Genomic DNA, 212,500 nt, shown 5'->3' with positions numbered 1-212,500 from the left:
GGTAGTTGAGCGGCCAGGTAATAGAGATTAACCACTTAAGCCCCGGAAGATTTTACCCCCATTCCGACCAGGGGGTATTTTGCGATTCGGCACTGCGTGACTTTAACGGACAATTGCGCGGTCGTGCGACGCTGTACCTAAACGAATTTGGCGTTCTTTTTTTCCCACAAACAGAGCTTTCTTTTGGTGGTATTTGATCACCTGTGCGATTTTTTGATCACGCGCTATAAACAAAAAAAGAGCGTCAATTTTGCAAAAATAGCAATATTTTTCACATTTTTTTATATGAAATTCCCCCAAAAAAAATTTAAAAATCAAAATTTTTTAACATTTTCGGCCAATTTGTTTTATGCTACCTATGTTTGGTAAAAAAAAAAAATCGCAAAAAGCGTATTTTGATTGGTTTGCGCAAAAGTTATCGCGTTTACTAACAAAGGGAAAGATTTTTGTCATTTTTGTTGTTTTTTTTTTTTAACGCGTAATGGCGGCGATCTGCGATTTTTTTGCGGTACTGCGACATTGCGGCGGACAGATCGGACCCTTGGCTGACATTTTTGACACTTTTGGGGTTACCAGTGACATTTCTACAGTAATCAGTGCTATATATATATGCACTGTTACTGTAAAAATACACTGGTAGTGAAGAGGTTAACTTTATTTGGGAGGGAGGGGCTGTGTGTGTCCCTAGGGGCGTGCTTTCTACTGTGATTGGCTGTGGCTTGAGCTGCAAGGACACTGATCAACGGATCTACATAGTAGATCCATGTGATCAGTGTCTTTACAGCGAGGAGAATGACAGGTGGCTTGTTTACACAAGCTGCCTGACATTCTCCCTCTCCCCCGCCGATCGCCGAGTGGCCGGCGGACATCGGGTCTGCTGGTCACACGTGCGGGGGGTCCGTGACCACGCGGGAGCGGGAGCGCGCCTCCGCCGGCGCGCGCTCGCTCCCTAGACCCTCACAAGCAAGCAACGTAGCCCTACGTTAGTTTGCCTGTGAGGGGCTGACCGCCGACGTAGATAGTCGTGCGGCGGTCGGCAAGTGGTTAAAGTCAGGTAAAGCCACACCGCCCAGGTTAGAGGGGTTTTTAAGTTTGCGCCAAGAAAGCTTGTGCCTATTCTGACCCCACACAAAGGCTTTAAGGAGGGATTCCATTTGTTTGAAAAACTTTAAGGGCAGGTAGATCGGGGAGTGCCACAAAACATAGAGTATCTTTGGGAGCAGAACCATTTTTATGAGATTCACTCTACCCATGACGCCCAAGGGCAGCTTTGCCAAATCTGGGTTTTGGCCTTAATTAGGTCGTACAGAGGTTGGATATTGTCCTGGATATAATCCCAGGGATTAGGCGTGACTAAGACCCCCAGATATTTAATCCTCGACACCCGCTGGAGGGGTAAGGGCGAGGGCCGCCGAGGCGGGGGGGGCGTGATTCAGAGGTAGTATTTGTGATTTGTCCCAGTTCATTTGAAAATCGGAATACTTGCCAAAACGTTCTATCAGGGACAGGGCCGCAGTGAGGGACGCGTCCGAGTCCGCCAGGTACAGTAACGTGTCGTCCGCATACATGCTAAGTTTCTCGGTCAGGGGTCCCACCCGCAGCCCATCTATACCAGGGTGGTTCCGAATGGCGATGGCCAGTGGTTCGGCCGCCAAGGCGTACAATAAAGGAGAGAGCGGACAGCCCTGCCTCGTCCCCCTGGATAGCGGGAACGGTTCAGAGGTCCTGCCATTCGCCAGAATTTTGGCAACCGGGGCACTGTACATCAAGCGAACCCACTTAATAAACCGCGGGCCAAACCCAAACCTCTACAGGCATGCCCAGAGAAAGCTCCACTCCACAGAGTCAAAAGCTTTGGCCGTGTCCAGTGTCACCACCACCCTATGTCCCGAGTTCTCATGCCGTGCTTGTACATTCATGAATAGTCTACGAAGGTTGAAAGACGTGTTCTTACCGGGCATAAAACCAGTCTGGTCTTCGTGAATCAGGGACAAAATGACCCGGTTCAGGCGGATAGACAGAATTTTTGCGAGTATTTTGATGTCTACTTGTAGGAGCGAGATCGGGCGGTACGACTCCGGGAACCGGGGGTCCTTGCCCGGCTTAGGGATCAGCACAATAAACGCCTCTTTCATGGACGTGGGCAATCTATCTTCCTCAAATATGGCATTGAACAACGTCAGTAGCTGCGGCAAGAGAAGCTCGGAAAAATGGGCGTAGAACTCGATGGGCAGGCCATCCGTGCCCGGGGACTTGGACCTGGACCTGGGGAACCCGGACACGGCCTCCGCAATCTCATCCCCCGTTATCGGAGCCTCCAGCCCAGTCACATGTTCCTCCGTTAGTCTAGGGAACTTCACACCGTCAAGTAGCAGCTGCATGTCGGTAAGGTCACTGGAGGCCCTAGTCGTGTAGAGGTCAGCAAAGAAAGAGCGGAATCTGTCCGCCACTACCATAGGGTCAGTGACAAGGTCTCCTGCGTCAGTCTGCAGTGAAATAACCACTGGGGGTCTGTCCTCACAATGTACTAGGTATGCCAGCAGTCTCCCAGCTCTCTCCCCATGCTCAAAAATCCTCTGACGCTGGAAGAATAATTTATTGTTGGCCTGCTCGAGCTCTATTTGGGCAACCACCCCTGTCAACAACCGCAGGTGGGAGGCCCTAGTTGCGGAAGGATCTGTTAGAAAGGCAGCCTCCGCCTCCTGAAGGTCGGTCACCGCACGGTCGTATGCCACCGCGGAGCTCGCCTTGCAGGATTTTATCTGGGAAATCAGGGTAGCGCGTGCGTGGAGCTTGAAAGCCTCCCACACTGCAAGGGGAGAGGCAGTGCCCACATTCTCGCTGAAATACCGTTCCCACTGGGTGTCGAGCGAGGCCTCCTCTGGCAGCAGTGACAGCCAAAGCGGTTGTAGACGCCAGGTCGGGGGCGACCTGGTGTGTGGCAGCCCGCTCGAGACCCAGTAGGGACTGTGGTCTGACAAGGATCTGGGGAGGAATCCCACGGATACCAGTCTGGGAAGCAGGGTTTTAGAGATCAGAATTAGGTCGATACGAGACATTGTGTGATGGGTAGCAGAGAAACAAGAGAACTCTTGTCGTAGGGGAAACCTGGCTCTCCACGTATCCACCAGACCCACACTCTCAATCAGACAAGCGAATCTAGTGGAGGCAGGGGACCCACCCGCGTGGGGACTTGACTGCAGCCTGTCCAGGGTCGGGTTCATCACGTTATTGAAGTCCCCGAGCCAGACCGCAGGGGTACCTGGGCATTGAGCCATGTAGGACAATGCCTCCGTGATCACAGACATTGCAAACGGTGGGGGTACGTAAAAAGCCAAAATCAACCAGGGTTCGCCAAATATTAGCACAGATAGGAAAACAAACCGCCCCTGTGAGTCAACCCGAGATCCCTGAAGCTGGAAATGGACATGTTTAGAGACTAGCACCGCCACCCCCCGCGAGTGGGAGGTGTGGGCAGAGTGATAAACCCAGCCTATCCAGGGGCGTTTGAGCGATAGGTGTAGACGGCCCTCCAGATGAGTTTCCACCAAAATCAGAATATCTGGTCTATGCTTTTTTAGGGTAGTGAAGGCCGCCGAGCATTTAACCTTATCTCTTAGGCCCCTGACGTTCCAGGTCAGCAATTTGATGGCAGCCATAAGGTGATATTCTGTAAATTTATCTGAGCGTGTACAGGGATCTCGGGGATAACCCCGTCACGTGGTGACCCGGAGCGCGAGCACGGTAGCAAGAGTGACCACAAGGGGGAGTCGCTCCATGTAGCACCCAGGTCTCCACTGAGGGAACAGGTAAAGAAAGACATATTAAATGGATAACAAGCATGCACAGTCCAACAAACAGCAGCAATAAAAAACAAAGCAAAAAGGTACCCCACCCCCCCACCCCGCCCTGCACCCACCCCAACTTGTGCGGGCATAGAGTCCCAAACAACTCAAAAACAAGGCCCCCGTTATAGCCAGCCAAAATGTAGGGGGAAGGGAGTCCACATGTACAGTATCCAAGCGTACCCCCCGTGTTAGCACATTGTGTAGGTCAGCGCTTGCATTCAAATGCAGAATGAGGGGAAGGAGAAGGGGGGCCAGCAAAAACACATAGGAAATAAAGGGGGGGACTGGCAAAACAGGGGCCGCGCACCTGGCCCCAGCAGGTGCCGGGGGCGAAACAATGCTGGTCAGCTTGCCGCAGACCGCTCTCGGGGCTCGAGGCATGGTATTACGAGTTAAGTCACTGTGTGAACGGAAAGACTTAATTATCCGCCCTGCTGACAAAGGAGGCGGAGTTGTACTGCTTAAGAAAGAGGATTATATAGAGGAAATGGATCGCTTGCTGTCTGACAGCGACACATATCGGATCCTTCCCAATGATCCAACCTATTCATACAAGAGACAACTAGAGCGGTTGATATTGAGGGGTCACCAAGAGGGCATTCTCAATGACAAAGAGAAAGAACATCTTGTTCCTTTAGCCCCGAGAATCCCACTTATTTATTATTTACCTAAGGTCCACAAAAGTTTAATTAAACCTCCGGGCCGTCCAATAATAAGTGGCATAGATTCGGTGACCTCCCGAATAGGAAAATACGTGGATCATTTCCTCCAACCTCTGGTACAACAAACCCCTGCGTACCTGAAAGATACGTCCCAATGCATCCAGGAACTTACAAACCTGGACGTAGAAGGTGAGGTATTGATGGTTACAGCAGATGTTTCATCCCTGTATACCATCATACCTCACCAGATGGGATATGAGGCAGTCAGCACTTTTTTGGAAAGCAATTACGACCTCCCACTCAAACAAAAAATATTCATTCTTGAGTTATTACAATTCGGAATGGAGCATAATTATTTTTTCTACGGTGGGAATTTTTATTTACAACAGACTGGCGTGGCAATGGGAGCTAAATTTGCTCCCAGCCTTGCCAATCTGTTTATGGCACTCTGGGAGGACCGCAACATTTATGCCGCGAGAGAACCCAACATCTTTCTATGGAGAAGATACATAGATGATGTTTTATTGCTGTGGAAAGGTGACATCTCTTCTCTTCAATTATTTATGGATAGACTGAACTGCAATGATTGGGGCATTCGCCTCACTTATCAGTTCAGTGAAACATCCATAAATTTCCTAGATCTGATTATATACAGGATGGGAAGTAAATTTGGTACGAGAACCTTCTTTAAACCCACGGACAAGAATGGGTTCATCTCCCTAGATAGCTGCCATCACCCTAACTGGCTAACCTCGGTCCCCATTAGCCAATTTAGGAGGATACGTCGTAACTGCACTGACTCCCAAGATTTTGAGGTGCAAAGTAAAATATTGAAGGATAGATTTGTGGAAAAGGGGTTTAAAGAGGAAATTTTGGAACAAAACATCCTTCAAGTTAAAAATGTACCTCAAAAAGAGTTAGTGGTGCCCAAACCCAAACCAGAAAGTGCCTTTTCTAAGTTTGAATATGCCTTTATTACTTCATTTTCAACTGGCTATAGGTGGGTCAATCACACCTTCAGGAAGTATTGGCATATATTAAAAGGAGACAAAACACTAGGACCAACACTTCCTGAGAGACCCCCTATTATTTTTAGGAGGACTAAGAATTTGAAGGACATTATTGCCCCTACTCCAGTAGAGAAACCCACCATCCCGAAAATGTTTTCTAATATGAAAGGTTTTTTTCCCTGTAAGAAATGTCGGGTTTGCAAAGAGTTGAATACACAGAGAACTCAGTCCTTCAACTCTACTGTTACCAAGAAAAAATATGACATCCAAAACTTTACCACTTGCCATCACAAAGGGGCGGTGTATCTCCTAACGTGCGGATGTGGATTACAATATGTTGGGAGAACGATCAGGACCCCCAGTATCAGAATAGGTGAACATCTCACCAATATACAAATAGGTTTCCCTGGTCATAGTCTCTCTTCCCATCATGATAAGTGTCACAATAGAAGCTACTCAAATTTGAAAGCTGTTGTGATTGAGTGCTATTCCCCACATTGGAGGGGGAGTGACATGAAGAGATCTATTTCCAGGAGAGAGACGTTTTGGATTCATGAACTAAAATGCTATCAGCCATGGGGTATGAATGTGGAATGGGACATTAATGCCCACATCAATAATGAATAACCACACACCCACATAGGATAATAACATTCCAAGTTTCTTCTGGTCTACCCTTCCCTTCCCGCCCTGCTTTATTACCTTCCTTTTTTTCTCTTTTTTCTCTTTTATGTTTGAAACAAGAGTCTACATTAAGTTTTTATAATGTCATTATATGTTTTTATTAGCATTTAGGCCATATACGTTTATATAAATGTGAAATTGGCGGATGGAGACTTTTGGTGCCATACACCCCAAAAACTACACAACGTTTGATGACCCTAGATGTTTTTAAAAATAAAAAAAAATTTTTTTTATATATTTTTTATATATTTTTTATACATTTTTTACATATTTTTATATAGTAAATGCTTTAGCCATAATTATTAAAGCCACTTCCGGGTCCTTAGACCAAATCTGTGGTATTTTTAGGGAATTTACGTGTTAATTTTAAACCCTTTTTAATAAAACTGAATAGACTTCACATCTGTCATATATTTCTAATAAGAGAATTCTGTCTGCCTTTTATTTATAATGGATTCCTTTTTGATAATTATATAGACAGATGGAATCGCTTGCCTTTATATATAATTCCAATATTTTTGGCACCGATAAGAACAGTTATGTTTTTTATACTCCGGTGTTATGGATGACTAGTTTTGTTGACATCCGATGTGATTGGCCACAGAAGCCTCCGGAAGCGCTATTTAGAACTTCCGGGTCTTCATCTCAACATACCGTGATTGGTTAACATTTGAACCGGAAGTGCGTCACAACACTTCCGGGTCCTCGCCACGGCCGCACCGGAAGTGTCCATCAGCCACACTATTTACATGAGAGATGCGAGCAGCACGGCTACAGCTCCAGTCCCAGAAGCCGACTTGTTAGTGGAAACGCGTCGGGGGGAGCTAGCCGTGTTGCCTATGATCCCGGACTACTGCAGAGGTCCTCGATCCAAAATTTACATATGCTGTTTTTTCTCCTGAAAATGTAAGTGTTACTCTTTCTTATTGGTTCAATAAAGTGAGGTAATGCACTATAGTCCCCTTCTCTTCCTTGGGTATGTTCTTGGTGGCGATATCCCCTTGAGTGGAAGCCTCTAGATCCCCACACTTTGGAAGCAGATGGTCGCTTTATTCCTATTGTGAATTCTCTCCTACAAGCTGACCTAACGGACTCCAGGGTTATACACTATATGTTTGCATCTCTCCATCATCTGGTAAGAGTCCCTTCTTAACACTGGGTGCATCACGTGTACATTTGAGCACTGTCTGGATCACCGTTTGGGAAGAGGTTACCCTTATCCTTCATCACTCCCCAACTTCACCATATTCTTTGGATTTTCAAGACTTTTGCACAGTCTCATCATTTAGAATATAGACTTTGTGTTTAGCTGGACATCAGCAATCACCATTTTTGTGAATATTTGTGTTCCATAATCTTTTAGCGCACTCTGTAATTGATGTTTTTCATTTGTTACAACCCCTCACATATTTATATTTTTTCAGTGCTGCTTTTTTCCACTTTTTTTTCTCATTAAAGGTTCGCGCACCTATTTCTCTTTTCACCATGGTATTACGTAGCCGGGCTCCCATGCCCCGCCAACAACTTCTGGAAAAGGGCCCTCACAGCCAGGTGAGGCGAAATTCCGCAGTTCAGCAGCAGGTGGCCAGTGCAGACAAACAAGGCTGTCCCATCACAGTTAGGGCAGAGAAACCGGCCTCAGGAAAAATAAAGGGGGAAGCAGCCGCGGTCCGGGCCGTAATCATAGTTATGATGAAAGGGTGACAGGTAGAAGGTTCAGGAAGAGGCAACGATCTCTGAAGAATGAGTAGTCTCCGGGTCAGGTGCGGGTCTCGAGGTGTTCCAACCACGCTATAGCCGCTTCCAGATCTTCGAAAAAGTGTACCCGATCTTCGCCCTCAACTCGGAGCCAGGCTGGGTACAGCATTGCATACTTGTAGTTCTTAATCCGAAGTCCGCGTTTAGCCTCCATGAAGTTCTTCCTCTTTCTTTGTACTTCAGCTTAGTAGTCCGGGAATATTGCCACCCTGCCGTTGCCAATAGGGATATTCCCCTTCTCTCTTGCCAGGCGGAGTATTATATCCCGGTCTCTATAGTTTAGAAACTTGGCGATAAATGTGCGGGGGGGTGCTCCCTGAGGTGGCGGACGGCCCCACAAGCGGTGGGCCCTCTCCACCACGAACGTGGGGGAGAACGATTCCCGGCCATACGTCTGTATCAGGAGATTTTCCAAGTAGGTAGAGGGGTCTCTGCCCTCCGAGCCCTCAGGGAGACCTATGAATCTCAGGTTGCAGCGTCCCAGACGGTTCTCCATATCGTCTTGTTTAGATAGGATTTGAGAGACCTGGTCTTGAAGGCGGGCAGTGGTGTGCTGTAGCGGGGCAGGGAATCCTCCAGCCCCCCGATCCGATGCTCAGTCTCTGCAACCCTCTCCCGCAGCTGCTTCATGTCCTGGCGGATGAGAGAGCATCAATTTTGGAGGTCAGGGTGGCCTGGCATGCTGAGATCGCTTCAAGAACAGTCGCCGTGTCCGCTCCTCCCGCTGATCCCGCGGTCGCGTCCGGCCCGGTCCAATTTGGCCGCTGTTTCGGTGGGTTTCTTCGGCGGCGACATAACCTGCAGGGAGCCGGGCGTATACCGGAGGGAGCGGCAACTCGTGGCGGGCTGTAAGGGTACAGGATCAGTGAGAAAGGATGTTCGGTTGACGGAGCTCCAGCTACTCACGTGTTACCGCATGCTGCGCCAGGCCACGCCCCCTATAATTACCTATTTACATAAATAATCAGGTTAAACAAAAAGAAACACCTTGAATATTTCTAATCCTAGTCTACAGTTCATCCAAACGAAAGGTAAAAAAAACCCTCACAGAGTATGGTTCAATGTTCTCCCAGAGGAGAAAAATTCTTTCCTGTCCCCAAAGGGGATCAACATTCCACAATGTTACTATTTATAAAATATTAGAAGCTTTTTATGTTTAATGCTTTTAAGTAAACATTCTGGCAATTTTTGGAAGAAATGTACTGGGTTGGCTAGTCAGCTCCGGAGGAGACTAGTCCATTTCTTTATAGAGCTTATCTTGAAGTCCAAATGTAGAGGTTAAACCTTTTTGCCACTAGAGATGTCCCGAACTATTCACCGGTGAACAGTTCCCGGCGATCATCGCTTGTTCGCCACGGCGGACGAACATATGCAATGTTCGGTCCGCCCCCTATACGTCATCATTGAGCAAACTTTGACCCTGTACCTCAGTCAGCAGACACATTCCAGCCAATCAGCATACCCTCCCTCCCAGACCCTCCCACCTCCTATAAAAAAGCAAGGACAGCATCCATCTTAGATTCATTCTGAAGCTGCAGGGTTAGAGCAGGGAGAGTGCTGCTGCTGCTGAATTAATAGCTAGGCCAGGGTTCTGTGTCCACTCCAGTCCTCAAAGACTCATCTGCTGTAAGGACAGCGTCCTGACAGCACCCCAAAAAGCCCTTTTTAGGGCTGGTACATCAGTCTGCTTTTTTATATATATATATATATATATATATATATATATATATATATATATATATATTGCAGTTGCCTGCCCATGTGTGAGAGGCCACAGGCCCACAGACTGTACTGTGTGCACACCACTCATATAGGGTGGCACAGTACATTGCATGGCGCATGCGCAGTGCCCCATATTGGAAGTAAGAGGACCGACCAACCATCTTTTTCCATCTACCGGTTCCTTTCGGGGATCCTTGGTGTTGTACGTGGCTGGGTGGAGGAAGAGACCTTCAATGACGTCAGTGAGGACAAGGAACGGGACATGGCTAGCTTGGTATCCAACCTTGTGCAAATGGGGAGTTTGCGGTTGTGCAAATGGACTGTTTGCGGTTGTTTCCGGTGCATTAAACGGGGAGTTTGGTCTGTCAGAGTTTGGTCTGTCACTGTGAAGCGGGCGTAGCCCTTACACTACCTGATCGATACAACATCATACCTGATCGTATACACACACTGGATGTTTTAAAGCACGTTATTCCAAACAATTTAGGAATGTTAGGTGATTTATGCCCTTTATGGATTAAAACCCGACTCTGCATCGACTACGTAACTTTCCATGGGAGTTTTGCCATGGATCCCCCTCCAGCATGCCACAGTCCAGCTGTTAGTCCCCTTGAAACAACTTTTCCATCACTATTGTGGCCAGAAAGAGTCCCTGTGGGTTTTAAAATTCGCCTGCCTATTGAAGTTTATGGCGGTTCGCCCGTTCGCGAACATTTGCGGAAATTTGCGTTCGCCGTTCGCGAACTGAAAATTTTATGTTCGCAAAATCTCTACTTGCCACGTGTTGCAAACAGTGCCCGTGAGTCTTTTGTGGTGACCTTTCCACTGAGTTTAATGCATGCAACATTTATGTAATTAAACATAGTGTGATTATATCTACCTTAATCATTGGGAATTCATCTGCATAGGCATGACTAAATTCAGTTTCTTTTTTTCCACAATTCCATTTCCACAATTTTTGACCAAAATAGAATGGTTTGTTTCAGTTAATGATTGGTATAGGGCCAAGATTACATTTTACTCTCTTTAGTCTATGACTCTTTTGATACAAGAAAGTATCTTGCTTGGTGCAGAGCTGCAGATTAGTATTGTCCAGAATGCCCAGTCCCTTCTCCAATTTTATTGCCCCCCTAGATTGTATACTGCAAGCATGTTTTAGCTCTATACATGTTTAACATTACAATTAATAATATTAATTCTCATTGTAGTTGCCCAATCAAGTAGTGCATCCAGTTCAGCTTGTAAGTATGACTGTGTTCCCCTAAATAGCTTTATGTCAAAAGCATTTACAGACATTTTACTTTTATCCCCTTTACTGTTAAATTCAATTCTCTGGTCCCAAAAATGAACCTTGAGGCTTACCACTAGTCTAACCCTAGACCATTCACAGTAAAAAGCAACTTTCTAAATGTGATCTTACATAATAACTGTCTGTAAATAACCACTTAAAAGGCTTCAGCAAAGTACAAATATAACAAATCCACAGTCATTTCTTTGTTACTGCTTGCTTGATCATAAAAAGTCATGTAAAAGCAGTTGGTAAATGTGGAATCACAATGTTTTACAATGTCAAAATGCCCGGGGGGGGGGGGGGGGGCATTATATTTACTGACTATTTATAAAAAAAAAAAGGAAAGTGACCAGCCTGTAATAAACTAATTGTCTCTTTCTCCCAGCGTTTATGATAATACAGTGCAAAAACAAATGTGTGTGTATATATACTGTATATATATATATATATATATATATATATATATATATATATATAAATTGTTGTAGGTAGTAATAGCTGCTGCTATATTAGATCTAAATGTATACACTCATGCTTCCATCGTCCATATTAACCACTTCCATACAGAGCAGTTACACCCCCTTCCTGCCCAGACCAATTTTCAGCTTTCAGCGTTCTCACACTTCGAATGATAATTACTCAGTCATGCAACGCTGTACCCAATCAAATTTTTTATCATTTTTTTCACACAAATAGAGCTTTCTTTGGTAGTATTTAATCACCACTGGGTTTTTTATTTTTTGCGATATAAGTGAAAAAAGAGCAAAACTTTGAGAAAAAAACATTTTGTTTTAGTTTCTATTATAAAATTTTGCAAATAAGTAATTTCTTTTCACAAATTTGGGCCAAAATTTATACTACTACATAGCTTTGGTAAAAATAACCCAAATTAGTGGTTATTATTTAGTTTGTGTGAAAGTTATAGAATCTACAAGCTATGGTGCCAATCACTGAAAATTGATCACACCTAATCACACCTGATGTACCAATCTCATTTCTTGAGGCCCTATAATGTCAGGACAGTACAAATACCCCCCCCCCCCCCAAATGACTCCCTCTTGGAAAGTAGACATTCCAGGGTATTTAGTAAGAGGATTGGTGAGTTTTTTGAAGTTGTAATTTTTTCCCACAATTCTTGGGAAAATTAAGAAATATTTTTTTTTTTTTTTACACAAAATTATCATAATAAGTTATTTCTCACACACAGTATATGCATACTTGCAATTACACCCCAAAATACATTCTGCTACTCCTCTTGAGTATGGCAATACCACATGTGTGAGACTTTTACACAGCCTGGCCACATACAGAGGCCCAACATTCAAGGAGCACCGTCAGGTGTTCTAGGAGCATAAATTACACATATAATTTCCTAACGACCTATCACAATTTTGAAGGCCCTGGAGCACCAGGACAATGGAATTACCCACAAAATGACCCCATTTTGTTAAGCAAATACCACAACGTATATTATATGAGGCATGATGAGTCTTTTGATCGTGTCATTTTTTTTCCACAAGTTTTTGGAAAATGTGAAAAGAAAAAGAAAAACGCATTTTTTTTTTTTTTTTACACAAAGTTGTCAATTTTTAAGATATTTCTAACACATAGCATGTACATAGCAAAAATGACACCCCAAAATACATTCTACTACTCCTCCTGAGTATGGCGATACCACATATGTGAGACTTTGTCACAGCATAGCCACATACAGAGACCCAACATCCAAGTAGCACCTTCAGGCGTTCTAGGAGCATAAATTACACATAATTTCATTACAACCTATCACACTTTTGAAGGCCCTGGAGAACCAGGACAATGGAAACCACCACAAAATGACCCCATTTTGGAAAGCAAACACCCCAACACATAATCTAGGAGGTATGGGCTGCAGATAGGTAACAGGTACTCTGATGGGCTGCAGACAGGTACTCAGGTACACTGATCAGCTTCAGAAAGGTACTCGGGTATTCTGATGGGCTAGAGACAGGTACTCAGGTAAAGTGCAGTGCAAATACAGCGCAAAGATAAGTGAAATAACTAATAACAATATTTTAAATTATCTAGAATGCAGCTGTTCATAAATAGTGGTATCCAAAATTCATAAATATGAGAAAAATATATATCACAGCGCAAACAATAATAAAGTGGTTACGTTCTACTTAAAAAACTCATAAAGTGCACCGTGCAATTGTGTGCAAAAATTGGGGTGTAGAAACCATATAGACATATACTATATAAATATAATTAAAATGTATAAATATAAAGTGCCAGTCCAGATGTAATAGTTGTTTAAGATCTCAGTAGATGATAAGATGTACACAGTCCCAAAAGATGTCTCACAAAGGTGCTGGAGTGCCAGGAAGAAAGTGCACAAAACATGCAATCTTTTGTGGTGCAGTGAGCCAGTGCCGGACCTCCCCCTTTGGGTGTTCACTTACCGGACAATGGTGACCCCTATGCTGTATAGCAATAGAGATCGACAAGGCTTATGTCCTAGTAAGGAACCGGCTATTAACTCCTCCAAGGCGAAAGTATCTCCACAGATGTAAATACCCCGATACATGTATTGGAGAAAAGGATGCTCATATAGTGTAAATCTGATAAAAGGTTGTTTATTGTGCAAAATAATGAAAATACACTCACATTTCGTTGCTTAGAAAAAGGCATATAGGTTAAAAATCTCGTCCTTCCTGGTAGCAGGTGCCGCTAGAACGCCCCGTGGTTTCGGCGTGCGTTCCACCGCACCGGAAGTGACGTATCGCTAGGACGTAGACCGGAAGTGCGTCGACGCGTTTCGCCCTCCTCTTCCGGGCGTTTTCACAGACGTATTTCCGGTCTGCGGCGATGGGCAGTGTTTAAGTATTGCTCCATCTAATTAGCAAGTGACGAACTTCCTGTTCCCGATGGGTGTATGTGGCTTCATCTCCACCCAACAGGAAGTACTGGAGCCGCCATATTTCTATTTTCTCGTCACAATACGGGCCAAAGCTTTACAAATATGCAGCTTAAATGTACAACAGGATACTTAACAAAAGATATAGTAATGGTTTTTTTGTTTTTTGGGCAACAATCGACCATACATTATCGATATCCAAAAGACACCACGTGTGTTGATTTTTAATCCTCGTAACACACATTTCCATTTTTTTAATACAAATATGTGACAATTGAAGAGGAATGGAATATTAAATGAAAATTGATATTACACTAATTAAATATTCCATTGTGAATCCCTATTAAAACACCTAAAAATTTATAAAAAATATGTATACGAATAAAATGGTAATTCCAAAATTAATTAAAAATCATTTTAAAATATTTAAAAATATTCTAAAATGTAAAGGAGCATAGGGGACTAATTTGGAAATTTGTGTTACCAGTTTGACAGAAAGCAGTTTAGGTCAAATTCCACATTCAATCCTTCAGGCTGCATAGTTTTTAGTACTCAGGTAATCTGATAGGCTGCAGATAGGTACTCGGGCACTCTGGGCTGGAGACCGGTACTCGGGTACTCTGGGCTGGAGACAGGTACTTGGGTACTCTGATGGGCTACAGAGAGGTACTCGGGTACTATGATGGGCTGCAGAGAGGTATTCGGGTACTCTGATGGGCTGGAGACAGGTATTCGGATACTTTGATGGGCAGAAGACAAGTACTCAGGTACCCTGATGGGCTGGAGACAGGTATTCTGATGGGCTGCAGATAGGTACTCAGATACCCTAATGGGCTGGAGACAGGTACTCAGGTATTCTGATGGGCTGCAGATAGGTACTCTGAAGGGCTGGAGACAGGTACTCGGGTACTCTGATGACAGGTACTTGGGTACTCTGATGGGCTGGTGACAGGTACTTGGGTACGCTGATGACATGTTCTTGGGTACTCTGATGGGCTGCAGAGAGGTACTTGGGTACTCTGATGGGCTGCAGAGAGGTACTCGGGTACTCTGGGCTGGAGACAGGTACTCGGGTATTCTAATGGGATACAGAGAGGTACTCGGGTACTCTGATGGGCTGGTGACAGGTACTCCGGTACTCTGGTGACAGGTACTTGGGTACTCTGATGACAGGTACTCGGATACTCCGATGACCGGTACTCGGATACTCCGATGACAGGTACTCGGATACTCTAATGACAGGTACTCAAAGTACCCAAGTACCTGTCATCAGAGTACCCGAGTACCTGTCACCAGCCCATCAGAGTACCTGTCATCAGAGTACCCAAGTACCTGTCATCAGAATACCCGAATACCTGTCACCAGCCCATCAGAGTACCCAAGTACCTGTCACCAGCCCATCAGAATACCCGAGTACCTGATGGGCTGGTTGACAGGTACTCGGGTACTCTGATGGGCTGGTGATAGGTACTTTGATGGGCTAGTGACAGGTACTTTGATGGGTTAGTGACAGGTCCTCTTTATTGGGGGGCAATCAGTGTGTTTTAGGGTGCACTGTGATCGGTAATTAGCTGTTACAGCAATCTCCTCCTCACACAGGATCAGTGTGTGAGGAGGAGAACACGGTAACAGCTAGTTACCGTTATCTCTGTTGACATTCTGTGACCGGCTGTGATTGGACACAGCCGGCCGGTCACGTGGTAAAGAGCCAATTTTTATTGGCTCTTTACCCTGATCAGGGATGGACTGTGTCAGAGTGACACTCTCCATCCCCGATCGCCCCCTGGGGGCACGTGCGAGCGGCGTGCATGAGGGAAGTGCATGTGGCCGGCTGTGATTGGACACAGCCGGTCACATGGTAAAGAATATTGAATATTAAACAATGTCCACATTAGCAGCGCTGCTAATGTGGACATTATTTAATATTCAATATTCAATATGGACGATGAAAGCATGAGTGTATATATTTACTGACTGTAAATATAAGGAACTTTGAATATGCAAGAAATTTATAGACAGAAAATGCATCCATTAAACGTAATAACGGAAAATTTCCTATCAAATACTTACCGTAATTTACCTTTCCTGGTGGATTCCATGGCAATCATACATATGGATTAACCTCGCCTCCACTCCTCACCTATAGGAACCCACTCCCATAAATCTTTGCTCTGAGCCAGAGGCCGCTTTCCGTAACTAGCCTACTCATTACTCTGGGAGGGAACTCCTGCTGCCATTTCAGTTTTTTTGACAGACTACATGGCAGAATACGTATGGGAAATAACTAGCAATACACAACCGGGTGGGCAATTGCAGAACAAAAGAAAAGGGTTTACTTGACACTGTCAACCGACAGGATATGTAAACCAAAAATTAACAGAAGATAGAGGCCGGCTCTACACAATAATGAGCCAAAAATGTAGTGATGGGGGACCACAAGGCCTCCCTACCGATTACATTGGGAACCACATGCTGCAAAGCCGCCCAGGATGTAGACACACTCCTGGTCGAATGAGCAGTTACCATTCCCAAAGAGCCAAGCCCTAAGCTCTGTGAGCTTGTCGAATGGCCCAGACAATCCATGCCACAATCGTCCTAGATGAGACTTTTTCCCCTTTGTCTTTACCGGCAAAAAGAATGAACAGGCATTCAGAAGCTTAACCACTTTACCACTGGAGGATTTTGCTGTCTTACGTCTGGGCCACTTTTTGCGATTCGGCACTGTGCGAATTAAACTGACAATTGCACGGCCGTGCGACGCTGTTCCCAAACAAAATTTACGTCCTTTTTTTCCCCACAAACAGAGCTTTCTTTTGGTGGTATTTGATCACCTGTGCGATTTTTACTTTTTGCACTATAAACAAAAAAAAGCGTAAATTTTGAAAAAATAACAATATTTTTCACATTTTTTTTATATGAAATTCCCCCCAAAAAAATGTAAAAATCAAATTTTTTTAAATTTTTGGCCAAATGGTTTTCTGCTACCTATGTTTGGTAAAAAAAAAATCACAATAAGCGTATTTTGATTGGTTTGCGCAAAAGGTATTGCGTTTACTAACTAAGGGAAAGATTTCTGTCATTTTTGGTGTTTTTTTTATTAACGAGTAATGGCGGCGACCTGCGATTTTTTTTTGCGGGACTGCGACATTGCGGCGGACAGATCGGACCCTTGACTGACATTTTTGACACTTTTGGGGGTACCAGTGACATTACTGCAGTAATCAGTGCTATATATATGCACTGTTACTGTAAAAATGACACTGGCAGGGAAGGGGTTAATGTATGCCTGGTGCTTACTAACGTGTGTGGGGGGAGGTGACTGAGTGACACAGGGACAGATCGCATGTTCAGCTATGCTGAACCCTGCAATCTGACCCTGCCTGTCACTTAGGAGATCCGCCCGCTTGTGTTTACACAAGCAGGCAGATCTCCACACTCGATTCCCCGACGATCGGGGAAGAGCAGCGGCGATCGCCGCTGCTCCTCCCCTGGCCCGACTCCCGCTGTGACTGAATACAGCGGGAGCGAGCCTCCGGCGGCACGTGCACCCCGCCGAGAAAGGGGAGTGTCTGGCGACGTAGGTCTACGTCGCCAGACGATAACGAACCACTTTGCCGCAGTAGAGCTCAAGTGAGCAGACGGCAAGTGGTTAAAGGAAGCAGAAGCTTGTAGATATAACTTCAAAATATCTAAGAGATTCCCAGAACACAAGGAAGGTACTGCTGAGAGTCAAACTCAGGATACCCTGTTTACTAACCATGCGCTTTAATCAAAAAGCCACAGTGCGACCTCTCCCATGTATAAAGGACGCAAGTTGGTACGCCAAAGGTTGGCAGCACAATTTCTTGGTTCCCATGAAAAACAAATGTACCCTTGGGACTTGAGTCAAGCATAGGCAAAAGTACCCCTCGAACTGGAAAAACATTAAGAAAAGTTCTCCATGACCAGAGAATTAATCTCCTGAGGCTTTTAATGCCAACGTAATAGCCAAGAGAAAAGCGAACATGACAGAGAGGCATTTAACGAAGACAGCCCTAGAACACTCCGCTCCAATTCCCGAAAGGGAGTTGAGAACAAGGGAGACTCCATTTGGAAAAACCTCTGCTTGCTCAGAGGTCTGAGCCTAGTTGCTCCCTTGAAGAATTGCTGGACAGGAAAGATGCCCAGACCTGCAAACACCTGTGAAGGCCGATAAAGCTGACACTTGAATTCTGAGGGAGCTGATCAATAGAGCCAGATCTAAATCTGACTGGAGGAAGCCCAGAATATTTAGAACTTCTAGATCGGTACATGCTCTGTCAGCAGCAGACATGTATTGCACAGACTTCGACCAGATTCTCCCATAAACTTTGTTTCATGTTCACTCTCCTAGCATTCCTAGCATTCAAAAGAGAGGGGAGACGACTCTGGAGGAGCAGTCGAGGACCTCCAATCTCAAGAACCAGATGGAAGATCTGGCTTGATGAGAAGGGTCACTGGGATTCCGATAGCTGAACAGTGCCACCAAGGGGAACCATGACCTAACTAATTGGCATCACTATCACTACCTCCACAACTTCTGTACAGGGTTTTTGTAGAAACCCGAGGATGACCAGGACTTGAAGAAGGGCACAGGACCCGATGTTAGCACTTTATTCTTTATTAATTAGGGCACATATGTATTCATTACCACGTTTAGATTTTTATATATCTGGTTTGCATTATTAATATTTTATGTCACTTGGATTCTTTGCCTATATATGTGGTTATTTTTAACTGTATTCATTGTTACTTGCCCATTTCAAATTATATTAGCCATTTTTGTAGCACTTAGTAGGTATTGGTTGGAGTGCACTTTTTTTTTTTTTTTTTTTTTTTTTATTGGTGAATAGTGCATTACCATTGTCTCCTATCCTGCACAGGACCCGCTGCATTTCCAATAATCTGTCTGGACTCTGGAAAGAAAGTCTGTTAGAATATTCTGGACTCCAGGGACATAGGCCTCTAAGATGTAGGCTCGATTTTTCTGAGCCCAAGACATAATTGGCTTTGCTTCCTGTAATAGAGAACAGGCTGTGAGTCCCCCTTTGTCCTTTAACATAGGAGAACACAGTAGTGTTGACTAGCCTAAGAGCCTTGAGGCTCCCTTGGTTATGTGGAGAAAGGCCTGTAGATGGAACATGCGTGTCCTGAAAAGACCGCTTTGACGTTCCAATAGTCTGAGGCTCAAACATACATAGTTACATAGTAGGTGAGGTTGAATAAAGACAATAGTCCATCCAGTTCAACCTGTGTAGGTGTGTGTGGCTGTACTCATCTCACATACCCCTGAATGTTCTGATCCTTGAGATGTAAGTCTAAGAGTCTTTTGAAAGCCACCATACTACCCGCAGAAACCACCTCTTGTGGTAGAGAATTCCACAATCTTGTAGCCCTAACAGTAAAGAACCCCCCACGTTGCCTGTGGTTAAAACGCTTCTCTAATCGCATTGTATGCCCTCGAGTCCTCATGCAATCCCTTCGAATGAACAGCTTTTTTTCTAAGCTGGGATCCCCATTAAGATATTTATAAATTGCTATCATGTCCCCCCTCAGACGTCTCTTCTCCAGGGAGAATAAATCGAGCGATTGTAGACGCTCTTCATAGTCAAGGTCCTCCAATCCCCTAATTAGTTTAGTTGCCCTTCTCTGGACTCTCTCCAGCTCCAACACATCCCTCCTGAGGACTGGCGACCAGAACTGGACAGAATACTCCAGATGCGGTCGGACCAGAGTTTTACAAAGTGGAAGGATTATAGTCTTATCTCTGGAATACATCCCTTTCTTTATGCATGCTAATATTCTGCTGGCTTTGGCAGCTGCCGCTTGACATTGCATGCTGTTGCCTAATCTATCATCAACCAAGACTCCCAGATCCTTCTCCATTTTTGATACCCCCAAGGGTTCCCCTCCTAACGTGTATTGTGTTTTTATGTTTTTAGTCCCCAAGTGGAAAACCTTACACTTCTCCACGTTAAACCTCATTTGCCATGTCGTTGCCCACTCTGTAATTTTGTCCAGGTCATTCTGTAGGATATCTGCTTCATGCTGTGCAGTTATTGCCCTGGCCAATTTTGTGTCATCTGCAAAAACTGATAACGCACTACTGATCCCGTCCTCAATGCTGTTTATGAATAAATTGAACAAGGTTGGTCCCAGGAATGAGCCCTGGGGCACCCCGCTTACAACCTCAGACCAGTCTGAGTATGCGCTGTTTATTACCACCCTTTGGACACGCCCTTTAAGCCAATTCCGTATCCAAGAGCAAACTCTGCTGTCGATACCTGCAGACCTTATTTTATAAATTAAGCGCTTGTGGGGAACTGTATCAAACGCCTTAGCGAAATCCAAGTACACCACATCCACTGGTCTCCCCCTATCTAGCTCACAGCTTACCTCCTCGTAGAATGCTAAGAGATTGGTTTGACAAGAACGCCCATTTGTAAACCCGTGCTGATTACTGCTGATGATGTTGTTGTCTTTAGCAAATTCTACGATATAGTCCCTTATCATCCCCTCCAGAAGTTTACATACTATTGATGTCAAACTGACAGGCCTATAATTTCCCGGGATATGCCTCTGGCCCTTTTTGAATATCGGAATCACGTTAGCTTTCTTCCAATCCCCTGGTACATCTCCTGTCCTAATACTGTCAGCAAAGATCAGGAACAGTGGTCTGGATATAACCTTACCGAGTTCCTTGAGTACTCTCGGATGTACGCCATCCGGGCCTGGTGATTTGTTTGTGTTAAGTTTATCCAGCCTTTCCCTGATTTCACCCTCTGTTAGCCATAGTGGCAAATCCTGTGTATTACTACTAACCATACAGTCATGGTCAGTGTACCCCTCCGTTTCCTGTGTAAAGACTGACGAGAAAAAAGCATTCAGCACGGTTGCTTTTTCAGTGTCCTCTGTAACCATCCCCCCATCATCGCTAATTATGTGTGCAATATGCTCTGCCCTAGTTTTTTTGCTTTTGATATATTTAAAGAATTTCTTTGGGTTTTTTTTACTATCCTCCGCTATTTGTCTCTCAAAGTTGATTTTAGCCATTTTGATTTCGTGTTTACTTTTCTTATTTGCCTCCTTGTATTGCTCGAAAGCCAATACAGTGCCCTCTGATTTATATTTCTTGAAGGCCAATTTTTTTCCCCTAATAAGTTTTTTAACGCTACGGTTTAGCCAGCCAGGTTTGGCTTTGTCTCTTCTAAATTTATTTCCCATAGGAATGCACTGCAAGATGCCTTTGCCTAATATGTTCCTAAAGCATTCCCATTTTTCCTCTGTGGATATGGGATCCCAGGGTTTGGTCCCAGTTTACCCTTTCCATCAAACTGTGTAGCTTCTTGAATACCCTGAGGTTATGCTTTTAGCATACTTCTGAGGAGATATCTGGCCTCTTCTCCAGCACTTCCTAAAATCCAGACCTGGTCTGTAAACACGTGCGACCCTCGCACGCTCTGAACTTTGTGCTCTAGACCGCGTCGTCTTCCGGCCTAGCAGGCGCCGGTCCTGAGGCAAGACCCAACCTGGCAAATGTGGCCCGGGTTACGGTGCAATCCAGCTTGCCACAGCTCCCTCAAAGGGATCTTACACTAGGTGTGCTAGAGGCGGGATTTGCAAGCCCAGGACCCAGTCAGAGAACTCTATTTCCCGTAACTGAGGGAAGCATAACCCATGCCACTATACGGATGATGTCAATTGGCGCCTCACCATGGAAACTGACACCAGCTCTTGAACTACCGAGTTTCATAAATTGCTCTTGAATACTGCGCCCACATTCACCTTTCACGTTTCCATCCATTTAAACATGGCCACAAGAGCCCAGGTTGACTTTCAGGCCATTCACTGCATCTTCCAAGGAAGAGCCATATGCTTGCTTGCCTCATTAAGGCCTCCACAACTAGAGAGGCAGGCTTTGGATGCGTCACATCCTTATTTCCAAATGGATAGAGCTTGGCCATCTGGCTCAGAAGGGAGGTATATCTAGCGACCTTGCTTCATTCATCCAAAATTATGTCCTCTATTTCCATTATGAATTGGAAAATTAGAACACTCTCTCTAGAGTCTCTTGCTTTGCAGGAGACTCTACAGGTTCCACTCATGCAAAAGCCCCCTTCATTGCCTTGACCAAAGGTGTCACAAGGGTAAAGGGACTCATCTCACTCTGCCCCACTGTCTTCATAGATGGATGGCTTGGTTAGGACGATTCCAGTTCTTCCTGGCCGTCCCTAGTGGGAGAACACGACGTAATGGCTGTTGGACTTTGCGTGTGGCTTGTACCCCACTCTTTAAGGGATTCTTGCACTACGCACCTCACCAGAGATTCCATTTGTTAGAAATATCCATCGTTTATCCCAGCCGCCTGCACTTAGAAAGGCTCACATGAAGTCTTGCCCTCTGGAACCTAAGGCTGGCCATACACTATACAATTTTCTTATTCAATTTCCTTTAGATTTACCTTAACCACTTACCGCCCGCCCGCCGTCATATGACGGCGGGATGGTGCGGCTATTATCCTGGGCAGACGTCATATGACGTGACCCAGTAAATGCAGGGCAGGCGCGCGATCGCAGGCACGCCACCGTGCACTGCCGGTGTCGGCGTGTCCCCGGGACACAGCCGGTCACCGGCAGGGGGGAAACAGCCAATAGGCATGGCTGTTTCCCACGTGATCGGCTATGTTGCAATGACATAGCCGATCACAACAGTAGATGCCGGCAGAAGACCGCGCATGCGCGATCGGGAGCGCGGTCATGTCGGTGGCTATGTGTTCCCTAGGAACACAGCTAGTCACCGACAGTGTAAAACAGCCAATGACAGTGGCTGATTACCATGTGATGGGCTGTGAAGCCATTCACAGCCCATCACAAATGTAAACACAGAGCAGTAACTGACTGTTACTAGCTCATCTTCCCTCACACACCGTTTCCAGTGTGAGGAGAGCTGAACCAGAAACAGTGAGTTACTGATCTGTGTCTTTCAGTGTAAAAAAAAGTGTCACCAGCCCCCCCCAATTTCACCTGTCACCCAACAGTCACCTGTCACCATCAGTGCCCAAAATCGCTACCTATAAAGTGCACCTGTCAGAGACTGCCATCAGTATCGCCAGCGGTGCACCTGTCACCCATCGGTGACCAGCGCCCATCACCTGTCACCCCCATCAATCACCGTCACCTGTCACCCCATCAGTCATCGTCACTTGTCACCCCATCAGTCATCGTCATCTATCACCCCATCAATCAGCGTCACCTGTCACCCCATCAGTGATCGTCATCTGTCACCCCATCAGTGACCGTCACCTGCCACCCCATCAGTGACCGTCACCTGCCACCTATCCGTCACCTGCCACCTATCCGTCACCTGCCTGCCACCTATTCGTCACCTGCCACTCATCAGTGATCATCCGCAGTCACCCGTCGCACAGCCAGAATGTCAAAAAGGTTGTACAGCAGCGAGGAGGCGTTTGAGGTCATCTCTATGGATAATGAGGGCACCGGGGAGCTCTCATCAGTATCTGAATCCAATTCCGAATCCGATTCGGAATTTGAAGTTGCTAACAGTAGCGGATCGGAGATGGACTCGGAGGAAGAATGGGTCCCTCCCAAAAGGGAACGGCGCTCTGGAAACCGGGCAGCCACAAGGGATACACCCCAGGATCCTATGCCCAGCACCAGCACTGCCACCACCAGTACACCCCAGGATCCTATGCCTAGGCCCAGTACCCGCTCTGCCCCCAGCGAAACACAGGAGCGAATGCCCAGGCCCAGCACCAGCACTGCGGCATCACTCCCAATTTCGAATCCCCCTTCTACCAGCACTGGAGTGTCACATCCCCCAAGAGCCAGGGCCACTATCCACCTCCCAGATGCTCTTGCCAACCCAAGATGGCTGCCCTCCAACTCGGGATCAGCAAATATTCCCCCTTTTACCGCACAGCCAGGTGTGCAGGCCAATATAGAAAATTTTTCTTTTATTGATTTTCTCCATTTATTTTTGCCCAACGATTTTCTGCAATACATCGTGGACCAAACTAATCTATATGCCCAGCAGTTTATTGCTAACAACCCCCAATCTTCCTATTCCCGTCCGTTTGAGTGGAGAGATTTAACTTTGGAGGAATTTAAAATGTTTTTGGGCCTCACCATAAACATGGGGGTTACAAAAAAAAAATGAAGGACATGCCTATTGGTCCACCCACCCCATACACATTATGCCCATATATTCTGCCCTGATGTCCAGGTCCAGGTATGAAATCATCATGCGCTTCCTTCATTTTAGTGACAACAGCCAGTGCCCCCCCCAAAATCATCCAAATTTTGACAAGCTGTATAAAATTCGCCCCCTCATAAATTTTCTTTCCCAAAGTTTTGCAGAACTTTACGTCCCAGATCAAAACATTTGTGTAGATGAGTCCCTGCTACACTTCACAGGCCGGCTTGGAATAAAGCAATACATTCCAAGCAAAAGATCCAAATATGGGGTCAAACTATACAAATTGTGCGACAGAGCTACGGGATATCTGTATGCGTTCCGCATATACGAAGGAAGAGATTCCCAGCTCAATCCCCCTGACTGCCCGGCCTACATGGGCACAAATGGAAAAGTTGTATGGGACCTGGCATACCCACTGCTGAGGAAAGGCTACCACCTTTACCTAGATAATTTTTATACCAGCCTGCCCCTCTTCAGACATCTCTACCTTGAAGGAACCCTGGCCTGCGGAACCACCAGGAAGAACAGGAAGGGCTTCCCACAGTCCTTAGTAAATAAAAGACTGAGGAAGGGGGAAATAGCAGCCCTGAGAAACAACGAGGTGCTGGCCTTGAGATGGAAGGATAGCCGAAATGTTTACATGATGTCCACCATTCATGACGACACCACAGTGGAGGTTCGGAGAAGAAGAGGTCCCATCCAAAAACTATCATGTGTGCAGGATTACAATCTTTACATGGGGGGGGGGGGGGGGGGGGTGGATTTTAACGACCAGATGATTCAGCCCTACTTGGCCACAAGGAAGTCCTGATTCTGGTATAAGAAGGTTGCAATTTATTTATTTCAATTGGCCTTTTATAACTCTTAGGTTATCTACTCCAAATCCACTGAAAGCCCCATCCCCTTCCTAAAATACATTGAAGAAATTATCACGACCCTCATCTACCCACAAGGACTCCCCCAAGAAAACCTTCGCTCTGAGGCTGTTAGCCGACTTTGTGTGCGCCACTTCCCAGACTACCTTCCACCATCTGAAGGAGGCCGAAGACGCCAAAAAAGATGCCGTGTGTGCAGCAGAAGGGGGTTTCGTAAAGACACCAGCTTCTATTGTCGGTACTGTCCCTCCCAACCTGGCCTGTGCATTGGAGAATGCTTCACACGGTACCATACATTCATAAATTACTAGCCCATTTCCCCGTTTTCATCTGTGCTGACCAATTTTTCTCATGCCACTGCCTTCCACATAAACTGACCCTGGCCTGTTTTTCCACTATGCCTCTGCCTACTGTTTGGACTGCTTTCACGTGAACTGACCCTGGCTTGTTTTACCGATTACGCTTCTTCTTACTGTTTGGATTGCTTCCCTGTGAACTGACCCTGGCCTGTTTTTTCAACAACGCTTCTGCCTGCCGCTTGGATTGCTTGCACGTGAACTGACCCTGGCTTGTTTTACCGACTATTCTTCTGCCTACCGCTTGAACTGATCTGTCGCCCCCTGCTACTGTAGTACACAGGGGTCTCACATATGTGAGGGGCTCCAGAGTTGTTTTTCCGGATAGAGAAAACCAATTTTTTTGGTTCTCTCTGGGTTCCGTAAATTCCGGATTAGGGTCTGGAGTCCGGAGGCTTCAAAGAGATTTGGGTGGGAGAAGCCTCTACCCCTGTCCCCAGGTCTCACCTGACCAAGGCCCTCAGCTTACTACCATCATGCCTCTGCCTGCTGCATGATATTAGCTGGAGAGTGGTACAATCATTGTCTGCAGTGTACCGGGACCAATATTATGGCTGTGCTGACCATGTCTCTGCCTGGAAAATTAATTTGGACAAATGCTGCGGCTGTGCTGACAATATCCCAGTATTGACTATAGACTATATTCCTGCCTGCTGCCTGGAAAATTGCTATTGTCGTCGCTAAGCATGTCCCTGCCTGCTGCCTGGACTAATGCTCTCCTCTGTGGACAACTGCACTACTACAACCACAGGTAATAATTTTTTTTTACACTTTCCTTTATAGAATGTATTTTGTAATGTATTTATTGCTATGTACATGCTATGTGTTAAAAATGTGAGGGGCCTTCAAAAATGATAGGTTGTCAGGAAATTAGATGTGCATTTTATGTAAAAGTCTCACACGTGTGGTATTGCCATAATTAGGAGGAGTAGCAGAATGTATTTTGGGGTACAATTTTTGCTATATACATGCAACCACTTACCGACCGCCTAACGACTATATACATCTGCCATTTAAAGCTAAATACTGGGGTTATGGCAGCAGATAGCTGCCATAACCCTGGTATTTTTTTAAACGGCGGGCGGTCGGCTTTCAGATAAGGGTGGTCCCAGTGGCAGATTCGCCGCCGAATCCGCCGCAACGGTGCATGGGAAGAGGTGCCCCCCCCTCCCGCCGCGTCCTAGACGTTTTCTCAGCTTACCGGACCCGCCGGCAGCGGGGAAAACTATCCGGTCCCGAATCCTCAGAGACAGGAAGCTGAGTGAGGGCAAGATGGCCCTCACTCGACTCTATGGTCTTGGAGGACCGGAGCTACGTCAAAAGTCGTTGCCTAGCAACCGGTTTAAAGGGACGTTTTTTTTTTTTTTTTTTTTAGTGTAGTTGTGAGGTGTGAGGTCTTTTTGACCCCAGATCTCACAATAAAGAGGACCTGTCATGCCTATTTCTATTACAAGGGATGTTTACATTCCTTGTAATTGGAATAAAAATCATCAAAACATTTTTTTAAAAAAAAACTTTTTAAAAATAAAAAATTATTAAATAAAATAAATAGGAAAAAAAAAATTAAAGCGCCCTGTCCCCGTTAGCTCGCGTGCAGAAGCGAACGCATACGCAAGTCCCGCCCACATATGTAAACGGTGTTCAAACCACACATGTGAGGTATCGCCGCGATCGTTAGAGCGAGAGCAATAATTTGAGCCCTAGACCTACTCTGTAACTCTAAGCTGGTAACCTGTAGAATTTTTTAAAATGTTGCCTATGGGGATTTTTAAGTACCAATGTTTGGCGCCATTCCACGAGCATGTGCAATTTTGAAGCATGACATGTTGGTTATCTAATTACCCAGCGTAACATTATCTTTCATATTATGGAAAAAAATTGGGCTAAATTTACTGGTTTCTTATTTTTTTATTCAAAAAAGTGAATTTTTTTCACAAAAATTGCATTTGGAAGACTGCTGCGCAAATATGGTGTGATAAAAAAATTGATCTCCATTTTATTCTCTAGGGTCTCTGCTAAAAAAAAATATATAATGTTTGGGGGTTCTAAGTAGTTTTCTAGCAAAAAAATGATTTCAGCTTATAAACACCAAGTGTCAAAAATAGGCCCAGTCTTAAAGTGGATAAATGGACAACTTTGTGTAAAGAGCTACTTGGATGTTAGGCCTCTGTATGTGGCTAGGCTGTGTAAAAGTATTACACACGTGGTATCGCCATACTCAGGAGGAATAGCAGAATGTATTTTGGGGTAAAATTTTTGCTATGTACATGCTCTGTGTTAGAAATATTGCATAAATGGACAGCTTTGTGTAAAAAAAATGCGTTTTCATTTTCTTTCCACATTTTCCAAAAACTTGTGGGAAAAAAAATGACATGTTCAAAAGACTCATTATGCCTCAAAAATTATACGTTGAGGTGTTTGCTTTCCAAAATGGGGTCATTTTATGGGCGTTTCCATTGTCCTGGTGCTCCAGGGCCTTCAAAAGTGCGATAGGTTGTCAGGAAATTATATGTGTAATTTATGCTTCTAGAATGCCGGACGGGGCTACTTGAATGTTGGGCCTCTGTATGTGGCCAGGCTATGAAAAAGTCTCACACATGTGGTATCAGCATACTCAGGAGGAGTAGCAGAATGTATTTTGGGGTGCAATTTTTGCTATGTACATGCTATGTGTTAGAAATATTGCATAAATTGACAACTTTGTGTAAAAAAAAAGCATTTTCATTTTCTTTCCACATTTTCCAAAAACTTGTGGAAAAAAATGACATGTTCAAAAGACTCATTATGCCTCAAAGATTATATGTTGGGCTGTTTGCTTTCCATAATGGGGTCATTTTATGGGGGTTTCCATTGTCCTGGTGCTCCAGGGCCTTCAAAAGTGCAATAGGTTGTCAGGAAATTATATGTGTAATTTATGCTCCTAGAATGCCGGACGCTGCTACTTGGATGTTAGGCCTCTGTATGTGGCAAGGCTGTGAAAAAGTCTCACACATGTGGTATCGCCATACTCAGGAGGAGTAGTAGAATGTGTTTTGGGGTGTAGTTGCAAGTATACATGTGCTGTGTGAGAGAAATAACCTGTTAATACGGCAATTTGTAAAAAAAAAAAAAAAAAATCTTCATTTTGCAAAGCATTGTGGGAAAAAATTACAACTTCAAAAAACTCACCAAGCCCCTTATTAAATACCTTGGAATGTCTACTTTCCAAAAAGGGGTCATTTGGGGGGTATTTGTACTTTCCTGACTTTTTAGTGTCTCAAGAAATGATATAGGCCTTCAGTACATCAGGTGTGATCAATTTTCAATGATTCGCACCATAGCTTGTGGACTCTATAACTTTCACAAAGACCAAATAATATACACTTATTTGGGTTATTTTTACCAAAGATAAGTAGAAGTATAAATTTTGGCCAAAATTTGTGAAGAAAAATAACTAATTTGCAAAATTTTATGACAGAAACAAAGAAAAATGCGTTTTTTCACGATATTTTCAGTCTTTTTTTATTTATAACACAAAAAATAAAAAACCCAGTATTGATCAAATACCATCAAAAGAAAGCTCTATTTGTGTGAAAAAAAAGGACACAATTTTTGTATGGGTACAGTGTTGCATGACTGAGTAATTCTCAGTCAAAATGTGAGAGCGCTGAAAGCTGAAAATCAGTCTGGGCAGGAAAGGGGTGAAAGTGCACTGTAGGCAAGTGGTTAAACTATGTAGTACAAGGGCCTGCCTGATTGCATGCAAATTGAAAGTGTTTAGGTTTGACCCTATATTACATGGTTTTGGTAAATCTAAAGGAAAGTTGAACAAGAAAATTGTATAGTGTATGGCCAGCCTTAGTCCTGCATCCCCAGCAGCTCCTTCCTTGGAGTGGCTGACATGGCGGTGGACATGGTGCCTAAAGGATTCAGAGCTTCTGCTTTGAAGGCTGGACCTTAACGGTGATCAATGATGACTAAATCTGGAAGAAGAATGTTAATGTAGTGACCTAATGAGGTATGTATCCTCTCATGCTATGTATTGTCAATCTGATCTAGAATGACTAAAAAAACCTAACAAGAAAACAAAATACCAAAAGGCGTGCACAGGCAAGTGAGGAAAGGAAAGGGTTAAAACAAACCCACTCATCCCTGCTATACAAGGGTTGGCCAGTGATACATCCAAAGTGTGAAATTGCACAAGCAGCCAACCTGCACCAGGTAAAAGGACCATTAGGATCACACACACACACAGGCAGCACACAAGGGTGTTAATGCAGAGCATATACCTGTGATGATTGCACACAGACTTTAGGGAAACTGCTGTAAGCTGCCCACAGAAAAATCTGAATATCAACAGTACTGACCGCTGATTGAATTTCATCACTGTAATGATGCCACCGCCGCCCGCAGCACGCATGCGCTGCCTCCCTGGGCAGGATTAACCAGGGACGCCAGGCCGGAAAAGAGAGCTGCTGCTTGGAACGCAAATGCGTTCCAGCCGCCATAGACTGGGAGATACTAGAGCCAGGGAAGAAAACAGACAAACACACAAAAACTACTGCCATGGAATATGCAATATAAAAGTATACATCACCACACACCGCATCCCCCATGACCATGCCTGGATCCAGAAGACGCTGCAGCATGGGCCCAGGGCGTTTATGGCCACCTGCTAATAGCCAGGCTCTTAGGCCGTACTGCCGCTTTGCCTACCAATGGCCAGGCTTTAAGCTCTTCATGGCACTACATCCATCGCCCTTCTCCACCCCGCTAATAGCTGGGGACTATTGTAGACCCCCATGGCACCACATCCATCGCCCCTCTCCATCCAGAAGACACTGCTGCACAAGCCCAGGGCGTTTATGACCACCTGCTCATAGCTAGGCTTTTAGGCCATACTGCTGTTTTGCCTGCCACAGGCTAGGCTTAAGCTCTTCATGGCACCGCATCCATCGCCCTTCTCTACCCCACTAATAGCTGGGGACTGCTGGAGACTTCACACGTCTTCCGGAGCACAGCTTGCCGAACAACCAGGCCTTGATCGTGGACACTTTATCCAAGATAAGATTTCAACCATTTTGGTCCTTAGGAGGAGGGAAAAAAAGGAACGCGGCCTCTGGCTCAGAGCAAAGATTTATGGGAGTGGGGTCCTATAGGTGAGGAGTAGAGGCGGGGTTAACCCATACGTATGCTGCCATAGAGTCTGTCAGGAAAGTTTATTATTGTAAAATAACATACAAAGTAATAACTGGATCTATCCAGCTACTAAAACATGATTAAAATCAAATACTCGTTTAGAGCAAAGGTGAAAGTCAGCGTATCATAATTGTATTCTATAAAAATGAGTAAATGAAGTGAGGATATCATTTTATACAAAACAGATTATATGCAGTATGTACAAATACATTCAAAAGTGTACCATTCACTATATATCAAAAAGAAAATATTTTAAATAAATAAAGAAAAAATGTAATATGTCCTGGCTCAAACTCTGGAAAAAAAATAATTAAGTCCATCAGTCTGCTATGCCAACCTTCAAACATAAAATACTTGCCTATATATAAGACGCACTACACCAGGGGTATTGAATTACAATTCACAGAGGTCCAGTCAGTGCAATTTTCTTCCAGAGGTCGAAATCTGATATTTCTGCTATGAGTAAGATCCTTCACAACACAGCACTCTTCTCTTCTTAGGCTAGGTTCACATCCTGTAGCTGGTGAGTAAAATCACATGCACATTAAAATGAATGGGCTGCCCTACCAGCGACATGCACTCTGAATCGAATCTCATATCACAATCCTAGTCTGACATCAGCATCCTCAGTCTCCCCTTCACATCACAGTTACTCCCCTTCACATAAAAATCCCCCCTTCACATTACTGACCTTCCCCCCATTACTGTCCTCAGCCCCCCCCCCCCCCAAATTACTTACGGATGGCCTGTGAACGGACTGCCTGCGTCTGCTACGTCTATTCCCGGATGGATCGGACAGACGGTGGTGCAGGTTTATTCAATTAGGGGTTTTGGCGCGTTCTCACTCGGGCGCCTAGTGCTTCCTGGGCTTTTTGCCTTGTGGGCATCTGTGCTCCAGGCTGCAAGTCGGCTACCTGGTAGTCTGTTCACACCTTTACCACATTTTATAAGGTGGATGTGCTGGCATCTGCAGATGCCTCTTTTTGGCCGCAAGGTTTTTTGCTGGCTGCTGTCTGGAGGGCTTTTGGCCTTCCTTGAGGGTGTTTACTGTTGTTTTCAGGTGGGCCTCATCTTTTGTGCTGATGAGTCCTATGTTGCCTGGTCGACTATGTTTGGCCTTGGGGACTTGTTCTTTTCTGCTGTTCCCACCCCTCATTTTATGGCACTGCTTTGGGACGTCCCTACTGATATGAATCAGAGAGAACTGCGTCAATGAACGATAGAGAACTTTTTGACTTACCGTAAAATCCTTTTCTCTTAAGTTCATTGATGGACGCAGTATCCGGCCCTATATTTCGAGTTGGGTTGGTGTTACTTTTCTGACACTGCTTTGATACATAACTGGCATCCTATGCAGGAAGAGCGAGGGTGTACCCTCCGGGACTGCCCATAGGCATAGCCAGAACTTTTTTCTGCCTAGTGTCCTACTCCTGTAGGGGGCAGTCTCCCCATTGATTTTCTCAGCCCCTCATTACTGTCCTGGGGCCCCAATTATTGCCCTTAGCCCTCCCCCCATGCTGTCCTGACCCCATCCATTAATGTCCTCAGCCAAAAAATACCCCCCCCCCCCCATTATTGTCCTGAGCTGCCCCCTTAATTGTCCCGAGCCCTCCCATTACTGTCCTCTGTCCCCCCCTATTACTGTCCTCAACAACCCCATTATTGTCCTCAGCTCCCAATTACTGTCCACTAGAAATCGCTGATCACCGCCATTACTAGTATAAATAAAGAAATAAAAATTCCAGTACATATTCCATAGTTTATAGACGCTCTAACTTTCATGCAAACCAAATAATATACACTTATTAGGATTTTTTTTTCAAAGACATTCCAAAGACATGTAGCAGAATACATTTTTTTATTTTTTTTTTATTGGATATGTTTTATGCACTTTACCCAGCACCATAGCACTTTTCTATATATATTCACTTTGTTTATTCGTAATTCTATGTGTCTTGATTGACACGGATTATTCACTCCTGTTGAATTTAATTTATCTATGTTGTACCACTGCATTTTATATCATTCTAATTAGGATTATTGCTGCACACTTTAAGAGTTTTTTTTTTTTTTTTTTTTATCGCTTGTCACCTTTATATTATTTTGTGATACATCACGTTTTGATTTACGCCACTATTTACTACACAAAGAACAATATTGGGATCAGCTCCTTTATCATCGCTTTTATAGTTTTCCTGTGCTTTTAGACACTCTCGAAGATTCTAAATATTGTTCTTTTGAAGATTTTAGAATTATACTATCTCTGATTGTTTTTTACACCAACACATAGAATATTTTTCTATCTTGGATTCTCCTACTTTTATGCATCTTTAATATTTTAGAAATATCGAATTTTGTTCTACGTTTTTATGTAGTTAGAGTGGTTCATCCCATCAAGGAGTTGAGCGCTGATTTCTTGCTTTTAAAAATCATTGGGATATGTGGTGACACTATTAAATCGGCTGTTCTTTCCGTGGTGTTCCACGATTGCTTTGACCTATCCATCTTTTATATCGTCGTATACCTTATTTTAGCGCATAAGTTTATTTTTTTAAAAAATATTGTTTGTTTTCATTCTTTTTTCATTTATATAAGAAAAAAAAAGTGGTGATCAAATACCACCAAAAGAAAGCTATATTTGTGTGGAAAAAAATGATCTAAATTTCATTTGCGAACAGTGTTGCATTTTGCTAGTTAACCACTTCCGCACCGCCTGTCGCAGTTTTACGTTAAATACCAGTGTTAAGGCAGCAGATAGCTGCCATAACCCCGGAAGCTTCTTACAGGGCCAGCAGTCCTCTTTCACACAAAAGTTGTCCCAGGGATTCTTTTTATGGGCGGCGGGAGAGGTGCCCCTCCCAGTCGTTTTCCCTGCTTACCGGAGCAGTCGGTAGCGGGGAAAACGATCCAGTCCTTCTGTGTCCCAGGCAGGAATTCAAGTAAGGGCAAGTTGGCCCCCACTCAACTCTTTGGCCTTGGAAGACCAGAGCAACGTCATACATCATCGATTCCGCCCAGCGGCCTTAACCGCTTCTGGACCGGAAGGATTTGCCCCCTTAATGACCAGGCCATATTTTGCGATTCAGCACTGCGTTATTTTAACCACTTTAGCCCCGAAAGATTTTACCCCCCTTCCTGACCAGGCCCTATTTTGCGATTCGGCACTGCGTTACTTTAACCACTTTAGCCCCGAAAGATTTTACCCCCTTCCTGACCAGGCCCTATTTCTGCATTACTTTAACGGACAATTGCGCGGTCATGCGACGCTGTACCCAAACAAAATTTACGTTCTTTTTTCCCCACAAATAGAGCTTTCGTTTGGTGGTATTTGATCACCTGTGCGATTTTTAATTTTTGCGCTATAAACAAAAAAATAGTGACAATTTTGAAAAAAAAAAAAAAAAAAAACAATATTTTTCACATTCTGCTATATAACACCCCCCCCCCCCCCCCAAAAAAAAAAAGTAAAAATCAAAGTTTAACATTTTAGGCCAATTTGTTTTCTGCTACATATTTTTGGAAAAAAAAAAAAAAAAAAAAAAAAAATCGCAATAAGCTTATTTTGTTTGGTTTGCGCAAAAGTCTACTAACTACGGGAAAGATTTATGTCATTTTTATTGTTTTTTTTTTTTTTTTTACTAGTAATGGCAATCTGTGATTTTTTGCGGGACTGCGACATTGCCGTGGACAGATCGGACCCCTGACTGACATTTTTGACACTTTTGGGGGGACCAGTGACATTACTACAGTAATCAGTGCTAAAAATATGCAGTTACTGTAATAATGACACTGGCAAGGAAGGGGTTAACACTGTGGGTGATCAAGGGGTTAAATGTGTACTGTGACAGGAAGTCAGGTAAATCTGTGAGTGTTGTCACAGATCGGAGATACAATTCACCCATTACTATAGGGTGTCGGCTGTAGAAGCCAGAAGAAATGTCTAAAGACGTTGAACAGACTTCAGCTGTTCAGAATGAGGGAGTTAAGGCTTCTATAATTTGTCCAAAGGAAGTCTATGGAGGGCTGCCTCCGGAAGCTGTCTCCTGAAGCCGTGTGGGCTGGGAGAAGGAGGACAGTCAGATGTGTGCCTCCCGACAAGCTGTGTGAGCATGGGAGAAGACCCCCTGAAGTGATGTGCGCTAAGGAGGGTAACCAGTTGTGAAGACTTCTCAAAGGTGAGAAAACAAACTATTTCTATGTGGAAGAAATAAAGGAATGTTTGCCATGTGAAGAGACAAGCAGAGAGACATTCTCATTGTGAAGAGTAAAGGGACCTGTTAAATGAACATGTGCTGTGTGAAGAGATAAAACATGGACTGTTGAGTATCCGCTGTAGGATAAGAAAGTCTGCCCAACAGTAGGTTGGGGACAGACTCTTAGGTAGGTTCCAGTGTGGGAAGGTAGCCGCCCACAGAGGCAAGGATTTATTTTGGTGTTTTATTTTATTTTGCTGTTTTTGACGCTTGCAGTCTGGTGAAGAAAATTGCATTAATAAACCAAACTGTTGTTTGCAAGCACTTATCGGCTATCTCTCTGTGAAAACGCACCCCCCAAGGGGTCATCCACACCCGCCACCGAGCTAATCCCTCACAGTACCTAGGGGCGTGTTTCAAAGTGTGGGGGGCATGGCTTGTGAAATTATCACAGAGACCTGTGTTCTTATATAGAAGGATCACATGGGCTCTATGATCATTCCAGGGAGAAGAACGGTCAGCTGTGTTTACAACAGCTGACTCTTCTTCTCTGTCAGTGAGGAACGATCGTGGGTGTCAGGCAGAAATCGGAGCTGCCTGCCCCATGCATTGGTCTCCCTGCTGACGGCGCGCGCTTGCCCCTAGCTGCCTGCATACGACTGACGTATACCTACGGTGGTTCGCGCAGGAGCGGCTGCCTGCCGCAGTAGAACGCGGTCGTAAAATGGTTAAAGTGGTTAAAGGCCCCGTTTTTTATTTTATTGCTGAAAAAAAATTAAATTTTTCTTTTTTTTTTTTTTTTTTTTTTGCTTTTAGGTTTAAATGTGAGATCTGAGGTCTTTTTGACCCCAGATCTCACAATGAAGGGGACCTGTCCTGATTATTGCTAGGAAGAAAAGTTATCAAAAAAAATTTTTTTTTTTTTTTTAAAGGGACAGTGTAAAAATAAAAGGTAAAATAAATCAGAAAAGAAAAAAAAAATGTAAAGCGCCCCAGACCCTCCGAGCTTGCATGCAGAAGCAAACGCATAAGTAATTCATGGCCACTTATGTAAACGGTGTTCAAACCACACATGTGAGGTATTGCTGCGATCGTTAGAGCGAAAGCTATAATTTTCGCTCTAGACCTCCTCTGTAACTCCAAGCTGGTAACCTGTAGAAATCAGTGGCGTAGCGTGGCTTGTCAGCGCCCGAGGCAAGGTAAGTAATTTGCGCCCCCTACACAAACCTACTAGACAATTACACAGACCACTACACTGACACCAACACTGACCTAGCTGACAACTACAGAGACCTACCTTATTCCTACACTGACCTACCTGATTACTATACTGACACCTATACAGACCTACCTGACCACCACACAGACCTACCTGATTACTATACTGACACCTACACTGACCTACCTGACCAGTACAGAGACCTAGCTTATTCTTACACTGACCTACCTGAGCACTACAGAGACCTACCTTATTCTTACACTGACCTACCTGATTACTATACTGACATCTGCACTGACCTACCTGACCACTACACTGACCTACCTAATTTCTATACTGACATCTACACTGACCTACCTTATTCCTACACTGACCTACCTGACCACTACACTGACCTACCTAATTTCTATACTGACACCTACACTGACCTACCTGACCAATACACTGCCCACTACACTGACCTACCTGATCACTATACTGACACCTACAGAGTCCTATCTGACCACTACACAGACCTACCTGATTCCTGCACTAACAGACCTAATCACTACACTGACCTACCTAATTACTATACTGACCCCTACCCTGAACCCTACACTGACATTCCTAAATCCTACACTGACCTACCTGACACCTACACTGACACCTTCACTGACCCCCCTACACTGACACCTTCACTGACCCCCCTACACTGACACCTTCACTGACCCCCCCTACACTGACACCTTCACTGACCCCCCCTACACTGACACCTTCACTTACCCCTCTACACTGACACCTTCACTGACCCCCCTACACTGACCCCACTACACTGACACCTTCGCTGACCCCTACAATAAACCCTGTACACTGACCCCCCCCTACACTGACCCCCCCCATACACTGACACCTACACTGATCCCTCCATACACTGACCCCCCCCCTTACACTGACATCTACACTGATCCCCCTACAGTGACACTTTCACTGACAACTACACTGACCCCCCCCCCCCCCCCTACACTGATACCCCCTATACTGACACCTACATTGACCCCCCCATACACTGACACCTACACTGACACCTACACTGACCCCCCTATACTGACACCTCCTACACTGACACCCCCCTACGCTGACCCCCCCTCTACATTCCCACATACACTTACCCCACTATACTGACCCCCCTACACTGACACCGACACTGACCCCCCATACACCGACACCTATACTGACCCCCCTACACTGACCCCCCCCTATACTGACACTGACTCCCTCATACACTGACACCTATACTGACCCCCCCTACACTGACACCTACACTGACCCCCCTACACTGACAATTACACTGACCCTTAAACTGACCTCCCCATACACTGACACCTATACTGACCCCCCCCCTACACTGACCCCTACACTGACCCCCCCCCCCCACATTTCCACATATACTGACCCCCCTAAACTGACACCTATACTGACCTCCCCATACACTGACACCTATACTGACCTCCCCCTCACTGACCCCCTTACATTCCCACATACACTGACCCCCCCTTAAATTTCCACATACACTGGCCCCCCTACAATGACACCCCCCTACAATGACACCTATACTGACTCCCCCATACATTGGCCCCTACACTGACCCCCCCTACATTTCCACATACACTGACCCCCCCCTACCCTGACACCTATACTGACCCCCCTGCACTGACACCTATACTGAAACCCCCTACACTGACCCCCAGGGCCGCTGATAGAAATCATGGGGCCCCGTACAGCCTGGCTGACGGGGCCCCCTTAAGCCCCACCCATGGCCCCACCCCAACCCTGACCCTGGTCACATCCCAGCCCCACCCCCTCCCTAGGCCCCGCCTCTAAACAAAGTGCAGTTTTGTCTTCAAGTGATATTTACTTTCCTCCAGACTGTTTTAAGTTTAATTATCCAAAAGGAATACTGATTTCAGGATGATCCCATACCATCAGAGTGTCGGTCGGCTCACAGCGGTGACGTCATCATCCGGCTGCAGTGTTCGGCTCCATCACCGTCGGTCTCTCCTTCGGCAGACATCCTAAGTCTCCTGCGGCAGCCGGGAGATCGCACGGCAGTTGCGGGTGTCCGTGAGCCGCCAGCCAAAGGCGGGAGACTCCCGCAAGTGGCGGGAGACTTGGGATGTTTGTGATCGGCTCCAATACCCGGAAATGTAGAATCTCATATATATATATATATATATATATATATATATATATATATATATATATATATATATGATCCTGTGCAGCGCAAAGGCCCTGTAGCAGTAAATCTGCTACGGAGCAGTCAGCAACTGGTTAAGATCATCAGCATTATGATAACTCTGTCGTGTGTATGGTACCATCCATGCCATATTGTGCTTCAGAGACAGTGCCATCCATGCCATTGATGCAATGCCATAATGCATGTGCTGCAGAGATGGTGCCATCCATGCCGATGCAATGTATGTGCTGCAGAGACAGCGACATCCATGCCAATCCAATGTATGTGCTGCAGAGACAGTGCCATCCATGCCGATGCCATGTAGGTGCGCTGTAGAGCATTGCATCGGCATGAATGACACTGTCTCTGCAGCACATACATGGCATCGGCATGAATGCCACTGTCTCTGCAGAGACCGTGCCCTTCCAATGCCGAGTATATGCTGCAGAGACAGTCCCCCCATGCTAATGCCATGTATGCGCCGCAGAAACAGTGCCCCCCCTTCCAATGCCATGTATCATACATGGCATTGGCATGGGGGGGCACTGTCTCTGCGGCACATACATGATGTATGTGCTGCAGAGACAGTGCCCTCCCATGCAAATGCCATGTATGTGCATCAGAGACAGTGCCCCCCCCCCCCCATGCCATGTATGAGCTGCAGTCAGAGACAGTGCCCCCCCCCCCCCGATGCCATGTATGTGCTGCAGTCAGAGACAGTGCCCCCCATGCCATGCATCATACATGGCATGGGGGGGCACTGTCTCTGACTGCAGTGCAGAACATACATGGCATGGGGAGAGGGCAGTGGGCACTGTCTCTGACTGCAGTGCAGAACATACATGGCATGGGGAGAGGGCAGTGGGCACTGTCTCTGACTGCAGTGCAGAACATACATGGCATGGGGGGAGGGCACTGTCTCTGACTGCAGCACATACATGGCATGGGGGGGGGGGGCACTGTCTGTCAGACAGTGCCCCCCCCCCCCTGCCATGTATGTGCTGGCTCTGCAGCCAGAGACAGTGCCCTCCCGCTCCCCCTCCCCCCTCATGCCAAAGCCATCCCCCAAGCACACACCTGTTGTAAAACACTTGCACGTCCTCCTCCTGTCTGGGCTGCTGAACTTACACAGCCTACTACACCGCTGCGCTGTAGCTGCTAAGCTGAGCTTGGCTGTCACTCACTCACTCACACTCTGTCAGGGCTTACCTTTGTTGGGAGTCATTCAGGCAGAGATTTATGCTCACCCTTGCAAACAAACACAGACCAGGGTGACCAGGTAAGAAGCCACCTGGCCTGTGAGTTTGTGCACGGGGGCTGTGCAGGATAACCAGGTCCAAATACAGGCAAGGACTAGAGCAGGAGAACCGTCAGGTGAAGCCAGGGGTCAGATGCCGGAAACAAACAGGAACGCAGGAACTCAAACAACAGGAACCAAACCAGGAAACCAGAATCAATGAACTGACACTGCCCTTAGGGAGGGGCAGTGTCTTATACCTTGTTAATTAGGTATCAAATACAGCTGGAGAGTTACTGACAGGTCTGAGCCTCTGGTGAAGTCCAGCCCCCTAGTGCTGCAGGCAATACAGGAATAAACAGGAGTTATCCAAAGTCCTGAAGTGGCTCAGAGGCTAGTTTGCAGACTGGGAAGCCAGAAGGACACAGGTTCAATACCTCTGAAAGGCACCAGTGGGGTGGCCACGCCTAGCCGTCTGGCGGGTACGACTAGAATCATGACAATACCCCCCCTTTAGGGACGCCCGCCGGGCGTGAACATTTTCCTCAGCAGGAGTGGAGCGTCTGGCACGCAATGCCTCCTCAAAAAAACGCAAGTCTTTTTTGCAGACTACAGTACCATCAGAAGCATAGGTACAGTCTGGTGGTATATCTTCTTCGAGCAGGCTTGAAGTAGTGTTGGTACTAATAAGAACTGCATCTTCAGGAGACAGCGTTACCTCTTCTGGGGCTTTAGACAGAAGTGTCACAGAGGTCACGTTATCAGGTACCTGAAGGACATTGGTGGTTTCAATCCCAGTGGTCTGAGTACCTTTGGCCATAGACGAACATGAACTTGTGTGACAACAATGTTGGCAATTCACAGACAGAGGTGTATTGCTGACTGGGTATAACTGAACAGCACCCAAATGGAGAGCCCGAGGTTTAGGAGGGCGCGTAGGGCACAGAGAGATAAAGTGCCCTCTTTCTCCACAGTAAAAGCAGAGACCACGGCCTCTCCTCCGGTCTCTTTCATCAGGTGTCAATTTGGTCTTTATCTTTATGAGACCTATCTCCATGGGTTCTTCAGAGTCGGCAGGAACATGGGAAACCTCTGGAGTTTCTCTATGAACAGGTTCACAAGATGGCAACATTGACGTGTGGTGTTGGTATTCCCTGTCTCTGGGTATCTTGGATTCTCTGAAACCTGACCTTGGAGTAGACGGTTTTCTAGAGGTCTTACACTGCGAGTCCAATGCAGTCAAGAAGGACACCCAGCTGTCAAGGACAGGATTCTGAGCAAGCAACATCTGGTGTGCCCATGTCTTGATCCATCCAGACAGCAGATTGATAGCCGCACGGACCTTGATAAAGTCACTGGCATATGTCCGAGGCTTTAAGGCAAATAAAATTTCGCAGTCCACCTTAAAGCACTGGAAAGAAGCACGACTACCATTGAATCTCTCAGGCATGACAACAAACGGCTCTGAATATGCAGGTTCCGAGACTGGGCGTACTGTGCCTTTAAGTAACAGAATTTCACGCTGCAGCTCTGAAACAGTCTGGGCCAGGCTGGACACTTGCAGGGTTAGCATCTTGCACATCTCTGCTGACTCCATGTTTGGTCAGTTCATTCTGTCCGGGCTTACCTTTGTTGGGAGTCATTCAGGCAGAGATTTATGCTCACCCTTGCAAACAAACACAGACCAGGGTGACCAGGTAAGAAGCCACCTGGCCTGTGAGTTTGTGCACGGGGGCTGTGCAGGATAACCAGGTCCAAATACAGGCAAGGACTAGAGCAGGAGAACCGTCAGGTGAAGCCAGGGGTCAGATGCCGGAAACAAACAGGAACGCAGGAACTCAAACAACAGGAACCAAACCAGGAAACCAGAATCAATGAACTGACACTGCCCTTAGGGAGGGGCAGTGTCTTATACCTTGTTAATTAGGTATCAAATACAGCTGGAGAGTTACTGACAGGTCTGAGCCTCTGGTGAAGTCCAGCCCCCTAGTGCTGCAGGCAATACAGGAATAAACAGGAGTTATCCAAAGTCCTGAAGTGGCTCAGAGGCTAGTTTGCAGACTGGGAAGCCAGAAGGACACAGGTTCAATACCTCTGAAAGGCACCAGTGGGGTGGCCACGCCTAGCCGTCTGGCGGGTACGACTAGAATCATGACACACTCACAGGTCACAGCACAGGCAGCTTCACTGTAGGCTCTGTCTCTCGTCGCAGGATGAGTGGAGAGCAGAGCAGAGCTGAGTGCCGGCCGTGTGCGGAGCCGCGGAGGATAATAGATCCCTCCGCCAGAGAAGGCATTCAAGGCAAAGTGCAGACAGGCGGCCGGGACTTGAGCCGCACGGCGCCCTCAGTCAGCGTAGAAGAACGCGGCGCGGGGCTGATGACATGCGCCCGAAATATAAAAAATAGTCCCAGACTCCCCCACCAGCACAACATTGCAGAGGGGCCATAAAAAGAAAAAAAAAAAAACACGCAGCCTAAGATGCATGCAGTAAGGCTTTTTTTTTTTTTTGCGCTGTTTAGAGATTTCGCCGGGCCCCCCTACTGAGCTGAGGACTCCGGGCCCGGTACAACAGGGCCAGTTGTACTGGCCTATCAGCGGTCCTGCTGACCCCCCTCCCATGTCTACTTCCCTGGGCCCCCGGGGGCAGGCAGCACATCACTTACCTTGTTCTTTGTCTAAACACTGGCGGGGAGAGACAGCGTGTCGGCGGCCAGCCCGGACAGCAGGGGGAGACTCCGGAAGCGGTGCTGCACATGCACCGAGCCACATAGCATCATCGCCCACGACCATCCCCGCCCCCTGGCCGCACGTGACCCCTTCAGCAGTCTGCCGCTCGTCCTGCACAGTCAGTCCCGGAGCCAAGTGTAGGAGTGCGGGCGGGCCACTGGACGCTATGATCCCCCGGATGGTGGGTGTCGGATGCGCCCCCCTAAATGTTGCGCCCGGTGCCAGTGGCCCCCCCAGCACCCCCCACGCTACGTCACTGGTAGAAATACTTAAAGCGTCGCATATGGATATTTTTAAGTACCAATGTTTGTCACCATTCCACGAGCATGCGCAATTTTGAAACATGACATGTTGGGTATCTATTTACTCGGCATAACATTATCTTTCACATTGTAGAAAAAATTGGGCTAACTTTACTGTTTTCTTATTTTTTAATTAAAAAAGCATATTGTGTTTGAAGGCTGCTGCGCAAATACAGTGTGACATATTGTATTGCAACAATCTCCATTTTATTTTCTAGGGTCTCTGCTAAAAAAAAAAAAATATATATATATATATATATATATATATATATATATATATATATTATTAGTTATTATTACATATTAATATATGTTACATATTATTATATATATATTAGTGTTTGGGGGTTCTAAGTTTTTTTTTTTTTTTCTAGCAAAAAATTCTGATTCCAGTGTCAGAAATAGGCCTGGTCCTTAAGTGGTCAAAGGAGTTGTAAAGTCAGAAGGTTTTTTTTTTTTTATCTTAATGCATTCTATGCATTAAGATAAAACCCCTTCTGTGTGCAGCAGTCTCCCCAGCACCCCCTAATACTTACCTGAGTCCCATCTCTATCCACGAGTCCCTTAGCCGTCCAGGACTCCCCCCTCCGGATTGTCTGAGACACATCTGCGGCACCATTGGCTCCTGTGGCTGTCAATTAAAGTCAGTTAGCCAATCAAGAGAGAGAGGGGGGGGTGGCCGAATGACAGCTCCGTGTCTGAATAGCTGCAGCTCGGCTGGGGTGCCCCCATAGCAAGCTGCTTGATGTGGGGGAACTCGTCAGGAGGAAGGGGCTAGGAGCAGCAAAGAGGGACCTGAGAAGAAGAGGATCTGGGCTGCTCTGTGCAAAACTAACTGCACAGAGAAGATAATTAAATCATGTTTGGTTTTTGTTTTTTTTTTTTTAAACAAGACTTTACAATCACTTTAAAGTAGTAAGCTTTAAAGTAAAGTCGCGGTGCCGAAGAGCAAAAAATGGCCTGTCCAAGAAGAGGGTAAAACCTCCTGAAGGGTGCGAGGTTAACCACTTGCCGACTGCGCACAGTATATTTAATGCGGCAGTCAGCCCCGGCCAGGCAGAGTGACGTAGATCTGCGTCGCTAGCCTGTGACCGGCTTTTGAGCCAATAGCGGGCGAGCGAGCGCGCGCCCGCCCCGTTCACAGAGGAGTCCGCGCGTGTGACCGGCGGACCCAATGTCCGCCGGTCACACTACGATCGCCGGTAGAGCAGGAGAAAGGCGGGCGGCTTATGTAAACAAGCCGCCTGTCTTTCTCCCCTGTGTAAAAATGGAGATCAGACGGTTCTACTATGTAGAACCGTTGATCTCTGTTTTTACAATAGGAGACATGTCCCATCACAGGTAGAAACACGCCCCTAGGACACACTTAACCCCTCCCTCTCCAATACAGTTAGCCCCTTCCCTGCCAGTGTCATTTTTACAGTAACAGTGCATATGTATAGCACTAATATGTATAGCACTGACAGTAATGTCACTGGTACCCCCAAAAGTGTCAAAAATGTCAGTCAAGGGTCCGATCTGTCTGCCGCAATGTCGCAGTCCCGCAAAAAAATCGCACATCGCCGCCATTACTCGTTAAAAAAAAAAACACCAAAAATGACAAAAATCTTTCCCTTTGTTAGTAAACGCGAAAACTTTTGCGCAAACCAATCAAAATACTCTTTTTGCTTTTTTTTTTTTTTTTTTTTTTTTTTTTTTTAAACAAACATATGTAGCATAAAACAAATTCGCCGAAAATGTTAAAAATTTTGATTTTTACATTTTTTTTGGGGGGAATTTCATATAAAAAAAAAATGTGAAAAATATTGTTATTTTTGCAAAATTTCCGCTCTTTTTTTTGTTTATAGCGCATGATCAAAAAATCGCACAGGTGATCATATACCACCAAAAGAAAGCTCTGTTTGTGGGAAAAAAAGGACGTGAAATTCGTTTAGGTACAGTGTCGCACGACCGCGCAATTGTCCGTTAAAGTCACGCAGTAAAAAATCGCAAAAAACCCTCTGGTCAGGAAGGGGGTAAAATCTTCCGGGGCTTAAGTGGTTAAACTATACTTATAAATATGTTGCAAAATTGACTTTGTTACTGAAAGAAGTGCAAAAACCATGCTACTTTTCTACATGCCTTCCAATCTGGCCTGCTGTCCTTGATGCAAGTGTTTCTGGTGAATAAAGTTTTGTCTTTCAATATTCACAGGGGGTGTGTCTTGTGTCTGCAGCCACAGGGGTTTAGGAAGAAGCAACAAGAGCAGCTCTGATCTCTGAATGTGTTCAGGTTTAGTATTTCCTGTTTCTCTCAGTCTATAATGGTGCAGATGTTGTGATTTTTATTTACAGCTAATAGAAATAGGACTTTAAACGCTATTTTCCCAGGAATTGGTACAAAGGTTTCATTATGCAATCTTCAGCAGAATGAATAGCCTGTTTGTGTAGTTCCTTTGCATGACATTCAGTTCCTGGATCACTTTCATATGTTATTCAGACACAGCTGAATATTGCTAAACTGTAATATTCTTCAATAAAAATGTATCGATATTATTTTGCTGAATGAATGTGCTCAGTAGTTACATAAACACCTTCTACCTACTGATTAGTTCTTTATATAGAATACCATATCTTGAAAAAGAAAAGCTGCCATTAACAAGCAGCTGCATTCAGAAGAGTGACAATCTCTCATTTTCAGGTTTGATTTCCAGGCAAGTTATGCAGAGGGGGTGTATAGACCAGCTGAAGAGTGAGTTTTTGCTGGAAAACATTTCCTTGTACCCAAATACACTCAGCACTACCCATTATGTACCCCAAAAACATACAGCTCCCCACAAAATTTATCATTAGCAGTATCTTCATCGTCATAATGTACCCCACAGGGGTTGCAATTGCAGTGTAACAAGGTGTCCATGCTCCAGGGGGGCCCCAGTACACCTAAAAAGGAGGGGCGGTGGGGTCAGCATGTAGAGAAATCACTGTCCTCCTTTTTCCTCCTGTACCTGCAGGAGGAAAATGGAGGAGATTGATTCTTCTGCATGCTGCCCCCGCCACTCCTCCTATCCAGTTTACTTGTGTTCTGCTGTCTCTGGGCCCCTGTGTGCTCCCCCGATTTCCCCCCCCCCCCCACTGTGCTCCCCTCTCCTGCTGGCTGCTGCAGGGGATGTGTCACAATAGAGAACCAGGAAGGGGTCGGTAAATATGTAATTTACCAGCTCCTTCCTTTTCTGAATGGACAGAGTCCTAGTCAGTGACATTGTAAAAAAATAAAAAATACTGACACCAGTGGGTGAACTTCCTGGATCGCAAAGGTCACACTTGCGACCAGACCCTGGCATTCAACCAACATGGGGAGGCCCCAAGATAGCAGGAAGGGGGCCCACTGTAGAACTTGTGAAAGGGTCCCGCTGCAGGACCGTAATAAAGGACCCCAGGATCGGTTCGAAGAGCCCCAGGCTTGAAGGGAAGGGGCCCGGCCAGGGGCCTGGGAGGCCCTTCATGGTTTCTTGCACTGGGGCCCTGAAGGTTCTAGTTACGCTTCTGCCACTACTCCTAGACCACTGTAGCATATATATATATAAAATTCACCGAACAGTGCACTGCCGCATTCACCCTATTACACTCCATGCACTACAGTAAACTTCCCAATTACATTGAGCATTCCACATCATGCACCCTGTTGTCTAGTGCAATGAACCCCATCAGCATATACCATATTGCATTTAGCACTCTGCAGCATGCACCATTACATTTAACACACAGCATAATGCACTTACAGTATATTCTAAGCACACAATAGTATGAACACTCAGTTCACAGCATGCACCGCGTTCCACTCCGCACTTTGTAGTTTGTGCCCCTTTATGCTCATCGCTTTGCAGCATACACCTTGTTACACTCAGCATCTTGTAGCATGCGCTCCATTACACTTAGCACTTTGCAGCATACATCCTGTTACACTCTGCAGCTTGCAGCCCATTACACTAAGCAGCATACATACTGTACCCCTATTACATTAAGCACCATACATCCTGTTAAACTCTGCACTTAGCGGCATGCATCCCATTGCACTTAGCGGCATGCACCCCATTACACTTTGCAGAATGCACCCCATTACACTTTGCGGCATGCACCCCATAACACTTTACACTTTGCGGCATGCACCCCATTACACTTTGCGGCATGCACCCCATTACACTTTGCACTTTGCAGAATGCACCCCATTACACTTTGCAGAATGCACCCCATAACACTTTACACTTTGCGGCATGCACCCCATTACACTTTGCGGCATGCACCCCATTACACTTTGCACTTTGCAGAATGCACCCCATTACACTTTGCAGAATGCACCCCATTACACTTTGCGGCATGCACCCCATAACACTTTACACTTTGCGGCATGCACCCCATTACACTTTGCACTTAGCGGCATGCACCCTATTGCACTAAGCACTTCAGAGCATGCACGTGATTACATTAAGCACTTTGCAGCATGCCCCTCATTACACTAAGCACTTTCCACCACGAACCCCATTACACTAAGCACTTCAGAGCATGCACTCCAATACACCCTGCACTTTGCAGCATGCACATCTTTACATTAGGCACTTTGCAGCATGCTCCTCATTACACTTAGCACTTTCCACCATGCACCCCATTATACTAAGTACTTTACAGCAAGCACCCCACTACAATTTGCACCCTGAAGCACACACCCTGTTAAACTCAGCACTTTGTAGAAGGCACCCTTTACCATAAGGACTTGGCATAAAGCACCCTGTTACAATTAGCACACTGTTAGCATACTGCAATTGTCACAGCGTTACTTAGCATTTTGCAGCAAGCACCCTGTTACTTTTAGCGTATTGACAATCTCTGTCCATCACAGCGGGCAGTCTAATACATATAGCATACCCTATCAGGCACTCTCTTAAGCTGGCCATACACTATACAATCTGATTGCACAATCTTTTAGATCTGCTAAAAACGATTTAATATATAGGCCTGTGCGATTGAATAGAACTTTGTAAGAATATTTAATAATAAATATCTCGCGCTCGTACTTATGTCAGAATATTTATACTGCTCTGAATATAGCAGTGTATTTATTTATGGTTAATAAGCAAAGATCTGTGAAAAAGGAGAGTCTTCACCTATTACCATAAATCAATGTCGTGAATTCTTTTTAATTGATTAATTTCTTTTTAAAAGCATATACCAATCTTAGTGAGTACAGTCTACAGCGTGGAATATATATAAAAATATTTATTCTCAAGACATGCAAACACAATATAAAGTGACACAAAAATAACTCTACATAAAAATGCTAACTTCAAATAATCAATGCAATGTGATGTTTAGCTCAATAATGAAAGTGAAACTGAAACAAAATTAAAGTGAAAGTAAAACTAAAGCAAGATTACCATTTCTTCCCAGGTATAGTATAAGCCATAAATTAATGTTCTATATAAACAGACTACAATGGTCTGCGAATCACCGGGCCCAAAGTCATTCCACTGCAGAAGGAATGAGAATAAGCCATGCAAAACGGAAGACTTAAAATTGCAAATAATGCAATGAATCTGATATTAATAAAAATGTATAAAAACAAAAATCAGCTTTTTAGAAAAAAATCTACCATGGCTTATACGGCTGGGATTGTAATCTCATTACCCTTAAATATGCAATATAAAACATATAAGGAAAGAATAAACAATTGTTGAATAAAATCAAATAACATAGCAAGGCATATTTACCACACTTAAGATGGTGTTACCAGAGTCCTAAGATGGATGCCAGTGAGGGAGGAGTTTCCTCCAAGTTTCAGATGAATGATGTGGATCAGGGAGTATGTCTGCATGAGTCTATTGAAAAATGTAATAGCGTGTGTGGTGTAAGTGTGAGGTGTGTTGTCAGTAGTGTAAAGTGATCATGTGTCCTCTCTCATATCTGGGTTGGTCTTTTATATGGTAAGAACAAAGAGCTATAAAAATTACCATAAGTAAAACCCAGAGGGATGAAACATTATCCCAATTGGTTGGGATATTCTATACCTAAACTGATGAGGTCAGAGACACACCTCTTTTGATAATTAACCCCATACTGGATAATAAAGTTAAATGATTTCTCTATATGTGAGATTAATCATATAACACAACATAAAACTTTCTCCAGACTCCCAGTACATACATAAATGTCCACCTGTATTTCCATTATTCATCTTGGCAAGTAATGCCATTTCAATAATTATATTATTTAACACAATATAATATTTTTATATTGGAATATCTCAAATTATCTCAAGACTGCACCTGGTATTTCGTCTCCAGAGGGCAGTATTGTACCGTTCATTAGATTTTGTATTTAACATAATTAAAACAATTTGTTATCTGATGACCTATTGACCTGTCGGCTAGTGAAAAGCAATTACTTATTTGACCATGCCAAAGGGCTGTCAGATATAGTCTAGGTTTGGGAATATTTACGACACCTTGAGCATTAAACTAGCCAAAAGCAATTCTTATATAAACACTCCTACCACATGCATTAACATGAAGTAATTCATTTCACTTTAGTTTTAAGTCTAAGCAAGATACTACTATGAGAATATAAACCTAAAACGTGATACAATATTCCTAAATATATATGTATATGCCTTACATAATATAATAACATAATTATGGCTAATATCGTCTCACATATAATGATGTACCTTTAAAAAAACTTATATGGTTCATCTTTAAATGTATGCTGAAAAACACTGAGCCATTGTCTATTGTTAAATACTTATAGACAGACTGACACTACCATCCCCTTAACTTCTGTTATCTGATAGAGGTGTCAATGTATAAGCTTATTTATGACAAAAGAAAATAGAAATGTCTGCTGAAAGTATAGGACCCTATTGTTGAAATTCTATGCTCTCTTGTAAGCTTGTACAAGACATTTTGTTTAACAAGTATATATATGAACTTTGTTTCACCTTAAAAACAAGATGGACGCCATCCTGTTCAGAATCTCTTATATGCATAATATGAAATATACATGGCTTTTAAATCATTTTTCTTTTTACCTATTATGATTTTAATCAACCCCCAATAACCCCGACATATCCCCCCCCTTTCTTCCCAGTAGACAAGTGAGCAACTTAGGCCTATCTGGAAAGAAAGCTTTTTAAGGAGTAGTAAAAGAAAAAAAAATGTCTTGTTCTCTTTTTTTTTTTTTAAGAGAATAGTTCATATTGGGAATTGTTCATAACTCTTAAGTAAAGCGGTAAAAAATAAATGAGAAAAAAAATCAGTTCAAAATGTCAGTTCGTAGCGACTTTGCTGGTGTTAGCTATGTCACAAACTGTTCCTATTTAGTCTCTTTGAATTCTGATCTCCTGGTAAAGAAACACAAATGTTCCTTGAAATCTGCATCTCCAGCTTGCAAAGTCTTGATGGAGACAGAAATTAACTGCTGCAATGGCATTGGCAACTACCATTCAAAGCGCAGTAAAACAATGTTGGCAATCAGGAATCAGAGAAATCGGTTTGGACATTCAACCTAGGATGTTGGTTGGATAATGAATGGTTTCAGCATGGTCTAGAGTGTCATACACCTCGACTGAGGTTTTCTCACATGTGCAATGCACCATTCTCACATCTCCTTCAACTGAAAACAGGAGGTAGTGCGATTCCTCTCAATGGATTTCCTCGGATCAAATGCACAAAGATCTGTTGAAACAAATCTTCCTCTCCGTCAACAAGAATCTGGAGCGTCTCGCAGCTTGATTCCTGAAGAGGGATCCAATTCAATGAGGTGTTCCATCCAGAGCTGGGCTTTAAGGAGAGATGACCCATCCGATTGTTGTGTCTTTGGCAAACATCATCGTCTGTACCAATCAACGACCTGCCATGGAAGGTTAATCTCTTCCTATTGGATGAAACATACAGTATGAATATACATTCTTATCAATTGACATTTCAATGCGATGTTGGTACCCTAAGCTTTCTCAGAGTTCTCCTTTAATCCACCGTGTGATCAGTCCTTTTATGACACCAGGGAAGGTGAGACTATATATGCGACCTTTCCTAGGGCGACTGACTTCTGGGGCTTATTAACATGGGACTGTATTTATCGCCATGGATACTACACATTGTACAATGATACAATAATACAATAATACAATATCTTTGTTTAAAGTTTACCTACTACTTAGGGAAAAAATATAATATCTCCCCCTTTGGGGCATCAATGCAATTTATTGTAGGCAACAAACTACCTGGCATTGAGGATTCCTTCTTGGTTACCGTATACAACCTTTAACCTCTTGACTGCATTACGTCATTAGGGTTTGATCCTCCTTGGTATCACCGTCATTGGCGATTTTTCAAAATGTGCCCGCTTTAAGCGACCTGTTTGAGTCAGAGGGATGAAGTGACCACTGAAAAATAGGAGGGTAGTTAGTATCTCACAACCAAGATCCCCCCTGACAGGGATTTCAGGATCCTCAATGCTGTGACCTGGGATAAAAAGGTGTTAGAACCTCTGTATCCTATGCCTCTATTCAGTGTATCCCTTCTGATTCCTTACCACTTGGGCATTTAAGGATTTTGTGGCCCTTGGCTGGCCATAGGATTTGTTCCTGAAAAGGAATTTATTTTAATTCTGGGCTGCAGTGCCCAAAGTGAACCAAGTGATCAGCCGATCCAACTTGGCTTCTACTCTGCTGAAAACTTTACAGAGTTGAATTATTGGCTCCGCCTCCTGCGGTGCCTATATCTCTCGGGTTCAGACATATGGGACAGATCCCCATCAGAACCAGTTACGCGGTTCTGGCGTGAGGTCTGGGCCTTAATGTCACTTGATTTTCCCAAGGATTTTGGGGAACCCTAGGATGGGGCAAATCCCTATTTATTTGTGGGTGTCCCCCCCCCCCTTGTTAATGGCATGTCCGGTGTCCTCCTTAAGGTATCCGGTGTCCCCTTGGGGCCTAGGTGGCATATCTTGCTCCTTTGCCAAACATATTATTATTATGTACATGGGCAATGCATCAAAGCACAGGGATTTAAATTTCAGATGGTTGTACTCAGACCTTCATTGAAGGGTGTTAGGCACTTTTGAGTACAGTAATAAAAAAAAAAATTCAATGGGGCTTTGGTGCTGTGTACATTTTAAATTGTAGATAACAGCTCTAGCAGCATTGAGGTTTTATATGGGCTGCATTTTAAATGACATCCTGCAGGCACAACACAGAAAGTTGTTTTCATAGGCCTCAGGGTAATCAATAATGTTTAAGGACCTTTTCATGACAAAATCAGGACAGTACTCTTTTTAAAACTTATTTCAATTCTGGAGGTGCATGGTATCTTTTTAGGGGTGCTAGTCTTTTTGCAGTGACCTGATATGACTCATACCTATTTATGCATGGCTGCCCAATTTCTGCCCTCCTATTTTTAGAAGATGGCTGGGGTAGGAAGTGGACTCTTTGCCTGACTCCCCCCCCCCCTTGTCTGGGTCATAACCAACAGACTGGGAGTCATATCTGGGTCTGTGAATAATTACATCATATTTAAAGCAGGACTAATAAAGCATTACCCTTTTGCATGGACACCATGACCTTTTGGAACTCTCCTATGTATTTACTTATGAGTTCCGTTTCTTGACTTGACTGTTACATTTTTATTTATTTATTTATTTATTTATTTTCCACTGCTGGTTACTCGGCAACTTTTTGCTAGAAACATTTTTCCTTGCTCAAAACTTCCTAATTATTGCATTAATCATTTACATTTCACTTTCACATGATTGCTTTCATTACAGCTTTCTTGATAAGACTTCTGCCACAGTTCTACTTTATTTTGCAGTTTCACGCTACATTCTCTAACTGATGTGTCCCAATAGAGGTTACTTTCACCTGCTCAAGGAGGTTCCTAATCTCATACTCTCAGTTATTTGGAGTGGAGATTGAAACTTTACTAAACTCCTTTTTGCTGAGCCTTGTGGTGCAGTTCCTCACACAGACATAGTAAGATTGGCCATGACTCTAAAAGTATGTGATCACACTTCCTGACGTCTTTTGGTGTTAGATAAGCTTATTGGTGAGTTCATACATACAGGTTGTCCTCTACCCATGTCAGATGCCCTTTATTGGCCCGACTTTTGAGGATTTTGATATATGACTCTAACCAGCATTTACATATTCCACCATTTCAGACTCCGAGAGGTGTTTCCACACATTTATGATCTGTGCCAAATCTACTGGGGTTGTGGCATTACCACTAGGGACTCACACCTTGCCAGAGTTGGCAGCGTGAACATTACCTGCTGTGGACATTTTTAATGCATTTCTATCACATTCACAATTTAAAAAAAAAATTCCAAAAAAAAAAAAAAAAAAAATTTTTTTTTTTTTTTTTTTTTAAGTTATTGATTATGTCACCTGATCAATATTATGATTGGCATATGTAAGAAATCAATAATTATCTCGCTGGGGCCTCCATTATATGTAAGAATATTTAATAATAAATATCTTGCGCTCGTACTTATGTCAGAATATTTATACTGCTCTGAATATAGCAGTGTATTTATTTATGGTTAATAAGCAAAGATCTGTGAAAAAGGAGAGTCTTCACCTATTACCATAAATCAATGTCGTGAATTCTTTTTAATTGATTAATTTCTTTTTAAAAGCATATACCAATCTTAGTGAGTACAGTCTACAGCGTGGAATATATATAAAAATATTTATTCTCAAGACATGCAAACACAATATATGATCAAACAAGAAGTGACACAAAAATAACTCTACATAAAAATGCTAACTTCAAATAATCAATGCAATGTGATGTTTAGCTCAATAATGAAAGTGAAACTGAAACAAAATTAAAGTGAAAGTAAAACTAAAGCAAGATTACCATTTCTTCCCAGGTATAGTATAAGCCATAAATTAATGTTCTATATAAACAGACTACAATGGTCTGCGAATCACCGGGCCCAAAGTCATTCCACTGCAGAAGGAATGAGAATAAGCCATGCAAAACGGAAGACTTAAAATTGCAAATAATGCAATGAATCTGATATTAATAAAAATGTATAAAAACAAAAATCAGCTTTTTAGAAAAAAATCTACCATGGCTTATACGGCTGGGATTGTAATCTCATTACCCTTAAATATGCAATATAAAACATATAAGGAAAGAATAAACAATTGTTGAATAAAATCAAATAACATAGCAAGGCATATTTACCACACTTAAGATGGTGTTACCAGAGTCCTAAGATGGATGCCAGTGAGGGAGGAGTTTCCTCCAAGTTTCAGATGAATGATGTGGATCAGGGAGTATGTCTGCATGAGTCTATTGAAAAATGTAATAGCGTGTGTGGTGTAAGTGTGAGGTGTGTTGTCAGTAGTGTAAAGTGATCATGTGTCCTCTCTCATATCTGGGTTGGTCTTTTATATGGTAAGAACAAAGAGCTATAAAAATTACCATAAGTAAAACCCAGAGGGATGAAACATTATCCCAATTGGTTGGGATATTCTATACCTAAACTGATGAGGTCAGAGACACACCTCTTTTGATAATTAACCCCATACTGGATAATAAAGATAAATGATTTCTCTATATGTGAGATTAATCATATAACACAACATAAAACTTTCTCCAGACTCCCAGTACATACATAAATGTCCACCTGTATTTCCATTATTCATCTTGGCAAGTAATGCCATTTCAATAATTATATTATTTAACACAATATAATATTTTTATATTGGAATATCTCAAATTATCTCAAGACTGCACCTGGTATTTCGTCTCCAGAGGGCAGTATTGTACCGTTCATTAGATTTTGTATTTAACATAATTAAAACAATTTGTTATCTGATGACCTATTGACCTGTCGGCTAGTGAAAAGCAATTACTTATTTGACCATGCCAAAGGGCTGTCAGATATAGTCTAGGTTTGGGAATATTTACGACACCTTGAGCATTAAACTAGCCAAAAGCAATTCTTATATAAACACTCCTACCACATGCATTAACATGAAGTAATTCATTTCACTTTAGTTTTAAGTCTAAGCAAGATACTACTATGAGAATATAAACCTAAAACGTGATACAATATTCCTAAATATATATGTATATGCCTTACATAATATAATAACATAATTATGGCTAATATCGTCTCACATATAATGATGTACCTTTAAAAAAACTTATATGGTTCATCTTTAAATGTATGCTGAAAAACACTGAGCCATTGTCTATTGTTAAATACTTATAGACAGACTGACACTACCATCCCCTTAACTTCTGTTATCTGATAGAGGTGTCAATGTATAAGCTTATTTATGACAAAAGAAAATAGAAATGTCTGCTGAAAGTATAGGACCCTATTGTTGAAATTCTATGCTCTCTTGTAAGCTTGTACGAGACATTTTGTTTAACAAGTATATATATGAACTTTGTTTCACCTTAAAAACAAGATGGACGCCATCCTGTTCAGAATCTCTTATATGCATAATATGAAATATACATGGCTTTTAAATCATTTTTCTTTTTACCTATTATGATTTTAATCAACCCCCAATAACCCCGACAACTTGATTGTATAGATTTGCCCTTATATTACAATGTTTTGGTAAATGAGATTAAACAGGGACTGTACAGTCATATTGTTTTGCAACTTTTACAAATCGCGCAATACATGTCACAATATTAAGCATAATAGACGGTGTATAAAATGTAACTTTCTAAATACACTGGTTTTCTTTCTTTCATGCTAGATTCACATCTATGCAGTTTGTGATTGGTGCATTTTGCGGTTTTGCACACGCCATTTTGCTGGGATTTTTGTTTATTTATTCTTTTATGCTTTTTTTTTTTTGCCCAATTTGGGCAGATTAAAAAAAACGCAAATTGCCACAAAATCGTGACAAAACTGCACTGCATGCTTTTCTGAAAAGCAAAGAAAAGCACTGTTTTGCCTTTAAAAAAAAAGTCTCTGACCCTTTCCAAAAACGCAGCGGCTGAAAAAAGCATAGATGTGAACGTGTATTGTAGGAGATTATGTTAAATTGACTGATGTGTGTTTTTGCAAAAAGCACCAAAAAACGCATAGGTGTGGACCGAGCCTAATGCCTCGTACACACGCAACGATTATCGGCCGACCGAACGGCCGTCTTTTGTCCAGAGTTGTGTTTTGTTGGTTGGAATGTGCCTAGACTGCACACAAATTTTTTCGGCCAACAAAAATCAACTTCAGAAGTGATGTCATGTGCTGGTTTACTTTCCGTGTGTTTTTTCTTCTCTGAGCATGCCCAGTCTTGCTCATCAGATCTTTGTCTGACGAAATCTGTACTGACTGACGGAAAATCGGCCGTTGTGTTAGAGCTGCACGATTCTGGCCAAAATGAGAATCATGATTTTTTAGCTTGGAATAAAGATCACGATTCTCTCACGATTCTCTGTGTAACAAAAAAAAAATTGGGATAACTTTACTGTTACGTTTTTTTTTTTTTTTTTTTTATTCATTAAAGTCTATTAATTGCGTTTGAAAGACTGCTGCGCAAATACAGTGTGACATAAAATATTACAACAATCGCCATTTTATTCTGTAGGGTCTCTGCTAAAAAATATATAAAATGTTTGGGGGTTCTAAGTACTTTTCTAGCAAAAAAAAATGATTTTAACTTGCAAGCAACAAGTGTCAGAAAAAGGTCCAGTCTTTAAGAGGTTAAACTTCCTTTCTCCCTGGCAGAGGGAAGGAAAAGATACAATGTAATCATTTTGTTTATAGTTACTGGGAGACTGATGCTGATAGGCGTTTGCCGGGAGGCTTTCTTTTTTTTCCCACAGCTGTTCTCTCTGCTATGCAAAGAATCGAGCATATGTCAGGTTCAGATCGTCAGGGGGGGGTGAATCGAGATCGCGATTTTCATACGATTAATCGTGCAGCTCTACGTTGTGTTGACGGCCAACAAAAATTTTATAGCCTGCACACCAGATTTTTTTCGGCTGATAAGTCGGAGTCGGTTGTCGAAAGCATCATACTAACAAGCCGAAAATCGGCCGATCGGACGTTGGCCGAAAATTCACGGCCAACTATCGGCGCGTGTGTACGGGGCATTAGGCCCTATTCACATCGGATAGCTTGAAGCTTCAAAACACTCAACATCCAAAATCCCATGGTTTTCAATTATGCCTGTTCACAGCTGAGCTTAACTCCTTAACGCCAGTGCCTCCTGGCCCTTTAATTGGTTTCTAATGTAGGGAGGCAGGGGGGGGGGGTTCGATCATGTGACTGTCGTGATTGGCTGTCACATCGCTTACATAAGCAGAGATCTATTTGCGATCGGGAGCTTTCCGTTAGCCACTGGTAACTGTGCTGGGAGTGTGCAAGGTGCGCGCTCTCGGCACAGCTCTGTTTACATTCTAGTACACATACATGCAGCCTCTCAGGCGTTAAGGCTAACCCGCCGAGAGGCCGCATATATGCGTACTGCTGGTCCAAAGAGGCTAAAGCTTGTAGCTTGAAAAAACAACAGATCATCTCTATTGCGAGTATCTGCCTGTATGAGGGCCCTCTCTAGCTCCTCATCTTTGTACCCCTTTTCCAAAAACTTGGATTTCAGGGAAGCAGCCTCCCGCAAAAAGTCTGATCTGTTAGTACAATTCCTTTTTAATCTAAGGAATTGACTGACAGGAACGGACTTAAGCCACGCCACGTGGTGGCAGCTAGATGTATCTATAAATTCGTTCCTGTCAGTCTCCTTAAAAAACGTAGAGGTCTCTAGGGTACGACCCACCACTTTGATCTTAAGATCCAAAAAGTGGATCTCAGACTTGCTACTCTCATGTGCAAGTCTGATACCTCCTATCATTACTGTTCAACGTTAATATAAATGCCTCCAAGGGATCAGAGTCACCATCCCAAAGGAGGAGGATGTCATCGATGCACCTCCGCCAGAGAACAATCTCTGGTTTAATAACGTCACCGATGACGTGAATGTGTGGGTCGTACGATATGCATGCTACATGTGTGTTTAAAAGAACATGTGGCAAATATAATAAAGGGCTTCCCCAAACATAGTGTCTCGCGGCACTATGACCTTTGCCACGGGAGAGATCCCAGTGGTACGGTTTTCTTGGGAATAGACAAGTTTCCGGGGAATTGGAGGGGCAGTAATCTTACAAGAGGAGTCTCACAGTTGGAGACGAGTTGGATTTATCGTCTCAAGACGTATGCCCCCCATGGGTTAAATATTGATTGGGACATCAATTCCTTCATTAATAACGCGTGATTGATGTGGATATTTGATGTCATACTACCCAGATGTGTTGCCACATAGGTTACCAATATGAGAACTTCTATTGAACTAAAGCAATTAAGATAAGGGGAAATTGCACCGAATTGTAATATTATTTTTTGATATAAAATATTAATGTTTTAACATTTTTGGTGTTTTACGTATGAACTATGTATCTTTGTATATTGCTTATGTTTAATTTCTGGTTTTATGTAATTTTATATAATGATGGTTTGTGTGATCGGAGTTCCTTTGGGATTTGGTTTCCTGCCGGGAGGTGGCGCTGTGCCCCGAGATGGTCACTTGTGATAGTGCCAACTAGTGTGGAAACACATTGTAAGGTCAATCCTCAAGAGAGACCTTATTATTATGTATATTTTTAATAATCAATGTTGCCTTATAGTTAATGAACCATCTGAATTTTATTCTATATGGTCATCACGGTATCGTTACGAGTTTGATTGTTTGGGCTCGATTGACCCGCAATCGGAACTAAGATGACATCCGGGTTCTGGGTGCTGACACGCAAGTGGTGGGCATCCTGTTCTGGAATGTTACGATCGTGACCCGGTTGTTCTGGTGGTTGACACGCATGTGTCTTACTTCCTGGTTCCGGGCTATTAGTATTGTGCCCGCCTGTTCGCTCGCCCAGTGTATATATTGAGAAGGATTGCCGCAGGCCACACCCCCTGACGACGGCACTCTCTGACGAAACACGTAGGAGAAGCCTGCGGCACGTCATGCTTTGGCCAACGAGGGGACGCGGCGGCCATTTTCTCGGAAGGATACCGAGTCTCAGGAACACTCCGAGATGCACGCTGTTTAACTTCCATTTACATGTGAGTTGCCACTCTTTGCTTTACTCTATTAAAGTCTTTTTGACAATACTTCACTATGGGAGTTGTTACCCTTCTTTTACATACCCATTTGTCTCGAGTGGAGCGGGTTTGAGTGGTACGGAAGCCGGTGCAGGACCTGGTTGTGGTTTTGGATCTGACACTAAAAGCTGGATACGATCCTTGTAATGGGGATCAATGCATTGTGGTAAGAGGCCAATCTCATTCCTTGGTGGTGGATTCTCTGCACTGGGCTATCGGAGCTTGGAGTGTTTTTACCTTCTTTTGGGATCACACATTTCTGAAGGACTTTTAATATTTTAATATCCTAAGTTTTTGATATGTGTGAACATCATTAGTTTTTATGGACTGTGCGGTTCATCCTACTATCACTGTTTTAAGCGCTACACCATCTATATACTATGAAAAAAAAACTTGCAGAAGATACTGTGTGTTTTTTTACGTATCTAGTCTCGGCTAAAAAAATTTAAAATAATTAATTCCAAAACGGGACATAATGGTTTTGTTCTGTCCTTTCTTGTACAGCTGCAAGAAAAAGTATGTGAACCCTATGGAATGATATGTATTTCTGCACAAATTGGTCATAAAATGTGATCTGATCATCATCTAAGTCACAACAATAGACAATCACAGTCTGCTTAAACTAATAAAACACAAAGAATGAAATGTTGCCATGTTTTTATTGAGAACACCATGTAAACATTTATAGTGCAGGTGGAAAAAGTATGTGAACCCTTGGATTTAATAACTGGTTGAACCTCCTTTGGCAGCAATAACTTCAACCAAACGTTTCCTGTAGTTGCAGATCAGACATGCATAACGGTCAGGAGTAATTCTTGACCATTCCTCTTTACAGAACTGTTTCAGTTCAGCAATATTCTTGGGATGTCTGGTGTGAATCGCTTTCTTGAGGTCATGCCACAGCATCTCAATCGGGTTGAGGTCAGGACTCTGACTGGGCCACTTCAGAAGGCGTATTTTCTTCTGTTTAAGCCATTCTGTTGTTGATTTACTTCTATTCTTTGGGTCATTGTCCTGTTGCTACACCCATCTTCTGTTGAGCTTCAGCTGGTAGACAGATTGCCTTAAGTTCTCCTGCAAAATGTCTTGATAAACTTGGGAATTAATTTTTCCTTCGATGATAGCAATCCGTCCAGGCCCTGCCGCAGCAAAGCAGCCCCAAACCATGATGCCCCCACCACCATACTTCACAGTTGGGATGAGGTTTTGATGTTGGTGTGCTTTGCCTCTTTTTCGCCACACATAGTGTTGTGTGTTTCTTCCAAACAACTCAACTTTGGTCTCATCTGTCCACAGAATATTTTGCCAGTACTGCTGTGGAACATCCAGGAGCTCTTGGGCAAACTGTAGCAGCTCCTCGCAGGCTTTGATGAGGCAGCAGGAGCCATTGGCTCCCTCTGCTGTCGGTCAAATCCAGTGTCTATGGACACAGGCAGCGTGGCTCAGGATCAAGCCTGCAGTTGTGCCATCATAGGAAGTGGCTTTCTATGGTGGCAGACTGAGAAGAGGAGAGAAGGGGACCCCAGAAGAGGAGGATCAGGGACGCTCTGCCCAATTCCGTTGCACAGAACAGGTAAGTATAACATGTTTGTTATTCAAAAAATATATATACTTTAAAGTGTTTGTGAAGCTTTAAGAATCACAATCGCCCCGTGCTTTTTCTAATAACTTCCATGTTAACCAAACCTTAAATACATGTCTGCAGATATCCTTTTTTTTTATCTCTTTAAAGTGATCACAGAACCATTATTTTTACAGTATCCATGGATAGTGAGGATGAGAGATCAGGGAAGGGTGGTGGTGCAGCATCGGTCCCCCGACACCTCCAACACTGAGAACAAAGTGATTGAACTCCACCCAGCTCAGTTCTCACAGCTCCATGACTGTCAGTCAGCAGATCTCTGCTCTGCCCCTCCCCCCCCCCCTTGCTCATAAGAGTGCTGGGCTGTGGAGAGGGTGGGAGCTACTGGCTCAGGCTCTTAGCGGCTCGCTGAGAGGCTGATCTAGATACGGATTCCGACTCCATTGTCGTGTTGACACCTGAGCCTGGACCGGCTCTGTGAGGTCAGCAGAGAGCGAACTTCAGCCCGCTCTCTGCTGAAAACGGGTCACAGGAATGCAAAACGAACTGCACTCCTGTGATCCACAGGAGAAGTACAGCCAACGAACTTTGGCTGTACCTCTCCTTTAAGTAGCATATTAGGGATACACACATTGCTACATAGCTTTTCAGTGAATAGAGTAATTCGTTTTTTTTTGCTTTTAAATACATTTTAACTTAAAAAGTACTAAACTTTCCTACAAAATGCTTTAAATCTGTTGAGGGATCATCAGTCTTCAAATTCTTATTGTTGGATTTGCTTGTAATATAGCTATCAGCAGGAAATGTTAGCTTTGCTGATTGCAAAACTATAGGACTGAATCAACTGGAGGATATGTTGAATCACTGCTCTCACGCTGCGAGCAGCCATTTTTATCTGCAAGCCTGTGATGGAGTACAGACAACAAATGCAATGCCAAGGCCTCATTCACACAGACACTGTCAAATATGCATGTAGAAAAAAATGCATGCATTAAATGATTTTTTAATGATGCCATTCACTGCGGGGGGATCTCTCCACTAATCCATGCTGAGCAGGCAGGTGACAGGTCTGCGTCCACTTCGATATGCAGGGCGGACACAGCCCTGCTCTCCTTTATGCAGCAATCAGATAGAAACAAACTGCCTGTCTGTTTTCATCCGAAGCCATCCGATCCGCCAGATGGATGGGGAATAGGACCACCATCCGTCTGTTTTTGGCAGGCAGGATAGGATCGAATTGGGGTGGGTATCAGCGGACATGTGTGTGCTGACATCCGACGCTCCATAGAAGAGACTGGAGGGTCTGATCAGGTCCACCTGAAAAACTGACAGGTGGACCTGATCGGACTGTCTGTGTTAAAGGGGCCAAAGCGATTTACTTGGGTTTTAGGTGTGGTCAGTTTAGCTGCTTTTAGGCTCCGTTCACATACTGGTGTATCGAATCACGGGCAGAAACGCCATGATCCCAAATCATTGCAAATCGTGGGATACCTGTGCGATTCCTGTGACTTGCAATGGCACCCCAAATGCGGCACGATTTTGCTGCGATTGTCGCCCGACTAATCGCGGTAAAATAGCGCAAACAGAATCACGGGGCAACTTTCACCCCAAAAACGTCTTTATGGCAACAGGTGTCCCGCCATTCTGTTTGCAAGATTTTACCTCACATTTGGGGTGCCATTGCAAGTCACGAGAATCGCACGACCGTACCGCGATTTGCAATGATTCGGGATCGCGGGCAGAATTGCGTTGATTCTGGCCGCGTTTCGATACGCCAGTATGTGAACGGAGCCTTTAGAGAAAGGAGAATTCTGTTTGGATCTCAAGAACGGGCACACTGATTTTTTCTATGTTCATTAAATAAATGTACAACAGTTAATAGGATCAGTCAAACAGGTTTTAACCTTGACTGGCAGGAATGACCTTGTAAGGCCTTATTCACATTTTGTGTCTGTCTGTACGCCTAGGATTTGATTAGACACTCGAAACATGGTTAAACACATGTAAACGTAGTACGCAGTAGCCAGCCCTGGACACGCAGTGGCTATATCCAGGGTCATCAGTGGTGCTGGCCATTGATTCATATAGAGTACAAATCTGGCAGCTGCTGCTGGTCGCTCACAGAGTGTACAAGCAGCATTTAGCACCGCCTTCAGTAATCTAGTGATTCTTGTTGGTGGCCGTCCCTATGCCCCTTTGCCGTTTTATCACCAGCAGGGCATGGTATTTTATCTGTTATGGTGCTTTTTTCTTTTATTGCTAATATGGTTAGTATGTTGGTCTGTATATGCTGTATTTGCATGATCTAGGCCACATGTGTCAAACACAAGGCCCCAGGGCTGAATCCAGCTTTCCTGGCCATTTCATATGGCCCTCGCACCTCTCCTGCAGCTGTGGCAACCCCTTCATTGTTGCTCCTTCCTTGTCTCAGCATCAGAGAGGAGGACAGAACTCCTCCACCAGATCCTGCACTTCTCCACACAGCCACAGGCTTGTATCTAGCTCCCCCCTACCCCCCATCTCAGGAGTCCACAACAGAGAGGAAGACAGAACTCCTCCTACATATCCTGCGCTTCTCTGTGCAGCCGTAGCACCCCCACCTCTCCACTTCCCCTGGTCTTAACATTCAGTAGACACCAGCCCTCCTCTGGTCCTCCTCCAGACTGCACTTTCAACCATAATGCTGTTTCGGCCCGCGATAAAATGTAGTTTGACACCCCTGATCTAGGCAATCATACATGGGTTGTGTTTGAAGAGGATACAGAAGGTGCAGCTGTTCTATGTCGCTAACTCTTTTATTTACCTACCACAGGCTCATCCAAATTTATACAGAATAAAGAACCATTTTTTTTTCTTAACTTTTTGCGGTGGCTGGTAGTGTTACTGAAATCTCCTTGGACTTTTTTGAATGAACACGAGGAGACCCTGGATCACAGTTTGCTGCAGGATCCAGTAGCAGTTGTAGAAAAGTTACAGGGCAGACAGGATAATCTCTACTGTCACAAATATGTTGCACTTTAATAGAATTAAACACTTAGGCCATAGTTGATCAATGCTGAGCTGCTGCTTTAAAAGCCAGAACAGAAACTTGACTATAGCATCAACAGTCTATATTATAGAAACAGAGCAAATTGTAAATGCTAGACTCTTTATTTTTATATTTTTTTCAAATTGCAGTGTGATTTTGCCAGAGCAAAAATGACATCTGTAACAAGTGATGTGTTTGGGTCTCTGCCTGGAGGACATACGGTGAAAAGGTTTCGTCTTCAGTCAGAGTGCATCAAAGTGGAAATCATATCCTTTGGCTGTATAATAACTTGCTTGGAAACCAAAGACAGACATGGAAATTTCTCAGATGTTGTACTTGGCTTTGATGTTTTAGAAGGTGAGTTTCAGATAATATGATCTTTATATTTTTTTAGTTGTAGAGTTTTAGAAACCTTAGACTATCAAGATATTAAAAACATGCAAATGAAAGTAATGGAAGAGTCTTGTATTTTAAGCTAGTGATCGACCGATATCGGTTTTTCGCTCGCGATACCGATATTTTGGGCAATGCATATCGGTATCGGCTGATATTTTCGTACAAAAAATATTTTTTTATTTGTACTCTTGTGGAGGGATAGGGAGGTCTGAAAGACCCCAAACCCCTCCTCTGCACTTAAAAGCATTCAAAACGCCTAGTTTGGCTGTTTTGAATGCTGTCATTTTTTTTAATCTGGTGCCAGACAGTACCTGGAAGTGATGTCACTCATGACATCACTTCCTGATTTTTACATGGAGACCCAATCAGAACCGAATGTGGCTTTAACGAGTCTTCGGCGGCCATGCAGGCTGGTTGCCCGGGTCTCCCGGTGGGACGGGAGACCTGGGCTAGTGGCGGGGAGGGGAGACGTCTCTCCCGCTCCTTGTAATGACAGCCAAGCGGCTTCTCAGCCACATCGGTTGTCATTACAAGACAGCTGACCATCGGCTCTGGACGCCAGTACTGGGGTGATTCCTCTAGCTGCAGGCATCACTCCGGTACAGCACTTTCCCGAAATATCAGCAATATCGGTCACCTTTGTGGCCGATTCTGATATATCGGGGAAAGTGCAGATCGGCCCTCGCTATATCGGCTTTGCCGATAATCGGTCGATCTCTAATCTAAACACATAAATCATACAAAATGTTTTATGTTTATATTTAAGAAATTGTGTGTAATAGGTTAGAACAGACTCTCTTCCTAGTGTAGCACATTGACTTTTAAAGCTGATCTTTAGGTTTCATGTAACATTAAGGGCGGTTTTATTTACCAATAAAGGCTAAGTTCACCTTTGAAACATGTTACATGCTCCACCCATATTTAGGGTGGAACATGTAGAAGAATGTAGCCCTTGCCCCCTCTAAGACAGTGGGTGGGGGTCCTTCTCCCAGCACCCGCTGTCACTTTTTGAAAACCACGTAGCCTTGTGGGACTCCATCCTTACCATCGCATCATTTATTAACAGATTACTGTGAATGAATAAACTACATGTACCATGTGCCACTGTGGGTTTTCAATGGGCTACAGGAGTGCTTATGATTGCTCTTATAGTTAACTGACATGTCCTTCGGCTTTCAAACAGAAAGCCCGTACAGACGTATGGGCTTAAAACCAGTGGACATGTCTGTAGAAGCCCACATTACACTCGTAATCTAATCGTGGGTGCAATGATTTCCAGGCTGCTGCAGGAAAAAATAATAAAATGCACATTTTATTTTTGCAAAAATATTTGCAATAATTATTTTTTTCTGTAAGGGTGAACTTAACTTTACATTGTTCATCTTGACCAAGCTTATCCAGTTAAACTATTTACTTCTGAAACAGTTGCCGTTGCTGGAAGCACTGTATATGTGTATGTATATGTGTCCTCACCCCCACTGTCAGCTGATGTAACTCAGCCAGTCCAAACCCTGGAAGGATTCACCCAGATACCTGGACTGACAACTTACTCGGCCTCTCAGCGAGCTACTAAGAGCCTGAGCCAGCCACTTCCGTCTCCTGCACAGCCTAGTGCTCTAGTGAGCGCTGGAGGGGCAGAGCACAGAACTGGTGACTGACTGTTACCGTCTTTCTGCTCACTAAGAATGAAGTGGTCAATCGGTCTTTGAATTGATGCTACATCCATCTAGATGAGTATAAATATTAATTTACTAAAATTCTCACACTAGTCTCTTAACTAGAATGCACACATAAAAAAAATTTGTTCCATCTTTGTACAGCGGCTTTCTGTGTGCTATTCAAATAAAATTTGATAAAAAAGGGAAAAATGGCGCTGCTTACCTGTTGCCTTCCATGCTGATTTATTATTGCGTACATTCATTACCTATTATAGTACCTTTTTCCATAACCTTTTTCACGTAGTGCAGAATGCCCACTAAAATCACTAATTAGATTTGTAAACAACAAAACATATTTGTTTTGAGTAATTACTACGGGTTACTGCATTTTCAACAATATGTAATTGTAAAAGATTTGGTCTGGGATAGCAACACCCATGCCCCTAGTGTCCACCAAACTGGATGGTTATGAGATTTACAGTGGGTGAAGATGGTAAATAGGGACATTTGGTAAGTCCTTTGTAATTTCTAAAAGTTCTTTGTGATTTCTCAATGGCCAGCTCCTGGGCACAGTAATATCTTTTTTACAACATTGACACCCATGATGTCTTTTTAAATCTGATGATTAATTTTAGGCATTATACAAAAATTCAACTAATTATGACTTTTGTAGGTTGTTTACCTGAAGTGATCTATTGCTTATCTGTGAAGAGTTTCACCTGAAGTGATCTATTGCTTATCTGTGAAGAGTTTCAGTCGAGTAAAATGATCAAACAAGGGAGATCCGTCTCTGCAAAATTCAATTAATTCTGTATAGCGTTTCACCCTCTGCAGTAGCTGATTCATACACTTTAACTGGTTACAGCACAATCATCTCTCTTCACTTTGTACACAGTTGGAAATATTAGATAGAGAAACATGGACTTTAGTGGCACAGGTATATAAAATATATAACATTTATTATGGATAATTAAAATGTAAAACATATGAATGGCAACATTTGCCAGCACATACACAAAAAAAGAAGATAGGTGATTTCCAAACTACCACATAGTATAGTGCAAGCATAAACACGTATAGACTCTGTGACAATAACCATACTGTATATTCCCCAAGGAAAGAGGAGAAGAAGAGATACCACTTCCCCTCCTGGGGAACTGTAGATAAAGTGGTCACAGATGTCCCAAGTAAACAGAGTGTGAATTAGGCTGACGTGTTTTGCAGGTATGCTTCATCTGGAGCTCTGGTTCATCACTCTGCAAGGGTGCTTGTGTTGATATTTTGTTTATGTGTTGGCAAGTGTTGCCATTCATATGTTTTACATTTTAATTATCCATAATAAATTTTATATTTTATATACCTGTGCCAGTAAAGTCCATGTTTCTCTATCTTTTATTTCCAGTTTAGTTGTTAGGATGTGGCACATCTACATGTTATAGATGCGCCAAGGTGGCCGCCACCTGGTGGCACATTTTTGCACTTTTCATCATTATTCACTTTGTACAGTGCAGAGGTTTTACTCTTCTGGTCAAATGTTTTAGCCTATAGTGTTAGGCTATTTTCAGTCACAGCGGGAGTCGGGCCAGGGGAGGAGCGGCGGCGATCGCCGTTGCTCTTCCCCGATCGTCGGGGGGAATCTAAGTGACGGGGAGTGACAGATTGCAGTGTTCAGCATAGCTGAACATCCGATCTGTCTCTGACTTACTCAGTCACCTCCCCCCACACACGTCAGTAAGCACCAGGCATACATTAACCCCTCCCTTTCCAATAAAATTAACCCCTCCCCTGCCAGTGTCATTTTTACAGTAACAGTGCATATATATAGCACTGATTACTGCAGTAATGTCACTCGTACCCCCAAAAGTGTAAAAAATGTCAGTCAAGGGTCCGATCTGTCCGCCGCAATGTCGCAGTCCCGCAAAAAAAATCGCAGATCGCCGCCATTACTTGTTAAAAAAAAAAACACCAAAAATCTTTCCCTTAGTTAGTAAACGCAATAACTTTTGCGCAAACCAATCAAAATACACTTATTGTGATTTTTTTTTTTACCAAACATAGGTAGCAGAAAACAAATTGGCCAAAAATTTTAAAAAAATTTAGATTTTTACATTTTTTTTGGGGGAATTTCATATAAAAAAATGTTAAAAATATTGTTATTTTTTCAAAATTAACGCTCTTTTTTTGTTTATAGCACAAAAATTAAAAATCGTACAGGTGATCAAATACCACCAAAAGAAAGCTCTGTTTGTGGGGAAAAAAAGAACATAAATTTTGTTTGGGTATGGCGTCGCACGACCGCGCAATTGTCCAAGTCGCACAGCGCCGAATCGCAAAAAGTGGCCCAGACGTAAGACAGCAAAATCCTCTAGTGGTAAAGTGGTTAACATTTGCAGCTATAGACATTGTGAAAAAATTCACAACAGAGACATTAAAATCTTAGCTTTTTCCTATTTGAGCTGATCTTGATAGCCTACAAGCCCTATAAACATGCAACAGGTGCTGTTAGAAACTATCTGAACTCAACATTAGAGTGTTTGCTGTTATCTTTGAGAATTAATTCTGTCACAGCATATTCAGCTAGAGAGTGCTTGTTTCAAAACTTATACACTTGTTTCCCCGACAGTTGTCTTGGAGGGGATTACCCCTTTACATTGGAAATACAGTATATCCTCTCACTTTTATTTAAGTCTGTTTCACTTTATATATACTATAATAGTTAAATAGTTTAATGTCCATAGTCTTGGCACAGGTGCACTTTGACATTACATTATGTGTAGTGTAAGGCTGGGTACATACTAACAGTTGTTTAAAAGCTAAGGATTTTCACCAAGAAATAGGAACTCTCTTTAAACTAGCGGTCATGCACTGTGGTGCCATCACTCTTAAGACACTTGACCTTCTAATGATGAAAGGAAACTTGGTTTGAGAGATTTTCAGGCTCACATATTGGCTACTCCTTCTTTGCTCTAGCTTATATTTAAATTGTTTAAATGAAAAATACATTCAATACTCACTGTCCAGGAATAAGTAAGCATGCAGGTAGGTAGGAGTACTGATTTCACATGCTGCATGATTGTTCTGGGAGAGATATTCAGAATGTACTTTCAGGAGGCTAGTAATGGCATTGCATTTAATGTCTCTATCAGACGCTGTTTACCTCTCACAGTAGGGATGTAACGATATCAAAATCTCACGGTACGATACAATTTCGATATTGACCTCACGGTACGATATTTATTGCGATATTGTGGAAAATCTCATGGTATTGTTAAATAGCTCATGATAGTGTTTGTGATGATAATAGCGTAAAAATTCCGACATTTATTCTGCTTTTGCCAGACAACAGGCAATTTATTGTTGCATTTATGGATCCATGACAACATAAAACACTGATCACATAGTGCTTTTAAAGTGCAAGTTGTAGTCAGGAACATCAATATTCTGTATAGTAATATTTGGTTGCATAACTGATTCTTCTGTGCAATGTTCAAGTTAAGAAGCAGCTTGCTTTTTGACGGACACCTGTCCTTTTAATATTGTAACCCAACCACGACGATATCGAGACACGACCACGACGATATCGAGACGACCACGACGATACGATATCGCGATATCTTCGATATCGTTACATCCCTATCTCACAGTCTGTAGACCATTTTCCCTCTCACCATCTTCCTCTTGTCCTTTTTCTGGTTAGGGGAGCTTGATTAGATTAAGTGTATGCTGGCAAATATTTACTACTACAGCTGCAGTACACAGTTGACATCAGTCAGTGCTAGGCTTAAAGTATAACTAAAGGCAATATTTTTTGCTAGTTTTGGATTCATTAGTTCTGGTGACAACCAGGTGCTCCCTCATTTTAGTGTTTTGGCTATGGGACAGTAAGTGATGGGTAAGCTCCCCAATGGGACACAGATACACTGCTCAAAAAATTAAAGGAACGCACTTTTTAATCAGAGTATAGCATCAAGTCATTTAAACTCCTGGGATATTGATCTGGTCAGTTAAGTAGCAGAGGGAGTTTTTAATCAGTTTCAGATACTTTGGTGTTAATGAAAATAACAACAGGTGCGCTAGATGGGCAACAATGAGATGCCCTTCAAAACAGGAATGGTTTTACAGGTGGATGCCACTGACAGTTTTTTCCCCTACTAGTCTTTTCTGACTATTTTTCACTAGTTTTGCATTTGGCTGGGGTCAGTGTCATTACTGGTAGCATGAGGCAATATCTGGACCCTATAGAGGTTGCACGGAAAGTCTAAATTCTTCAGGATGGCATATCAATACGTGCCATTTCCAGAAGATTTGCTGTGTCTCCCAGCACAGTCTCAAGAGCATGGAGAAGATTCCAGGAGACAGGCAGTTACTCTAAGAGAGCTGGACAGGGCCAAAGAAGGTCCTTAATCCATCAGCAGGACTGGTATCTGCACCTTTGTGCAAAGAGGAACAGGGTGAGCACTGCCAGAGCCCTACGACATGACCTCCACCAGGCCACTGGTGTGAATGTCTCTGACCAAACAATCAGAAACCGACTTCATGAGGTTGGCCTGAGGGCCCGACACCCTCTAGCAGACTCTGTGCTCACTGTCCGACACCATGGAGCTTCATTGGCATTTGCCATTGAACACCAGAATTGGCAGGTCCGCCACTTGCACCCTGTGCTTTTCTCAGATGAGGGCAGATTCATCCTAATCACACGTGACGGATGTGAAAGGGTCTGGAGAATCTGTGGAGAACATTATGCTGCCTGTAACATCATTTAGCATGACCAATTTGGTGGTGGGTCAGTGATTGTCTGGAGAGGCATAACAATGAAGAGGCATACAGACCTCTACAGGCTAGACAATGGCACCCTGACTGCCATTAGGTATCTAGATGAAATCCTTGGACACCTTGTCGGACCTTAGGTGGGTGCAGTGGGTCCTGGGTTTCTCCTGGTGCATGACCTGGGCTTCATGTGGCAAGAGTATTCAGCCAATTCCTGGAGGATGAAAGAATTGATATTATTGAAATGTCTTCCACGCTTGCCTGATCCAATAGAACACCTCTGGGACATTATGTTTCGGTCCATCCGACGCCATCAGGTTGCATCTCAGTCTGTTCAGGAGCTCAGTGATGCTCTGGTCCAGATCTGGGAGGAAATACAACAGGAAACCATCTGTCATCTCATTTGGAGCATGCCCTGACGTCAGGAATGCATACTAGCAAAGGAGATATTGTTTACTCATTTTGTGAACTTCAACACAGTGATTTATTTGCTGCTATGAAAATGCAGTAGCTTGTACAGTCAGGTCCATAAATATTGGGACATAGACACAATTCTAATCTTTTTTTTTTGGCTCTATACACCACCACAATGGATTTGAAATGAAACAAACAAGATGTGCTTGCTTTAATTTGAGGGTATTTCCATCCAAATCAGGTGAAAGGTGTAGGAATTGCAACAGTTTGTATATGTGCCTCCCACTTTTTAAGGGACCAAAAGTAATGGGACAATTGGCTGCTCAGGTGTGTTTTATTCCCTTATTATCCCATTTACAAGGGGCAGATAAAAGGTCCAGAGTTAATTTCAAGTGTGCTATTTGCATTTGGAATCTGTTGCTGTCAACCCTCAATATGAGATCCAAAGAGCTGTCACTATCAGTGAAGCAAGCCATCATTAGGCTGAAAAAACAAAAACCCATCAGAGAGATATCAAAAACATTAGGTGTGGCCAAATCAACTGCTTGGAACTTCCTTAAAAAAGAACGCATCGGTGAGTTCAGCAACACCAAAAGACCCGGAAGACCACGGAAAACAACTGTGGTGGATGAAGAAGAATTATTTCCCTGGTGTAGAAAACACCCTTCACAACAGTTGGCCAGATCAAGAACACTCTCCAGGAGGTAGGTGTATGTGTGTCAAAGTCAACAATCAAGAGAAGACTTCACCAGAGTGAATACAGAGGGTTCACCTCAAGATGTAAACCATTGGTGAGCCTCAAAAACAGGAAGGCCAGATTAGAGTTTGCCAAACATCTAAAAAAGCCTTCACAGTTCTGGAACAACATCCTATGGACAGATGAGACCAAGATCAACTTGTACCAGAGTGATGGGAAGAGAAGAGTATGGCGAAGGAAAGGAACTGCTCATGATCCAAAGCATACCACCTCATCAGTGAAGCATGGTGGTGTTAGTGTCATTGCGTGGGCATGTATGGCTGCCAATGGAACTGGTTCTCTTTTATTTATTGATGATGTGACTGCTGACAAAAGCAGCAGGATAAATTCTAAAGTGTTTCGGGCAATATTATCTGCTCATATTTAGCCAAATGCTTCAGAACTCATTGGACGGCGCTTCACAGTGCAGATGGACAATGACCCGAAGCATACTGTGAAAGCAACCAAAACATTTTTTAAGGGAAAGAAGTGGAATGTTATGCAATGGCCAAGTCAATCACCTGACCTGAATCCGATTGAGCATGCATTTCACTTACTGAAGACAAAACTGAAGGGAAAATGCCTCAAGAACAAGCAGGAACTGAAGACAGTTGCAGTAGGGGCCTGGCAGAGCATCACCAGGGATGAAACCCAGCGTCTGGTGATGTCTATGCGTTCCAGACTTCAGGCTGTAATTGACTGCAAAGGATTTGCAACCAAGTATTAAAAAGTGAAAGTTTGATTTATGATTGTTAATTTGTCCCATTACTTTTGGTCCCTTAAAAAGTGGGAGGCACATATACAAACTGTTGTAATTCCTACACCGTTCACCTGATTTGGATGTAAATACCCTCAAATTAAATCTGAAAGTCTGCAGTTAAAGCACATCTTGTTTGTTTCATTTCAAATACATTGTGGTGGTGTATAGAGCCAAAAAGATTAGAATTGTGTCAATGTCCTGATTTTTTTGGACCTGACTGTATGTGGGAAACATTATGCACTTTCAAAACCTAGATCTCTCAATTTGCCTCAGACATAGTTTCTTGTTCAATCCTTTTATTGAAAATCAGTCAGAATACAGACATGGGTGAGCTTGCTACAATAACCGTATAAAGTGGGATTCACGCCCACGTCGAACTATACAAATCGCAGCAAAACAGTTCAACTGTGTCTAACCGTAACACATTGATCGAAATTGACTAATGGGAGTGAAAATAAGGGTGCCAAGCCCTATATAACATGGGCAGTGCAATTTGCTTGGCACAAGGAGTTCCTTAGGGTAGTCAATCCAGAGAAACAGGTGCAAAAAAGGCACAAAAAAAACATGTAGCATAGAGAGGATAAAGCAGGGAAAAGAGGAGTTAAGAAGGGTCAGGATTGGAGGAAGGAGGTCCACTTCACTCATCCGGGTGGGGGTGCCATCCAGTAACCCTGTGGAAGACTGGAAAATTTGGGTTCAAGGAGATAGTCAAAACCTGGAAGCAAAAAATTGTCTACCCATGGCTGCCAAACCTTAGCGTTTTTAGGAAATGCGTCCAGCAAAATTTCCTCAATCTTACTTTCGAATCATGGCCTGTGTAATCCTATTTTTCATATTTCTCCAAAGTGCATAGTATCAGGGTTTTCCAGGCTTTTTTAATAGTTTATTTGGATGCCGCCATGACATGCAGGGAGAGTTTCAACTGAGCTCTCATGATGTCAAGGGAATAAAGATTTAGTAGCGCAAATATCGGGTCTGGCGCTGTGGGAATAGATGACGTGGAAGATTTCAACCCAGAAACACTGTACTATTTGGCAGAACCACCAGGAATGGGTATGTGTTCCCTGTTCACCGCAATGCTGAAAGCACACAGGAGGATAATTGGGTACACAGGTTGCAGGAAAGAAAATCATTTGATTCCCCCATCAACACAGCCATTGTGTTCTCCCGGGGGGGTCCCTCACAATCCAGGACTGTTGAGAGATACACACACACACACACACACCAGCCAGTGCATACTTACCCGCTCTCAGCATTACACTCCATCTGTTCCAACTCGGCAACAACACTTTCTGCACAGCTGCTGTTTGGCTACCATTGACTGGCTTGGATTGCAGCTGTGCTATAACTCAGCGATGCTCAGGCATAGGGTGGGTCTACCAAGTACCAGCGTGTTTCGGCAGGTGAAAGCCCTAGATGTTATATTATATCTGATATGCTGTGCTTTTAAATTGTGACTGTTGTATTGGTACTTTTGGCAGAGGCTGTTGACCTTGTAGTTATGTTTTGATACATAATATTTTTTGATTTATATCAAAACTGATTTTTTTCCTTGGAATACTTGATAATTATAAGGACTATAGATGCATCATGAAATATTTTGGCTTGTATAGAGGACCCTGCAATTATATGTGTTTTCTCTACATGCACAAAAGACCCGCCAGCTAAGATGGAAACTTGGGATCACTGGAGAGGTGAGTATTTGTAGGTTGAAGGGGAGAAAGTTTTCACAGACACATTTTACTCTGAATGGGCAAGGTGGCAGTGTCTCTTTAAATAGCCTTTCCATGCAATATGGCAATCTTGAAAGACCACCCCCAGAAATTGAATTTGTAATCTGTTCCCCCGCTTACTCTTCTCTGATACTTCAATTTTAGTTCTTACACTCACTAGTTTCTACATCTGTCCTCCCTCTGTGTGAAACTCTGCTTGTCTTCTGATTTTAGTCAGGTTTCTATTTTTTGTCACTTGCCCTGACCTACTCTTTATGCGGACTGCCCTTACTGTGAATATGACTAAGACTATAGATCTGCCTTCCTTCCGAAAGGTTCTTATTATTCAGTATCCTATGATTAATACTCATCCATCAATGGATGAGTGAATGTGCTTATGTCGTCGCAGTTTGCAGACTGCTAAAATTTGTTGAAAACTGACTGCTGTCATTCTCATTTATAAATTAATTTATGTACATTTTCCTTCAGGGTAGTGGCAGAAGAACTTTCTTCTGCTTCTCATATTTTATCCTATTCTTGTTTGTGCTCATACAATGTTTTTGAATAAATAACTGCATTAGTGTGTGTGTGTGTGTGTGTGTATATATATATATATATATATATATATATATATAGTTACATAGTTAGTCAGGTTGAAAAAAGACAAAAGTCCATCCGGTTCAACCATAAAAAAAAAAAACAGTATTGAAAACCCAACCATACAATCCCATATACACAATCCTATACCCGCTGTTGATCCAGAGGAAGGCGAGAATAAACCCCAGCAAAGCATTATCCAATTTGCTACAGCAGGGGAAAAAAATTCCTTCCTGATCCCCCAAGAGGCAATCTGATATTCCCTGTATCAACTTTACCCTAAAAAAAAATTTTAGCACCCATTTATATTATATAATATAATGTGAGGGATTAGCTCGGTGGCTGGTGTGGATGACCCCTTCGGGGGGTGCGTTTACACAGGGAGATAGCCGAGAAGTGGTTGCAAACAACAGTTTGGTTTATTCTTGCAATTTACTTCACACAAGTACAAGCGTCAAAAACCTCCAAAATAAAATAAAACGCAAAATAAATCCTTGCCACTGTGGCCGGGCGGCTACCTTCTCACATACAGGAACCTACCTACGGAGTCTGTCTCCAACCTACTGTTGGGCAAACTTTGCTGATCCTACAGCAGACACTCAATAGTCCATGTTTTTTCTTCACCCAACAAATATCCATTGATCATGTCCCTTTTCCTATTCACATTGAACATGTCCCTTTGCTTGTCTCTTCACATAGCAAACAGTTCATTTATTTCTTCCACATAGAAATAGTTCATTTTTTCACCTTGAGAAGTCTTCACACTTTTTACCCTCCTCAGCGCACATCGCTCCAGGAGGTCTTCTCCCATGCTCACACAGCGTCGGGAGGCACACATCTGACTGTCCTCCTCTACCCACACGGCGTCAGGAGGCAGCAGTCCTTTTCCCAGGCTTCACACAGCGTCGGGAGGCACACATCTGACTGTCCTCCTCTCCCCAGCTCAATCAGCGTCAGGAGGCAGCAATCAATAGACTTCCTTTGGACAAATTATAGAGGCCTTAACTTCCTCATTCCGAACAGCTGAAGGCCTTTCAACTTCCTTAGACAGATCTGGCTACCTCTGCAGCCGACACCCTATAGTAATTGGTGAATTTTCTAAACCAGTTGGAAATGTATCTCCTGTCTGTGACTACATCCACAGATTTACCTGACTTCCTGTCACATATATATGAGTGTGTGTGTGTATATATATATATATATATATATATATATATATATATATATATAACGCACACAGTACTGTGCAAACATTTTTAGACAGGTGTGAAGACCTGCTGTAAAGTAAGAAGGCAGTTGAAAATATATATCTTATTTAATTGTTTTTTATTATCAATTTACAAACCCTTGCTTGTACCAATTGACTACCCTTTGTCTTCAAACCAGCATTAATTCTTACACTTGCACACTTTGAACACTTGCATAAAGCCAGGATATGAGACAGGTGTATGATTAACCAATTGTACCAAGCAGGTGCCAACGATCATCAATTTCATATGTAGATTAAAACAAGTCAATAACTAAAACAGAAACAGCTGTATAAGAGGCTTAAGATTTGGTGAGGAACAGCCAAACTCTGCTACTAAGGTAAGGTTGTGGAGAACAGGTTCATGTCAAATGTCATACACCATGGTAAGACCAGGGCCGGACTGGGAATAAAATTCAGCCCTGGAAAAAATGTCATACCAGCCCCATAGCATTATTATACCGGCCCAACAGCATAGCGCCATTATTTCCTTGTTCATAAAAGGGAAAACCATGCATTTTAAAGCAAATTTGAAGAGTGTATTATACATAGATAAGATAGATATTAAAGCATATAGGGCTTTATATATAAAAGAGCAAATTCTAGTTAAAAGTGGTAAAAGTGCGGACATGGTAAAGGAGATGTCATAGGCTGTGCGGACATGGTACAGGTCATGTAAGGGGCTGTGTGGACATGGTACAGGACATGTCAGGTGCTGTGTGGACATGGTACAGGACATGTCAGGGGCTGTGCGGACATGGTACAGGAGATGTCAGGGGCTGTGTGGACATGGTACAGGAGATGTCAGAGGCTGTGGAGACATGGTACAGGAGATGTCAGGGGCTGTGGAGACATGGTACAGGAGATGTCAGGGGCTGTGCGGACATGGTACAGGAGATGTCAGGGGCTGTGTGGACATGGTACAGGAGATGTCAGGGGCTGTGTGGACATGGTACAGGACATGTCAGGTGCTGTGTGGACATGGTACAGGACATGTCAGGGGCTGTGTGGACATGGTACAGGAGATGTCAGGGGCTGTGTGGACATGGTACAGGAGATGTCAGAGGCTGTGGAGACATGGTACAGGAGATGTCAGGGGCTGTGGAGACATGGTACAGGAGATGTCAGGGGCTGTGCGGACATGGTACAGGAGATGTCAGGGGCTGTGGAGACATGGTACAGGACATGTAGGGGCTGTGGAGACATGGTACAGGAGATGTCAGGGGCTGTGCGGACATGGTACAGGAGATGTCAGGGGCTGTGTGGACATGGTACAGGAGATGTCAGGGGCTGTGCAGACATGATACAGGAGATGTCAGAGGCTGTGCGGACATGGTACAGGAGATGTCAGGGGCTGTGGAGACATGGTACAGGACATGTCAGGGGCTGTGTGGACATGGTACAGGACATCTCAGGGGCTGTGGAGACATGGTATAGGACATGTCAGGGGCTGTGAAGACATGGTATAGGAGATGTCAGGGGCTGTGGAGACATGGTGCAGGATATGTCAGGGGCTGTGGAGACATGGTGCAGGAGATGTCAGGGGCTGTGGAGACATGGTGCAGGAGATGTCATAGGCTGTGCGGACATGGTACAGGAGATGTCACAGGCTGTGCAGACATGGTACAGGAGATGTCACAGGCTGTGCGGACATGGTACAGGAGATGTCAGAGGCTGTGCGGACATGGTACAGGAGATGTCAGAGGCTGTGTGGACATGGTACAGGAGATGTCAGAGGCTGTGTGGACATGGTACAGGAGATGTCAGAGGCTGTGCGGACATGGTACAGGAGGTGTCAGAGGCTGTGCGGACATGGTACAGGACATGTCAGGGGCTGTGCGGACATGGTACAGGACATGTCAGGGGCTGTGCGGACATGGTACAGGAGATGTCAGGGGCTGTGCGGACATGGTACAGGAGATGTCAGGGGCTGTGCGGACATGGTACAGGAGATGTCAGGGGCTGTGCGGACATGGTACAGGAGATGTCAGAGGTTGCAGACATGATGAGGGGGGTGGGATGAGTGGCAGCAGGGGTGGTGGTGAGGGGGGTGGAATCAGTGGAAGCGGTGGTGATGGTGAGGGGGGTGGGATAAGTGGCAGCAGGGGTGGTGGGATCGGTGGGAGCGGTGGTGGTGAGGGGGTGGGATCAGTGGCATCAGGGGTGGTGGTGAGGGGGTTGGGATCGGTGGCAGCAGGGGTAGTGATGAGGGGGGTGGGATCAGTGGCAGCGGTGGTGGTGATGAGGGGGTGGTGATGAGGGGGGTGGGATCGGTGGCAGTGGTGGTGAGGGGGGTGGGAATCGGTGGCAGTGGTGAGGGGGGTGGGAATCGGCAGTGGTGGTGGTGGTGAGGGGGGTGGGAATCGGTGGCAGTGGTGGTGGTGGTGAGGGGGGTGGGAATCGGTGGCAGTGGTGGTGAGGGGGGTGGGAATTGGTGGCAGTGGTGGTGAGGGGGGTGGGAATTGGTGGCAGTGGTGGTGAGGGGGGTGGGAATAGGTGGCAGTGGTGGTGAGGGGGGTGGGAATAGGTGGCAGTGGTGGTGAGGGGGGTGGGAATCGTTGGCAGTGGTGGTGAGGGGGGTGGGAATAGGTGGCAGTGTTGGTGAGGGGGGTGGGAATAGGTGGCAGTGGTGGTGAGGGGGGTGGGAATCGGTGGCAGTGGTGGTGGTGGTGAGGGGGGTGGGAATAGGTGGCAGTGGTGGTGAGGGGGTGGGAATAGGTGGTGAGGGGGGTGGGAATCGGTGGCGGTGGTGGTGAGGGGGGTGGGAATAGGTGGCAGTGGTGGTGAGGGGGTGGGAATAGGTGGCAGTGGTGGTGAGGGGGGTGGGAATCGGTGGCAGTGGTGGTGGTGGTGAGGGGGGTGGGAATAGGTGGCAGTGGTGGTGAGGGGGTGGGAATAGGTGGCAGTGGTGGTGAGGGGGGTGGGAATCGGTGGCAGTGGTGGTGAGGGGGGTGGGAATCGTTGGCAGTGGTGGTGGTGAGGGGAGATTGGTGGCAGTGGTGATGGGGGGTGCCATCCTCCCCACCGCCACTGCTTCCCCCCCATCCTATTAGGGCGAAGATCTGTGGTGGTCTGGTGGAGGTCGGAGGATGGGATCAATAATTGCACTGCAGTCTGCTGATTTTTTAGTACTAACTTGGTCAGACAGTCGGACTCGATTCCCCGGGTGCTGGGCTGGCGTCCGTGTAGTGGGTCCCTTGGCGCCGTCACCGTGACCGTCCGTCTTGCTGACAGACTCAGTCACATGATCCACCGCCGGCCGGCGCCGCGCAGCCGCTCTGACGTCATGCCGCTCATAGCGGCTGACATAGTACGGACTTCACCAGGGATGCAGCAGCCATCACAGCGCGGCCGCGGGGCGGTCCCAATAGCGGCCGCGTCTTAAAGCGGCCACAATAGCGGCCGCGTCTTAAAGCGGCCACAATAGCGGCCGCGTCTTAAAGCGGCCACAATAGCGGCCGCGTCTTAAAGCGGCCACAATAGCGGCCGCGTCTTAAAGCGGCCACAATTTTAAAGCGGCCCCAGGGCCGGCGGCCCACCGGGAAATTTCCCGGTATCTCGGTAGGCCAGTCCGGCCCTGGGTAAGACAGCATCAAGGCACAAGGTAGAAATACTGCACATACATCACCAAAGTCTCTCCCAGGCAAAAATTTCAAAGCAGACTGGGGTTTCAAGATGTGGTGTTGAAGCTCTTTTGAAAAAACACAAAGAAACTGGCAACATTGAGAACTGTAGATGCATTAAGGGAACTTAATGCAGCAGATAAAAGAAACATTATGCTTACTTCCTTTCAACATCAGAAAATATCCATCAGCGCCATCAGGTACACCCATATACTGTCTGGAGAAACCTGGCCAGAAGTGGTCTTCCTGGAAGAATTGCAGCCAAAAAACATACCTCCAATAAGGAAACAAGGCTAAGCGACTCAACTATGCTTGAAAACATAGGAACTGGGATCCAAAAAAATGGCAGTAGATGCTCTAAACTGTTGAGTGAAAGTTTGAAATTTTTGTCTGTAGCAGAAGCCAGTTTTTTCGCTAAAGGGCTGAAGAGCGGTGCAATAATGAATGTCTGCAGGCAACAGTAAAGCATGGTGGAGGTTCTTTGCAAATATAGGACTGCATTTCTGCAAATGGTGTGGGAGATTTGGTCAGAATCAACGGTGTCCTGAGTGCCATACCATCAGGGTGGCATGTGATTGGACCCAAATTTATTTTGCAGCAGGACAATGACCCCAAACATACAGCCAATGTCCTTAACCACTTCTGGCTTGGAAGGATTTGCCCCCTTAATGACCAGGCCATTTTTTTTTCTCACAAATATAGCTTTCTTTTGGTGGTATTTGATCACCTCTGCCATTTTTTTTATTTTTTGCGCTATAAACAAAAATAGAGCGACAATTCTGAAAAAAAAAAAAAAACAATATTTTCCCCTTCTGCTATATAACATTCCCAAAAAAACATTTTTTTTAACATTTTAGGCCAATTTGTTGTCTGCTACATATTTTTGGTAAAAAAAAACAAATCGCAATAAGCGTATTTTGATTGATTTGCGCAAAAGTTATTGCGTCTACTAACTACAGGAAAGCTTTGTCATTTTTATTGTTTTTTTTTTTTTTACTGGTATTTTTTTTTTTTTACTGGTAATGGCAATCTGCAAATTTTAGCAGGACCACGAAATTGTGGCGGACAGATCGGACCCCTAACTGACATTTTTTACGCTTTTGGGGGGACCAGTGACACTTCCGGTCACCCCGACATCACTTCCTGTGAGGCGGAGGGAAAGATGGGCGTTGCTAGCTTTCGCCTAATGAAGGAGCACGGATGCTCCGAAAGCAAGGAACGCCCATCTTTCCCTCCGCCTCACAGGAAGTGATGTCGGGCTGACCGTAAGTAGAGCCCCACTGAGAGTCCTCCACCACCACAGCACCATCAGACGGGCTGCCAGACAACAGCCTCCACGCACCACCGGCACCCCGCACCCTCCTTTCTGCAACGGTATCCAGGACAAGAAGATCGATGATCCCATTTACCTACTGTGCCGGCCTTTACTTACCTAAGAGTAAGTTACTACATGTTTTTTGTATTAATAAACCTTATACTTCACTAAGCTGGCGCTGCTTTCTTTCTGTTTAACATCAAGTATGTCTGGGATTAAATGAAGAAAGGGAAGGATTTGATGCAGCCTACATTCACAGAAGATCTGTGGTTAGTTCTCCAAGATGTTTGGAACAACCTACCTGCCGAGTTCCTTCAAAAACTGTGTACAAGTGTACCTAGTAGGATTGATGTTCTTTAAAAGGCAAAGAGTGGTCACTACAAATATTAATTTGGTTTGGATTTCTCCTCTGTTCATTTACTTTCCATTTTGTTAATTGAAAAAATAAACTATTAATACTTCTATTTCTGAAAGCATTCTTAATTTACAAATTTTTTCACACCTGCTTGAAAAATGTTTGCACAGTATTTTATCTGATTGAAATTTGGCTCTAAAAAGTCATCCTGAACTAAAACAGAGATATCATTTGCCAGGATTTACAAATGTCAAGACCTGAATTTGCACAGTGTGCTGGCACCTCACAGGAAGCTGCTTGCATGCTGTGATGAAATCTGTCAGAGAAAATATGTTGGCGCAACAGATTTGCTGACACAGAGGAAAATGAAAAGATACTAGTTAGATAAATAACTTGCAAAGGTTATGAAGTCTTCTAGTTCTCTGCTGGTAAAGAACATCAAAGACAATGACAAATGAATTGCAAATGTGTTCAGCAAGGGCTGACTATAGATTTAATGTCTTCTCTCTCTTAGCCATAAATTAGCAAAGTGAATAATGAACCCTAAATATTTCCTGAACCCTAAACCTCTGTGATGTGTTTTTCTAAAACAAACCAACATCAGCTTTAAAAGACAGGGCAATTGTTGCTCTGAGTTAATTTTATATAACTCAATAATGCTTTGCTGTCCATGGGCAGCCTATCACTAATTAGAAAATAATTATCTTTTCACCTGACATAACTGCATGCTTTGGCTTCTCCAATGTCGATTTCTTTTAAATGTGTCATGGACTGTGGTGGAAATAGCAAAAAGGTAGCTAGCCTTTACTGAGGGGGTCAGATCTCCCCCCCCCCCCCCCAAGCCATTCAGGGTATAGCTAAAAAATCATGATATTTGGGTTTACCTGAAAAGTGGTACCTAAACATCAAGGCAGAACCAAACACTGTACTGAATCGTTAAGCAGGAACCAAATCGGACAGTCTGGTGGTCAGAGCAGCAGTGTTAATTTTTCGACCAAAATATTTTTGTCGACTAAATGAATACTATTTTAATCTACTAAAACTATTCAGATGACTAAAATATGACTAAACCTAAAATGGCATTTTAGTCATAAGACTAAAATACAACTAAAACTAAAATGACATTTTAGTCAAAAGACTATGACTAAAACTAAATCAAAATTGACATCAAATTTAACACTACTCTGCTTGCCATTTCTAAATCAGCAACACAATTCCATCCAGAGCCTGTAATAATAGCACATTAAAGTTTAAACCTGTATTGCACCACCACATAAGCATAAGTAAGGGGCATCTACTAAGCTGCTGAAGGAGAAAAATGAAGAAAAAGGCTTTTTTTAAAATATTTTTTCTTAATATTTAATGTTGGGAATATATTCAGGAAAATGCAGCCAATAGAGTTTACAGTTGTTTTTTTTTTTTTTTATTTTAAAGTTGCACTTCTGTTTGTCAAAAAGCAATATTTTTGTTTGTTTATGAAACTGTTTGTTTATTTTTTTATAAAAACGTTCTATGGCCTCATGCACACTGGACGTTTTTACAGCTGCTGTTAGCAGCGTCAGACGTTTTTTTTTGCAGCTGCAGAACGCCCATCCATGTTATTCTATGGTCTCATGCACACATAGAGCTTTTAGGAGCTCCAAGTGGCATAGGCGTTTTACAGCTCCAAAAAAAACCCAGGAGCTGTGGGTTCAGGAGCTCCAGCGTCAAGCTGCAAAAAACGTCTGACGCTGCTAAAGGCTCCATAAGGCTCCATAACGTTGCTTAACGTGCGTTAAGCCACGTTATACGTTTTTTTTCTTCCATTCAAAATCAATGGTTCCCTATGGGAGCCTATTGATTTGAATGGAAGTCACACCGCAGGTCGGATCAGGGTGATCCGACTTGCGGTGCGACCTGCACTGTGAGAATCTTGAGGGGGAACTCCACGCCAAAATGGGGAAAAAAACGGCGTGGGGTTCCCCCCCCAGGTTCCAAACCAGGCCCTTCGGATCTGGTATGGAATTTGAGGGTAGCCCCGCGCCGAAAAAACGGCGTGGGGTCCCCCCCAAAATCCATACCAGACCCTTATCCGAGCATGCAGTCCGGCATGCCAGGAAAGGGGAGGGGACGAGCGAGCGGCCCCACCCCCCCTGGATCATACCAGGCCACACGCCCTCAACATGGGGGGGTGTGGGTGCTTTGGGGCAAGGGGGGCTCTGCACCCCGCACCTCAAAGCACCTTGCCCCCATATTGATGAGGACAAGGGCCTCATCCCCACAACCCTGGCCGGTGGTTGTGGGGGTCTGCGGGCAGGGGGCTCATCGGAATCTGGAAGCCCCCTTTAACAAGGGGGCCCCCGATCCCGGACCCCCTCCCTATGTGAATGGGTATGGGGTACACTGTACCCCTACTCATTCACCCCATAAAAGGCAGTGTATGGAAATAACGACAGGAGACGTTTTGGAAAATTTATTAAAAATCATCTTCCGGCTCTTGTCCTCTCCGGGGGTCTTCTCCTCTCCGAGGGTCTTCTGCTCTTTTGCTGTCCGCCCTTCTTGTCTTCTCCTCTCCGGGGTTCTTCTGCTGTCTTCTCTCCGAGGGTCTTCTGCTCTTTTGCTGTCCGCCCTTCTTGTCTTCTCCTCTCCGGGGGTCTTCTGCTGTCTTCTCCTCTCCGGGGGTCTTCTGCTGTCTTCTCCTCTCCGAGGGTCTTCTGCTGTCCGCCCTTCTGCTGTCCAATCTTCTTGTCTTCTCCTCTCCGGTCTTCTGCTCTTTTGCTGTCGGCTGTCGGCTGTCCTTCTTCCTCCGGTCCTCCTCCGACGACGTCTTCAGCGATTATGCCGGCCTCTGGTCTCTGCAGCTTATTATATAGCCATTAGGGGCGTGGCTGCCAGATGACGTCATCGGGAGACCACGCCCCCTTGTGTCACAGGTGACGTCACCTGTGACACAAGGGGGCGTGGTCTCCCGATGACGTCATCTGGCGGCCACGCCCCTAATGGCTATATAATATACCCAATAATATAATACCGGCCAGGGTTGTGGGGATGAGGCCCTTGTCCTCATCAACATGGGGGCAAGGTGCTTTGAGGTGCTGCTGTTGCTGCTGTTTCCCGGCGTTATGTAAACAGCTTTGGAGCACGTTTTTATGACGCCCTGTGTGCATGGAGCCTAAATCACAATGGCTAAACCTGTGTCTATAGTGCATGTTCAAACCTTAATACCATAAATAACATATTATTCGATTTTTTACTCCAGGAGTATATAATTTGTTTGGAAATTCTAGAGAAATGTTTAAATAATGCATTATAGTTAACCTAAATCTATTCGATTTGTAGTTGACTAAAATGTATGAGATTTTAGTCGACTAAAATGTATGAGATTTTAGTCGACTAAAATGTACTGGAGAATATGACTAAAACAAAAAAATTCAGATGACTAAAATACAACTAAAACTAAAATTACATTTTAGTCAAAAGACTATAATGAAATCGAAATTTGCTGACAAAATAAGCACTGCAGAGCAGGTTCTAGACAAGCACAATCTTGAAACAGGCTGAAGATATGAGAAGGAAGCAGGCAAAAGCAGAATCCAAAGGAGGTATACAATGTACGGTTAGCAAACACACACACACATCATAGGTTGAACTGGATGGACTTGTGTCTTTTTTCAGCCTCACTAACTATGTAACTATGTAACTATGTAAGGTTTGAGTTCATACCAAAGACCAATTTGAAAGCATTCGCAATAAAGATAGCACATTTCATCAAGGATTGATGGAATACTCTGGCCTCAATGTAAGAACTGCTAATTGAAGCCAGGTGTTTTCATCATTTTTTAGATGGACCTGATCAGACCAGCCATTGTTCTCTATGGAGCGACAGGTAGGGGATCCATTCCCTATCTGTCCAGCGGATCAGATGACAGTCAGATGGAAACAGACAGGCGGTCCATTTCCATCTGACCGTCCCATAGAGAACAGCGGGGCTGTGTCTGCTCTGCATAGCGGAGCAGACACGGACCTGTCATCTGCCTGCTCAGCAGGGATCGGTGGAGAGATCCCCTGTGGATGTGCATTATGCTCTGTGCGAAAGGGGCCTAAGATTGGAAAACAATATGCTGTTGTGGTCTGGTTGTTACAAAGTGAGGCTACTGCTTCTATTGTGGATTTTTTTTTTTTGGTATAGTTTCCCCATAAGGAGATTTATATAGGTAGTAGCAATTCTGATATGCACAGTGACATTTTGTTAGTGTCCAGATGTCTAATGTGTGTGTGAGAATATTTCCCCATGCTATTATAGACAAACCATTGTCACAAACATAGTGGATACTTTTGTACCATGCAATCCAGTTGGCAGCACGTCTTAAAAGTAGTGCATGCACTACATTTGGTGTGATTTTAGCCCACTCAAAATGGATTGGCTGAAATCGCACAGCATGTGAATCGCACAGGAATGCATAGTGTTCCTGTGTGATTTATGTGCAGGCATGCTGTGAACTGGCCCCTAAAGCCTAGCACACACGGGCCGAATGTCGGGTGGCATCGTCTACTTCAATAGAAACCGGCCAACATTCGGTCGTGTGTACGGCAGCTGATCGGACAGAAGCCGGCCAAATGACGAATGGTCATGACCAAAAAAGGAGTGTTCTGGTGGGGGGGGGGGGGGGTTATCCATCTGTCAGAACACAGTGGCACATCAGGAGAGATTGCTGTACTAACATTGGATTTTTAGTACAGGGGCTCTAACCTGAGCTGTCCATTTTTTTTTACACTAGTAGTGTGTACAAGGCTTAAGGATCCCCTTCTGCCCCCTGTTGCAAAGTTATAGAAGTTACTTACAATGTTAACTGCATGTTTGTGAGATGTAGCGCTCTAAAAAAAAAAATGTTTGAAGTTGTATAAACTCTCAGCTACTATCCCTTCCAGGGGGGAGGGAGTTCAACATTTTTACTACTCCGTAAACTGTAGAGAGCCCTTTCCACAATCTAAGGTTAAACCGCTTTTCTTCTAACCTCAAATCGTGGCTGCGTGTTCTCTTCAGGGATCTTCGAGTAAATTACAGTTACTGAAGTCACTTTTTATATATTTGTACATTGTAATCATATGGACCTTTAGGCATCTTTTCTGCAGACTGAATAATTGTAATCTATGTAATCAATCCTCATAGCTGAGGTCCTCCATCTTCTTAATAATTTTGTTGCCAGTTGCTAAGCTCTTTCTAATTCAACCACATATCTTTTGAGAATTGGTGACAAAAACTGAACTGCATATTGAGGATGAGATTGAGCCAGTGTTTTGTAAAGGGGTAGAATTATTGATTTATCTCTTGAATGTACAGTTTTCCCTTTTTAATGCATAAGAATATTTTGCTGGTTTTGTTAGCAGTGACTTGACATCACTTGCTATTGCTAAGTCTGTGATTTAAAGGCACCCCCCAGATCCCTTTTTTATTTTTTCACTGATTCTCCCAGAGGAGCCTTTCCTCGTGTGTAATTTGCATTTGTATTTTTGGCTTCAAAGTGCATAACTTTACATTCCTCATTATTAAACCTTATAGGGCTCACTCAGAACTAATCCATGGAAGAGACACAGAATTCGTAGGGGGAGACAGTTGGGAATTGGCAGCCCCAGTCCACAGGTTAAACCTGTATTAGAGCCTATGCTCATCTGTAAATGATCGTGTGTATACTTCAAATCACAGCACATTTATTGAAAATTATTTTATTTTTCCAGGTTACATAGACAAACATCCCTATTTTGGAGCAGTGATTGGTCGCGTTGCAAACAGAATTGCCAAAGGTAGCTTTACTCTGGATGGTAAGGATTACCGTCTTCCGATCAACAATGGGCCTAATAGCATCCATGGAGGGCTTAAGGGCTTTGATAAGGTAAATAAGGGGTTTCTTTAGAAGATACAATTACACTGTAATCATCATGTATTCAGTACACTGTACTGTTGATTTGACTTATTTTCATGTATATTCACTCAAGTTTTTTTTTTTTACATGATTGTTTTGAAATAAATTGCTACTCTACTAATAAGTTGCTACTTTTTTCCTGCATATAATACTATCCAGGTATATCATATACTCATGCTTCCACTGTCCGCATAAAATATAAATATATTGAATATTAAACAATATTCACACTGGCAGCGCTTATCAGTTCAGCAACATGCTTTAATAATTTAAAATCTTCCCAGGGAGTATGGATGGGGGAACAAAATAATCCAGATGTATACGATGAAACGATTCAAAACACCTTCCTGTCACCCCACCATGTGCGACATCTCCCCTAGGGATTAAACACTCACCAGAAACCAAAGCAGGCTTTGATATTGGAAAGGTCGGGCCGTTCCGTCAGGATCAGTCTGCCTTTCCTCCTCTGATACCAACAGGACATGGACTTCACAACTGTGCTGAGTCCTCCCCTCACTCACACGAGTTTTTTCATCAAACACTCCTCTCCCAATGGGTATCATATGAAGGATGTATATAAAGGATAGAGGACTCCATAGCGTAACCCAGTTTATTGAATAATTCAAAACACACATTCCAAAACCCCGAGTCAATCTGCTTACATTAAATCAAACCTGACAAGCACAAACACAATGCCACAGATAGTGACTGCTGATCTCACTGCTGAAGCTCACAGCCCTTGCTCAAGCCGAATGATCGGGAGGCACATCACGATCTGTCGTCTAGGCAGCCTCGTGGTCATGCCCTGGCGAGTTTCGTTATTCGTCTTAGTCTGGGGCCGTGGTCACACGGCACAGCTACTGCTATTTATTATGCTGCCTATCAAGGTTATTGACACCCTCAGCAACATATGACTGTGCCAGGCTCCAACCTCCTCAGCATCAGTTAACTATATAGGGCTCTAAACCCATAACTACCAGCATACCACCACAATGGTACACTTTATAGGATGCAAAGTTAATATAAAGTGAGCAAGCCACATGATAAATAATATATAATGTATTAATATGCACAACCCATCCCCACTGCGTGACAGCAAAAAATCTGGATCAGGTGCAATTAACCACCCTAATATATCCTTCAATCCAGGATTCCAGTACCATACTCAAATTAAAGATAACATTGAGCATAAACTTCAAATGTACACATACTATATTGTACATTTATCTACTTCCAGATGCTTGTCACACTGCAGACATGAGAAACAAGGGGTATCTGTTACTCACTGACATTACCAATATCATTAGAATCGAATAAAAAACCTCCCCTAAAAAACTTCCCCTAAACATTAATCATATCTGGACTATATTAAAATGGGTTAATAAATAACATGTCATAATCGTATAACAATTCATAATATACATCCCCTTAAATATTGATAAGCAATTATATAAGTTTAAAACAAATAAAAAAAAAAACATAAAAAATACATAAAGTATATAAAAATAAATTAAATGTAATTAAAATACTGTCCTATTGGAAGCGCTGCTAGTGTGAACATTGTTTATTATTCAATATATTTATATTTTATGTGGCCAATGGAAGCATGAGTATATGATTTTATTTTGAAATAGCAGCAGCTATTATTTACAATATATCAGTGTTGTACTGTATCATCATCAATCGCTGGGTGAAAGAGATTTGTTTTGTATCCAGGTATATAGTTTGCTGATGGTTCTGTAGTATGACAGGCAGTATAATTTTTCTTAAAAGTTAAAAGATTAAAAGCGATTTAGTCACAGCATAAACTTTTACCTTCTGACATTAGCATTCTAATAGCAGTACAAATGATTGTTATTTTTGACAATCCATTATCTGCTTAATTAAAAAAATCTTCTTTACTGTTGCGATTTCTGCCTGTCTGCTGGCCATCTCTTTCCACAGCTTCATGGATTTTCTACATGCATTGCAACTTCTTCTCCATGCAATCTTTTAGTTTATTTTTCAATTTCTATGGACCACATATCTCATGGTACCTTGCTACTTGCAGGCAATGATTCCTGTACTCCAAATAGGTAGGAAAGGGGGGGTTCACCCCTAGTTGGGGGAGCCTGTGTGCGATCAAAAATGCATGCATCAATTTCTCCTCAATGTGAAGGAGGTCTAAATACCAGTTACGTCAAAGTACAAAAAATATAAAAAGATAGGAGAGACCCCCAAAAGACAGGTATAGAGTGACCCCAGGCGATTTGCAGTAAAAATTTAACAAATTTACATTGCAAATTTTAACCCTGCACATAACACCACATAACGTTGTTTTTGAAAATAACAATAAAAACGCACACTGGGTCCAGGAGCAAGTTGTGAAATATGAGAGACATTTAGCTACTAAGTAGTGGGGGTTGCAGTTTATGAGATTAGCTATAAACAGCAATATCCACGTAACAACCTATACCAATGAAAGGATATTCATCCCCTTAAAGTAACAACCGTCTCAAGAATAGCATAACCCCATGAGGAAGGGGAGTGCAGTACCACTGCATCAATCTAGGGTGCAGAAATATTGTAAGTAAATGTCAAGGGGGATGGATTTGTGACAAAGTTATGAGGAGAGCAGTGAGCAAAAGATTAAACAGGCAGTGTAATCAGGATGGACGCTGCAATAGCAGGGAGACGTGCTTCTTATTGAGCCTGGAGAGTGTGTTAGTGTTCGGCAGGCAAGGGTCAGATAAACAAATGATAGTCATTCATAGAGGCGGTGTGGTGGCTGACAGCCGACTCACTGTAAGTTGAAAGTTTGCGTCCCATCTAGGGGTTGCCGCCGCTCTCCTGGATTCCTCCCGGCCTGGAGTGTAGATCATCTCCGCCTGTCATTTTTACATCCCAGAGTCACTGTACGCTCAAGCTTCACTGGGCTACTCCACTGTATGTGCTTCAAAAGTTCCTCTTTATTGACGTTTCCTCTTAGTTCCTGGGCTGTCAGTTCCATCCAACATTCCTCTCGGGGAAAGATGCTCCCAGGGCCATGGTGTAGCATCCCTCGGTTTACATGTTTCGCCTGCCCAAATTCAAAGCAAGCTTCTTCAGAACCTCAGGAAGGCGCCCAAGGGGAATCTATTTAAGGAGATCTGATGATTACAGGTTTTTAATCAGATGAAAATGATCTTCCAAATTAACCCCTAAGGTGCTCCATATTGGGGATTCTCAAGCATAAAAAATAGTAACTTGAATTTTAATTAAGTTTAATTAAGATAGTTCATTGGTGGCTATGCAGTTACACTGGCTATACAAAATAATGAGTAGGAGGATAGAGATTTCCCTTTTAAAAGTATTGGATTCCTATAGACCCTTGGGTAAAGAATGTGGTAGGGACGGGGGTATATATATATATATATATATATACTTTAACTTAATTATAGTTATTTATTATATTATAATTGTAAATAGTGGGTTTGGGCTGCTCGTTCTTAAGAATTACATGCAAAATAATGGTACCGCTTTCAGCACCTAAAATCGGAAAGAATCATACGGCCAGGGAGGTTAAGGGACAAATTTATGCATTTATGCTGGTGGTAAGCCCAAATTTTGCTTTCTTTGGAAGATTGGTGGACTGTTTTGTTTTTCCATGCTAACAAATAAGAAGCTGTTTTGTTTGTCTTTTCGAAAAATTAGGACTGCTTTTACAAGTGTAGTGGACTAGTGAACATCAAATATCACAATATATACACTTTTTTCTGTCCTTAGGCAAATAAGGTTGCAATATATATAAATAAGTTGTGTTTGTTATGATTTGTTTATATAAGTGTATGTGTTTGTATGCAGATTTAAATTTTTGTTGTTGACTGACTATGCAAGTAAGGCCCCTTTCACACTGATGGATGGATCAGGTCCACCTGTCAGTTTTTTAGGCGGACCCAATCTGACTATCCATAGCTCTCTGTGGAGCGGCAGATGTTCGTCATTGGCTCCCACTGCTGTCAATCAAAAACTGTGACACGGGACCAGGGGTCTATGGATGCAGCAGCGGAACTCGGGAGCGTGCCTGCACTGGTGCCCCCATGGAAAGCGACTTTCCATAGGGGCACCCCAGAAGAAGAGGATTAGGGCTGTTCTGTGCAAAACCATTGCACAGAGCAGGTAAGTATAGGCATGTTTTTTTTTTTATTAAAAAAAAAAAAAAAAAAGTGAGGGTTTACAAAACGTTTTAAAGTGAATAACTCAAGACCAAGTTCACTATATGGACCCGTTATGTATTTATACATGTTGATCATATCCCCCTTAATCTCCTCTTTTCAAGAGAGAATCAATTAAGTTCCTCTAATCTTTCCTCATAGCGCCTCAATTGGGGATAGACTGATATGTTTTTTTCAGGGCCGATACCGATATTTTGGTCACAACGTATCGGTATCGGCCAATTTGGGCCGATATTTTGTACATTTAAAGTTTTGAAAAATAAAGACAATTTTTGACACAAATCTGGTTCTGAAAATGTTAATTTTTGTTTAATGCTTAATGGCTGGCACCCTGTAGTGGGTGACTGGCTGGCTGGCACCCTGTGGTGGGTGACTGGCTGGCACCCTGTGGTGGGTGACTGGCTGGCACCCTGTGGTGGGTGGATGGCTGGCTGGCATCCTGTGGTGGAAGGCTGGCTGGCACCCTGTGGTGGACAGCTGGCTGGCACCCTGTGGTGGACTGCTGGCTGGCACCCTGTGGTGGATGGACGGCTGGCTGGCACCCTGTGGTGGATAGCTGGCTGGCTGGCACCCTGTGATGGACGGCTGGCTGGCTGGCACCCTGTGATGGACGGCTGGCTGTCTGGCACCCTGTGGTGGGTGACTGACTGTCTAGCACCCTGTGGTGGGTGGCTGGCATCCTGTGGTAGGTGGCTGGCTGGCACAGGGGATTTGGGTGGCTGGCTGGTACAGTTTCTGTGGCTGGCTGGTACAGGGCCTGTGGGTGGCTGTCTGTCTGGCACCCTTTTCTGTGGGTGGGTGGCTGGCTGTCTGGCACCCTTTCTGTGGGTGGCTGGCTGTCTGGCACCTTGTCTGTGGGTGGCTGGCTGTCTGGCACCCTGTGGTGGGTAGCTGGCTAGCTGGTACCCTGTGGTGGGTGGGTGGCTGGCTGGCACAGGGGCTGTGGGTGGCTGGCTGGCTGGTACAGTGCCTGTGGGGGGCTGGTACAGGGCCTGTGGGGGGCTGGCTGGCTGGTACAGGGCCTGGGGGTGGCTGGCTCGCTGGTACAGTGCCTGTGGCTGGCTGGCTGGTACAGGGCCTGTGGATGTGGGTGGCTGGCCCTGGGCTGCTGTGGTTGGGTGTATGGCTGTGATGCATTCCCGCGAGACTAGTCCCGACTCCAGATAAGGCTGTCCAAGGTGAGGCAGGCGGCCTAAGAAGGCAGAATGGCTACACAAAAATATCGGCAATATCACCCAGTTCCGGGGCCGATACTGATATATCGGGGAAAGTGCATATCTGCCCTCAATATATCGACCTTGCCGATGATCGGTCTATCCCTAGCCTCCATGCCTCCTATCAGTTTGGTTGCCCCTCTCTGCACTTTCTCCAGTTCCCCGATATCCTTTTTTGAGAACTGGGGCCCAAAACTGAACTGCATATTCCAGATGAGGTATTACTACTAATTTGTACAGGGGCAAAATTATCTCTCTCTGTCTCTCTTTGCTTGCTTCTTGGCATTGGTGAACAAACACTTTAATTCATTGTCAATTTTTTATTTTAGTACAAAAAGTACTATAGGGATGGATCCCTGTCTGACCTGATTGTAATCGAATTCTCCCTCCCCCTCCATTCTAATTGAAATACTCCTCCAGCCTTCCCATAAACTTCTCCCCCAGCACAGCAGACCCCCTTCCATTTAGGTGCAAACCATGTTTAGCATATAGGTTGTACCCCAATGAAAAGTTAGCTCAGTGCTCAAGAAACCCAAATCCTTCCTTCTTACACCAGGTCTTTAGCCATGCATTTAGCTCTCTAATCTCACCTGTTTACCTGTATTGCGGATGGCACGGGCGATATTTCAGAGAATATCACCTTGCCTTCAACTTGCAGCCGGGTTCTTTAAATTGATTCTTAAAGCGGTGTTCCAGCTGGGGAAAAAAAATTAAAAAGACAGCAGCTACAAATACTGTAGCTGCTGACTTTTAATATATAGACACTTACCTGTCCAGGGAGCCTGCGATGTCAGCGTCCAAGCATATTTTCGGATCAGCTGCCGGGTGCTGCCACCACCATTTATTCTAAGAGAAACTGGCAATGAAGCCTTTCCCACTAGGCATGCGCGAAGTGCGCTGCGCATTCTAATTGGCTCAGGGGTGGGGGGAGGAGAAGGGGGACAGAACTTCCAAGGGACGGCGCAGCGGCGCGGACTCCCGGCAGTGGGGAAGGGTACCTGTAAAAAGACATATCTGTTCCCCCTCCCCCCCTGAAAGGTGCCAAATGTGGCACCGGGGAGGGGGGAGCAGATGAGTGGAAGTTCCACTTTTGGGTGGAACTTCGCTTTAAGGAGCCTTCACCGTCAATATATTCTGTCATTGGTTCCAACGTGGACTAAGACAGCTGGGTCATGCTCAGCCCCTCCCAGTGATTTATCAACCCAGTCCACCATATGCCGAACTCTGGCACCAGGGAGACCGCAATCCATTTGGTTTAGGTGATCCTGAAGACAAATTATTCTATCAGTCCTTCTGATTATAGATTCCCCTATTATTACCAACTTTCTAGGCCTTCCTGCACTACTCTCACCACCCCTACTAGATGGGCTGCTCTCCCGGCATTTAAGGCTGCCATCTCTGAGCTTGGCCTTGATTCCATGTTCTATGCAATGCCAAGCTGTAGCAAGCAAAGCTAGCAGACTATTAGCATGAATTAACAAAGTACCTGCGCTGCTTATAAACGGAACTGTATAACTTATGATCAAATAAATAATTGTGCTAAAATTATGCTCATCAGTGATGTACTAAAAGTGCTCGTGCATAGACTGTGTCTAATATAACCATTATGCAATCATTATAAATCAATATGATTATACAAAATATAAATATAAAACATAAATTGGTGAATAAATATATTCCAAAATTAATTCTTGTGTAAAAAGAATAGTTCATATAGTCTTCATTCAGTATTATTAAAGTGAAAGTCTCTGTGGTCATAAAAGTGCTACGTGCTCATACAAAGTGCCGGTGCTCAGTCCTAGTGAGTAGGTGCTCCCCTCTGTTCCCCACTCACCAGAAGCTGAGTAATAAATCGCCTTATAAGTAATCCTAGGTGATGACCACCTCTATAGGCCACCAGCCAGAAAGTTGTAGCAGTCCTCTGCCGCTCACAGCATCCAGATATTGCTCATAGGTTTCATGAAAAGAAAAGTGCTATCATCGTGCAGTATTTCCAAAAACGTTATTCTTCACGCAAATAAAAAGATACACTAACAATATTGTAGAAATATGTCCGCCTTATACAATCCCACGGGCTGCCAAACGAATGGCCGTGCGCTTCACCCGTGTGTCCGGAACCCGGAAGTCAACTTATATTTATATAATCATATTGATTTATAATGATTGCATAATGGTTATATTAGACACAGTCTATGCACGAGCACTTTTAGTACATCACTGATGAGCATAATTTTAGCACAATTATTTATTTATTTGATTATAAGTTATACAGTTCCATTTATAAGCAGCGCAGGTACTTTGTTAATTTATTGATTGAAAGGTACCCCCCTTTTTTACCAGCAGCAGCTTATTTATATTATTTATTGATTTTTATACACGTATTTACCGTAATAGGTGATCCTAAGCGCTAGCCCTCTGTACTTTACTAGACTATTAGCATGAACACATAGGTGTTTAGAGGCATTTACAAGAGGCAGAAAAAAATAACTCACAGCCAGTGCGTCCAGGAGCAGCAGAGTTTTGGCCGAAAAAATGCTTTATGCGCCTAGACGCGTTTAGTGCTGGAGCATTTGTTTATTTCAGTGGACAGAATAAATGATTATTCTGGCCAATAAAATAATGTAACACCCAAGCCCTTGATGTGCCTATACGATTATGAGGAGATATGAATGCAATTTACAAATATTTAACCACCTCCCGCCCGTGCTATAGCCGAAAGACGGCTACAGCGCGGGCTCTAATTTACGGGAGGCTGTCTTTAAACGGGCTCCCAGTAACAGGCTCCCCGTGCGCTCCCGCGAGCGTGCATCGGGCAAAATCTGTGTCGGCTGTGTCCCTTGGACACAGCCAATCACAGATCGTGGTGAATGGCCAATCACAGCGGCCATTTACCACGTGATCGGAACGTCCAATGAGAGATGATCTCAAATGTAAACATATGAGATCATCTCTCATTGCCAGCTTCTCCCAGAGACCGTGTGAGGAAGAGGAGAGCCGATCGGCGGCTGCTCCTCATAGGGGACACAGAGAAATGTAATCAGGGCACTGATCACCAGTGCACTGATTACACAAGAGGGAAATACATCGCGGATCGGGTGGACAGATTACTGGGTGGGGCTGGGGAAGACCCAGCTGTCATGGTACACGTGGGTACCAATGACATAGGCAGAGGAAGACGGAGAGTCCTAAACGATTTCAGGGACTTAGGCGCTAAGTTGAGGACTAGGACCTCCAAGGTAGTATTTTCCGAAATACTACCTGTACCTCGAGCCACACCAGAGAGGCAGCGGGAGATTAGGGAAGTTAACGAGTGGCTGAGGAGCTGGTGTAGTAAGGAGGGTTTCGGGTTCCTGGAGAACTGGGCCGACTTCTCAGTCGGTCACCGGCTCTTTGGTAGGGACGGATTGCACCTAAATGGGGTGGGTGCAGCCGTACTGGGTGCGAGGATGGCCGAAAAGTTAGAGGGGCTTTTAAACTAGGGAATGGGGGGGAGGGTACAGATGTAGAATTAGCCAGTGGAAAGCAAGATTCAGAGGGCAGAAATGGGGGCATTAGCGGTAGGGTGTTCGGAGCTCCTAAACCCAGGGTGGGTACGGGGAAAAATCAAGAGAGCAGCCTAAAAACATCAAATGAGGATAAATGTAACCAATCTAAATTACGAGGCTTGTATACCAATGCCAGAAGCCTGGCCAACAAGATGGGAGAGCTGGAGCTGCTGATGTTTGAGGAGGACTTAGATTTTGTGGGGATAACTGAGACTTGGTTCGACAGCTCTCATGATTGGATGGCGACCATTCAGGGGTATTCCCTTTATCGCAGGGATAGAGAGGGTAAAAAAGGGGGAGGGGTATGTCTGTATATTAAGAACAGTATACAGGTAAATATGAGGGATGATATTAATGGAGCTATGGACGAGGCAGAATCCCTATGGGTAGAGCTTCAAAGGGAAGTCACGGTGGGGAAGGTAATATTGGGCGTATGCTATAGGCCCCCCAACCAGAGTGAGGAGGGGGAGGCGGACCTCATGTTACAGATAGGATTGGCAGCAAGGATGGGAAATGTCATTATAATGGGGGACTTTAATTATCCAGATATAGACTGGGCAGAAGGAACCGCGCACTCAGCCAAGGCTAGGCAGTTCCTAAATATTTTGCAGGACAATTTCATGGGTCAGATGGTGAATGCACCGACAAGAAACAATGCGGTACTTGACCTACTGATTACCAACAATGCAGACCTGCTCACGGATATAGAAATACGGGAAAACTTAGGGAGCAGTGACCATAGGTCAATTGGTTTCAGTATTAATCACAGTAATAGGAAACACAAGGGTAATATTAAGACGCTGAATTTCAAAAGAGCCAATTTCCCTAAACTGCGCTCACTGCTAGAAAATATAAAATGGGATAGAACCCTGGGAACAAAGAACACGGAGGAAAAATGGGAGTGCTTCAAGAGCATACTTAACAAGGGGGTGGGCCAGTGCATTCCACTGGGAAATAAATTTAAAAGAACAAAACTAAACCCTGGGTGGCTAAACTCCAACATAAAAATGTATATTAGAGCTAAAGAAAAGGCCTTCAAAAAATACAAGACTGAGGGGTCAGTGGCAGCATTTAAGCATTATAAAGAGTGTAATAAGAAATGTAAAGATGAAATCAGTGCGGCTAAAATAGAACACGAGAGACATATAGCGGAGGAGAGTAAAAAGAACCCCAAGAAGTTCTTTAAGTATATAAACAGTAAGAAAGCGAGGCCAGAACACATTGGCCCCATAAAAGATGATAAAGGAAAAATGGCCACTGAGGACAGAGAAAAGGCGGAAGTGTTAAATAATTTCTTTTCTTCAGTCTTCACAAAGGAATCGGGGGTCTACACGAACCCAGCTTGTAAGGCCGAACTAAATAATACACCTCAGGAAGTGCCGCCATGGCTAACAGAAGATAGACTTAGAGCTAAACTAGAGAAGCTTAACATAAATAAATCCCCGGGACCGAATGACTTGCACCCGAGGGTTCTTAAAGAGCTCAGCCAGGTGATTGCCAGACCATTATTCTTGATCTTTATGGATAGTTTACAGACGGGTATGGTGCCAGCTGATTGGAAAAAAGCCAACGTGGTACCAATATTTAAAAAGGGGCCGAGATATATCCCGGGTAACTATAGGCCGATGAGCCTAACATCTGTAGTCTGCAAAATATTGGAGGGGATGTTAAGGGACCACATACAAGACTTTAGTAATGAAAACGGTATTATAAGTATTAATCAGCACGGATTCATGAAAAATCGTTCGTGCCAAACCAATCTATTAACCTTCTATGATGAAGTGAGCTGCCACCTAGATAAAGGTAAGCCTGTGGATGTGGTGTATCTGGACTTTGCAAAGGCCTTCGACACCGTTCCCCACAAACGCTTACTGTACAAACTAAGGAAGATAGGTATGGACCATAAGGTGAGTACCTGGATAGAGAACTGGCTCCAGGGGAGAGTACAGAGGGTGGTGATTAATGGGGAGTACTCGGATTGGGCGGGTGTGGAAAGTGGGGTCCCCCAGGGTTCTGTCCTGGGACCAATCCTGTTTAATTTATTCATAAATGATCTAGAGGAGGGGATATCTAGTACAATCTCAGTATTTGCGGATGATACTAAATTAGGCATGCCAATATCTTCTATGCAGGATGTGGAAACCTTGCAAGCGGACCTGAACAAAATAACGGAGTGGGCAACTACATGGCAGATGAGATTTAATGTTGAAAAATGTAAAGTAATGCACTTGGGGGCCAGAAACCAGAAAGCAAGCTACTCGCTAGGGGGGGAACCTCTGGGTGAGTCTAGGATGGAAAAGGACTTAGGGGTACTGGTAGACAACAGGCTTGGCAGTGGCATGCAATGCCAGGCCGCAGCAAGCAAAGCCAACAGAATACTGGGATGTATAAAAAAGGGGATTCACTCCAGAAATAAAGAGATTATTCTCCCGCTCTACAAGACTCTGGTCCAGCCACATCTGGAGTATGCTGTCCAGTTCTGGGCACCGGTCCTCAGGAAGGATGTGCTGGAACTGGAGAAAGTCCAGAGAAGGGCAACAAAAATAATTAGGGGGATGGAGGACATCAGCTATGAAGAAAGACTACAAGCCCTGAACTTATTCTCTCTGGAGAAGAGACGATTGAGGGGGGATATGATATCAATGTACAAATACTGTACTGGCGACCCGAGCATAAGGAACAAACTATTCAGAGAAAGGAGATACAATAAGACTCGTGGCCACTCACTAAAACTAGAGGAAAGGCGGTTTAACCTTAAAGTGCGTAAGGGGTTCTTCACTGTAAGAGCGGTAAGGATGTGGAATTCTCTTCCACAAGCAGTCGTATCAGCAGGGAGCATTGATAGTTTCAAAAAACTGTTAGATGGACACCTTAAAGACCACAACATACAGGGGTATACAATGTACGGCTAAAAGCAAACACACACACACATCATAGGTTGAACTGGATGGACTGATGTCTTTTTTCAACCTCACTAACTATGTAACTATGTAACTATGAAATAAAATGCTATCAGTGCCCACAGTGCCCACCATCAGTGCACCCATCAGTGCCCATAGTGCTGCCAGTCAGTGCCCATCAGTGCCTGCTCATCTAGGCACTGATGGGCACTGACTAGCAGCACTATGGGTACTAAGTGTGGGCACTGGTGGTGCTGCCCATCACTGCTCATAGGTGCTGCCCATCAGTGTCCATCAGTGCCACCCGTCAGTTTCCATCAGTGCCACCCATCAGTGTCCATCAGTGCTGCCCAGCAGTGCCACCTCTCAGTGCCCAGCAGTGCCACCTCTCAGTGCTCATCAGTGCCGCCTATCAGTGCCACCTATCAGTGCTCATCAGTGCGGCATATTAGTACTTCCTCATCAGTGCCACCTCATCAGTGCCCATAAGTGCCACCTCATCAGTGCCCATAAGTGCCACCTCATCAGTGCCCATAAGTGCAGCCTATCAGTGTCCATCAGTGCCGCCTCATCAGCGCACATCAGTGAAGGAGAAAAATGTATTTATTTTCAAAATTTACTCACAGAAAATAAGAAACTTTTTTTTTTTTCAAAATTTTCCGCCTTTTTTTCTTTTTTTTTTGTAAGAAATAAAAAACCCAGCAGTGATTAAATACCACCAAAAGAAAGCTCTATATGTGTGAAAAAAATGATAAAAATGTCATATGGGTGCAGTGTAGCATGACCGCGCAATTGTCATTCAAAGCGTGAGAGCGCTGAAAGCTGAAAATTGGCCTGGGCAGGAAGGGGGTGAAAGTGCCCTATAGGCAAGTGGTTGAATAGTGATTCTATCATTGGCACAAAACTGTTCAGTCTCAGGTTGCTTAAGAAGACATGCGAGCACTCAATGAAGTTGAAAGTTGAAAAGCAGTGCAATGTTAAACTGTGTAAGGGGTTCTACTGTTAGAACAGTAAAAACCCCTTTTAACTAATGAAACCACCAAGCTACTGACTTACTCTCTTGTTATATCTTGCCTTCACTATTGCAACTCTTTTGTCATAGGTCTACCTCTACACAGACTATCCCCCATTAAATCTATCATGAATGCTGCTACCGGACTCCTCTACCTTACCAACTGCTCACTGTCTGCAACCCCTATCTGCCAGTCCGTCCACTGGCTTCCCTTTGCCCAGCAATTACATTCAATATACTAACACAAAAAAAACATTCACAACTCTGCTCCAATCTACATCACAAATCATGTCTCAAAATTGCACCCAAGCTGTCCTCTTTGCTCCTCATAACTCCTGCTCTCTAGTTCATTTGTCTCCTCCTCGCCACCAGAACCACCCCCATCCTCTGGAACTTTTTACCCTTAATCTGTCTGGCTATCTCTACTCTTTATTGATTAAAAGAGTTATGGTGAATTGTTAATTATTTATTTTCGTGAAAACCAATAGACAAGGCCGAGACCATTATTAATCCAGTTTGGTGTGTCTAGTGTATGTTTGGAGTTTATGCCGCCTATGGTCCTATGTTACATCACTTCCACTTTCAATGCAAAACATGACGTCACTTTCACACCTGCAAATCATGTAGTGTTTCCATCTTTTTGTTCAATCCCTGTATGTAGCCAGTTTGAATTAGGATCTTGTGAGACCTGGGGGCTTCAGATGTGATAGCATCTACCAAAGATCCCTAGGAAAGGGGCAGGTTAAGAACCTTCCTCCAAAATCTGGAACGCATGGAGCACAACCCCCACACATGGAGTACATCCTCTGGGAGGGAGCAGCCCCGAAAACAGGTGCCAGAGGAATTTGTGCAAAGGTGTGCCAAATGAGTTGGAATCATATACCACCTGGAGACCAATTTAAAGGGCTGATTCGAGTGTGAGCATGTTGATTGAGCAAGAGGCAATTGTGATCCTTTCTTTGTATATTTCATGAACAAAAAATAAAGTGACCTAAATGTGCAATGGTCCAGAGCATTATCCAGAACGATGCAACAATTAAACTTGTCATTACATCCCAACTCTCAAGGGGAAATGAGCAGACATGGCAATTATATGGTAGATCAGAGAACTGCTTTCCATGTTGCAGCTGCACTACATCCATGATAAAAACATCTAAAGGAACGTAATCATACATTACCAAAAATTTAAAACTTTCACAGTGCTAAAATAACGCCTATGTCAAACACTGAAATTGCTCCCCTGTACAAACCATCTGACACCCATATTTGAGATTACTTTTCTGTAATCTCATCTTAAAATTGCAAGTCAGACTTATTCTTTAAATTAAAAATATATCCATAATTATTACCTGCATTTCTCCGGGTATTAATCAGCAGAGGGTGTATACACAATAAAGAAATTTCAGGAACCATAGGAAAAATGAAAAGGTAGTGGATGGGGTAAAGGAGCTTTATAGTAAAATCAGATATTTTATAGCAATGAGAAGCAAATTAGCCATGCAGAAAATACAAAAACGGAGAGCGAGCAGACAAATGAAGGACAGCGGGGAGACAAGGCAAGCATGGTCTGGAGTGACTGTGAAATGGAGAGTTACAAAGGCAAAAGTATTACAAAAAAGCATGATAGTAATGAGGATGAATGAGAGGAGAGCAAGTTCCATTGTGGTGGGAGAAATTAGAGATTGGAGTGTGAAAATGTCCATCAAATGAGGTCAGGACAATCTGGCTGGAGGAGTGTGCACATTATTTCTAGAGTAAATATCAGTCAGAAAGCTGATCAAAAGCCTAATTGTATTAACTATAGAATCATAACAGCCATTTTTGAAAAGACACATGGGGGTTTATTTACTAAAGGCAAATCCACTGTGCACTTGGAAGTACAGTCGCTGTAGATCTGAGGGGGACATGCAAGGAAAATAAAAAAATAGCATTTTTGCTTGCACATGATCGGATGATAGATTTGAGCAGAGCTTCTCCTCAGATCTACAGCAGTGCAATTGCAGTGCACGGTGGATTTGCCTTTAGTAAATAAACTCCATAGTTCAGTCATAATTCTCTATATATGTTTTCTTCTTTTTTGTTTTTTGTCTTTTCATGTTCCTTGCAACTGGGGATATTGTTTGTGTAATAAATCCTTTATTGCAGGTGTTCTGGACTCCAGAGGTGGTTGAAAATGGTGTCCAATTCTCTTACACAAGTGGCGATGGAGAGGAAGGATACCCTGGGGAGTTAAAAATCTGGGTGACTTATACACTTGTTGGCAATGAACTGGCTGTAACTTATAAGGCCAAGACCAGTAAGACCACACCTGTAAACCTAACAAATCATTCCTATTTCAATCTGGCTGGACAGGTAAGAAATCTTCAATATCCAGTTACGTGTCAACTTGCACGTAAAAAGGGTTAGACAAATTATTAAAAAAAACAATAAAGTTTCTTAGTTTATAAATATGTGCAGCAAAATTATATATTACAAACCACAATATAATTTTGCGATGTTCAGTAAAGAGTTTACTGTATTTTTACGCTTTGTGTGCAATTGTTTGTTGAGTCAAACTTTTTTAATATTGGATAAAGTAAAGACAGGTTAAAGCCCCTATCAGGTTATTTTTTTTCTGCTCATGTCACACTAGGGAATCTCTTTTCACTTCATGTCCATGAGAAACAACAGGAAATGAGACGTTATCGCACCAAAGTGAAACAAAATCCCATCTCTGAGAGTTGTCATAATAACAGGTGTCCCCATTGGAGGATTTTCCATCACTTTTGCTGATTCCAAAGTTTGCATACTTAACGTTTTAGCTCTGTAACAATGGTCACCAATAAAAGTAGGGTAGTGAATCTACCGGAACAGAACAGTAATATAAACCTAAAGAAGGAATATGGCCAAAGCTTTTTTGGCCATACTTCTATGAATCACAGGAGGGTGAATCATTCTGCACTCTGTGAACTGTTTTCACCGATAGTCACTCAGCTGGTCCAGGCTGTAGAAAGATCCCAACTTCAGTCAGGATTTACCCACATGCCTGGATCGGCAGCTGACTCAGCCTCTGAGCTGGCCAGCTGGTAGACTAAGCCAGTCTCTCAGCTGGACAGCTACTAGACTGAGCCAGCCAGCTGCTCCCTCCCCTCCCTAGACCAGCACTCCAATGAGTGCTGGAGGGGCAGAGCAGATGGCTGTTGACTGACAGTCATGGCTCTCTGCTCAGAGCGGAGGGGAGAACTGAGTAGTGGGTGGTGTTTGATCGCTCAGTTCTCACTGCAGAGACGGCGGGAGACAGATGCATCATTGGATAAATGCTGCATCCACCTACAGTAGGTGAGTATAAGGCTTTTTTTTTTTTTTTTATAACCCATACTTCTCTTAACTAAAGGTCTAACCCTTCCCTACTTTATGCAAAGACTTTAAAGATTTATTCCAATGATATGCAGTGTAGCAAACTATTTGAGCAATTTTGCTATAAAAAAGGTGGTTTAAAGTGCCATTTGGGGCAAAAACTGTCATGTTTATTATACAATACAGAACACAAGAATGGATTCTTAGACCATGGGTTATATGCTGCTACACTCAGATGATTGCACACATGCAAAAAGCTTTGTTGGGTTCACCCCCTAGTGTCCCTATATAACCCCATCCACTCTGTCAGGCTTCAGTTTTTTGCTAGTGTTCTTGGGCGATGGACACCTTCACCTTTTTGGAGAAGATTTTACTACTAAAATTTCACTAGATTTAGTTACCTCTTTCAACTCACACTTCTATCAAGATCTGACTGCTTACTGCCCATATGACTCATTAGCAGTTTTCGGATCGGTGTCCTTTGAGCACACCATAAAAACTGTACCAGGAACCCACAGCCATGGGGCTGGGCTGTAATATTTGCTCTGAGCACTGGATCCTATATTTGGTGCTCATCTTGGCATGTGGTACAACTAGTGTAGTTAGCCACAGTTTGCTATAAAGGCCCAGGGCCATGGTCTTTTCATATTGCACCCTGACGGTTAAAACCCTTTTGAATCCCCACCATAACCAGTTTCCCTGTACTCTTTTTCATACTGGTTTCTGACTTGCCTGTCTTGAAGGCTCTGTAGTATACAATACATCCTTACCTTACAAGACATACCATAGTGCTATGCATACAAGCAGCTCCTAAAGCACAGTTGTATAGATACTCACACTCTTAATTTTTTTCCAGACTTTATTATCTCACGTTTCGGCTTTTAAAGGGTTATGTTCTTATAATGTGAAGATAGGTTTTTGGATCTTACATTGGAAAGTTAGTAGTCGTTTCTGCCACCATCCCGAAAAAATTGTTTGTGGTTTGTGGTGCCTCAGGTCAGGTATGGGATTTTAAGGGCAGGAGTAACAGAGGTAGGCAGTAGTGATGCAGTAGGTAAAATTTATTTCTCTGTCGCTCATTGACAGACGCAGTCCTCTTGATTAATATCAAATCGGGTTATACTGCCCTCTACAGGAGTAGGACACTAGGCAGAAGGAAAACGTTCTGGCCACACCTTAGGGGCAGTCCCAGAGGGTATATACTCTCTCTCCCTGCTACAGGATGTCAGTTTTTTTCTGTCTAGTCAGGAGTAAGGACCTAAGTTCCTTGCTGGGATCTTTGGTCCTGGCAAGATTTTTTTAGAAAAATTTTTTTAGGCAGCTTTTTTTCTCCAGTTGTTCCTGTGAGATCTTCAAGCAAGTATGCTGAAACTGGGCGACGGGCTGGATGTTGAGATCCAGTGGTCACCCCAGTCAGCCTACGAGCGCGTGCAAGCCCTAGCTCCGCGCTGGGTCGGCCGCGACATAGTCCCACTGGACAGGGACTGACCCTGCGAGTTAAACGTCTCGCCGGGACGCCGACGACCAGTTGGAAACTGAGTCACGGCGTCCGTATTGGTCGACAGCCCCCCCACCTCGGTGGAGAGGGGTTCTGTCAGGAGTTGGCGCCCGCCTGTTCCGGTATGGTGAGTAAAATGTTCCCCCTCTCCCCCTGACAGGTTTGTGGGTGGACGTGGGCCCCTCCCTGGGATGATCGGACCCTCATGATCCTGGATCCCCCCTCTATCCTATAACAGGTGTCACAGATCCCCCTCTTGAGGGTGATTTAGTGAATAAGAACCAGAAGGCTTGGTTTGGGAGCTGACTATCGGAAGTCACTGTATGAGGGGCACTGTAAAGGGACCATGACTGAAGTCAGTGGCTGGCATTACTGTTAGGATGGCCATGTAAGAAGGTGATAGCATCCTACCTTATACATAACAAATACAAAAATATGTGCAGCGCTAAAGAAAGAAAAAAATGTATTATCCAACAAAATAAATTGTCCAATCACAGGAAGCATTCCTCAACGACGGAATAAACAATGGTGATGTAGAAAGTCCAATATGTATAAATTGGTGCAAATCAAATAAGTGCAGCAAATCCCGTCACCAGTGAAGGTAAAAATATGTTGCGCTCACCAGATAGATGGGACCCCAAACACCTTATGGTGTAGGAGTCAAACAGGCTTAAAATGATGGAGTGTCCCCACAGATTTTCACCGATTCCAATGGAAACCATGCAAATCTCCAGCAGATGGAATTTGTTCAGAGATTCCCCTTCAACATGGTGGATGGTGAATCCGAAAAGAAATGGAGGGACATATAGCGTAATATTGCTAATATCAATTTATTATCAATAAAGCTGATACACTTACAGACATCCGTGAAAGACAGGCATATAAAATGTAAAACAGCTGGGCTGACCAAGTCCTCTTTACATGTTTCGGCATAAATGCCTTTTTCAAAAGATAAAGTCAGCAAGTAGCTAGTACTCATATATATAGAAAAGTAAATCATTGGGTACACCTGTATGGAATGGGCGATGGACCGCAATAAAACCGGAAATAACACCGGCGTGCGTTCCAAACCTCACTTTGATATGGCGCCCAAACAGCAGGTTTATTGTGTTACAAGGGGAGTAACAACAGGAAGTGATGTAATTAAAAGTTTGACAGGAAATGACGTCTATGGGGGACGGCAATAGCCATCATCAACACCAAGCCTCGTTCTGAAATACAAAACCGGATATGTCGACATCACTTCCGGGATTGGGCGGAAGTGACGTCAACGGAATACGGCGGACCACTAAACCGGAAGATCGGGCGCATAAATCGCCATATCAACATCCGGAAAAGGGGACAGCTCGAATTAACCAATAGAACTAAGCTATATGACGCCAATAAAAGAACAAAAAGAAGACATAAAAAACAACATAATTATCGCACCAAGCTATAATATGTCCTCATATAGAAATGATTCAAAAATATGTCAAAAATGTGGGATATCTGTTTTGCAAAAAACAGATCATGGGATATCCTTAATGAAAAAAAGGAGAAACATATAATATACGGTCCATAGTCCATCTCCATATTTGGTGTCCCATAATACAGGATGTCTATATTAAAAAACATCATACGTTAAAACAATAACTAAATAATGTATACAGCCAATAAATGAATAAGGATGTAATAAAATATAAAAAAAAATTTAAAATTACATTAAGAATATTAAAACCATTAATGAAATTGATAGAGGGAAAAAGGGAACAACAATAATTAAAAATAACAAAAAAGCAGATAAAAATGATATAATGAATGGGATACACTAAGAAGTGTTTATAAAGGCGTTTATATCCCATTCTATATTTAACCCAAAGGGATAAGATTTCAGGGTATAGATCCAGTACGTCTCTCTCCTGGAGACACCACGAATTTTGGAGCCACCCCTCCAGGGAGGTACATACTGGTCTATAACCTGAAATAAAGTACCAGTGGGATCTTTATGGTGGTATGAAAGATAATGTTTGCCTACATTGTGCTTATCTTTACCTGTGATAATGCTAGTGATATGTTCATTAACACGCACATTAAATGCTCTAATAGTGCGTCCAACGTATTGCTTTTTACAAGGACACGTTATCAAATACACTATATGAGTGGTTATACAGGTGGCGAAAAACTTAATCTGATAAAGACTACCTGTGACAGAAGATTGAAAAGATGTAAATTTTCTTCTTCTATCACAGTTAAATTCGCACACTCTGCACCTCCGACAAGGATAGAAACCAATTAAGTCAGCAAAAAAATTTTTTGGCTTAATTGGTTCATCCGGTATATTAGGGGCCAATTGTCCCCTTAATGCAGGGGCACCCCTAAAAGTGACCGAAGGCCGCACAGGTAAGACAGTACCCAGAATGGAGTCATTTCTGAGCACATCCCAATGTTTAGAGATAATTCTCTTGATGGAATTATGCTGAATGGAAAAATTGGTGAAAAAGGACCATTTGGCAAAATCAGACTGGTTGCGGTTTTTATTCTTAGACCCAGAAAGTAATTGTGCTCTATCAATCTGTGCCACTTCCATTATAGTAGACTCAAGAACATCAGAATTATAACCCTTAACTGAAAACCTATCCTTCAACAGTTGTGCTTGCTGGAGGAATTCGTGCTCATGAGTACAATTCCTCCTGAGTCGGATAAATTGACTCTTGGGTATTCCACCCAACCAAGCCTTATGATGGCAACTGTCAACAGGCAGGTAAGAGTTACGGTCTGTGTCCTTGAAAAAAGTGCTAGTAACAAACTGGTTGTCTACTATGGAGATGTTCAGGTCCAAAAAATGGATGTTGGTGGGACTATGTTCAAAGGATAGGTGGATACCTCTCGTATTGTCATTCAGGAATGTCATGAATGTCTCGAGAGACAACACATCCCCCTTCCAAAGGAGGAGGATGTCGTCTATATAACGCACCCAAAGAACCAACTCGGGTGCGTCATAGGGATAGACGACATCCTCCTCCCATTTGGCCATAAAGAGGTTGGCCAAGCTGGGGGCAAACTTCGCCCCCATGGCCACACCCCTTTGCTGCAAATAGAATTGGTGGTTAAACCAAAAATAATTCCTCCCGGTAGCAAATATTAACAGATCTAGGATGAAATCTCGATGTAAAGGAGAGATGGAATTATCTGTCTTTAGAAAATGGTCAACAGCGTTTAATCCCAAATCATGAGGGATACAAGTGTAAAGAGAGGTGACGTCTGCTGTCACCATCAGATGCTCACCTTCCAACTTGATACTTTTCAGCTTGTTGATAACGTCACATGTATCCTTGACAAAAGAAGGAGTGTCAGTGACTAGCGGTTGTAAATAGAAATCAATATATTTTCCAATCCGCGATGTAATGGAATTAATGCCACTAACAATAGGGCGACCGGGGGGATTAGTTGGATTTTTATGTACTTTCGGTAGATAGTACATAACTGGAATACGGGGGGCTGTAGGAATCAGAAAAGCCTTTTCTTTCTTATTTAACAAGTTCTTTTCATAACCTTTATCCACCAACCTCACCAGTTCATTCTTAAAGGAGGTTGTAGGGTTGCTTTGTATTTTTATATAGGTGTCCTGATCACCTAAAATTCTACCCATTTCATCATAGTAGTCCTGCTTATCAAGGACAACGATACCGCCGCCCTTGTCTGCAGGACGTATTATGAGATCTTTTTGTTCACACAAAGATTTCAAACCCTTTCTCAGTTGGGGCTGTATATAGGGTTTCTTAGCAGGTAACTCAGCCAGATCTTTAAACACCAAATCTCTAAACACCGCCACTGATGGAGCAACCGGACCAGGGGGGTTGAATAAAGATGGATTAGATAATCCAGAATGTCTAATAGAAGAGGTATACTCTCGTGGTACCTCAGTTCTAGGATTAGACAGAATATACCTTTGTACATTTATCTTGCGCACATATTTGTGGACATCAATAAATGTACTAAATTTATTAATAGGTTTAGGTGGAGCGAACTTCAATCCCCTATCCAAGGTGTATAACTCGTCAGGACTGAGTTCCACCTTACTCAGGTTGAAGATACCGGATCCAATCAAGTTTTTATTCTTTTTTCTTTGGATCCGCCACCCCCCTCTGGTACCTCGCTTGGATCCGCGCCCCTTTTTCCCTTGTTGTGTTGCCGGGGAAAATCCCATTCATGACTAGGTCCTGGGCGTGGCTGATTGTAATCATAGGGTGAACTATTTTGATGATCATACTCATCATCATACGGACGAGATTGGTCATCTTTTCGAGGTTGTTGTCTCAAAGGAGAAAATCTATTATGTGTGTTCACATTATATTGTTTAGCATGTTGGGTAGAATTATATCGTTGTTGGGGGTAGGGTCTGAATGGAAGAGGAGAAAAATTTCTCTGATAATTCTCATTATGAACCCAATGTCCCCTAAGTGAATCAACAGGGTGAGGAGGATACCAGTTATTCCTACCGGAACTTCTTCCCTGTGGTGTTTGTGATGGATTATTACCCTTCCAATTTTGATTTTGGTTTTTCCCTTTCTTATTAGGGGGACCCTTATTCTTATGCTTCTTTTGTGTTTTGGGTGGAAGAGAAGCTTGAACAGAAGTGACCCCAGGGGCATTACCTCCATCTGAAGTTACATGGTCCATATGGTTAACATTATTTGAATCACTATTCAATAGATTCCTTTGCCATTGAAAGACAGTGCGATTATCATAATCGGACATGTCTCTCATATATTTTTTCTGTTTCTTAATTTTTTGTTCCCTTTCCTCTTTCTCTAAATACTTTTGAAGGTTTTCAGAGAGAGTTTTGTACTCAGCTGTGGTGTTAAAAGGGGTAACTTTTTCTTTTAACTCCTTGATCTCTTTATCTAAAGAGGTCAATTTAACACGTTTAATGTCAACAAGGTGCTGTAATAGCTTTAAGCCAGCATTATTAAAATAATCAGACCAAGCGTCTAAAGCTGTATCGCCTGATTGGGGAGACACCTCCCATCTGAGGCTTCTCGGGACCATTGATTTAGAAATATAGTATTCTAATTTATATTATAATTTATATTTTATATTTTATTACATCCTTATTCATTTATTGGCTGTATACATTATTTAGTTATTGTTTTAACGTATGATGTTTTTTAATATAGACATCCTGTATTATGGGACACCAAATATGGAGATGGACTATGGACCGTATATTATATGTTTCTCCTTTTTTTCATTAAGGATATCCCATGATCTGTTTTTTGCAAAACAGATATCCCACATTTTTGACATATTTTTGAATCATTTCTATATGAGGACAAATTATAGCTTGGTGCGATAATTATGTTGTTTTTTATGTCTTCTTTTTGTTCTTTTATTGGCGTCATATAGCTTAGTTCTATTGGTTAATTCGAGCTGTCCCCTTTTCCGGATGTTGATATGGCGATTTATGCGCCCGATCTTCCGGTTTAGTGGTCCGCCGTATTCCGTTGACGTCACTTCCGCCCAATCCCGGAAGTGATGTCGACATATCCGGTTTTGTATTTCAGAACGAGGCTTGGTGTTGATGATGGCTATTGCCGTCCCCCATAGACGTCATTTCCTGTCAAACTTTTAATTACATCACTTCCTGTTGTTACTCCCCTTGTAACACAATAAACCTGCTGTTTGGGCGCCATATCAAAGTGAGGTTTGGAACGCACGCCGGTGTTATTTCCGGTTTTATTGCGGTCCATCGCCCATTCCATACAGGTGTACCCAATGATTTACTTTTCTATATATATGAGTACTAGCTACTTGCTGACTTTATCTTTTGAAAAAGGCATTTATGCCGAAACATGTAAAGAGGACTTGGTCAGCCCAGCTGTTTTACATTTTATATGCCTGTCTTTCACGGATGTCTGTAAGTGTATCAGCTTTATTAATAATAAATTGATCTTAGCAATATTACGCTATATGTCCCTCCATTTCTTTTCGGATTCACCATCCACCATGTTGAAGGGGAATCTCTGAACAAATTCCATCTGCTGGAGATTTGCATGGTTTCCATTGGAATCGGTGAAAATCTGTGGGGACACTCCATCATTTTAAGCCTGTTTGACTCCTACACCATAAGGTGTTTGGGGTCCCATCTATCTGGTGAGCGCAACATATTTTTACCTTCACTGGTGACGGGATTTGCTGCACTTATTTGATTTGCACCAATTTATACATATTGGACTTTCTACATCACCATTGTTTATTCCGTCGTTGAGGAATGCTTCCTGTGATTGGACAATTTATTTTGTTGGATAATACATTTTTTTCTTTCTTTAGCGCTGCACATATTTTTGTATTTGTATTGTTGTATCACTTTCTTTAGTTCAGTGATTGGTGTCAGCTGCTTACACTATTCTTTTAAGTTAGCGCAATAATTTTTTCTCTATTTTGTTAGTTTACCTTATACATAAAGTTGCAATACAGGCCGATGCCTGTGCCTGGACTACCGCCATCCACAGGCCGCCATCCTCCCGCAGGCCGCACACCTCCTGCAGGCCGCACAGGCCGATAAACTACCTTCCGCAGGCCGCAGCAGGCCGCTGCCATCTTTCCACAGGGGCCGCCATCTTGGCGTAGCCTCGTGTCTCCAGCATGGGGGCGGCCATTTTGGAAGTGACCAGCTACCTCGAGGAGTAGCATGGGAGGCATGGCATGTAAAGGGGCGGAGCCGCCTCCTTTACTCGGGAAAAGGATCCAAAAGACTTCCTGTCTGTAAGAGACAGCGTTGAGAGTAGGTTGATAGAAACTTCTGTGCATCAGGTGGTGAGCCTTGGGGTCTCTCTCTCTCTCTGCGGGGTCCAAAGCAGGTAACACTGAGGGGCGCTGTTGCGCTGGGGGATTAAAAAAAAAAAAAAAAAAGTTTTTTTCTTTGCAAATATTTTTTGTTTGTTTGGTTGCTGGCAAGTGTCTTGGATTAATCATGGACCCTGCCACACATGTATCCCCACCTGATCCCCTCGAGGTGGCCGCAGGACCCTCCAGTGCCCCACTTATGATTGATGCATTATCAGCAGTTTTGGAGTCTTTGGTATCCCGGGTGGAGGTGGCCTGTCAGGGACGGGGGGCAAGAAAGCGACCCCTGCCTACCCCTATTTCATCTGACACTTCAGATACGGATTCTGAGCTTGTCACTGCAGCTGCAGGTCCCTCTTCTGGGGCTGCTGTCTTGGGTACGGTCTCCTCAGACAGTGAGGAGGATGTTTCTGCCTCCGCCATAGCGCAAGAGGAAGGGTTGGTGGACGCACTAGTCATGTCTGTCCGGGAAACCTTAAGTCTTGAGGTTACATCGGCAGAGGTAGCTGACACTGAAATTCCCTTTGGTACCAGCAAGCCTACCAAAATGGCGAAGGTTTTTCCCTTGCCCAAATGTTTTGGTAATCTAAAGAAGAATGGGATCGTCCGAAACGAACCCCTGCTATTTCCAAACGCATTGCTAGGCGCTATCCGTTTGAGGAATCCCTCCTTAAAAAATGGACGGTACCACCAGTGGTGGACTCACCGATTTCCAGACTAAATAAAGCCACTGTTATCCCGTTAGAGGATGCTCCGTCCTTTAGGGATCCGGTGGATCGAAAAGTGGAAGCGGAATCCCACTCCATTTTTTCCCTGATAGGGTCAACAGTTAGGCCAGTGGTTGCCATTGGTTTAGTTTCACAAACATTGACAGAATGGACCAAATTGTTACGCCCTGACATAAAGTGGAGAAGTATCCCCCCGGCAGTATCAGATTTGCTAGAGCAGATTATACAAGGGCTACAGTTCATCTGTGACGCCGCCCTGGACGCCACTCCCTTGCTAGGGCGTGCATCTGTTTCAGCAGTGGTCCTCAGACGTGTGTTGTGGTTAAAGGACTGGTCGGCGGATCAGGGTTCCAAAAAAGCTTTGGCTAATCTTCCTTTTCAGGGGGATCGCCTGTTTGGGGCCACCTTGGATGAGATTATAAAGGATCTCACTGGGGGCAAGAGCACTTTTTTTCCACAGACTGCTAAGGGTAAAGGACCTCGTAACAGACGAGGACCTTCCTTTTCCGCTCATAAAAAGTTTGTTCGTTCTGCTGGGGCGGGCGATAAGGCAAAGCCCTCCAAAGCCCCTTCAGGGGGTTTCAAAGGGCGCTGGTCGGGTAAACAAAAGTCCGGCTCAGCCAAACCTGAAGATAAGACCAATACAGCCTGAAGGTGCGCCCCCACCCATCTCTGGGGTGGGGGGACGTCTTCACCGGTTTCCCGGATCCATGACTTTCCAGATTCCCGGACAAAGGGGTTCGCGAGGTCATACGGTCGGGATACAAGATCGAGTTTCGATCACTTCTACCGGTGCGATTCTTCCCTTCCAACATTCGACTATCCCCAGATCGTTTAAAAGCTTTGCGGGGGGCAGTAATGAACTTGATGCAACAGGGAGCGGTAGTTCCCGTTCCCTGAGCAGAACGTTTTCAGGGGTTCTATTTGAACCTATTCACAATACCCAGAGAGGAGGGCAAGGTGCGTCCAATTCTGGACTTAAGAGCACTCAATCATTTTGTCCGGGTACAAGAATTCAAGATGGAGTCCATCTGAACAGATCTGGGCCTAACTTTGGAGACATCCTTGGCAAGGGTGTGTCTCCTTACAGAGAAGCTCCGGAAGATTCAGTGAATGATTCAGATGTTACTGTCCGTCAACTGGTCTTCCCTTCGGATAGGGATCCTGGGACTGATGGTGGCCTTCTTAGAGGCAGTACCGTATGCCCAGTCTCATACCCGAATTCTCCAAAAGGAGATTTTTTTCAAATGGAATCGGAATCCCGATTCTCTGGACAATCGGATTCGGTTGAGCGAGCGGACCAGGGAGTCTCTGGTCCGGTGGCTTCGGTCTCCGATGCTCAGCCAGGGGAAGTCATTTCTTCCGATAGAATCCAGGTTACCGATAAATGTATTGGAACTGAGAGCGATCAGACTTTGTCTGATTTACTGGATCGAGCAGCTTCAGGGCAGCCCGGTTGGGATCCAGTCGGACAAGGCCACTGCCGTGGCTTATGTCAATCACCAAGGGGACACCAAGAGTGCCCTGGCGGCCATAGAAGTGGCCAGCATTCTTCATTGGGCGGAACGGGTTGTTCCGGCTCTCTCCGCGATATTCACTCAGGGGGTGGAAAATCGGCAGGCAGATTATCTCAGCCGTCAGATTCTGGATCAAGGGGTATAGCCTCTTCATCCAGAGGTATTTCACCAGCTGTGCCTTCATTGGGGCACCCCGGGGGTGGATCTGTTGGCAGTTCGGCTCAACAGGAAGGTGCGGAGATTTGTAGCCCGCTCCCGAGATCCTCGAGCGGACGCAGCAGACACGCTGGTCGCCCCGTGGGTACAGTATCAGCTACTGTATGTCTTTTCTCCTCAAGTTGCTGCTGAAACTTCTTCGCAGGATAGAGGTGGAGGGAATTCCAGTTATCCTGGTAGCTCCGGACTGGCCTCGTCGACCCGGGTACGCCAACTTGGGCAGGCTGGTCGCGGACGCTCCTTGGAGACTTCCTCTCAGGGAGGATCTGCGGTCTCAGGGACCGATCTTCCATCCTGCTTTACAATCGCTGGCTTTAACGGCCTGGCTATTGAGACTCAGGTGCTGAAGGACAAAGGATTGTCAACTTCAGTTATTCCTACTTTAATTAAAGCAAGGAAAGCGACTTCCAGAAAGGTCTATCATCGCACATGGAGGCAGACTTGTATAAAGTACTCGAAATTTCTACTTGAGTAAAAGTACAAGTGCTCGATCAAAAAATTACTTGAGTAGAAGTGGAAGTGCTCGCAGAAAAAGTTACTTAAGTAGAAGTACTAAAGTATTCAACATTTTTTTTACTTAAGTATTGCAAGTAGTTTTTCCAAAAAAATCGCTACTTAAGTACTAAAAGTAAAAAGTACCAGTAGTTTTGAAAAAAAATTTCTACTCAAGTACTGAAAGTAGAAGTAGAAGTACTGTGTTATGTAGTTATTAAAGAAAGAAGTCAAAAGTATGAACATCATATTGTTTTTATTATTTCAAATGATTTATTCAAATGATTAACCTGTGTTTGTTAGTAGTTTCTTGATGCACTTTAAGCGCTGTAGCACCATTTATTTGTTTGTTTCATATTTTCTTTTTATTGGAAAGATTTGGTATAGCAGCTTTTATTATACACAGCCTTTATTTTCGTATGCTCTGATTTACAAATGACATTATACACATTTTTTTGAGCTTTATGCAACCTGCCATCTACTGTTCTAGCAGTGGTAGTTTTTTTAAAAGTAACGAGTAACTATGCAGCACAAAAAAAAAATACTTGAGTAGAAGTATCGAAATCATCGAAAAAATGTAGTGAAGTAAAAGTAGAAGTAGGAGAAAAAAATTCTACTCTAGGAAAGTACAGATACCGCATTTCAGTACTTAAGTACAGTACTTAAGTAGTTCTACTTCGTTACTATACATCTCTGCATGGAGGTCTTATATTGCGTGGTGTGAATCCCTTGGATTTCCTCCACGTGCCTATTCGGTGACCCGAATCTTGGCTTTTCTGCAACAGGGGGTTGAATCGAAGCTGGCCTTGAGTACTGCCAAGGGTCAGGTTTCAGCGTTAGCAATTTTCTTTCAGAAACCTTTGGCTACCCATTCCTTGGTGCGGAATTTCATCCAGGGGGTGCGGCACTTGGCTCCGCCAGTGCGCGCGCCCTTACCACCCTGGGATCTTAATTTGGTGTTGTCGGGTTCTTCAGAAACCTCCCTTTGAAAATATCAGGGAGATTCCCTTGCTTACGTTATCCCAGAAGGTGGCCTTCTTGGTGGCCATTACTTCTGTACGCAGGGTGTCAGAACTGGCCTCATTATCTTGTCGTTCCCCATATCTGGTGGTTCATAGGGATAAGGTGGTTCTTCGTCCGAATCCATCCTTCCTTCCTAAAGTGGTTTCAGAGTTTCATCTGAATGAGGACATTGTATTGCCTTCCCTGTGTCCTAAGCCCAGTAATCCTCGGGAGTGTGCGTTACATTCCTTGGATGTGGTTCGGGCAATCAGGGTATACCTGAAAACTACGGACTCGTTTCGTGAAACGGATTAACTTTTTGTGATCACGGATGGCCCCAAAAAGGGGTTGCCTGCATCTGCCGCGACTATCTCCAAATGGATCAGACAGACGGTGGTACAGGCTTATTCTATTAAGGGTCGGAATCCTCCGTTCCCTGTTAAGGCGCACTCCACTCGGGCGCTCAGTGCTTCCTGGGCCTTCCGCCATCAGGCGTCAGTGGTCCAGGTTTGCAAGGCGGCTACCTGGTCGTCGGTTCATACCTTTACAAAATTTTATAAAGTTGATGTGATGGCATCGTCGGATGCCTCTTTTGGCCGCAAGGTTTTGCAGGCCGCAATTTGAGGAGACCGTTGGTCTACCTCGAGGGTTTTTTTCTGTTGGATTTTCAGTTGAGTCTCATCCTTTTGTCTGATGAGCCTTTAAAACTTCTAGTTGGCACCGGTTGGGCCTTCTAGATTGGATTTTGATTTCTGTTATCCCACCCCTCATTTGTGGCACTGCTTTGGGACGTCCTAATTTGATATTAATCAAGAGGACTGCGTCTGTCAATGAGCGACAGAGAAAAATGGATTTTTGTAAAATCTTACCATAAAATCCTTTTCTCTTAAGCTCATTGACAGACGCAGTACCCGCCCCTCTACTTTTGAGTTGGGTTGGGTTAAATTCTCTGACACTGTTTTGTGACATAACTGACATCCTGTAGCAGGGAGAGAGAGGATATACCCTCTGGGACTGCCCCTAAGGTGTGGCCAGAACGTTTTCCTTCTGCCTAGTGTCCTACTCCTGTAGAGGGCAGTATAACCCAATTTGATATTATTCAAGAGGACTGTGTCTGTCAATGAGCTTAAGAGAAAAGGATTTTACGGTAAGATTTTACAAAAATCCATTTTTCACAATATATAAATTATATACAAAATTTAAAGGTGAAATAATCGGTAAAGGCCCATTATGTGCCAGTGAAGAGGAAAATTAAAGTGTGTTACACGTGAAAAGTAAGTAACTTGAAATTGATTGTAGATGGTCCTGCTCTGCTGCTTCTCGTGTCAAAAGACCGGGATAGATGCAGAGGAGGTGTCTGATCGGTAATCCGACATGTTTCGGCCAATTGCGGCCTTTATCAAGGATATGTCACCGAATCTAAGAGTAATCAAAGTATAGTGTCTATCAATGGCAATTATGTGCTGAAACATTCATAATACAATTAACACACGATGTGCTGGTTTACATACATGTTGTATATGTCCACTTCCTATGATTGTGCCTCCCCAGAGTTTCTCCAGGTGCTGCGGGAACAGTATGCTGTATTGGGTGAAAAGAAGATGGATTGCTGAGTATTGGGAAAGGGGGGATACCGAATAAAAGTTGATATGGTATTGATATTTACTTTCTGGGCAGGGTGTTCTGATCCAGGAATCCAGTGTGATTAGAAGTTGAAATTAAAAACTTCCACATTGGTTGAGATCGTCTAAAATAGTGGGGTACATAGTGTACTGTTATAAAAAGGCGGCATATAGAAGTAAGATACATGGTATATTGTTGTAAGGCAAATGATTCTTTCTTGAATAAGGTTTGAAAATAACTTGGATAATATGAGCAAGGGTTTAACCTTGATGACTTGGTGGGAGAGATACATAGAAATCTCCTCCAAATCCAACTTACATTTAGTGAAGAAAGGATCGATGTGGTACCGCAGCATAACAGCTCCTAGTCTGCCTTCTCCCTCGATAGGGGAGAGACTGACAGACTCGGAGTGTTCCCCGGCCTATAAAGGGCTGTCGCACATGCGCAATGGTGCGCTGCGTGACGCCAACAGGCATAGTCCGTGACACGGTGCGAGATGCGCCTGCGTGCAGCAGATGGCGCATCCCTTGGAACCGTGCGGACGTGCCTGCGAGGCCGCCGACACAGAATAGAAGCCGAAGAAATCCCCGTGGGGATGGAGGAAGGTGCAGCACCAACCCTTCGGTTTCAAATGCCCCAATCAGAAGAGATTCGGGGCTTTCTGTGCCGGGAGCTCCTGGGGTCTTGGGATTGAGGCAAAAAAGAAGTGGATGAACAATTTCAATGGCAATTAATCGAAGACATTAATTCTAAGGTGGTACACTGATCAGCAGTGTAATCCCCTAGTAAAAGAATGAACAATGCGCATGATATATACAAAATAATTTAGCAGCAATATAATGTCCAGAAGAATTCCTGTGAGAGAGTTTGGATTGGGTCAATGGGAGGATAAGGTCGGGTGTCAGTAGTCCGTTAAGTGACAGTGACAGTAATGGGAGATTGGATAGTGAGATAATATCGGTTGAGGAATCTATACAATCTGGTTGGATCAAAAATTCAAAGATTGTATGAATATGAAGTAAACAATCAGGTTGAAAGGTTCTCCATGCCTCCAGCTTTCACCCACAACCCTTAATTAACTCAATACCCTACAGTCAATATCTAAGGTTGAAGAGGAATTGCACAGATCCCGCCAACTTCCAACTGGAAGCCAATGCATTAACTACCCGATTATTACAGAGAGGCTACACAAAAACATCACTACGTAAGGCCTTCAATCGTGCTAACCAGAAAGATAGAGAAACACTACTTTTTAAGAACAAAGAACCAACCAAAACAGAACCCGACACCCGAATAATTATCAGATTTACCAACGAACATCAGCAAATCAGAAATATTCTCACAAAAAATTGGTCGATCCTCATGGAGGAACCCAGCACATCAAAGCTTTTACCACAATATCCACCCATTACTTTTAGAAAGGCAGGTTCCTTACAACAAAAATTAGTACACAGCGAATACAAAGAAGGATCCAGCAAAGATCCCTGCAAAACTAAGGGCACCTTCCCTTGCGGGAGTTGTGCCCAATGCTATGTTATTCGTCAAACTACCAATACTATTTTACCAAATGGAGACCCCTTTCGACCAAAACATTTTTGCAATTGTAAAACCAGAGGAGTGGTTTACATGATGACGTGTGAATGCGGGTCCTTCTATATAGGGAAGACCGACAAGAGTTCGGGAAACGGGTGAATCAACACCTACAAACTATGCATGTCGGCAACTACTACGTCCCTTTGGGTAGACACAGAGCCTACCACCATAACTACAAAATGCAGAAAATTAACTTTATGGCCCTGGACAGGATCCATGTCCCGTTACGAGGCGGTGACTGGAATAAGACTCTTTTACAATTGGAAATGCGCTGGATCACACAACTTAAAGCCACTAATCCACCTGGATTGAATGAAGCACAAAGCTTCCGTCCATTCCTCCAGGGCTTTTCTTCGGGAAAAACCGATTAATTCCTTCACCTCAAGACCCCCTCTACAATTTTTTGGATCTCCGATCCAATCTGATTGTACGAACCTTTCAACCTGATTGTTTACTTCATATTCATACAATCTTTGAATTTTTGATCCAACCAGATTGTATAGATTCCTCAACCGATATTATCTCACTATCCAATCTCCCATTCCTGTCACTGTCACTTAACGGACTACTGACACCCGACCTTATCCTCCCCTTGACCCAATCCAAACTCTCTCACAGGAATTCTTCTGGACATTATATTGCTGCTAAATTATTTTGTATACAGGCATACCCCACTTTTAAATACACAATGGGACCAGAGCATGTATGTAAAACGAAAATGTACTTAAAGTGAAGCAATACCTTTTTCATTTCTCAATGCATGTAAATACACTAGCTCCATAGGAAATCTTGGTCAGCTTGACATGGCACTGCTCCCAAACCATGTGACAAGGACACCAGGCTTGGGGAGCATGTTAAGGTGATCCAGGACTATGACATAGTAGATTACCTAGGCAAGCTGGCCGGCCACAAACAGGATATGTTGTAGTCCTGGGTCCCCTCTCGGTGCTCCCTAAGTTTGGTATCCCTGTCACATATGGTTTGGGAGCAGTGCCATGTCAAGCTGACCAAGATTTCCTATAGATGCCAATGTTAAAAACCGGGAGTAGTGTCATGCCAAGCTGAACAAGCTGTGTCCTTACTCGCGAGTGTACTTAAAGTGAGTGTACTTAAAGCGGGGTATGCCTGTATATCATGCGCATTGTTCATTCTTTTACTAGGGGATTACACTGCTGATCAGTGTACCACCTTAGAATTAATGTCTTTGATTAATTGCCATTGAAATTGTTCATCCACTTCTTTTTTGCCTCAATCCCAAGACCCCACGAGCTCCCGACACAGAAAGCCCCGAATCTCTTCTGATCGGGGCATTTGAAACCGAAGGGTTGGTGCTGCACCTTCCTCCATCCCCACGGGGATTTCTTCGGCTTCTATTCTGTGTCGGCGGCCTCGCAGGCACGTCCGCACGGTTCCAAGGGATGCGCCGTCTGCTGCACGCAGGCGCATCTCGCACCGTGTCACGGGCTATGCCTGTTGGCGTCACGCAGCGCACCATTGCGCATGCGCGACAGCCCTTTATAGGCCGGGGAACACTCAGAGTCTGTCAGTCTCTCCCCTATCGAGGGAGAAGGCAGACTAGGAGCTGTTATGCTGCGGTACCACATCAATCCTTTCTTCACTAAATGTAAGTTGGACTTGGAGGAGATTTCTATGTATCTCTCCCACCAAGTCATCAAGGCTAAACCCTTGCTCATATTATCCAAGTTATTTTCAAACCTTATTCAAGAAAGAATCATTTGCCTTACAACAATATACCATGTATCTTACTTCTATATGCCGCCTTTTTATAACAGTACACTATGTACCCCACTATTTTAGACGATCTCAACCAATGTGGAAGTTTTTAATTTCAACTTCTAATCACACTGGATTCCTGGATCAGAACACCCTGCCCAGAAAGTAAATATCAATACCATATCAACTTTTATTCGGTATCCCCCCTTTCCCAATACTCAGCAATCCATCTTCTTTTCACCCAATACAGCATACTGTTCCCGCAGCACCTGGAGAAACTCTGGGGAGGCACAATCATAGGAAGTGGACATATACAACATGTATGTAAACCAGCACATCGTGTGTTTATTGTATTATGAATGTTTCAGCACATAATTGCCATTGATTGACACTATACTTTGATTACTCTTAGAATCGGTGACATATCCTTGATAAAGGCCGCAATTGGCCGAAACATGTCGGATTACCGATCAGACACCTCCTCTGCATCTATTCCGGTCTTTTGACACAAGAAGCAGCAGAGCAGGACCATCCACAATCAATTTCAAGTCACTTACTTTTCACGTGTAACACACTTTATTTTCCTCTTCACTGGCACATAATGGGCCTTTACCCATTATTTCACCTTTAAATTTTGTATATAATTTATATATTGTGAAATACATTTTACCTACTGCATCACTACTGCCTACCTCTGTTACTCCTGCCCTTAAAATCCCATACCTGACCTGAGGCACCACAAACCACAAACAAATGTTCTTATAATGTTTACCTACTTGGATCTGGTGATTCTTTTTCCACCTCCCAACTGGAAGTTCCTCTCCAGCTAATGCTGTAGTGCTTATTGGACTCATAGCTGTGCATTTCCAGCTGCCATTTTCTGTCAGCAACACAAACTGATCATTTGCCACACTATCCAAAAACAAACAGCCATTGGAATTGGGTTAGCACCTGGGTTGCCATGACTCCCTCATACTTGACATGCTAAGCCCCCAAAATCCCCTTCCATTCTGTGAGTACCCCGGAGGGGAAGACCCTCACTTTGCAATGGAGGATTATGCACTTGGGAGTGGAAAAACATGGTAGGACAGACAGTGATTTATCTGCTGCAGGCCCCGAGGCTGAGGAAACACTAAATTCTTCTCAAGTTGATAGTTTTTGCCTGGATCCAGAGCAAGGTCTAACCCTGACACTTCTCCAGTGCCGAGACTTAATCTCCCTTACATTGGTGCTACATATGATCTGACTAAACTCACACCCACTATGTCTGACCTATTCTAGAGGCTATCTCCACTTCTGGAATCAGAGGGGGCTATCAACTGCAAGCGCTCTTCTGCCTGACCTTCCCCTGATTATAATTCTTCTAAATCAGAATTGCCTGATACACTTTCTGTGACACAAACTAAGAGGAATGCTGCCTTTCTGGCAGAGGCGCCTCTAGATTTTTTTCCACCACTATTTAAGTTTCTGGATCTAAATGCCTAGTGCTAAATGCCTAGTGCTAAAATGTCCTCCTAAGAAGAGGGCCTTCTATAGAAAGCCCTTCCCTACTCTGGATCAGGCAAGTTGGGCCTTATACAATGATTGGGCAAACTTGGAAAGGTTATTCCCCTCCCTCTTGAAAACTTTGTTTGAAGCCTTATCCTATTGACGCATAGTTTAACAAGGAATGGTCCATCCCCACTTGCATGCTTGCACTAAATGCTGAATCTAATATACCTATTAGGGGTACACCTTCCTTTAAAGATTCAGTATATAGGGGGTTGGGGGCTCTTCTAAAAACCTCCTTTGAAATAGCAGGTCCTGCCCTACTGCTGGCCAATTAGATATGTGCAGAACGAAAACATTTGTTTTCCTTCGATTCGCTATTTAAATAATTTTGTTTTAGTTAAATTTTGTTAAATTCATTTTCGGAATTTTGTTTTTTGTTTCCTTTTTTGAATTTGATTCGAATTCGGCATTAAAATGTATTCTATTCAAAATTCGAATTTAGGAAGATGTTTATATTCTTTTTATTTTATTCTATTCTGTTCTTTCTATTCAATTATACTGCTCAAGAAAATGAAAGGAACACTTTTTGAAAACACATCAGATCTCAATAGTGAAAAATATAATGCTTTATATCTGTACTGATATGGACTGGGTAATGTGTTAGGAATGAAAGGATGCCACATTGTTTGAAAAAAAAAAAAAATTATCAACCTACATGGCTGAATTCAAAAGACACCCCAAAAATCAAAGTGAAAAAATGATGCAGCAGGCTAGTCCATTTTGCTGAAATTTCATTGCAGCAACTCAAAATAGTACTCAGTAGATTGTATGGCCCCCCATGTGCTTGTATGCATGCCTGACAACGTTGGGGCTTACTCCTAATGAGACAATACATAGTTACATAGTTGGTGAGGTTGAAAAAAGACATCCGTCCATCCAGTTCAACCTATGATGTGTGTGTGTGTTTGCTGTTAACCGTACATTGTATACCCCTGTATGTTGTGGTCTTTAAGGTGCCCATCTAATAGTTTTTGAAACTATCAATGCTCCCTGCTGATACGACTGCTTGTGGAAGAGAATTCCACATCCTTACCGCTCTTACAGTGAAAAACCCCTTACGCACTTTAAGGTTAAACCGCTTTTCCTCTAGTTTTAGTGAGTGGCCACGTGTCTTGTTGTATCTCCTTTCTCTGAATAGTTTGTTCCTTATGCTATGGTCACCAGTACAGTATTTGTACATTGATATCATATCCCCCCTCAATCATCTCTTCTCCATAGAGAATAAGTTCAGTGCTTGTAGTCTTTCCTCATAGCTGATGTCCTCCATTCCCCTAATTTATTTTTGTTGCCCTTCTCTGGACTCTTTCCAGTTCCAGCACATCCTTCCTGAGGACCGGTGCCTAGAACTGGACAGCATACTCCAGATGTGGCTGGACCAGAGTCTTGTAGAGCGGGAGAATAATCTCTTTATTTCTGGAGTGAATCCCCTTTTTTTATACATCCCAGTATTCTGTTGGCTTTGCTTGCAGCGGCTTGGCATTGCATGCCACTGCCAAGCCTGTTGTCTACCAGTACCTCCAGGTCCTTTTCCATCCTAGACTCACCCAGAGGTTCCCCCCCTAGTGAGTAGCTTGCTTTCTGGTTTCTGGCCCCTAAGTTTATTACTTTACATTTTTCAACATTAAACCTCATCTGCCATGTAGTTGCCCACCCCATTATTTTGTTCAGGTCCGCTTGTAAGGTTTCCACATCCTGCATAGAAGATAATGGCATGCCTAATTTAGTATCATCTGCAAATACTGAGATTGTACTAGATATCCCCTCCTCTAGATCATTTATGAATAAATTAAACAGGATTGGTCCCAGGACAGAAGCCTGGGGGACCCCACTTTCCACACCCGCCCAATCCGAGTACTCCCCATTAATCACCACCCTCTGGACTCTCCCTTGGAGCCAGTTCTCTATCCAGGTACTCACCCCATGGTCCATACCTACCTTCCTTAGTTTGTACATTAAGCGTTTGTGGGGAACGGTGTCAAAGGCCTTTGCAAAGTCCAGATACACCACATCCACAGGCTTTCCTTTATCTAGGTGGCAGCTCACTTCATCGTAGAAGGTTAATAGATTGGTTTGGCAAGAATGATTTTTCATGAATCCATGCTGATTACTACTAATAATACCATTTTCATTACTAAAGTCTTGTATGTGGTCCCTTAACATCCCCTCCAAAATCTTGCAAACTACAGATGTTAGGCTGACCGGCCTATAGTTACCCGGGATATATCTCAGCCCCTTTTTAAATATTGGTACCACGTTGGCTTTTTTCCAATCAGCTGGCACCATACCCGTCTGTAAACTATCCTTAAAGATCAAGAATAATGGTCTGGCAATCACCTGGCTGAGCTCTTTAAGAACCCTCATGTGCAAGCCATCCGGTCCCGGTGATTTATTTATGTTAAGTTTCTCTAGTTTAGTTCTAAGTCTATTTTCTGTTAGCCATGGCGGCACACTCTGAGGTGTGTTGTTTAGTTTGGCCTTACAAGCTGGGTTCGTGTAGCCCCCCCCGATTCTTTTGTGAAGACTGAAGAGAAGAAATTATTTAACACTTCCGCCTTTTCTCTGTCCTCAGTGGCCATATTTCCTTTGTCATCTTTTATGCGGCCAATGTGTTCTGGCCTCGCTTTCTTACTGTTCTTTTTACTATCCTCCGCTATATGTCTCTCGTGTTCTATTTTAGCCGCCCTGATTTGGTCTTTACATTTCTTATTGCACTCTTTGTAATGCTTAAATGCTGCCAATGACCCCTCAGTCTTGTATTTTTTGAAGGCCCTTTCTTTAGCACTAATATGCATTTTTATGTTGGAGTTTAGCCACCCAGGGTTTAGTTTTGCTCTTTTAGTATGCTCTTGAAGCACTCCCATTTTTCCTCCGTGTTCTTTGTTCCCAGGGTTCTATCCCATTTGATATTTTCTAGCAGCGAGCGCAGTTTTGGGAAATTGGCTCTTTTGAAATTCAGTGTCCTTATATTACCCTTCTGCTTCCTATTACTGTAATTAATACTGAAACTTATTGACCTATGGTCACTGTTCCCTAAGTTGCCCCGTATTTCTATATCCGTGAGCAGGTCTGTATTGTTGGTAATCAGTAGGTCAAGTACTGCATTGTTTCTTGTCGGTGCATTCACCATCTGACCCATGAAATTGTCCTGCAAAACATTTAGGAACTGCCGAGCCTTGGCTGAGTGTGCGGTTCCTTCTGCCCAGTCTATATCTGGATAATTAAAGTCCCCCATTATAATGACATTTCCCATCCTTTCTGCCAATCCTATCTTTAAAATGAGGTCCGCCTCCCCCTCCTCCCTCTGGTTGGGGGGCCTATAGCATACGCCCAATATTACCTTCCCCACCGTGCCTTCCCTTTGAAGCTCTACCCATAGGGATTCTGCCTCCTCCATAGCTCCATTATTAATATCATCCCTCATATTTATTTGTATACTGTTCTTAATATACAGACATACCCCTCCCCCTTTTTTACCTTCTCTATCTCTGCAATAAAGGGAATACCCCTGAATAGTCGCCATCCAGTCATGAGAGCTGTCAAACCAAGTCTCTGTTATCCCCACAAAATCTAAGTCCTCCTCAAACATCAGTAGCTCCAGCTCTCCCATCTTGTTGGCCATGCTTCTGGCATTGGTATACAAACCTCTTAATTTTGACCGGTTACATATATCCTCATTTGATGTTTTTAGGCTGCTCTCTTGATTTTTTTCCCCATGCCCACCCTGGGTTTAGGAGCTCCGAACACCCTACCGCTAATGCCCCCATTTCTGCCCTCTGAATCTTGCTTTCCACTGGCTAATTCTACATCTGTACCCTCCCCCCCGTCACCTAGTTTAAAAGCGCCTCTAACTTTTCGGCCATCCTCTCACCCAGTACGGCTGCACCCTCCCCATTTAGGTGCAATCCGTCCCTACCAAAGAGCCGGTGGCCGACTGAGAAGTCGGCCCAGTTCTCCAGGAACCCGAAACCCTCCTTACTACACCAGCTCCTCAGCCACTTGTTAACTTCCCTAGTCTCCCGCTGCCTCTCTGGTGTGGCTCGAGGCACAGGTAGTATTTCTGAAAATACTACCTTGGAGGTCCTACTCCTCAACTTAGCTCCTAAGTCCCTGAAATCGTTTAGGACTCTCCATCTTCCTCTGCCTAGGTCATTGGTACCCACGTGTACCATGACAGCTGGGTCTTCCCCAGCCCCACCCAATAATCTGTCCACCTGATCCGCGATGTGCCGAACCTGAGCGCCCGGCAAACAACAGACTGTTCGGCGCACACGGTCTTTGTGACAGATTATACTGTCTGTCCTTCTAATAATTGAGTCCCCTACCACAAGCACCTGTCTTTCCTTTCCCTTTCTCCCGGCCTCACTGGAGGAGTTCTTCCCCTGGCAGCTAGGGGCGTCGCTCTGCTCCAGCAATGCTGGTCCCTGACTGGTTTCCCCAACATCACGCAACGGGGCGAATTTATTGGGGTGCTCCAGCCCAGGATCAGCCTCCTTGCCTTGTTCCCTTCTACCCCTCCTAACTGTCACCCCTCTAAACTGCTCTGATGCCTGAACCTCCAATACTCCGCCCACCTCTGTGCAGACCCCTGCCTGCACCTGACTTGTACGATCCTGGCTGTCCTCCGGTATGGACATTCGTCTCAGTGTTGCCAGCTGCTTCCCTAGATTCAGGACCTGAGCTTCCAGGGAAGCAACTTGCTTACATTTTGCGCATTTGTATTCGCCCTCAATCGCATGACCGAGGAACGCATACATATCACAAGATGTACACGGAGTCGCATCTCCACACCTGCCGGGCATTGTACCTACTAATCTAATCTAATGGGGATTCAGTGATTTAAGTCTATCCTATGTGGCTATTTCCTGGCTTCCTAACTCTACCTTCTCACCCTCTGGTACTCCGCTGCCCTCACTTGACACTCACAGTCGCACCACCCAGGCAGTCGCACAACACTCAGTCGCACCACACTCCCAGTCGCACCGCCCGGTCAGTCGCACCACACTCCCAGTCACACCACACTCACAGTCGCACAGCCTGGTCAGTCGCACAACACTCTCAGTTGCCCAACACTCTCAGTCGCACAGCCCGGTCAGTCGCCCAACACTCACAGTCGCCCAACACTCACAGTCACACAACACTCACAGACACACAGCCCGGTCAGTCGCACAACACTCACAGTAGTAATAGGTACTCACAGGCACTCAGGCAGTAATAGGTACTCACAGGCCCTCAGGCAGTAATAGGTACTCACAGGCCCTCAGGTAGTAATAGGTACTCACAGGCCCTCAGGTAGTAATAGGTACTCACAGGCCCTCAGGTAGTAATAGGTACTCCCAGGCCCTCAGGTAGTAATAGGTACTCCCAGGCCCTCAGGTAGCAATAGGTACTCACAGGCCCTCAGGTAGCAATAGGTACTCACAGGCCCTCAGGTAGCAATAGGTACTCCCAGACACTCAGGTAGTAATAGGTACTCACAGACACTCAGTAGTAATAGGTACTCACAGGCCCTCAGGTAGTAATAGGTACTCACAGGCCCTCAGGTAGTAATAGGTACTCACAGGCCCTCAGGTAGTAATAGGTACTCGCAGGCCCTCAGGTAGTAATAGGTACTCCCAGACACTCAAGCAGTAATAGGTACTCACAGGCACTCGGGTAGTAATAAGTACTCACAGGCCCTCAGGTAGTAATAGGTACTCCCAGACACTCTAGTAGTAATAGGTACTCCCAGACACTCTAGTAGTAATAGGTACTCACAGGCACTCTAGTAGTAATAGGTTCTCCAGGCACTCGGGTAGTAATAGGTACTCACAGGCACTCAGGTAGTAATAGGTACTCCCAGACACTCAGGTAGTAATAGGTACTCCCAGACACTCAGGTAGTAATTGGTACTCACAGATACTCAGGACTACACTACACCCTCAGTCAGTGTTCAATCTCAGTCACCAGTCTTACTTACCTAGTGTGTGTCCCTTTAAGCCTATCACTTGCAGTTCCTGACGTGATTCCTCCCTCAGTCGTCAGTCTTCCTCTCTGCACCCGCCTCCCTCGGTCACTTCCCGGTCAGCCTTTGTGTCTGCTAGTCTCCTCTGCTCCCTCTCTGTGGGGGGGAGGGGGGGGCTCCCACACCGCTCGCCGCAAGGGGGGTTTACTGCACGCTGCCCGCAACAAGGGAGGGGGGTTACCACACCGCTCGCCACGCGCTTTTACTTTGGGGGGGGGGGGTTCTAGCACCTGACACCGCCGCTCTACTGGGGGGGTGGGGGGGTACTCACACACACACACGGTCTGTCACACACCCGCTCCTCTCACTCGCATGCAGCCACTGATCCCGCGCTCTCTGCTCCACAGCACCACCTGCCAGTCCCCTGTTCAGAGCTCACAGGGGATCAGTGTTCGTATCAGTGTTAGATGGTTTCCTGGGGGTATTTTCTCCCAGACCTGGACCAGGGCATCACTACTGAGCTCCTGAACAGACTGAGGTGCAACCTGGTGGCGTCGGATGGGCCAAAACATATTGTCCCAGAGGTGTTCTATTGCATAGTCGTGCACCAGGGTGAACCTGCTCTCATCTGTGAAAAGCACAGGGCGCCAGTGGTGGACCTGCCAATTCTGGTGTTCAATGGCAAATGGCAATCAAGCTCCACGGTGCCGGGCATTGAGCACGGGGCCCGCTAGAGGACATCAGGCCACCCTCATGATGTCTGTTTCTGATTGTTTGGTCAGAGACCATTTTGTAGGGCTCTGGCAGTGTTCCTCCTTGCACAAAAGGATCCTGCTGATGGGTTAGGGTCCTTCTACCATCCTGTCCAGCTCTCCTAGAGTAACTGCCTCCTCCATGCTCTTGAGACTGTGCTGGGAGACACAGAAAACCTTCCGGCAATGGCACGTATTGATGTGCCATCCTGGAGGAGTTGGACTGCCTGTGCAATCTCGATAGGGTCCAGGTATTGCCTCGTTCTACAGAAAAGAGTAGTGGAAAAAAAATGTCATGACCTCTACCTGTAAAATCATTCCAGTTTTGACAGTTGTCTTATTGTTGTCCATCTAGTGCACCTGTTAGAAATTGAATTAACAGCAAAGCAGCTGAAACTGATTAACAACCCCCTCTGCTACCTAACTGACCAGATCAATATCCCAGGAGTTTAATTGACATGATACTATATTCTGATTAAAAAGTGTTCCTTTATTTTTTTTTTTGAGCAATGTATTTTATATTCTAATATTTCATATTCAATACTTTTCTTTTATTCTAATCTATTTTGTTTCCTTTATTCATTTTATAATTTATAAAATGGTTATATTCTCTCTATTTTATTCTATTCTATTATTTTTTCAATTTCTCTTATTTTCTATTCTAATCTTTCATATTCTTTTCTAATCCATTTTAACTTTCATTTATTCTATTCACATTATATTAATACACATAATATAACATTTATAGGTAAAGTTGATCCAGAGAATATCCAATTGTCACTTGGGGGATCAGGAAGGAATTTTTCCCCTGCTGGGGCAAATCAGATCATGCTTTACTGGGGTTTCTTGCCATCCTCTTGTATTATTATTTTTTTCCTTCTGTAGGTTGAAAGAGATGAACTTGTCTTTTTTCTATTCGAAATTATAATTTCGGGGTATTATTCTTACTATTTTTTTTTTCTATTTTGTCATTTTTTTTCAATTCCATTCTATACAATTTACTCCATTTGAATTTCAGAAGATTGTTATATTCTTTCTATTTTATTTTATTCTTTTGAATTCTATTTTTTTTCTATTCTATTTAAATTCAAATTGGCATTTAAATTTATTCTATTAGAAATACGAATTTCGGAAGACAGTTATATTCTATTTTATTCTATAATATTGATTTTTTTTCTATTCAATTCTTTTCGATTTTATTATTTTTAATATTTTAAAATATTTAAATTCAAATTCATTCTATTCTAATTTTGTAAGAGGGTTATATTCTTTCTTTTTTATTCTATTCTATCATTTTTTTTTCTATTCTTTTCTTTTATTTTCAATTCTAATGTATTATTTTCTATTCTATTCCTTTAATTTCTATTCTATTTCATTCTATTCTTTATTTTCTATTCTATTTTTTTCTGTTTTACTCTATTCTTTTCAATATTCTTTTTTTTTCCCATTTCTTTTTATTGTTTTAGGCACAACACATAACATAAACACCTTGCCACACAAGGTGGAAATAAACAATACAGAAAACGTCCTGAGAACCACCGCCACCACCCCACCCCCAGTTCAGGCTCACCACCCTGCGGGAAAATTCATCTTCCCGGATGATGTAGGTCCCCCTGAGGGCATAAGAATAATCAAATTAATAATATATACAGTGATACATTTTGCAGCCTCTGAGATAATAATGCAATTAGTCACACATTCATGTACCTGTTATTTAATAATCAGGCCTAAACATTTCCCCAGTACTTAGAGAAAATATTTGGAGCAAGGTGTAACTTCTATTTATCACCTTCCTTCTAGTCTCTGCCCGAGTACCCGTTACTAGGACTACCCTATGCGACAGGCAGGGCTCTCCATCCAGATTTTCCAAACCTTATCAAACTTCTTTGGGCAGCCCCTGCTCAAATTTGTAGCTTTATAGAATGGAGACACTTTATTCATGAGTCCTTTCCAATAGGGAGGGTGTCATTGGCTTTTTTCCAATAGAGGATCAGCGCCTTTGCGAGCATAGAACAGAAGCCGGCTTAGCAAGGTGCGCTGAGCCCTGGTTGGCGTCAGGCCCCCCACTAGGCCAAGTAGACAAGTTGTCACTGTGGGCACTGGCACAGAGGTCATCTCCGTGACACAGCGTACGGCAACAACCCAGAAGTCCTGAGCTACCGGACATTCATTTCCATATTATATTCTAATATTTTCTATTCTTTTCTGTTTTATTCTATTTTTTCTTCTCTATTCCCTTATTTTCTCTTCTATTCTTTTATGTTCTACTCGTTTCTATTTCCTTGCTTCTATTTTATTTTATTCCTTTATTTTCTATTTTCTTATATTTCTTTTCTATATTATCATACATACAGTGCCTTGCGAAAGTATTCGGCCCCCTTGAACTTTGCGACCTTTTGCCACATTTCAGGCTTCAAACATAAAGATATAAAACTGTAATTTTTTGTGAAGAACCAACAACAAGTGGGACACAATCATGAAGTGGAACGAAAATTTATTGGATATTTCAAACTTTGTTAACAAATAAAAAACTGAAAAATTGGGCGTGCAAAATTATTCAGCCCCTTTATTTTCAGTGCAGCAAACTCTCTCCAGAAGTTCAGTGAGGATCTCTGAATGATCCAATGTTGATCTAAATGACTAATGATGATAAATAGAATCCACCTGTGTGTAATCAGGTCTCCGTATAAATGCACCTGTACTGTGATAGGCTCAGAGGTCCGTTTAAAGCGCAGAGAGCATCATGAAGAACAAGGAACACACCAGGCAGGTCCGAGATACTGTTGTAGAGAAGTTTAAAGCCGGATTTGGATACAAAAAGATTTCCCAAGCTTTAAACATCCCAAGGAGCACTGTGCAAGCGATAATATTGAAATGGAAGTAGTATCAGACCACTGCAAATCTATGAAGACCTGGCCGTCCCTCTAAACTTTCAGCTGATACAAGAAGATTGATCAGAGATGCAGCCAAGAGGCCCATGATCACTCTGGATGAACTGCAGAGATCTACAGCTGAGGTGGGAGACTCTGTCCATAGGACAACAATCAGTCATATACTGCACAAATCTGGCCTTTATGGAAGAGTGGCAAGAATAAAGCCATTTCTTAAAGATATCCATAAAAAGTGTCATTTAAAGTTTGCCATAAGCCACCTGGGAGACACACCAAACGTGGAAGAAGGTGCTCTGGTCAGATGAAACCAAAATCAAACTTTCTCTGTCGCTCATTGACAGACGTAGTCCTCCTTGATTAATATCAACTCGGGTTATACTGCCCTCTACAGGAGTAGGACTAGACAGGAAAGAACACGTTCTGGCCACACCCTAGGGGCAGTCCCAGAGGGTATATCCTCTCACTTCCTGCTACAGCAAATCAGTTTTTTTCTGTCTAGTTAGGAGTAAGGACCTAGATTCCTTGCTAGGATCTTCGGTCCTGGCAGGATTTTTTTAGAAATACTTTTTTTAGACAGCTTTTTTTTTTTCTCCAATGTTCCTGTGAGATCTTCAAGCAAGTACGCTGAAACTGGGGCAGGCCATAGCTCCGCGCTGGGTCGGCCGCGACATAGTCCCACTGGACGGGGACTGACCCTGCGAGTTAAACATCTCGCCTGGACGCCAATGACCAACAGAGTCATGGCGTCCGTATTGGTCGACAGCCCCCCCACCCCGGTGGAGAGGGGTTCTGTCAGGAGTTGGCGCCCACCTGGTTCCGGTATGGTGAGTAGAATGTTCCCCCTCTCCCCCTGTCGGGTTTGTTGGTGGACGCGGGCCCCTCTCTGGGATGGTCGGACACTCAGTTCTGGGTCTCCCCTCTATCCTAGAACAGGTCACAGATCCCCCAATTTGAGTGTGATTTTTGTGAATAGAAACCAGGAGGCTTGGTTTGGGAGCTGACTATCTAAAGTCACTATATGACTGTAAGGGTGACTGAAGTCAGTGGCAGACTACTAAAAGGCATTACTATTGAGGTATAGAGGTATCCTACCTGTCTAGTGTGTAAACAGGCCGATGCCTATGCCTGAGTTACTGCAGCCACAGATCGCCATCCCTCCAGAAAGCCGGTCACTTCCACAGGCCGCACAGCCTCCCGCAGGCCGAGGACACCTCCCGCAGGCCGAGGACACCTCCCGCAGGCCGCACAGGCCGAATGCACACATCCCGCAGGCCGCTGATAACTTGCAAGTCGCCGCTATCCTACACAGGCCGCCGCCATTTTCCTGCAGATCGCACAAGGCCGCCATATTGGCGTAGCCTCGTGTCTCCAGCATGGGGGCGGCCATGTTTGAGGTGACCAAACACCTCGTGGAGTAATTGGGAGGCGCCGGAAGGCGTGTAAAGGGGCGGAGCTGCCTCCTTGGCCCAGGGAAAGCAAGCCAAAGACTTCCTGTCTGTAACAGACAGTGCTGGAAGCAGGTTGATAAGAAACTTCTGTGCAGCAGGTGAGCCTGGGGGTCTCTCTCTCTTTCTGAGGGGTCCAAGCAGGTAGACTGAGGGGCGCTACTGCGCTGGGGGACTAAGTTAAAAAAGAAAAAAAATGTTTTTTTCTTGCAATTAATTTTTTTGTGTTTGCTGGCAAGTGTCTTGTTACATGAACCCTGCCACACATGTATCCCCACCTGATCCCCTCAGGGTGGCCGCAGGACCCTCCAGTACCCCACTTGTGATGATGCATTATCAGCAGTTTTGGAGTCTTTGGTATCCCGGGTGGAGGTAGCCTGTCAGGGACGGGGGTCAAGAAGAGCGACCCCCGCCTACCCCTATGTCATCTGATACTCAGATACGGATTCTGAGCTGGTCATTGCAGTCCCTTTTCTGGGGTTGTTGTCTCAAGTACGGTCTCCTCAGACAGTAAGGAGGACGCTTCTGCCTCCGCCATAGCACAAGAAGCGTTGGTGGAAGCACTAGTTGTGTCTGTCCGGGAAACCTTAAATCTTGAGGTTACACAGGCAGAGGTAGCTGAGACTCATATTCCTTTTTTGGTACCAGCAAGCCTACCAAAATGGTGAAGGGTTTCCCTTGCCCAAATAGGGTCGTCCGTAAATGAGCCCTGCTATTTCCAAACGCATGGCTAGGCGCTATCATTTTGAGGAATCCCTCATTACAAAGATGGACGGTACCACCAATAGTGGACTCACCGATTTCCAGACTAAATAAAGCCACTGTTATCCCGTTGGATTGACAGAATGGGCCCCACCCATCTCTAGGGTGGGGGGACGTCTTCACCGGTTTCCGGATCCAGGGCTTTCCAGAATCCCAGATAAAGGGATTCGCAAGGTCATATGGTCGGGATACAAGATTGAGTTTCGATCACTTCCACCGGTGCGATTCTTCCCTTCCAATAGTCAACATCCCCGGGGTCGCTTAAAAGCTTTGCGGGGGACAGCTTTATACAACAAGCAGTGGTAGTTCCCATTCCTTGGAGGAGTTCTAGTCGAACTTGTTCACAATGCCCAGGAAAAAGGGCTAGGTGCGTCCAATTCTGGTCTTGGAAGAGATGGAGTCCATCCATACAGTGGTGGCCTCCCTGCATCAGGGGGATTTCCTGGCGTCCATAGACATTTAGGATGCCTATCCTTATATCCCCATCTTCGCAGGACATCAGCATTTTCGTTGCTTTTCCCAAAGATCATCCCTGGTTCCCACCAGGAGACTGAACTATCTGGGCCTAATTTTGGATACATCCTTGGCAAGAGTGTTTCTCCATGCGGAGAAACTCCAGAAGATTCAGTCAATGATTCGGATGTTGCTGTCCGTCAACTGGCTGGGATTGATGGTCGCCTACTTGGAGGCAGTACCGTTTGCCCAGCCTCATACCCAAATTCTCCAAAGAGGAGATTCTTCTCATATGGAATCGGAATCCCGATTCCCTGGACAATCGGATCCGATTGAGTGAGCGGACCAGGGAGGCTCTGGTCTGGTGGCTTTGGTCTCCGATGCTCAGCCAGGGGAAGTAATTTCTTCTGATAAATTCCAGGTTACCGATAAATGTGTTGGAACTGAGAGCGATCAGACTTTGTCTGATTTACTGGACCGAGCAGCTCCAGGGCAGCCCGGTTCGGATCCAATCGGACTATGCCACGGTCATGACTTAGGTCGATCGCCAAGGGGCACCAAGAGTGCCCTGGCGGCCATAGAAGTGGTCAACATTCTTATTGGGGGAACAGTTGTTCCAGTTCTCTCCGCGATATTTATCACGGGGGTGGACAGGCAGATTATTTCAGCCGTCAGATTCTGGATCAAGAGGAATAGTCTCTTCGTCCAGAGGTATTTCACCAGCTGTCCCTTCATTGGGGCACCCCGGATATGGATCTGTTGGTAGGTTGGTTCAACAGGGCTCGCACCCGCGATCCTCTAGCGGACGCAGCAGACGCGCTGAACGGCCTGTAAAGGCAGTATCAGCTACTATATGTCTCCCCCCCCCCTCTCAAATTGCTGCTGAGATTTCTCCGCAGGATAGAGGTGGAGGGAACTCCAGTTATCCTGGAAATTCCGAGCTGGCCTCGTCAAGCCGGGTACGCCGACTTGGACAGGCTAGTCGCGGACACTCCTTGGAGACTTCCTCTCAGGGAGGATCTGCGGTCTCAAGGACCGATCTTCCATCGTGCTTTACAGTCGCTGGTTTTAATGGCCTGGCTATTGAGACCCAGGTACTGAAGGACAGAGGGTTGTCAGCTTCGGTTATTCCTACTCGAATTAAAGCAAGGAAAGCGACTTCCAGCAAAGTCTATTATCGCAAATGGAAGACTTATATTGCGTGGTGTGAATCTTTGGAATTTCCCCCATGTACCTATTCGGTGACCCGAATCTTGGCTTTTCTGCAAAAGGGGGTTGAGCAGAAACTATCCTTGAGCACTATCAAGGGTCAGGTTTCAGCATTAGCAATCTTCTTTCAGAAGCCTTGGGCTACTCATTCCTTGGTGTCCAGGGGGTGCGGCACTTGGCTCCGCCAGTGCGCGCGCCCTTACCGCCCTGGGATCTTAATTTGGTGTTTGTCGGTTCTTCAGAAACCTCCCTTTGAAAATATCAGGGAGATTCCCTTGCTTACATTATCCCAGAAGGTGGCCTTCTTGGTGGCTATCACTTCTGCACGCAGGGTGTCAGAACTGGCTGCATTATCATGCCATTCCCCATATCTAGTGGTTCATAGGGATAAGGTAAGTTCTTCATCCGAAGCCATCCTTTCTTCCTAAGGTGGTTTCAGATTTTCATCTGAATGAAGATATTGTGCTACCTTCCTTGTGTCCTAAGCCCAATCATCCTCAGGAATATGCGTTGCATTCCTTGGATGTGGTTCGGGCAATCAGGGTATACCTGAAGACTACGGAATCGTTCCTTAAGACGGATTCACTTTTTGTGATCACGGATGGCCCCAGAAAGGGGTTGCCTGCATCTGCCGCGACTATCTCCAAATGGATTAGACAGACGGTGGTACAGGCTTATTCTATTAAGGGTCGGAATCCTCCGTTCCCTGTTAAGGCGCACTCCACTCGAGCGTTCAGTACTTCCTGGGCCTACCGCCATCAGGCGTCAGTGGTCCAGGTGTGCAAGGCGGCTACCTGGTCGTCGGTTCATACCTTTACAAAATATTATAAAGTTGATGTGATGGCATCGGCGGATGCCTCATTTGGCCGCAAGGTTTTGCAGGCCGCAATTTGAGGAGACTGGTGGTCTACCTCGAGGGTTTTTTTCCGTTGGAATTTCAGTTGAGTCTCATCGTGTGATTCATGAGCCTTTAAAACTTCTAGTTGGCACCGGTTGGGCCTTCTAGATTGGATTTTGATTTCCATTTTCCCACCCCTCATTTGTGGCACTGCTTTGGGACGTCCCGAGTTGATATTAATCAAGGAGGACTACGTCTGTCAATGAGCGACAGAGAAAAATGGATTTTTGTAAAATCTTACCGTAAAATCCTTTTCTCTTAAGCTCATTGACAGACGTAGTACCCGCCCCTCTGTGTTAGAGTTGGGTTGGGTTAAATTCTCTAAACACTGCTTTGTGACATAACTGATTTGCTGTAGCAGGAAGTGAGAGGATATACCCTTTGGGACTGCCCCTAGGGTGTGGCCAGAACGTTTTCTTTCCTGTCTAGTCCTACTCCTGTAGAGGGCAGTATAACCCGAGTTGATATTAATCAAGGAGGACTACGTCTGTCAATGAGCTTAAGAGAAAAGGATTTTACGGTAAGATTTTACAAAAATCAATTTTTTTGGCAACAATGCAAAACATTATGTTTGGCGTAAAAGCAATACAGCTCATCACCCTGAACACACCATCCCCACTGTCAAACATGGTGGTGGCAGCATCATGGTTTGGGCCTGCTTTTCTTCAGCAAGGACAGGGAAGATGGTTAAAATTGATGAGAAGATGGATGGAGCCAAATACAGGACCATTCTGGAAGCAAACCTGATGGAGTCTGCAAAAGACCTTAGACTGGGACGGAGATTTGTCTTCCAACAAGACAATGATCCAAAACATAAAGCAAAATCTACAATGGAATGGTTCACAAATAAACATATCCAGGTGTTAGAATGGCCAAGTCAAAGTCCAGACCTGAATCCAATCGAGAATCTGTGGAAAGAACTGAAAACTGCTCTTCACAAACGCTCTCCATCCAACCTCACTGAGCTCGAGCTGTTTTGCAAGGAGGAATGGGCAAAAATTTCAGTCTCTCGATGTGCAAAACTGATAGAGACATACCCCAAGCGACTTACAGCTGTAATCGCAGCAAAAGGTGGCGCTACAAAGTATTCACTTAAGGGGGCTGAATAATTTTGCACGCCCATTTTTTTCAGTTTTTTATTTGTTAAAAAAGTTTGAAATATCCAATAAATTTCGTTCCACTTCATGATTGTGTCCCGCTTGTTGTTGATTCTTCACAAAAAATTACAGTTTTATATCTTTATGTTTGAAGCCTGAAATGTGGCAAAAGGTTGAAAAGTTCAAAAGGGCCGAATACTTTAGCAAAGCAAATTCAGAACAAAACAAACCGCACATGTCTACGGCCAATGTCACCTTAGCAGTTGCCCAAACTATGCCTACTTGAATTTCCAAATGAAAGTTCCAGTGTATCCTTTCTCAAAACAACGCTGTGATAAAATTACATCAAATAAATAAAAAAGAAATCCAATCAAATAAAATTACACCCAAGTGAGAAATGAGTGCTATAAATCATTAAAAATGATTATTAAAAAAATGTCCCGAATATCCAAGAGTGCTGCTGGATCTGTTAGACATGAAATCAAAATTGAGATCTGTATATCTGTATCTGTATATCACTGCAATATGCAAACTAATCTGGGGGTTTCGTTAACTTTGTTTTGACACTCCCAGCAGTTCACATATGGCAGTGTTAACTACCTTCAATGCGGGTGCAGTGGATTCGCAAGGTTCCCGCATCGCACCAATGTAAACCGGCACTTAATGATGAACTTACTGCTAAAGGTAGCATACATTTGAAGTGGTTCTGCTATAATGTCCACATCCCTATATTGCATTTGCACCAAAAGGTTTCCCCATAGGGTGGAACTTTAAAGACTCAAAAGGTAATTTGTTGTCTTTAAGTCCTTGTAGGTTTTACACAATTAAAAAAAAAAAAGATATATATATATATATATATATATATATTGTGTGTGTGTGTGTGTATGTATGTATGTATGTATGTATGTATGTATATATAGTGAGATACTTTGTCAGTTTGAGAGCTTAGTATGCTCGGAAAACAAAGTAGTTTATTCGAGATTTATTTGTAAAATACTTTATGCAGTACAATACAAAAAAGTTACATAAAAGATCAATTAATAAACTTAAAACTGAAAACAAAACTGACTAAAAACGACTGTAGTTTTCTACTAAATGTACAGTATCTCACAAATGTGAGTGCACCCTTAAATTTTTGTAAATATTTTATTATATCTTTTCCTGTGACAACACTGAAGAAATTACCCTTTGCTATAATGTAAAGTAGTGAGTGTACAGCTTGTATGAGGGATCATGCTCTGCTTCAGTATGTCACAGTACATGTTGACATTCATGGTTCCCTCAATGAACTGTAGCTCCCAAATTCCGGCAGCCCCAGACTATGACATTCCCACCACCATGCTTGAGTGTAGGCAAGACACACTTGTCTTTGTACTACTCACCTGGTTGCCGCCACACACGCTTGACACCATCTGAACCAAATAAGTTTATCTTGGTCTCATTAGACCACACGACATGGTTCCAGTAATCCATGTCCTTAGTCTGCTTGTCTTCAGCAAACTGTTTGCGGGGTTTCTTGCACATCATCTTTAGAAGAGGCTTCCTTCTGGGACGACAGCCATGCAGACCAATTTGATGCAGTGTGTGGTATATGGTCTGAGCACTGACAGGCTTACCCCCCCCCCCCCACCCCTTCTACCTCTGCAGCAGTGCTGGCAGCACTCATACCTCTATTTTCCAAAGACAATCTCTGAATATGACGCTGAGGACATGCACTCAACTTCTTTGGTCGGCCATGGTGAGGCCTGTTCTGAGACCTGTCCTGCTAAACTGCTGTATGGTCTTGGCCACCGTGCTGCAGCTCAGTTTTAGGGTCTTGGCAATCTTCTTATAACCTAGGCCATCTTTTTGTAGATTCTTTTTTTCAGATCCACAGAGAGTGCTTTGCCATTAAGGTGCCATGTTAAACTTCCAGTGACCAGTATGAGAGAGTGAGAGCGATAACACCAAATTTAACACACCTGCTCCCTATTCACTCCTGGGACCTTGTGACGCTAATGAGTCCCATGACAACGGGAAGGAAAAAATGGCTAATTGGGCCCAATTTGGACATTTTCACTTAGAGGTGTACTCAGTTTTGTTGCCAGCAGTTTAGACATTAATGGCTGTGTGTTGAGTTATTTTGAGGGGGCAGCAAATTTACACGGTTAAACAAGCTGTACACTCATTAGTTTACATTGTAGCAAAGTGTAATTTCTTCAGTGTTGTTAAATGAAAATATATAATAAAATATGTACAAAAATGTGAGGGTGTACTCACTTTTTATATATATGCCTATTTATACATGCAGAGATTGCATATCCAACACGTTTCAGAGTCAAATAGCTCCTTCTTCAGGGATAGCTCTACAGGTAATATAGGTGTGATCTGTGGTAAAAATCACGTTAGAACATATACCTTGGCATCATATATCACAATGAGCAAATCTATATACAGTACTTACAAAGTGTTCCCAAACTGCAACATAAAAGGACATATTGAATAAAAACATAAAAAAAAGTTCTACCACCATCATTCCCATCAAAGAACCATACCCCTAACAAAGTGTATAGAAGGTAGGGTGGGTGGAAGCTTTTCAGCCCGGTAAGACCAGCCAGGTATGCACTGAGACCACCTAGTTCCAACACAAAATGGAAGAAATTAGATAATGATTTAGAAAATGTCTCATGTTCAATAGTAAAAAGGTCAACTGTAAATAGTGGATTACAGGCCACATACCTCCAGTGGACATGTTAGATCAAGCTGACAAGTTGTTTAAGACAAATGAAAAAAGGAACCAAATCTCATGGATACACCAAAAAGTATCTGTGTATGAAATTAAATAAATGACCATTTAGGAAAATTTGACTTATTACCAAAAACAGACAAAATGTTTTGAAAATAAATGAATGCATGGCACAAATGCGTTCATTTGAAGGCTCAAAAAGAAAGTTTGAGTATGGTATGAAATACTAAATAATTGAGGAGAGTTAAAAATAGTGACATAGTTATATAACACTGGTCTCAAAGGACTTGAATGATGTGGTTAGAGATTTACTCCTTACCAGTAGTAAAGCAAAACAGCTATACTGTTAGTAAAAAATACAAATATATTATTTGTAAAAGAGTCTGTAAAATAATTGGAGTATATATAGCTGGTCAAAAACCATAAAGTCTGTATAGGAAAAGGAAGGATTCATTAATACAAAGTTGCAAACAAAGAGAGAGGGGTCAACCAAGGTTCTATTGCATGATCTGGTCCCAGTCTGTTTACCTAGAGTGGCTGTTGGTCTAAAATCATGTATAATTCCTGCAGCATCCACCCAGTTGGATGGCATATATGCTCATTGCAGCAATGTACCTTAAATAGAGGATTATGATGGTTGTTTTCACCCACAGACACATTTGTATGGCATCCAACTTGTATCTTACACTCCATATTTTACCAGAGCTGGCATCCAGTCTCCCAGGTTGCAGCGGCGCCGCCCTGCCCACTACCACGTAGAGACATCATTTGCAGGGTGCCTGTAATGCCCTGGAGGCCTGCCAACACGCTATGCTTAGCTAATCACCAAGGCAAAGCGGAAGCATCGCAAAGCAATTCAAGGCCAGCAATCAAAGGGGCCAACACCATTCCATGGAGATGGGACAAGAGAATGATAAACCTCTGCATCACAGGAAAGCGTCCACGCATGCCGGGTGTCACCGACTGCACCCAACTGGGCTCCACCCTCCACCCAGGGATATAAACACAGCATGACAGTCCTATTGCATCAAAAATATGAACTATAGACCAATCACATCACAGTCTTGGAATACTTCAGGCACTATAGGATTCAATGACAGCAACCAAATAAAAAAAAAAAAAATATATATATATATATAATATACAAAGTTCCAAAATATTAACAATTTTGAAATGGAGAAAGAGGGTAGTTGGGCCAGATGTAGTATGGAAGAAGGTTGTTATTTTTCCATGATGTAAAACCATCAAGGAAGGGATTAAAATGTACCGCCTCATTAAGGCCAGAGAAGGTGGTCGTTTTTAGTTGGTGGATCCATCTCGGCTCCCTTTGTAGAAGGAGCTTTTTCCAATCCCCACTTTTGGGGCTGGGGTAGATCCAGTCTAGGACCCAAAACTGAACTTTTGCAAATGTGCCACCATGGATAGCAGTAACATGCTGGCCAAGCGACAATTCCACATTGCATGTTTTCTTTTTCATGCTGTGAATATGTCTGTAAACCCTTCTCCAAAATGCCATCTTGATTTTGCCCATAAATACATAGGTTAAAAAAAAGACACAATTAAGGACACCTGGATGGGGTGGATGTATTACTCTGATGAGATCTCAGATGTGCACACACCTATTATTAGCGGCTGAGCTCTAGGGCTCCGGCCTGGCCTTCTCCTGCCGGGGGCCCGCGTCCCCAGTCCGGACCTCCCTTTCCCTACCTGTTTTACCCTCCCTGTTTGTCTCTTCCCTTTTACTGTCTCTTCCCTTCTTTTTCTACCTCCTGCCTTTCTTTCTCTCTCAACGTCTCTTCCCTGAGGCCAGTGGCTGATTCTGCTGAAGTATATGCTGTAACATGGATACTAATGTGCACTGATGTTAGCACTATGTGTGGTGTCTGTCGGGCTCTCCGGGCTCCTTTGCGGAGTTCCCCCTTTTTTTGGGCGGCACTGACAGACGCGGCGCATCCTGGGGGTCATTGGATGTACTTACTGTTTGGCCGATATTGGCACACGCCTTCACAATGCCTGATTGACTGACCCCCATGGACACTCCTGTTTCACTAATGATGTCCGGACTGAACATAATGCCGATTGTGCCTTCTCTGTGTTTCTTTTTCTAAATGCACTTCTGTACTACTTTGTTATTCTATGTTTTTTGTATCTGAATTTGAATTTGATAAATAAAGATTATTTAAAAAAAAAAAAAAAAAAGACACAAATCCATCTGGCTCAACCAAAAAAAAAAAAAAAAACAGTAAAAAAAACCCAAACATACAATCCCATATACACAATCCTATACCCGCAGTTGATCCAGAGAAAGGCAAAAAACCCCAGCAAAGCATGATCCAATTTGCTACAGCAGGGGAAAAACATTCCTTCCTGATCCCCCGAGAGGCAATCGGATATTTTTACCTATAAAAATCAACTTTACCTATAAATATTAGTACCCATTTATATTATGTACACCCAGGAAAGAATCCAGGCCTTTTTTAAAACAATCTAGTGAGTTAGCCAGAACCACCTCTGACGGAAGTCTATTCCACATTTTCACAGCTCTTACAGTGAAGAAAACTTTACGTATTTGGAGACAAAATCTGTTTTCCTCTAGGCGTAAAGAGTGCCCCCTTGTCCTCTGTGTTGACCTTAAAGTGAATAGCTTAACACCAAGTTCACTATATGGACCCCTTATGTATTTATACATGTTGATCATATCCCCCCCTTTATCTCCTCTTCTCAAGAGAGAGAATTAATTCTGTTCCTAATCTTTTCTCATAACTGAGCTCTTCCATTCCTTTTATCAGTTTGGTTGCCCTTCTCTGCACTTTCTCCAGTTCCCCGATATCCATTTTAAGAACTGGTGTCCAAAACTGAACTGCATATTCGAGATGAGGTCTTACTAATGATTTGTACAGGGGCAAAATTATATCTCTCTCTCTCTGGAGTCCATGGCTCTGTTAATACAAGAAAGGACTTTGCTTGTTTGGAAACCACAGCTTGGGATTGCATGCTATTATTAAGCTTAGGATCTACCAGAACACCCAGATCCTTCTCCATATTGGATTCCCCCAGTTCTACTCTCTCTAGTATATATGCTGCATGCATATTCTTAGCCCCCAAGTGCAAACCTTAACATTTATCAACAGTAAACCTCATTTGCCACATAGTTGCCCAATGAATTAGTGCATTGAGGTCAGCTTGTAAGTTGGAGACATCCTGTAAAGAAGTTATTCCACTTCAAAGCTTGGTGTCATCTGCAAAGACTGAAATGGTACTTTTAATCCCAGACCCTATATAATTTATAAAGATGTTAAAAAGTAAGGGTCCCAACACTGAACCTTGGGATACACCACTGATAACCTTAGACCAGAGGGCCAGACTTGATGAAGTGAACATGCGTGAGGGCCGACCATTTTGCCTGACATTAAATACAATCATCAGCGCAGTGCCCACGAATGCAGCCTCGCCAGGGCAGCGTCCTTAAATGCAGCCTCGCCAGGGCAGTGTCCTTAAATGCAGCCTCGCCAGCTCAGTGCCCATATATGCGGCCTTGCCAGCGCAGTGCCCATAATTGCAGCCTCATTAGCGCAGTGCCCATACATGCAGCCTCGACAGCGCAGTGCCCATAATTGCAGCCTCGCCAGCGCCATTGACACTATTTGAATCACTTTTTAAAAAGTCCAGGAAGCAGCCCTGAGAGGTAGAAGGGGGCGGGCGGGGCAGAGGAGAAGGAAGGACGCGCTGTCATTGGAAGTCTCGGCGCTTATGAAAGACGTCGGCATAGGAGGCGGGACTTCCGATGACAGCGCGTCCCCTCTCCTCGGCGCCACCTGCCCCCTTCTACCTCTCGGCGCTGCTTCCTGGACTTTTTTTTTTTTACATCTACGTACAACACGCACTGTTACTTTTTCCTCCATTTTTAGGAGGAATAAGTGCGTGTTATATGCGGAAAAATACGGTATATACATATATATATATATATATATATATATATATATATATATATATATATATATATATATAATATAAATACATAGATAGATAGATATATTTATACACATGCACATGCATCAGTGCTTTATGGATAAAATCACACTTACTTAGGCAGTAGAAGAAATGACACCTCCTCGGTCAGCTCCACACAGCTTCTACAGGTGGCTGTGTTACTGTGCGGTGAAGGAGAGAAGGAATGCAGATTTCAAATTCCTTCTGCACTCCCGCGCAGTCGTGGGCGGCGCCAAGTACATAGAGCAGAGCGGGGGGCGGAGCAGGACTCGGCGGGACTCAGGAGAAGCCGAGCTGCCTAGGGAGGCCAGAGGCCCCGCCTCCGAGCCATCGCATCGGGGCGGGGATGTGCAATGTCTCAGAGAGAGACATTGATCAGCGGTGTCTCTGGGGGCCGTATGAAAGTAAAGGATGGGCCGCAACTGGCCCGCGGGCCGGACTTTGGACTTGACTGCCTTAGACCATTCAGAGTAGGAATCATTACCACTACTCTCTGAATTCTATCTTTTAGCCAATTTTCTATCTATTTACAAACTGATCTTTCCAAGCCTGTAGACTTTACCTTACATATTGGCCGTGTGCGGGGAACTGTGTCAAACGCTTTTGCAAAATCCAAGTATACTACGTCCACAGCCACCCCTCTGTCCAAGGGTTTTACTTACCTCCTCCTAAAAAGAAATCAGGTTTGTTTGACAACTTCTGTCTTTCATAAATCCATGTTGTCTGTTGCTTAAAATATTTTTTTCCAGCAAGAACTCATTTATGTGGTCTTTTATTAAACTCTCCAGTATCTTCCGACTATAGAAGTTAAATTAACAGGTCTATAGTTATTTGGCAAATACTTTGATCCCTTTTTAAATATAGGCACCACGTTGGTCCTACGCCAATCCAGTGGTTGTAGTCCAGTCCTTAACGAGTCCCTAAAAATTAGAAACAAAGGCTTTGAAATTACAGTGCTCAATTATTTTAGGATGCCTGGGTGGATGCCATCTGGTCCAGGCACTTTATTCACCCTTATTCTGTCTAAATATTTCTGGACCATAAAATCAGATCATATAGAATGAGCCCCAATCACATAACATTAACCATTTCCCGCCCGTCCTATAGGGAATTGACGGCGGGAAGGTAGTTGCATTATTCTGACCCGCCGTGCCTTGGGGCGCGCAGAGTGGCGATCGGTGCTGCGGTGTGTCACTCTGACACACCGCATCTCCGATATCGGTAAAGAGCCTACTGACGTAGGCTGTTTACCATGTGACCAGCTGTTTCCAATCACATAGTAAATAGGAAGTGCCGTTGATCGGCTTTCCTCAGTTTGTGCCTGACAGGCACGAGTAGAGGAGAGCCGATCTGCGGCTCTCCTGACGGGGGGGGGTCTGCACTGGTAATCAGAGCATTGATTACCAGTGCAGACCCTTGGAGGGGGGGTGCCACTAGAGCCACCGGAGATGCCCACCCATGACCCCAGGGATGCCCACCCATGACCCCAGGGATGCCCACCATGGCCACCAGGGATGGCAATCAGGGCTCAGGGAGCCCGCCAGTGCACTCCCCATCAGTGCTGCCCGCCAGTTCCTTCCCCATCAGTGCTGCCACCAGTGCCCATCATTGCCATCTATCAGTGCCGCCCACCAGTGCCCATTATTGCCCACCAGCGCCACCTATCAGTGCCGATCAGTAGTGCCCATCAGTGCCACCTATCAGTGCCCATCAGTGCCACCTGTCAGTGCCCATCAATGCTGCCTATCGGTGCCCATCAGTGCCACATATCAGTGCCCATCAGTGCTGCATATCAGTGCCGCCTATTAGTGCCACCCCATCAGTGCCTCCTTATCAGTGCGGCCTCATCAGTGCTCATCAGTGCAGGAAAATTTTTTACAAAATATTATAACATAAACGAAAAAAACTTTTTTTTTTTTCAAACTTTTCGGTCTTTTTTTATTTGTTTAGCAAAAAAGAAAAAACCTTGCGTGATCAAATACCACCAATAAGCTCTAGTTGTGGGAAAAAATTACATAAATTTGGTTCAGGTACAGTGTTGCATGATCGTGCAATTGTCATTCAAAATGCAACAGCGCTAAAAGCTATAAATTGGCCTGGGCGGGAAGGGGGAAAAGTGCCCTGTATTGGAGTGGTTAAATAAACCACTCCAAAGGTTTTACAATTTGCATAATGTTGTGCCCTAAGTATTTTCCCATTGAGTAGTTTAACAAAAGAGTCTTTGCACATGTATCTACAGTAAGGGCATGCCCCATCTACGTATGTGCCTTTTAAATGTATATGGGTTCCTTCGCTTTTCCCCTTTAACCACTTGCCGCCTGCCTAGCGTACATGTACTGTGGCAGGTCGGCTCTATTGCGCAATATCACGTACATGTGCATCATTTCGTGCAATAGCCACTAGAGTGCGCATCGCCGGAGGCATGATTATGTGCTGATTGGACAGAGTGGGGGGGGGGGGGGCAATCGGACCGATGTACACTGGCCACTCGCAATCGTTCCCGAGAGAGACACAACAGCAGTCTGCCTATGTAAACAAGGCAGATCGCTGTGTTGACAGGGTAGAAGATGGAGATTTCTGTCTTCCCCCAGTCAGAGCAACCCCCCCACAGTTAGAAACTAACCCACTAGGGGCGCATGCGCGGCGCAAAGCTGGACAGGTGCTAAGTGCGCAGCTCCGTCGGAGAGGAGAGAGAACAGCGGGATCCCCGGGGCCAATTTAGCTCATATTCACCCACAACTTCCAGCACCCCCGGGGGAATACCTGGTGCATGCCGTCAGCCAAGAAAAAGAATCGGGGGGGGGTCCGCCAAAGCACTCCCTGACGACCTATTTGCTCCGCACGAAGGAAATCACCAGGATGCCTCAAGATGGCGCCCAGGCCCTCCCATCGCCTCAGGCAGAGCCAGCACAACCACCTTCTCCTCCCAGCTCTCAACCAGGGACTCGTGGGTACTCATGTGTGGTTACAAAGGCGGATTTGGATGCAGGGTTTGCTGCTACCTATGAAAAGCTGGCAGACAAATTTCAAACTGAAATTCACAAATCTACTAATACATTAACACAAGAGATAGCTGCTTTGGGAGGCCGCACAGACTTATTAGAGACCAAGCACGACGAACTTTCTATCGCCCATAACGACCTTAGAAAGGACTTTGAGCTGCTTTCTGATAACTATGGCTTGTTGCAAATGCAGGTGGAGGATTTGGACAATAGGAATCGCAGGAATAACCTGCGTCTTAGAGGCATTCCTGAAACGGTCACAGATTTGATCCCTGCAGTTTCCAAGCTCTTCACAGACCTGCTGCCTGACAAACAGGAATCTGATTTCACCTGTGACAGGATTCACAGAGCTCTGCGCCCCAAACCTCCTCCTGACAAGCCTCCAAGAGACATCATTTTGTGTCTCAAAGACTTCCTGATCAAGGAGGATATTTTGCGAGCCTCCAGAAACACTCCCAACATTTTAATGGAGGGCACGCGCATACAGATCTATCCAGATATATCGCAGGCCACACTTGAAAGGCGGCGCAAAATAAAAGAGGTCACCTCTGTGCTGCAGGCAGCCTGAATCAGATACAGATGGGGCTTTCCCTTCAAGCTGTCAGTCCCTCACAATGGCACAGTTTATGTGGTCTATAACCTGGCTGAAGGAAAAGAACTCCTAGTTAAGCTAGGCCTCCTGGAAGCTGCTCCTGAAGCTCGCCCACAGAATACCCCCAGGTCTTCACCATCCTGGTCCACTCCAGCAACCAGAAGAGATCAGCGGAGATGGCGGAATCCTTTTAGAGATGGCGGTTTCTGAGGATATCCACGGTGGAGAAATACTTTCCCTTGCCCTAGTGTGGTCGCCCCCTCACCATGGGGCGGCTGTGCTGGAGTGACTGTGCCCACTGGTATGTCCGCAAAGACACCCTGATGGTTTAAACTTTCCTGACGCATTTACTTGATATTGCTTGTTTACCTTTCTCTCTCCTCTCCTGTTGGTTTGTCCCCTATGTGCTCTTTTGGATGGGTTCTATTTTTCTGCCCATCCCCAAGAAGTATTTTCAGGTTCAAAACTTTTGGTTGATCATCACTTATTTGGTCAGTTGTTGTTTCAGAATATATTCGTATGTAAATAGAAAGTCATTTTCTCAGGTCTTTATATATATCATGCAAGTATTTTGGTTGATCTATGCTTTTCTAACCCTTAACTTGGAGCAGTGTTCATACTACACTGAGTCAGGGATTCAGCCCCCATTTGGTCTGGGGCCCCTTCCCTGGGTTCCCTGGGTGTTTCACACGTTTGATCATTTACACTCGGCTCTGGTCATTTTTCCCTTTTATCAAAAGTCTGCTCTGCAGAGGTTTCAGAATGAACGTAGTCCTTCTTATATAGATCATGGGGATTAAGATTTTGTCACATAATGTTCAAGGGTTCAATTCCCCCAATAAAAGGCATAAGGCCTTCAAACAATATAAAAGGTTAGGTGCGGACATAATTTTGTTACAGGAGACGCACTTTGCAACAGACAGACACCCAAAAATTTTCGACAAATCCTTTAGGCAATTTAAATGTTCATCATTCCAAAATAAGACAAGAGGGGTTGCCATCTTTATACGTAATAGTATAATTTTCGATATTTCCTCCACATACTGTGACCCAGAGAGCAGATTTTTGATTATCAAGGGGAGTATTGCTGGCAAGGCTATCACCATAGCTTCTATATATGCACCTAATGATATGCATGCCTAATTTTTTAGACATTTTTTCGAAGTTCTTGACAGGTTTGAATCCCCCCATATGGTGGTAGGAGGGGACTTCAATCTTGCTGCTCATCCCTCATTGGATAGGAGTAACATTACGGCCTCATCTAAGGCTTTCCCAAAAAGCCTGACATGTGCTTTAAGTGATAAGCAACTGATAGACACCTGGCGGGCTCACAATGTTGGAGTAAAGGGTTACACCTTTTATTCTCATCCTCATGATAGCTCAGCCAGGCTTGACTATATTTTTTGTACCCCGGTTTGGTTGGCTAATTCTTCGGCTGCACGTATACATGTCTGCCCTTGGTCTGACCACCAAATTGTGCTGTTTGAATCAGGGGGAGTAGGTCTTGGTAGCACAACGTATAACTGGAGATTGAATGATTCTTTACTGAATGATCCTGCGTTGCTTGCCCAGATCTCATCTTCACTGGTGGACTATTTCCAGATTAATGAGGATGGGATTTCCCACTCCTGTAGTGTGGACAGCACACAAAGCGGTCATCCGGGGAAACTTGATTGCCCTGGCTTCAGCCAGGAACAAGTCTAGACTGTCAGACATAAAATCCCTCACGAAAGAATTAGATCAATTATATAACAAACATAGTCTCTCCCCCTCCTCTACACTTATGGATCAGATCCTTATTAAAAGGAAGGCAATGGATGATATCCTTTCCAGCGACACGGAAAAGGCCCTTAGGTGGTCCAAAGCCAAATTTACACTCCACAGCAACTCTACATCTACTATGTTTGCAAAAAAAACTAACTCAGACAACTAGACCCACTCATGTATACAAGCTTAGAAGGTCTGACGGGAGGATGGTTTCGCACCCCAAGGAAGTCTTGGAAATTTTTACAAACTTTTACAAGAACCTTCTCTCAGTGCCCTCTATGCTGTCTGTAAACGAATTTCACCCCTGGATAGATAACTTATCTGTTCCATCTTTGTCAAGTACACAAAGGGATGTATTGGAAGCACCTTGTACAGTTGACGAGGTTTTAGATATGATTAAAGCACTCAAAACCTCCACCGCCCCCGGCCCTGACGGCTTTTCCTCTTCTTATTATAAATCCTTTGCCACAATCCTTGCCCCTAGACTTACTAAATTATTTAACCATGTTCTTCAGGGAGGAAGTTTTCCAGAAGAAATGCTCCTGGCCAACATGTCCCTCATTCCAAAACCTGATAAGGATCATTCCCTCCCTCAAAATTATAGACCCATCTCGGTCATGAATAACGACCTTAAATTATTCGGCAGACTATTGGCTAATAGACTGTCCAATATCATCCATAAATTGATCCACCCTGATCAGACTGGGTTTATTCCAGGCAGACAGCTTTCAGACAATATTAGGTTAGTCGCTAATATAGTTAATGATGCTAATCTCAGCAAATCCCCTACATGCCTTGTGAGTTTAGATATTCACAAGGCCTTTGATAGCGTCAGCTGGCCCTATCTTGAACACCTTCTTCCTAAATACGGGCTAGGTGATGGGTTCATACACGGTTTCAAAGCTTTATATGAGTCCCCACAAACAAGAGTTCGCCTCCCTGGGTGTAACTCTGAATTTTTTCATTTGCAAAGAGGTACGAGACAGGGTTGCCCACTTTCCCCCCTTCTGTTTGCTCTAGCAATTGAACCCTAGGCTACAGCCATTAGAAATAATGTCCTTATTACGGGGCACCACAGGGGGGGGGGAGAATTCAAATTGAGTATGTATGCGGATGATGTCTTATTATTTTTGTCCAAACTTCATATTTCATTGCCCCATTTGCTGATTGAGTTAGAGAGATTTCGATCCATGTCGGGCCTAGGGGTTAACCTTTCCAAATGCTCTCTTATGCCTAATTGGATGCAGACCTCTATTAGTGAGAGCTTTTCTTTTACCTGGTGTGCAAGATCATTTCGTTACTTAGGGGTCCAGATTACTCCTCATTATGAATCACTTTTTATCTCTAACTTCCCCCCAGTTTTTAAAAAATTAGGTCTGTTGTTAAAGACGTGGTCTTCATACCACATCTCGTTTCTGGGCAGAGTTACAGCCATAAAGATGATTATTTTACCTAAGGTCTTGTTCTTCTTTAGGGCCCTTCCGGTTAATGTCGCTAGGTCCCATATCAGCTCTTTTCAGCGGGAGATTTCTTGATTCATATGGAACGGTAAAAGATCCAGATATGACAGTCATATTCTTTATGCCTGCCCCCCAATCCCAGGGTGGCCTGGGTATCCCAGATCTATGGTCCTATTACCTCTCTGCCAAACTCATACAAATGGCACAGTGGAATGCAGATCCCGAGAGTATTCCCTGGCTCTCATTTGAACAGGCTACAGTTTTCCCGAGTTATCTCTCGGCGGCTCTCTGGAGTGGTTCACAGCCGATTAAATATAACTCATTTGCGAACAAAGTGGTTGTTCATTTGTACCGGCTGTGGCTAAAACTGAAGACCCCCCTGGGATTGTCATCTCGGGTCTCTCCGTTGACATCCTTTCTGGGACACATCCCTATCGTTATTTTATTGTGGACCCACCTTTATACCTATATGAGTCCTTTGCATCCCAACCCTTTGTATGCACTTCATTTAAAGTCCCACCTGCTCCCCCCTTCATTTATCCCATGTTTCCCAGCCTTCTGGGATGTTAGGCAACTAGTTCTTTGTTATTATGTTACTATATTATGATTATGTTGTGGAATGTCCACACTTCATTGAGTTGACCATATGTTACAATTTATATCTATTGCCTAGTATACCCCCCTTTTAATTTTTCCCCCCTTCCCCAATGCTTCTTTATGATCCAGGGATGGAGGCATTTAGCCCGAAGGTGGCTATGCCTCATATAAAGTCCCAAAAAGTTTTTTCTATTTGTACCCTTCCCTTCCAGTGTCATTAGCACAATAACAGTGCATTTTTTTTTAGCACTGATCACTGTAGTGGTGTCACTAGTCCCCAAAAAAGTGTCAAAAGTGTCAGTGAGGTGTCCGATTTGTCTGCCGCAATGTTGTAGTTCCGTTATAGGTCCCTGATCGTCGTCATTACTAGTAAAAAAAAATAAATAAATACAAATTCCAAAAAATATCCCATTTTTTGTTGACGCTATAACTTTAGCGCAAACCAATCAATATATACGCTTATTAGTATTTTTTTTCCCCCAAAAATATACATATAGGCCTAAATTGATGAGGAAATTTGATTTTTTACATTTTTTTTAATTGGATGTGTTTTATAGCAAAATTGTCGCTCCTTTTTTGTTTATAGCACAAAAAATAAAATCTGCAGAGGTGATCAAATACCACCAAAAGAATGCTCTATTTGTGAGAAAAAAGGATATAGATTTTATTTGGGTACATCATCGCACATGTCAGTTAAAGTAACGCAGTGCTGTATTGCAAAAAATGGCCTGGTCATTACGGGGGTAAAACCTTCTGGGGTTGAAGTGGTTAAATTCATTCTCCTACGGATGTGGCTCTCCTGAGAATATGTAATGATAATTCTAGTGGCACTGTTGGCATCTTTGTCCTTTTTTTTTTTTTGTAAAAAAGATAATTCCTTGTTGTTTCAAATAACATTTGTACATTTTCTAAGACATGTTTTCGTGTACCCTCTATCAAGGAGTCTATCCCGAAGTGTCTTTGCTTCTGGTTGAAAAGATGCTTCATTGGAAGAGTGTCTTCTAGTCTGACTGTATGGGATTGAGGTCACTAATGGTTTAGGGTGGAAGCTAGTAGCGTGCAAGATTGAATTGCCAGCCGTAGGTTTTTGATAGAGATGACTGGTAAGCATGTCATTGTCGTCTCTCCTGACAATAACATCCAGGAAGGTCACCTCATTCGGGTCTCCTAAAGGTAGACAATACAGATTAATATTCATAGTTACAACGTTTGCCATCAACTCTTAATATTTTGTACAGATCCCATAGAGAAACTGATCTGCAAGAACTCCAGATGTCTTTACTTTCCATGCATGTCCACAGAATCCTATGGCTTAAAGCTTTGGTGACTGCTCTGGTGCAGGAAAGATGCCATTTGTGCATGTCATTTTCAGGATGAGCTTCTCTTTGGAAATTCCCTTGATGATCACATTGAGGCAGTTACTGAGGGGAGAAAGTTCAGACCCCATTATGTAATTTCACAGTTCCCTCTGGAATATTCATCTCCTCCTGTATGGATTATAACTGTTCGTCCACCTCAGGTGCAGTCATCCACTACAATGGTGTAACCAAACGCAATCAGCTCAGTCAAACACTATTAAAATAAATATGTGAACCCTAAATCCCCAATACAAATATTCATGTTGCAGCTAAAAACCGTTGTGTGATTTCACTCCACCCCTATATCAGGATAATATTAAATAATGATTTAGTGCAATGTCACTAATATCAACAGACAGTAAATTGTGCTTGCAGCCACCAAAGTGTAAAAAACAGATATCTTCCTGTTCATCACACGCCATCTGTGCTCTGCATGCTGCACCTTATGTGAAAAGTGAATGCTCACCTCCATTATAGGATATTAAAGTCTTTGTTTTTTTTTTGTTTAAGCACGTAATGACCGCCCGCCGCAGTTATACTGCGGCAAGCAGCTGCTCCTGTGCAAACCACCGTAGGTATAAGTCGGTCGCGCAGGCAGTTAGGGGGCAAGCGCGCGTGCCCCCGCTCGTCAGCGGGGAAACCGATGCAAGGGCAGGCAGCTCCAATTGCCGCCTGACACCCGCGATCATTTCCCGCTAAGAGAGAACGGTCAGCTGTTGTAAACACGCTTATTGCGATTTTTTTTTTTTTTTACCAAAAATATGTAGCAGAAAACAAATTGGCCTAAAATGTTAAAAAATTTAGATTTTTACATTTTGTTTGGGGAATGTTATATAGCAGAATGTGAAAAAATATTTTTTTTTCAGAATTGTCGCTCTTTTTTTGTTTATAGCGCAAAAAATAAAAATCGCACAGGTGATCAAATACCACCAAAAGAAAGCTCTATTTGTGGAAAAAAAAGGACATCAATTTTATTTAGGTACAGCGTTGCACGACCGCGCAATTGTTCTCTAAAATAACGCAGTGGCGAGTCACAAAATATGGCCTGGTCATTAAGGGGGCAAATCCTTCCAGTCCAGAAGTGGTTAAAAATACCAAACATGTTATACTTACCTGCTTTGTGCAGTAGTTTTGCACAGAGCAGCCCAGATCCTCCTCTTCTTTAGTCCCTTGCTGGCGCTCCTTGCCCCTCCCTCATGCCGAGTGCCCCCACAGCAAGCAGCTTGCTATGGGGGCACATGAGCCAAGATGCTGCTCTGTGTGTCCATTCAGACATGGAGCCACGGCTCTGCCCCGCCACCTCTCTTCTCACTGGCTCACTGACTTTGCTGTCCCAGTCAATGCAACATTGCTAGGTCGAAATGGGACTCTGATAAGTATGGGGGGGGGGGCTGCTGGAAACAGTAGGTTTTTTATCTTAATGCATAGAATGCATTAAGATGAAAAGCCTTCTGCCTTTAGAACAATGATTATTCAAGGTCAAATGCTCTTTTTGCCCCTCCTGGACTATGCTTCGAGTTGTTCCTGGACCAACTTCACACATCTACCGCTTGTACAGCATATATATACATTATTACCATGCAAGATAAATATGAGACCAATAGCAATCTCCATTTAAAAGTTTAACCGGTTGCCGACCGCTGCACGACTATTTACTGCGGCGGTCAGCCCCGGCCAGGCAAAGTGATGTAGATCTACTTCACTTGCCTGTCACTTCCTTGTGAGCCAATAGCGGGCAAGCGCACGCCCGCGGAGGCGCGCGCCCGCAGCGGCTCGTTCACAGGGAAGTCAGTGCGTGTGACCGGCGGACCCGATGTCCGCCGGTCACTCGCCGATCGTCGGTGCAGAGGGAGAAAGTCAGGCGGCTGATGTAAACAAGCCGCCTGTCATTCTCCCCTGTGTAGAAACAGTGATCATACGGTTCTACTATGTAGGACCGTTGATCACTGTTCCTACACTAGTAGCCACAGCCAATCACAGTAAAAAGCACGCCCCTAGGACACACTTAACCCCTCCCTCCCCAATAAAGTTAACCCCTTCCCTGCCAGTGTCATTTTGCAGTAACAGTGCATATGTATAGCACTGATTACTGCAGTAATGTCACTGGTAACCCCAAAAGTGTCAAAAATGTCAGTCAAAAAAAAATCGCAGATCGCCGCCATTACGCATTAAAAAAAAAACACCAAAAATGACCGAAATCTTTCCCTTAGTAAAAGCAATAACTTTTGCGCAAACCAATCAAAATACGCTTTTTGCAATTTTTTTTTTACCAAACATATGTAGCAGAAAACAAATTGGCCAAAAATGTAAAATTTTGATTTTTACATTTTTTGGGGGGTAGAATTTCATATAAAAAAATGTGAAAAATATTGTTATTTTTGCAAAATTTACGCACAGGTGATCAAATACCACCAAAAGAAAGCTCTGTGGGAAAAAAAGGACGTCAAATTCATTTAGGTACAGCGTCGAACGACCGCGCAATTGTCCGTTAAAGTCACGCAGTAAAAAATGGCAAAAAACCCCCTGGTCAGGAAGGGGGTAAAATCTTCCGGGGCTTAAGTGGTTAATGAAGCTAATAAATGAAAATACCTCACATAAAAATGCACACAAAGTGCTATGAAACACTCATTGCTTTTAGTACTTCACATGGCAACATTCACCTCTCGCCATTGACTCGTATGACCCAAAGGTGGCCATGGTGTGACGTCATGGATGTAGCTCTGCCCCTATACGCATGTAATCAGGCTTCCTCAGTAGGTTACTGACCTTTTATAGTAGTAGTGAACTTTTATACAGAGAGCACTATTGGTCCCATGTTTATTTTTCATGGTAATAATGTATATATGCGGTACAAGTGATGTCACCTGCTTGGACTCCTGCAGGACCTCCTGTCTATTTTTTTTTACTCCAATAGGGGTTTTAAAGTGGTTAAATTATTTTAATACCAAAACTATATAAATTAAAGCTATATCTCTTACTGCACATAGACCATGGTCCCTACACCTGCAATACAAAACCATTATAATTTTACTAGAACTATGGTTATAAGATACAGTATATACTGTTAAAGATAACTGTGTGTAAGACAATGTATACAGAATTTACACCCATATTATTTAGGTAAATATTGTATATTTTCTTCTCTTTGTATGATATATATGGGTTTATTAAAATTTGATAGCTGAAATAATGAGAAAATGACTAACCTACAGTATAACTTATTTCACATATTTGCGTGTGTAACTTCACTGCTACCTTTTAATCCTTACCTGCTGCATTTTTAAGGGTTCAGAAAATATATATGACCATGAAATTTCCATTGATGCGGAGCACTACCTTCCTGTAGATGAGACAATGATACCCACAGGTAATATTTTACCATTTTCTCTAGTAAATATGCTGTAGAGAAGAAAAGTAGGCAAGGATAGTCACCAATATACAGAAAGTCAAAAGGAGACCCAAGCACACACCCGCCCTCTCATAATAAAGTTTTAATGACGACAATAGAGAAAACGTATAATTGATGCACTCACATGTTTCTAGATGGTACAGGGCATGTACAGTGACCGGTTCCCCTCTCCTCCCCTGGATGGCCCCTTCAAGTAGTACGGAGCTCGATCGCTGCTCCTAGTGTACCCAATGGTGGGATCCAAGTCCTCCTAGCCGAGGCTCCGGCATTCTTAGCCTAGTGCGCGTGCGCTCGCACCAATTGACACGGTCACCACTGCGCATGGGCGCCACGGTCCTGCCGGAAGACTGTAGGTGGTAGGGGAGAGAAGGATGGAACGATAATACATGCCCATTTCGTTGCTATGACGATGCATTTCGGAGGTATGGCCTCCTTCCTCAGATCACTCACACCCTAATACCCAACCTCATTGTATCAGCAGTAACCCCTCTTTCGCCCCTCTACTTAAAAGGGCCATACCAGGAAGGGTTTTATCACAAGAGGAACGGTATGGGGAGGGTAAAAAGCAACCTTGCTGGCAGTCAAGAATACAAAAATTTAGAATTGAGTTAACACATTCAAAAGCATTTAAAAACTATTTAAAAAAACCCTTTTTTAAAACCCTTTTAAAAAACTGAGAATAAAAGGGATTCTGACCCCTAGTTTCAAGATTTGTAATACTTCTACGTGTGAAGGTAAAAATAAAAAAATAAAAATAAAACATTTTTTTAAATTCTATATACTGTGTATAGAACCACAGTAAATTTCAAAAAAGGGTACTAACCTCTTACTCTTCATTTAGCCCCACTTGGGAAATGGAATTAAGTGTAAAAATCCGGAGGGTCCCTCGCCTACATAACCGTGAGAACCTCTCCCCTTCAGGGAGAGAGACATGGGTATGGCCTCAATGCCAAACACCTCCAGACCTTCCGTACTACCTCCATGTGTCTTACTGAAATACAGAGGAACACTGTTTGCCCTTTTTCTGTTCTATGTAGCGACAATGTTCACCGAACCTGGTACGCATGGCCCGAACTGTCCTTCCCACGTAGAGCAAACCACATTGACACTGCAAACCGTAAACTACGAATTGAGTACTTCAACAGATGAACTGCTGGATTTTAAAAAAGACCATCCATCCTTAAGAAAAACATCTGTTTCCCATGATCCATAAACAAACAGGCCTTACGCCTACTGAGTTTTCATTTGTAAGATCCTGACATGTTCAGGATAATGGGAATTTCTTTAATCTGTCGTTGTTTAACCTTCACTCTACTGGGTGCAACCATGCTCTTCACATTATTGGTTCGTCTAATGACGACCTTAGGCCTCTTTGGGAGTACTCGGCTAAGGGCAGAATCCTGTTCCAAAATAGGCCAATGTTTCTGGATGGCTTTCTTAATGGTCCAGTGTTGGTCATTGAAACCAGTGATAAACATTCTATCACGAGGGCCCCTGACCCTGAACACATTGGATTTGGTGTTGTCACAGCCACCGCTATACTGATCCCTGGCCCTCTGGATATGCTCTCTTTGATACCCTTTTTCCATAAGTTTTTTCATTAGGACTTCTACAGGTACTCCATAGTGTCTGTGCAATTCCTACCCAACCGAAAGAACTGGCTATAGGGGATATTGTCCTTCCACTTGGGAAGATGACCGCTCTTTTGATGCAGGTAGGAATTGCCGGTCGTCTCCTTAAAATGTGTTCTGTAAACTATCCTGCCATCCTGTTTCCAGGATAGCTCTATATCCAGAAAAACCAAAGAATGCTTATCTACAACATATGTGAACTTAATACCAAATGGATTGGTATTACAGTAGGATACAAAACTACTGTATCGTATCTAGGGAACCAACCCAGATGATGAGCACATCATCAATGTATCGTCCATAATAGACATGAGATGTAGACAAATAGAGATGTTGAGCAAATGGGTTCTGGGTCCAGATGTTGTATTGATTGATAATAAAAACATTTTTATCAATAATTACTTCAAGACTCTGTACTTCTACCATATACTCAATATCCACAAGGACCCCGATTGCCCACCAGGGAGACCCATTGTAGCTGCCATGGATGGCATCACCAGCAGGTTGTCTCAATATGTGGATCTTCATCTGCAACTGCTGGTGACTTCCTTGCCGGCTTACATTAGGGATTCTTCCCAGGTACTAGACATTCTACAGAAATATAGGTGGGAATCTGGGTACTTGTGGTTATCTTTGGATGTATGCTCACTATACGCATCCATTCCTCATGAAGATGGATTGAGCGCTGTGGAACATTTCTGTCAGAAGCAGAGTATATGCACCCTCTTCAATCTGAATTCATTGTCAATGCACAAAATTCGCTTTAGAGAGGAATTATTTAAAATTTGAGGGCTCGTTCTACAGACAGATATCTGGCACAGCTATGGGTGCACATTTTGCACCCAGCTATGCCAATTTGTTTATGGGTTTTTGGGAGAAATACAACATCTGGACCCAGAACCCAGTTGCTCAACATTTTGTCTATTATGGGCGATACATTGATGATGTGCTCATCATCTAGGATGGTTCTCTAGATACGGTGGGTAGTTTTGTATCCTACTGTAATACCAATCCATTTGGTATTAAGTTCACACAGATACGCACTCTTTGGTTATCTGGATCTGGAGCTATCCTGGAATCAGGATGGCAAGATAGTTTCCAGAACACATTTTAAGGAGACGGCGGGCAATTCCTACCTACATCAAAAGAACTGTCATCTTCCCAAGTGGAAGGACAATATCAACTATAGCCAGTTATTTTGGTTGCGTAGGAATTGCACAGACATTAGGGAGTACCTGTCCCAGGCAGAAGTCCTAATGAAAAAATGTATGAAAAAAGAGTATAAAAGAGAGCATATCCAGAGGGCCAGGGATAGGTATAGGGATGCTGTTAGAACACCAGGTCCAAAGTGTTGGTCAGGGGCCCTCGTGATATAATGTTTATCACTGGTTTCAATGACCAACACAGGGCCATTAAGAAGGCCATCCAGAAATATTGGTCTATTTTGGAACAGGATTCTGCCCTTAGCCGAGTACTCCCAAAGAGGCCTAAGGTTGTCTTTAGACGAGCCAACAATGTGAAGAGCATGGTTGCACGAAGTAGAGTGAAGGTTAAACAACGACAGGTTAAAGACATTCCCATGTTCCTGAACATGTCAGGATCTTACAAATGCAAACTCAGTAGGTGTAAGGCCTGTTTGTTTATGGATCATGGGAAACAGATGTTTTTCTTGAAGGATGGACGATCTTTTAAAATCCAGCAGTTCATCTGTTGTAGTACTCAATTCGCAGTTTACGGTTTGAAGTGTGCATGTGGTTTGCTCTATGTGGGGAGGACAGTTCGGGCCATGCGCCCCAGGTTCAGTGAACATCATTGCTACATAGTTACATATAGTTACATAGTAGGTGAGGTTGAATAAAGACAATAGTCCATCCAGTTCAACCTGTGTAGGTGTGTGTGGCTGTAATCATTTCACATACCCCTGAATGTTCTGATCCTTGAGATGTACGTCTAATAGTCTTTTGAAAGCCACCATACTACCCGCAGAAACCAGTTCTTGTGGTAGAGAATTCCACAATCTTGTAGCCCTAACAGTAAAGAACCCCCCACGTTGCCTGAGGTTAAAACGCTTCTCCTCTAATCGCATTGTGTGCCCCCGAGTCCTCATGCAATCCCTTCGACTGAACAGCTTTTTTTCTAAGCTGAGATCCCCATTGAGATATTTAAAAATTGCTATCATGTCCCCCCTCAGGCGTCTCTTCTCCAGGGAGAATAAATCAAGCGATTGGAGACGCTCTTCATAATCAAGGTTCTCCAATCCCCTAATTAGTTTAGTTGCCCTTCTCTGTACTCTCTCCAGCTCCAACACACCAGAACTGGCGACCAGAACTGGACAGAATACTCCAGATGCGGTCGGACCAGAGTTTTATAAAGTGGAAGGATTATAGTCTTATCTCTGGAAAACATCCCTTTCTTTATGCATGCTAATATTCTGCTAGCCTTGGTAGCCGCCGCATGACATTGCAAGCTGTTGCCTAGTCTATCATCAACCAAGACTCCCAGATCCTTCTCCATTTTTGATTCCCCCAAGAGTTCCCCTCGTGTATTGTGCTTTTATGTTTCTAGTCCCCAAGTGCAAAACCTTACACTTCTCCACGTTAAACCTCATTTGCCAAGTCGTTGCCCACTCCGTTATTTTGTCCAGGTCATTCTGTAGGATATCTGCTTCTTGCTGTGCAGTTATTGCCCTGCCTAATTTTGTGTCATCAGCAAAAACTGATATCGAACTACTGATCCCGTCCTCAATGCTGTTTATGAATAAATTGAACAAGGTTGGTCCTAGGACTGAGCCTTGGGGGACCCCGCTTACTACCTCAGACCAGTCTAAGTATGCGCTGTTTATTACCACCCTTTGGATACGCCCTTTTAACCAGTTCCGTATCCAAGAGCAAACCCTGCTGTCGATACCTGCAGACCTTATTTTATAAATTAAGCGCTTGTGGGGAACTGTATCAAACGCCTTAGCGAAATCTAGGTACACCACATCCACTGGTTTGCCCCTATCCAGCTCACAGCTCACCTCCTCGTAGAATGTTAAGAGATTGGTTTGACAAGAACGCCCATTTGTAAACCCAAGCTGGTTACTACGATATAGTCCCTTATCATCCCCTCCAGAAGTTTACATACTACTGATGTCAGACTGACCGGCCTATAATTTCCCGGTATATGCCTCTGACCCTTTTTGAATATCGGAATCACGTTTGCTTTCCTCCACTCCCCTGGTACATCTCCTGTCCTAATACTGTCCGCAAAGATCAGGAACAGTGGTCTGGATATAACCTTACTGAGTTCCTTGAGTACTCTCGGATGTACGCCATCCGGGCCTGGTGATTTGTTTGTGTTAAGTTTGTCCAGCCTTTCCCTGATTTCACCCTCTGTTAGCCACAGTGGCAAGTCCTGTGTATTACTACTAACCATACCGTCATGGTCAGTGTACCCCTCCGTTTCCTGTGTAAATACTGACGAGAAAAAAGCATTCAGCACGGTTGCTTTTTCAGTGTCCTCCGTAACCAACCTCCCATGATCGTTAATTATGTGTGCAATATGCTCTGCCCTAGTTTTTTTGCTGTTGATATACTTAAAGAATTTCTTTGGGTTTTTTTTACTATCCTTCGCTATTTGTCTCTCAAAGTCTATTTTAGCCATCTTGAATTTGTGTTTACACTTCTTATTTGCCTCCTTGTATTGGTCGAAAGCCAATACTGTGCCTTCTGATTTATATTTCCTGAAGGCCAATTTTTTTCCCCTAATAAGTTTTTTAACGCTACAGTTTAGCCAGCCAGGTTTGGCTTTGTCTCTTCTAAATTTATTTCCCATAGGAATACACTGCAAGATGCCTTTGCTTAATATGTTCCTAAAGCATTCCCATTTTTCCTCTGTGGTCAGCGATCCCAGGGTTTGGTCCCAGTTTACCCTTCCCATCAATGAGTACAATTTTGGAAAGTCTGCCCTTCTGAAGTTAAGGGTTCTTATGTTCCCCACTTGCCTTGCTATATTGTTATTTACGTTAAATGTGATCATCCTGTGATCGCTAGAGCCCAGGTTGTCCTGGACTCCTACCTCCGAGATTAGGTCTGGGTCATTAGTGATCAATAGATCCAGGATTGCGTTTTCTCTAGTAGGAGAATCCACCAGCTGTGACATGTAATTATCCAGTAAGGTTTCCGTGAATAGACGGCCCTTTATGTGAGTGTGTAGTCCCCTCTCCCCAGTCAATGTCGGGATAATTTAAGTCCCCCAATATTATGACTGATCCTAGCTTTGCCACTTTACCCAAAAGTGCTAAAAATTCCAGCTCTACCTCCTCCCCTTGTTTAGGTGGCCTATAGCAAATCCCCACAATTACTTTTCCCTTTTCTCCTTCCCTATGGAGTTCTACCCATACGGATTCTAACTCCATAATCATCCCTTCCGTAATGTCACTCCTCTCAATCACCTTTACATTGTTCTTGACGTAGAGACATACCCCTCGACCTCTTTTTCCTACCCTGTCCTTCCGGTACACCGAATACCCTTGGATATTGGCCAGCCAGTCATGTCTCCGCTATTCCCACAAGGTCTATGTCCTCCTCATGTACTAACATTTCCAACTCATCCATTTTATTAGCTAGGCTCCTGGCATTAGCATATACCCCTCTTAGTTTTACGGAAGTTAAACGTGATTGGTGGTTATGTTTATTCCTGTTTGGTCTGAGGTTCTCCCGCACAGACCTGCCAATTGACGTTGTGGACCTACTGTTGCTGCTGACCCTACAGCTGCCTTCAGTCCTTTGCTCCCTCCTAACTGCCTCTACCTCTGAGCCCTCCCCCCGTCTCCTAGTTTAAAAGCCCCTCCAACTTGGTGGCCATCTTTATCCCCAAAAGAGCTGTACCTTCCCCATTAAGGTGCAGCCCATCCTTACTAAAGAGCCGGTAGCCGACTGAGAAGTCAGCCCAGTTCTCCAGGAATCCAAACCCCTCCTTCCTACACCAGTTCCTCAGCCACTTGTTAAGTTCCCTAATCTCCTTCTACCTCTCCTGTGTGGCTCGAGGTACAGGCAGTATTTCAGAGAAAACCACCTTGGAGGTCCTTTTCCTCAATCTATTACCTAAGTCCCTGAAATCGTTCTTTAGGATCCTCCACCTACCTTTAACTTTGTCATTAGTGCCCACATGCACCATGACCGCTGGGTCATCCCCAGCCCCGCAAAATAATCTGTCTGCCAGATTTGCAATGTGCCGAACGCGGGCGCCCGGTAAACAACAAACTTTTCGGTTCACGAGATCTTTTTTACAGATTGCCCTCTCTGTCCTCTTGATAACTGAGTCCCCAACTACCACAACCTTTCTAACCTTTCCTGAGTTATGGCCCCCCTTCTTCCTGGAGCCGTCCCTCCCCTGGCAGCTGAGGGAGGGCGCATGCTCCAGCACTGCCACCCCTGAGCTGATATCCCCCTCAACCTGCAACTCGGCAAATATGTTAGGGTGTACCAACTCAGGACTGGCCTCCCTGACACTCCTCCCACTAACATTCCTAACAGTCACCCAGCTGCGTACCTCTGCTGCTTGCGTCTCCTCTATTCCTCCTTCCTCTTAGCTGGCCCCTGCCAGCGCCTGATGGGTAATGTCCAAGCTCCTTTCCAGGTTGTAGATGCCACGCAGTCTTACCACTGTGTTCTCTAGATCCACAATGTGGGCTTCTAGAGCAACAAGTCACTCACATCTTGCACAGCAGTATTCGTCCTCGATTGGTTCATCAAGAAACTCATACATGGCGCAAGAAGTGCACTGAGTGGCATCCCCAATCCTGTCGGACATTATTACCCACTACTCTATGGGGATAATGTTAACGACCTGCTCTTCCTTACCTACACTACCTCTAACTCCCCTGGTACAAAACCTGGGGTACTCACCAGTCGCTAATATACTAACCAGTCACTAAGATACTCACCAGTCGCACATAGAACAGAAAAAGGACAAACATAGTGTTCCTCTGCATTTCAGTGAGACACATGGAGGCAGTACGGAAGGTCTGAAGGTGTTTGGCATTGAGGCCACACACATGTCAGGGAGAGGTTCTCACGGTTATGTAGGCGACAGACCTTCTGGAGTTTTACACTTAATTCCATGTCCCCAGTGAGGCTAAATGATGAATTAGAGGTCAGTACTCTTATTTGAAAATATATATTTATATACACGTTTATTGTTGTATGACCAGCTAAATGAACTTGTGACTACGAATGACCAGCTAATAGGAGATGGATATTTTCATCATATATTTATATACACATACACAAACGATTGTACTATATATATGTGTGAGTACAATATTGTTTAAGCTAAAGGATATGCTCTAAATAAGGTCACAAACCAAAGGGAAGCTGATTAAATCATGTGACCTAAATTTAGGTTATAAGTTGAGAACACATGAAAGCAAGATGCAAAATAACTGATGGTATCATCTGCACACACCTGAATAAAGCAGTTTGGTAAACGGAAGGAAAACACACCTGTTATTTGGTACCAACTAACTGCAAAACTTCTACCGCTGTTATAGCAGAGCAGCATCCTGTGTTAAGTCATGATTATATTTTTCCTGGTGTATAAAACATTACCAAATTTGTAGAAATGTAGGTCCATGATGATTATAGTCAAATTAACAAGTTTACCCATTGAATTAACTTCATTATAAACCTCTTGACAGCACAAGATAAGGGTCAATATCTTTAAAGTCTTTATGTTATCATTACCATGTATGAACCTTAGTTCAGTTTATGCTGCAGTCTGGTGGATTGCTTGATGTGTTGATGTCATTGTTCATTAGCCTACACTCATCTACAGAGCTTGAATAGTTTAAACTGGCATAAAGAAGTTTGGTCCCAAGCTGATGCACACAATAATAAAAATTGCTACCTGGACAAGTAGCTAATCCTATATTGCATTACAGCTCAATTATTTGTCTCCATAGATAACAAAAATTTTTTTCACTTTCGAACAGTGGTTAGTAGAAACAGATAACAAGCATAATGGTTCATGCCTACAGGTTATCGGAAGCCATTTGGCTACACTGAAAAAATAGCAGAAAATATGAAATATGAAATATAAATATTTCATATTGACCACATGCAGCTAAACGGGAGTGAATTGAGGGGATGCATCAGCATTTTAGCTAAATGGTGTATCATTAGCTTCAACAGCTTGTTTGATCCTTTAAAGTGAAATATCAAACCAGTCTCCAACAAGAATTTCGGGTTGGGCCTTGTTTGCATTCGTGGTTTGGTCGGCAGGCAGTACCCCCCCACCAAATACGACCCATTCACATGAACTGCACATGGCTGCACAGATTTTTAGGGGTTAAAACAGGAAGTGAGGTGACATAACACCTCACTGCCTGTCAAATGTCCTCTAAATCCACTGTGGATAACTCTTCAGAGGGTACAGCAAGTTTAAACAAACCCTTTGTCAGTTTGAGAGCTCAGTATGCTCAGAAAACAAAGTAGTTTATTAGAGGTTTATTTCTAAAATAAAATACGTTATACAGTACAATACAAAAAAGTTACATATAAGATCAATTTATAAACTTAAAAATGAAAACAAAACTGACTAAAAACTACTGTAGTTTTCTACTAAATGTACAGTAACTATGATAGCGCCTTTAGTTTGCCTTGTTCTTTTAATAAAAGTTTTAAGGTGTCCAAGGGTAATGCACCAGGTATTTGCGCCTCCTTTTCTCTCTTTTGTATGCACTTCTGATTGGAGTTCCCCACCTGAGGAGAGCAGCATGCCTGTTATTCCCATTGGAGCGAGGGCTTGGGTGATAAAGGTGTTTGGATATCGATAATACACGCCTAATTCGTTGCTATGATGATGCGTTTCGGAGGCGTGGCCTCCTTCCTCAGGTCATGCCCATCCTAATACCTAACCTCATTTTATCAGCAGTAACCTCTCCTTTGCCCCTCTACTTAAAAGGGCCATAACAGGAAGGGTTTTATCACATGAGGAACGATATGGGAGGGCTAAAAAGCAACCTTGCTGGCAGTCAAGAATACATTAAATAATCATAATGAGCTAACACACTTACAAAAGCATTTAAAAACGTTTAAAACTATTTAAAAAACCCTTTTAAAAAACTGAGAATAAAAGGGATTCTGACCCCTAGTTTCAAGATTTGTAATACTTCTACGTGTAAAAGGTAAAAAAAAAAAAATGTTTTTTGTAAATATATATATATATATATATATATATATATATATATATATATAATATTGTTTCGTTTTATCAGGCATTTTTCACATTTATGAGCAGAAAAAGTCTTGCTAATTGTATCTGTAAGCCCTAGCAATGAATGTTTTTAATTTGCCATCTTTGGTCTGTTAACCACTTGAGTTCCCGAGCATTTTTCTCCCCAAGGCCAGGTTCACAAATGTGCGAATTGGATGCTGTTTTCACTGCATCCAATTCGCATGACATGCGAGTGTGCCTGGCTCTCAATGGAGCTGGTTCACACATGTCCAGGGCAGCCGCGGTGCGGGTTTCAAAAGGGTGCTGTGCCTTTTTGCATCCAGTTCAGGTGGGAATTCAGGCAAAAAATTCGGACCTGAATCGCACCTGAACTGGTGAACAAAAACGCACCAGACCCCAGGCCGGAAAAAGCGGCTGCACATATGTGAACCTGGCCTTAATCCCCTGGAGTCCCAGAGCATTTCTTCTTTTTGGTGAAGTCTCTGGTACACACATTATATCTTTATATCTATATGTTTGTAGTATAGCCTAATAAATTATAAATTTATATTTTTTTTTCAGGACAGATTGGGTTTTAATCTGATTTCAAATTTGTATATATGTATTTTACTTCCTTTGCATTTTTCCCAAAGTGGTGTTGTAATCATCAAAGTCTGTTGATTTAAAATGATACCACATTAGTGCAACAACAAAAATGACAGGTGCCGCTCAAGGCTCCAACAGGTCCTCTTGCATAACAAACCGCTAGGAGTGCCAACGAAACTAGAGCTCATCACAGGTCAAAACATCCAGTAGGGAACGAAAGACCTAGAAGTTGTACATCACAGCAAAACCCTGCGAGGAGGTGTATGACTGCCTAAGCCCGGGCTCCAACTGGGCCATGGCCCAATGAACTTTACTTCCCCAGAGCTTAATTATGGAGATCCCCATGATTAAGCTTGGGGTGGAGTGAAATGCATTGGGGACGTGGCCCGGTTGGAGCCCGGGCTGAGGCTGTCATATATCCCCCTTACAGGGTTTTGCTGTTACGTGCGACTTTAGGACTTTCTTTCCCTACCACATTAGTGTACTTTTTTGCAATATGGTTCTTTACTAGGCTGTGCTGCTGCTACTGTTTAGGTGCACTACTTGTCTTGGGTCACAAGACTTGCTGAAAACAAATTGTATGGAACATTTTTAATAATAATAATGCAAGCTGCCAGGAACGGTACACAACTGACAGAAAACACATTCCCCAAACAGAAACAACATCCCCTAATAGTTTAGGAAACATTGGAATAGTTTTTAATTGTCAGTATGTCACAAGGCATAGAGTTTATTGTTTGATGTGGCGACTCTTACAGGAGACATAAACCCAGTTGAAGGAACAAACTTTGATTTGAGGAAACCAGTCAATCTTGGAAGCCAGATTGCCAAATTGCAAGAAAGTGGATATGACCATAACTTTTGCTTGAAGGAGTCTCAAAAACAACGTACTTGTGCAAGGTGGGACAGCTTTTCTTTTTTTTTTTTTTTTTCTCATGCCATTTTCCTTGTAGATGTTTTTCATCCTCTTTCAACTAACCTTTATCTTTTAACAAATGTTTTAAGTAATATGATCTATATTTTACAGGGTATACCATAAGCCTAGCGGCAGAATGCTCAGTGTGCGGACAACTCAGCCTGGTATCCAGTTTTACACAGCTAATTTCTTGGATGGATCACTGAAAGGCAAAGGAGGTGCTGTGTATCCAAAACATTCAGCATTTTGCCTTGAAACTCAGGCATGGCCCGATGCTGTAAATAAGGTAAATGTTTGTTGTTTTTTTTTTCCTTTTTATCAGGCATATTTCACCAAAATTTTTACTTTGATAGCTTGGATTGCATATCAATGTATATTAAAATAATAATATCAATACTAATATGCTAATTCTGCCAAACTTCAATTCCAGATGCTTCTTGGTTGACACTATTGTGATATACCCTTCACAATATTTATAAAATATGAAGGGAGTGTGTCCAAGATGGCACTACATGAGCTGGGAGCTAAACTGCAAATTCTGGTATTCCTGGCGACTTCGTCCAGGGTTTGTGCCTGTCACTGGGACCTTTTGTCAAGCTTACTCTTTGCCATATCTTTATAGTCCATTGTGTTAGATACTGAGGATAATAACCGGCTAAAGTTAACCCTACCATATCTGATATCCTGAAGGCTTTATATGCTAGTCATTATCCTGGAAGGGAAAGGCTGATAAAATAAAAATCTGATTTAAACATTCTGAGACATGTTATACAAACATTGTGTATGAAAGTACAGCTAACATAAGTTAAGCATGACAGGGTAAGTAAGCTGGAGGATAGATTTGCTCCTATGTTATGTAAAATGATTTTAAAGGCAAAAAGTTTTTTTTTTTACCTTAATTTATTTAATTTATTGGTCTCTGTGTCTTACTGCCATGGTTTGGTAGCCAAATTAGTATTATTGTGCACTTCAACTGTTCTAGAGTCCATTTACATAGGTGGGCGCACTTTAAGGTGCACATATCATCCGCTGGTATGCATTCTGCACACACTATATAATGTGTTGTTAAAATGCATCCCATTACCTAGTTTTTCCTAATCATATATTATAGTGCATAGGAGAAGTATTCGTAGACATTTTCATGTTGTTGCCTTTAGAAGATTAGACACTGGCAAACAAACTGTAAAGACAGCTCAGTATAACCCCTCACACTTTCAGCATGCCTTTTGCTAGTGTCCTATTGAGAATGGACATTTTCTCTCTGCTGTGAAAGAAGCAAACCATTGCCTACTTCTCTTTTGTTCTTTTATTAAGATTTTTCTTTTTCTACAATTAAGATTCTTCATTTGCTACAGAACCACTATGGCTTATTTTTTGCAGCTTCCAGGTCGGCTACCCATTTGACTTTGCTTTGGGCAGCTGAAGCAGACTCCACCAAGAAGAAGTGGGACTGGACTGTAATATTGCCCTCTGAGCACTGAACTGTGCTTTAGGTGCTCATTTAGGCACATGGTGCAACATGTTGATTTAGTTGTAGGGTGCTTTACATGTCTAGGGCCACATGTCGGGGGGGGGGGGGCTGTCCCTGAAGAGTGTTTGTCTTAAAGTGTCTCTTTAGGGTGCCTTTTCGACCTGTTGGTGACTGCAAGAGGTTGTAAAGCCACTACTGCAGTAAGTCAGGGCTACAACTCTTTTGGGACCCCAGAGATGCAGGGCTATGGCCCCTAAAATATTACTCCCGCATGTGCCAGCTGACTACTTTGGTCGCTAGTCTGAGCCCCGGTTCACACTTGTGCGTGTGCGGGGTTCGCATGTAATGTCGGAGCGCACTGCTCCGACATTACATGCGATCGGCTGTGCGGTGCGAGTTTAGCCATACAAACTGTATGGCTAAATTCGCACCGCACCCGCAGCAAACACGCACAGGGACCCTTTTTGGCAGCCGCATCAGGATCGGATCGCACAGCGGTTCACACTTGTGCGATCCGATCCTGTGTGAACTGCACGATCGCACTGTGATATGCGATCAAACTGGGGGTGTCGTTAAGATTACATTGACACCCCCAGCGCATCGCATATGGCAGTGTGAACTGCCGGGGGTGCGTGTGCGATGCGGGAACAGGCTGCGGATTCGCAGCCTTCCCGCATTGCATAAATGTGAACCGGACCTGAAGGTGGGTTCGTGAGCAGTATCACTGCTTATTTTTCCTATTGGATTAGGTGTGGGTGCAGTTTATTTCAGACACTTTTAATCAGCTTTGGGTTTTTTCGTTTTATCAGTTTAGGGAAGGTTTCTCCAAAGACTACTGACACTAAAAGCTCAGGCTGATGTCCTCAGCCACTGTTCTCCTCAGAGGCTCTTGTTTATCAAGAGAGGAGTTTTCAGACAAGGTGTATGATTTTATAGGGAAGCTTTCGACTTTGTTGGGGGCTTTAGACTGCAGGGACCACAAGATTGCCCCCCTCACCGTATCCTTCTCTAATCTTCCTCTAGCTACTATTGTACATTCGAATTGAGATAGTACTTTGTCGGCTATCCGTGGACTCCATACATGAGGAGATTCCATCTGACACATCTCCATAACTTAAAGTTACTATCATGATCATTATTGTTGCAGTTCACTCTTTCTGAGACCAATCAACATTTCTGGATGGAGCCATCTCTTTCTTTACAAAATGGGCCAGTTAATGCATCTGGGCATGACTTTTGCAGGTGGTAGGACCAAGTATGTATCCTCTGCAACCATATCACAGTAATCACACCTAGCTGATGGGGGATTTCTGTCTTCAGGCTTTCATAGTCCACAGCCACCTATAGGCCTGAGTCAAAGTATTAAAGTATTCTCCCTGAGCACCTCCTGAGAGATAGGGTGCTGGGATACCTGCCTATTGTTCCTTGGCACAATGTTTCCAGTCTGCGATCCTCTCAAAAGTGTAGAGGAAGGCCTCTACTTCATTGTGTGAGGTCAGCTTCTGAAGGCAATGCTAGCCCATACATCCCTACTGTAACTAGGAGTGCTCTCAGCTTCCCTGGGGTCCTGTTTTATCAGCTGAGAACTCCTTCAGCACCCACAGTTATCCCTTAAAGAGGAAGGCTATGTTGTGGTTGTCCTTCTCTCTCGCTTTCTGTTGCAGCTTAAACTGGGCTGCACCACACTGGTTTGCATCCTCTGAGGCCTGCAGCTGTGCCCTGGTGAACTCCTACTATACAGTAAAAGCCTGGATAAGGACTTGCATTTACTTGAGGACATATCTTTATGCGAAGGTAACTAGGACTAGAAAACTATAACCAAGGTTGACCATAAACTGTTAGCCTGTGGGCTGAATAAAAGATATTGAACAGCGCCAAACAGTGCAGATGGCACCCATACTGAGTTATTCTATTCTGACCGCTGCATACCCAACAGTGGCTGCACCTGATTGGATTTAGCTGCTGTTCTTCTGAAAAATTTCCAGCAGGTTCATTTGACAAAAGTAAGCAACCCACTGAGTAAATATCACCTGGTTCATCAGGAATCGGACAAAGTTCTCTCACTGTAGGGCTCCTTTCACACGGTCCGCCTCCACCGGCGGACTCCGTGCTGCTCAGCAGGGGATTGATCCGCCGATCCCCGCTGAGCAGGCAGATGACAGCTCCGTCTCTGCTGTGCGGAGAGGGAAGTGTCAGATCCCCGCTGTTCTCTATGGGGGAATCAGAAGAGAACGGATCGTCTGTCCATTCTCATCCGATCCACTGGACGGATGGAAAATAGGGTTTCCATCCGTCCGGATTTCACGGACAGGATCGGAATCGTATAGCAGCAGGTGTCAGCGGAGATGTCTCCACTGACATCCGCAGCCCCATAGGGATGCATGGAGGATCCGATCAGATCTGCCTAAAAAACTGACAGGCGGATCTGATCGGATCGTTCGTGTGAAAGGGGCCTAAGGGTCCTTTCACACGAACGATCCGATCAGATCCGCCTGTCAGATTTTTAGGCCGATCTGATCGGATCCTCCATGCATCCCTATGGGGCAGCGGATGTCAGCGGAGACATGTCTGCTGACACCTGCTGCTATCCGATTCCGATCCTGTCCATGAAATCCAGACGGATGGAAACCCTATTTTCCATCTGTCCAGGGGATCGGATCAGATGAGAACGGACAGGCGGTCTGTTCTCATCTGATTCCCCCATAGAGAACAGCGGGGATCTGACACCTCCCTCTCTGCACAGTGAGCGGAGACAGAGCTGTCATCCACCTGCTCAGCAGGGATCGGTGGATCGATCCCCGCTGAGCAGCACGAAGTCCGCCGACGGAGGCGGTCCGTGTGAAAGGAGCCTAAGGCCAGCTTATAAAAAAAAAAGGTTCAAGCAAACAAAACAGCTATTCTTACCTTTCATTTTTTATTCTAGCCCCAGTTCCCAAACATCCTGCTACACTGTGGTGAAGAGTACAACCAAACAACTTGGTTTCAGTTTTCCGTGGAATAAAGGGCTTTCAAAAAAGCAGGTACGCATCTGCTTCACCTTCTGCGAAATTACATTGACGATGGAGCATCAATCAGGAATTTGGAATCTCACATGTGGTGGATACTTGTTGTTGAGGTCTACTTTAAACGCATGATGTTACACAGTACACATCTGAACACAGCCTCGCAATGTTGATCAGATTGTTATCTTATTTCTTCATAGAATACCATGTTAGTCACTATTCTTAGTAACATTCATTTTACAAGGCACTTTATATAATTTGATGCTAGATATTCATATTTTCATACTTGAATTTGTAACTGCAATGTATAAAGCTAAACTCACAGAATTGTACACAAAAACATCCTTGCATTGGGCTACTGTAAAGGGTAAATGCTTGTGAAATCTAGGAGTAGAGGAAAAAGCTATAATGCTTCATCTTTTCCTTTGCTTAGGTAGGCTTTGTGCGCACACCTTATTTCACTGATGCCTTGGGTGGATGGTGGGCCCTTACTGTCCTAGTGTGCAATGCAGGGCTATTGGTCCAGCATTATACTTGTCATTAGCATGCAATTTTTGGCCAGAGTATCCAAGAGAAGAAACATTGGGTGACCAATCTCGGAGGAAGCCTGCAAGAACTTTTAATGAGGCAAATATTACAACTTATTCTTCTACTGCTAGAATTAATGAGCATTTCACTCTTGCTGTGCACGGGGTCCTATTGCAAGGGTTTTTTTTGTGTAATTGACAGATTTCAGCTTTAAACCATGGATGGAATGAAGAAAATACAAAAGCAATTTTTTATACTTTAACTGTAAACTCCAGACAGAAATTAATGCAGCTCTGTAATCATGAATAAATCAATAAATGCATCATGCTAAATAAAAGCAGTGCAAGTACATGAATCAGACTTGGTATCAGCCTAATGCAGTATACAATTTGTACAGCAGAGCTTAAGGGGGGAGGAAAAAGCAGCACAACTGATCACTTATGCTGCAGTGCAATGAGACATGTTGATAGAAGGAGAAAGCAAAGAGGTTATTAATGTGCTGTTTCTCCTTTCCCTGTCCAGTCACAGGGTGGAAGTTAGGAGGGGCACCTGTAAGTGAAAGTGAATCTACAGTACAGAAAAACAAGATTTTCTGCCCTGCCAGACAGGGTGTAAATCTCAAAACTGGAAGGACAGAAATGCAAATTATTACTAAGGTACACTGCACCCTTATGCATTTTATCTGTGTATGTTTGCCTCCAGTCAAGCTTTAAATTCTTCCAAAAGTTCCAAATGTTGGCAAGAAAATGTTCTTTGGATGCATTTGTTCATTTGTATATAATAGCTGCTCAACAAATATGCCCCATTAACAGAAACCCAATAACTACAAACTCCTACAAGCTTTTCTCTATCGCTCATTGACAGACGTAGTCTTCTTGATTCTCAAGAGCTGGGTTATGTTGTCTCCGCAGGAGTAGGACTAGGCAGAAAGACAAAACGTTCTGGCTCCACCTTAGGGGCAGTCCCTGAGGGTATATCCTCCCTCTCTCTGCTACAGGGAATCAGTTTTTTTCTGTCTAGTCAGGAGTAAGGACCTAAGTTCCTTGCTGGGATCTTTTGGTCCTGGCAAGACTTTTTTCTTTAAGAAAAAGACATTTTTTAGGTAGTTTTTCTCCAGTGTTTTTCCTGTGAGATCTTCAAGCAAAAATGCCGGACTGGGCGACACTTGTGGTCACCCCAGCCGGCCTACGAGCGCGCGCAGACCATGGCATTGCGCTTGGTCGGCCGCGACACATTCAAGTAAGTATGCGGGGCCGGGCGACGGGCTGGATGTTGAGATCCAGTGGTCACCCCGGTTTCTGCCTACGAGCGCGTGCAGACCAGAGCTCCGCGCTGGGTCGGCCGCGACGGAGTCCCAGTGGAGGGACTGACCTTGCGAGTTAAAAGTCTCGCTTGGACGCCAGGAACCAGAGAGTCGAGGCGTCCGGAGTGGTCCACAAACCCCCACCCCGGTGGAGAGGGTATTGTGAAGAGAGGGTGCCTGTCGGTTCGGTATGGTGAGTAAACGTTCCCTTTTTTTCTTTCCTCGTTATGAGGCAGTATGAATTATGGGCCCCTCCATATATGGTCAGTATATATCTGATACTTACAAGTCCCCCTTGTAATACAGCATGTGTTTGTGGGAAGTGGACTTGGTTTGAGAGCTAACACTCTACCCAGCAGACTGTAACATTACAGCAGACATAGGAGGTATAATCCTACCTTATTTGTAGTGTATCTCCTGTAGATCCATATATCGCCTCTTAGCAGAGATGCAGGTGGATGTGCTGGGAAAACGATTTCGGCGGTCCGCCGCCATTTTGCTGTAGACCAAGTGCATGTATGTCCTCAGGTCACGCCGGCCGCCATGTTTTTGGAGTCTTATGTCTCTTCTATGGGGGCGGCCATGTTTCGTGAGCCCAGCTACCTCGTGGAGAGCTGGGAACGCCGGAAGGCGTACACAGGGGGCGGAGCCACGTCCTTCTACCCGGGAAAAAGCAACAGCTCCTTCCAGTCTGTAAAAGACAGACGCTGACTGCAGTTGGTTGGAAACTTCACTGCATCGGTTGGTGAGCCTTGGGGGTCCCTCTCTCTCTCTGTGGGATCGAGAAGCAGGTACTCTGAGGGGCGCTATTGCGCTAGGGGGAGACACACAAAAAAAAAAAAAAAAGTTTTTTTGTTTTGCTGGCAAAGGTGTCCTGAATTAACATGGACCCTGCCACTCATGTATCTCCTCCGGATCCCCTCGAGGGGTCTGCAGGATCCTCCAGCACCCCACTGACAATTGAATCATTGTCAGCTATTATGGAAACTTTTGTGTCCCGGGTGGAAGTGGCTTGTCAGGGACAGGGCGCAAGAAAGCGACCCCCGCCTAACCCCTTATTATCTGAAACCTCGGATTCAGACTCTGAGCCTATTTCTGCAGTTGCAGGTACTTCATCTGGGATTGGTGTCTCGGGTCCTGTCTCTTCAGACAGCGAGGAGGATGTTTCGGCATCCGCCATAGCCCGAGAGGAAGCGTTGGTAAACGCACTCATTGTATCTGTTCAAGAAACCTTAAGGTTACAGGGTATTCCATCGGAAATAGCTGAAACTGAAATCCCTTTTGGGACTAAAAAACGCATCTAAGTGGCGAAGGTTTTTCCATTGCCCAAATGTTTTGGCAATCCAATCGAAGAAGAATGGCGTCTGCCAAAACGCACTTTTACTATTTCTAAACGCATTGACAGGCGTTATCCGTTTGAGGAAACCCTCATTAAGAAATGGACAGAACCACCTGTGGTGGATTCACCAATTGCTAGATTGAATAAAGCCACGGTTATTCCTCTAGAAGACGCTCCGTCTTTTAAAGATCCAGTGGATCGCAAGATAGAAGCTATGTCTCGCACCATGTTTTCCTTGATTGGATCAGCTTTCAGACCTATAATAGCTATTGGTCTGGTTTCGCAGGCTGTAACTGAATGGACCAAGTGGTTACGCCGGGACTTAGAAGAGGTCCCTCAGGCGGTATCAGATTTGTTGGAACAAATGATACAGGGGTTACAGTTTGTGTGTGATGCGGCGTTAGAAGCCACTCCATTATTGGCGCGAGCATCAGTCTCAGCAGTGGTTCTCAGGCGTACACTGTGGCTAAAAGGTTGGTTAGCCGACCAAGGTTCCAAAAAAGCATTGGCTAATATCCCCTTTTTAGGAGAGCGTCTATTTGGAGCCAACTTAGATGAGATCATTAAGGATCTCACGGGTGGAAAGAGCACCTTTTTACCGCAAAATTTTAAAGGTAAAGGAACTCGTCAAAGACGAGGGCCTTCTTTTTCTGCTCACAAGAGGTTTTTTCGTCCCGCGGGTGAAAAAACTAAGTCCTCCAAAGCTCCTGCAGGAGGCGTCAGGGGTCGTTGGTCGGGCAAGCAAAAGCCCGCCCCCTCCAGACCTGAAGATAAACCGTCCAAAGCCTGAAGGTGCGCCCCCACCCATAACTGGGGTGGGGGGACGTCTTCGCTGGTTCCCGGATCCATGGCTTTCCAGAATCCCGGACAAATGGGTTTGCGAAGTCATAAGGTCAGGGTACAAGATCGAGTTTCGATCTCTCCCACCGGCGCGATTCTTCCCTTCCAATATCCGACTATCCCCGGATCGTTTAGAAGATCTGCGGAGAGCAGTCACAGATTTACTACACAAGGAGTGGTAGTCCACGTTCCTTGGACAGAACGGTTTCAAGGGTTTTATTCAAACCTATTTACAATACCCAGGAAAGAGGGCAAAGTGCGTCCAATTCTAGACTTAAGAGCACTCAATTCTTTTGTCAACATAAGAAGATTCAGAATGGAGTCCATTCGCACAGTAGCAGCCTTCCTGCATCCAGGGGATGTCCTAGCGTCCATAGACATCAAGGACGCATATCTTCACATTCCCATTTTCGCAGGACATCAGCGGTTTCTACGCTTTTCCGTAGAAGAGAACCACTATCAGTTTGTGGCGTTACCTTTCCGTCTCGCCACGGCTCCGCGGGTCTTCACGAAGGTGTTGGCCCCAATGTTGGCACTTCTGCGCCAAAGAGGCATATCGATTCTTGGTTACCTAGACGATCTTCTGCTTCATGCAGAGTCTCCTCAGACCTTGCTACAAAACATAGAAATTACTATGATTTCTTTACAGGAATTCGGGTGGCTGGTGAACCAGCAAAAGTCATTTCTGGTTCCCACCCAGAGGCTCGAATATCTGGGTCTAATTCTAGACACAGTCAGGACAAGAGTTTTTCTTCCGGTAGGGAAACTCCGAAAGATTCAATCAGCAGTCCAGTTGTTACTATCCAACAGCTGGTCTTCTCTTCGAACTTGCATGAGGGTTCTGGGGTTGATGGTGGCTTCCTTCGAAGCAGTCCCATTTGCCCAGTCCCATACCCGAATTCTTCAGCAAGAGATTCTTCTCAGATGGAATCGGAATCCGGAATCCCTGGACAATCAGATCCGATTGAGCAAACAGACCAGAGAGTCTCTGGTCTGGTGGCTTCGGTCTCCGATGCTCAGCCAGGGAAAGTCATTTCTGCCAATATATTGGACGATAGTGACCACAGATGCCAGTCTATCCGGATGGGGAGGAATTCTCGGTCAGTTATCTGTCCAGGGACTTTGGTCCCCGGAAGAATCCAGGTTACCGATAAATGTATTGGAACTGAGAGCGATCAGACTTTGTCTGATTCACTGGACCGGGCAGCTCCAGGGCAGCCCGGTTCGGATCCAGTCGGACAATGCCACGGCCGTGGCTTATGTCAATCACCAGGGGGGCACCAAGAGTGTCCGAGCGGCCAAAGAAGTGGCTTGCATTCTTCGCTGGGCGGAACGATTTGTTCCAGCAATCTCTGCGGTGTTCATTCCGGGGGTGGAGAATTGGCAGGCAGATTATCTCAGCCGTCAGACTCTGGATCAGGGGGAATGGTCCCTCCATCCAGAAGTTTTCCACCAGTTGTGCCTACGGTGGGGCACCCCGGATGTGGATCTGTTGGCATCACGATTCAACAGGAAAGTTCAGAGATTCGTGGCTCGCTCCCGCGATCCTCTAGCAGAAACCGCAGACGCACTGATCGCCCCGTGGGGGCAATACCAGCTAATGTATGCCTTCCCTCCTCTCGCGTTACTGCCAAGACTTCTTCGCAGGATAGAGGAGGAAGGAATTCCAGTAATTCTGGTAGCTCCGGACTGGCCTCGTCGAGCTTGGTACGCCGACGTGGTCAGACTGGTGGCGGACGTCCCGTGGAGACTTCCTCTCAGGGAGGACCTACTGTCTCAGGGACCGATCTTCCATCCTGCTTTACGATCGCTGGCTTTAACGGCCTGGCTATTGAGACCCAGGTGCTGAAGGACAAGGGATTGTCAGCTTCAGTTATTCCTACTCTAGTTGAAGCAAGGAAAGCGACTTCCAGAAAGATTTATCATCGCACATGGAAGTCCTACATTGCATGGTGTGAACCTTTGGGGTTCCGTCCTCGGTCTTATTCGATTAGTCGAATATTAGCTTTTCTGCAACAAGGGGTTGAGCAGAAACTGGCCTTGAGTACTATCAAGGGTCAGGTCTCAGCATTAGCTATCTTCTTTCAGAAGCCTTTGGCTACTCATTCCTTGGTGCGGAATTTCATCCAGGGGGTGCGACATCTGGCTCCGCCAGTGCACGCGCCGTTACCCCCCTGGGATCTTAATTTAGTGTTGTCGGTTCTTCAGAAACCTCCCTTTGAAGATATTAGGGAGATTCCTCTACCTACGTTGTCCCAGAAGGTGGCCTTCTTGGTGGCTATTACTTCTGCACGCAGGGTGTCAGAACTGGCCGCATTATCTTGTCGTTCACCATATCTGGTGGTTCATAGAGATAAGGTGGTTCTTCGTCCGAATCCATCCTTCCTACCAAAAGTGGTTTCAGAATTTCATCTGAATGAAGAAATTGTGTTACCTTCCCTGTGTCCTAAGCCCAGTCATCCTCGGGAGTTTGCTTTACACTCCTTGGATGTGGTCCGGGCGATCAGGGTATACTTGAAAACGACAGACTCGTTTCGCAAGACGGATTCACTTTTTGTGATCCCGGATGGACCCAAAAAGGGGTTGCCTGCATCTGCCGCGACCATTTCCAGATGGATCAGACAGACGGTAGTACAGGCTTATTCTATTAAGGGTCGGGAGCCCCCGTTCCCTGTTAAGGCGCACTCCACTCGGGCGCTTAGTGCGTCATGGGCCTTTCGCCATCAGGCGTCAGTGGTCCAGGTGTGCAAGGCGGCTACCTGGTCGTCGGTGCATACCTTTACAAAACATTATAAAGTTGATGTAATGGCATCATCTGATGCCTCGTTTGGCCGCAAGGTTTTGCAGGCCGCAATTTGAGGAGACCAGTGGTCTACCTCGAGGGTTTTTTTCCGTTGGAAATTTTTCTTTAGTCTCATTCTTTGTTTATAATGAGCCTTTAAAACTTCTAGTTTGGCACCGGTTGGGCCTTCTAGATTGGATTTGATTTTGTCAATCCCACCCCTCATTTGTGGCACTGCTTCTGGATGTCCCAGCTCTTGAGAATCAAGAAGACTACGTCTGTCAATGAGCGATAGAGAAAAATGGATTTTTGTAAGATCTTACCGTAAAATCCTTTTCTCTTAAGCTCATTGACAGACGTAGTACCCGCCCCTCTATCATTGAGTTGGGTTGGGTTAAATTCTCTGTTACTGCTTTAGAACAGAACTGCTTCCCTGTAGCAGAGAGAGGGAGGATATACCCTCAGGGACTGCCCCTAAGGTGGAGCCAGAACGTTTTGTCTTTCTGCCTAGTCCTACTCCTGCGGAGACAACATAACCCAGCTCTTGAGAATCAAGAAGACTACGTCTGTCAATGAGCTTAAGAGAAAAGGATTTTACGGTAAGATCTTACAAAAATCCATTTTTACAAGCACTGCCCAAAGAGTTTGCACTGTATAAATTAGGGATAGACCAATTATCGGCAAGGCCGATATGCATTTTTCCCGATATATCGGTATCGGCCCTAGAACTGGCTGATATTGCCGATATTTTTGTGACGTCATTCTGCCCTCTTAGGCTGCCTCACTTGCCTTGGACAGCCTCGTCTGGAGTTGGGACTAGTCTAACGGGAGTGTATCACAGCCATACACCCACCCACAGCAGCCAGTGCCAACCAGCCACCCACATCCCCTGTACCTGCCAGCCAGCCACAGGTACTGTACCAGTGAGCCAGCCAGCCACCCACAGGCGCTGTGCCAGCCAGCCAACCACAGGCCCTGTACTAGCCAGCCACAGGCACTGTACCAACCAGCCAGCCACAGGCACTGTACCAGCCAGCCGCCCACAGGCCCTGTGCTAGCCATCCACCACAGGGTGCCAGCCAGCCATCCACCACAGGGTGCCAGCCATCCACCACAGGGTGCCAGACAGCCAGCCCCCCACCACAGGGCACCAGCAAGCCAGCCACCCACCACAGGTTGCCAGCAAGCCAGCCCTTAACCACTTGCCGACCGTCGGCAGTCAGCCCCTCACAGGCAAAGCGACGTAGGTCTACGTCGCTAGCCTGTGAGGCTCTAGGGAGCGAGCGCGCCGCCGGAGGCGCGCTCCCGCTCGCGCAAGGACCCCCCCGCGCGTGTGCCCGGCGGACCTGATGTTGTCCACCGGGCACTCGCGATTGTCCGTTAGAGCGGGAGAAAGGCAGGCGGCTAATGTAAACACAGCCGCCTGTCATTCTCCCCTGTGTAAGAATGGAGATCACACGGTTCTGCTATGTAGGACCGTTGATCTCTGTTCTTACACCAGTAGCCACATCCAATCACAGTTAGAAACACGCCCCTAGGGACACACTTAACCCCTCCCTCTCAAATAGTTAACTCCTGCCAGTGTAATTTTTACAGTAACAGTGCATATATATAGCACTAATTACTGTAGTAATGTCACTGGTAACCCCAAAAGTGTCAAAAATGTCAGTCAAGGGTCCGATCTGTGCACCGCAATTTGCCGCAAAAAAAATCGCAGATAGCCGCCATTACTCGTTAAAAAAAAAAACAACAAAAATGACAAAAATCTTTCCCTTTGTAAACGCAATAACTTTTGCGCAAACCAATCAAAATACGCTTTTTGTGATTTTTTTTTTTTTTTTAACAAACCTAGGTAGCATAAAACAAATTGGCCAAAAAAATTAAAACATTTTGATTTTTACATTTTTTTTTGGGGAATTTCATATAAAAAAATGTGAAAAATATTGTTATTTTTGCAAAATTGACGCTCTTTTTTTGTTTATAGCGCATGATCAAAAAATCGCACAGGTGATCAAATACCACCAAAAGAAAGCCCTGTTTGTGGGAAAAAAAGGACGTCAAATTTGTTTGGTTACAGCGTCGCACGACCGCGCAATTGTCCGTTAAAGTCACGCAGTGCTAAATCGCAAAATAGGCCCTGGTCAGGAAGGGGGTAAAAATCTTCCGGGGCTTAAGTGGTTAAGCATTAAACAAAAATTAACATGTTCAGTACCAGATTTGTGTCAAAATTGTCTTTATTTTTAAAAACTTTAAATGTACAAAATATTGGCCCATATCGGCCGATACAGATACGTTGTGACCAAAATATCGGTATCGGCCCTGAAAAAAAACATAAAGGTCTATCCCTTATATAAATCCATTACAATAATAATAACATTTGAAAGGCTAAGTCCACCTTTTGCAAAAATATAATCAATGCACCCACACTTGCAGAAAAAAAAAAATGCATTTATTATTTTTCTTGCAATTGAGGCTGCAAATCATTGCAAACATTATCAGTGGATTGTAGTGCAATGCACAGGGTTCTAAAGGCTTTTCCTCCAGATCTATGTCTGCACTGAGGCACCATGTTACACTCTAAATATGGGTGTAACATGCTCTAAAAGGTTGTATTAGCCTTTAAAGTAATTTCAAAAGTATTTTTGTCTTTCAAAAAAACATAAATACCCAGGGATCCTGCCATTAAGGCCCTCGTTCAGTCACTTTCTGCTATGGTGTGAAAGCCTTCTTCAAATTGCTCTCCTGCATTGTCACCCGTAAGCTTCTGCAAGAGCCATGTCAATACACATTCTGCAGGTATGGTCAACTCAGGGCCGGCGCCACCTGTAAGGCGACCCAGGCAGTCGCCTAGGGCGCCACTCAGCAGGGGGGCGCCAGCATTCTACTTGTTTCACTTGCTGCACTGTCTGTCCGCAATGATTGTATGCTGCCGGCCGGGCGGCGCGGCGCCCCTCTTGCTGCTGTGCTGCTTTCGGCTCTGCCTCGGAGGGCGGCGGCGCCCTCGGCTCGGCTCAATTCAAATCATCATGTCTCTCTCTGTCTCTCTGTCACACACACACAGACACAGTCTGTGACAGGCAGCGCCGCGTGTGCGGCGTGACGTAGGTCTCCTGACTCCTGGCTTCCAGCCAGCCTTCAGCGTCTGAAGGCTTTGCATCACAGTCTGCAGTGGAGGTTTCCCCTGCTTGCCTGCCAATGACGTCGGGCGGGCGGGGGGAGCCGGGGAGGAGAGCAAGCGGGCGGGCGAGGGGAGGAGACCAGGCGGGCGGGGGGAGGAGACCGGGCGGGGGGAGGAGACCAGGCGGGCGCAGAGCGGGAAGGAACACATTTTGAATCAGAGGCTGAGCAGCAGATAGTGCAAGAAGGACCAGTCCCCGCCCCCGACCAGACCCCCAGATCCAGGAAGATAGAGAAGGAAGAAGATCCAGGAGAAGAGGACCTGTCCGACCACCTGGTGCCATTTTGAACACACATAAAACGTGAGTGAAAATGTGCATTTTAAATGGGTATATTCAGTGAGGTGAGGGAGGGGTAACATTACATTTATCCTTGGGATGGAGTATACTGTAATTGTTTTATTGTGGCTGTTTTAAAAAATCTTCTCTACTTCTCTTGTCTTGTGCTCTGCTCCCTATTGTATTCTGCCTAAGGTCCGGTTCACACTTATGCGATGCGGGAAGGCTGCGAATTCGCAGCGTGTTCCTGCATCGCAAACGCACCCCTGGCAGTTCACACTGCCATATGCGATACACAGGGGGTGTCAATGAAATGTTAACAATTTTGATCGCATATCGCAGTGCGATCTTTAGTGCCGGTTCACATTTGTGCGGCTGCGGCGATCGCATGTAATATCGGAGCGCACTGCTCCTTCATTACATGCGATCGGCTGTGCGATGCGAATTCAGCCATACACTTTGTATGGCTAAATTCGCACTGCACCCGCATCAAAGACGCACATGACCCTTTTTTTCAGCCGCATCAGGATCGGATCGCATGGTGGTTCACACTTGTGCGATCCGATTCTGTGCAAACTGTCAGATCGCACTGCGATATGCGATCAAACTGGGGGTGTCGTTAACATTTCATTGACACCCCCAGCATATGGCAGTGTGAACTGGCAGGGGTGCGTTTGCGATGCGGGAACAGGCTGCATATTCGCAGCCTTTCTGCATCGCACAAGTATGAACCAGACCTTACAGTTAGCACAGAATCGGATCGCACAAGTGTGAACCACCATGCGATCCGATCCTGATGCGGCTGAAAAAAAAAGGGTCCTGTGCGTGTTTGGAGTTCTTTGAATGACCATAGGATTTCTATTGTTGCACTTATATTATGCAAGTATACCACTATAATAAAATTGTGTGGCGTGTATTTTTCTCTTAACAACTATATGTTGTATTGCACTTTCAGAATGTTTTGTATTAAACTATCAAAATTTGCACTTTATTTTACATTATGGCTTTTTGTGCTTTGGGGGGGGGGGGGGGGGCGGCAATTTTTATTTTGCCTAGGGCGCCAAAAATCCTTGCACCGGCCCTGGGTCAACTGATGTCAGTACAGAACAATATTGTACATCCAACACTGGAATGAGTTCATGTAGACTGGAAGTGGCTAAAGGGTACCCGAGGAGATCAGCAATACTATGCTGAAAAAGATTATAAAAAGGGGAATATAGTATTTAATGGAAAACACATGGCAGTTGTGCACATAGCAAACAAATCCTTTTCAGCCTTTTACAGTTTAGATTATCTTTCACCACTAATGTATTGCCGTATGTATTTAAAAGGCAAAGTTTTGGATGGGTATTTTGGCAGTGCCTTTTATAAACAGCACTGCAGAAATCACCTGGGCGGCCACTCCGCCTGTTAACCACTTAAGGACTGTAAGGTTTTACCCCCTTATTGACCAGGCAGATTTTTGCGATACTGCACTGCGTTACTTTAGCTGACAATTGCGCGGTTGCGGGACGCTGTACCCAAATAAAATTTATGTCCCTTTTTCCCACAAATAGAGCTTTCTTTTGGTGGTATTTGAACACCTCTTCATTTTTTATTATTCATAAATAAAAAAGAGCGATAATTCTGAAATATTGTATTTCTCTCGTTCATTGACGGACACAGCTCCATATCTTCTTAACCCTTGGATTATGCTGCCCCCTACAGGAGTAGGACACTAGGTGGAAAAAAGTCTAACTACGCCTATAGGGCAGTCCCAGGGGGTATACTCCTACTTCCTGCTATAGGTCTTCAGTTTTTTTCTGCCTAGTCAGGAGTAAGGACCTTGTTCCTTGCTGGGATCTCTGGTCCTAGCATTTTTTTTCCTTTTAAATGGATTTTTTTTTAAATTTTATTTTTCTGTTCCTGTAAGAACTACAATCAATTATTTTCCGATAAGAACTACATTCAGTTGCTGGACTGGGCGACAGACTGGATACTTTAGATCCTTACGGTCTCCCCAGCCTGGCCAGCGAGCGCGACCCGACCTCAGCTCTGCACTAGGTTGGCCGTAACACAGCCCCAATTGGACTGGGGCTGGCCGGTGAGTTAAAACGCCTTGCAAGGACGCATAGCCCTGGTCACGACCCTGGTCATGATCTGAGTCACAGCTTGCCTCTGGCCGGCAGCACCCCAATTCCAAGGTGGTGCAGTGATCTGCCTGGAGTGGTGCCTGCCCGGTTCCAATTTGTGGTGAGTAGTGTACATGGGCCCCTCCCTGGGTTGGTCAGACCACCGAGTGCCCTCTCTTCCCACATAGTGCTCTCCCTCACTATCGGGGTCCCTCTGCAGACCACCCTCTATTCACCCACACCTAGGCCCCCCCCGGGATGGCCATGCCTGTTATGTATGTGTGGGGGTGTCAAGCGGGTGATGGGGCTGGGGGGGTGATGCCAGCTGCTCAAAACTTGTTTTATGGGGGAGATGGTCCTGGTGGGGGCCCCTGCCAGGGCCCCTTCCTGTTGTCCAAGTGTACCTTGGGTTCATCTGGGGGTCCCGGGAGACGCGTGGGCACCACGTGCAACCGCCATTTTGCCGTGGATGGCTGCTGTATGTCTTGGCGGCCATGTTTGTGTAGTCCAGCGGCCATTTTATTGTAGTTTTGCATTGATATAAAGCGGCAGGCATGTTTTTGAAGCCTATGGAGCGGTGAATTGGCGGTGGGCCTCTAGTGTCAGTTCCTGATTTTCCTTTTTCTCCCCGATTGCTGCACGGCGTGCAGCTTTGGCACTCTGTCTCTGTCCCAGAGTGCAAAACGGCTCCCTCTTTCTGCTATAAGCGATAACTTGGTGCGCTGGGACCTGTGGCCCGCTGATGCAGTGGTGGGGAAACTTTACCAAAAATGTTTCTACTTTTGGTTAGCGGCCCCCAGGTTAACCCATGAAGTCCCTGGAGCAAGTGTCACCACCTTACCCCCTCTCAGAGGCTTCGGGGCCCTCTGAGTCCCAGTCTTCTTTGTCTGCTATGATGGCGGTCCTACAGTCATTAGTGTCCAAGGTAGATATGGCCCTCCAAAACATGACGAGCAAAAAGCAACCCCCGCCTTCACCTGCATCCTCTGTCTCCTCAGGTTCTGAGGTTGATTTGGCCGCCGAGGACGTGAGTCACCCTGCTGGGTCTGTGTCCATGCATCCTGAGTGCTCTGATAGTGGGGAGGATTTCTCTTTCACTACAGCCACACAGGAAAAGGCGCTAGTGCATGCACTGATTGTATCAGTGCAGGAAACTTTAAAATTGGAGAACACAGCTACTGCTGCGTCGGCTGCGCTGGCACAATTTGATACTCGCAGAGCCGCAAAGGTATTCCCATTTCCTGCATATTTTGACAACATTGTCGCAAGTCAGTGGGGTTCCACAAAACGCACTGTCGGGGTATCTAAGCGTTTTGCTAGAAGGTATCCTTTTAAAGAGTCCCTGTTAAAGAAACTGACAGTACCACCTGTGGTGAACTTTCAGGTTTCTAGGTTAAATAAAGCCTCCCTTCTCCCAGTGGAGGACTCATCATCCTTTAAGGACCCTTTTGACGAGAGCTGAATCTTTGGGCCAATACCTTTTTTTTACCAAGGCCGGTTCCATTCTGAGGCCGGTGTTTGCCATAACCTTGGTTTCCCAGACCTTAATGGAATGGGCAAAGCTTCTGCGCCAGCATCCTCCTGACCTGGCAGAGCTGGCGGACCAGTTGGTCCAGGGGTTGCAGTATATCTGTGATGCCTCTCTGGATGCGGCCCCCTTAGCCTGAAGGGTGTCCGTGACAGCTGTGACCCATCGCCGCATGATATGGCTGAAATACTGGTCTGCGGACAAGGCTTCCAAGAAGGTGCTGACTAATCTCCCCTTTGTAGGCGATTGCCTGGAGGACATCATTAAGGGTCTTACAGGATGTAGAGTCTCATCGCAAATGTGGCCCTTTCTTCTTGGCCCATAAGCGGCCCTTTCATCCCTCGGGATTTCAGGACAAGGGATCAAAATCCACCCGAAACCCCGCAGGAGGTTCCAAGAGACCCTGGCCTTGTAAGCCGATAGCGGGCTCCCCCAGGACCGCAGACAAGCCCACTTTTGTCTGAAGTGGTGCCCTCATCTGTATCTGGCATGGGGAGAATGCCTTGGCTTCTTTCCGGATCCGTGGACCTGCTTGATTCAAAACAAATGGGTCCACGAGTTGATTTGGTCGGGTTACAAGATACCGTTTCAGTCCTTGCCTCCGGCAAGGTTCTTCCCTTCCAACTTGCGTTTGTCCCCAGATCGCCTGCGAGGTCTTCTCGGGGTGTAACAAGATCTGCTCTCACAAGGGGTCAGTTGTGTTCCAGAATCGTAACTTTTTCAGGGGTATTATTCAAACCTATTTACTTGTCCCAGGAAGGAAGGCAAGGTCCGTCCAATCCTGGACCTCAAGGCCTTGAACCGCTTTGTGCGGGTTCAGAAATTTCAGATGGGATCCATTTGCACGGTAGTGTCGTCTCTTCATCAAGCGGATTTTCTGGCCTCTATCGATATCAAGGAGGCTTACCTTCATATCCCAATGTATGTTGGGCATCAACCTTTCCTTCCTTTTGCAGTAGGCGAGGAGCATTATCAATTTGTGGCGTTACCCTTTGGTCTCGCCTCGGCTCCTCAGGTGTTAGCATTGCTAAGGCACAAGGGGATTGCGGTACTGGGGTAGCTGGATGACCTCCTTCTGCGAGCAGATTCTCCGAATGCCTTAAAAGTCAATCTGGACATTTCTGTACAAACCTTGCAAGAGTTCGGATGGAAGCTGAATTTCCAAAAATCTGCTCTGTTCCAGTCCATCAAACTGGACCACCTGAGCCTGACCCTGGACTCTGCTTCAGCCCTGGTTTTCTTACGAAGGAGAAACTCCAGAAGTTGCAGGATGCCATTCTCCTGCTGTCCAACCGGCGGTCATCTCTCAGGACTTGCATGCAAGTGCTTGGCCTGATGGTCTCCACCTTCGAGGCGGTTCCGTTTGCTCAGTTCCATACCAGACCTCTGCAAAGGGAGATTCTTGCCAAATGGAACAAGAATCCACAGTCTCTAGGTAATCTGATTCTGTTGAGTCGGGGTACAAGAGGGTCCCTGATCTGGTGGCTCCGCTCTCTGGCGCTTCGATAGGGAAAATCCTTTCTTCCCCAGTACTGAGTGGTGGTCACCACATGTGCCATCCTATCCAGGTGGGGAGGCGTCTTGGGCACAGATTGTGCTCAGGGGGTTTGGACTCTGAAGGGGGACCAGTCTGCCGATCAATATCCCAGAAATTCGGGCGATCAGGCTTTGCCTGTTCCAATGGACGGATCATCTGCAGGGACGCCCGATATGGATTTAATTGGACAATGCCATGGCTGTGGCATATGTCAATCATCAAGGGTGCACCAAAAGTGGTCTAGCAGCCCCAGAAGTAGCTGGCATTCCAAGGTGGGCAGAACATTTTGTTCCAGCCCTCTCTGCTGTGCATATTCCGGGGGTGGAAAATTGTCAGGCGGACTACCTCAGTCGGCAGGCGTTGGACCAGGGAGAATAGTCTCTTTACCCTAAGGTGTTTCATCAACTGTGTCTCCAGTGAGGGAGGGACTCCCGATGTGGACCTGTTGGCCTCTCATCTCAAATGGAAGGTACAGAGGTTCGCAGCAAGGTCTCAGGATCCTCTGGCCGACGCCACAAATGCTCTGGTGGCCCCTTGGGCCAGTATCGTCTGATATACGCATTTCCACCGATAATGCTTATGTCGAGACTCCTGGAAAGAATCGAGGCAGAAGGGATTCCAGGGCATCCTAGTGGCCCCAGACTGGCCTTGCCGGGCCTGGTTTGCAGATTTAGTACGGCTAGTTGTGATGACCGTTGGAGACCTACTCTTGGAGAAAATCGTTTAACTCAAGGGCCGATCTTCCATCCTCCTTCACAGTCGCTGGCTTTAACGGCTTGGCTATTGAAAACCAGGTGCTGAAGAATAGAGGGGTTTCTGAATAAGTGATTCCTACTCCGTTAAAAGCTATAAACTCTTCTTCTAGGAAGATTTATCTTAGCATCTGGAGGGTGCACATTGCTTGGTGTGAGTCTCGAAGGGGGGGGGGGGGGTTTCCCCATTCCTTTTCGGTGTCTCATGTCTTGGAGTTTCTCCAAATAGGTGTAGATCAGCGTTTGGCCTTGGGTACCATCAAAAGGCCAGATTTTGGCCCTGGGGATTTTCTTTCAAGGCCTGTTGGCCACAAATCCCTTGGTTCACACCTTTGTTCAGGGAGTCCACCACCTGGCTCCCCCGGTGAGGTCTCCGTTACCTCTGTGGAACCTCAATTTGGTGCTGTCTGTTCTTCAGAAACTGCCTTTTGAAAATATTTGTGAGCTCCCTCTGCTTACTTTGTCACAGAAGGTAGCCTTCTTAGTTGCTATTATTTCTGCACGCAGGGTGTCGGAGTTGGCTGCACTGTCTTGTCTTGTCCAACTTATCTGGTGGTTTACAGAGACAAAGTGGTGCTTCGTCCCTGCCAGTCATTCCTTCCTAAGGTCGCCTCTGGTTTCCATTTAAATAAATACTTTGTGTTGCCTTCCTTGTGTCCTAAGCCTAAGCACCCTAAAGAGGTTGCTTTACATTCCTTGGATCTGGTTCCAGCAATCAGGGAGTACCTGGCAGCGACTGAGTCGTTCCAAAAATGGCATTCCCTGTTTGTCCTTACGGATGGACTCCGTAAGGGGCTGGCCGCATCTGCTGCGACTATTTCCAGATGGATCAGGCAGACAGTGGTGCAGGCTTATTCCATTAAGAGTCAGGATCCTCCTTTCCCTTTTAATGCGCATTCTACAAGGGCACTTAGTGCCTCTTGGGCTTTTCGTCATCAGGCGTCAGTGGTGCAGGTTTGCAAGGCAGCCAACTGGTCATTCATGCACACTTTCACTCAATTTTATAAGGTGGATGTGTTGGCCTCTGTGAATGCTGCCTTTGGCCGCAAGGCTTTCCAGGCCACTGTTGGAGAGGATTAGTCCTCTTTGAGGGTGAATTTGTTTGTCAGGTGAGCTCCAGCTGTTCCTTGTTGAGCTCCTGTTTTACCTGGTTGGCTATGTTTCGCCTTTGGGAAATAAGTTTGTATCTGTGTTCTTCCCACCCCTCATGTTGACACTGCTTTGGGACGTCCCAATTGTCAAGAAGATATGGAGCTGTGCCCATCAATGAACGAAAGAGAAAACTGGATTTTTGTCTTACCGTAAATTCCTTTTCTCAGATGTTTATTGACGGACACAGTACACACCCCTCTATTGAGTTGGGTTATATGTTCTTCTGACACTGCTTGTTACAAAACTGAAGACCTATAGCAGGAAGTGGGAGTATACCCCCCTGGGACTGCTGCCCTATAGGCGTAGTCAGACTTTTTTCCACCTAGTGTCCTCCTCCTGTAGGGAGAAGCATAACCCAAGGGTCAAGAAGAATCAGGAGCTTTGTCCGTCAATGAACATCAGAGAAAAGGATTTTATGGTAAAACAAAAATCCAGTTTTTTTTACTTACCATAAAATCCATTTCTCTGATGTTCATTGACGGGCACAGTTCCTGATTCTTCTTGAACGTTGGGTTATACTGTCCCCTTCAGGAGTAGGACACTAGGCAGTTAAAAAATTTGACTTTGCCTATGGGGCAGTCCCAGGGGGCATAATCCCACTCTCTGCTATAGGCATTCAGTTTTGTTACAAGCAGTGTCAGAAGAAAGCCAACTCCACAGAGGGGTGGGTTCTGTGTCCATCAATGAACATCAAATAAATAGATTTTACGGTAAGTCAAAAATCCCATTTTCCCTTTCGTTCATTGACGGACACAGCTCCTTATCTTCCTGACTGTTGGAATGTCCCAAAGTAGTGTCAAACATGAGGGGTGGGAACAGCAAGAAAAAAAATTCCCAAGGCTAATCCGTAGCCAACCAGGTAACATGGAGCTCAACCATAAACTGGAGCTCATCTGAAAAAAAACAATACACCCTCAAAGAAAAACAGGTCCTCTAAACAGCAGCCTTCAAAACCTTGCGGCCAAAAGAAGCATCCGCAGATGCCAACACATCCACCTTATAAAACTTTGTGAAAGTGTGCACGGACAACCAGGTGGCTGCCTTGCAAACCTGCATCACTGACACCTGATGATGGAAGGCCCAAGAGACAAGCGCCTAAAGTGCCTGAGTAGAAAGCGCCTTAACAGGGAAAGGAGGAACCTGACCATTAAGTGAATAAGCCTCAATCACTGTCTATCTGATTCATCTGGTAATGGTCGCAGCAGAAGCAGCCAATCCTTTTCAAGGTCAATCCGTAAGTAAAAACAGTGAGTCTGACTTCCTAAAAGACTGTAGCTGCCAGGTACACCATGATTTCCCAAACCACATCCAGGGAATGCAAGGCAATCTCCTTAGAATGTTTAGGCCTGGGACATAGGGAAGGCAATACAATGTCTTCATTCAAATGGAAAGTGAGACAATCTTTGGAAGGAACAACGGACAGGGACAAAGAACCACCTTATCTCTGCGAACCACCAGGTAAGGTGAATGCCGCCAGCTTTGACACCCTACGCGCAGAAGCCACCTTCTGGGAAAACGTAAGAAGGGGAACCTCCTGAAGACTTTTGAAAGGAGGCTTCTGACGAATAGACAGCACCAAATTCAGGTCCCACGGGGGGCAATGGAGACCGCACTGGAGGAGCCAAGTGTAGAACTGCCTGTTTAAAGGTATGCACCAAGGAATGCGTGGCCAATGGGCGTTGAAAGAATACCGCTAAGGCCGAGACCTGGCCCTTGATGGTACTCAAGGCCAGGCGCTGCTCAACCCCCTGTTGGAGGAAAGCTAATATCCGAACCACGAAAAAGAGCGAGAATGGACCCCAAGAGACTTACACCATGCAATGTATGTCTTCCAAGAATGATGGTAGATCTTCTTAGAGGTAGATTTTCTAGCCTTTAACAGCATAGGAATCACCGATTTAGACAAACCTTTATCTTCAGCACCTGGCTTTCAACAGCCAAGCCGTTAAAGCCAGCGACTGTAAAGCAGGATGGAAGATTGGCCCTTGGGACAGCAGATCTTACCTGAGAGGACGTCTCCAAGGAGCACTGGCGACCAGCCATACCAGATTGGCGTACCAAGACCGGTGAAGCCAGTCTGGAGCCACTAGAATGACCAGAATCCCTTCTGCCTCAATCCTGCGCAGGAGTCTTGGTAGAAGTTTGAGAGGGGGGAAGGCGTAGATCAGAAGATACTGACTCCAAAGAGCCACTAAGGCGTCTGTGGCGTCGGCTAGAGGATCCCGAGACAGTGCCACAAACCTTAGTACCTTCCTGTTGAGGCGAGAGGCCAACAGGTCCACCTCGGTAGTACCCCACCAGAGACACAACTGATGAAAGCCCTCCGGATGAAGTGACCATTACCCCTGGTCCAATGCTTGTCGACTAAGGTAATCCACTTGCCAATTTTCCACCCATGAAATGTGTCTGATCACTGGAAGTTCCAGTACATTGATTGGCAGTCTGGACTCTTCCAGAGTCCAGACCCCCTGAGCACGTTCTGGGATGCCTCCCTACCTGGACAGGCTGGCATCCATAGTGACAATCGTCCAGTACAGGAGAAAGGAGGAGAGTCCAGAGTCAAACCCAGACAGTCCAGTCTTGAGGACGACACCAGAGCAGACTTCTGAAGGTTCAGAATTCAACCGAACTCCCTCAGAGTTCGTCGAGTAATCTCCAAGTTGTCCTTCAGAGCAGTCGGAGACTGATCGCAGAAGAAGATCGTCCAAGTACCCCAGCACTGCGATCCCTTCACTGACGCAGCAATGCTGGTACCAAGGCCAACACTTTCATGAAGATCCGAGGAGTGGAGGCGATACCAAAAGGTAATGCCACAAACTGATAATGCTCCTCACCCACGGCAAAGCGGAGGAAGCGCTGGTGACCGGCACATATTGGAATGTGAAGGTAGGCGTCCTTGATGTCAAAAGAAGCGAGAAAATCCCCCTGATGGAGGGACACCACTACCGTGCAAATGGACTCCATTAGGAACGTCTGTACCTGCACAAAGCAGTTTAGCTCCTTGAGGTCCAGAATTGGACATACCTTGCCTTCCTTCCTGGGAACTGTGAACAGGTTTGAGTAAAACCCCTGAAAACGATCCGAAGTCGGAATTGGGACTATTACCCCTTAAAGTAACTGCACTGCCCCAAAGTGACCCCGTAAGTGATCTGGGAACAAGCGCAGGTTGGAAGGGAAGAACCTTTCCGGAGGATAAGACCAAAACTTGATATTGTATTCAGACCGAATGACTTTGTGGACCCACTTGTCCTGTACCAGGGAGGTCCACGGATACGGAAACCAGCGAAGACGTTCCCCCCACCCCAGATACAGATGAGGGCGCCCCTTCATTTAGTAAGGCTTTTGACACTGTCCCACATAGAAGACTTCTCAATAAACTGCAGTCATTGAGCATGGACTCCCATATTGTTGAGTGGATTAGGCAGTGGCTGAGTGACAGACAACAGAGGGTTGTAGTCAATGGAGAACATTCAGAAAAAGGTCATGTTCCCAGTGGGGTACCTCAGGGATCTGTACTGGGACCAATTTTGTTTAATATCTAAATAAGTGATATTGCAAAAGGCCTCGATGGTAAGGTTTGTCTTTTTGCTGATGACACAAAGATATGTAACAGGGTTGATGTTCCTGGAGGGAAACGCCAAATGGAAAAGGATTTAGGAAAACTAGAAAAATGGTCAGAACTCTGGCAACTGAAATTTAATGTGGATAAGTGCAAGATAATGCACCTGGGGCGTAAAAACCCAAGGGCAGAATATAGAATATTTGACACAGTCCTGACCTCAGTATCTGAGGAAAGGGATTTAGGAGTAATTATTTCAGAAGACTTAAAGGTGGGAAGACAATGTAATAGAGCAGCACGAAATGCCAGCAGAATGCTTGGATGTATAGGGAGAGGTATAAGCAGTAGAAAGAGAGAAGTGCTTATGCCGCTGTACAGAACACTGGTGAGCCCTCACTTGGAGTATTGTGCGCAGTACTGGAGGCTATATCTCCAGGAGGATATAGATACTCTAGAGAGAGTTCAGAGAAGAGCTACTAAACTAGTACATGGATTGCAGGAAAAAACTTACCAGGAAAGGTTAAAGGACCTTAACATGTATAGCTTGGAAGAAAGAAGAGACAGAGGGGATATGATAGAAACTTTTAAATACATAAAGGGAATCAACTCGGTAAAGGAGGAGAGCATATTTAAAAGAAGAAAAACTACCACAAGAGGACACAGTTTTAAATTAGAGGGGAAAAGGTTTAAAAGTAATATGAGCTCTGGACCGGGCGGAATGGAACACTTTAGCACAGTTTAACTCTAGATCCATACTCAATACTTCCTTGATAGAAGCAAACTTCAAGGTATTTTTGCGTTGGTACATGGTTCCGGTTAGGCTGGCGGCGGCGGTGAGCACCGCATCCCCCAACTGTTTTCGGGGATGTGGCCAGGCGGGCACGGTGCTCCACACGTGGTGGACTTGTTCAAAAGTCCGAGTCTACAATTTTGTTTACTCCTTGACCCAAGTCAACTTGATAAAGGATCCCCAAAATGCCCTTTTGGGTAAACCAGTGGAGGGGGCAACTAAACCCGCCAAGCGCCTTATCGCCTTTGTGTTCACGGCCGCCAAAATAGCTATAGCCCGCTTGTGGCGAACCCCAGTAGTGCCTTTCGAGCTTTTAAAAGCCAAACTGACCTGGATCATGATAAACGAACGGATGGTGGCGTTATTGAATGACAGGATGCGTATGTTTGACAAAACATGGGACCCCTGGATAAGGTACCTGGCGAGCCCCTCATAGGGGCGGTCGGGCGCCTTGGACGAGATGTTGGGGAAATCTCCCCCTTAGGGGGTGAGCGGGATCTGGGTGTCGACCCTCTATTTTTTCCCCAGCCGCTGATGTTTCTTTCCTCTTTCTCATCTTCCCACTCCTGCTACCCTCCTCTGCTGTTTTCTCCTTTCCTCCCTGTCTTGCCCTTTTCCCCTTATTTCTTCTTTTCTTCCTTTTCCTCTGGTACTCTCTGACAGTGCACGGATGACAGGCTACGCCCCCCACTAGTAGAGGGCTTGGTTTTGGGGTCGGGGGTTGGGGGCTGTCCTCTCCCAAGGGCGCACTATGTTCCCGTAGGGGCGCCTGGGGGGGTCGGGCCCGGACCGCCTGCCCTTCAGTATAAAATAGAGGGGACGCTGTCTCTATGTTTTTGCTTCATTTGCTGGATGCCCAACCTGAACTTACAGTTCCTGTTACTGATTTATTGGTTTCTCATTTTGCTATTGTGATTTTCTGATTGGCACCATTGTATTTCATGTATTCTGTGAAATTTAATGCCTTCAAAGACTATGGTTGAGCCATGTTGGCTCCTTGTGCGCTGTTAAATCTTTTTCTTACAAAAAATCCAATAAAAACATTGAAACATAAAAGTAATATGAGGAAGTATTACTTTACTGAGAGAGTAGTGGATGCATGGAATAACCTTCCTGCAGAAGTGGTAGCTGCAAATACAGTGAAGGAGTTTAAGCATGCATGGGATAGGCATAAGGCTATCCTTCATATAAGATAGGGCCAGGGACTATTCATAGGATTCAGATATATTGGGCAGACTAGATGGGCCAAATGGTTCTTATCTGCCGACACATTCTATGTTTCTATGTTCATGCAGACGAAGACTTGTCCGCAGGTCTGGAAGACCTTGTGGCTTGCCAGACCAGGTCCACTTGGAAACTCCGGTGGATGCCCTGAAGGGCTTAGATCCCTTGTCTTGAGACCCTGAGGGGCGAAAAAGTCTATGACGGGGCTCCTTTCCCTTGGAAGCCTGCCGTAGAAAAGTACTCTTCCCATCTGTGAAGCCCTTAATGATGTCATCCAAGGAAGCTCCAAATGGGGGATCAGATAAGGCCTTCTTAGAATTCTGGATCCGCAGACCAACATTTCAGCCAGATAATACGCCGAAGGACCACTGCTGAGACAGACAGTCTAGAAATCAAAGGAGCTGCATCCAAAGAGGTATAACAGACAAACTAGCTGTACAAAAAATAAAGGAACAGAGCGCACACCGCCCTAGTGTAACACCATTTATTTGAAGTTAATAGAAGCCATAAAAACAGGTACTCACAAACAGATAGGAAGTCATGCATGGAAATAAATATCCCCCGATGATGTTTACAGGGCTGTCTCCTCCTAGCCTCGGCGGCTCAGCTGTTCGTCCTGCACTAGTCAGTGAGTATCGTACGGCTAAGCCAACCGCCTCGGATTACTCAAGGAGACTCGATGTGGTGAGCCTGCGCACGGTCCAGCCGCCGCCGCACACCCTCCAAGAGCCGGATGCTATAGCCGCTCAGAGAAACTGACAATGCGGTTAAGCAGAGGGAGACTCCACGATCGGGACCCAGAGCATGACTTGCATGGGGTTGCTAAGGACAACGTTTCGGAGAGATCTGAAGAAGGAGGCTACGCCTCCGAAACGTTGTCCTTAGCAACCCCATGCAAGTCATGCTCTGGGTCCCGATCGTGGAGTCTCCCTCTGCTTAACCGCATTGTCAGTTTCTCTGAGCGGCTATAGCATCCGGCTCTTGGAGGGTGTGCGGCGGCGGCTGGACCGTGCGCAGGCTCACCACATCGAGTCTCCTTGAGTAATCCGAGGCGGTTGGCTTAGCCGTACGATACTCACTGACTAGTGCAGGACGAACAGCTGAGCCGCCGAGGCTAGGAGGAGACAGCCCTGTAAACATCATCGGGGGATATTTATTTCCATGCATGACTTCCTATCTGTTTGTGAGTACCTGTTTTTATGGCTTCTATTAACTTCAAATAAATGGTGTTACACTAGGGCGGTGTGCGCTCTGTTCCTTTATTTTTTGTACAGCTGCTTTGCCTCATATCCCATGGAGAGTTAGGAGAGCTGCCACGCTTCATTCATGTGTCTCACCACAGGCCATATTACAAGATTCCCCAGCTTGAGAATCAATCTCCAGGATCTGCGCAGGGACTGGTAATGTGTGTTTTCTCTATAACAGACAAACTGTAGTCCCTGGACCAACTGTGATCAGCCAGCTCTGCAAAGGCAGGGGGAAGCTGTTCCCCCTCCAAGTCCCGGCGTAAAAGTTAGCCCACTTGGTCAGAGACTGCGACACCAGGGCAATAGTAAATAACAGCCTAAAAGCTGAACCAATCACAATGAACATATGGTGGGCCAGAGCCTCCAACCTCCTATCAGTCAGATCCCTAAAGACCCGGACTTCTCATTCAGAATTAAGGTGGCTTTATTTAACCTGGAAACCGGCAAGTCCACTACAGGTTACATAGTCAGGTTGAAAAAACACAAGTCCATCTGGTTCAACCAAAAAAAAAAAAAACAGTATTGAAAACCCAATCATACAATCCCATATACACAATTCTATACCCGCAGTTGATCCAGAGGAAGGTAAAAAAAAAAAACACAGCAAAGCATGATGCAATTTGCTACAGCAGTGGAAAAAAATTCCTTCCTGATGTCCCGAGAGGCAATCGGATATTCCCTGGATCAACTTTACCTAAAATAAAAATTTTAGTACCCATTTATATTATGTACACCTAGGAAAGAATCCAGACCTTTTTTAAAGCAATCTAGTGAGCTGACCAGAACCATCTCTGGAGGGAGTCTATTCCACATTTTCACAGCTCTTACGGTGAAGAAACCTTTCCATATTTGGAGACGAAATCTGTTTTCCTCTAGACGTAAAGAGTGCTCCCTTGTCCTCTGTGTTGACCTTAAAGTGAACAACTCAATACCAAGTTCACTATATGGACCCCTTATGTATTTATACATGTTGATCATATCCCCCCTTAATCTCCTCTTTTCAAGAGAGAATAAATTCAGTTCCTCTAATCTTTTCTCATAGCTGAGGTTCTTCATGCCTCTTATCAGTTTGGTTGCCCTTCTCTGCACTTTCTCCAGTTCCCCGATATCCTTTTTAAGAACTGGTGCCCAAAACTGAACTGCATATTCCAGATGAGGTCTTACTCATGATCTGTACAGGGGTAAAATGATATCTCTCTCTCTATCTCTCTCTGGAGTCCATGCCTCTGTTAATACAAGAAAGGACTTTGCTTGCTTTGGAAACAGCAGCTTGGCATTGCATGCTATTATTAAGCTTATAATCTACCAGAACACCCAGATCCTTCTCCGCTATGGATTCCCCCAGTTCTTCTCCACCTAGTAGAACAGTAGATCCATATCGTCAATTGGGGGTCTGTGCGGGCAAACCTCAGACCAAACAGGAATAAAAATAATCACCATTCACTATCAACTTCCACAAAACTAAGGGGTATATGAAAATGCCAGGAGCCTAGCTAATAAAATGGATGAGTTGGAAATGTTAGTACATGAGGAAGACATAGACCTTGTGGGAATAACAGAAACTTGGTTCGGCCCCTCACATGACTGGCTGGCCAATATCCAAGGGTATTTGGTGTACCGGAAGGACAGGGTAGGAAAAAGAGGGGTATGTCTCTATGTCAAGAATAATGTAAGGGTGATAGAGAGGAGTGATATTATGGAAGGGATGAGTATGGAGTTAGAATCTGTGTGGGTAGAACTCCATAGAGAAGAAGTAAAGGGAAAAGTAAATGTGGGGGTTTGCTATAGGCCACCCAACCAAAGGGAGGAGGTAGAGATGGAATTCATATTGCTGTTGGGTAAAGTGGCAAAACTGGGATCAGTCATCATATTAGGGGACTTCAATTATCCCGACATTGACTGGGGAGAGGGGACTACACACTCACAGAAGGCCCGTCTCTTCATGGAAACCTTACAAGACAACTACATGTCTCAGTTGGTGGATTCTCCTACTAGAGAAAATGCAGTGCTGGATCTATTGATTAATAATGACCCAGACCTAATCTCGGAGGTAGGAGTCCAGGACAACCTGGGCTCTAGCGTTTGCAGGATGATCCCATTTAGGGTAAATAACAATACAACAAGGCAAGAGGGGAACATAAGAACCCTAAACTTCAGAAGGGCAAACTTTCCCAAATTGTGCTCAATGATGGAAAGGGTAAACTGGGACCAAACCCTAGGAACACTGACCACGGAGGAAAAATGGGAATGCTTTAGGAGCATATTAAACAAATGCATCTCGCAGTGCATTCCTATGGGAAATAAATTTAGAAGAGACAAAGCCAAACCTGGCTGGCTAAACCGTAATGTTAAAAAACGTATTAAAGGTAAAATAAAATGGCCTTCAAGAAATATAATTCAGAGGGCACAGTATCGGCTTTCGAGCAATACAAGGAGGCAAATAAGAAAAGTAAATACAAAATTAAAATGGCTAAAATAATTTTTTCTCCTCAATCTTTACACAGGAAAAGGAGGGGTACACTGACCATGACTGTATGGTTAGTAGTAATACACAGGACTTGCCGCTATTGCTAACAGAGGGTGAAATCAGGGAAAGGCTGGATAAAATTAACACAAATAAATCACCAGGCCCCGATGGCGTACATTCGAGAGTACTCAAAGAACTTAGTAAAACTATATCTAGACCACTGTTCCTGATCTTTGCTGACAGTATTATGACCGGAAATGTACCAGGGGATTGGAGGAAAGCTTAACCGGTTGCCGACTGCTCACAGTATATTTACTGCGGCAGTCAGCCCCGGCCAGGCAGAGTGACGTAGGTCTACGTCGCTCGCCTGTCACTCCTTTTAGAGCCAATAGCTCAGCTCGTTCACAGAGGAGTGCGGGCGTGTGACCGGCGGACCCGATGTCCGCCGGTCACACTACGATCGCCGGTAAAGCGGGAGAAAGACAGAGCGGCTTATGTAAACAAGCCGCCTGTCATTCTCCCCTGTGTAAAAATGAAGATCAGACGGTTCTACTATGTAGAACCGTTGATCTTTGTTTTTACACTAGTAGACCTGTCCCCCTACAGTTAGAATCACGCCCCTAGGACACACTTAACCCCTCCCTGTCCAATACAGTTAACCCCTTCCCTGCCAGTGTCATTTTTGCAGTAACAGTGCATATATATATATAGCACTGATTACTGCAGTAATGTCACTGGTACCCCCAAAAGTGTCAAAAATGTCAGTCAAGGGTCCGATCTGTCCGCCGCAATGTCGCAGTACCGCAAAAAAAATCGCAGATCGCCGCCATTACTCGCTAAAAAAAAAAACCACCAAAAATGACAAAAATCTTTCCCTTTTGTTAGTAAACGCGATAACTTTTGCGCAAACCAATCAAAATACGCTTTTTGCGATTTTTTTTTTTTTACCAAACATATGTAGCGTAAAACAATTTGGCCGAAAATGTTAAAAAATTTAGATTTTTACATTTTTTTTGGGGAAATTTCATATATAAAAAAAGTGAAAAATATTATTTTTGCAAAAATTACGCTCTTTTTTTGTTTATAGCGCATGATCAAAAAATCGCACAGGTGATCAAATACTACCAAAAGAAAGCTCTGTTTGTGGGGAAAAAAAGGTGAAATTCGTTTAGGTACAGCATCGCACGACCGCGCAATTGTCCGTCAAAGTCACGCAGTAAAAAATCGCAAAAAACCCCCTGGTCAGGAAGGGGGTAAAATCTTCCGGGGCTTAAGTGGTTAAGTGATACCGATATTCAAAAAAGGGCAGAGGCATTTCCTCTGGAAATTATAGGCCACTCAGTCTGACATCGATAGTATGTAAACTTCTGGAGGGGATGATAAGGGACTATATTGTAGAGTTTGCTAAAGACAACAACATCATCAGCAGTATTCAGCACGGGTTTACAAATGGGCGTTCTTGTCAAACCAATCTGTTAACATTCTTTGAGGAGGTGAGCTGTGAGCTAGATAGGGGGAGACCAGTGGATGTGGTGTACCTGGATTTCGCTAAGGCGTTTGATACAATTCCCCACAAGCGCTTAATTTAAAAAATAAGGTCTGCAGGCATCGACCACAAGGTTTGCTCTTGGATACGGAACTGGCTAAAAGGGTGTGTCCAAAGGGTGGTAATAAATAGCGCAGACTCAGGTCTGGGGTGGTAAGTGGGGTCCCCCAAGGCTCAGTCCTGGGACCAACCTTGTTCAATTTATTCATAAACAGCATTGAGGACAGGATCATTAGTTCTATATCAGTTTTTACAGATGACACAAAATTGGGCAGGGCAATAACTGCACAGCATGAAGCAGATATCCTACAGAATGACCTGAACAAAATAACAGAGTGGGCAACGACATGGCAAATGAGGTTTAATGTGGAGAAGTGTAAGCTTTTGCACTTGGGGACTAAAAACATAAAAGACCAATACACTTTAGGGGGGGAACCTTTGGGGGAATCAAAAATGGAGAAAGATCTGGGAGTTTTGGTAGAGGCTAGACTAAGCAATAGCATGCAATGTCAAGCGGCAGCTGCCAAAGCCGATAGAATATTAGCATGCATAAAGAAATGGATGTATTCCAGAGATAAAACTATAATCCTTCCACTTTATAAAACTCTGGTCCGACCACATCTGGAGTATTCTGTCCAGTTCTGGTAGCCAGTCCTCAGGAGGGATGTGTTGAAGCTGGAGAGAGTTCAGAGAAGGGCAACTAAACTAATTAGGGGATTGGAGGACCTTAATTATGAAGAGCGTCTACAATCGCTTAATTTATTCTCCCTGGAGAAGAGACGCCTGAGAGGGGACATGATAGCAATTTATAAATACCTCATCGTGATCTAAGCATAGAAGTCATATTCAGTCGCAAGGATTGCATGAGGACTCGAGGGCATACAATGCGATTAGAGGAGAAGCGTTTTAACCTCAGGCAACGCAGGGGGTTCTTTACTGTTAGGGCTACAAGATTGTGGAATTCTCTACCACAAGAGGTAGTTTCTGCGGGAAGTATGGCTACTTTCAAAAGACTCTTGGACGTACATCTCAAGGATCAGAACATTAAGGGGTATGAGAGATGATTACAGCCATACACACCAATACAGGTTGAACTGGATGGACTATTGTCTTTATTCAACCTCAACTACTATGTAACTATGTAGTATGTATGATGCATGCATATTCTTAGCCCCCCAGTGCATAACTTTACATTTATCAACATTAAACCTCACTTGCCACATAGTTGACCAATGAAACAGTGCATTAAGGTCAGCTTGTAAATTGGAGATATTCCACTGCAAAGCTTGATGTCATCTGCAAAGACTGAAATGCTACTTTTAATCCCAGACCCTATATCATTTATAAAGATATTAAAAAGTAAGGGTCCCAACACTGAACCTTGGGGTACACCACTGATAACTTTAGACCATTCAGAGTAAGAATCATTAACCACTACTCTCTGAATTCTATCTTTTAGCCAGTTTTCTATCCAATTACAAACCGATCTTTCCAAGCCAGTAGACTTTACCTTACACATTATCCGGTTGTGGGGAACTGTCAAACGCTTTTGCAAAATCCAAGTATACTACATCCACAGCCACCCCTCTGTCCAAGGTTTTACTTACCTCTTCATAAAAAGAAATAAGGTTGTTTGACAACTTCTGTCTTTCATGAATCCATGCTGTCTGTTGCTTCAAATATTTTTTTCCAGCAAGAACTCATCTATGTGGTCTTTTATTAAACTCTCCAACATCTTCCCGACTATAGAAGTTAAACTAATATGTCTATAGTTACTTGGCAAAGACTTTGATCCCTTTTTAAATATAGGCACCACATTGGCCCTACGCCAATTCAGTGGTACTATTCCAGTCCTTAACGAGTCCCTAAAAATTAGAAACAAAGGCTTAGAAATTAATTCTTTTAGGATGCGTGGGTGGATGCCATCTGGTCCAGGCGCTTTATCCACCCTTATTCTGTCTAAATATTTCTGGACCATATCACTTTTGAGCCATTGTGGATCATTTGGGGCTGTGTCAATACCGTCCTCATTATGGTCATGAGCTCCCCCATGCTCCTTTGTATATAGAGAGCTGAAGAAAATATTTAATAAATTTGCCTTCTCTTTGTCCCCAGTCACCTACTCCTGATTATTTTGTAAAAGGCCTACATGCTTAGACCTAACTTTTTTACTGTTAATATATTTGAAGAATTTTTTGGGGTTTGTCCTACTATCTTTTGCAATCTTTTGTTCATTTTGAATTTTTGCGTCCCTGATTTCCTTTTTACATATTCTGTTATATTCTTTTTAACAATTAAACAATGATAGCGTTCCCTCATTTATATATTTTTTAAAAGCTCTTTTCTTTTTATCTATGGCTTTTTTTAACTTTTGCCATGAGCCACATGGTTTTATTTTTAGCCTTTTAAAATTATTACCATGGGAATATACTTTGCAGTGAGTTTGCATAAAGTCTTTTTGAAAAATTCCTATTTCTGTTCTGTGCTCATCGATGCCAATATTCCCTCCCAGTCTAAATCTTGGAGAGCAGCCCTCATGCTTGGAATCTTGGTGAAAGTGAATCTTCAAAGTTAAAAAGTGCACGTGTTTAGGCTTGATTGATAAAATCTCAGCAGTTCCTGGTCCCAAATGAATAGTAAGTTGGGTCACTTACCAGATGTAGTGGGTCCTAAATGCCGTATGGCACTAGGACCATTCGAGCTTGTAAGCCCCCCTGGGCTAAAGGGATTCCCTCTAAGCGTTGTCCTATGGGCTGGTAATGGCTCCTTAGGCTCCAATATAAATAGCCAGATGCAATAGGGAGGGAGAAAGAATGCTCCAAATAGTGTAGTAATTAGGTTGAAAGGCAGTTTATTTACCCAAAATCTGGGTTTAAAGCAATAAAAGATCGATAAACAATGTCACTGGTGGTCAGCGGTGCGGGCTGCACGTCCTCCACTCGGAATAGTGAGCTGGCTTCCGCTTTGCGCTCCACCTACATGACGCAATGATGCTATGCAGTCCAAGCTGATGCGTTTCGTCACTTCCGGTGACGTCCTCTGAGGATTTACTTTCACCAAGGACATTTATATAAGTCACTGTGTACTTTGGATTATTTAACTTTAATAATTGATTGTGATATATAATTTTATTTATATTTTTATTCTACCATTTTATATATAATTTTAACCATACACCTATGCACTTTATGACACACGTTTAAATATTTATGAATTGTTGATGACTTACAGGATACATATATAATTCATGATACAATTTTGATATTTTATCACTTTCATTTGAATGGGTATCCATTAACTCTTACCACAGCAAGCGCTGTATTTGGTCCTCCAGACCATTCACCTACAACTACCTTATTTTCCTACAGCGGCTGCTAGTCTACATATTTATTTATTTATTTTTATTCTCAGGTATTTAAATAGATTGTATTTTATACTCTACCCTTTCCCAGTGGCGCATGGAAATATACTTTGTATATTTTTTTACACGTAGCTACTGTATGTCCAAACTATAGCCCTCCAGCTGTTCAGGAACTACAATTCCCATCATGCCTAGTTATGTCTGTGAATGTCAGAGATTTACAATGCCTCATGGGAATTGTAGTTCCTAAACAGTCTAGTGCACAATTCACAAGCTCCTTTTAACTCCCTCAATACGAGCATAATTCTTCATTTAATTTAAAGAATTTGTGGCAAAAATTAGCTCACCTTGAGTTGTCTGTTTCCCAAAAAGGGATAATTTGAGGGATGGATGGGAATTTTACTGTCCTGGCATTTTTTTTGGCAGTTTTATAAAAGAAAATAAGGAAACATTTTCTTTCAAAATGTTTTGGCCTTCTTTTTCCTTGTATACAGTAAAAAAATAGAAGATGAAAAAAATCAGTGGATATTAAATACCCCAAAAGAAAGCCTGGTACCGAAGTGGTTAAGGGTCAGCCCATACAACACTATACATACTGTACCTAAGATAATAGACTCTAGGGTAAAAAAAACATTGAGCTTCTCATATCTTCTGGAGACTCTAGTGGTAAGTTCTTGATTCTGACTTCTTTGCATAGAGGCTTAGGACACTTTTACACTGATCCGCAGCAAATACGCATATGTGGTGCGGTTTTTAAAGGACATGTGACTCAAAAAATACATCGCAGGTGCATTTTTGCCACAGTTTTACCGCATTTTCCATTGCTTTCAATGGAAAGGGGCATTTTTAATTTTTTTTATATTCCCAAACATTTACCAAAGATGCTGCAAGTAGGATTTTGTTTCACCACAATGGAAGGACACCACTCCTGCATGAACACATTCATTGATTTTAAAACAAAGCATTTTTCTTGAGCTTTTCAGGAGCTTTTTTTAACGCAAAAGCATTTGGAAAACTCTTCAGTGTGAAAGAGCCCCTACTCTTCTGTTTGTAACAAAAGAAGGCTAAATGTTAATGAAGTAATCCCCAGAAAGAAACCTTATAATGTCATTTCACACCATTTGTTAGTTTTAAACTAAGAAAGGAAAGGGTTAAAACCTTGGGTTTTATTGCTGTGACGGTTGGGAATATTACTTTACTTTTTTACTTTTTTTTTTCAGGAATAGAAGTGAAGTAAAGGAAAATATTTCCATTGAAATAAAAGCCTGGACAGACTGGTTAAGGGAGTGGTGTAATTGAATGACTTAAAGAATATGTGAAACCCATCATTTCATATTCCAGTGTGCGCCTGCTGTACCATGTACTTATATGAAAAAATATCCTCTTCTCTTTGTGCTTTCTTTGCGTGAAATCCCTGGTGCTCCTGTTAGTCCCTCTGCTTTCCTTTTAAAAGCTGATCACATGAAGCAGGAGAACACACCTTGGAAAGATCAGTGTGCTGCTGTTTCTCATCCCCCAACTCTTATGCAGCTGAGAACAGAGGGAATGTGATTACATTTAAAAAAAAAAGTGAAAAAAAGGTATTTATAGAGTTGTTTTTTGATCTATACACAAATGTTTTGCATTTCATTTCTATTTTAAACTAAATGGGTTGTTTTACAAGGGGAGGATTTACATACACTTTAATATTGCATCAGTCGGGCATTAGATTTAAAGGAGGCAATAGATGCAGCATGCTCTGAAACCATAGGTACCTGGGAGCTATTTGGGGAGCTTGGGTGAACTTTTGACCTAAAGAAAACTTGGGGCAGCCAAAACGATTATTCAGTATGTCAGTATATTCTGAAGTAATTATGTATTTGTGAAACTAAATTCCAGCCCTTTCTTAGGAATTCGAAGCGTGCCGTCTAGAACTGTGGCTGCCGTGTTAACCTATATGGCTGATCTACAGATTATGGTAAATGGCAAAGAGCAGCAGCAGTCTCGTGCCTGGCATTTGCAATGTAAGAGGTCTTATGTGGAGATCTATCTATTAGAATTCCCAAATGGAGCATGAAGAGGTTGGGGTATTCAACTCCAGCATCTTTCCAAACTAATTTTTTGGTTAAAACTAGGGCATCAATTTGTAAAAGTTTATTCTCTTCAGTTCACTTTTTTCACAATTAAACCTAATTAGAAAAGCTTGTTCAATGATCTTGCTCATCGGTGACATTCGTTATGTTGGCAAATTTGTATTTTTCAAAAGAAGCCATATGTTGTAAATATCTCACAAACTAGATCTTCCAGGATCTTTTTTTTGTCGTGCTGGAATCGGAAAAGGATAGTTCATATTGACTGCTGAGAAATACCATAGGCCAGTGATGGCGAACCTTGACACCCCAGATATTTTGGAACTACATTTCCTATGATGCTCATGCACTCTGCAGTGTAGTTGAGCATCATGGGAAATGTAGTCCCCAAACATCTGGGGTGCCAAGGTTCACCATCACTGCTATAGGCTAACATCATTTTTCCTCAGATACATTTATAAATTAGTTGAATAGACTTCTACAAAAGGCAACTCAAAATGTTAGTGCACATTCCTTTCTGTCAGGCTTTTGTATGTTAATGACACTTTTCCACTGCAAGTACCGGCTCGGCTCTACTTGGCCCTGCTTGGCCCGGTTTGCTTTTCCACTGCTGGTACCGCATGGTACGGTGTTGGAACGGTTTGGTACGGTACGGTACGGTATGGTTTTCTTTTCCACTAAAGTAGTACTAAAGTTTAGTGGGTGAGTGGGATTCTCTGACCAATCAGTGGCTAGTAGTGACTGCATGCAAAGGATTGTGGGATATGGTACCGTGTATGGTACCTCTTGGAACCACAATCGAGATGGTACTGTTTTTGAGAGCCGTACCGTTCAGTTCCATGCAGTGGAAAAGCGCTGCCGTACCGTACCGAACCGTTCCTACACCATACCATGCGGTACCAGCAGTGGAAAAGCACAAAAGCGAGCCGAACCGTTCGGTTCCATGCAGTGGAAAAGCGCCTTAAATCAATGCCTCAGATGCTATTATCCTATGTGGATACTGGTCAGATGGACAAAAGCTAGAAGGGAGATTTCCAATAGGATAATAATGCTATATGAATTGCTACAGAAAATAAACATAAAACACAGTGTTGTGCTTTATGAGAAGCTATATGCTTCTCTTGCTTCCAGACTCTGAAGCAAGTGAAACCCCATCTATCTTAATCACTTAAGCCCCGGAAGATTTGGCTGCCCAAAGACCAGGCCCTATTTTGCAATTCGGCACTGTGTGAATTTAACGGACAATTGCGCGGTCGTGCGACGCTGTACCCAAATTAAATTGACGTCCTTTTTTTCCCACAAACACAGCTTTCTTTTGGTGGTATTTGATCACCTGTCCGATTTTTACTTTTTGTGCTATAAACAAAAAAAGAGCGACAATTTTGAAAAAATAACTATTTTACACATTTTTTATATGCAATTCCCCCCAAAAAAATGTAAAAATTAAAATTTTTTAACATTTTAGGCCAATTTGTTTTCTGCTACATATGTTTGGTAAAAAAAATCGCAATAAGCGTATTTTGATTGGTTTGTGCAAAAGTTATTGCGTTTACTAGCTAAGGGAAAGATTTTTGTAATTTTTATTGTTTTTTTTTTTTAACGAGTAATGGCGGTGATCTGCAATTTTTTTTTTTGTGGGACTGCGACATTGCGGCGGACAGATCGGACCCTTGACTGACATTTGTGACACTTTTGGGGGGTACCAGTGACATTACTACAGTAATCAGGCCTTTGGTGTGTGCGAGCTGTGCGGCCGCACAGGGCGCCATGGGCAACAAGGGCGCCGTGCGGCCATCACAGCTCGCAGAGGATCAGGCGATTCAGGCTGCACAGCAGGAGGCGAGCGGCGACCGTGGCCTGGACAGGGTTAACACAGGCCGCGGCCGCTGCTTACCTCCCGCTGTGCGGCCGTGCCTCGGTCACCTATTGTTGCAGTGAGGCGAGCTGTGTATCTCTCACACAGCTCAGCCTCCGATCCTTCCACGCTGACTTCCCGCCCACACATCCCCGGGAGTGTGGGCGAGCGGGAGGAGGAGGAGAAGGGGCGGGGCGAGGAGGAGCTGACGATCTCTCCTCTGGCGTCAGTGCAGGGAGGGAGGAGAGATCGTCAGCTCCTCCTCGCCCCGCCCCTTCTCCTCCCGCCCACACCCCCGGGGATGTGTGGGCGGGAAGTTTAAAGAAAAAAAAAGCCGCAGACAACGTAAGGTAAGTGAGGTCTCTCTCCTTCAAAAAATGTAAGGGGGGGGGGCTCTGTGTGGGGGGGCTTTGTGTGGGGGTCTCTGATGTGGGGGGCTCTCTGATGTGGGGGGGGGCTCTGTGTGAGGGGGGCTTTGTGTGGGGGGTCTGTGATGTAAGGGGGGGCTCTCTGATGTGGGGGGCTCCGTGGGGAGGGGGGGTCTGTAAGGGGGCTATGTGTGGGGGGTCTCTGATGTAAGGGGGGCTTTGTGTGGGGGGTCTCTGATGTGAGTGGGGGCTTTGTGTGTGTGTGTAGGGGGTTTCTGATGTGAGGGGGGCTTTGTGTGGGGGGTCTCTGATGTGAGGGGGGCTCTCTGATGTGGGGGGCTCCGTGGGGAGGGGGTCTGATGTAAGGGGGGCTTTGTGTGGGGGGGTCTCTGATGTGAGGGGGGCTTTGTGTCGGGGGTCTCTGATGTGAGGGGGGCTCTGTGTGGGGGGGTCTCTGATGTAAGGGGGCTCTGTGTGTGGGGTCTCTGATGTGAGAGGGGCTTTGTGTGTGTAGGGGGTCGCTGATATTAGGGGGGCTTTGTGTGGGGGTCTCTGATGTGAGGGGGTCTCTAATGTGGGGGGCTTTGTTTCTGGGGTCTCTAATGTGAGGGGGGCTTTGTGTGGGGGGTCTCTGATGTTAGGGGGGCACTGTGTGTGTGGGGTCTCTGATGTGTGGGGGGATCTCATGTAAGGGGGCTTTGTGTGGGGGTCTCTGATGTAAGGGGGCTCTGTGTGTGGGGTCTCTGATGTGAGGGGGGCTTTGTGTGGGGGGTCTCTTATTTCAGGGGGGCTTTGTGTGGGGGGTCCCTGAGATGAGGGGGGCTCTGTGTGTGGGGGTCTCTGATGTGTGGGGGGGTCTCTGATGTAAGGGGGATTTGTGTGGGGGGTCTCTGATGTAAGGGGGGCCTGTGTGTGGGGTCTCTGATGTGAGGGGGGCTTTGTGTGGGGGGTCTCTGATGTGAGGGGGGCTTTGTGTGTGTGTAGGGGGTTTCTGATCTTAGGGGGCTTTGTGAGGGGGTCTCTGATGTGAGGGGGCCTCTGTGTGGGGGGTCTCTGACGTTAGGGGGGCTTTGTGTGGGGGGTCTCTGATGTAAGGGGGGCTTTGTGTGGGGGGTCTCTGATGTGAGGGGGCTCTGTGTGTGGGGGCTCTGATGTAAGGGGGGCTTTGTGTGGGGGGTCTCTGTTAGGGGGGCTTTGTGTGGGGGGTCTCTGATGTAAGGGGGGCTTTGTGTGGGGGGTCTCTGATGTGAGGGGGCTCTGTGTGTGGGGTCTCTGGTGTAAGGGGGCTCTGTGTGTGGGGTCTCTGATGTAAGGGGGGCTTTGTGTGGGGGGTCTCTGATGTAAGGGGGCTCTGTGTGTGGGGGTTTCTCTGATGTGACGGGGGGCTCTGTGTGGGGGGGGCTTTGTGTGGAGGGTCTCTGATGTAAAGGGGGCTCTGTGTGGGGGGTCTCTGATGTAAAGGGGGCTCTGTGTGGGGGGGGCTCTGTGTGGGGGGTCATTGTAAGGGGGGCTCTGTGTGGGGGGGCTCTGATGTGACGGGGGCTTTGTTTTGGGGGGCTCTGATGTAAAGGGGGCTCTGTGTGGGGGGTCTCTGATGTAAAGGGGGCTCTGTGTGGGGGGGCTCTGATGTAAAGGGGGCTCTGTGTGGGGGGGCTCTGATGTAAGGGGGCTAAGTTATTAGTGATCATAAAAAAGAAAAGTCAAAGTGCAAAAAAGGTGCAAGAAAATGCGCGCGGGGGCGCCACAGGATTAGCTTGCACAGAGCGCCTGATCACCTAAGGCCGGCCCTGACAGTAATCAGTGCTATACATATGCACTATTACTGTAAAAATGACACTGGCAGGGAAGGGGTTAGCTTTATTGGTGATGCAGGGGTTAAGTGTGTCCCTAGGGGCGTGCTTCTAACTGTAAAGGGGTGTGGCTAGTGATGTAACCACAGAGACATACGATCCTACATAGCAGGATCGTATGATCTCTGCAGTTAGATCAGGGAGAATGACAGGCGGCTTTGTTTACATTAGCCGCCTGCCTTTCTCCCTCTGCACCGGGAGATCGCGAGTGACCGGCGGACATCTGGACATGGACATGTTAGGGAACGAGCGGGGGGCGGGAGCGCACCTCCGGCGGCGCGCTTGCCCCCTAGAGGCTCACGTCACTTTGCCTGTACGGGGCTGACTGCCGCAGTAAATATACTGTGGGCGGTCGGCAAGTGGTTAATAAAAAAGAAAAAAAGTGGTGTAAGGAGGAAACCAGCGAGAGATGTCTTTGATTGGTCATGTGAATGGCTCTTGTATAGAGTTGACCGAACACCTGGATGTCCGGGTTCGGCGGGTCCGGCCGAATTTGAAAAAAAAGTCCGGGTTCGTGACCCGGACTTAACCCGAACTTTACCCTGATCCCGAACCCCATTGAAGTCAATGGTGACCCAAACTTTTGAGCACTAAAATGGCTCTAAAACAAATATGGAAAGGGCTAGAGGGCTGCAAATGACAGCAAAATCATCTTAAGAGCATGGCAAGTGCGTTGCAAACAAATGTGGATAGGGAAATAACTTAAAATAACATAAAAAACAGAAAAATACAAAATAATCTTGAATGATTGGAGGAGGACGGGGCCCATATGGAGTAGGAGGTTGAGGTGTCGGTGTAGGTGGAAGCAGCGGCGATGGAGGAGGAGGACGAGGTAGCCAACACTGTTTTTGGTTTTTAATTAAATTTTTTTTTTAAATTGGGGTACACCCCAAAAGAGTAAGAAAGATCAAATACAACAATGGCTGGGTAAGGCCGGGATACATGTCTATTCTGCACAAGGTACGTAAAAGTCCTGTGGAATCCATGCCTGGTTCATTTTAATGAACGTGAGCTTGTCCACATTGGCTCTGGACAGGCGGCTGCGCTTGTCTGTGATAACGCCCCCAGCCGTGCTAAATACCCGTTGAGATAATACACTGGCTGCAGGGCAGGCCAGCACCTCCAAGGCGTAAAGGGCAAGCTCAGGCCATGTGCCCAACTTGGAGACCCAGAAGTTGAAGGGGGCAGACCCGTCATTCAGTACGTCTAGGCGTGTGCACACATACTGCTCCACCATGTTAGTGAAATGCTGCCTCCTGCTAAGACGTTCCATATCAGCTGGTGGTGCTGCTGCTTGTTGTGGCGTGCTTACAAAGCATTTCCACATTTCGGCTATGCTAACCCTGCCTTCTGAGGTGCTGGCGGTGCCCTGGCTGCGTTGGCAACCTCTTCCTCCTCCTCTGCCTTGGCCTTGTGCTTCCACTGTGCCCCCGCTGTCAGGTGGGAATGCCACCAGCAGTGCATCTATCAGCGTGTGCTTGTACTCGTGCATCTTCCGATCACGCTCTAGTGAGGGATTTAAGGACGGTACATTGTCCTTGTAATGGGGATCCAGCAGGGTGGCCACCCAGTAATCAGCACAAGTTACAATGTGGGAAACTCAACGGTCGTTGCGGAGACACTGCAGCATGTAATCGCTCATGTGTGCCAGGCTGCCCAGAGGCACCGAAAAGCTGTCCTCTGTGGGAGGTGTGTCCTCTGTGTCCTCCGTATCCCCCCAGCCACGCACCAGTGATGGTCATGAGCTGGCCTGGGTGTCACCCTGCTGTGAACATTGTTCCATATCCTCCTCCACCTCATCCCTGTCATCCTCCAGAACTGTGCCCCTGCTGGACAATTGTGTCCCTGGCGTTTGTGGGTGCAGGAACCCACCCTCAGAGCCACTTGCGAATGACTACCCTGAAAGCCTTGGAAATGACAACCTCTTCCTCCTCCTCATCCTGTGCCACATCCTCTTCTATCATCGCCCGAAGTGTTTTTTCAAGAAGGCATAGAAGTGGGATAGTTAACCACTTACCGCCCGCCCGCCGTCATATGACGGCGGGACGGTGCGGCTATTATCCTGGGCGGCCGTCATATGACGTCCGCCCATTCAAGCAGGGCAGGCGCGCAATCGCGGGCGCGCCGCCGTGCACTGCCGGTGTCGGCGTGTCCCCGGGACACAGCCGGTCACCGGCAGGGGGGAAACAGCCAATAGGCATGGCTGTTTCCCACGTGATCGGCTGTGTTCCAATGACACAGCCAATCACAATGGAGGCGCCCGGGAGATGACCGCGCATGCGCGATCGGGAGCGCGCAGCGCGGTTATGTCGGTGGCACTGTGTTCCGTAGGAACACAGCTGTCACCGGCGGTAGTAAACAGTCACTGACAGTGACTGTTTACTATGTGATCGGCTGTGAATCCATTCACAGCCGATCACAAAATGTAAACAAAGAGCAGTAACTCACTGTTACTAGCTCTTCTCTCCTCATACAGTTTCCAGTGTGAGGGGAGAAGAGCTAGAAACATTGAGTTACTGCTCTGTACCCCTGTAAAAAGTAAAAAGCACACAAATAAAGGTCCCCCCAGAGAGTCCACAGCCCCCCCCAATGTCCCCTGTCACCCAACAGTCACCTCACCAGTGCCCAGAAATTGACACCCATAAGGCTATGTTCACATGTGAGAGTAGCGATCGCAGGCAGAATAACCGCGATTCTGCTCGCGATCCGGAAATCATTGCAAATTGCGGGACGCCTGTGCGCTGCCCGTGATTTGCAATAGCACCCCAAACGCTGTGCGATGTTGCCGCCATTTCCGCCTGCCGAATCGCGGTAACATCGCGCAAACATCGAATGACGCCCAAAAAAGGTACAAGAGTTTCTTTGGGGCGTCATGCGTTGTTTGCGTGATGTTACCTCGATTCGGCAGGCGGAAATCGCTGCAACATCGCACAGCGTTTGGGGTGCTATTGCAAATCACGGGCAACGCACAGGCGTCCCGCCATTTGCAATGATTTCTGGATCACGGGCAGAATCGCAGTGATTCTGCCCA

General features: G+C 44.5%; 1 protein-coding gene across 1 annotated transcript; it reads left to right on the top strand.

The window, feature by feature from the left end:
• Positions 1-63,345: 63,345 nt before the first annotated feature.
• Positions 63,346-171,848, top strand: GALM (galactose mutarotase; the record flags this gene model as incomplete). The annotated part of the gene is made up of 7 exons (XM_082250190.1): positions 63,346-63,532; positions 86,470-86,624; positions 101,664-101,870; positions 155,858-155,939; positions 167,176-167,317; positions 167,445-167,619; positions 171,728-171,848. The coding sequence occupies 7 exons, from the start codon at positions 63,346-63,348 to the stop codon at positions 171,803-171,805; spliced, it is 1,026 nt and encodes a 341-aa protein (XP_082106316.1). The 3' UTR covers positions 171,806-171,848.
• Between the last annotated feature and the right edge of the window lie 40,652 nt (positions 171,849-212,500).

The sequence above is a fragment of the Pelophylax lessonae genome (assembly GCF_965119305.1).
Source record: "Pelophylax lessonae genome assembly, chromosome: 3".
Taxonomy (NCBI): Eukaryota; Metazoa; Chordata; class Amphibia; order Anura; family Ranidae; genus Pelophylax; species Pelophylax lessonae.
Note: the sequence above shows the minus strand (reverse complement) of the source record. Positions and strands in the feature narration are given on the sequence as shown.